This window comes from Hemibagrus wyckioides, linkage group LG13, assembly GCF_019097595.1.
Source record: "Hemibagrus wyckioides isolate EC202008001 linkage group LG13, SWU_Hwy_1.0, whole genome shotgun sequence".
NCBI lineage: Eukaryota > Metazoa > Chordata > Actinopteri > Siluriformes > Bagridae > Hemibagrus > Hemibagrus wyckioides.
In genome coordinates this window covers 14,320,342-14,608,699 of record NC_080722.1, presented here as the reverse complement: position 1 = coordinate 14,608,699, position 288,358 = coordinate 14,320,342, and the positions used below count along the sequence as shown (strand labels likewise).

Below are 288,358 nucleotides of genomic sequence, written 5' to 3'. Positions count from 1 at the left end.
TTCTAAAGAGCCTTTTTAGAAGGTTTAGAGATTATACCTGAGGAGTGAGATACTCTAGAAATTTGCTAAGGGAATTGATCCTCCCAACTACATAAGGAAAAGAACTCTTCAGGCTTGGTGATGAAACCGACACACTGGAAAATAATTATATATGGGGGTCTTGTCTTGCCTAACAGGGATAAAATTCCATATTTTCACTTAGCCTGTAGCTTGTTCTCGGTACCTCTTATTTCAAACTTCCCATATAGATCCAGTACACACATAATGGTGCAGAATTTGTATATACACTTATTAATATTGTTTAAATTGAACATGAACTATGATTATGAATTGTCCACATATCTCTTGGTATTTTGCAGGATTTAAAGAGGGTGCTGTCCTTCCCTCCATATCCAGGAGACTACCTACACCCGGTTGTTTATGCATGTACGGCAGTTATGTTGCTCTGCTTGCTGATATCGATAATGACATACATTATACACCACAGGTATGTGTTGCATGTTGTCTAATTACATAGAAACACGTAATTTGTAAATATTAATGATTTTCTACATCAGAGGTCTGGCTAGTGTGGATTTGTAGTGTACTTCTACTTGAAATAATTGTGTTCCTAACATTTATTTGTGGGTGGTTAACATAGCATACAAACAGTACAGCTGATTATATAAGTGTGAGTTAACATTGTTTTGCTCAATATTAATGCTGTAATGATGTTCATTAAAGGTCAAAAGCAGACAAGTGCTTTAATCACGGGTGATTGCGGCTGCAGTAGCAGCTGCTATGGTGAGAAACAGTATTTACCAATTAGAATATTACAAGAATATTACAATATTAGAATATTTTCTAAGTAGATCTGGTTTTTATAAGGTTAGATGTTCATAATGCAAGCATTTGTTGATGTGACATTTTCAGGGAAAGGTATTTTATTTCTTATGCCTTCTAACGTTAATAATTTTGCAAGACTGGTTGACAAAGCTTCGGCCTCAGTTGGCAATACATCCCAAATTCATGAACACATTGCACTTCTCAACTTAACTGTACAGGTATATTTGGAACATTTACTTGTCTCCCCTAAAGATAATTCTCGGCTATGGTAGTAGTAGCAGTGGATAACTGAGAGTATGTCTCATTATCTCATTATTTGAACTGAGCCCAATGTGTGACATTTGCTTCATAGAGGGATTAACTGCCACTCTAAAGGGGTCAATGCCAAATCTGGATATTTGGAGCCCAACTGCTCTGTTTGATGAGCAATCTCTACTATGGCTTTGTGCTTGTAAAATTGCAGTTGTCTAAATTGTGATTCTTTGTTTCTTTTTTACATCTTTTTGGGTCTCTGTCTGGGTGAAGTGTAATCCGAATCAGCAGGAAAGGATGGCACATACTACTGAACGTCCTCTTTCATACTGCCATGACGTTTGGGGTGTTTGCAGGAGGCATCAATCAGATCAAGTACCCCATTGTCTGTCAAGTGGTAAGTCTCATCCTACACTATCCATTCCAGGTCTTACACTATATGGCCAAAGGTTTGTTGACCCAAATGTAGACCTTCCCCAAACTGATGGCCCAAATTTGGGGGCACACAACTATAAAAACGAAGCTCAAACATGACAATACCCCTGTGCATAAAGCAAGCTCCATTGAGACATGGTATATCAAGGTTGGATTGCAAGTTCAAACCCACTGAACTCCCTTGGGATGAATTGGAATGTTGACTGCTCCCTAGGTCTCCATGACTAACAACAGTGCCTGACCTTACCAGTTCTTATGTGAGTGAATGGGCAAATCCACATAGCCACACTATTAAAGCTAATAGAAAGCCTTCTCAGAAGATTGGAGGTTATTGTAATAGCAAAACAGGGAACTAAATCTTGAATAGGGTGTTCTAAAAGCAGATATATGAATGTTATGCACAAGTGTCCACAAACCTTTGGCCATAGAGTGTATATGGCTACATAAAGGAGTTATAATGTATCTGCGCTTCTCATACTGTATGTGTACAATCAAGTGACTCAAAAGAGTAAGACTGCAGAGTAAAAAAACATACAAACACAAAATGTATTGAACACTGGTGGCTTTTAATATAAATTGCATGTGTTTAAGTGACTTTAATGAAGGATATGGTTTAATCTTACTTAAGTAAATATGTCAAGACATAAATGTATTGTTACTGTCTAATATAAATATTTATATATAAATATATAATATTTTGCTCTGTTTTTCACTATAATTTCTACCTGAATAGTGTGCAACCACACCTACTTTCCTATAAACCTAATCAGCCTTACCTACTGATGGATTTCATCTGATGCTTGTCTAGTCTCAATTATGTCTGTAGATTTATCCCATCAGTTAATGTGTTGTTACGTGTTGCTCGCTGTATGTAGCCTAAATTATGAAACTTTTTTTCAATCCTCCCTGTTCTTTTTGATCCTTATTTTGTTCTTCTGGGTTATGCTCTTCTGATTTGCTCATTTGGACTTGTTGCTGTATTTTACATGTATTTGTTTTGTGGTCCTGGACTTTTGTCGAACTCTTAGATGAGATCACCCACATTGTTTAAAAGCTACTGATAGGTGGATTCACGGATATTTTACTGATATTATAGCATAATGCAAACCAAGCAGCATTCATCCTATATTGGTACATGATACTTTTTAGCCATACTGTGGGCTAGAGAGTCTGCAGAGGCCTAGCATATTATTGTAACCTGCAAGTGAGTTATAATTGTGTGTGTACACTTCACACAATCGCTGGTGTACTGTTTTAAAATTATAAAAATAGAAAATATCAGTGTAATGTACTGCAGTAATCTCCCACTGAATATCTATCTGTTTTAAGTACATCTTTAATGTTAAGGTTTGTATTTATTCCTTCATTTATTTTTATTTCTCTGATTGTATTGCAACAAAATGCATGACGTTAATTAAATAAATTAGTAATTAATAAATTTATTTTCATTCTTATTAATTAGTATTAATAAATTTGTAAAAATTCTGTTACATTGACATATTTGAGGGCCAAAGTAGGGCCATTTTAGTTGTTTTTAGTGAAGTTATTACTACATTCTGAAGGGAACTCTGGTCTCTGTGGCACCCAGGTTCTAAAAACTGAAAGTAAGTTATATTGACCTGTCAGTCAAGCTGCTTGACAATTCAGAAAGCTCTCTCTCTTTCACAAGCACTTATAACCTGGATATCCTTTGGAGTTCTTTCTTTAGAAGGAACACTGAAGGGAATAGCTGTATTTCTTTTAGTTTTGACTTTTAAATCATCTGCTACATTCCACCAAACTCACCTGTGAAACATTTTCTAATTCTGTTGTATTATGTTGTGCTGTGTTTTGTTGAATAAATATGTGCATTACAATGCTGTACATAGTAGCTTGTTTTTGTTTAATTTATTGGGTTTTTAGACAAAAAGCACTCCCTAGACAAAAAACATCTTGTAAAACAGATAGCAGTGGTCCTTGTAAATGCATGATATTTTCTAGCTGAATTGTGTGCATGTCTGTGTATTAATGGTCAGCATTCACCAGAGTATTTGTGCAGTAATAAAGAGAGCAAGAGCAGTGGGCTCTCTTTAGCACTGTGTCCACAGACTTGAGGAGGATACCTGTATGGCCCAGCTGGCTAAGAAGGATTACCTCAAGCAATCCACTCAGTGTACCTGCATGCTTGCTTTCCCTTTATCAAACATGGTTCTACACAAGGTCTTATGCTCAGAGGAGGCAGTCTGCTCACAGCAGAGCTGCTCAATGATTATATAATCATCTTAGTGCCCTGGTTATGATTTGTGTTTAGTGACTTTGTGTGTTCTGCTTCAAGGTTGGAATCCTTTTGCACTACTCCTCTCTCTCCACCATGCTTTGGCTGGTGCTCACTGCCAGGAATACATGTAATGAAGTCTCCAAGGCTCCACCCCTCTCTCAGGACAGAGATCCTCCCACACAACCCCACACTAAATTCACCATATTCAGGTAAACAGCCAAAAAAGTGCTTCACAAGATCACTCATGAGTTATAGATTGCCGGTCTCTAAATAGTTGTGATAGGGAATGATGTAATATCTTAATCAAATGAGTTTATTTAGACCTTTTATTGAAATTTCTTTGACCTGCACTAAAAATTAATGTTCCTATGACTTAGTCATGCTGTTATTCACAAAGTACCAAGAAGGATTTAAATGAATTACTTTAGATTTAGAGAAACAGCAACAGGGGAAAAAACATGAGCTATTTTTTAAGCTCTTATTTTTCCCTGTTTGTTTTATCTATTGTTGTACATTCTGTGTAATTAAAAAAAAAACTTAGGCTGATTGTATCCCTGACCTCAACACCACTGAAAACCTTTGGGATGAATTGGAACACTGATTGCCCCCCTTGGCCTCCTCACCCAACATCAGTGCCTGACCTCACTAAGTGTGTTAAACTGGCATATCCCTAAATACACATGTAAAAATCTAGTGAAAAGCTTTCTCAAGAGGGTAGGGGTGGGGTGGGGGTTGCCTATTGAATTGGATGTAAAACAAGCACATGATCAGGTGTCCACAAACTTTTGGTAGTACAGTATATCTCTTTCTTTAAACTATGATCTCTGATTCTGTCGTTTTGTTTTTGTTTTCAGATTTTATCTGTTCAGTAGTGGGATCCCCATTGTCATTGTTGGGGTCACAGCTGCTGTTAACCTGGATAACTATGGTAGCAGAGATAATGCCCCTTAGTGAGTACACTCCTTCTGCTTCCATTCCTCTCCACACCATTTGTCTGCTTTGAGTAATTTGTTTAAAATGATAATCATGACTAGAAGCCAAATAGTGGGTCAATGATGCATGCAGAAAACACACATGCAAAGTCTTCAGCTGGGTTCTGTATTCTCTCAGTTCAGCAGCCCTGTTACTTTGTGTGTACCATTAGTAGAATTTGCAGTGATGCAGGAAATGGCTCCATGCAAGCATCACTGATTTATAGAGAAATGTCTTAATTAATAAAAACAAGTTAGCATGTGATATGTGATTTAATTAAAGAAAGCAATAATGACTTTACTGAAAAGGCTGTTAATATTCTCTCTCAATCTCTGTCTCTCTTTCTCTGATTAAGTTGTTGGATGGCATGGGAGCCCAGTCTGGGAGGCTTCTATGGACCCACTGCAGTCCTAGTTCTGCTCATGTGTATGTATTTCCTGTGCACATTCGTGCAGTTGAAGCGGCACCCAGAGCGTAAGTATGAGCTGAAGGCCATGACAGAGGAGCAGCAACGTCTAGCCACTGCAGAAATCGGCCACTGCCATGCTGCCAGTGGAGAACCTGGAGAACAGGGTGACCATTCAGGTTGCATGGCCATCACTGCCTCCATGCTTGCCAATGAGCACTCTTTCAAGGCTCAACTGCGGGCCACTGCTTTCACTGTCTTCCTCTTCCTGGCCACATGGGCCTTCGGGGCATTAGCCGTGTCACAAGGCCATTATCTGGCCATGATATTTAGCTGTTTATATGGGGCATTCTCAGTCACTCTGGGACTCTTTCTGCTTATTCAGCACTGTGCTAAACGGGATGATGTGTGGCACCGCTGGTGGGCCTGCTGTCCCTCTAAACCAAAATTGGATGTGAATGGAGAGACAGCAGAAAGTACTGAAAGTAAAAGTCACTTTGAAGGAAAACGACCTGATGCAGGTAAACCTTTACTCTCCCCCCACCTTCTCGCATCTTCACCCCACTGTAATCCAAGCTCCCTGTCCACAGCTCAGATTCCCATGAGCCCATGCTGCTCCACATTGTATAGCTCTTCTCTAGTGCTAGAGGGCTCCGCTCATTCGCTGTCTCTCCCTGAGGAGTTACCCCGCCCCTCCCTACCCCTGCAGAGCTGCCTGAAGGACAGGACTAAGTCTCGCTCATTCAGTCGGCCACGGCCCTGCCTCAGGGACTACACACTACACATGGCTTCGACCAGCTTGGATGGAAGTGTGCAGAGTTCCCATCTGGATAGCCCTCACAGCATGCATTTAGAAAATCCCATCACTTGTCATACCTCACACCTGGAGAGCCGGCTCTCCTGTCAAAGCCCTCATCTGGACAGCCAGCTGTGCTGCACCAGCCCTAACATCCACATGGAAAGTCACAGAACACACCTGGATAGCCAGCTGCCTTGTCATGAGGGACATACATGCCACAGACATGTGTGTTGTGCTAAGGCAGAACCTTTATCCAGTGTCTGCTGTCCCAAAACAGACCCTTTTTCTGGTGCTTCCCAGGGAGATACCAGCACAGATACCTTGATGCACAGCAGCACCAAAATGACCAATAAGGAGGAGGACATTATGTTGCACTTAGATATTCCTCCACCACGGGCCACTATGCCAAGCTCTCAGGCTACTCTCAGCAGGAAGGGCACTCTCAGCCGGAGAGGGACGCTGAGCCACAATAGCAGCCTGCATGAGGACTATGTGTTCAGCCCTGATTCCACAGGTAACATTAGGACAGGGCCATGGAAAAATGAAACCACTGTGTAGCCCTTCATAAATATCCTGTTTCTTCCCTGAGCTAAACTGCTACTAAACTACTGTGTAGTCCCAGGACTGTAATCCAAAGCACCTCTGAGTAAAACTACTGTGTAGTCCTTCCACTATGACTTTCACCTACACACTCCCAAAACCTACACTTAACCACTAAGTAGGACTTTGTGCAATTGAAGGTATTTGTTTAGGTATCACACAATTTGCTGTTCACCTTTAATACACCTGCATGAACCATGTTTATGTTTTTGTGCCACCTAAAATAGCCCTGACAAACATAATTATACATTAAAGTGTTCTCGAGTGAGGTTTCCAAATGGCTTTAGTGTGAATGACTGTGTGTTTGAATGCATATGTTTGTGGGCATATGTTGTCAGGATATCAGTTTAAAAATACTGGGTGCAATGAGAGACTTTTCAACTGAAGTCACATGTGTGATTAAATAAAATTAACTCAGAACCTATGGAATAACTACAAAAGTAAATCACGGCAAAACCATTTTCACAGGTTTTCATAGATTAGTCAAAATATATGACAAATATTGCACAACCTGGATTGAACCTGACCGTTCTTGATGATGCCGTAAACCTGACAATTATTGCTTATAACTGATCGTGTAGCAACAAAAAAGCAACACTAAGCACCCAAAAAACAAATTAACAAATAGTCTTCAGTCTGTTACCATGGTGACAGATAAAAAAGAGATGTACCCAACCAGCATGAGTTTTTATGTACTGCACATTTCTGCATTTTTCTGCGAATCAGCCAAAATTTTTAAGCCTCAGTCAGGCACTGATCGTCATGCAATTTTAGTGTAATTGTGTGTGTGTGTGTGTATGTGTGGTGGACACATTAATTGTTAACAAATGTAAACCAAGTTGTTGGACATCAGCAGTTTTTATATTCTTGTTTAATTAGAGAATTTACTCTTACGTTTTTTCAGCCACCACATTCCCAAAGACTTAATTCCCCATGGTTTCTTCTTTCTTATTTATCAGTCTCAGCCCAAATGATTTTGGCAATCAACTGAGTACAGAAGCTGATAAGATGGAAGATTGTGCCTAAAATGAAAACTAAAATAACAGTTAAATAATGATAGTATATTTATGAAGTATATATCAAAGAGTCATAGGGAATATGGAAGAAGCTTCACATTTCTGAGCTCATATCTAGTGTAAAACTGCAACTTTTTCCACACACAAAACACCGCATTAGTCCTGTGAGATATCTGGCTTCAGCTATCTAATATGTATGACACTGAAATCAAATGTTAGTGTTGGTTATTTGGAATAATATATCCGTTGTTTAGTCATGTTGTGTTTCTTTGTGAGCTCAGGGATCATGTCTAATTTGTCACCAGTTAAGCCACATACACTGTAAATGCATGCAGTTACCTTCTACACCTTATTTATCACACAACGGGACACTGAGAGGAAAGCAAAAACAGAAAAAAACACTGTCTTAATCTTACCTTTAAGTCTACAGATTCAATCAAAATGCCATTATACTGTACTTTGAGTTCTGGGAAGGAAATGAAAATTGTCCAGTTGTTTTTGGATCCATGTGCTAATCAGTATGTACATCCACATCTTTCTGATAGAACATGAAGTGCTGCTTTGCTTTCTGGACAAAAGATGACATTTCTGTTATGACCTAACTCAAAGTCAGCTGTTGTTACTTTTAAACCACATTTGCCACTTTTTCCAATAAATGTATTTTCTCTCTAGTGGTATATTTGATCTGTTTCTTCATCTGTGTCTTCATACAATTTGATCTTAAAGTCAGTATTTTCACCACATTCTTGGCCCAGAACCCCAGTATCATTAGTGGGTTTGGACAGTACCACCGACATTGTGTCTCATCCCTTTGTATTCCTTCTCTTGTCAGGGACTGGAGCAATAGAAATCATGAGGATGAAGGGAGAAGTTCCTATGAATAAATCTTTCCTGCCTAATTCATATTTCATATTGAGGCCTTGCTCAGACACTTGCAGTAACACTCCATATTAAAACCTTTGTTTACATCTAAGTACTTTCTAGATAAACCTATAATGGGCATAGTCATTGCAAATCAATGACAAAAAGAGAGTGCAAGAGATCTCAGTACATGGTTCTGATAGCCGATACATAAATCCACTCAGTCTACACAACTAATCTGCTTGGCGTTGTGAGGGGAAAGGGTTGAGTTCAGTGAACTAGCACTGGGTGGTGTCATTAAAATGTTCCATGGGGATAATAGCTTTCACTTCATATCATATCAGCATGGCAGGGGCTGTTAATGCTCCTCACTGCCATCTGCTGTTCTGAGTCATTGCTGTTTTGACAAGCTTCAGGTCAATTATTTATTCATGTGACAGTGTCAGAAAGTGAACTGTTGCCTGGGTGCTTGATAGTAGTGCCGCTTTTGTGTTGTGATATAGCCAAAAATAAATTAGGTGGGGGGGCCGAGGGATTCTTTTTAAATCTCTTAAAATAACCTTTTTGTATAACTGTGCACACCCCTTAACTAATACTTTGTTAAAGCACATAATACCCACCTCCAGCCTGTATTGTACAGTATATTTTTGAGTAAGAGTACCATCTTAGCACATCATTTTCTGGCCATTCTATTCCACTTTTCCTTGCAGAAAATCCTCCACACCTATTCAATTGTGAAGGGATATCCTCTACACAGCCTTCAAGTCATTCCACAGCATTTTGTGGAATCCATATGATTTAGATCTGGGTTCTGACTGACACATTCCAAAACGTTGATCATCTGCTTCTAAAGCCATTTTTTGTTGACTGGGATTTGTGCTTTGGGTCATTGTCATGTTGCAAGGTGTCGTTTTTCTTTATCTTCTGCTGTCTAACCGAGGCCTGCAGGTTCTGTGCTAAAAATAGATTGGTATTTGGAGCTGTCCACGATTCCCTCTATCTTAATTAGAGTCCTAGTCTCAGCTGAAGAAAAGCCCCATAGCACAATGCTGCCACCACCATGCATTAACATGGGTATGGTGGTCTCTGGGTGATAGACTGTCTTGTTTTTGAGCCAAACATCTCTTTCAGAATTATGACCACTAAATTCTACCTTAGTCTTATGAGAACATAAACACATTTTACCATATAGTTTAGGGTGAATTTGATTTGAGGCTTGGACATTGGCTTTTTAGTGAGGAAGGGCTTCTGCCTAGCCACATGCAGGGAGTGACCGGTACTTGCCAGATAGTCCTGCAGATAATTTACCTTTACGCCATCTGGCAGACATCCTTACCCAGAGTGACAATTTTATTTAATTTTTCATAACTGAGCAATTAAGGGTTAAGGGCCTTGCTCAGGGACCCAGCATTAACAGCTTAGTGGACCTGGGATTTGAACTCCCAATCTTCCCATCAGTAGTCCAACACCTTAACCACTGAGCTATAATTTAATGTTGCTGTTGATCTCTTGGCAGCCTTCCTGATAATTTTCCATGTTACATTTGGAAATTCTTTCGTAACACTCTCCTGATTGATACCTTTTGGCAATGAGGTCAAGGGCATGCATTGTAGACTCTCAGCAGACCATGGATTCAGGAGTTGTATAAAAACAATATTTAAGAAAATAATACAGAAAAAGCCGATCTTTATTTGAAGTAAATCAGAATCGCTTTGTTGATGATGCGGTGCATAATACTTACTTTATGAAAATAATAATTACATTTGAGTTGGAATCTGAACGGTCTATTCTAAACACAGGCACCATAATAAAAGGCTGTGTAAACACTTATGCAACCTGGCTATGGTAAGTTTATACTTTCTATTGCCATAAAAGGTTTCTGCTTGGGTTTTTTTGGTTGCTATTTAACATTCTTGGTGGGCATTCCAACATCATTTGTTTATTTATTTATTTATTTATTTTCCCCCATCACGAAAAATGGAATTTTAACAGGGGCTATAGACTTGTTATATCCACTATATGAACCCAAGAAACATATTATATATAATGCAGATAGACTAAGCAGTAGCATCCATTTGGTGCATAATAAAATAATCATGGTTTTTTGCACCAATTCACAATTTAGGACACAAAGGAATGGGCATTACAATTGTAACAGCAAAAAGATAAGTGTTGCACATTGTTCTAGCCTCAGCTATTTATAGAGACTAAAAAACATCAATGATTTCATCACTCTAATTAACTGTGCAAAAAATGTAATCTAATTAGAAGTTTCTTTTCCTTTCTTTCTTCCTTCCTTCTTTAGCCCCCCCCCCTTCTGTTTTGTAGCACTCCATTTCTCATGAAATCACCCCGTTCATCCAGGCCACTTTCACAGTCTGAACCACTTCTAGGGCAGGAAGTCAGAAAGACAGCACTGCTATAAGCCTGACCTATTTATATCCTGCACAAGCCTGCAGAACTGTCTTTCCCTCTCTCTGGTAGCGCCATATTAGCACTCAGGGACTTGGCACTGAATTACAGTGCACAAAACCAATCGGCTATCAACGGTCAACTAATCTTTTTTTTTTTTTTTTTTAAATTGTGTATAGACAAGGAGAATCAGATGAAAACCTAACCATAATCTTTTTTAATTAAAATGTTTTGGTGTTGCAAACAGGGAACATAAAAGTGTATAATTCTTTCCAACATAATCTCCATTTCAGTCAGTACAAGTGTCTCAGATCTCCATATTCCTCTAGAAAAAAATTTAAATAATGATCAGATCCAGTTTGTCACACTTTAAGGTTTTCATTTTACTCACCCTTACCCTGACTCACCTATCTATTTAAAGTGAAGCAAATACAAATCAGAACCTATATCAAAATTATTAAAACACACCGTCAACTCTTCTAATTAGTCCTTTGGGAGTGTAAACCACAGGGGCTTGGTAGAGGGGTATGTGCCAGCAGGAAAAGAACTGAAAGCAATTATGCTAAGTACAGGGCTGCATTCCATTTGACTCAGCTAGTCCAATAACTATCAGGTACTGCCCCCTAGTGAGCTGAAAGCAGTTCTACTTCAAAGAAAAACTCCAATTAAGCTCATGTAATTAAAAATATATACATTTCCACAATGATTTCCAAGTCGGACAACATCCACAAGAAGATTTATACACAAAAGTTCTTTCAAAGTATTTACATTTATTCGAGGAGGAACTGTAAAGAGGTGAATACAGTACAATATAGTGTCGACCTGGTGCGTCACATTTTAGGCACTTAGCATAAAAAAATACATTTGTTTTTCACATCGCAAACCCAAACAACCTGTTCGACATTAGTATTAAATGCCAAACAGCTTCTTTTTTTTTTTGCCTCATGATTTAAAAAAGTATTTGGTTGCGGTTATGTTGGCATGTGAGAGGATTCTGCTTTCTGCTTGTGGATGGCATAATGTAGTGGTAGTGTAAGGAAGGATCACAAGAGCAGAATAAAGGGTAGAGGTTTTTGAGTGAAAAGATTTAAACAGAGAGGACATTTTCAAACTTTGCATTTAAAAACCGAAGGCATAGCAATCAGAATGCAAAGCAGCGGTAAACATGGTACTGCTTTGTAACAATGATTGTCATATTTCAAAATTGAAAAGTAGGAATATTTCAAAGTCATTGCAAACTCTAGGAGTTCAAAATGCTAATGATTTAAGTAAAATGACAAGTAAAAACTTCACAAATTCCTGCCTTTGAATTTTACACGGTATTGTAAATGCTGCCAACCCTGAGGTAAAGCAGAACTTGTTCAGAAAGTGACCATTTGAACAGTTTATATTTGCATAAGTCATTAGTAACAAATATAGACCAGCAGATTCTATGTGATGTTGGTAGTAAGCCATGGAAGTTAAACCATTCAAATAGAGTTCAAACATTTAACCTGGCTATGCCAATACAAAGGCTAAAATTTCAGTCCTTAAGAAACAAACAAACAGATTTTTGAGATTTTTGTGTTGAAGTAATTGCCACTTAACCAGTGAAACACAAAAATAAACAAACCACACACAAAGTACAACTGGGTGAAAACTGAGGCAGATCGAGGCACACAAGTAGAACAAGAGAACAAGATCCAATCTAAAAGATAGTTAGTGTTGGCCATTTGGTGGGTTTGCATCAGAACATGCTGTTTGTTGGTAAAGCATTACTGTGCTTTGCAGGTTTTATCTTCATTAAAAGTAGAGAGAAGAGCATTTAAAAAAAAAAGATGACTAAAAACTGGTATTATAATGACTGCAGGGTGTACAGAAAGATGTTTAAAACTATTGTAGAATGCTTTATTGCTACGAAAAGGACACTGGGTCAGTCTTAACGCGTTACGAAAAAATGGGATAGCACCAGTAAAACAAACAAACTCAAGAACAAGGTTACACACATACAGTGTATGAAAATAATTTTCAATTTTAAAATACAGCTTCCACAGGAACCTAAACAGTTGCTTCTAGATCACTTTTACACAACCATATTTCTACAGCTACAGTAACTGACCAGTGTTCAAAACGAACATTGAAATGATTCGGTTTTAAAAGGGACGTATTTATACGCAAGAATGAATTAAAAAACTAATTAATAAAGTAATAAGCTCTATGACCTCTTGCAACGGTTAATGTATGCAGCCAACTTAAAAACACACCATAAATGAAAAATATTTTCAGATGGTTTCTGAGCTAACATAAAAGATCTCTTTATAAACTGGATTCTGAAATTACCTGAGAAATCTGTTAACTGACTGCATTGAAATAGGTCTATTACAGACAGCACCTTCCTTTCATACCAGTGATCTTTTTGCTTGCATGTATAAACATACAGTGTGTCCAGTTTTCACAGTTCAGTTATGTACATACACAAAGGTCTAGAGTTCAATGTACAGGGGTTAAAAATATTTACATACAAATTGGTACCAGGTACCAAACTTTCTCTTACACTATCCATTAAAAATCTTCTGAATGGATATCTATAAAAAAAAAAAATAGACAGTTTAAGTATATCTAACAGTACTATATATATATATATATATATATATATATATATATTCTTTTTTTTTTTAAAAAAAAAACAAAACAAAAAAAGGTTTCTACATTAGAGGACGGCTTTTCCTGGAGCTATGTGGTTACGTTAGAACAGCTTATTCCAGTCTCTTGTAGCCTCCATGAGATGCCGCTGTCCATGGCCAATCCACTCTTCTTGATTGTTAAACACACGGCCACAAAACCAACAACTAAACATTGGTATTTGCTCAGAACCTGTGCTGGAGGACAACCTCACTACCTCATATTTATTTCTTCTTGTCTTTTTTAGCTTCAGTCTTAAGATAAATCGCTCTCGAACCTTGTTCCCTGACGGCCGGAGTCTTGACCCTGCACTGATACCAGGAGTGTTTGACAGTGTACCATCTGGACCAATGAAGTTCCACTCAGACAGGGCCCTGACTGTATTTTCGGACAATGCCACCTTAATGACTTCCCCTTTGTATCTGTTAACTGACTTCATGATGTTTGTCACCTCAGGAATATCAGCATCGGGGTGGTTTAGCACCACTACTGGCTGGTTTTGTCGAGGACATTTGATCTGTTGGAATGGGCTGAACGGAGAAAGTCTAAGAGTTCTCTCAACATCTTTTGCTGCTGGCTTGCTGAACGGCGAAAGCTCTTTCAGAGCAAGGGCCTTGCTTGACATTCTTCTAGTTTTAGGAGATGTCTCAAAAGATTCCTCAAACACCATCCTTCTTCTTCTCTTCCGTTGGCTCGGTGGACGGGTATGCATGGGCAAAAAGGGTGATTTCTGCACTACTAAGCCATCCTCAACTTGGTTCTGACTGTGACTATCTGAGTCTGGTAAAATGTCTTTAAGCTTTGCGGTGATAAGTGTATGAGTGGGGCTATGAGCTCTGTTGGAGGTTTTCAGTCCTGCTGACCAATCTGAAGACATAAGTATGTACGGTGATTGAAGAGAGTTTGCGGCCACATAAAGTGGCTTTTTGGCTGACGTGTATGGAGTAGTGGAGAGGAACCTGGTACCATTAGGACTTCTAACTATTTTAAGGAAAACCCTGCTTTTGCTTCCTTCATTTGCCTGGCTGCCCTGGTTTGCTGCCTTCTCATTAGAGCTATTTACCAGTATTCCTGACTTGGCTGGTGAGATATACCTAACCAAGTATGCCTGCCGTCCAGTTTGCAAAGCAGCTGCTTTATCAGCTGTTTTCACAGGCATGGCCAGTACTGGGCGAGTTGTCAGGACCGTCTTTGAGGTCGAACCAGTTGACTCAGTACTTGGTGAAACAGGAAGTGGTCGTTGAACTAAATAACACGTCTGCTGCATGTTGACCGTCTGTTCTGAGGGGGACTTAACAGTACCTGATAAGAGGAGAGGCCCTTTCAGGGCAGAAGCATTGACAAAATAGCGGCCTCCGTTGCTGCTCACTGTTTGCAAGAGTGAGGCATGACCTTTACCCTCTCCACTTAAACTCTGTGCCGACATCCCAATTCTACCTCCGTTAAGTGTGAGAGACAACCCTGAACCTTTGCTAGGCATTTCAATTCCTGGCTTAACATATGACACATTTACTTTGGAAGCACAGGACTTTGTAATAAGCTTGAAGCCTTGGCCACTTGTCAGTTGGACAGGCACAGCATATGGACTCTCCATAGTCTGAAGGAACATCTGCTTCTTTCCCTCAGGCATCTGCAGTATTCGAAGTGTTGTTTTTGTAGGTCTATTAGTATCCTGCAACACAGCTGAGGATACCATCCTTTCTTTCTCAAGCTGCTGGTTGATGATAGCATCTGAATGCTCTTCAAGTATCTTGCCCAAAACAGCAGCATTCTTTAAAGTTGCAGGACCACCCTCAACCACAGAAGATGTAAAATCCCCTTCCTTTTTCTCGGATTCTGAAGAACATGCTCCCTTGTCAGTCTCCGAAATCACTGGAACGGGTAAATCCTCAACAGTAGCTACGCACTCATCAACCTCTATGTCGCTATCGGACACTCTTTCTAACGATTTATTCTCACTGGTATTAGCTAGATCATTAACACATGTACTGCTTTCTTCCCCACTTCCTACACATTCCTCAGACTGTTCATCCACAAGCGGTGGAGAGGCAGGCAGTGTTAAACTCCAATCCGAAGCAAGTTTTAGTTCATCAAAATCTTCTTCACACTCCTCTTCCTCCAAGTCCTCTTGGGAATGTTCATCAGCATCCAGAAAATCAGGGGAACTACTGAAAGTCTCTTTAGAGTAATTGTGAAAACTAAAAACCTCCTGATTTGGGGAATTTTGCAAAACAGTGTCAACTTCTGTGACACCATCTTTGGCATCAGGGGAATCATTAGGGCTGTTTTTTTTCAGTGGGCTTAAATGTGAATCTGAGAGATTTTCTGCAAGTAGATCCTTCCTGGGAGAGAAGTCGGTGACTGAACTAGGCCGAGAGGTTTTACCATTCAATAAATTAGGTAATGGGGTTGAAGTTGCTGTGTTCTCAGATAATGTAGACTCACATTCATCACAAAAAGAGGTCTCTCTCTCTTCAGCTACTAAAGTGGGGGACGGAATTTTAGGTAAAATCTGCTCTGCACCCTGGTCTTCAGAGGATTCCAAATTTTTACTCACCACTAAATTACCATGAGACTCAGCTACGTCAGGAGGGGTAGTGACCTCATCTACCAGCGACAACGTTGAGGCATCTGTTGCAGATACTGCAAGCTCAGGAAGTGTGTGCTCACCTGCAGCCGATTCTGATGATGATAGATCATCAGTACATGAAACTAATTCTGTGGTGTGTTTAACAGGTGTTTCTAATGGAGCTGCTTTTGCTTTGGTTTGGTCTGTGTGAGAGATCTCAGGCGATTTAGGCGACCTTGAATGTGTAGATTTGGACTCATCTGCCCTGGACTGATGTGTACAATGTTCATGATCATGATGTAATGATTTATTTTCTGAATCTGAACCACTGCCCAGGTTTTCATAAACATCTGACTCTTTGCTTATTGTGGACAAGTCGGCACAATGTGATGCTGAAGACTCTGATGTATCAGATATTTCAAGAACTTCATCATCAGTCTGGTTTGAAGTTGGTTCCACATTTGCTTCATGGTCATCCAACAAAGGTGATTGGTCCCCACTGTGAGTTTCTACATTATGTGTGTCTATATTTACTGAGGCAGATACATCTTTGTTAGTCCCAGAATCTAAGCTGAGAAGAGATCCTGATCTTTCAGACAGTGAGGAGTATGGGGAGCTACCAGTCTTTTCATCATCAACAACATTATTTGTGGGTGACATGTCATTGTTGGTAGTGGGTTCCTGTTTTGTTGGTATGACTTTTAAAACTAAATGCTTTTTACCATCTACCATCTTAAAGCCCATTACCTTTGTGGTACAGTTAGGAGGAATCGAGATTTTATTTTTAACCATGAGAACGGTCAACCCATTGCTGTTGCCAGGATCTAGAATTCCAGATCCAGCACCGAGTTCATTTTCTTGTATCTTTGGCTGTGGTGTAGTGGATGTAACTGGGTACGAACACTGTGGCTCACTCTGTAGTGGACCTTTACTCCACTTATTAGTCTCTTTCTTCACACCCACAGCTCTTTCAAGAAATTGTTGTGTTTCCTCCAATGTTTTCTCAGGATTAAATAATCTGCCACTGTGGTCAAGCAGACCTACTCCAGGGTAAGAATTCAGCTTTGACATCCACTGTGGTTCCCTGGATCCTCCAGCAGGAAGACTCTTTTTAAGCAGCAACTTCAGTCCTGGAGAATTAACTCGAGAATTATCCTCGAGCAACCTCCATCTGTTTGTTTTATCCATTTCATCACCATGAGCCACAGTCATATGCTTACTTAAATACTCCCTCCTTGCAGCACCATAACCACACAACTGACATGTGAAAGGAAATGTCCCAGAGTGGACTTTCCCAGAGTGGACCTTCCCTTGTGTGGGACTCATGGATGGACATTTTACACATTTGTGGCTGCCCTCGTTATGATGATGAATGTGCTGAACAAAAGTGCCTGCATCTCTGGTCGAGAACTCGCATTTCTTACAACGAAAAAGTCCATTACAGCTATGGCACATAATGAAATGCCTGGTGAGCAACAGTAGAGAGTACTGGACTCCATCGTTGCAGATCTCACAAGTAACCAAAGTGTCTCGATGTCCAATGCGATGTCGTTGGAGAGATGAAAACTCGTTGGTAACGAAAGTACAAAGATCACAAGGATATGTTGGAAGTGTTCCTTTGTGAGCCCCTTGAAAGTGTTTCAGCAAGTCATTAGGGCTGTAAGTGGTATCACCTTTACATTCTGAGCAGCAAAAACTGAGTATTTTTCCAGAGAAAATAGCACCCTGTTGGAGCTTACATGGTGATTTCTCTGAGGCCTTGCTCTCTGTGTGAGAGTTATCAGTACCTGACTCTCCAGACTGTGTTTCATCTTGGACACTAAGGTCATTATATGCAGTGTCTTCTGTCTGATTTGCAAGTTCTTTTGATGGTGGCAATGCATCGACTGAATTGTCTTTCTCAACGTCCCCGTTCTGGTCATGGCTTTTTGGTGGGTCATCTGTAGTAGCCTCCATGTCTTATAATGGATCCTGCAGACAGAAAATGAAAAGAAAAAAAAAAATCTTATTTTTAGTTATATGGCTGGATACAAACTTACATACTAAGAATTAACTTGGACTAAAAAACAAATTCTTTCACTAAGGGTAAGACTATGTTTAACAGATAGAATAAGAAACTAGCCAACATGTTATGCAGAACATTTTCAGTAACTTTATAAAAAGTTATCTAGAACTAGGCAGTTTAAGAAATCCGCTACCAGATCTGAATTTAACTCTTGCATTTTATCCCAATAAAGAGATGACCATTACATTTCCCCTCAGCATTAGTGGGATCATAATTATCAAGCAAGTACAATCACAATCATTCTGAAACAGTCAATAATGCCTATTGTGGCAATATATTAGACAACATTTTCAAATCCAAAAATCCATAATTTAAAATTTAAGACAAAATTTTATATCGTCAAGCTTACAACATTTTGGACAAGTGTGATTTCCTGCCAAAAATGTGTAGGTGTTTCCTTTTTGGAAAAAAATGTTCTTCCATCAGAGTATAAATATGTGATATTGGCCATTGTATGAATGTCTCCCAGCTCCCCCAGCTCCCTTCCACAAAAGTCAGCATACTGACACTTTAGTTTGGGAGCAATTCGATTAAAATATATACACACACTTCATTGCATGTATCAAAAATTATTAAAATACAAGCAAATGATTTGGTGAAAACTTTGGAATATTTTGTTTAAGAAAAATCACAACAGCAATATCATAATTGGCACAATAAATAAATAAATAAATATATATATATATATATATATATATATATATATATATATATATATATATATATATACATATATATATTTGGCAAGCTGTGTCTTTACAGTAAGTTCATCAATGCTGCTTAACAAACCTGTAAGAGATCACAGTGAGGATGTACACATCACTGCCTTAAAAGAAAAGAACCAAAAACATTCGACATGACTATGTGAAAATCCCAGTCAGTCAGATAGAAAAGAACAAAAGAAAAGAAAAGAAGTCAAATAAACCAGCACAACTCACTGGCCATGAACCCACTAATACAATGCAAGTGCTGTATCTAACCAGAACTTTCTTAAACAATTTGCATGTTTTCATTCAAATCTGGAACCCAATCCTCACTTTGCAACTGCAGCACATTACTAAAGGGTATATTTTTTGGTTGTTTGCATTAACAAGCATGTGCTGTGGTGACTAGCTAATGTCCTTTTTCAGAGCCTTGCAGCTGACACGTGTTTACTTGTACGAAATGATTCTGATCTCAGCAACAAGTCAATAAGCTTGCTTACATGCACTTAAGTAATCTCACAAAGAGGAAAAACTCTGGTTCTATCAGAGTTAGTCAATAAGCAAGGTTCCTGTTAGTAGCGTGACTACAACAAGACTATTTTAGTCAAAATACATGTTCCACTATAACCAGGTGGCAAAGTTGCTTACTTTTTAACTAGTTTATTGACTGCCGCAGTGTTGAAAAGCATTCTATGATTTCATTCCATCAATATAAACTCTCAAACATATAATGTATTTTCTGTCAGTTAGTTAGAAGCACAGTTAACTCCTTTATACTGACTAAGCAAGACAAATGTAAAAATAATACTACCAACATACCATGCTGATGCAACTGAGACATAATCAATAAACGTAATATTATATACAATAACTATATTTATGCCTCATCCTTTCTTCAGTAGTAAATCTCATCTAGAGATTCTAGACACTTAAAAACCGCTGCTATAATCTTAAAGACATTGCAGCTCAGACTGAATACCTTTTCAATACACTTAGTAACGTTTAGTATACTTTATTGTATACAATTGTGGAAAAGGAATATTTCATCATCCCACTATCCAACGCCACCCAGCAAATTCAATTCAATTACATTCAATGCAACAATGGTCATTATACCTTACAGTGTAACAAGAAAAGTTCTCACTATTTATCTTCAGTACAAGCAGACATTAGAAACAAAACAGTAGCACGTAAAAGAAATGACGTGAAGTGCAAACGTAACACGAAAGGTCACGCAAAAAACAAAACGAGTGCAAGAGAATACACGCAGGATGCTTGGGCAGTACAATAGTTTGCTTCATGTCCTCTCGTGTCTTCCTCAAGGGACATTTTCTTTGCTTTCCTCTGGTTTGCTCATTAGGGATCTAAATCTATACCAGGAATTCTGTAAAGCTGCTTTGTGGTTATATCTATTGGTAAAAGTGCCATTCAAATAAAACTGAGAATGTTCATGTGGAAACTTTCTGCACACCAGCTGTTTCTTCTTCTTCTTCTCCTTCTCCAGCAGCACCTAAATGTTATCTGAAAGTGCATTTCGACCATGCATTATCACTGAGTTTATGCACACCCTAATGTGACCTAGTTAATCCCATGGTAGTTGAAAGCATTTTGCCTAGAAATCAAGTTTTAGCGACGTTTCGTCCACAGTTGACATGGATGCTCTTTCTGATCACTCCCTCTTCCTAACGGCGTCGTATATGGCAGAATGACTCGTGTCCTGTAAGCCGTGTGCGTGTCTTACAGAAAATATCAGCTAGGCTATTTTCAATTGATTTGGCAATCACCAACTTTGTGCAACGCGAACACGCACAAAACACAGAGGAAGTGCCATGGCCAATGGCGCTACCGATTGCGCTTCACCTCTACGCAGCGGTGTCCACAACACACCAAACACATCTGCCATGTTTTCACAAGACACCGAGCAAAAGTCATCCTACACAACCTGGGAAATGTGCTAAATCAACAAAAAATAACCCCAAAAATAAAGCACGTCGCCCCCACCCACGCAACACATCAGACGATTAGAATCATACGGAAGTTCTCATAAGAGCAGATCTTATAAATAAGTTGTCCAGACAACATCTGGGAAAGGTTCGAACTAATTACTTTCCATAAACTCTCCAAATAGACTCGATTTAGATCCGTTTACCTTTCTTTTCTCTTTAGACTGGCAGGTCAGAGACGGCGGCCATGACAGTTCCATCCGGGTAACACTCGGCTGCCTCTCTGTGCTGTGTGTGAGAGAGAGTGTGTGTGTGTGTGTAGTGAAGCAGGAACTCAGAGCGAAGGAATATAGAGAGCTCACTACCTGAAAGTCTCATTAGCTTGTCCTCTTTAAACTACTAGCTCATTGTTCGCACCCATGTCCCGGAGAGAAACTTTAAAAACGTGGTCTAAAACTCATCTAGGGTTCGAAATAGACCGTACACCGTGTAAACATCAAATACGCCCCATGTCGTTGCAGTGGTGTTTATAACAACAGTATAAGCCAGCCCTCGTTTATTTGGAGAGCTTTCTCATGTTGGTAGACCTGAGAGATAGAGACGCCATGTCTGCTCCTAGCCCGCCATTTTCTTTCAAATGTTGCTCACACAATGCTCCTGTAATTCATCCAGATTATGCCATCCCTTATTTATCCATCACAACCTGCTAATGTTAATACTAACTAAAAATGTGTCTTAAAAAAATAAGACAGTTAAATACCCCATGATTACTTTGAGATATTTTACACACACACACACACAATCAGGTTAAATACTCTTTAAAGGCATTTTTCTTTAATTGTTTATTATCCTTGTTTACTACTTAACAAATACGAATGGTCACAAGGTGTTGATCAATTTTTTCCGAAGAGCGGCCCAGACGAGAGCGCAAGCTGTAATTCATTTGATAGATTCATAACAATGTATTAACGCCATAGTTTATCGTTTTCATAGTAACAACACTGTAAAGCAGATATTCCATATAATTTGACATAATTAAGGAGTCTCTAGTGTCGCCACTGTTGTGACTGTCTTCAATTCAATGTGACTTTCCATTATTAAAAAGAAAATGAGGGGAAACAATGAAGATGGAAAGGGAAAGACCTACCATAAAATATAAGTGCTAACAGGAACTAACTTGTCTTACGAACAAACACTAAATGTCAATATAGCTAGTAAAAATAATAATCCGTCAGTCATTAATAATTTACATATAATTTTTATTGTTGGCAAGTTGCTATGGTAAGAAAAATAAGGTTGCAATAGCTATATGTTGTTTGTCTGCACTGTCTTGTCTTGTCATCCTGTGCACTTCTGTTGTATGTCTAGTTTTTCTTGCACCTTAAGTATAGTTTAGTTTTTATCTCTGTGTTTAGCTCTATGTTTGTCTGCATCACTGTACTTTGTCTTTGTTATGTCTTTTACCTTTGGTCTAGGAGAAATGTTGTTTCACTTCACTGTGTACTGCATCTGCTATATATGGTTGAAGTGACAATAAAGCTTCTTTGACTTTTGACTTGACCTTATACAGTTTGTTCTGTAAGGAGTACAGTGCAGTGGGAAATACTATTATAAAAAAACATAATCCAGTTCAATGTTGCATTGAGGCACATCTTACCACCACATCAAGGATTATTTTCCTATAACAGTATGTCCCTTTGTGATTTTCCTTCATGAAACTGTGTATAGCAATTGTAGTGGGATATACACTTTAATAACTCTAGTCAACTATTGGATACTCTAATATGTCAGTAAAAGTGGTGTGTGGTAGATTTGTGCATTATGACGAGGGAAAAAAGCTGTGATACATCATCACTTAGCTCAAATGTTGGAGACACATTTCATCTTATGTGATTGGTAGTGTGATTGATATCTTGGTCATGTCCTGTTTGCAGGTTATGAAAACTCACCAAGTTTATCTTGGTGTTTAATATAATGCAACCCTTTTTACAAGATTAGCCAGTTGATTTGTGTACATCAGAGGGATAAATAGTATAAATGCATAAACTACATTTACAGGCAATTATAAATATGTGGCCAAGAAATTCTTAGAGGGACAACATTTCCATATTTACATAATAACTAATCATTTAAGGAAGCACTGCTGTAACTGAATTGAATTCTGTGTGGATTTGGATAATGTTATTTGCACAGACTTGCAGCTCTACTGATGCCTTAACTGGAGTCATGTGTACATTTCTCTCTCACACACACAGAGACAAGATCTCCCTGAGGAGCTCACCCTTACACACATCCAGGAAGGATTCAAGCATGTTAAGCAGTTTTGTGTGGCCATGTCCTTAAATATTGTCTGTCAACAATTCTATCTATATCTGTATCTAGATATATTTATCACTATATATTTTCCAGCATCTCTAAATATCAAGTATTTATTCATATTTTGACATTACAACATGCAATTTAACACTATACAGCATGTACAAGCTAATAGATTCATGAAAATATGTTGTGTTTTAGCACTCACCTTCTTACTCAGTAAGGCACAGACATGTCTTATAAAAATGCTATTTTTCTATACAGTATTTGTGATATATTTCAACACTGCCACAGTGCTAATGAAGAACACATTTGTGATTCATTTTGCATTTCATTTAGTATTTGTATGTACACTTTTGTATTTGCATGTGATCGATACAAATGACAAGATAAAAGGCATTACGATGCTCAAATAAATATATTTTAGTGTAACCTAAATCGCAGAATCAGAACTCAACTTTGACTTAAAGACTTGGATATGACTTTCTTTGCACTTTATACTTGCTAATACATGAGTCTAAGAGACCTAGACCTGCCAGCACTCAACTGATGGCTTCTTAGCCTTCTACCTTGATTAACTATTATTATGCTTCCTTCTTAAAATGAAAGACAGACCTTTTCATGTGACACTGAAATCATGATGTGACTATTAGGAAATTGAAGACTCCATGCAGCAGCAGCTAGTTTTGTCTCAGCAACTTGACCTCATGTCGAATTTTTAATTAAATCTTAACTTGTATCTTACATTTACATTTAAAACTTGAGTTAGCTTTACTATGAGTCACCCATGTTAAAGGTTAGCTTATTATACTTTAAAAAGCTGCATGAAGATTATATTCAGCTTTTAAAGCTTTTAACAGTTGCATATATTTAAGCAGGTTTTAAACCACAATGAACCTCACGTTGCTTGATTCAGTTTTAATAAGTGTTTTGCCCTTTTCTGTCATTGTTAGAAAAATGTGTCCAATTCTGACATCTCAAAAAAAATGTAGCAGGGATGTAAGCAGTCTCAATGTGCAGCACAGTTTGGTGTTCTCCTTGCACTAAGATACCTGATTAAACCATTTAGCTAATTATCAGGCTTAGTGGTTGTGTTACAGTTAAATCACATGCATCCTTAGACTCTTCAGGTTTGTACTCCTGACCTATAATGTACAGCACCAGTAATCATCACAGAAAACCATTTGAAAATAGAATAGATTACCCAAGAGGTAATAGGCATAGGCCAAGATTACCAATATATGGAACTTGACATGACTTGGTTTATAAATGTGAACACTTCTTTTGAGGCAACAAATAATTTTCAACAGGTAGGGTGTCATCATTTTTTATTTTTCTGGCCATACCAACTCTATCATATACTAAGTTTAATTTCCAATTTAATTTAAACACTAATGCAACATTACATTAAATAAATGAAAAAATGATATATTTCTACAAAAATGCAATGAGAAAAGTGCTACTAAGGTGATTATTCATGTTGTGATGACAGCAGTGTAGATGTGCATGAGGTCATGGCTTAGAGCTTTGAGATTGTATGCTCACAGCATGACTGTTTAGAATTTGACAAAATGATTAATCTTCCATGCCAAGGCAAATGAATGTATCCATCACTAGAACAGATTATCCTAACAAGGTGTGAACACACCAAACAAGACTAGTCACAGGGCTACTGTTTGATATGGACCATGAGATATCAGGCCTGTCACATTTGAAATGTAATCTTTTGATCATGTATGGCCATTAACAGCCATTGAATGGATTAGAACAACACATCAATCACCCACACATCTTCAGTAAACCAGGTTAATCAAGCTTATTTGCATAAATCAAACCTATGGTGATGTCAAGGATCTTAGTCCTGACACTCCTCTTGTGGACAATAATTATTGGTTGTCATATTACTGTAGATTTTACATTATAAGAACATTTTAATTAGTAACACTTTAATTAGTAACACTTTTTGTTTAGCTTAATTGAATCATAATCATAACATATAAGTGTTTCACAAAACTGTTTCATGAAAAAGAGCTTTCATTGTCATCAGAAGGTTATCATGTATATTTTTTTTATTATTATAATTAAAACCATTCCTAACATTATTAATAAATTATTTATTAAATTAATAAATAAAAAGAACCAGGCTTCATACTTCTACAGCTTTAAAAGCTTATGCAATGCAGAGATTTTAATTGAAAAAAATTTTTATTCAAAAACATTTGCAAATTATTATTATTATTATTATTATTATTATTATTATTATCATTAATATCATTATTATCATTATTATCATTATTATCATTATTATTATTACTTTGGGGAAATTATTATGTGCTTCTGTTGAAGTTATATTTTTAATGCCAATAAAAAAAAGAGTGCTGTGATTGTCAAATTCTATATAAATATATAGTCTAAATTGATTTTGGAAGTTGCCCTAACATGCTGATTCCTCAAGCAATATCATAAGAATAGAGTGTATGTAATAATCAACAAAACAGTTTGCTGCTGTTATGTATGAATAGAAATGAGGTGTGAATTGGGGTGTGGCAGGTGAAAATGGCTGATGTTCATTAGTGGATGTCACAGAACTCTAACTCTGACTGTGTAACTCCACCTTCTTTTGGACCAAGGAATTCTGGGATAAATACTGCCAGGCCTTAGTACTTAGAGTCACAATCACAAGCAGCAAGAAATTGATCTTCTCTGTTAGCTGAAATCTTAAATCTTATCAGCCCTACACTGTGGTCTGAGGAAAGTTACTTATTTAAGAGGAATTTGCAGCCATGTGGTCTGATAGCATTGTTGGTAAGGACAAACTGTTAAGTTTCCAGATTGTTGATATATTTTTTGGTCTTTAACTTTTTGTATATGTATATTTTTTTTCTGTAAATTAACTTTTTTTCCCCCCTTCAGGTAAAGATGGAGCATCTCAGGCCAGTAAGATTGCAGGCAGGAGGAAGCGGACCAGTTTCACCAAAGAGCACTTGGAGCTCCTTAGAATGGCTTTTAGCGTGGACCCATACCCAGGCATTAGTGTCAGAGAAAGTCTATCGCAAGCCACTGGCCTTCCAGAGTCACGAATTCAGGTACATGCCTTAAAAAAAATCCTCATTTCTTTATATATTGGGTATTTATCATAACATCAAAGCTATGTGTTTTGTTGTTGTTGTGCAATACTTAATCAAACTTTCATACCTTTTTGTCTTAAACAGGTATGGTTCCAGAACAAGAGAGCAAGAACCCTAAAGAACAGAGCCACTCGGAGCTCACCTCAACCTGAAGCTACTTCTTCACTGCCCAGTCCTTTCCTGCCACCTCACATGGTCGGTGTAAAAGAAAGTAGACAACCAGCATTTAACGTCTCTCAACCTCAGCTGAGAGAAGATGGTGAGCAGGACTGCTTCTTTACTGACTTGTCTCCACAAAATTTTGGCCTTCCACCGAGTGGAGCTCACTGCAGCACTCCATCCATCAGACCACGCCAAGACAGGCTGATGGGCACTAGCTTGAGTCCTTCCTCTTTTCACTCTGACTTGGAAGTTACTCCAGTTGGCTGGGGCTCTATGAGAGTACAGACCTCCCCAGAGTGTCTGTGGAGTCCACCAATGCAGGGCACTGGAAACAACAGCAAAGATGAGAGCCAGGTCTTTCTCTATCCTCCTCCTCCTTATCCTCATGGCAGTGTGAGGTCTGGATTTCTCAACAGCTTGAAGTCAACCTCCCCTGACTCTGCAGATTCTGCGTTTTGGGACATGGGACTGGAAAACACGCCACCCACGCCATGTTCTCAGAGTGGAAGCGGCCTGTGGGATGAATCTGCTCAGGAGCAGCCTCTGGCCCCGCTGCCCAATCTGTCTTCTCAGTGTCTAGAGGAAGTTCTTGGAGAGATGGAACCAGGCTGGTGGAAGATTAATGGACAGATGGAGCTTCAATAAGACTGTTCACCAAAAAAAGAAGGAAAAATGTATATTTCTCAAGTGAAATGACTGATTTTAAATTATGAGGAAGGACTGTAGCTCATTTGTGTGAAATACTCGCTAATGAAAATTCTCTGAATTTTATCTCATGTTATGATATTTTACCTCATGATATTGTGGTGGGCAGCTATATCATTATTTATATTGGCTTTATTTATTAATTTAATGCAACACTTACAAAAAAAAAGAAAAAGGTTCTCCACAGGGCTCATGCTGTAAGATTTTACTGATTATATTATCAATATTTAAGACCCTTGGTCAATTTTTACATAATTTAACCTAATTTATTTCATCAAATATTGTAGAAGTACAGGATTGGGGTAAAATGTAAATATCCACATATTTTGTACAATAATTTATTGCAAATAAAATGTTTAAGCAAATGAACTTGTTCAGTTTTTGTTTGTTTATTTACGAGAACATTGTGTATAACATTCGAGCCGTAAAAAATCTGAACGGAACTTTCAGACTCGGAACGTTTTGTTTAGCCCGAGTAAATATTCGCGACGGAAGTAGTCCCGGATGTGGCTCACACGTGAAAAACACCACTGGGGCTCACGAGTTGGGAATATGACATGATGCTATAAACCCAGTGAGGCAGTGTAAAGTGAGTTTGAATTTCGGCGTTAATTGTTTCAATAAGAGCAAGATCTTAAAGGTAAGTGTTTTAATTATTTTCTTTGTTTTGAAAGTTGAGTGTTTTTAGTATTCCTACCCACATAACTGCATGCTTTTAGCTACTGTGGCTAACTATGGGGTTGGGATTTCCATGTACCTTCAAGAATTCTCTATGCTGGCGAGTATTGTTAGTATTTTGTTAGTTTGGTAGTTCTTCTGTTTTCTAAACTCTTAGGAAAATACAGCATCCATATCATTTCAATTCTACTGAGAATTGAGATCAGGTCATGAACTCGACATAATTGTTTATTTGTAAGACATCCAAGCATTTATGTACATTTTAAGGCACTGTATTTATTCCCATTTTCCTTGAATGAGACAAGCATGTTCTGTTATTAACCATAGATCTCAGAGGTGTGAAGATGGAGGAAAAGGAGCAGAAACGGCATCAGCACAAGCAAAGTGGCCCCAAGGCTGAGAAGAAGAAGAAGAGGAAGCAGCGGGATCAGGGTGCAGACCTGGAGCAGGATGAGCGCAAAAGAAATCCGAAAGCATTTGCCGTGCGTTCGGCTGTGCGCATGGCCAGGACCTTCCACAGGTCAGTGCTGACTTTCATAATGCATATAGGAGGTATGTTCTGAGTCTGTACCGTGAATTGTACACCATCATCATCATAGTGCAGATCATCAGTGAAGCGGTGACCATGAGCTTAAAATACAGAGTTGTCAGTTGTAATATGGGAGTATTTACATATGTTTTTTGAGAGAACTGTATCTAGAAATCACAGCAGTACACAGTAATCATTCTACTACAGCTTAATATTACTGTTTGTTGTCTCTGTTCTCAGGGAGATTTGATCATTGCTAATGTTGCGATGACCTTTGTGTCTAATGCTCTTGCTTTGTCTGAGGTATTTGTTTGGGTTTTCAGCCACTCAGCTGCTGAAGGTTTCAAGCAATGGTTCCTGTTGTGGCAACATGAACTAATGTGAATGAGCTAAAATGTGGTGGTTGTTCTTTCGGCTGCTCCCTATTTGGGGTCGGCACAGCGGATCATTGGGTCCGCATGTTTCGATTTGGCAAAGGTTTTACACCGGATGCCCTTCCTGACGCAACCCTCCCATTTAATCTGGGCTTGGGACCGGCACTGAGAGTTAACTCTTCAGTGGCTGGGTTAGCTCCCTGCCCGGGAATCAAACCAGGGCCGCGGCAATGAGAGCACAGGATCCAGGAGGCTGTGATTGAGCTAAAATAATTATATGATGAACATTTTTTTAAGTTAACATAATCGAGCGTGAGAGAGTAAGTAAAATCAGTATACTATATTTATTATTTTCAAAACAGATACTTGTTGAGGCTTAAAATACCACTTAAGAACAATCAAATTCAGGAATGCTTCACGAAATTGTAATTGTAGGGGCATGGGTAATTTTAAAACTAGTGTCTTGCAGCAAATTGTGTATAGTTTGACAGGCTTTTTTTTATTTTTTTATTTTGTTAAAATACAGTCCTACAGCATCACAGATTACACAATGATTATCTTTTTTATAGTACGAAAAACAAGAATGTCCATTAAACTTGTATAAATGTTCTGTTATGGTGTTAACAGAGATAGACAAGGCTTTTGCTTAAAAATATGTAATTAAGAGTCTTCCAAAATGTCACAAAGTAATCTGGCAGTTTGTATTGAATATATTGACCTCATATAGCCGCTGTTGCTGACAAAGTTGAAATATTGTAAGATTCTCTTGTTGTAACACAATTACAACTACTAGAATATCTCACTTTACTTTCACCCTGCCTTAAAAATAACCAATAATGCTGACATGGCATTAAAAGTACAATTAATCTTCACTCTAGATTGTTAGAGCTGCTCCTTTTGATAAATGTTGTCAATAAATGTGGAATATACACTCACTGTCCATTTTATTAGGAACACCTGCACATACATGCAGTTTTCTAATCGGCCAATGAATGTTGTGGCAGCAGCACAATGCAAGTGATCCTGCAGATGCCGGTCAAGAGCTTCAAGTTAAAGCTTCATTTCAGTGACTGTAGCCGTGGCAACAGTGGTTGTTGGTGCCAGATGGATTTGAGGATTTTTTTATAAACTTTCATGGGATTTTCACACACAATGGAGTTTAACAATCCATGTTTGCACATTAACCATGAACTAGTCAAATGTGTTAATGTAAAAACCCAGCACAAACCAAACCCAGTCACCAGTCTGTCTAAAAACTGATTTAGTGCGTTTCATGTAGCCAAGAACCTCGTTAATGACAATGGTTACCTTTTAGAGTCTATTTAGCTGCTTGTCCAGACCTTCCTGTAAGCAAGGAGCTTTATGTAGCTGGATTTTTACACAGTTTAGTCTCTTTTTTTTATTATTATTGAGAATTTGGTTCTATGAAAATGCTTTTTAAAAATCACGTTATTGTTTAATAAATTTCAGCCTTTATTTTTTCATCAGGCTTGTTTTAGTAATGACAAAGCATGAAATATAATATACCTGGCATGAACGTCCTTAAAAATTCTGTACACTAATCCACAATCTTTTAAGAAAGCATTGTGTGTGAAAATTGGTTATTCTGTTTACTTTTTCATTATGGGAAAAATTGCATTTGTTGCTTTTTTTTTTTCTCTGTTTCTCCCTTTCTACATAGGACCCAAGACATAAAAACTAAGAAGCATCATATACCATTGGTAGACCGCACGCCTTTAGAGCCACCCCCTGTGGTAGTGGTCGTGATGGGGCCTCCAAAAGTGGGCAAGAGCACACTCATCCGCTGCCTGATCAAAAATTTCACACGGCAGAAGCTTTCAGACATCTCTGGCCCTGTCACGATAGTATCAGGTGCGTTGGTTATTGTTCTCATGTATTCCTTTAAAATATATCCGTTATATACATAGTTGATTTGATATAAATAACATACGGTCTCTCTAACATGTCTGTAGGGAAGAAACGGCGTCTGACGTTTATCGAGTGTAACAACGATATTAATACCATGATAGATTTGGCAAAGGTTGCGGACCTGGTGAGTGTGTTCCATGAGGTTTTGTACATGTTAAAGACCGAGACATTTATTTGAAGGAGTTCTTTTCCTTTCGCCAGGTCCTGATGCTGATCGATGCTAGTTTTGGCTTTGAGATGGAGACTTTTGAGTTCCTTAACATCTGTCAGGTCCACGGATTCCCTCGAGTCATGGGTGTGCTCACACATCTGGACTCCTTCAAAAACAATAAGTCCCTCAATAAGACCAAGAAACGTCTCAAACATCGCTTCTGGACTGAAGTGTACCAGGTAAAAGCCTGTAATGATTTTAAACCATCAGACGACTTGCTTATAAAAGTTAACCTTGTATTTATTATTATTATTCTTTTTAACTAATAGGGAGCTAAGCTGTTTTACCTGTCTGGGATGGTGTATGGAGAATACCAGACACAGGAAGTGAGGAACCTTGGACGATTCATTTCAGTCATGAAGTTTAGGCCGCTGGTGTGGCAAACCTCTCACCCTTATGTTGTGGCTGATCGGTAAGTCTATGGAGAAAATTCCAGATCCACCACATCCCTGAACGAGGTCAGTCTGGTTACTGAAAATGATTGATGACTAATTTTCCGTGTACGCTTAGGATGGAAGATCTGACCGATCTGGAGGCTATTCGATTAGATCCAAAATGTGACCGAACCGTCTCTCTGTACGGCTACCTGCGTGGGACATTCCTGAAGAACAAAGGCCAGGTTCATATTCCAGGTAAAACAGATAAATACGATTTAGTGAGGCTTTGAAAAACTTATGATTAAAAGAAATGTTACTTTTTATTTTATTTTGCTTATATCCACTATTCCTAATTTTGGGAATTGAGAACCTGTTTCTTTAACCAAACATTGTTGCAATATAAGCTTTCAGCATTTAGAGCGTTTGACTCAAAACGTAAATTTAATTTCTTGTTTCTCAAAGCACCGCTGGCCTGTGATAAGACTCTAATGTATACAAATGTGCTTTACAGGAGTAGGAGATTTCTCAGTGTCCGACATCAGCTTTCTTCCTGACCCGTGTCCGCTCCCGGAGGAGCTGAAGAAGAGAGCTCTGAATGAGAAAGAGAGACTGCTCTACGCTCCCATGTCAGGGGTTGGAGGAGTGGTGTATGATAAAGACGCAGTGTACATAGACATGCCTGTTGGCCATGTCAAACAGGACCAGGTCAGTCACTTCACTCACTACTTCATATCTCATAAATAAATAAAAAATCTGTACTGGTTTTGATTACATCAGTCTCTCCAGGATTTTTTATTTTGCGATCAAAGAAATTGCAAAAAAATCTCTGCAATTTTCTGAAGAGCTTGCAATGTTTCAAAATCACAGCAGTTTTTCTGAAGATTCGGGTCAAGGCGTGTCATGATGTCATCACAGCCCTCATTTATCCTCTTCTTCTATGTGCCTTCACTGGTAGGAGTTTAAAGGAAGAATCCTGTGCTTAAGGTTTAACTGTTGCATTAGAAATTTAGAAAAAGGGGTGGAGCAAAATCAAGCTTTTTTTTTTTTGTCAGAACAATCAACAAAAACAAAAAGAAACCTCACGAAACACTGAGGGACTGATCACTAGTAAGCAAGGTTAAGCTGTATGACCTTAATGTTACTAAAAAGTAAACAAGACTCGAGTGTTACTACAACAATATTTTGCAAAAACAAAAGACATCTCACCAAAAAGGTTTTTTATATATATATATATATATATATATATATATATATATATATATATATATATATATATATATATATATATATATATATATATTATATAATTATATAATTATATAAATATATTATATAATAATATATATAACCCCGATTTGCATGCGTTTTGGCTCCATGCTCTCCACCAGTTTTTCACATTGCTGTTGGGGAACTTTATACCACTCTTTTTGCAAAAAAGCAAACAGCTCAGCTTTACTTGATGGTTTGTGATCATCCATCTTCCTCTTGATGACATTCCAGAGGTTTTCAGTAGGGTTCAAATCTGGAGATTGGGCAGTGGTCTCTTATTTTTATTTTTTTTCCAGAGCTGTGTGTATATATATCTTAAAAATGCATTTATGTAAAGTTTTATTTAATTAAATAAATGTATATATTTTATACACATAATTTCCTTTTTAATCATTAAAGAACAGCATGCCACACTCCTCGTTTATAGTTGTAGTAGAAAGTTTCATTACCACTCTCCCTTCTCCCTCTTTGTTTAAGATGCCAAAAATGCATCTTGTCATGTTGGTGAGAAGCCACACAGTCCGACGTCGTCTTTCCTGAAGACTTTCTAAAGTTGGAAAACTTTGCTGCAAATCTGAGTGTCACAAAGACATTTCAGACTGAAAATGTCACTATAACAATGATTAACCGTTAAAAAAAACACGTTTTTTAATCTGTTTTTAATTAGGCTTTAGATTATGTGAAGCATCTGACCCTGTTTCAGTCGCTGTGGAGGAGCTGTTACTATGGAAACGATCACATATTAGAATGAATTCATTAATATTGATCCTGTGATTTAGTTTGGAGCCAGCGCTCTCATCAGAGCTGCTGTTATCGAAAAATGAATTTTCCAGTCAGAGAATTCAACAGTGAAAATAAATTGTTGAGCAAAACATGTAACCTACTGTATTGTGTATAAAGCAGAAAGTTTAACAAAAAGTATGAACTTTTTTCAGTTCAGGGTTTATTTTGCATTTACAGTGGGGAGTCAAGTGAAACCCTTTAATAGTGCACCATAAATAAGAGCAGAAAACAGTTTTTTTTCTAGAGGAACCTGGACTATGGTTGAATGATGAAACTCTTGAATTAAATCAAATGGAGATGATGTAAATATGCAGGTTTTTATTGAACTCCCCCTTATACTTTACATTGCATTGTGCAGTTCTGTCAAAGCTTTTATGCTCAGGTTTGTGCTTCACTTACTGCATCTGCTAAAGTCACAGACAGTTGCCTGATTTACATGACAAAAGAAATAGATTTACATGCACTTAAAATGGTGACATGTTTGAATGGAAACTCGGCAAATAATCAGCTCTGTTCCTGCTACAGGTTGCTTGTTAAGATTCTTTCTTCATCCTTCTTCAGTATTTTTTCTGCATTTCAGTTGAATTTAAACGATCTTTAGTTTTTCTAAACAGCAGGTTTTCTGCCAGCTTTTAGGTCAGCAAATCTAAATAGAGTGCATATCAACTATTCTGCAAAGTGTTGTAATGTCACTGCTAGTGAAGCATTCAGCTGTTTTAGACTGTATGGTGGATGCTGTACTTGATGCATATTCCGTAAAAGGGCATCTGACATTTTTCATGACAGGAGGAGGTGCGTCCTGCCACAGAGCTGATGCAGTCCCTCATGGGCACACAGGCCACTCTGGATGCTAAGATTGCTGCCAGCAAAGTTTCACTTTTCACAGGAACTGCAGCACTGACTCCAGAGGAAGTGCAAGAGAAAAGGTACAGTTAGAGTGTCTTTTGGTTTTGGATAGTTTCATTTTTTTTTTTTCACCCCTTCAGTTCTCTTTTATACCTATCTTGGGTTTTTTTTTTTTTTTTTTTGTTCCTTTAGCAGTGAAAAGGAAGGGCCTGTGGAGAGCCGAGTGTGGGACTCGGAGACCCAGCGAGAGAGGAGGAAAGCTGTCTTTACTGATGAAACAGAGAAAGACAATGATGAAAGTGATGAGGAAGAATCAGATGAGGAAGGTGAAAGCAAGGAGGAAAAGGCAGATGAGGAGGAAGATGATGATGATGAGGAGGAGGAGGAGTCAGAAGAAGAAGAGGAGGATAGAGGTAATGAGAGCAAACTGGGCAAGAGTGAAGTGGCAAAGGGCGAAAAGAAAAAAATGAAAGAGGCAGCTCCTCCCTTGAAGAGACAGAAGCTGGAGGAAAATGGAAAAGATGGCAGGTCTGTGATAGAGATGCCTGCATTTGCTGACAGTGATGATGACCTAGAGAAAAGTGATGAAGAAGAGACTGATGAGGAGGAGGAGGATGATGAAGAAGAGGAGGCGGAGGAAATGGAGGAGAAAAGAAGCTCAGCACCTCCAGATTCTGGTCACTGCTCTGAGGAGGATAGTGATGATGGAGAGGATGTGCAAGAGGAAGGAGAGTCTGGAAAGCAAAAGATGGCTGAGGAGGAGGAGGAAGAGGAGGAGGAGGAGATGGATGCAGAAGACGAAGTAGAACCGGGATCTGAAACTGCAGGTACTTTCTCCCCTATATTTGTTTCATTATCATCAGTACAACTGATTGAGTTTTTAAACCACTTTATTTCCCAAAGCCATTTTAAGTCAAGGAACTTACAAGGGGGTTTAACTATAACCCAAAGTAAATTTTGTATCGACCCACATTTAAGTTTTGTTATTCCCCAGTTTATTTACTGATATCACTGTGACAAAAACAGCATACATCCACAGTTGCAACAGTGTGATCAGACACTGATTTATATACCACATGCCATTAACAGGTGACACTTAGCTGTAATCTCTTGTTTTTTATGGAGTCTTATCCTTTCTTGCTGTTTGTTTGATGCGTGTCTATCAGGAGCACTACGCTGGAAAGACGATTTGGTCCGAAAAGCCATGGAAGCGTATCAGAGACGAGAACGTGCCGCACCTAACCTACGCAAGCTGGTGTATGGTACAGGTAAGTGAGCCGATCACAAGCATATATACAACTCCAGACAAGCCGGCATTCATTATGAGACATGTATGAAGAATGAACCGTGTCCCCTATGAAAGTAGTACACTGGCTTTTATAGAATATATTGAGGTACATTGTGTACTTTTGTGAATGATGAATGCAGGAGGGTATTGAGTGGAAGCCAGTTTGTATTTCTCATTTGTTTGTGGCAGCGGTGGAGGAGGAGGAAGAAAACGCTGAGGAGGAGGAGTTGGGTGGGCTGTTCCGAGTTAGTCGGCCAGAGAAGAGTAAGAAAGTAAGAGCGGATGCCGTCGACTGCTCACGTTTCCAGCCTGATGCAAGCCACGACTGGGACCAGGAGGAGGTGAGGAACACAGCCAGCACACCGTTTTATCTACTTTCATGTACTTTCACTGAAGCTGGAATATTTAGGAAACTGAATTAAAGACACATTTGTACTGATGTGTGTTTTCAGATGTTGGCCTCCATTAGGGACTGCTTTGTAACTGGAAAATGGGAAGGAGATAAAGATGCTGCTACGCTGCTTAAAGAGGATGGTAAAGACATTATTAGGCGCTTTTTTTTTTCAACAAAAAGTTATGTCTTTTGGTCCTCAGTAATTTATTCTCGTCATGCTAGATGAAATTTATGGAGATTTTGAGGACCTTGAAACTGGAGAGGTTCACAAAGCAAACACTGAGATGGAAGATGATGAGGTACCTGAATTTGACCAACTTTATTCATTTATAATTTCATTTATAATTGTGGCTCTTGTGTTGCGTTTGTGTGTGAATTTGTGTATGCTTATCATGAGCAGGAAAATAATGAGGAGGAGGAAGAGGAGGAGGAAGAGGAACCCAAATTAGTGAAGGTTGATGATGATGAAGCTCAGAAAAACAAGCGTCTGGAAAAGAAGAGGAGACTGAAGGAGAGGTTCAATGCGGAATATGATGATGGTGATGCTACCTACTTTGATGACCTCAAAGAGGAAATGCAAAAGCAGGCTGAGGTCAGAGGTCACAGCTGTAACATGACTTACATGCATCACTTGAGCATTTTATGTTTCTGCATTCCAGCACTAATAAACTTCTCTCTATGTGTATTTACAGCTGAACAGGGCCGAGTTTGAGGACATGGATGATGAGACTCGTGTTCAGTATGAGGGCTTCAGGCCTGGCATGTATGTACGCCTGGAAATCCCCTCGCTTCCGTGCGAGTTTGTTACCAACTTTGACCCACATTATCCGGTCATAGTCGGTGCCTTGGGAGCCAGTGAAGGGAATATAGGCTATCTGCAGGTGAGCATTGACCATCAGATCTTGAATAAATCATAAGCTTGTGCTCTCTTCTTCTTCTCCTTCTTCTTCTTTTTGTGTTATTGATTGTTTAGGATTTGTGGACATCAATTATTAATTTGTGACTCTGCTTAGAAACATTGCTTAGTAGAAAATACCCCATTGTTGGAACCGACTAAAATATTGACTCGCTGCTTTTTCTGGTGCCATCTTTCACATTTGCTGTCCTTCTGTTTGACTCTGGAAATAGATGCGTTTGAAGAAACACCGCTGGTATAATAGGATCCTGAAGACCCGTGACCCACTCATTCTGTCATTAGGCTGGAGACGTTTCCAGACCATTCCTCTCTACCACATTGAAGACCACAATGGCCGCCACCGCCTGCTCAAATACACTCCTGAGCATATGCACTGTGGCGCCGCAATCTGGGGTAAGACTGCTACATCTTCCCCTATTATAGTCCAAGAAGATGATATTTCTCTTAAATTTCACAACTGTTTAGTGCTCTCCTTTATCTCTTTCTTTTTCATTTACTTTCCATCCCTTTAGGACCCATCACACCCCAGGGGACAGGCTTTCTGGCTGTGCAGAGTGTTGCAGGGACTCAAGTAAGATCTTTAACTTATTACAATATGGAGCAGCAGTTTTGACCAATTATACACACTTCCTGTGTGAGAGTTGCTGTAGTGTCCTCTCCTTTAATTTTTTTTAATCTCACTTTCCTTAGGCAAATTTCCGCATTGCAGCCACTGGAGTAGTCTTGGATTTGGACAAATCTGTGACCATCGTGAAGAAGCTGAAGCTGATTGGATATCCATATAAGATTTTTAAGAACACCTGCTTTGTCCAGGTAGGCATTCCAGAGTCAGCTGTCTTCATTCACACAAGCTCATGAAATGCTTCAGTTGAAGATTTTATTTGTCGTCTACACACTTTGATTTCAATATACAAATTTTATTAAAATAAAACAAGGAAAAAGAAAGTGATGCTTGTTCTTAAAATTCAGCATCCAGTTAGAAGCACTGCTGTTGGTCCTGCAGCTGAGATTTTAATTTAAGAGTATTCAGTACTGTATGCCATCTGTGACCTCGCTGCTCCAGAGGGTGTAATTAACCATGTTCTCAATGCGAGAGAAGGCTGGCAGGGTCCTTGTTTTCTTTGACACTGCCAGTTGGGAGGCCAGGACTTTTCATTCCATGTAGTTGGTAGGTCAAAAAGTGTCATGGCAGGAGACAGCAGGCAATGGGCTAAAGGAGAAAATGCTGGGAATTCTCAGTGATTAAGTTAGGAGGGAAAGAAAATCTATTTAATTAACCATTGTTCGTAAATAATTGAGTCTTCTGATTGTAAAAGCATGCCTTTCCCCTCACTTTCAGGGAATGTTTAACACGGTGCTGGAGGTCGCAAAGTTCGAGGGCGCCTCTATCCGCACGGTCAGCGGGATCAAAGGTCAGATAAAAAAGGCTCTGCGGACACCGCCCGGAACCTTCCGAGCCACCTTTGAGGACAGGCTCCTCATGAGCGGTAAGTTGGACTATGTACTAGTTGACGTTGCTACATGTAACAAATGGGGAAATAAATGCTACTGCATGCTATTTATGGAAGAACATTTCATAAACCACATTAATGTACATTTAGTAGCATGCCCAACTAGTACTGACAGACTATTGTCAAGTGGTATGTGGTGCCCAGTTGGTGAACTTGTATTTATTTCCTCCAGTTTTGTAAATATTACAGCATTATGAGAATAGAAAACTTTTTTGTACACATCAGTGTGACTGTCATACTGAGCACCAAATGGCCGAATGTAAATTGTGTAGCCTGGATTCGAGTTCACTCTTTCTGAGTTCTCTGTATTTTTAATGTATTTTATCCAAATGGTACATTTCGTCCTCCAGCTGGTTACAAACATGATGCATAAACTAGGTTTAGTTAGCACTCTAGATAAAACATTGAACAGTTTTCAGTTGGGACACCTTGGACCAAGTTGAGCTGAGGTTGTGGAACAAATTTGAGACCAAAATCTCTTGCTCAGCGCTTACCAACAGAGCTCATCCTCTAGCTCAGCAGCTTCCATACTGGATAGCACTAAATTCCACAATAACAATTAATCTGTCATCTGACTATCCCAGCTTCCCACCAAATTAAAGAGCAAATTCTATGCGAACATACTCCTACAGTCCTAAATACAGTATATTACATTGGCGCTTGTTACAGCGTAGTCAGAATTCTTCCGGACCTGAAGTTAGGGCGTGATGTTTGACGCATTTGAGTTGGCATATAAAGGGTCAGGACTGGCAGGAAATTGACACGTATATGACTCCCCTGACACAGTGCTGACTGGGAATTACCTAGTGCAGAATGAATAAGCATGGTTATTACTACTCTGCAGAATTGTCAGGGTGACTCACAGCAGCTCAGCAGCATATTATTGTGCATTTCTTTCTCCCTCGACTCGATACTCATTTTAAACAAATAAGTCTTGTGTACTTTTTAAACAATTTATATTTTTTTAAAAATCACTTTGTGTTAGTATTATGGTAGACATTTGTCAGATGTGTCAGTTATGCAGTTCTACATTCTGGAAAACCTGAAAATATTTAGACTAACTTTCCATTAATGGAAAACACTTTGAAAATGGAAGGGGAAAAAAAAGGTTACATTTTCCGGAAATGGAGTATTAGCACAGTGTAAAGTTAGACTGACTATTAAGCCAAGGAGTTTGCATATTTTAGCATATTTTCTTTTTACTTCCTTCATCCTTTGCTAATGATGATTTAACTCCCTGCCAAGATAACACCACTCTTACTCATCTCCAAGAGCAGCTCTGAAAGCAGTGAACCTCAAATTCCCAAAAAGGATTTATAGATGGATTTCAGCTTACCCGAAGGATTTGAGAGTGGAGACAGTAATAGGTGCTCTGTGCTACATTCAGGAAATTTCTTTTTTCATTAGTCACTGGCAGTGTCGCTCCTGAAGGCAGAGAAATACTTAAAAAAAAAAAAAAAAAAAAAAAAAGTTATACAGAAGTGAGGGCCACTGTGACCCACCAGATTCAGACTACCTATACATGTTTATTTCATCTTTATTTAAAAAGAAAGATCTCATTTTTAACAGGGCCCTGACTATGAGGTTAGCAAAGCTGGAACTTAGACCAGGTTTTGGTGTTTAGGGGTCAAATTGTGGTTCAGTAAGTTGCACAGGTCTAAAAATTTGGAAATGTCTGCAATCTGAAAGGACTGGATCCAAAAGTGAGAAGTATAGAAACTCTGAAGATGTTTTTTAAAAGTACAGAACTAATAGAAGCTCAAAATAGGTTTTGGCTTTTTGATGGTTATACGCATGAACATAGAAAGTCAGGAAAGAATAATATATTTTTAATCTGAACATTTTTGATGATAAACGGACAAGGCCTACAGTATGTTTCGACACATTCTACTTGGTTAATTTGGTGTCTTACTAGCATGGAGAATGAAATCATCCATCATTTTAAATCTATCTAATACTGATCTCTAACAGTGAGTAAACTGGCAAATATCATGGGTAATATTTTTTTTGTGGAAAGTGTATTCACTTCCTAAATGGTTGTGTGGGTATGGGGTCTGTGCTTGTCAGAAAGGGGATGTTCGGGTTTGGATCATTACAGTAATGTTAAATATACAGTGGAACCTCGGCCTGCAAATAACTCTCCCTTTCGAATTTCCGCCTTAAGAATTAAAATTTTGCTGGTAGAATTGAAAATGTGTTGATAGAAGACTAAAAACATCGGTGATATGGTATATTAATGTCAAATACTGAAACCTTTTATTGTATTTTTATTTATTTTATTTATTTATTTTGTGTGTTTTTGTTTATCTATTATGGATATTTATATGTGCATGTGTAATTAAAATACAATAAAAATAAATTAGGGGGGGGAATAATTGAAATTTTGCAAGGAATTTGCATCAGCATACAAAGCATTTTAGGCACACGGACGAATCAAACCAAACCAAGTGCCAGCTAAGTTGCGTGTACGTCTGGGAGCCTTTCAAAACTTGTTTATTAGTGAAAAGTCAAGTGAAGCCAACCAAAGCGAGTTTACAGATTCTTTTTCACAGTACCAACGTTGCATGCGTCCAAAAGCTAAGTGATTTTCACACGCCCCCCCACCCCCCTCCCCTCAATCTTTTTCCATTTTGGTGCCGTGGGTGGTCTGTTCTATTTTTAGCCCAAGTTTGGTGGCACGACTTCCTGTGAGGATCCTTGACATGGAATGCTTGGCTTGGGTCAGTTCGTTGTAAGCAGCCATGCAGTTTAAATACACTTCGTATTGGTAATATTGGCAATATTTTTGGGTGGCTGGAACGGATTATCTGCATTTACATTATTTCTTATGGGAAAATTCATTTTGGAATTTTCACCTTAAGCCTCCAGAGCAGATTAAATTCATATGCTGAGGTTCCACTGTCATGGCATCTGAAAGAAAAGTGTCATTTGGTAGTAATATGGATGTCGGTTTTCAAAAGAGAATTGGGAACCCTGTTTTTCTCTACTGTAGACACATTTTATTGGATCCGCACATTGCTGTATTAGTAACAGTCTGTGCTTTTGGAATTTGTAATCCTCCTTCAAATTAATCTGTAAAAAAGTAAACTATAGCGTAATGAATATCAATACTTGATTATGGTTATTGCGTGTGTTTGTTTGTAGACGTTGTGTTCCTGCGCTCCTGGTATCCTGTCACAGTTCCTCAGCTGTATAATCCCGTGACCTCTCTGCTGATGGCTGTTGGTCAGAAGGACAAATGGACAGGAATGAGGACTCTTGGGCAGCTTAAACACGACTTGGGAATAAAGAACCAACCCAACCAAGACTCTCTGTACAAGGTAGTGCGCTTATATACATGTACGGACAGATTAAAAAAGACGTACATCAGAGCACTTTCATATCAAAATAAATGGCACAGATTCCACACAATTTAGCCCGAGTACACAGATTAATTACAAAATGTCTAGTACTTTATCAAAATTTGCAAGAGAATAAAGCTGTTGCAAAAGCTGTCAGAAGAACAGGGACTGGTTTGGTCACATCAGCTCAGATCTGAGAGTCTGAGTCTGCCCAGGTCTCTCGCTCACTCGCTCGCTGTCCCCCCCCCCATCTCTCTCTCTCGCTCGCTCGCTGTCTCCCCCCATCTTTCTCTCTCTCTCTTTTTCTCTCTGTCTCCCCCCATCTCTCTCCCTCTCTTGCTTGCTGTCTCCCCCCATCTTTCTCTCTTTCTCCCCCCCATCTCTCTCTCTCTGGCTTGCTGTCTCCACCCATCTTTCTCTCTATTCCCCCCAATCTTTCTTTCTCTTTGTCTCCCCAGCCTGTCTCTCTCTCTCTCTCGCACTACCCCCCCCACACACACACACAAACACTCTCTCTGGTGCTTTATTCTCAACTTTTATAGGCACATCACCCCAGTTTGATCGATGACTGCACTTCACACACTGGCAGTAGGTCATAACAGTCAGGATGAACCATTTCCTTCATACTCAGTCTCATAGAAATAATTAATCAATGTAAATTCTCTCCTATTTTCTGTAGCCGATTGAGAGACAGAAGCGACACTTCAACCCCCTCCATGTCCCCAAAGAGCTGCAAAAGGCTTTGCCATTCAAGAGCAAACCCAAGCGGCATGAAGCCAAGGGCAACATCCCCCGAGACCTGCAGAGACCCGTGGTGATCCGGGAGCCCCACGAGAGGAAGGTGAGCCTTCAGTGTGGTTATGTATCACTAACAGTTTTTAATTCAATTTTCTTGTCATTTTGAAACACCTACAGTGAGACTAAAGCTAATCCACCAATAATGCCTCCAGAGAATAACTTTCCAAATATTGCATCTGTTTAATCCTTGTTCTAGCATTAATACTGCCGACCCAGTGCTAGCCAATTTCTAAACCAATCCCCATGAAATCTCTTGAATAATTCTTTAACAGGACAAGAAGACTCGCATTTTGATCTGGTGTATTTTGTTCTTTGTTGTGTCCTGTTTGTGTGCCATTTAGTAATCAGATATTCCTCCTAGACATTTATTAATTGTTTCCTGTTGTAGCAGCACAGATGCTCGCTTAAAACCCTGCAGGAGGGTGATCCTGTCTGTGTTTCAATCTCAGTTCCCCATTAAAGGCTTATCTATTTTTGCTAACACATGCACTTTCATAAAGAAAAATGCAGTTACTGCCATATTTAAAGCACATATAGCATTTTATAGTATAGATTGTAACTTTGATTTAAAATGAAATACCTTTTATTTCTTTTATACTTAGATGTATATTGTGTGATTCTGAAGGTATAACATGATTCAGCTTTCTGAATTTTACTTGCACCTTCTCAGAAACTCAGACTGTCCCAAATTATGGCACAATTTAAACTGAAATGGAAAGACAAACTGTAAATGTCATCATTTTAGGCAGCTTGTCTTGATTAGAGCATATAACTCTGAATCGGATGTGTTTCATGAATTAATAATAATCCTGGAAGGCAGGAAATTGTGACTGCAGCTGTAGAAAATTCTTCTTGGCCTCTAATTGTTAAATCATTCTAGTTTAAAACCTCTCAGCTAATCAGACCCGTTTTATTGGAAGTCTTTCACTCAGAGAGGGAAACACTGGCAGCATTTGTAGTGTGTATAGCTATACAGAGGTTTGTATTTTGGTCATATGCATAGCCCTAATGCTGCTGCTTTGTTTCATATCTTTTTTTTTTTGTTTGAATGTGGCTGAGAAACTAATTGTTAAACATCTTATTGAAGCATTACAACCAGCTCCACTTTAATAAATGCTCAGTTTTAACCCATAGAGCTGAAAGCAGGTTTGTGTACACTATTTTGTCGTGATTGTGCTGGTGTCTCACAAGTCCAAGGTCCCTATTTAGATCCTGTGATAGGGTTACTGTGCATGTGTGGAGTGATGCAGGCTCTTAAGTTACCTTGGGTTTTCTACAGGTTGTCTGGTTTTCTCCCACTTCCTAAAAACATGTCAGTAGGTCGATTGTTTATCGTGTGTGCGTGGACACGAGCGAGTGGGTGTGACCGCAAGGTTCCCTGAAATGGACTGGAGTCCCATCCAGGGTGTATTCCCTACTCAGGGTGTAGCAGTTACTGAAGATGTGCGAATGAATCAGAAACTTATTTGATCGTATGCAGTGGTATTATAATCTTTCAGGCCAATTTACTTAGGCTACTCATGAAAGAGCATGAATGTGTTTGTTTTGTCAGATTAATTAAACATTAAACATTCAGACCTCTCATTCTGGAAATAAAAAACAGCCTTAAGGAGTTTGGACACTTAAGGCAGCTTTGCAAGTCACTAATAACTATAATAAATGAGTGGCCAGTTTTTGTTGCATTTTTGTCATCAAATTTGCAAGAGATGCTGTTTAAGGTTTATGCAATAAGCAATGAAAATACATCTATTATTTCTAATCAAATAAACTCAGCCTCCACTGCATTTGTAATTTCCCATTCTGCCTATGGAACAATCAAATGTGTGGTGAGGTCTGTTACTGATTATATCCCATTATAATTTTATTAATATAGTTACTCTTATGAATTATTAACTAATATTGGAAGCTAGTCGAGATTGCAGTATCATTATCATTAGGGGAAAATACAAGCAGTAATTTAAACTTGAATGTCTAGTACTTTATCAAAATTTGCAAGAGAATAAAGCTCAGGAGTAATGTTTTTTTAATTGAATTTCCATTATTAAAATATCTATAGATAAATGTATTATCCAAGCCTATTGCATTTTTTAGGGGTTGGTGTGATGTTTGCAGTAGTGATGCAGCTCTCGTTTAACTCCTCCCCTCTGCACCAGGTGGCAGCATTGCTCAATGCCCTGAGCACAGTCTACTCTCACAAGACGAAGAAGGCTCAAGCAGAGCAGCACATGAAGCACAAAGATTTCCTGAAGAAGAAGGAGAAGCTGGAGGCAGAGAAGCTCAAGAGGCAGAAGGAAGAGCGAAAAAAGGTCTACCGTGCTATGGGACAGAAGGAGAAGAAGAAACTCAAAGCAAGCCTTAAGGGAGCTTCTAAGGATGAATGAGCATGCTGTACTTATGACCTAGTGCTGCTGGACTTCAGCTCTGAGTCCACTGGACCCACAGAACCTGACTGTGTGAACAGTTTTAACACCAGCGGATGTGTAGGCTCTAGTGTGGAGAGATGCATTGATATGTGAGAGACATGGAGCTGGGGTTTGTATATATTTCACCATGCAAACAAGAATCACGCGTAATGGTGCTACTGGCCAGCTGTTTGTGAGACTCGAATGTGAGAATTCTAGTCACCATTTAAATGTCAGTCACACTTGCCTTGTAAATGTGGATGACTATATAGATTTCTTGGTTTTCTTATTCCTGCAGTTCATGTCAGTTTGAGACCATGTAAATGCTTTGTAATGTTGGTTTTAATAAAAAAGAACTAATGTATATTTCCTGACAAAAATCTGATCATTTTCTTCCTTTAAAGTGCTTCTGATCCGGGGGGGGGTAATAATGTGTAAATATTCTTTTGCAAAAAGAAAAGTGTTTTCACATTACAGGCCATCACTAATCACCAGTGCAAATAGCAGTTTAAAAACTCCAGCTGTTGACATATCTGCATGAGTGACAACAGCTGTCACTGGATTATCTCAGGCCTCCAAGGGAAGCAAAATTAATTAATATGATGACATTTTCTATATTTGATCTATATTTTACAAAAAAATAAAATTAAGTGCTGTGAAAATGATTTTTTTTTTTTTAGAATTATGATCCTTTAGATTAGAATTCATTATTAAGCTAAATGAGTCGCAGAAAATTGTGAAATGTAGCGAACATGCAAAATGTTTCCCACGTTTCCCCAACGCCATGTTCTAGCAATGCACAGTGCTTTCACGCACCCGGGAAAGAAAAACACCAACGTGGGAGAGCTCTACATCGCTCTGCCGTTAACGCCACCATTCCAGCCAAACTCTTAACAAAGCACAAGGACTTAGGATTGAACACTCCACAAATTGGATTTTGGACTTTCTGATGAGCAAACCCCAAGTGGTGAGAATCGATAACCGCATCTCCACACTGTCTTGGAGTTCAGGAGCTCCACAGGGATGTGTTCTTAGCCCCCTTCTGTACTTCTTGTTCACTCACAACTAAGTCACCAAGTGCAGTTCCAATGTCATTTCCAGGTTTGCTGACGATCGCACCATCCAGGCCCTCATCACAGAAAGAGATGAGACAGCCTTCAGAGATGAGGTCAGTGTGTTATCAGCGTGGTGCAAACCAGAGACGGCAAACCTCTGCCTCAAGATCAGCAAAACGAAACAGATAATCATGGACTACAAGAGGCTGCAAGTGGATAGCCACGCCCCCTTATAGATCAGTAGGATTGCTTTGGAGAGTGTTCGAAGTATCAAGTTCCCCGATGTGCACCTCGCTGACTACTTGACCTGGTCCCTTCACACTAGGATAGTTGTGAAATCTACTCATCAACGACTTCCTGCAGAGGTTCAGGAATTTTGGACTTCCCTTTCAAAATCCTGATTTCTACATATTCACAAAAGAAAGCATCCTAACTGGGTGCATGACTGTGCTTTGGCAGCTTCTCCCTCTGAGCCGAACTCCTTATTGGCAATAAAGTCTAAGCCTTACAGGACATCTTCTGTACATTATGTCTGAGGAAGGCTCCTGAAATGACCACAAACCGCAATCACCCAACACAGACTGTTTACCAGACTGCCATCAGGCAGACGCTACCGCAGCATTCAATCCAGGACCAGCAGGCTGAGGAACAGTTTCTACCTGCAGGCCATCAGGATCCTGAATAAACTGTAATCAAGTCATTACTCCTTCTTCCTCTAACTTCAACACCCTGGTCACCTCACTGCCAGCTCGCTCATGGACACGTTTCCATTTCTTTTGAGTATGTTGCAATATTCCTATTCACCCCCATCTCCCAAGTTTGTGCAATATATTGGAAAATTGTCACATTTATCACACACTACACAAAATACTGCATTTCATTAATAGTAATTAGTAATCCTATGAAATTACTACAGCTGCTATTTATTTTTTATTTATATTTATTTCACATATACTGTGATTACACATGCCAGTGTTCACAGTTAGGATCTAGGCATAAATCCCATAAACACTAATATATTTTGTATACATATATTTGTAAATTATCTCTGTCCCCATTTATCTTCTGATTTATCTGCTCTTTTGTTTTGCATAGCTTTCGAGTACCTGAACCTCACTACAAGCATTTGGACATACAATTGTCACTTACATTTTGTGCACATGACAAATAAGCTTGAAATTCGATAATCATTAGTTCCAGCACAATGCACTTAGATCTAGTGTTTATTATGATTGATTATTCACATTATAGGTCTTAATAATCAGGATAAATCAGTCACAGCCAGAAAACATTAAGCATCATGTAACTGGTGCTCGGTTTTGAGCTCAGGATACTGTTGGCATGGGTTCCCTGTGTTTCTTCATGGCTTTCCTTCAGGTTTTCCTCCCACCTCTATGTGGATTGACTAAGATAAATAGGTGTGATTAAGTGTGTGAATGTTAGTGTACAATGCCCTGTGATGGCTGGCATTCCTAATGTCTCTAGGATACATTGTGACCAGGATAAAGCATTTACTGAAGATGAATAATTGATACAATTCTTGGTACAAGAAGCAATAATGTACTCAGAGGCCAAGAAATAGCAGGAGACCTGGCAGAGCACAGATGATCTCAGTAGTGGATTGAAATAATATCAGTTATGACAAAGAACTGTGAACTAGTTCAAGAATACTCTCCAGGATGTCGACCTGGATGTCTGAAAGGAGAACACATCAGCATGACCTTAAAACATGCGACATCTTGATGAGCGTGAGTAGCAGAAAAGGCAAGATGCAGTTTACGAGAATGTACTCTACAATGTACAGTGTTCTTGGTGAGAAGATTTACCGAATGACAGATGTGAAGATTGACCACAGTAATTACGATGAGATGAGTCAGGGTGAAAAAAAACCCTGATGATCGATTACAGAGCAACTCGTCTATGAAACAAAAAGCACAAACAGAAATGCAGTCTTTGGAAAACTGCTGTGGAAATAAAACACCGAATGCAGTACACAAATGATATTACTTTTCAACAGTCATGTGGAAAATTTGCCAAAACAAAAAATAAAAGCTTTATTACATTGTTGCATCGCTTGATCTCATTACTGAACAACAATATATGTGGAGGTACAGAGTATGTTGTATTTGTCTCAAGTATTGCATTGACTGCAAGTTATCATGTAATTTGATCGGTGTAGTTTATTGCATTCCACTGTGCGTTGCTTTAAAGATCGCACAACTAAACTATAAGAACCTCACTACATTTCTTCAAACAGTTTAGCAATGCTAGAGTAATGCAGTATTGCTGCCATATTAAAATGTAATACTATTCTTTACTGAATTAATTCCAATTATGTAAGAATATAGGATCTGAACATATGGTGTGTATATATAGTGATTATATTATATAGAATATATTATAAAAATATGTTCTTTGAAGGTGGCTCGGTGGCTTAGTGGTTAGCATGTTCGCCTCACACCTCCAGTGTCCTGGGTTTGAGTCCCACAGTCCCAAGACATGCTACTAGGCTGATTGGAGTCTCTAAATTGCCCATTGTGTGTGTGTGTGTGCGCCCTGTGATGGGTTGGCACTCCGTCCAAGGTGTATCCTGCCTTGATGCCTGCTGATGCCTGAGGTAGGCACAGGCTCCCTGTTAGATTGGATAAGCAGTACAGACAATGAAATGAAATGAAAAATGTTCTTTGAATAATACAGGGATGGAGCAAGAACACATCCGGTAATGTTGCCTTGCATTTCCAGGATACAAGAATTGATCCTAAGCTCGAGTTACTGTCTGTGTTGGGTTATGCATGTTTTTCCTGTGTCTGTGTGGAAATCCACAAAACATGTCAGCTGCATGTGAGTGAGTGTGTGTATGTTTTAATGCTTTGAATCGCAGCAAACTATTCAGAGTATATTCCAGTTTTATGTCCATGTTCAGCGAATCCTCTCATCCCTGACCAGGTATGCAGCACTTACTGAGGATGAGGAAATGAATGGAAATAATCATAGAAATATTAAAGTTCACATTTTATTTGATAACTTGGCATAAAACACATAGCTTGCATTCAGATATTAATGTTTTGCCCATTGCTTTCATAGTTTGGTTCAGTAAGGCATAATTTCTGTTTACGGTTCATCTTTAAACCTGTCATGGTTTATGTTTGGCTCAGTCTTTTCAATGCTTCCAAGATATTACAGCCTGCTATAGAGGATTTGAGGTGGGTTTGTATTAGACTGTAGCTTAGCCTTAGTCCAGTAAAGAAGATTTTAGGTCGGTTTGTATTTGGGGGTTCTGTCCTGGCCTTTCAAAAACTCCATTTCATCGTTTCAAGCTGCTATGTAGTGGATTTGCTCAAGTGCTCAAGTGTCAGGAATGTTGTCCTATTGTGAGGTACATTTTCAGTTCAGCTTCAGCTTTTGACAGATTGCTTCATTCTTCTGAAGTATTCTCTGGTTCACTGTGGAATTTGCTTGACTCAACCTGAGAATAAAATGCCAAGCCAAGAAAAAAAAAGCTATCCTCAACCACAATGTTCCTACCCGTGTTTACAGTTCTGTCAGCTTAATGCAGTGAGGTTCTTGATCTACATCACGTTGATTTCTAGCAGTTTTGACCTTCTCTATTGACCTGATCTGTGCTCTTTCTTACAGCTGACTCATTCACTTTGTTGTTGCACAGGAGACACCTATATCTATTACTGTGGATGTCTTTTTTGAGGAAATGTTCCTCATAGATTATATCAGTATTTCCACTAACCTTTGTACTAGTTAATAAGTTTGACATTCTGCATTTGTACTCATTAAAGGATACTTGGGATTGTATGAATTTGTATGCTGTATTTTAGACAAGGTGTATCCATCAAATTGAGTAAAAGTAAAGCTTGGAATAAAGCCACTGCACAGTTTTTTTTCTGTCCTTTAGAGGATAAGGGTATCTAGGTCACAGATTAAGTTCAATCTGACCTAGAGCTTTATCTGTCTCTGAGGGCTACTGCCCCTCACAACAATACCCCAGTTCCGATCTCAGGTCACTGGATACTCTTATCTCTGTTTAGTCCTTCACCCTAGTGCGCAATAAAGGCATGATCAGCCTGGCACATTGAACAGGGCTCTTAGGACAAGTTGTTATTTAAGGTCTAATTAAGTCCAGTGTCTTTGCAAACACTTAGACTTCTTTAAAACACAAATATTTTTCTTGTATAAAAGATTTGCACATGGTGGAACAGAATAGGATGCAAGTTATATTAATAACAGCTAATTACCATATGCGCTTTATACATTATTCTGTATTGCATTAGATTTGTTTAAAAACCATTGCCAGATGCTTGCTTTCTGAATGTAGGGCATACTGATATACATTTACTTATCCATTCCCTTCACACCGCTTCCTAACACACACACACACACACACACACACACACAGGTCTTATCAATAACTGCTAGCTGTCAGAAATGTTCCTGCTATCCTGGTTTGACATGTGGAGATAAATTGAGACTGCACTTCCTCCTTTACACCATTCTTTCTTCAACCCTCTATCCTCCTTTCAGCTTGTCCTCACTGTTTGCTGAAATAGCTGCTTTTCATTGAACAATACAACAACTTAGCAAGGTCAGCGATGCACATCACCTGATTCTGTTTATTCCTGTGTTTTTTTTTGTGTGTGTGTTGTTGCTGTGTGTGTGGTTAGGAGGGCAGTGAGGCAGGAGGAGGCTGGTAGGCAGCTGATGTGGATGGTTAGGCAGTTGAAACTGGTCTGAATGGAGGAGGGAGGTTTTTTATATGGATTCAGGTTTTGGTTCAGTGATGTGAGAGTCTTTGAGGCACAGACCAGCACACACCCCTTTAATCCTGCTGAGCTTAATCAACACACGAGGTGACATTCTGTTTATTCCCTGTACAAGAAGTGACCAAGCAGATTAGAATAGAAATAAGTAGTTTTATTTTCTCTTGACAAAGGCATGAGGTGTGGTGATTGGCCACAAGGATGTGATCATGAGGGAAATCACTGTGCTTCTATGTGATGCAGTGCTTAACTATTTTGTCAAGGTTAAAGTCAGAGTATTACAAGATGAGAATGGAGGAAAGAGTCACTGAAAGAGTCCTCCATAATCTGGCGTGGAGCCTCTAAGCTTGCAAGAGTCCAGCAGCAGCTCTCCTCCAGATGTGGTTATCACCTCCTCCTGAGAAAACACACAACAGCAGCCAGACAAATGAGCAACAGCCCAGGTACAGACAACAGCATGCATACGTTTAGTAATGAAATCAATTCTCTCTGTCAGTAGCACAGATGGAAGGACAGTTGTGCTTACTGTGGTTGTGTTAGTCACACCCCTTGAGCTTTATGATCAGCACCCTGTGAGTGTTTCCCTGCCACTGTGCATGTGTAAGTTTGACAAACTATGTGTGTATGCGTCCCAAGACAAGAAGAAGCAAGAAGTTAACCTTATGGAAGTCGATGAGGTCAGCTAAAGTAGCATGGCGGTTTTGGTCCACCCCAAGGAAGCTGTAGTAATCACCCGAGGCATCGATGAGAAAGTGTTTGAAGCCAGAGGCTGTCCGGTAGGACAGAGTGTATCCCCAGATCCTTTCACTCACTCTGACTAGGAAACAGCCTTCAGAAGCATTCATTAGCAAGGACTCCGAATCTTGCCGAGAGATGATCCCTACAGGTGTGTGCAAAGAAAGTGTGAGAAGGTGTGAGCCGTAGGGTGAGATGGATAGATGACATAAGGAACGTGAAAGGAGAGTTAAAAAAGAGCAAGACACATTTAGATTGAAGAAAAGCCACCCAGAGCAGACATGAGTCAGAGCATGGCAGACAGGACAGAGACAGTGAGTGATAGGGAATGGGTTGTACGTGCTAGAGAGCACAGATGCTTTGGCACACTGTTGTTGTGCGACAGGCCTCACTCTCATGTTGCCATGGTGGAAGAACATCACTCTGACACTCATTAATCTTATCATTTCCCCAATCAACTAAAACGCAAGCTGTAAATTATTGAGCTTCACTTTTGCCACCTCTGTTTCTCTCCATCTCTGCTGTCTTGTTCTAACTCCGTGCACTGCACCTCCGCCTTGTCATCTGTTTCTTCTACCCCTTGCTCTCTCTATCATTCTCTTGCAGTCCAATCAATACTGCTCTCTCTGTCTAAAACCACTAATCTAGTCTCTTGTTACACCAAAGTGCCTGTTACCCAACTTAGCGACCTGGAAGCTTATTTTCTTCAGGGCTTGGGAAGATTTCTTTGCCGTTTTATCTACCATGAATCTCTTAATATAGTTTCTTAAAGAGAGCATGCAACGTTTCTTAAGGTTTATAGGCTAAAAGTGTCAGGCAATGTTGTTGTATTCTTTACCATAGAACCAAGGGGCAATGTTGTCGCTGCTCCTCTCATAGCCTGCTCTTCTGGGCTTTTGTTCCTCCTTAAACCACCGTATGATGGATTCACGAGACATTGGCCTAGGTGGCCGAATCCACACTGGGCTAGAGAAAGAAGATAAGATAGTAAGAAGATTATAAGATTTTTGTAATCTTATCATATGTATGTGTATGAAGTAAGTCAAAGTATTTGTACATTGGTGTTAATGATCAGTGTAGTAACATATAGGATTTAGAGGTACCCCTCTGTTATTGACTGTGTATGTGGGCTGCTGTATCTGCGGTTCTGTCTGCGGCGGCACTGGACAGGGGCAACTGCACTTCCAACAGCTGGTTGCGATTGGCTAGCATCAGATGGAGTAGTTGATGGCCGATCGATGACGTCACTGTGGCGGCGGTTCTGACTCGAGCCATTCAGATGCGTCTTCTGGAACAGTCCACTTAGACCAGCCACAAGGCCTTTCTCGATGGCGCGCAGGGACTGGCGTTTGTACTCATCTCTGGCGCGGCGAGCTTTAGACTTCATCTCCTCATCAGCCGCTTTGGAGCGGCGCACTGTGAAGCACACAGAGATTTGAATAGAAATCAGACGCTTTAATGGGACTGGCCCACTTGTACAATTTTTTTCTTCCACTCCACTTGCTTTCTCACATTGTTCCTGCCATTCCTTGTCATCCCTTTCGCTTCTCTTTTCTTCCTGCTTCAGAGAGATGAACAGTTCCTTCGCTCGCCTTTCCTCTGTTTGTCGGATTTCCTCCTCACCTCTCTGTCTCTCCTCCTGCTCACATTTCTTGGAGCCAAACATAAAATTAATTGATCATCCTCATCTCTAGGCAGTAGTCAGATAAAGTGCATTGCTGGATGAAAATTCCTCTGCTGCTGATCTCATTTTCTCATTTTCATTAACGGCTAAGCTACAATGATTAATTTGGAGGATTGTGTCATTAACGCTGACATTATCCTTTTAACTCTAAGCATCAAAGATCAGACCTACAAATGTTGGCCTTGTCTTGCAGAGATCGCTATCGTCATTGTGCGAGATTGCCAGGTTTTAAATAATTCAACATGGCCCCAAAATACATAGTAATTAGGTATAATTGAACCCAATCACCTTTGCTAGTTAGTAATAAAAGGCTTGAGTGAAGTAGAAAGGATTCTGACACTACTTCATCTTCGTGGCAGTGTGTCGAATTAAACTAATAGGATTGGAGAAGGAAGTCATGCTCCACCTGACTTTATTTTGGTCACTCTTGTGTAATCTGTTTAAGTGGGGAAGACCATATTTGATTTTGCATTAGCATAGACCCACCTTGAACTCCATTAAAACACACACAAATAGAGTCCTCCTCTAGATCTCCAGTCCCGTATTTGTCATTACGGTTTAATGCTCCTTACATCCGTAATCACCACTAACTGCTTCTATAAGTTGTACCCTTATTATCTTGTATTTATTAATGGTTATGCAATTGAGGTTTCCCCTGGTTTTAAATTAAATATGCTGTTCTTATCTTGTGGGAACTGCTCACAAGTTTGAGTGATCTGCATCGATGTAACATTATTTGCTTTACGATGTACTATTTTATTTGCTATACATAAAGATCACATGACCTGACCATTACTGTCCTGGCCATTTATCTTGTGTATTTTTTTTTTTACTTTCACATTTCTGGCACCACTGTCAATAGAGTCAGCATACACGCAGACAACCTTACCAAAGGCCAGCGTCTAGACAGTTGCATAGTATAAATAGAACATGACAAATTATACTAGGAGCAAAGGAGCAAAGGTTGTAGGCTTCAATTCCACAGGTTGTCTGAATTTCCATCGCTTAAGCTCTGGAATTTTTTTTTTAACTTTTAAGTGGATTAGAAGCCTTCAGTGTGGCTGAGAGAAAGCCTTCAGGGAAACAAACAAACAAGCAAACACACACACACACACACATATATATATATATATATGGCACTAATAAAACAATGTTTCTACTTGTCAGCCCAGGTTAAGTCAAGCATATAGCATGCATTTATTACGCTGATGTTTATTTTTGTCACTCCGTTGAAGTGATAAAAACTACATATGTTTTGACAATACCAACCTTCAGCTCCTCTCGAATACGATCCTCTTCCTCCTCCTCTTGCTTGGCTGCCTTTCTGTCATCTGTCTCCTCCCTCCATTTCCCTGCGACAAACCGAGCCTTCTCCTTTGCCATGGCATCCCGAAACTTCTTTTCAATCTCTGCTTCCTTCATACGCCTCAGAAAATTCAACAGGGAATGACTGACACACTGCTCATCATCTCGCTTTCAGTTAATCTCTCTCACTCACTCTTCCTTCTCATTTTTAGGTGACTCACATCTGTCAGTCTTCACACTTTCCTCCAATCCCCTTGTTGCCTGCTCACCAATTTTCATATCTCTCACTCAATCCCTTTTCTTTGCCCTCCTTCTATTTCTAGCTATATCACCATAATATCATCTTTCTTTTATTCTTCATTTCATGCTCTTCCTATCTTCCCTCCCTCCCTACAGTCCTTGCATTCATGTTTTTAGACTCTCTCACCAGAGCTCCAGTGCCTCTCGTTGGGCCTGTTTCCTGGCCCTTTCCTCCATCAGCTCTTCTACTATGTCAGTGTAGGGTTTGTCTCCCTGGGCCTCCCCCATGACCCAGACCCACACCTCACCATCAGAGCCCAGCAGCCACTGAATGCCTCTACGGTCACCTGGCCAAAGAAAACACACACAGACACAGACACTGAGAAGAACTGGCAGAGTTTCCCTGTATAATGAAATCTCTTATATGATAAAGACACAGGAATACACTCTACAGCAAGAATGTGATAACCTGAGATACAAGCATGTTATAACAAAAACATAAGACAGCACAGAGTAATCTGGTAATGGCGTATATTGTCAGAGATGATACAAAATAAAACTTCTATTAATTTACTATTGTTATAATAAACAGAACATCCCATCAGTTACTAAAGCCATCATGGCCTCAATATGTAACTGATTGCAATTTACAATGAAATGTTCTGATGAATGTTTTGGGAAGGTAAAAATTCATAGCTCTTTTTCTCAAATAAATCACTCAACCAAAACAAATCAGGTTCATTAAAGCCTTCCTTGTACTATATGCAATAATATTGTTAATGGTATCTCAAATGTTGTAATCTGTCTATCTATCCTCCCTTTTTACTAAAAACTGCAACTACTTTTTCAAGCCAACCTGAAAGTTTATTGTGACAAACTTTAGTTTTAATACGACATGTCTATGATAAAATATAACATGTAATGTCCTTTGACATTAGAGACTGTACTATACAGGTTGCCTGATCAGTGGACTTACTTCTCTTGCGGACTTTTGGACAGGGGTCTCTGCTCTCTCTCTCGTTCCAGCGGCGCACCTGCTCCTCACGGATCTTATAGAAGAGAATCTGCTTCTGTTCCTCATTTAGCTCATGTAGCAGATCTGGCTCGATGTACATATCTTGAAGAATTTGCTGCATCATCTTGACGGCTGTGTAGCGATCACGCTTGTAATCCTTTTCCTTGTGGTTCAAGTCTTGATTGAAGAAGGCTTCCCCAGGGGGAGGAAGACTATAGGCTTTAAATGGCAAGGAAGGCCCAGAGTGTGCTCTGTTTAACATAGGGAAGAAATATTTCACATAAAAGCCACATGCTTACCAGCAGCCCTGCCACACCTTACGTCTAGAACTTTCTCTGGCCACGTTTTATTTCCCATACACTCTTTTCCACAATTGTCCTCTTTTTCTTCCTCTAGTGTCTTGCAGCCTCTTTTTTCTGCCACTTGCTCACTTTCTCCTGGTTTTGCTTCATTGCGTAGCTTCCCTAAGGGTTTTAATTTCACCCCTCTACCTGCTTCTCTCTCTCTCTCTCTCTCTCTCTCTCACACACACACACACACACACACACACATAATCACTCTCTTTCTGTCTCCTGCAGTGACCCTACAGACAGGTGTCCCTGACACCAGAGTCTGTATCTGACAGTCCTAACTAAGACATTCTCCCAAAATGTGTATATATACATCTGTTTGCTGTCACCATGTTGTGGGATTCCTGTCTGATGTAAAAATGTTGTCATTTTGGTTGTATAATAATACAATAGAGAGAGAGAGAAAGAGAGAGAGAGAGAGAGAGTTAGTTCATGCATATGTTTGTGCGTTATCTGACCTGTCCCTTTCTCCCCTCCTTTCCATAGTGCAACTTTATCTGTGCTTCTCATGTTGCTCTAGCACTGTAGCAGATGGTGTTAGCTCTCCTCCCCCTTGCTCTGCTCTCCAGGTAGCCCTTGAGCTTCGAGAACATCAGTCCCTCACGTCTCATTACGGCTTAATGCTCCCTATACCCCTAATCGCCACTAACTGCTTTCTAATTGTTGTCTTTATTGTTTTGTATTTATTAATGGCTATGTAATTGATATATTGCATGGTTTTGACTTAAGCCTGCTCATTCTTGTGTTGTGACATCTTTTCTGTCCGATTATAACTACCTTCAGTCTGCAGTGGAAAGCTCATTTTATCTGCTGTGCATAGAGACCCCATGACCTGCCATTTACCGTTCTGTCCATTTGTCTTGTGCTACCTTACTTTTACATCTCTCACACTTACTATCCAAGGAGCCAACACACACACACACACAATTGCACATGCACACACACACACAAACAACCTTATTAGAAGCCATGGTCTAGACAGTTGCATATTATAAATAGAGCAAGACAAATTACACTAGCAACCATCTTTATAAGCTGTTGTCTCTTTGTTCTTTTTTTTTACTATTATTATTTCTATTCTGTTCTAACTGTAACTGTTCCCCAATGTACAAGAAGCTCTGGAAATGTAGGCAAACATGTTTAAAATTAGAATGGGAGAAAACCTCAAAAGCTCAATATGATAAGATATAAATCTAGCACTAAAAGAAATAATATTTTCGCGTTTTAATCCAAGCATACAAGTAAATCAATTACACTGACCTTTTTAATGTTTTATTTTTCTACCCTCAACAATGCTGTTGGAGAGGTGGATTTTTTTTGTTGGCTAATTTACATAATTCATAATGCCAACTCCAAAATAAACACCAATTATCCCACTGATGTAATAATCATGTCTAACAGTGAGACTCATTATCAAATGTAATTAATCAAAAACAAAAGCCTGTCAAGCCTTTCAAAGACTACATTGTTAACAATAACAGGGTTAATTCATGGTAGGTGAATTTAAATAGAGATCAAGACTAAATAATTCATTTGGTCTCTCCCTCTGCGCAGCACTATCTATATTTTGCATTTGCAAAAGTTTAGAAATCTCTTAACAGCCTGATTATACTTATGCATCTATTACCTGCTTTTTTCCATTAGAACAAATCTCTCAGGTCTCTGGTTACACATAAAATTAGGCCATTTAATAATTCAGTAAAAAATATAGATTTGGATACTGCAAGTAGGCAAACAGTAAAAAATATCATCTGAAGACTCTCAACAACGTCAAAGGGGATTGCCATTAACCAGTCTAGCCACTAATGTCTGTATAGCAAAAGTTTATGATTTTTGATGTGTAAATGTTTTAGTATTACTGTTAAGGCTAGTATTAATAATGACTATTCTTTTCACCATCAAATAAACTACTTATATTCTTCCAACCATGGTATATTCCAACCATATTATTCCAGTACTTGATCCCATTGTCTTCTTACTTTATAGATCTTAATAGATAGTAAAATTTCAAATGCTATAATATTGATAAATGCTGATTTAAGTCATGGTGATTGGTCCATTTTCAGAGCCAGGATTCAAGCCAAGTTTAAGAGTGTGAGCACTGAACGCATTAATCCTTAATCCTAACTACATGAAGTAATCTTTGTGTAATCTTCATCTTGTATTTATTCATTCATTTATTTATAATAGTTGAGTTGAATTTAGAAGTGAGAATGTAAATGGCACATGATTATACAGTCAGGGGTTCCGCTCAGCTACACATTTGTTACACCTAACTTAAAAATTTGATGCATTTAGTAATGACTTTTCCATCACCTTGTTTCCAAAACTATCAGCAAAGCTGTGCCAAAACTCGTGTGGATTTCACATCTGTTTCTTCAGATCTCCTTACCACCACTAGGAACTGCTGTTGAATCACAGCTAATCTTGATTAAGGTCATCACAAACAATTTTGACCACTAGGGGCTGCTCATCTGCTCATAGTGCTGTCATCTGTAGGTGAAGAGGAAGGTTGTTGTTGTTTTTTTTTGCCTTGTGCCTTTTCTCAGCACATAATCGTGGCTTCCAAGATTGGCAGAGCCTGCCCGTGGCTCTATGGTCTTGGCTCTGTAGACCTCCCTGTGAGCAAATGGTAGTTGTGGTAGCCTAGTGATTAAAGACTTGCACATGTGATCTTATGGGGGGTGAGCCTGAAGCCAGAGGGGTACCAGAGCCACCGTCCTTTTGCCCTTAACCTTCGAAATTCTTCAAGGGTGACCAAGTGTCAGATTATATACTTTCTTCCATTTAAAGGATGGGCTTTGGGATATCTGAAGAGAAAATATCATATGGAATATATTTTTTTTCATAAAGGAAAGGTCATGATAGGAGTTGGATGTAGACAGATAGCTTTATATGATGTATGAAATCAGACACTTGGAAGGCAAAGAGTTGACAGATGTCAGGTGGACGTTTTTATATGTATCGCATTCACGCCTAACAGTTAGCTTAATGTGTCTGAATCTATGTTTTATTCCACTTTACATTCCTCAAATTCACTTTCTGACAGTTGTTGAAAGTACATAAAAACAACCTACCATCTGTTTTCTGCATTTTAAGTGAATTACAGAATGTTTAATGTCTCCACAGAGCCCTGCTTTTCTTCTCTTCTCAGCATGTCAGAGGACATCGTTTTACCTCTCCTCACTATAGCTGGTGGTGACACCTCCCCTGCTGCCTGTTAGCCAAGCTAGCTGAGTCTCTACACACAGGTATGTAGTGTAAGGAGGAGAGGGCCAAGTATACAACTTTGAGGGACCCCAGTGATAGGATATTTTGTGAATTGTATTATTTCCATTCCTTTACCGTGAACCACTGAACTTTTACAGAGATTACTTGATGTATGCTAATAACAGTAACCTGCTACAGAATACAGAATACTGCGTGACATTAGCCACAAGTGAAAGCCAAGAATGGGCAATTAACAAATCCTCCAATAAAAGTTCACTTATTAAGTGTTGATTCCATTAATCAGAGCAAAAGCCTTCTTCACACTTCCAGACCTTAAAACTCTAGGGCAATGAGTGATTAATAATTCAGACTTTCAATCATCATTAATCCTATTGCCTACTCACCTGCTCACTTTATTGACATTTTTGCATACAATATTGGAAACAGCTCATTTCCGATTGTTTATCTAAGAATTAAATTAATAAAAGACAGGATTAAATCTCACACGACTCTTCTGTTAGCACAGAAATACAGGATGAATGCTAATATGAGAACATCGTTTTAAATCAATGTTGTAAAGAATGAAAACTAGTATCTGACTGTCTGTTTTAATCTATTTGGGGATGATAAAATATCGTGGCCAAATCATTGTTTCATCTTAATGTATATATGATGACTGTTCTTGTGTAAGTGATGCGCTTATGTGCTGTTAATCTGTATTTTGCGCTGTTTTGTATTTCTGCTTTTAACACAGATGCTACCCCTGTGTATTTCTTTCTCAAATTCTCAGAAGAGAATGAAAGAAAGCAACCATTTCCTGTGGTAGATTCACCATGTTCTTCTGCTAATTGAAGCAGATATGATGTCTGATTCGTTTAAACACCACTCTCTGCACCACTCTGTAACCTCAGCACGGCTGTCGGTCTGGGCCAGGATGTTTTGTTGTTTTTTGTGTTGAGGTTAATTAGTATAATTAGGCAGGATGACTGTGTGGGCTACAGAGAGAGAGAAAGAGAGAGAAACGTGCATCTGATTGAAGTACAAAAGGATGAGCCGTCAGTACTGGTATGCTGCCAGACAGATACCCTGCCATCAGGTATGCTGCCATCAGATGGGCGATTTTGGGGCACCAGCAGGGTCATTCTCTCACACTACATTGGGAGTAATTTGTGCCCTTGCTGTTGGTGCAGGTGGCCGTCTTATGGCTGTGCAGCCTGCAGGGAAGCACTTGAATATGAAAGCACTCACAGTCACTTTTAATATGTGACTTTATAAGAGCCGCAAAATCACAACAACATGAAATGATTCTGTACCAATTTTCTGCTTTTTTTTCCTTTAGCAGGCACAGGGATTACCAAAGAAGGAATCAAAACATAGACATATATGTTGAATGCAGGCAAATCTATATTCAAGAAACCGAAAGACTGGCTATGGGAACTAAAATACAGGGGACAATAAACTAGGGATTTCAGAAAAACTAGGAAAAACTACAAAATGGCAGAGAAGGACAAAGGTCCAGGAAGCAATGCCTAAGTAAGAGTGTGGAAAATCAGTAAGTTCAGAACTAAGTAGCATATTGACGGCCACATGGGCTATAACTTGGGTAGATATGACAGATATTCATGACATTAAATGTGTTTCATTTAGAGTTCTTAGAGCTAGAATTCATACATCCAATTAGCACTACCATGAACTGGCCAGAAATAACCAAAAAATGGTTGCTTGAGTTTTGGCTGTGTGAGTGGTGTTCTTATAGCAGTCTCTCTGTGAATTGGACATCTAAGTCTAGTTGGATATTTCCAGCATGCTAAATCTGGCCCAAGCTGGTCTGACAATACAGGCTTGTCAGGATGACTCAAAACACTGTGCTTTAATGCATTTTAAACCTTTTCCAACTTTTTTTCCCCAGTAAAATCTTATATTACACATCAGAGAAAAAAGAACATAGTATTTTTCTTAACTGGGGCATTAGAACTAGTGATAAGAAGTACATCTGTTTTATAGATCTTAACTTGGGAAAGGAAATCCAGCGCAGTGTAATCTGACAGGCCGTAAATAGCTGCTAATTCATTGCACATTTATTATGCTAGAATTGCTAGGAAATGGGAGAAAGATAAAAATATGTATAAAATATGATAATTGTTATATCACTCTTACAACTCTACAACCTCTATAATGCACCTGGCTTAGTAGAGACATATATAGAATTAAAATTTACATTTTATGTCCGGACATCTGTTTTGGGACAATGTCCATTGTTAAAAGTTAGATCGAATTGAACGTATTTGCTATTCTACTCCAGGAAGGGAGAACGTCTCATTTTTTCAAATTGTTTTTGAGTATATGGCTGGTGTGTAATAATTCTCAGCATTGAAGCATTAGTCTGGATGGAAGCCTTTTTTTCAGAATATGAGGTTAATAAGGGTGATATTGGATTACCTGTCCATCCATTATGTAGGTTCTTTGTGCAACCTTTTAAACTTATATGTACTTTCAGTGTAAAATGAGTCCATAAATACATTATTCATTCCACTGCTATGGCTGATAAAGTAATATACTGAATGGAGATAATGTAAGGATATTTCAGCCAGGTGTCAAACCGTGTGTAGTTTCAAACAAAACATGACAAATTCTTTTACATCGCAGATCTGCTTTCATATATAACTTAATCTGAGTAGACGTACGTAGACGAAATGTAACACTGGCCTCAGTACTTGCTGATGTTAAACCCAGAGGATAACAGATCTTTTCTGTTTATGACCTAGTGACCGCACAGTGTTAAATCCATATTGAAAAATACTTCATTTTACTAAATTATTGATTGGCTACCAACCCCATCCACCCCCCCTAACTAACTTGTTATTTCTTCTTCTTCTTAAAATTATTATTATGTCTGTATAATGTTTTGATGCAAACAGTTAGAGGGGTGATTAAAATTTCGGCTCATGTGCTATTTTGAATCAGATTTTATGTGCTTTGATATTGTGTTTTAAAAGGCCATGATTCAGATTGTATTAAATTCAAGCTATTCTTGTGAATTATTTAGACTTTATCCTTGATTTTGATCCTTAGAAGAGAAATGAGTTTGTTATATTCAGTAATGATTACATAGTTTATTCAGGGTTATTTGATAAGCATAGTTCAAATTAGATTGATTGATTATTATATGAAAGATAATTAATGTATAATGTTTCCCTCTTTGAAATTGTGAGGTAAATTGCAGCACACAGCTTTCAGCCCTTCACAAAACCTTTTTTGCAAGAAGCTATAACATTGTAAATAATATATTTATTTCTTTACAAATTTCTTTGAAAATCTCACTGAGAGGTAGTTCATATTTAATGAATGCAGGGTGCTACACCTACCTACCTCAGCTTTGCTGTAGTGTTTCTGCATGTAACATTTTTCTAATTATGTTCATAATAATAATCACATTGCTATTATCGATTTTTATTACTCTACATGAGCTAATAGAGGAATTAAAAAAGACAAGTAAGGCTATGTAAGGCACCATACCATATTCGTAGACACACTTTTGTTATTAAACGGTAATGGGTTTCCAAACATTTTTTTTTTCATTTCTAAATTACATTTGCTATAAATTACATGTGCCACAAGCTATGAGAGGTTTAAAATATCAGTTTAAAGCTAATGCATTATAGCCTGCTTAGTTGGATTCCCTGGTTTCTTCCCACTGTCCAAAAACAGTAGATAGCTCGACTGGCTGCTCTAAATTGCCTCTAGGTATGAATGTGTGTGCATGGTGGCCTGCAATTGACTGGTATCCCATCTGTGGTAAATTCTCTTACAGTGCACCCAGTGTGACTGAAGATGAATGAACAAGTCAATATATAGTCAGTGTATATTTGTGAATGTATGACTTTCTAACAAGTCAGTTGATACAGATCTGTTAGAATGTTTAAAAACTTCTGTTGTGTTCTCTAGAATAACTATTTAACTGAAATTGTACGTATTGTGCAATATTTTACCTGACTCTCTAACATGGCAGTGGCTCATGATTATAGATTTTTTGTGAGGCAGGATGACACTGATAACAACAAAGGCTCAAACATAATTAAATTGAGATGCTGACAATTGACTTATGCTTATTTACTACCGCCTAATAACCTTGTAATAGGTAGTTGAGAGTTGACAACATAGTCATCCAGTATATAGCCTACTGGTTTTTGAGCAGTTTTAGACATAATTATGTTTAATATTATTACAAACAATGAATGACTGGTTTCAGCATTTTGGATGGATGGAAATGACTCCATAAACATGCTTTCCATTTCCCAATCTTTGAAATGAAATTTTTATAACTAGCCTGTCAGTAACAGTTTCTGCTCCTCATACACTGAAAAACGAGTCCCTGCCCCAGTGGACTTCTATTAGTGCTTGTTGCAGTTACCCTTTATAACCACTAGATAATAACTGGGAGATTAATAACTTCATTTAATACATTTATTAAAGCCAAGTGGGGTAGCTCCCTGCAACTGTTTAGCAAATCAACAGAACATAATAGCTGCCATAAAGTGACAAATCGTTGCTGACTTAAAAGTGGTCACTGGTATTTAAACTACTATTCAATTTATAATTAAAGAAAAAGACTTAAATTAATTTAGAAGACTTTTTGAGGATTAACATTTGTTAAATGACTGATATAAATGGTGCCTCTAAGCCGCCACTGCTCAAGGGGTTAAGCTGCATCTTAAACCTGGTAGAATTCCTTTATATGCAGCAAGCCCCATCGCCTGTCACACTTTGCACCAGTCCGTCTCACTCAAGTGGAACTTCAAGCCTATATGAAATTCCAGCCTGCACCAGCATTGACAGGCTCTGCGGTGAGGAGATGTGGGGGTCAGCCAGTTAATTCAGTATATTAAACATGCAGCACCATTTCACTAAGACACTGCTGCTCATTTCATGTGACAGATACAGTACATCTTACTTCCTCCTCCTGCCCTTATTGTGTCTACTCTCTCACAGTGCCAGTGCTGCACTGTGCTCATTTCTGACCAGTCTCTGTGGCTTGGCCCTTTCCATTCCTCAAACTGTTAGCAGTCTCCCTGAGGAATCAGCTTGCCTACGTCAATAGATATAGATATGATGGATGGATCAAATTTAGCAAGTCAACAGCACAATGTAGTCACAATAATCTTAGCATCATCCAGCTAATAGTCTTTAGACAAAAGCTTTACACAATTTAAGAAGCAAATAATAGCTACTATTGGTAGAGATAGAAAAAATCCAATCCTATGTATCATTAATCCTAAGGTCTGTGTCGTAAAGCTGCTGTAACTTCATACCTGAGTCCACGGGTTATTACTATCATAACAAGCTGAGACAAGTAATTATCTTTCTCTGAATTAATTCCCTAATTGAAAAGTCACAACGAATAATTACATTAGGCTATACATGTGTATGCATTTTTACACATGTTTTTTAAACACTCCACATATTGATATGCTTCACTTGTGGACTTTTTAGATGCAGTGCATATGTTTCTTTCTTTCTTTCTTTCTTTCTTTCTTTCTTTCTTTCTTTCTTTCTTTCTTTCTTTCTTTTTTTTTACACATGATGTATTTATTGTTCACATTCAGGGCATGTGTTTCACATGTGATCATATAGTTTTATATTATTTCATTGATGTCACATGGATTTTATTTTCAGGACGTAACAAGGTGAAATGCACCTTCACATCGGATGATCACATATTACTCGAGTCATCGAGTGAAAAAATCTCATGGAAGTGTATGTGATTTTTCTATAATGGTTGACTATTACATTGATTCCTGCTCAAACCACACAAAGAGGAAATCACATGTTGTTCTTACTGAACGATGCCAGGCACAGAGCCATTACTTCGTTTGTATTTTGGTTGTAACAGTTTTAATATTCACGCTCGAGCCGGATCATTCTTCTAGCTTTTAGGGGAAAAAATTTTTCTTTCATGTTAGACCTTTCGGTGGAAGGCTATACATGAGCAGAGACATCAATGGCACCAGTGTTTAATATTTTTGCTGATTAATTCCACTGAAAAACATTCTCACCTGAAGAAAAATAGGCTAGTTAAGAACTTCTTGCTCCCTTTTTTGCAGTTTGAAAATAGCTGATGCAAAATAATGAGTCTAGATTTAATTAGGGGAAGCTACTTTTGTGGATGATAAACAAGTAAATGATTAAATCTGCTGACAGTCTGCTCTAGTGGATGCAGAGCAGCTCAAACTTGTGAGGACTATCTGACTCCATGGGTCCTTGTTGCCATGGAGACAGTGCTGGTGACTGACTATCTTCCTATTGGCACGTTTTGTAGATTTGTGCCAGTGATAGCTGCAGATATCTGTCTGCCATACATAGAGTGGGTGGCAGGAAATAGAGCATTGATCACTGTGTAATACCCGCCAGTGTGTGGAGACACTCTCTGATCAAATCACAAGGTGACATAGAGATTTTATTCATAAAGCACCAAACTCACGTCTTCACGTCCTCAAGCAAAAACAGAGAAAAGACAAACTTGAATTGGGTTATGTCTTAGAATGGCAGAGCTGGAAATGAAAAGCTTCCTGTTCATCATATTCTGCATCTTTATTTTTGTCCTCTTGTATGTCATATATATTCCATATATGACATACATATAGTTATGACATCTATTATATTTTCTTTTCTTTTTTTTTCTTTTTTTTTTTTTACAATAGAGAAACAACATAGAGATGACACACTATTTGGTTTCTAAGTAGAAGCATTTTGTTAAATAGTGGCATATAAATCTTTTTTTTCTTCTTCAATGCCTCTTTAAATCAACATCCCAACGACAGTCATTATATCATTTCATAATTTATTCACATTGTATTCTCAGGTATCCAGTGTTCTGAATTCTGTCACAGCAAGTTCTTCCTGTAGTCCACAATGCAGTTACAGAGTTTAGAGTGTAAGTCTCGTGTCAGTAAAAGGGAGGTGAGGGCGAAGGAATAGACCTTCATGGATTTTAGTGTTTCACTGTTTCCAAATCCACTGTTTTTGTGTTAGTTTAATTCGCCAGTCCTATGAAGTTATCCAATCAGCTCTTAGAGGCTGTGAAACTGGACAGACCCTTAAGCTCAGTGGAAAGGTAGCAGTCTCTTTCTCTCCTTTTAGGTGTATTGTGTAAAGCAGCCCCCGGCTCCTCTTTTTCCTCGTGAGTGGACTGGACATGCTGATTCTCTACTCTTCCAGTGGATTTGAACGAGTTGGTGGATTGGTGCACGCGCTCCTTCCCTGATCCCAGTACAGTTATAGAGATGACAGTCTTTGCCATAGTGGACTCTGTACGTGGTCCCGAAGCTGTCGTGTAAGTGACAAGGCTTTTGTGTTTGCTTTGATTCTCCAATGCATGTGATCCCTGGCTGCAATTTGACAGTGACCCTATTTCAGTCTCTGGATTGATAGGTTGGCTAGCAGAAGCTCCATCCTTATAATGCAACACCGTGGTGCTCCGATCCTCTGCTCTGTCCTCCAGGTTGGATGCTTGAACAGAGGGGATGATGGGAACAGAGCAGGCACGGTGAGATGGAGGAGGAAATGCTGTTCCCTGATCCAGACGAGTGCAAGGAACATCAGCCAGGGTCAACCTTTCTCTGGAATGGGCGAAAGCTTCAGTCTGCATATTCAGAAATGAGCGGCTGTACTGATTACCTTCAGTTTGGGAGTTACACCTAGAGAGAGAAAATAGAGTGTGGATTAGCCCTTCTATGAAGTATTTTTCCCCCCATTTTCTTGACTCTTTTTCACTTATCCCATTGGAGAAACCACTCAGACTCTGAGAACATGGTGTGCATAATTTATTCTCAAATTATCTTCCCAGTAGGACATTGACTTTGAGGTAGTGGTAATGTAAAATCTCTGTGTAATTGTTCATAATCCACAAGTCAGGCTACCTTCCTTTGACAGCATTAACATTAACTCTGGACTTTTTCCCACTTGTGAAAGCCTTATCTGCAATTTAAGTCGTTCATATCAAAGCTTTGGCCTCTGTCACCTGGGCCTGTGAACTGATGAATACCCATTTGGACTACTCCATTTGGAGGATGGCTATTCAATTTACATGCTCAGATGCCTTATCAGGCCCTACACACCTTATACGACAACAGCCCAAAGAACCTAGATAGCACACAGCTCTAAACTGGGACAGCTCCCTGGAATAATGAACATGGTTCCTGGGATGTGCCCAAAAGACCAAAGCAGGTTATTCAAAGTTTGTGTCAGGTAAAGTCCCAGAGACTCCTGCCTGCTTTTTTATCTGTCATGGTTTTTAAGGCAGAACAACTGCAGGACCTCGACCCAATTACCTACTCCTCTCACTCTAGCCATCCACGTACAATATTATAGGAGGGTAAACATATCCAGAATTTCAATTTCTATTATAACAAAAGAAGCCTTTGTGTTAAAAAAAATATATAGTGACTAATAAAACAGCCCTAAACACAATGTGCCCTAAACTCTAACCCACAATGTTGTTACTTGACATTAAAGCCTAATAACAGGGTATAAAGCAGTTCTGTTTCATAAAGGACATTGCTAGTGGCGGTTTAACCTGCCAGATCGACACACATATAAATATCCAGACTATTCCCAAAATATCTATGTTATATTAGGATCTGCTGTAACAGGATCATATCTATCTCCTATTCTAATCACTGTCTTTATTCCTCACTGTTCTTCTCTTTCTCTTTCCCTCTTGCTTTCTGTCTCCATGTTCCTGGACATCAGAGGGTGTCTCCATGGCAACAGGAGGGGGGAGGGGTTAGGGGTTGATGTTGATGTTTTAAGGTTGTTAAGTCTAGAAATAGGTCAGTGTGAGCTTGCCTGCTTATCCCTGGCTCTACCCCCAACTCACCCAAAACAGTGTATTAGTTTATCAGTTCTTAATTATGCACAATACTATCAATTACCAATATACTAGCCTTCTGCTGAGACACAGACCCCAGTTTCACTGTGTGTATGCATGTGTCTTAGTGCTGAGACATGTGGAAGATCTCCTCAAAACCCTTGCAGGCAAAACTCCAAAGTACACGGTTTCTGAATGCAAATTATGGAAATAGGGCAAAATAAAAGAGCTGGTTGTGAGATGAGTTTATGACTCGCTGTGAAGTTGGATCATGTTGACAGCAGTTGAGCATCTCTAGTGTAAGCATTTCGTACTCATAGGGTTTAATGTTATTGAGGCGTATTGAAAATATTTTTATGTGCAAACTTAACTTTTAGCTTTTGTCTCATTCACAGAAACCTGTCTTATCCTTGTACTTTTTTTTGTAATACTTTAGAGAATTTTTTTAAAAATCAACCCATCAAAAAATATCAAAATCTTCTATATAAATATAAAAATATATAAATGAATTTTAAAATGTTGTCATTCATATTCTGAATTTTTATATTTCTGTAAAGGTGCCCATTGTTAAAAGCACTATACAAATATATATGAACTGATATACTATACATACATACCTTCTCAGAGCCTCTAATGCAGCGTCTGTGGACTCCACCTCTCGAAGATGTTTGTAGCTATGAATAGAGTCTTTTGATCCTCCAGTTAGATAGTGTCCTGCTCGAGAGATGGGTGGTGTCCAGCGTGACACAGGTTGATGATTGGATATCTTCTGCTTTGCAGCAGGACTACATCAAAGAGAGACATAAATCTAAAATGAGAACTCATCGAAAATACCGTAAAAGACGGCATTATAAGACACTCAGGCACAGGTTTGAAATCTCTGCTTGTATGTGCATGCATATGACTGTGAAAAATCACATAGCTTAATTGTTAAGAAGCAAGGAGAGCATAGGATAGTTAATTATACATGATTTGCAATCTGTCGAGCTGAAGAATGCCAATTATGCATTCAGTCCTTGTGCCTCCTGCCAAGTGTAAATCATAAGTTAGTTCTGAATCATTTTTTTTTTGGATGTCATTGAGAAATGCATTTTTGTACAATATACAATACTTACACAACAATTCTTTTTTAGCATTATTTATCTTTATACTTGAATGTGTGAGCATATGGTGACATAGGAGCTGATTAATTCTCCTCTCTTCTCATCTATATGCATTGGAAGAGGAAGAAAGCAATCAAAGGAGAAGAAAAACAGGAAAATACCTGCAACTTTTCGCTGCAGCCAGACACCTGCTCTGCTTGGGTGACGAGCCTTTGGATTCGTTGGATCCTATATTGTGGCCTGGTGTCAGGGATGACCCATGGGCTTTGCAGCACTGTGGTAAGGAGATGACAGGTGATATGTTTCTAAAGGTTAAATGCTACTGCTGTGACACTGTTCTGCTTTGTAGCACTTCACTTCCACATTCTTCTGTCTTTCAATAGATCTATCCTTCAATTTCTTTTACTCTTTTACACACACACACACACACACACACACATGTGCTCTTGACTCTTCAGTGCCAGAGATGGAATAGTGAATTATAGACTAAGCAGTGAGGCAGAGTGTAGTTCATTCAGTGATATATGTCCCCTCAGTGAGAGGAGAGCCACTTTAATTAGACGTTACATTTAAACAGCAGATTAAGAGAGACACTCTCTGATTACACTCCCTGTCGACTTTCTCAGTCCTTCTGCATGAGTCGGGAACTAATCCCGGACAAGATTACATTAATGGATTCCTAAAGAATTTCTTTCATTCCCTTTTTTTCTCCCCCAAAATTAAAACCATTATCTTGTAACAGGCCAGAACATGGAGACTATTCAGAAAGTAGCCTCAGATGCCCCCTAAAGTCATCTGAGTTACCAGATAATGCTCTTATTCTAGTAAGTGACACACGCTTGCCTCTCTTGTCCGGTGAAATATCATTAAAGCTAGTGGTTTCACTTAAAACTAGTGTGAAGCCTTGCAGCTGATAAAGTGTGTCATCCTAACACTTGTCCCTCCTCAGGGACCTGTTAGCATTTTTATTCTCTCCAGCAGGAAAATTGGATCATTTCTGGCCACCCTCTCAAATCCTCAGCTGGGTGAGAATGCTCTACCGGGAACAGAGCTGCTGGTCTCACCAGTGTAATTGCAGGAACTTTTTGAGAGTTTGGAAAATGTAGATTCACGCCCAATTGAAAGTTAACCCATTGCCAGAAATGCAGGCCTTTGGGTGCAATCTTTTCAATACAGATGTATATTAGTGAATTTGAGTACATTATACATTTTTATGACCTATGGGTGGTGAGGTATTACTGACCTAACACTTTACTTAAAGTGCTGATGTGGCTATGTAAAAGTTACACAAGGCCTGCATGACCGCTCACATATGGCTTCAATAACAGTGCAAGGCATAACGTGTTCAAGACTAAATCAAAAGCGAGGCTTGAATGAACTCATCATTGTTGTTTACAATTTTCTGAATTATATTAGAATGTTTTGACAGCTCATTTTGCAGCTCAGTGTAGCTCTAACATTATTTATGGCTGTAATTTCAGTCACAGGTTTATATTAAGTGCTCATTCTAATATTTTATATCAGTTCCATATAATCTAAGGCTAAAAAGATTCAATTAGAAAAGCTCTATCTATCTATCTATCTATCTATCTATCTATCTATCTATCTATCTATCTATCTATCTATCTATCTATCCATCCATCCATCCATCCATCCATCCATCCATCCATCTATGTTTATTTGTTTATTTATTTATAGGGGGGTTTACGCTTCTCCATTTTCTTTAGAACATGACAATGATCTTTTTTTGGATTCATTATCTTCAAGAGAGAGGGAGAAAAAAGAGAGGCTGCTGAAGAAACAACTGTTAATAGCTGATAAGTGATTACAAGGAATCTGTTTTGTGAATTTTCCACAACAGTAAATATAACTATAAACAGTTAAAAGTATGACCTGTCATTTATTAATAAATTGAACAATTGTAAATTGCTGTGGTAAGAATAATAACATTTTAGGATGTGGGTTATGGGTAATGGGTAAAAAAAAATCTGCCCCAGGGCAATTCTCATCACAATACTCTGTCAAACAAAAATAATAACTGAGCAAACTTTAAAAAAAAAACAAAAAAAAAACTATGCACCTGTCCTATGCACATATCTAATTCACACCAAATATGACCTGGAGTAATATAGCTGAGGTGGAGGAACTGACACAGGCAGAATTCACACACCATGCTGACAGCACTGGCATTTCTACCTTTTTTTTTTTAATCGGTTTAGGCTGCACCCACTTTGTGTTTAATTTGGGTTTGAATACAGATATGGACATTAGGAGCAATGAATCAGTTGTCATAAAAGCCTTATGTAAGTGTTATATAGGATTATGAACATTATTACCATTACTGTTTAAAATAGTACAAGCTAAAGAAAATAAAGAATCCCTAACCTTAATCTTTTTTTCTCTCGCCTGCAAACCCAACGCTACACACGTGGACATGAACTGTCAGTATCCTTTGGCCAAATGAGAATGCATTGCTTAGATCCATGGAAGCAAAAAAAAAAAAAATGTCAGATTTACGTTCTATTTCTACACCGCTCCTCAGTAGAGCCGCTTTTTAAAGCAGCAAGGTGGACTGCTGATCAAATGGTGTGATGTTTACTCAGAGCTATATGCTCTGCTATTCCTGTCAGTGTGAGGGATCATTGGTTATGGTGAGAGCCATGGAGGGCATCATTCCCTGAGCTGCCTGCTGGCCAATTGTATTCATTACACATGACTGTTATACACAGAGAATGCATTTGGAATTCATACATGGGTGGCTTGGTTTCCCATCATCTACATTCTATAAAGCTGATATACATGGGAAAGAAGGTGGCACATTACTTATTACTTGTCTTTCAACACAAAAAAGACAAATGCTCCTAGCGAAGCTGAAGCGTCCCAGATATTTCACCTTTTGGTGCTGGAGGTCATAGTCAATCCTGGGGCCAGATTTGGACATGAGACGAGAAGCAATGAGACTGCAGTCCCTCAGAGTGCGGATCTCGGTCTGATGGGCTCTAGGCTTTCCCCTTTGTCTCCTGCAAGATATTAAACAGTTATCATCATTTGATTTCTAATAAAGCCATGCTAATCTTCCTTTTGTTTAGTTTGTTTAGCTATGAGGACAAAATGAGCCATTTCATTATTGTAACTCTGATCCAAATGTCATGTTAATTCAAATATCACGTTCACAGTCATGGTGGGTCTGTCTGTTTCTGCTTAATTAGAAAGTAATTATCAAACCCTCATAACAAGCACTGTGAGCATATCATGAATTATATTTTCACATCTAGATATTGTCAGGGATTAGATGATGTATTTACACTGAATAGCAGTTTTGCAACTGGAATAAACCTACAAGAATGTTTGGATGGGTTATTCCAATAGGAATTTGCTGGCATGCAGTCAGCTTTCTTCAGCTTCATGTCAGATTGACATAACACCTGAATCAAGTGACATTTTTGTTCATATAATGACAACATAATGACAGCTCAGTGTATGCGTTCTATTTTGGAGAAACATAATGGTGATGATGTGCTGTAGCTTTCCAGGTAAGGTTAACTGGAACATCGAACAAAGCTAAGCACTCCTAAAAGATGCTCTACAGTGTTTCCTGCACTCAGCACTTGGAAATAATATTGACATTAAAACCTATGGTGTAATACTGTTCCATACCTATGCTTTAACAACACATGCAATATGTTTTATACTGCAGTTTTTTTTCTCTGGTCCTACATGAAGTGTTTCTTATTTTTGCTAACTTTTTGTGAGGATGGGTTCTTTTTTGAGTCTGGTTCCTCTCAAGGTTTCTTTCTCTTTATCGTCTCAGGCTTAGGATAAATATAAATTTTAAAAAGCCTTATATGACACGATATACAATTTTAAAAAAATAAAAAAAATTTTAGAATGAATATGATATAATGAAATAAAAACATATAATTTTTATTTTATTTTATATTCCTGTAAAGCTATTTTGCGACAATGCCCACTCTATACAAATAAATTTGAATTGAATTATTAATAGTTATATAATAGTAATATCATAGCACTGACTGCAAATCAGAGTGAGTCAGATGTCATCACCATGATCACTGTGAGTAAACTGAGCTACATTCAGTCATTATAATTACATATAATAACTAAAGCCCAGCCAACTTGCATGAAAGCAGATGCCTATTTTATTTAACCGTTTATTTAGAATTATGTCAGCAATCCAGTTTGGTTTATGCAAGTGTCTCTATGAACTCTACCTTTAAAGTATCACTGGAAAATATTTTAGTTTTGTTCATAATCTTGGTTCTGTTATGTTAAAGACTCACTTGTTCCTGCAGTAAAGAGCCATGCAGGCCAAACCCAGCAAGCTGATCCCCATGGCGATGCTGAAGATTGACAAGATCTGTCTCTGGTAGGTCTCTCCACTCTCTGATAAAACAAACACAATAACGGTCCAAAGTTAATTCCCTGTGTAAATTTGTCCTATCTCATCTCTCTGCTAGACCGTATTGACTCTCTGCTTGTCTGTATTTATTAATTACAGGTGTGCGAAAGTATAATATTGAGCAGTTTGGACAAGTACTTCATGGTAGAGAGATAATATCACTTATTAGACATAATGGCAAGATATAAAATATGTCCTCATCTGGCTTATATACCTTCTGCATCTTTGTTCAGCGATACTCTTTTAATTAAATTGTGTTAATGATTTGTTTAGAAAAAGCCATCTATAGTGATGAGACAGTGTTTGTCTTCTTTCATTATCTGCTTCGCTGTCTCTGCCACACTCATTTTTGTTTTTCTCACATACACATCTTCAGAGGAAGCCAGCACTGATGCTGGGATAAAAAAAAAAAAAAAAGTAGTCTAATGAATGCATGTGGTCCTGGCTGGCAGATGATCTCAGGATGCACTGGTCAGTAGTTTTACTGTTCTCACCATTACAGATATCCAGGGAACTCAGTGATTCATAATTTCTGAAAACAAAGAGATGACTGAGAAAAACAGCTCTGAGCTGGATTTCCTCACTGTGTTTACATCCCTCCTGTCAGTCATGTTATAGACATGCCCCCATTTTTACTGCTAAGAAGTGCAGACATGGCAGAATTCAGTGTTAAACAGCCCCCATTGGCAGATCCTATTTTTGTGGGCAAAAGGCACAATCTGCTGCCATAAAAGTACACTGATGCCAAATGAAATAAAATGAGTAAAACTGGGGGCTGCATTCAAAAGATGGATGCTTTCCAAGTTAGATAAAACAGCTGACATCCAAGAGAATAAAGCTTGGTGCTGACTTCCACCATCATGCAGGAAACCTGGGGAAGTTAAAACTAGCCATTACATCAATAAATCAGTGTTATTTACCGTGTTTATAGCTATCCTTGTCACAATTAGCAAACTAGAATGACTTGTGCAGTTAACAATGTAACTACTAGAGCCACAATTTTATGCACTGCACTTATTAGGGTATCTGAAATATAAAATTTGGGATTTTGTGAGATTTTGTTGTAGATAATTTAATGCACATTGCAAAATGGACACAATAACAAGGTTTTTAGCAGGGTCATCCACAGGTAGAACGCAATCCTGGTGCTGTCCCAGAAATGTATTTCGGTTGAAAACACATCTAATATTAGCCTGTGACTCCTGTCAATACAGACAACGTGAAGTGCCAGTGCAACACACAACAATCACTAAATCAATAAACTCAGGCTTATAGAGTGTGAATAGGTTATAGACAAAAATCAACAACCATAAAATTGAATTTATTGTTTAGTTGTAGTTTGTGATGGTCACTTGACAATTTGTTGACACTCTATAGACAATGTGTTGAGGGTATAGAGTAGAATATCCAAATTAAGTGTTGCTGAAACAAGGTTAGATGGCGTGTTTAATATTACTAGTTATTCGTAACTATTCTAAATAGCAACTTAATAGTAATTACTCTATGGCCCACTGGCAGTTCATACAGTAATTATTTATCATACCTGCCCATGATTATGAAAGGAGAAAGTGGCACTGGATGACTTAACTGTGTAGTCAGTTGTGAGGCAGGAGATCTCATCTCGTCTTTCTGTCTACATATTTCTCTCTTTCACAGACAGAAACATATATTATAAAATGGCTGTGACCAGACTCATTTAAGATCCAGATTAAAATCACTGGAGAGTTATACATATCTATTCCTCTCCTTTTCCTCCCTTCGTCTCCCTCTGTCTCACTTTGAGGATGTTTGAAGTGGAGGTACTAAAGCAGACATGTGAACCTAGGCTAATAGAAAACTTCACTAGATTCACTCATGGAATATATTCAGCTGTCAAGCAAATGACAGAGGGCAGTGGGCGTATAGGAGTGCGGGCGTAGAAAAATGGAAATGACTTTTATCACAGGGGAAGAAGATAGCCAGTGACAGATAGAAAAGTGGGGAAAACAGCTTCTATAAAAAATCCTCTTTAGTGCAGTTTATGGTTCCTGTTTGTTGACACTGCTTAAAATCTGTGGCTACTCCAGTTTGTCAGTAAAGGCAGCCACTTATCCGATCGGCTGGGTGGTGTTTCTTTTCTCAAGAGTCACATTATACAATGTGCAGCCTCAGCAAGTGATATACCTTTGGGCTTAACAGGTACTAACTGGGACACTAAACACACACACACACACACACAATATATATATTTACACAGAGACACAAAGGTATCATGTACACACACCTGCAACAGAACCTGCAGGTACAGCAGGTATTCTGTCCTCACATTATCTAGCTGATCCACTACCTGTGTTTCCATGGTGACACCAGGGCAGAAATCGAAAGTTTTAATGTTTAGGCGTGGACTTCGACGCACATTAATTCTGTGCAAACAAAGTCCATCTGAGTTGTATGTGGTCTGTAGCTGGCAATCCTCAACAATGCTACTGTCAACATTCTCACTAGGGGGGGAGAGGACTGTAGGCTCGCTCACTCCCCTGCTGCTTAGAAGAGTGCCAGCCATCCACATAGTAATCACACGATACGGCTGAGTGGTGCTTGACAAAGTCAGGAGGTAAAACAACACAGGTGCACACCCTCGGCACCCTTTGATTTGTAACACTGCTGTGTGAGAATGGGAAAACCTTGTGAAACAAGTGATAACTAAAATGATAAATTGCTATGAAGAAGAAACAGTGCAAGTGTTTTGTGAGATGAATAGTAATTACAGAAAGCATTTTCCTTACCCATGAACTCGATGCCAAGCTCATCTGCTGCTGGAGGGAGAAACAGAGAAATAAGTGAGTGGGGGAAAAAAAAATCAAATGTATTTAGAATAATAGACACATACTTATAGATTCTACTACATTCTGATGAAGACATTTCAGAGCACTTGCAGCATAACAAAACCATTCAGTGTTATCAGCCAAAGCAACATATTTCTGTAGTACAATGATTGAACAACAAAAACAGGTTTGTTCCAGTCAGCCCAGGGGGAGGGAGGCAGAAACTACACACATCGTTAAATAGCTTGCATAAAAGTCCAACTCAGCCTTTACCACTGCCTCTCGATTAGAATTACACTCCTGCACAGATTGCCTGTGGAAATAGGCTCTGCAAATGCCTTTGTTTCGCCTCGCACACCCAAGGGATGCTCATAATTGTCTCTGCTGGTCACAAGTTGTTATTCATTCCTCCATTTTTTCCTGCTGTCTCCTCTTTAAGAATGCCTGCTCCAGTGGCGCAGGTTAACGGACGACCAGCTTTCTAAATGCGGCTAAGGCTCATTCTCAGGCTCGCTCAACCCCAGAACCTCAGGGTTTGATAAAGAGCTGAGCACTTGTGTTCTTTTTATCTGAACAGCACCCCTTTTTCATGCTACTGTAACATAATCTCATTTAAATTAAAGGCGAACCCTCACACATAATTGCTTTTCTGACAGAGGTGGGCTAAGGTTTTTAAATAGACCGTGGCTTCCCAAGGTTGTTGAAAGATTATTTTTCATGGATATACTAGACGTAAAAAAGAGAAATAAAACACTCAGACAGGAAACATCTGTTAGTTGATAAATTGTAGGAATTCTCAATGCCAAGGGATTATGAATATTTTCATGCAGTAGTTAAACACATTTAGTATTAAAATGATAACTATAATTCTAGCTGAGGCATATTAATGTAATAGACATTAAATAGACATTATGTGTTGCTCAGTGATGACAGCAGACAACAGATTGCTTAAATATTCACTAAGTAAGATTGGTAAACGCATCAGGGCTTAGAACAGGTCAGATTGATTACATGAGGAAATGACTAAGTAGAGACTATTGTTTCTAAAGTAGCTTTGAAAAGCTCAAATGAAATTACATTGAACAACAAGGGATATTCTCAGGATTTCTGCCCGTTTTGAGGAGCATGCTATGCTGTGAAATAGACACAGTAGACAATGACTGCAGAAGTAAAACCGCAGCTGATATAGACTAGTGGCTCATCCTCCCTCCAGCTCGACTACTACATGTCTGATCAATTACAGAGGAAGCCCACTGTTTATTGACAGCTTGTAATTATTCCATCACACTGTGCTGTATTGTGGGACTAGATGAATTTGGAATTTAAAGCCTTGTATCTACAAAGGTAGATGTGCTGGCATTGCTTGTTTTAATACATTTTACTCAAGAGTCATGCTATTTAATATGTGATGTGGAGAAAACAGATGCCTTTTAAAGCTCTGAGAGACAAAAGGCATGGGTGGCAAAACAGGAAGTCATATCGATGCTGCCAGAGCAGCTTGAATGTTCAAGCAGCTGGTGCTTCTGATTGCCCACCCAAACAGCCACATATATCTATGTGTAATTGCGGTGCTGTCACCAGCTGTACCCACGACATCATTAAACTTGTGTATTGGTTTTTCTGGACCGGCATATAATGCATACTGCCCCATCCCAAATACAGAGTACCCTTGAGAGAGACTGCCATCATGAGATAGGTTCCAGTGATGCCAATGTGGACAATGACACAACACCAATAAATCATGTGGCCATGTATCGTATGGAAACAATAACATAATTGATTCAAGTCCCACATGATCCACTTTGAAAGACTTGAAAGCCTGCCTAAGTGCACCTTAGAGGAATCTCAGCGTGATACCAAAATAGAGGCTTTGCCATGGGCAGTCATGAAGTCTGAGTCATTGGATACACAGTTAGACCCCAACAGGACTGCAGCTCCCCCACATAGCAAGTTCCTCCGTACAGTATATTCTGCAGCTGAACATCAGCGGAAGGTTATGAACAGAAAAGTGATCTCATAAGTTTTCCTCTAAGCCATTCGTTCCGGCTTTTAACCCCCCCACCCCCACCCCCACCCAGAACAAATAAAGTGGCAGACAACATGGTAGGGACATTTGACCTGACATTCTGCACAAATAAGCAGTGAGCTTTCAGTAGAGGCTGACCTGCACTGTTTTTAGTCATTGTTCTGCTAAAGCTAAAAGCTGAGCACAGAGAGCTCATATCAGGGAGATTGAGCACTGCAGAAGCCTGCTGGACCTCTGTGATGGTCAATCTAAAGATAAAGAATGATGGCTGATGATGATTTTCTATGGTCCAGTTTGCAAAGGATAGATTGTTTAAGAGGGATAAAAGCTTAAAAGACATAAAAAGTATAACAACAATGCTTGGTGGCAGATAAAGCCTCCAGGGGGTGATTTGTGGCTCATTTGGTGGGTTAAGTGAATAAAGACGCACTGACCCACAAACAAACACCGGGCGTAGCAGCTGAGTGAAAAGAAAACAAACAGAGACCTCAACAGAGTGGAATAAAGAAACATTGGATACATAATGAGCTATGAAAAATGCAAACCGTGTAATGTGACATGATGTATTGGTCTTGGGATTTCTCGTTATGAGGGTCGCTCTGTGACACACTGTATTTGTTTTCATGGCAGTATTGTAAATCAAGCACATTATCTGGATTTACTGGCTCGTCTCTGTCGGAACTGTGAAAGAAACAGTCTAAGCATCCTATCACTGGGGGATCATGAGTATTAATGTCATAGCCATCCATGACTGGGAGTCGAAGAGAACAATTGGTCTACTCAGGCTCTCTGGATGGCCCTGGGGGGTATCAATCAGAGAGACTCTTGCCTACTACAGCTGTTTTGAGCACATTCATATGGAACAGGGAAGATGGCACTTTCTTCTGGCTAGCAATGCATGAGCAGCAGTTAAAGAAAGATGTTGTGAGTGGTTTTATGGGTCTCAGAGGAAGTATTAGATAATCCTCACCCTCCCAGATGAGGTGATCCAGTTAGTGAGTGAGAATTAACAATGACTAGTAACTGAGAAAGAAAAAAAGTGGAAAAAATGGTTAAGAAAAAAAAGAAAAGAAAAAACACAAAAGACTGGATGCTGAAGCAACCATAAATAGCCTTGTTGACAAATTGCTGTGCCATTTTCCCCATAACCATACAGGTGCAGTAGCAGGGAGATAATGTAGGTGCATCTATGATAAAGACGATGGGGTTCCCAGCAAAGAGAGATCCACCTTTTGTAGTATTGTATATAGACACCAGTGAATGTTCTCTGTGGAAAAAAAAAAAAAAACAGATGTGGCAGACCAAATTCCATTACCAGCCACACAGCAGGTTCGGTGACTTCAAACAGCTGTAAGTGGAAGTTTAGGTTTCTATCTTACTCACTGTAAAAGATCACTCCTTAAGAGCAAAAGCATTCATAGGCCTCTCAGAAAGAGCTACTTCTAAGATTCATGCTGGATATCTCTCCTTGCATTGGCTCCTTTGCTTTTTCCTCTCTATTTCCCACTGTGCTTTCACAAGACAACAATAGCTCTGAGAAACCACAAAATCAGCAAGATTTTTAAGCCGCTATTTTGCCAAGGATTTACACTTTGCCATCTTTGGTCACACAACAAAATAAATGGCTTGGATAATGTAAGGTAGCTAGAATGGACTACCTAGACTATTTGATGTAAAAAAAAAAAAAAAAATCTCATGATTCTCAGTGTGAATCGGAGGGTGGGGTTCTCCTTGGGATTCTTGTTCCTTCTCAAGGATTCTTTCTTTTTAGTTCCATCTGAAAGATGGAATGAGAGATGGATTTTTCATGCCGCTGTCAGCTTACAGCTTACTTAGGGGTTAAGCTGTGTTGAAACAATCTGTATAGTAAAAACCACTTTAAAGTCTAAAACTCTAAACCACATTGACAAAGCCAACACTCTAAAGACAAATGAGTCTCTCTATGAACTTCTGAAATCATCTGTCAGTGTCTGTCTTAATCTGCTTTCAAATGCCCTCCGTACCAATCAAGAGTCCAATCTAACTCCAAAGAAACTAATGATTTTAGTATTGACCTCAAATTAGCAAGACAATTATTGCCTTTCTCTGCATTCTGTTCAAATGACAGAAAAACAAGGCCTGCCTGCAGAATGTTCAGTCGCTAATGAACCATGAACCTTCAAAGACTTGCTTTAGTCCAAAAAAATCTACCTGTACCGTGATAGAAAATGCATTTGAAACTATTTTGTTTAAAATGCCAATAGGTTCACATTCAACTGCTAAACTCCTAGCTGTCTCATAGAGAAGACAGGATGCAAATGCATGCTGATTAAAAACTATTTTCTCTTAAGACTGCAGCATTGTAATGTTCTGCTAATTTCAGCACTTAAGCTGGAGCATAATTAGCTTCTTTTTAGCATATTTGATTTTTGGAAAGCCCTCCCTAACTTTTGCAGAACAAGAGCATTTCAAGATGGATGAAATAAATCTAAAACTAGAGAAAGAAAGTAAGAAAGCAAATTAAAAAGGATTATGTGTTCCATTGACTTTATTTGGGGTTCATATTGAGGCTTTGTTTCATCACTGATGTAAACTCTGGCTAAAGGGCATAGACTGAAATCTGACTTGATAATGAGATGTCAGTTTGAGCCACAGTTGTCTTGTATAAGGAATAAACAAATAGGTTCCTCACAAATTCCAGAAAACCGGTCAATATTCATGATGAACATACTTGGATTGGAGAGGATGGGGTCTGTCTTAGGAACAAACTGGTCACAGCGAAGTCCACGGTAACCTTCTTTACATCTACAAGGGAAGAAAAGGGAAAAAGGGAAGAGGAGAGGAGGGAAGAGAAGAGATGAGATGAGAAGAAAGAAGATAAAAGAGAATTTAAAAAATCTGTAAATATACCAGACCTAGATAATACATCTAACGTTTTTCTTCATGAGATAATTACATTTCTCTAGTATGTAGTAAGCAAGGTAATGCAGTCATTATTTTTAGTTAATTCAGGGAAATGACTTCATCCTACTGGAACATAATTTTACTTATAACATTTTAGTTGTCAAAAAACATCAAACCTTAGATTCTATGTATATGTGGAGTGTGCCTGATTTTATAGTGTATCTTGGTGGGGCCCTACAAGGACAGGAATATCTGACAGTTTTGCCCTTGTGGGGGCATTTCATTTAATTGAAACATGAGGTTTAATTAAAAACAACAACAAACAAACAAGTAAATAAAAGAACCACAGGGTTTCCTTTTGCTTTCTAAGGCTAGGGTTAAATTATGGTGTACATAATTATGTCAATGGACGTTCCTCACAGGGATAAAAAAAATTGTGTGTGTGTGTGTGTCCACAAGTCAGGTCATTTTTTATCACAAAGCATGTTTATTCTGACAGTGAATGGTGGTTGTATGAAAGGCTAAGCAGAGTTTAAAAATGTGTGAAGGGAAAAGGGATAAGAATGAGCTAGTATAAAAAAAAGAAGAAGGACAACAAGGCAGGTTTGGCCAGAGCTCTGTGGTGCCTGCAAATGCAAAGATAACACAGTCTTGGTGCTAATGTCACTACCCAAAGGATCTATGTGGTTGAATCGGAGGCGCATTTTATTGGACTCTTGCTGGGAGATCTATGTGAGATACACACATCCATGTTAGAGCAGCGTAACACTCAGAGTCTGTAAAACTATAGTGATTACCAGCTTTCCTCCAGCAAGTACTACAAAAAGCACTGTGAGAGCCCTTTCTAATTTCTTATCCCCTTCACACCTCCTCTGCTCATATTCCTTCTCATTCAGCCCCAAATCTGTAGGACTACCATTCGTAAATACCACTAACTGCATTGCTGCTGGTTATATGGGTATACTGAGTCACAACTGTTTACCTACAACACACAGCTTTAAGTCTGCATTGAAATCCACTCGCAATTGCTAGTCATTTTTAAAATTATAACCTGCCTTTGAACAAATAATGAACACTAATGACAATATAAGAAAAAAAGCAAGCATGAAAGCTAAAACCCAACTGATTTTTATTTCTCATAATTTCCAGAACATGGCTGACAGGCAAACGACTGTGTGTTTGTATGTCTTTTTGTGCACAGGGTTTGGAACAGCGGGAATGGTGGTGGTTCTGAATGAAACACTGGAATAAATGACTTGATTAATTAGTCATAGTAAGTGACATTGCATGAGCAGCCATGAAGCAGGTGAGTCTGATACAGCTCTGTCTAAAACTTTATTCATACTCAGCTTTCTGTGTACTGGTCATCTAATGCTGACTCGCGTCAATGGCAAGATGATGATGTCTTGATGTCTACCAGCCAGATGGTTTTATTTCTCCTTTCCCATTTTCTGGCAGTCATTATATAGAATTTTATGGTTTCCTTTCATCAGCATGAATAAATAGGACTTCTACTCTTACTTGAATGTCCACATAAACAAAAAGCACACAAAAACTCTCGTTTATTATTTCTTTCATTTGATTTAGACCGTCCCTGTGTATGGATCAAGTATATTTCACTTTGGTCCAAGCAACTTTATTTCCATACCAATTTGTGTGGACAGCATATCCAAATATATTTGTGATTACAACTTGCCTGTTACTCTCATTTACACTTCACTTTAGTGAAATCTGAGAACCTCATGAGAAAGGTGTAGTATATTTAAAGAATATCCAGTAACACTACCAGTAAGCATAAATGTAACCAAAGGATGTTATGTTTTGGACATCCTACAATTTGGACACTTTTTTTTTTATTTCAACCAAAAATAAACATTTTAAGGGGAACCAGTAAATTTGAATGTTGAACAACAATGACAAAATACTACCACCACTACCACTAATATTATTATTATTATTATTATTATTAATAATAATAATAATATAATTAAACTATCTAAAATAGATTTTAAAATGTCAGGTAGAAAGAGAGGAACAGTGTTTCCTATAGAGATCTCAGTTTGCCAATCCATTTGCCAATCCATCCAGGAATTTTGTCAGACTGGAGCAGACTGACCTTGATAATTGAAAATTTTCCCTCCAGCAAGACATAAAAAATGTTGTAAAGCCAGTAAAATAGTTCTACTTGGGAATTATGACCTTGGGGACTAATTTCAGATCAAATTACTTGAAGAGAGGAGTATTCATCCATCACATATATCTAAGCCTTTTCAGCATAAAATGATCAATTTTTACTGGTTTGAACACTTTTTTTGTAAGTGCAAAATAACTGAATAAATATACATATGGGATTTTTTCAATTCAATTTCCATTCACTAGATAATTTAAAGAAAAAAAACATTTAAAGTTAAAAATATACTTGAAGTTAAAATATATCTTGTACAGGATAACTGAACAGTGAACATGAAGCTTATGATCCTCATCACCAGTCAGTGCTCCTCACAGTCTTCCAAGAACTTCTGCAGAGGAATAATGGAGATCTGCATGTATGAGTGCACAAACAAGATTATAAATGCATGTGCCTTCAGGGGTATTTATTATTATAAATAAATGTGTATTTTGGTTTTATTAATTGCGCCCCCTGTTGACTCTCTCACCCCGTAGAGAGACAAATGGAGTGAGGAAACAAGGCAAAATGAGAGAGAGAGAGAGAGAGAGAGGGAGAGAGAGAAGGAGAGAGAGTAGGGAAAGAGTAGGATGTGTTCACAGGAAAGGAGGGAGAGGAACAGGAGGAACAGAGCAGAACTCAGCCTTTAATTAATGCTCAGCTCTTTAATTAATAGTGAGTAAATGGACATGGGGTTGGTAGGCGACAGTGGCAAGTGTGTGTGTGTGTGTGTGTAAGGTGCAGCTTTGATGCCTTATCTCCTCACTGCATTATGCACATTTATGCTGCACAAGCTCACACCACAGCTGATCACTGCACACTCAGTTCACACAAGCAGCTAGAAAAACACACATCCCCTTAGGAAAATCCACTGCAGTTTACACTAAAGTACTTTGGGGTATCTGTGGTTTTTAAAATCTGAACCATAATACGGTATAATTCTACATACTATTATTATACTATCATGCCTTTGGTGTAATTATATTTATTGTATTATTAACCTGATACTGCCACAGCATTACCATATCTAATGGATGCACCAAGCCGTGGCCTATTTCTTGTTTTTTAGCCTCTTTTCTCACTTGACAGCAAAGTTTAATGCCATTTATGAGACATCACAGAATTTACATATAAAGTATGCACCACTGAAGATCACATGATAATGATAAAGATTCATAATGATTAAGTCATTCAGTGCGGACATTAACGGTGTAACAGTAGATGTTTATTTATTATGTGGTGGAAGTATGTTCTAGGATTATAAATGATAGAAAATAGATTACGAAAGATCAGTTAGTTTGGAATATGTAACTTTGATATATTGTAGTAAAATGTGCTAAAGCCATAACCTCATAGCATTCACAAATAACAAAATTAAAAGCTTGAATAGATATCTCTATAGCTGCATTACAATTAATTGAGATACCTAGATATGATAATAATTATACTATGTTTTCATAAGAATAGAAACGCCAATGGGCATAAAACTCCACTAGCTATCAGCCCCAGCACATCATTTAAACTAATCACTCACACCAGTTTCCTGTATCACCTTCATTAGCACCACAGTTTAATTCCATTTCCAGTTTTTCAGCATCTCATTGTCAAGGTTTTTGTTGTAGTGTTCATGTGTTTTAGTGTGAGCCACAGTCTGGCCTTGTAGGCTGGATGTTTTTTTTGTCCTGTGTTTATGCTTCACAGTTTTTGGTTGTTTGTTTAGACATCACGCAATAAATAATCTGCCCTCGCATCCACCTCTTCTAGAATTCCTGACAAGACCTAGCAATAAAGATTTGCAAATTGTGAGTTTATTTTTGCAATGGATTCAGAACCCCAGACACAAATGAAGTGCACAACATACACAGAGGTCTTCCTCCAGTAACACTCCAGGGACACACATTTTTGTGTCCCAATCAGCCCTGACAAATCTCCTCACTGTTATTGATGGACTCAAAGGCTGTGATGAGCCCAGTCTCCAGACCAATCTACCTTCAATTCTTCTCATCCCCTCTCTCTCAATCTCTCTCTTCCTCCTTCTCAAAAAAAAAAACCCTGACTCTCTCCTACATTCACAGTCAGTACATAGTCATATCTGCCAGTGCAGCCCTGTTTGTGTGAAAGATTCGAAAGAAGGTGATTTAGCTCAGAATGACATTGACTGATGACCGCAGCCTTGACTGTTTGCATGTGAAACTGCTATGCAGTGCAAATATGTTCTTATGTTCAATGTCCCTTCAAAATCTCATTCGGAGACAGCCACGTGGCGTTTGTGTTGGTTTGCATGAAAACATACATAGATAAAAATACAATGAATAAATGAGATCTCTTCATGGAGGCATACTTGTGTACTACACTGACGCCAAACTCAAAGTCTTCCACCTTTCAAGTGCTTTGTAAAGCGACAAAGTTCTACCTTCAAAATAAAGCTATTAAAATGGTAATCACAAGTGAGCAGATAAGCCTCTTTGTACTTTAGTTTGGAAAGCACAAACATTCTACTCAAAGAATGTTTTTTCCTGACAATGCCATTGTCAGGACTGAGCACAGGGATTTGCTAGAAATTATCTTCTAGCACCAAAAACTTATCAGAAGGGAGCACCTTCTGTTTGTGAACAGTTCATGAACATAGTAACAAGTTCCAAATGCCTGAACTCGTCAGGAAAGACGTGGAGACGACGCAGTGTACTCACTGAATTGTTTCTTTCCAACATGTTTGTAGGGAAAAAAACCAGGAGTGTTATCATGGGATGTAATAAAACTGGATAATTGTTTAAAAAGATTTCACATGCTCTGTAATGTTTTTCTTATTCTCTCTCTCTCTCTCTCTCTCTCTCTCTCTCTCTCTCTCTCCCTCTCTCTCATATAATTAAATATTTACTTGAGTTTTTAAAAAATACATTCAACTTCACTACATTTATTTTTAACACGCTTACAGAATAAAAAATAACAAAAACGCATTACATCCCAGAAAAGTGTAAGCCAATTAAAATACTGTATTTTTTGTATTATTTACTTAAGAAAAAAAATGAAACAATCCCCTTCACTAGGTTTATTTGACCACCCTTACAGAGTAAAAAAAAAAACAATAATGCACTTCACACCAGAAGAAATGTAAGCCAATTAAAAGACACTTTTTTAAATAATGAAATTTTAAGACCCAATGAAAATAAAGCAATTTTCAGCCAAAACTCTCCACTTCAGGTGCCAAATGCTTAGTCATGCCTGAGAAAACTGGAGACAGATGAGCATCCCTGGCCCAAGTATCTTCAGTTTTTAATGCTTCAGATGAAACAGTGTGAAAATGATCTGTAAAGTATGTAAGCCAAAACTTGTAAACATCTCCAACCTGCAGAAACATGTACAAGTAAGCCATTAGCTAGCTGAGTGAAGTAGACTAGCTAGCCCAATCGATTGATGTTTTACAGTAGAAAAGCTCTCAACTTAAGGCATGTCAGTTTGAGGTTCAGCAGCAATTCCCTGTTGAGTTGATTATATCTTCAATACCTGCTGCTACAGTGTGTAGGAAACACTCAGAAAATGTGTAAAGAACAATCTTTGCTAGATAGCTGTCTATATAGAGCTAGCTAGAAAAATCGAAAAATCCAGCAAGTTATTGAAAACAAACCAGGATTTGGCTTTACTTTATATATAGGATAAAAAAGTACACATTTTTTGAGCTAGCTGTGCCAATTATAGACATATACACAAGTAATTTGCAAAGCAATTACTCAAGCAATTTTTCAGCAAATTACTAATTTGCTCTTAATTGATTGTCACCACTTCTAATTTTACTCAATGAATTATTAGTACTGGAGCAGTAGTTTTGCTCAGGTTGGTAATTCTACTTTCTACCTCTGCTTCCTAATAGAGGAAAAAACAGTATTGGAGTGGGATAACGTTAAAAATCAAAGAGACAGTTATAACTGACTCTTTATATTTTAGCACAGATCACTATTGTCCTTTCTGAAGGGTATTAACATTAGCTGTCATCCGCCAGAACACTGACATTATTCTTGAATTCTTCACTAGTGTTAGTCTTATTATAGATCAGAATGCATTTGATATATTTTTGCCTGACACAGCTCCCACTTGTAATTTGGCAGAGTTGGAGAGTGCTGTATGATTTGTACCATGGCGGCGTAAAGCTATTTCTGAAGTGTGTTTCGGCAGCTGTTTGGAGGGTGGGGCCGAGAGATGGAGGGAGTGAGAGATAAGAGAGAAGACTGCAGCCTAGCCTTTCTCTGACTCACCGCCATGTAAGTGTGGCACAGATTCAGGTGCAGGTGCTGTTCAAAACCTTTAAGATAAGAGGTAAAAACAAGGCATTCAAGCTACTGTCAATACAAACAAGAAAAAGGAGGGCTTTTTCTCTGCTCAATCACAAACTGCCAAGCCTAGCAGTCAGCCAGACAGACCAGGCTGCTGCACACACCCTTCAGAGGAGAAGGAACTTGATACTGTGTCACATCCCAAGCTGCTGTGCAGTGCAGTTGTGTTTTTAAATGTCAAAAAAATAAATAAATAAATACATAATCTCATAAGATAATTATGTATGTACATAATACATAACATCATTTCTCAGGGGTTTTAAAACCATACGTTCACAGAAAGCCCAACAGCTGAACACTTCGGTCTTATACTCAGATTTTCCCTTTCTTATTCATACTACAAAACACAAACACACAAATCACAAATGGATTTCTTTTAAAAAAATATATGCAGCATACAAATTGCCTTTTCATCAGTGGTATTCAGCTCATTCCATTCTGCAAGACTATAAGCATGGCAGTCTGTCAGGTGTGTATAAATGCTTATTTTTATGACTCTATACATTACTTGGCTGTTCTGCTTAATACAAAAAACAATTCCTTTGAACTAAAACTCCATTTCCTGCAAAGACAGTACTTAATCATTTTTATTATAACCCTATCCTGAAAAATATTAACACCAATTAAACAAATCTGTGAATGCGCACTCTGACAAGATAATGATCAAGGAAGACTCTCATAGAATTGATTTTTGGATGTAACCCAATAAGCTGATGCAACTAAGCCTAGCTGTAGAATCATTGCCACCTGGTCCTACATAAACACACAAAAGCACATTAGACAGTTAGGAAGGCATGCAGAGTCATTCACTGCAAATATGAGACCTACCTGAGTCTCTTTCTAGGAATATGGATGACATCTAATCAGATATGGCTCAGCAGAAGCAGTCAAGAAGCACATTTCAACACAATCCTTATAGCCCAAGAGCCATGTTTTCCTCCTGCTTTCCATTTGAAGAGCACACAGATTATGTCTATAGGCATATCTGGGAGCATTTTCCAGACTGAATAATGTGATTGTTGAATTGTGATTTTCAACTTTTTTTTTATTATTATTTGTATTATTATTATTATTGTTCAGTGGGATTCCCAAACAAATCAGGATCAGCCCCTTTAACTCTTAACTACAAGCTTACCTTGCATAAAATGGCAGCCAGATGATTCTGGAATAATTTTGTGAATAAAGCTGGCGTTTCTTTCCAAGGTCATATCCCCAGATTTGTTATCCAAAGTGATATTACAGAGATAAAGAGAAACTCTTGAGGAATATTTGGTAGATTGTGGCCTAAGCTGAAACCCGGATGAGGTTAGAACGAGGGTTAATGAAAGGTTTACAGAAAAAAAATTCCATTTTCATCCTTTAATCTTTTATAATCAAGGGAAGATCTGTACAAGATGTGCATCGTCAAAGCTAGCGAACCGGGTATTGATCGTTTTGGTTATCCAATTAAATAGCACTTTTTTTATTTCTACACATGCCTTGTTGGTAAAAAATTAATATTTGAGATGACCTTTCTTTTCCTTTTAAATGTTACTGGGCTTACAATAGAGGGAGTTCTAATATATTTTATATGTCATTGCAAAATGATGACATATCCCAAACGTATACAGGATTCTTGGATGAGCCATAAATGAACTCATTCTGAGGAACTCACTTGGATCATTAACCCTGATCAGTGTTCAGTGAAAATTAATTCATGAAAAGAAGTCTTGCTACGGCCTTGTAATGGAGAATGCTTAATGCTATTTTTCTCCTCACTGAAAAGCTTTTGGGACTAGTTGGATTATGAGTTGTTGATGGCTAAAGGCTTCACACATGCCTCATATTGTCAACATCTAATTAAATCTGCAACATAGTAGTGACTGCAGGCCAAATGAAATACATGACATATGTTTATGGCATTTTTGCGGTCTTGGTTGGGCTCAAATTGGAGAATATATTTAGCAACACAACTGCTGGCCTTTTAAAGTCATCACAAACTTTCTATACATTCTTTCTGACAGCTCCGTCTTCTGGCTTGAGTGATAGCAGTAGAGGCAGCACTAGAGGCAAAACCCAAATAAGATTTACAGAAGCACGTGTGAGTGCACATGCGAGTTGAACACAGGTTGATACAATAATCTGTAGCAAGATGGTAGAAAAAGAGTTTGATAGCCGTGTTCATTCTAAAACCGACAACCTATGTACTGGAGCTCCTGTTATGATAGTCCAGTGTAGAAGAAAATGTCCCAGGCCCCATGTGCCTCAGTCATGAATATTAATGCCATCGCAACCTTTTTACATGTTCATGTGGCTGCTCTCACTTATGCTGCACGGATAAATCCAGAGTGGTATAGGCGAGATGAGCAGATGTGAAATTACTCTAGGGACTGTTGCCTGTTGGAGCTGAATTTTAAAACTCCCTTCCACTTTTTTGTGCTATTCTGGAAATTTATCTATGGAGGCTCCCTCTGTGGTCGGCTTAGAAGCATCCTGGCCAATTAAGCAGGCAGAAACTCCATGTTAGATTGCTGCTGCATTCATTACAGAGGCTTGGGATGGGCTTGAGAATTAAACTGAATGCATTGAGCTGAACGTTTGCGGCATGCATCAGACAGCTACGGTTAAGGAGCAAAAAGATTGTGTTTTTCTAGGTTTGAGTGGTCTAGTCACATCACAATGCATTTTCTGGTAGTGCTAACACTCTAGGCTCCCAGAGGTGCAGTCTCATGGGTATTAAATTAACTCAGAGATGCTCTGGGCTGTGGATATTGGCAGTCGCCAGCATACACATTGCCCTCCTGCCAAAATATTTTAAAGCAATTTTCCATATTCGTTGTTATCAGCTATACTCTTCTTCCCTGTTAGACCACTAATCTGAATAACCAAAAAGCTTTATTTTTCCTTGTGACCTTGCTGCTTACAGTCTCACACATGCTGGCATTTTTAAATTGCTCCAAGCAAAAAGTGGTGTTGTTGCCTTTTATAAGCAATGTGTGTGATTTTGACATTTGCCTCTGTGATTTTAATCCTGTCAGTTACATTTGGAATGATTGAGATCAAATAATCGCAAATGCTAATGTGCTTGAGGGGACAGACACACAGATTTGTCATACTCACTAGTGGACATGCACAAAACAAACCTATTCAACTACACATTTGGGCTACCATCAAAAAACCTGCTAGGCTCACAAAACAGCGTTTAACAGACACAAATGAATGCACCACACACATACACACATCACGCAGAGGCTTAGATATAAGTGGAGCTGTGCCAGACTTGGACACTCTTCTACACAATCAGCTAAAGGTGATGGATTAAGCTTCCCTCTCGCTCAGATGTGCCGACTCTTCTCCTCCCTCCCTCCTCTATCTCTTGGTCGCAGTGAAGGGTGAACATTTTGAATGTGGCCCTGCAACTGCAACACCTGCCTCAGCCCCAAACTGAGAGGTTTGTTTATGGCCTCCATGGAACTGCATCTCCATGTGGAGAGGACAGGCTTGTGGGAGGGGAGGGGGAGCCCTTCCACTTGCTCAGGAGTGGCTAAAACCCATAGGCTGACATCATGCCAGGGATAATTCACTGCAAGAATCTGGCCAGAGAATATCAAGAGGTAATTGAAGCATCGGGGGTCATATATATTTGCACACAGAGCACACTGTGAGCATGAGCTCATGCATCTTTTCAGGCTCTTGCAGGGGAAATCAGACAGCCCTAAGCAGCACAACTGGGAGAATTAAATTAGAATCTAATCAATAGCAATTCACTGCTGTCCTAAGTTTTACAAATAACCTTTATTCTAAAAATGCCCTGATGAATAAATCAGAAAATATTGTTGTATTTACAGGGATGTTGGTGAATATATATCACTGTCCACCTCATAAGTATAAATCTGAGAGTTTGACAGTCAACTAGGAGGTTGTTTTTCAAGCGTAATTTTGCCCTAATGAGATTTTCAACCATAACTTTCCCTCAATGGGCCATTTTTCAATTCTATGTTCATCACAGATTCTTATTATCCTTTGTCTCACGGATAGGATCCAACAGATATTTATATATGTGCCTTTAAATCTCAAACCTCTTCTGCCAATTCTAACATTCTAGCACTTTAGGATGCCTTCAGCTTCAGGCAGTTGTCATGGTGATAGATTCTATCTTGTATATGCACTTAATGAGCAGTTTAGGTTGTATGAAGGATAAATAATAGAAATATAGAGTTATTTTCCGAGAAATCCCTTCTCTGTATGAATCTAAGTGACAGACAGGTTTCTTCTCTCCTTATTTACGCTTCTAGGACCAACATGTAGACACTTAATAACCACTCAGTTGCATTTTATGGGGGCATTTGGCTAAGCAATGTTACATATCTTTATATGTTGTTGAGAATGGAGGTAGTGTTCACTTCATATCTCACTTAGATATATGGGAAAATATATACACACCTTCCACCACCACCATATACTCATACACTATATTGCCAAAAGTATTCGCTCACCCATCCAAATAATCAGAATCAGGTGTTCCAATCACTTCCATGGCCACAGGTGTATAAAATCAAGCACCTAGGCATGCAGACTGTTTTTATAAACATTTGTGAAAGAATGGGTCGCTCTCAGGAGCTCAGTGAATTCCAGCGTGGAACTGTGATAGGATGCCACCTGTGCAACAAATCCAGTCGTGAAATTTCCTCGCTCCTAAATATTCCACAGTCAACTGTCAGCTGTATTATAAGAACGTGGAAGTGTTTGGGAACGACAGCAACTCAGCCACGAAGTGTTAGGCCACGTAAACTGACGGAGCAGGGTCAGCGGATGCTGAGGCGCATAGTGCGAAGAGGTCGCCAACTTTCTGCAGAGTCAATCGCTACAGACCTCCAAACTTCATGTGGCCTTCAGATTAGCTCAAGAACAGTGCGCAGAGAGCTTCATGGAATGGGTTTCCATGGCCGAGCAGCTGCATCCAAGCCATACATCACCAAGTGCAATGCAAAGCGTCGGATGCAGTGGTGTAAAGCACGCCGCCACTGGACTCTAGAGCAGTGGAGACACGTTCTCTGGAGTGACGAATCACGGTTCTCCATCTGGCAATCTGATGGACGAGTCTGGGTTTGGCGGTTGCCAGGAGAACGGTACTTGTCTGACTGCATTGTGCCAAGTGTAAAGTTTGGTGGAGGGGGGATTATGGTGTGGGGTTGTTTTTCAGGAGCTGGGCTTGGCCCCTTAGTTCCAGTGAAAGGAACTCTGAATGCTTCAGCATACCAAGACATTTTGGACAATTCCATGCTCCCAACTTTGTGGGAACAGTTTGGAGCCGGCCCCTTCCTCTTCCAACATGACTGTGCACCAGTGCACAAAGCAAGGTCCATAAAGACATGGATGAGTCTGGTGTGGATGAACTTGATTGGCCTGCACAGAGTCCTGACCTCAACCCGATAGAACACCTTTGGGATGAATTAGAGCGGAGACTGAGAGCCAGGCCTTCTCGTCCAACATCAGTGTGTGACCTCACAAATGCGCTTCTGGAAGAATGGTCAAAAATTCCCATAAACACACTCCTAAACCTTGTGGACAGCCTTCCCAGAAGAGTTGAAGCTGTTATAGCTGCAAAGGGTGGACCGACGTCATATTGAACCCTATGGATTAGGAATGGGATGTCACTTAAGTTCATATGCGAGTCAAGGCAGGTGAGCGAATACTTTTGGCAATATAGTGTATATATACATAATTAGGGGTGTAATGTAATTGGAGATAATCATGTTTGGTATGGCATCATGTATTATTCCTTATAACTTCTCTACTGCATCAGTGTATTGATAAAAGTAAACCTCGAAATTTCGATTGCAAACTCTTATGCGAGTCAAGGCAGGTGAGCGAATACTTTTGGCAATATAGTGTATGTGAGTATAGTCTCCCTCACATATGGCCGGATTTCCCCTATATACTGTTGCTATGCCACCTATACTGTTATTCATTGTGAATGGACATTTATTTTCTAGTTAACTGTGGCGTTGTATGAACTGTCATTGTTCATTAAAAGCATTTCTTGTGTTTGACATACGCAAGAATCAGACACATTGTCGCACCAGAACTCATCTAATCTCTGTAGGGAACAATTTGACTCCATCAAGTGCCATCCTCTTGCTGGGAGTCACGAGCATAATATGCATTTGGGGAATAGTAGCGTTGTATGAAATAAACATTAAAGGTTTGATACACTAATCAATTTGTGAAATGTTATGAATTCATTTTTTCGAAGAGTCATCATAGCTTCAATCTTAAGTAATGGGATAAAGAATACAGCTTTGCCATCTAGTATGTACTGTATGCTTAATTGGAAGAATCTTGGAAAACCACAGTGGTGGAGAATTGGATTTATTCTGCTGCTTATCTGCTTTGACAGATTTAACATGCACAGCAAGGCTCTTGCCAGAGACACGGATGCAGGCGAGGAACAGCACAGATACGTCTCTCCTCTGCTTGGTCATGCTCCTGTTGTCCTGTCTGACAGAGGACTGAAGTTGATTAGTGTCTCCATACCAGTAGCTGTCAGATGGACACGCGTCTTTAGGTTTCATTAAAATCTAATTAAAACTGCTTTTAATGTCTTAGTAAAGCATTAAGCTAATTTGCTATCGTAAGGACGGCCAGTCTATTAAATTCAGAGCAAGCAGAGTTTTGATTAGGCCTTCCCATAACTCCAGAAATGCAAGACAACAGTGATTTTCATGAGATCTCCAAAGGATTTTCCTGTAGTTTCCATGGATATGGTAATCTGAGTTTTCATCTCAGTGCTTTGTCTGGTGCAGATGGATGACAGGAGCATGGATGTGAGTGTGCTGTGCGAAGTGGAGTGAGATGAGATGAATATGGCACATCTTTTCACACTCCCATCACTACTGCTACTGGAAGAAGGGGGTGGCTGAGGGGGTTGGGTGCAAGTTTTACTAATGACTTTCTTTGATTCCATACCACTTAATTATGCATTGCTAGTCAGAATTTCTACCATCAGCTTTCGCTTACAAAGCTGAAAAGTGCATGTGATGGAACCTTAATCACTAATGTGCTTTGGAAAATGAAACCCAGTCTGTGAAATCAGGTCTGATTGCACTCAATAAACAAATGCATTTCACGAGGGCGGAACATAATCAAGATTAGGCAGAATACGTGACCCACTGCTCCAGGCATGTTTGTGCATGTGATTTCTGAATTAACCGAGACACTGATGGAATATCAAGTGATAGTCAGGTAACCTCTCTATGTCACCATCCAATTTCCACATCAAGTAGCAATGAAAATTGGACATCAACAATGAGCAAAGACAAAGGAAAATACCCCCTGAGATTTTTCTTTTTTCCTTCTCAAGTATAAAGGGGAAAAAAATTCATCCAAGTGTAGGGGCTGATTGTCAGATCGGTGGCCTCTGGCTTCCCACACAGCTTCTACCTACACACTCCAAATACCTTCCCAGGACTGATTAAGGAAGTACATATTAAAAGTAATTATCTGTGAAAGACTGCATTTTAAATTTCACTGAAATTGTAGCTGGGGGCCTCAGTTTGAATCCTGCAAAGTACCAAAATTAAAAATGAACTTGACTGAGATATTTATAAAATTTCTCCCAGATAGCTCTTCCTATTTTTATTTTCCTTAGAATAATAGCATAGCCTCTTTCACTCTTTTATCTCTCTGCTTGGTCCAGAGAATTCTCTCCTCCCCTCCTCCATATTAATACTTGTTCTATCTCTGATGTATTAGCTGCTGATACAGCATAGCAAAACATCCCATCATGGACTCTTAGAAAAGAAGAGTAAACAAACACAAGCATACCATAAGCCATTATCCACAGAGGCAGAAGATCAGGATCTACCATGGACTTCCTCTTTAACAAGTACTGTGTGGGCTTTGTTTACTTGCCTTCTACCTTGCTACCTTGCAACAGAAGAGTTCATACACAATTATACACAAACCCCATATATACACACACACACACACATACACACACAGAGCACAGCACAGCACAAAGGCTACTGCTCATTAGTGGAACAGCAGTTGTTGCGACTTCACCAGCTCTCACTTGGAAACAGTCTAACTGAAATGACCTCCAAAACCACTCATCAGTACAGCTGCTTTACTGCAACAGCAAGCCTTTCCACATGTTCATTTAAAGCAGGGTTGCAAGTCATGTTGCAATATGGTCATTAGAGGGCATATCCCTGATTGATTAGAAACAGATGAGTGTATAGCACAGCACAGCAAAACAAGTGAATTAGATGCTGGAAAGTCTGGTATCTAATGTGACTGTCTTTTTTAGATTAATTTCTCAGCAACTCTCTCCTCAAAGCCCAAGCTTAATGTGGTGCTCTGACCTCAGGCAGCTTTAATGGAATAATAAATGTGTCGATGCTTTGAAACCTGGAATGCATCCTCCTGGAAACACACACATATATAAACACACAAGCTTTCCAACTGTATATACAATGCCACATTCACTGATATGTCTCTTGGTTTGATCACAACTCCGTACAATGTAGAGATTTTCTGTAGAACATTGACTATCCATGCGTGTAAGGACTGAGGATCGTGATAGACAGCCACGGAATACAAATTCATACCTCACACTGTTACATTCTTCATCTCAGTAGACATATTTGTTCCCAGTGGGCTGGATGAGATACTGTAGCACAACACAGCGTCAGATTTTTTGATGAAAGGCATGCTGTATGTATCACTCAATCCACATTTTGTTACTAAACTACTAAAAAACTGTCATAAAATAAAGAGCAAAAATAAAAATAACATCAATGAAAATCGGTATATTATATGCACACTCACTGAACTATACTAACATGATACTAATACTGGGTAGAACCTTCAAAACAGCCTCAATTCTTCAGGCATGTGTGTTGGAAATATTCCTTTGAGACATGATTGGTCTATGCTGACATGATTGCATCACGCAATTCCTGCAGAGTGTACTTTCATGCTGTGAATCTCTTGTTCCACCACATCCAAAAGGAGTTGTACCGGATTCAGACTCATTGTTATGTTCATGAATCTAGTTTGAGACATCTTGGTGCATGGTGGCATGGTGCATTATATTACTCTAAGGTAGCCATTAGAAGATGGCATATTGTGGCCATGAAGGGATGCACATGGTTAGCAGCAGTAAAAAAGGCTGTGGCATTCAAGTAATGATTGATTGGTTTTAACTGGCCCAAAAAACTGGCCAAGAAAACATTTCCCACACCATTACACCACCTCCACAAGCCTGGACTGTTGACACAAGGCAGATTGAGTCCATGGATTCATGCCGTTGGTGCCAAATTCTGATCCTACCATCTGTGAGCCTCAGCAGAAAGTGAGATTCCTCAGACCAGGCTACATTTTTCCAGTCTTCAGCTGTCCAGTTTTGGTGAGCCGGTGCCCACTGCAGCCTCAGCTTTCTGTTCTTGGCTGACAGAAGTGGAACCCGAAGTGGTCTTCTGCTGTTGTAGCTCATCTGCCTCAAGGTTTGATGTGTCGTGCATTCAGAGAAGTTTTTCTGCTCACCACAATTGTTCAGAATAGTTATCTGAGTTACTGTAGCCTTTCTGTCAGCTCGAACCAGTCTGGCCATTCACTCTGACCTCTCTCATCAACAAGGCGTTTCCATCTGCAGAATCGCTGCTCACTGGATTGTTTTTCTTTATTGCACCATTCTGAGTAAACTCTAAAGACTGTTGTGTGTGAAAATCCCAGGAGATCTGCAATTATAGAAATACTCAAACCGGCCCGTCTGGCACCAGCAATCATGCCATGCTCAAAATCACTTAGCTCACTTTTTTTTTTTCACAATCTGATGGTTGATGTGAAATTGTTGGCCCGTATCTGAATGATTTTATGTATTGCACTGCTGCCAGATGATTGGCTGATTAAATCGTTTCATGAATGGGTAGGAGTACAGGTGTCCCTAATAAAGTGCTCAGTGTGTGTATACCATAGGAAATAGTGAAAAAAAGAAAAAATTCTCCATGGCTTGAAGCTAATCTCCAGATTCCATATTGATCTTTTTGTCTTTTTGGCGAGTTACACATTAGAAGCTCTGATACCCGCCCCATGTCCCAGTCCAGTTTTTATTTTCAGTTGCCTCTGTTTCTGATTCTAATACTACTTATTTTTTCTCGAGGAGGAGTCCTAGCACAAAGCCTCTAGCATGCCTCAGAGACAAAAAAAATTGATTTTCCCCTTCAACATGCACTGATGCTCTGTACATTTCATGCCTCTCAAGGTAATTTGAAGTGAGATGAAAAGAATTCTTTGAGTTTGTAATGGCATCCAGAAGAATGCCAGTACATCCTCTACCTGGTTACCTAGGTGATATACCTCTAAGCAGTGGTTCAGGATGTACAGTATTGACCAGATGTCTCCAGTCAGTCTGTCTCCAACTCCAACTGTATCTTTCCTCAATAACCCATATGCTCGAGAGTGCAGTGCTGCATGTGCACAGAAAATGAAGACAGTCAACATGATGCTAGAGCTATAAAGGGTTGGGGTGTCAGCTGAAGAGACTGGTGAACATGTGCATGGCAGAAATAAGACGGAGAATTAAAACAGCACAGTAACAGTAAATGAATAAGCTATTTTTTTTTATTTCAAGTTTACCATTGATGTTACAATGTCCATATTTATTATTTAACATAATAATAAAGTCTGATATTCCCAAGTTTGATAGTTTGCATTGCCAATATACTGTTTATCCTCATAATACCTTTTATATGTATCACTAATAATAACAGTGAATTACTTGCATTCAAAAAATAATCACGATTTAATCTTTAAAGTCTTTATATTACATTGATTGGCTTAATTAATTTAATTAAGTGATTAACAGTGGCTCTATTAGTCACAAGGGAGAGGAACTAAACAGACCTGACATGAGACCATAATTCCAGAAAAGTCCTCCGCGTGCTGGTAGGTTGGTCAGTAAGTAATGAGAGTAATCCTCCTGATCACTTTACTGTGATGTGATAAATGAAGATTAGCTTTATGTAAATTAGCAACATTCAGTTTAGGGCATTTCTAATGATAAGATTAATAGATGCAAACTGAGAATCCCTATGGTATGGTATCAGACTGGGGATTTGTAGCATAAAAGTAGATTATGTCTTGATTAAGCAGAGAGGCAATTATTTATGGCCTAACCCAGCTTAATGTAATGCAAGCAAATAAAGCTTATATTGCAGCTAATTCTAACAGCCTCAAATGTCATCCTGCCCATAAGCATGTACAGTAACTGACTTGAAACAGATTAACACTGCAGAAGATATGGAGTATAGTCATGCAAATCTAACATACAAACAAATCAAGACAGTAATCCTGCAGCACTTATCCCTGTATCAGCTATAATTATGTACACATTTCCTATGATCCCTATGTTTTGCTCCATTGAGACAGCTTAAGCTCTGGTACGCATCTTTTGTACCCAAACAGAAAACAAAGTCCTTACCTATGAGACATGCTTCAGCTATATTACAAAGAAAACATAATGGGCGCTTTCATTAGGATGACAAAACCCAATTACTGAACCTACAGTACCATGTTAATTGGTGCTTAAGTAATGCTTAGTCTGTAATAGCTATGTAATATTTGCAGTAGCATTAGTCTCTCAACCCTGGTCTAATAGTAATTTCCCATTTGCAACATTTCTGCCTTCTGATGTGTTTTCAGTGCTCTGGCAACTGTTGATTAATGAACATGCAATCGTGCAAATTGTGCCTCATTATAGTTTGTCAGGCTTTTGTGAATTGTGTTGTGAGATGCAGAATGTTGTTGGCATGCCATTTGTACCTATCCCACCATTGCTACTAGTCTTCAGTGCCAGACAGGCTAGCTAAATTATTAACAGTGGCAGCGATTTCAGATCAGACAGAGAAATAGTTTGAGAGCACATGAATGTTTAAAAACATGGCACTCTTGTGATTGGAGTGTTGCTTCCATTTCTAATTTGAGCAGATCACCACGGATAACACAACAGCATTCAGTATTCAATACAAATATTATAAGTCACATCACTATGTGCAGAGACAGACATTGTTTCGGTGGATGAACAACAGAGAGAGAGAGAGAGAGAGAGAGAGAGAGAGAGAGAGAGAGAGATACAGAGAGAGATGTGCAGATACAGCTCTTTTTTACTACCTACCATTGTGAGAAAAAAATGAATATTTATCCTTTGTTCAGAATTGTTTGCCAAGTCCATTTTTTTGGCTAAGCTGTGGATATTGTTCAGGATGGTGCAATGTTTGCTTTTCTCTCTGCACAGATAGCCTAGCAGCACCTGGAGGATTTCATATGCACTTCTGCAATAGATTTTCTGAGCACTTTATTGACCAAAGGGCCCAGTGGAAAGTTCCACCCATTATTCTATATATTACAATCTGACGTCCCATCCAGGATGTGTACCAGCCTTGCTCTCGCTGTTTTCCAAAGCTAGATTCTACAAGCATGACCAGGAGAAAGCAGTTAAGGAAGATGAATGAAATAATAATCATCTGGTCTGAATCTGATCTGACCATTCTCATCTCACATTTATGAAGGTCCTCAAAAATGTGAAAATAATAAGCTCCTTTGTTACAGGTTATTGCTACTGTCCAGACATAGCAAAATGGCAGAAAGGGAACACAGTCAATGGAACAGATTTAGTCATTAATTCAGCACTGATGAACTTATACTAGCGATGAATTTAACTACCTCACCTCAAATATTCGGCAAAGAAATATGGTGTTGGTGTTGAATTTAACTGACTTGAACAGATACTCCTGTTAGAGAAAAGAAGAACAGATCAACAAGCCAAAATGTCTGCTGTCTCATCCACATGGCCAGAGTAACCCATGCTGATCGACAGCAGGCAATGTACTCTATGCTAATCTGACTGAAATGTAGATCGGAATCATGCACATTATTACTGTTTGTCCTTAGAGTGTGTCACGCTTGTTGAAATGAATAGGTTGGCTGATAATGTTTAATATGTTAAAAGTTTAATAACTAGTTGACCTGCCAGATCTCCCAGGTCCCTAAAATCATCACACATCATGATTATATAACATATGCCAGCCTGAGAGACAAGGGACATGAAGCTAAGGCTCTTTATTGCATAAGCATGTGTGACAGACTGAGGCAGGTCTTTATATAATAAGCATAAATGGATTTAGCCTGTTCTTTGGCATGACAATACATCTAATATCCCGCAATAGCTGTTAGTTCTCAGAGATCCTCTCTTTCTGTCACATTTCACTATTCTAACAGGGGTATTCAAACTTTTTATTGAGGCACAAGTGAAGAAAAAAGGAATTGCAAGCTGAAGGCTATGTACAATAATTAAAATGCATAAATATATAATAGGCCTGCTTGACAGCCATCATTACTTTTCCTTTAAATTTAAAACGACAAGCTTAATAAGCGAGGGGTTTCAAGCAGTTTGAACAGTGCTGTGTGAATTAAGATTTTACACATTTCTCTCATTAGTTGCATTCCTTAAATACAGCGACTGAGTCCTGACAATTAAACAGATGCACTCCCCTCTCTGTGAAAAAAAAAGAAAAATATTAATTTAGCCAGCATGCCTGCGGTCCCCTGCAGTTCTGTTTTTCTTACCTTTATTAAGAAAACAAATTACCAAAAGAGCGCTGACTTTATCAATTTAAAAGATCACGTCAATTGTATCATGTTAAATAAAGTCTACGACATGGAAATTCTCTTACAGGCCACAACAAATAATAAAGCATATGCAACATAGTGTGTGTATGCATGCATTTTCAGTTCACACAAATACACCTTAAACACAATAACATGGAAATTTAAACGCATTTTTCTTGAAAAATAAGAAGGAAGTGGTAACTCAGTGGTTAAGGCTTTGAACAACTGATCAGAAGGTTGTGAGTTTGAATGTCAGGACCGCTAAAGCTACCACTGCTGGGTATTTGAGCAAGGCCCTTAACTCTGAACTACTCAGTTATATAAATGTTGCTCTGGATAAGGGCATCTGCCAAATGCTATAAATGTAAGTATTTTGTTTTTTACATGATTAATACAGGTGACATGAATATGAAGCTAAGGGAGCTTACAGGTTTTAGCTTGTCATCGGTAATATCCAAGATTAAGCCCAGGTTCAGTAGTCACCTTTCAAGTAAAATAAAATGTCTTACCTTTTGAATGAATTTTTTCTTGAATGTCTATTAGTTATGACAAAAGCAACTGGAAAAAGAAGTCTTACAAATGAAGATGTTATTAATATAGATCTTGAGTCTGGAATATGAATGGAATATTCCTCTATGAATGTGTTTTGTATAAAAAAAGACATAAAAAGAAGTAGAGTTCTCACTGCTTTGTGAGACAGCAATTCAGGAAGAAAATGGCAAAGCAAAGCCATCAGTGTGGATCAGCCTTCTGCGGAGATCAATAGAATCAACTAGATATTTTCATGAAAAGCACATAGCCCATTTGCAGTTGGTGACAGTTTTATAAGGACTGGCATTTTACAGAAACTCTGCTGTGTGCAGAACTGGGTAGCTATGTAAAATATTACCACTGTGATTATTGCCATTCTGAGAATGCACCCATAATCGTTTACAGAGCTCACAGGACCATGCAGATTTATAGGAAGAATCACAAGGCTCTGTGTTCTTTTCTATACCCCCCCTACCCTGTATCGATTCCAGCCTAACATCTCCATAATGGAGAACACTCGTGCTAATAGAGAGTGATAAAGTAACTTCATGCTCCTACTTAAACCTTGCCATTCAGTCTTTGTAGACCTGGGGACTCTGTATAAGTCAGCACAAATGACTTTCTCTGCATCAGGATCTGTACAAACAGAGTCCCTTCTTTTATGGACTCATATAAATATGATGAGTCAGTCCTTTTACAACTTCATCTTATAGTTGAGAGCCTATTACAGGCATGAACTCCACTCAAGTTAGTAAAATGCGCGATTGTCTGATTTCTGCTTGACGCCCTCACCCCTGAGCTGAGCTGAATATTCACCAGCCTTTGAGAAAAAATTCCGTATCTCTATTCAGTAAAAAAATAAATATCTCAGTGTACGGTATGTTTGTTTACTTTGGCTTGGTTCATGACTAAAAAATTAAAGTCATCTATAACTTCTGCTGTTATAAAAATAATAAACAACACCAAGATACCCAATGCTGCCACTTCTGGGCCCTTGAGAAAGGCCCCAAATTCTCAGTTGTATAAAATGAAAACCAACCAAATCATCTACCAAATGCCATAACTGCAAATGATGTATTACTTCTATCACTACACCTACTACTACTCACCATTTTGAATTATTCTGCAAGAGTAACAAACCAGGGTCACATTTTGCAGTGCATTATTTTTTCTCACCTCTACAACACATCTCACTAAACACCTCGATTACTATTTGTGACCTTCCTGTTCGTGTATTCCTCACTCTTGCCTGACATTCATTAAACTGAACAGTTCATTACCATTAGCGGAAATTAATCCAGTCTAAGCCACTTGCAGGCAGGCTTTCGGAAGAAAATGAGAATCTAATAGCCATTTTTGTTGACAGAAAAAAGAATGGAAGAAAGATGGAGAAAAGGGATGAAAAAAAGCGCATATGGTCTGCTTCAGAAGTGGGAGCATGGTGATTTGTTTAAAGGATGTACTGTATATGTATTCCATATAGTGCAGGTAGGAGCCTAACACTTTCTTAGCAGAAATCTCTGGGAGCTGACAGTAGCATGGCATTGGCTTTTTATGAAAACAACAATCATGTGCTATAATGAGGGAAATAAGTTTGTCCTACATCCTCTCTCCTCTGTTTTTAGCATATTGATTTGATGCTTTGTGAGAAGAGATGAGGAAACAAGTCAAATCTGGGTGAAGCCTGATGTGCAGTTTCACACCTAAGTGCTTGTGCTCTATAGAGGGAGACACTAATCAGGTCACAGACGCTGATCAGATACACATGAGCAATGTGCATCACGACATCACGAGTTAATACAATGATGCATTCCCACTGAGTTATATCAGGCAGATAAGTCTTTGTCAGACCTCGACACCAATACGAAAATTAAGACTCATGAACACAAGTGACCTGTAATCGTGACCACTCACATGAGAACCAGAAGCAAGAGAAATGGAAATGAAATGGAAATAATCAGAATAAATCGAGTGACAGAATGAGATGAATCTGTATGTGAGGAGGCTATCTTTACTCCCCTTCCCTCCTCCTGTTATCCTTTACAATAGTTTTGTCCATGCAGTTTAGTGCCACAACTTCCTATTAATTTCGAATTATTTATAGCAAACACACACTTTCCCTGAGATGGCAACTCTTCTTAACACATTCCGCCTGAATCTGGGCAAAGGCGTGCTCATTTGCATACATTTGCATGTCATTAGCACATCAAACCTTCTGACTTAAAAGGCATGCCATGTCAAAAAGTGTTTTGCATCTCTCCACTCTTCCTATTTCCTCTCCTCTTTCGTACTCACTGCCTTCCTCTGTTATGGGTGTCAGATTAGAAAAAAAAAACAATTGGATAGCTTGAACCTCTCAGGAAAATGGAAATTATTACAAAGTGGAACTTTGTGTGGGGAAAGGCAATCCCAAAAAAGTTACATATAAAAAATGTATATACATATGTGTTATTTACTATAATACTATCTGTTCCTATACTTTTGCTGACCTGCAAATTGGGTGGTCTAAAAGCTGAAATTGGGATCTGTGTGTGTATGTGCTCTGAATGAGTGAACAACATGATCTATGGCTTCAGTTTTGTCATTTATATGGTAATTGTTTATTTTTTTTACTAATTACCACAGGCACTGAGATGATGAGAGTGTTAATGGCTCATTGAATTACATATATTAAGTTAACAATGTCAACGCTCATCCTCAAGTTTTTAATTCTCAAATGACCTTCCTCTGAGCAATAACACAAGTCTCAACAATTAGACAAGTCATAATTAAAATCTTAAGTTAATAGCAATATTTTTTAACTTTATTCTTACCACTGAGCAGCAAGGTATCGAGTCCAGATCTGAACTGTTAAGTGAATTCAAATGTTAATAAAATGTTGTGTGGTCTAATTAGGGATTAATTATGTTTTAACCTTCATAGGCTTTTAAAGCTGGATTTACATTTCTTTATTACTTTTAAATACTAATATGATTAAAGCTATTTGGAAAAGTAAAGACATCACTAACATCTCCATTCCCAAGCCTAACATTTCATTAGATGTTGCCTGTAGCTCTTGGTTGATTTAAAAATTAAGAGTTGATTTACTGTAGTACTGCCCCATGGCAATGAAATTCAAGCTAAACTTTAAACATTAAACGAATAAGACTGCATGGTATGGATGCAAAATCCTTGTCTGTTGAAACCAAATACGTCAGTGACATATACATCACACATCTTGCATAAGATTCATATGTAAAGTAGATAAGCCGTTCAAGTTCAATCATCATAAACAAGAGAAAATGAGCTATACAGTATAAGGATATCTCACCGGCCTCCAATTTGACTTCAGAGGGCTATAAAAAAGGATATGATGATTCCTGTGCCCTTGGTTGATCCTGAGGTTATATGAACAGTAGGGTGTATCAGTCTTCTGAGACTTATATAATGCAGATCTTTATGTGACAACAATGTAATTTATGAAAGATGAAATTCATACTCCCAGCAATCCTGTATAATATGATTTAGCTCCAATGCAATAAGATGTGGTAACATACAATATGAATAATGGAGGGCAAACTGTTCAATTATAATTCTACTTTATTTTTGACAGTTGTTGCAATAGAAAAAAAACCTAGCAAATAAATCCAAGCCAGTTATAAGTGAAAGAGGAAGAGCTGAATAAAAAAAGGAATAAGCATTATTTTGTTTTGATGACCAGTATGATGTTTGATGTTTCCATTCATATAGATTTTTTAAGTTTGCAAAAGGGCTATGCAATAAACAATAAATATTTTCCTATGGTGGCATATAACTAAAGAATAAACAAAAGCATTTCATTAATAACTCATTCCTATTTTCTTTATTCTTTTCTTTTTAGTGTTCACACTTTTAGACTGCTTTAACAATGTTAATATATATAAAAAAGAGCCTAGCAACAATCTACTGACCTTTGGAACAGATAGCAGTTAGTGTCTTGAACTTGACATGGCTCTCCAGCTCACTTCACAACTGCCGATGTATGAGTCGAGAGATCATGTTCGCTTTTCAGGAAAAATAAGCTAACCTTCTTTATAATTTCTGTAATCAGTTCTGTAGTGCTTCACACGCTGACCAGCTCAATAGCTCCTAGTATGCCTTCCCTTTCAGTGTGTTGTTGTTCTGACTTATAAAGTATTGTTACTTCGGCTCTTTTTATTTTAATTTTACAAAAGCTAACACTTATCACCTTAGAGTATCTCACATACAGCTATCAGGTTAATACTTAGAAGTGTTAGAGAAAGTGTTACCACAAAGTGTTAGCTCTAATCCTTCTTCAGAGTCATGGAACAGCTTTTAAAGTCCTCACCCCAGAATGCCAGGATGATGTGATTACTGGACATTTATTCAACCTTTCTTTCAGTGTTAGCACACTTAGTATGATTAATTACGTCAAGCCCTCTGCCTGACAACTTGCCTCAGTCAAGATGGAGAAAGAGCAGCACCCACTCCCTCCTTTGCTCTGTCTTTTTCTATCCTTTTCTCTCTCACTCCTATCCAGTCCATTCAAATCCAATTCAAAGAGCACTCCATCTGCCATCATGGCTGCCACGCAACAACAACAGCACCAGCAGCAACAACGGCGAAACAGAGACATAAATAACATTGCCTGTGTATAACAAAGAAATAGCTCAAGAACAGTTTAACAATTTAGTATCTAATGGCTTGTGACAGTACAGTTCAATAACGCAAAGTAACTCGGTACACCTTGGCTTTCTGTGCTTTCTCTCTCTCTCTCTATCTCTCTCTCTCTCTCTCACTTTCTTGAGCTGGTTCCTGTTCTGACGTTAGGAAGAGGATCAGTTTTCTGGAAGAACAATCACCGTCTGCCTCTACACACTCATTTGCAGTATAGCGCTCTTGACATGGAATCCCTTGTTTATCTAAATAGGCGGAAACGTGTCTGTGTTTAAACATCCATGTTTCAATCACACAGGTCTGCTCTCTGGTGTCTACTGTGTAGGTAATCCACTTATACACACAGAATGAATTGTCCACAGATGTTCTTCCCCCCACACAATCTCAGCAGCCCAGAGAAAGGACAAGACTTGCAGACACACTTCTGCCATTCCCGTATACAGTGGACTCAAAACCGCAGATTCTCAGTAGCATGGCAGTATGTAGTATTATAGTGAGATAGGCTATGATGTATTGCTTTGGATTGTTGAGGTTTTGCTATAGTAGACATTTTGTTGTAGGTCTCCGTCAAGGAAGAATACAATCGGCTGGGTTTGAAAAGATATTTGCATTCATAATCGGCTACTCTGATTAACATTCATTTACAATTGTGCATAACTAATCATATTAATATTCATTGTCTGTAATGAGCAATTCTAAAAGCTTATTCTACCCTTTACAACCATGCAAATTTTACATACAAGAGGTTGCCTTCTTTCAGGAGGTTATGCATGGCTCATAGGATACAGACATGTCTAGTTCATCCTCTGAGGAAAAATGAGATAAGAGGAGTCTGCAACTGGGATTAACACAGCCTGTCGTGATCTGACAGCCAAGTGATAATTTACTCACAGGCCACTCCTGCGGGAATGGACAAAGAGTTTAAAAAGCGAATGTCCTCATCATGAATGTGATTTATTTTGTCATATCAGATCTTGTTAATCCCCCTGCCTTGGCCTCCTGGATCTTGCCTGGTCATTTTACACCTCTTTCTCAATCATTTGGCATCACTGCTGCTGAGAAATCCTTCCTTGTGATATTTTCTGTGACAGAGAAGCATTTATTCATTCATGAAGCACTGCTTCCTCTCTTTTTCCCTCTTTCACTGTCTTTCCCTCTTTCCCCATCCATAAATGTTCTCCTTCACCGTCAATACATGCACACGTTTCCCCAGAAATGTAATAACATTAAATAGTGGCAAGGTAATTATATTTAAAAATGTGCGACATTCATTTAAACCCAAGCTGTTTTGAATGTAACAGTTTGTACCCTATTATGAACCAAAGCAGGCATAAACTAAAATAGTAACATGAACTAATATGCTGAAGAGTGCTTTTAAATTGCAGTCTATCCTCCTTTCAAAAAAAAAGTGGCAAAGGTAAGTAAAACTCTTCCTCATCAACTCATGAGCTAAAATTGGAATACCCTCTCTTAATGCGGCATTAAATTTTTTTTTTAAAGATTAGACCACAATATTGCAATATTCTGTAGAACTCCTATGCTATAATGGATTGGTTAGAGACAACACTTAATATCACATTAGATTTAAATAAGAATAAAAAAATCAAGCACACGAATGTGAGTGACAGCTAAAGTACTGTAAATGTGTGCCTTTTGAAAGGGTTTAAGTGCATATTAACTGGTTGAGGTTGGTACTTAAGGGCCTAAGATGGCACTGGCTAGTTTGAGTTTCCTTGAGAAGTGTCATTATTTGATGAGAAGCAATATTCCCGTCTGTCAGTATAAATGGGGCTGAGAATACAAAACGATGCCTCATATAGATTAAATGAATGAGCATCTTTATTTATTTATTATTATTATTATTATTATTATTATTATTATTATTATTATTATTATTATTATTATTATTATTATTATTATTATTTCATAATTTATCTTTTATAATTTTGACAAGACATTTTCTTGGGTATTGAAGCCATATGTTTATCAGGCGAAAAAAGACCACACTGGACTGGTCCAAGTTTTCTCTTTACTAGTTGAGTGATTTTAAATTAATGTAGCATAAAATACCTTAAATAGGTACACTGGGTTGCTAATGACTTGTAACCTCACCATCTTCCTGCCTACCTACAGTACGATCCTTAATTTTTTTGTGCCTTGGACAATTTACCAGTACCAAAATACTGTAGAAAAATAGATAACAATTAGCAACATCTAGCATCTATAGCTGAGTGTGTCTGAGCTGAAAAAGCCCAGTGTCTGAGAAGATATTTGTGAAGTCAGTCAGTTTATTTTCCTATATGTTTCAATTAACATCTTGGTTGATTATTTTGTTATTATTTATATATATATATATATATATATATATAGTCATTTCCTCACCAGCTTCTTTTTCTCTCTTGACATTAACAAGTTGACAAGAAAATTCAGCTTGTCATGTTACAGAGGAACCACAAAGCGTCTGTACATGAACCTTTATCATACCAACAGCATGTTTTTAGTCCATTTATGTGGGAACTATAACTCATATAATTGTGTAAGAGCTTGCTAAAAATTAAACCAAGTGCATTCATGTGGGTTTTCTCTGGGTTCCCTGGTTTTCTCCCACCTTCCAAAATGATGCCGGTAGGTGGATTTGCTATGCTAAATTGCCTGTAGGTGTGAATGAGTATAGGTGCATGGACAGTTGAAAATTTATAAACTGCTATCACATTTGGATTTATAGCATATCCAATCTAGATGAGCTAGATGAAGTAATTGCTTCATTGCTAATGCAAGAGCATTTCAGAGCAGTCAAAGAAACCAGTAATTATTCTTTAGAGTAGAGTCAGTCATTTCTGAAAGAGCTGGCAGCATTCAGCTCCTCAGGTATTACTCCACAGTCCCTCCAGTGAGGAAACTCTGACCATAATTACACATTCTAATACAAAAGCTGAAATTCTGGCTTTTCAAACTCCCATCTCATGTGCACACAAAAAGGTTATCATAGAACAGCTAATAACTCATCTTATGGCACAGTTTCCTTCTTTTATGTCAGGTAACTGTGCTCTGTAGGCTCCTATCTGAACTTCCTGGACCAATAAGCTTCTCTGCTAAAGAAAATTAATGCACAGGGAAACATTACGTTGTAGCGTTTAACATTCACTCACTGTCCACTTTAGCAGGAACACCTGTATACCTGCTAATTTATGCAGTTATCCAAGTAGCCATTCATATGGCAGCAGCACAATACACAAACTCGTGCATATACAGGTCGAGAGCTTCAGTTTATGCTCACATAAAAAAAAATAATAAAAAAATAAACAGGAAAAAGTATGATCTCTGTGACTTTTCCTGCGACATGGTGGTTTGTGCCAGATGGGCTGCAATGAGTATTTCAAAAACTGCTGATCTCTTGGGATTTTCACATGCAACATTCTCTAGAGTTTACACAGGAAAAAAAAGCACTGAGTGAGTGACAGTTCTGTGAGTGGAAACACCTTGTTGATAAGAGAGGTCAGAGGAAAATGGTTAGATTCGTTAGAGCTGCTGAGATAGCTATCACAGCTCATATGATCACTCTTTACCGCTGTGGTGAGCAAAGAAGTATCTCAGCATGCCCAAAACATCGAACCTTGAGGTGGATGGGCTACAACAGCAGAAGACAACATTGGAAACCACTCCTGTCAGCCAAGAACAGGAATCTGAGACTATCATTGGCAAAGGCTCAAACAAACTGTACAATTGAAGATTAGGGGAAAAAAATCACCTGGGTTTTTCTAGTCTTCAACATTCTAGTTTCAGTGAGTCTGAGCTAATAGCTTCAGAGTTACTACAGACTTCCTGTCAGCCAAGACTAGTCTGTTCATTCTCCTCTGACCTCTCTTATCAACAAGGTGTTTCAGCCTGCAGACCCTCCACACACAGGATGATTTTTGTCCGTTCTGAGTAAAATCTAGATACCGTTTTGTGTGAAAATGTGCAGTTATCAGTAGTTTCCGAAATGCTGGAACCAACAACTGTGGTTACAATCAAAGAGATCACATTTTTTACCCCCAGATTTTAGAATTCAGTTTTCAGCTAAAGCGTGTGTCTGTTATTCACATCTCAGTGTTTCCACAATTTCCAGTAACACCCACTGTAAAAAATAAAACTTTATACTGTCAGACACATTCAGGTTTTTTTGATCTATGGCAAATATAACCACCCAGATCTGTAAATGTGTGAAATTATGTATTTTATATACAATCAGTTAACACATCTATGTGAAAAGTGTGAGTCATGAGAATCAGAAAATAGGTCACTGAACTTTGAGGGGGAAAAAAAATCAGATTTAAAAAGCAAATTTATATATTAAATGCTGGGTTTAAAAAAATTATTTTGCATTCCCCATGGGATATCAAACCATATGTAATGTGTCATGTGGCAGAAGTGGTTGCAGTAACAACATGCATTTAGTAAACAATGTGCAGGTAGCAAACAATTCAGAAACATGGGACAAAAACAATGGTCATAAAAATGTGCAATGGTCAGGCAGCTCAGCAAATAAAAGAGACTAGGAAAACAAAATCCCACAACCAAAAAGCAATAGCAACGATATTGTAATAACAACGGCGTGTAAGGAATAAAAACAGTACTGCATATTCTGTTGGTATGGTGTTTGGTGTGTGCTTTTATAAGTGAGTCATGACTGGTGATTAAGTCCAGGTGTGTGTAGCGGAGAACCGGAGCTCATGAGGCCATGTCTATTGACTCTGAGATGGACTTGTGAGCTGGAGTTTGAGGCAGCCATGTTTGTAGTTTGGGGCTAATCTAGGAGTTGGAGTTCCTAATTTGAGCTTGGAGTTTTAATCTGTTTGTGCTGCTTGCTCGATTGTCTGAGTGTTCTGGTGACTGTTCAAACCATTTATGCACAGCTGGTGATTCCATTCTGGTAGGATTCCATGGCAAGAGGTTTTAGATGGTAATATGTATACACAGATACTCAGAAATACACAGATTCACTGAAATAGGTCAGATGTGTGGCAGAGTGTTGGGGGCAGTTCTGGGTGTTCTCAGCCCTAGGAAGAAACTGAGATCAGTTTCCTCCTGGTTAATAGCACAAAAAGTCCTAAGAAACCTTAAGGGTAAAACCTTATTGGCTTTCCTGTTCCACTTGATTGCAGATTTTCTTGGTTGGCCTGGTCAACAGGAGACCACTGGACCAAACTTGAGACATGGATTATGTCCCTTTGTTACTGACAAGGTCCTCAGTGATACCAAATATCTGAATGTGTTGAATGAGTTTGGTAGTTGCAAATGCAGATGGTGGTTTGGGTAGTGGAATGAGACACAGAGATTTAGAGAAGCAGTCAAGGATAACTATTAAGACTGTGTTTCCTTGGGAAATGGGAAGATCTGTCACAGAATCAATGTAACCATGGTCACTGAGAAATGGGCTGAGGAATAAGTTTACCTGCCAATAGGGTTCTGGGGGCTTGAGATGAACTTGTTAAGCAAGCTCAGCCACAAGTAGTTATTATGGAGGAGCTTGTGGGTTTTGTGAACCTGTGGATGTTTGATGGCAGGGATAAGCCAGGGTTATGAGTTTTGTCTCACAATATGTTGGGTGCATACATGTTTCACTGGTGGCAGGACCCATTGCATAGGATAATCTTGTGATTGGGTTACATTCATCTTGCTTAGCAAGACTTGAGATGCTTAGCAGTCTTGATATACTCATGATTTTTCTGGTTGGTATAGATGATAAAATGCTGTTTGCCTTCTGCCAGTGGCGACATTCCTCCAATGTCACTTAAACAGCAAGTAGTTATCGATGACCATTGTCACAGTTCCTTTCAGCTGACAATTATTTCCAGGAATAGAAGGCAATGTGATGATGTTTGGGTTTGTCTCCAAATCAATCAGAGAGCACAGCCCCAATGCTTGGTTCTGAGGTGTTGATCTCCTTGATGAACTGTCTGAAGGGCTTGGGTGATTTAGAATTGGGGCAGTGTAAATGCCTTTTTTCAGTAAGAGAAGGTTTGTTCCAATTTAATTTCTTGTTTCCCTTTTCCAGTAGGGTAGCGTGTGGTGCAGTGACACTGAAGATGCTGATGAATCATTGATAAAAATTTGTAGGCCATGAAATCTCTGAAGGTCTATTGCTGTGATGGGTATGGGTCATTCTCTGGCAGTGGTTACCTTGTTTGTCTCAATAAGCACCCCCTCTGTGCTGATAACATCCCAGGAATAAAATTTTACAGTGGTGAAATTCACATTTTTCTTCATTTATGTACAGCTGGTTCTGTAGCAGTCTTTGAAGCACTTGTTTGACATAGTTTATGTGAGTCTCTTAAGATGGGGAATGGATTACTATATCATCATATTTCATCTGTGTAGATGAACTTTCACATTCACAACTCAAATCACAGATCATTCAGTTATACTGAAGGTGCACTGAAGAGGCCATATGCCATGGCACAATTTTCGAGGTGGCCAGAGGTGTTGCTAAAGGCTGTTTTCAATTCATCGCTCTCTCTGTTATGGATGAGTTTATCTGCACTTAGCTAGTCCAGCTTGGTGAATATGTTTGCCTCTCTAGGTATGATGGAAACAGTGCAACATGATAGTGAGGGGAAAAGTGAAAAAGTGGATACTTTATATATTCACTGAGGAGATCTATGGGTTGTAAATGCTTATCTAGGAAAAACCAAGCATGATGGGGAACTTGGTGGAGGGTGCTGACTTTTCTGAAGCCACCTCCAGTTGGTCCTCTATTGAGGTTTTGTATTTGGGTGTGCTATGATACTATCCTTCTGAGTGTCTTATTTGTATAGGCGCTATGATGCTTGGGTTAGAGGAAGGCTTTTCTTCAGAGGGTTATGTGTCTCACCATTTCAGAAGCTGACAGAGGCAGACAGACAGGTCAATGAATGAATTTAGTGTGGCCTGGTTGTCATGGCAAACAAGCTCCATTAAGATATCCAGACATAATCCTTGCTGGTACACTGCCTTTAATTTTGGCTTGTTCTACTAGCCATCTACCACTGGCAGTCAGTGCCCTGAACTCTAGACCATAATCAGAGAAGTTCTGGTTGCCCTGCTTGATGTCATGGAGCCTTTCCCTGAATTCTTTTATTGCCTTTGAGCAGTGTGCAAACAGTTGATGAAAGCATTCAATGAAGCATTCAAAAGATGGAACAGGCTCACTTTCTTGAGACCAAATGATCATTGTTCACAGTGCAATTACTGTGAGTAAGTTTTTAGTTTCTCAGAAATTCCCTCCTGCTCGGTATAATACAGGTAACAAGAAACCCTTCCACAGGGCTGGATCACCGGTGTATTTCTGGGTGTGCAATGAGTGGGAGAGCTTGATAAGTGGGTGTTGCCTGTGGAGCTGGCTGCGATGGCAGCATGCTGCTTAGCTGTGTGAGTCTAGCATCGAGCTGGATCAGCTGTTGTTGATGTTGACTCCTACTAACCAGTCTTGAGAAGCAAGTGCCTGCTGCCACTCAAGCCTACCTGCTGCATCCAATGAATTGGCGAGTAGTGCCATGCCTTTATTAAACATGCAGGTAGCAAACAATCCGGAAACATGGATCAAAAATAGTGGTCAAAAACAAGCAAAGGTCAGACGATCTGCAAACAGAACAGACTAGAAAAAAAAACAGAAAACTTGAAACTAAAGGACAAGGGCAAAGTCACATTGTGAATAAGGCACATCAGGAAACACTAAATGATTGGAGTGGTGTTTGGTGTGGGTGTATATACATAGAGAGAGAGAGACAATGTGTCTCTGTTGCTGTTAGTAGTTTGTAGATGGGAGCAGTATGGGAGTTGGAATTCTTCACCGATTCCAGCACTGAAAGGAAATAGTGCATATTATCTGATACGATTATCGATTTTTTTCCTGTATAGACTGTCTGGACTGGCTTGACCTGAAATACACAGATTGCTACTGCCTACCACACATGCTGTTAACTGATCAAAAGCTTATTTGGTTTTGTTTGTGGATATGTATTAGTGAAATAACTAAGAAAACCCTGAATCCTATATAAGGATTGTTGCAGCAACATGTAGCAGCAGCATGTGCAACGAATGAAGCAACCCCAAAAATAGTCTCACCTGTGAGTAAAAGAGTCTTACCTGCAGTGTCTGTGCACCCCTGCCACTGTCTCGATGATAAAGCATTCTCCTTCGTTCAGGCAGAAGGCCAACTCTTGGCTGTCTTGACAAGGTTTGAAGAACTCTGAGCGGACAGTTGGGGTTGTAGGTGCGACTTCATGATAAAGAGACAAGCAGAAAGTAATGAATAAAAATTTTACTTAGCTATAAAATACATCATAAAATACAATTTCCAGACTGGCAATTTCCAATCGGAAAAATATGTTCTATGTTATGGCATTAAATGAGTTGAGTCACAATTTTCAAGTACAATGAATTTCATAATACATCCTCGGTTTTTAATTGAGTCATTGAGCAAACAAGATTGTCCAACATGTATTGTACAGTGGCAAGGTTAATAATACAGTGCCACAGACAATAGACCAGACGGAGAACACTTAATGAGAAACAACTATCTGTTGGTAGTTAAATACACACGTTCACCACATGACAGTACTCAAGTGGTGTACAGCATAGCATATGCCATGAGGAAACAATATATTGACTGCTTATTATCATTTAATTAGTGTAATACATGGTTGGCTAAACTCAATTCCCCAAGCTTAAATCACAATGAATCAATATGAAGCGTAGAGCAACATTGTCTAAAATAGTTATTGTGTTTCATTTTGCATGTGCTAATAACATGCACTGATCCAGCTGTGCTTGTCTTATTCTAAAATGCTAGCATAATGTACCCATAGCAATACCTGCTTATGTTTACATAAGCAGTTATACAGCTGCCAAACTCAGCCGAATGACATGCACACTGCATTAATGCATGCGCGCACTCACACACACAATTTAGAAACATATCCATCAACAAATGCCGTAATACACAAAAAACATGGCAGCAGTGACATGACAGTGGAGTATTGTGCTATTAATGCCAGCAGACTGGATCGGTTATCTTAATGTTACCAGGGCTGGCTGGTTTGAATGGGCTAGCAGGGCTGGCTTTAAAGATAAATCACATCAACATACACTCCCATTTTTGCATCCACATCAGATACTGTTAACAATTGTCATAAAACGCCACCATTTGTCATAAGTAAAATACAAAGAAAAGAAAAGCCGGCTGATTTCTTTCTATCCCAGGCTGTAGCCTGTGAGTGACAGTCGTGTCAGGTGATTACACAGACTGGAACATTCCCTGATATTTTTCAGTCTGTAATGAAGAAAAATAAGGTCAATTAGTTACCCTATTAATTCATACCCTATGAATGGAAAAACTGAGACTAGAGTAAACATATATTGTCTAAACACACAAAATTACAGATAACAGAGATGTTAATAGAAGTGTTGTTTTTTTTTTTTGTTTTTTTTTGCTTGAAAACTTTTTATTTAAGTTTATTATTCTGCAGAAACATGACCTGAACCCAGCAGGCATGAACACTATGCCTGCCATGTTTTTATATCTTGGTGGGGACCCACATGAATAGAATTATCCGAGAGTTTGACAGGGCCACACAAGAAAAACAACGTTTTTTTGTATTTAAAAAATAAATAAATAAATTAAAAGAGCCGAAAGGGAGATTTTAGCTCCCATCTAAAATAATGACCAGCTGTCACTGCATGTGACAATGGGAGAAAAATCTGCAGCTCAAATAAGGGCAGGCATTTGCAGTGTTGTGGTCAAATCAATCTGTTTTTCTCATTGATTGATGAACTTCAGGTCAGAAGATTAGCTGCTTCAAGACTCTAATGGATCAGAATGGTGTTAAGATGAGAACATGAGCAGACAGGGATACAGAGACTACTGCCGTATAGAATTTTTATGCAAATTAAGACCGGCACTGACGCTCATGCACCAAAAATAGATCCAAGAAGTTTTATGTACATAATTCAGCTGTGCCATTAGGAGGCATCAGCTAGAGTTTTATCTTGTCATCTAGCTCACCGTAAACATTCTGGGGGTTATAGCAGGATATAAATCATCTGGAAAGTATTGATCAGAAGCCTACTGCATCAAATGTTTCATTGTGAAAGAAGAAAATTCTACCTCTTCTAAGATTATTATTGTCATTTTTATCCTCTAGAGTGCTCTTTAAAACTAGCCCAGAATACTACTACTGACAAGGCAGTTGATCAGCAATCAGCTGTGTTTACTGTGTGACCCAGGGCCACTCATGAACCAGATATTTCACCACCAGATTTGATTAAGATGCTCATAAAAAGGGACCATCTGCAGGCTAAGAGAGCAGAAACATGCAATAAACATCACTGTGCATCAAATTAAAATTACAAACCATCAATAATAATTGCATCAATATGGGTGCTCTTGAGGGACAGGGGAGGTGTTTAACGAATTAATGAACACTGTAATCGATGCTCAGGGATTCAGAGAAGCTATTAGCAATCAGCAACCTTTTATGTCAGAACACTGATAAGTTTATTATTTCTTTTCTTAATTGATTTTTGCACATCAGCACAAACTACTAGTCATACTCTTCACATAGCTGTCAAAGCTAGTGATTTTTTAACCTTTAGTACATTTCATAGTTTTCACATAAATCACAGGACTATTTGCACGTATAGCATGGAAGGTGGCTACCATCAATTTTATGTCCGCCTCATACAGTTCACAATTTCATTACACATTGTTACATTATACTGTAACATGCTGTGACTACAGTCGAACTGTTCGTTTGTTCCTATATTGCTATACCACATCCTTAGCTTCCATGACAAATGATTTGTCAAAGGATTTAGCTCTGAATATACAATTATACACTCATCAATTATATGAACACAACAACAATAAACTACTGTGAGGTGATGCCATACTGTGACGGGTTTTATTACTCTTATACCACAGTGATACCACCAATTTTTATTTATCAATGAATGACATGCTTTTAGCTGTTTCTAGTTGAGACAATGAAACAAGTTAGATTCCTGTTATTATTTAGCTACAAACAATCTCACTAACCTCTCTTTTTTCTGCCTCACAATATTTGAAAGACATTATGAGTTATTTCTATAGGAAGGGTAACCTATTAGGATGAGAACATCAATAGAAATCCTATTTGAATGTGAATCACTTGAATTACAGCCAGAACTATTACAGCTTTGAAACCTACAACATTGATAACAGCTGTTCATGTACTTTATTACATCTTCAAGAAATATTAATGGTTTGTTTTCTTTTTCTAAACATATTTATAGATGTACTAAGCAAGTTTGAACGAGAGCATTTGGGGAATATTAACCAAACCTTCACCAGCATGGTAGCCACTGTTGACAATTTATTAAAAATAAACTAGACTGAAAGTAAGCTGAACAGAAACCAGATTTTTTTGATTGGTGACCCCTACCAACCGCAATATGAAGTATGCAGGATTGAAAACATGTTCTGTTTACCACTCACTGTAATGCTTTGACCTTCCACTAATGTTGCTCAGTAGTGTGTAAAAACAGCTTCAGTAATTGCTCAGGTGCTGATGAGATAATTGTTCAGTATCTACTCAGTGACAGAATTATCCCTGTAGTTATTCCCTTAATACTTTATTCATCCTGGTCACTTTAAAAGTAGCCCAAAAGGCAATTTAGTAAAGAAATCAATGTCATACAACTCCCCTGTAGAATACTATCATATAAAAATGGGAGCAAGTAAAAATATGAAACAGTATTCTATGCTGAGAAATATGACATGTACTACATTGATAGTGCTATACAGAAAGAGTGAATTATTCCCTAAAGTGCATGAAAAAGCCAGGCCAGACTGCTTCCATACATACATACAGATTAAACAGATTAAAATTGATCTGGTGCAAAATAAATACAAGCTAATTATCTTGTTTCAATAGAGATTGATTCCAAAGATATATTCAATATTAAGTATAAAGCATAAGTGATAGACAGCAATTGAAACTTATGAACCTACTGTAGTTAGGAATTGGTGCAGATATTTATTTAACTGTAGAATATACTATCTAGATAAATATATGCAGCAAATATAATAATGAAAAGTGCATTATGCACCCTTTTGGAAAAAGAAATGCACAAAGTCACTCAATCAGCACAGGAACTGGGATGTACATTTACATTTGTAGCAGCTTTCTGAATGCCCTGCCTGTAATCACCCTGCTCATTAGTGTGCTCAGGCTGTGGCTGATCTCTGGGGAGAGTTCTTTCACACTGTTTACAGCCAAGCCCATCAAACAGACTGCTGAGGATACTGTCTTTACCCATCATCCACCACTCCCCACAGCCATTCCTGCTTTTTTTCCCCAAAAGAGTACTGAGAAGTGTGAGTTTGGGGTTCTTTGGAGACAAATCCATGACTGATGGAAATTATATTGTAAAGTAATACTTCAGGTTCTTTTCCATTCTTTTAATGAGCAAGTTAGTCATTTGGAACGCAATCACTAAAAGGAAGGTTTTTTTTTTCATTGCTGGCTCTGTAATCATACAGTTTTACAGCCAAACATCTGGCAAAAAGAGAAAAGGTGGTACTACCAGGCTGGAGAGGTCACAGATAGGATTGGTTTTGTCAACACCTTCCCCTTAACTCCATCACATTCATCACAACATCCTCTGTCAGAGACAAATGGAGGTTAGTGAGGGGGCAGATGCTTAAAAGTGAGTGTGCTTCTTGCCAGCAGGGTGGTGGGCTGCGAGGATTTGGCTGCATTGACAGCTTGGAATAGCAGTAGACACAAACATCTGTCAAACAGTCACAGCCCAACTTGTCCTTCACCAATCAGATGGACAGGCCCCTAAGGGCAGTCTCCTGAAACATCTTCTGAGACATGTCTGCAATCTAAGCACACACTGCATCCATCAGAGAAATCTCAAGTAGGCTATAGATCTGAAAGATATTCTGTGGCCAATAACAAGCACGTTCTTTTGTGTGTGTGTGTGTCAGAATATAACCAGATTGGAATGATGAACAATTATCAGTTGGTGTTGATGATTCTTTTTATAACAGCAGCTCTGACAGTAGTGCTGGATATAATTCAAATCACAGGGTTATATTAAATGTGCATATTATTGTTTCCATAGTAACAACTCATTTACTCTGACTTGGATGGTGGATGTTCGACAAAATATAAGGTTAATAGGAAATGGATTAAAATATCAATATCAACATCCCACCACCCCATTGTTGAGCCTGTTTTTTTAATCTTTACATAGACAACATTTCCAAATAGTGTTATCTGAGCCAATATTTGCCTAACAGAGAGATGACGAATTAAAGGAAAAATGGCGTGTGTCTGTTATGCTGTTGGAGGTATTTTTCTGGCAGGATTTTGGTCCAAAAGTCCACTTAGAGTGAAGCGTCACTGCAAATCAATACAAAGTTGTTCTGACTGATCACGTTTTTCCTATGATGAAACAAGGCTGTCTTTCAGGATGACAATTTCCCCATCTACAGGGCACAAGGATGTAACAAATGGTGTCATATGCTATGGATTTCACAGTCTCCAGTTCCCACCCCAAATGAACACTTATGAGAGATTTTTGGGCAACCTGTTAAAGAGTACTCTCTAGAACCATCATCAAAACACCAATTGAGGGTATATCTTTTGAAAATTGGTGTTCGTCCATCTAGTTCTATTGAAATGACTTGCAGAGTCTATTTACTGACACTGTACTGTGCTTGTGATAGGCCAACACATCAGTAAGACACTTAAGCTTCTGAAGGTTCAAGTGACAGAATACATGACAAAGCTGAAACCACATCACTTCAAACCCTACAAAAAGGACTGCTGGACAGGTATAACCACTTATGTGATAATTGGAGTTTTGAAGTAAACAGTGATTTTAAGAGCTGTGCTAGCATTAAGTTCATCAATATGCACCTTTTGGACTGGCCTTGAGAGACATGTAAAGTGCTCTTACAGAGAGGGATGTTGAGAGTAGCGCATTTAGTAATTGAGGAAATGATGTTCATGAAGAGAATAGAGTGCTCCTCTCACATCCTCCTTGCTAACATCACTAAAGTTAATGCTAAAGTAAAATAAGCATCTTCCGACAAATTTTCATTTTGTGTTTAGTATCAAAATTCTGGCTGGATGGAGATGGATGTAATTTTAGAAGATACCACTTAGTAAACATGATAGTAAGACTAGTGAGAAACTAGCGAGATTCAAATCTTGAAGACTAAGGAGGAAAATAAAAACAAACTAAGCTATACTGGTTATTTAATTAAAATAACAGGCTAAATGTCAAACTAGCTTCCTAGCTAGACTAACATTACATAGCATTGCCCAATTTTGTTCCTGGTGTAAACTTGTTGCACTTACCCTGATCAGCTAGAATATTTGATATTTATTAAGGTTTACAATATCCAAACATTGGAAAAATTAGCCAGCTAATGTTCATTTTCTCCTTCAGGTAAATGTTACAGCAAAGTTAATGATACAGTAGCTGCACTGTATGGTCCATTAACACAGTGTAAATTGTTAGTACTCTAAATATTTTTCCTACAATACCAGTCAAGCTACAGTATCCTATTGTCACATACATTTTAAGTATTATTCTGGTTTGGGCACAGCATTTTATTTCCCAGTGTAGCTAAACTGGAAAGTACTGAATGCAGGAAGAGAATTGGTTACCCATGTAAGGAAAATGTCAGAATGCCCTCCAGTGGGAATTAGAGAACTCATTCTTTATAGAAATGCCAGAAAACAGAGCCATTACTGAATAGAACCAGGCAGTATGAGATGGAAGGTAAGACACTTTACCTTTTCGAGAAAAGGTAAATTGAATCCTCTCAGCACTCTGAAATGACTCCTCTACAGATGATGACAGCTCTGCATGGACAGAGTGTGTCTGCATAACCTGAACTGACATTTAGGACAAAGGCTAGCACTCCAGAGGATTTAAAAACAATTTTAACTGTTTTATGCAAGCCCAGGGAAACATAAGTTCACGATCAATTAAGCACAGAAAGTATCTTAGTGACTTGCCATCAGCAAATGGCTTTAATTAAGCAACATGTCTGGCTAGTCTTCCTTGGTTGTAAAATAAAAAATTATATTCTTTTATAACTCTTCAATGGTACCCTAAAATGGTTTGACTATACTGTCCTGGCTATTCAATTATGTCCTAATGACACTACAAGATATATTAAGCTGTGAAGCTTGTGCCGTGAATGCTGTCTTTATCAATTAAAGCCAATATAACTGATGTTCGCATTTCTAACACCAGAACCAGACACTGTAGAAGTCTACCTAATGCATACAGTTCCAGAGGATCCATCAAAATGTCTCCCACAGAGAATAGAAGTGATTCTGAATAACAAGCTGATGCTTCCTTGAGTTCTGTAACCGACATCCTTCAGCCGGTGACTCAGAAATCTTAAGAATACCCAGCTGGATAGGCATTATAAAAAATATTTATTATATTATGTATTCATTAACATTTAATATAATTTTAAATGAAAGTTTTTTTGTTTTGTTTTTTACAAAAGTAAATTAAAAAAAGAAAAACATGAAAACTCATATACATATACTCATAACATATCCAGGTGAGGAGCTATGTAGAATCTTGTTTTGGGTCAAATTTCAGTGTTAAATGTGTAATGTATACATGGTTTAAGTTACATTCATTTAGTTTAAGCAATAAATTGTTTCAAAATGGCATATAGTTGTATAGAGTTGTATATATCCTTTACATCAGGGCAAAAATATAGAAAGAGTTTGTGGAACAATGAAAAATCACATCCGCTCTTAACCAACCATATCTTCATCCACTTTTTCCATCACATCTTTCATTTCTTACACTTCTTCAAACAAATCCAGGAATATAGAATATTCAGTTGTTTTCTATGTTGCATTTTGGTGACCTCCAGATTTGGGATCCTGAGATTTTCATCCTACCTCCTACTGTGGATGTTCTTACAAACAAATACACTAAAAAGTTAGCATTACAACTGATAAGAATATATCTTTTATATCTATCTATAACTATATCTAATCTATTATAATACATAAGCTATGATGATGTTCATTCTAATCTTCCCTCTGGCTTGTTTCTAGTTTTCCTTCTTTTCAAGTTGGTTAAACTGGAATATTTGGTCAAACCCCAGCCTTCTGCCACTGCTTCTGTAAAATATATCTATACAGCCACTGTAATCTTAGACTTAATGCCTAGTCTCTGCTTCCTGTCTAGTATGGGCTGCCTGAGCTCATATAAAATAACTGACAAGCAGCAAGGACTGCTTTCTTCAAATAGTCTACTATTTGTGTTCTATGAGAAATTTTCTTACTTTTCTTAACTCGGTACTGATGTGTTTTATCTGTAAGGGTTTGGTGATTAACCCAAGGAAAAGGTTTTTGAAAAGTAAGAAGTCTGGACTAAAAATGTGCCTTTCCCTTCATGGTTTTCTGAGCATGTTTCAGTAGTTCTAAGTGGCTTATAATGCATTGCGTATAGATAACCTAAAAGTAAATGCATATTTAATGATGCTTGGCTGCTTTTGAAGAAAAAGCAAGTGAGGTGCATCACTAAAATGAGCTTCAAAGTATTTTCTAGTGCAGGGTATTGATGTGAAGAGAAATGTCATGCTACCACAAGAGATGAATGCAGAATAAAACTCCCTGAATGAACCCTACAAAAACATTAATTGATATTTTGGCACACAAAATCCTGACAATAAAGCTGATAAAAAATGTACCACCAGAGTTTCCAATTACACACTACTGTGTTTTAATGACGTCTCCTTGCAAATGCCAAGCAACCCAGGAGCCTTTAGCCTTCCCAAGTTCCCTGATGGACTGCAGATTTGGCCGGGTTTTCATCATTTGATCTGCTCAAATGGCAATGCCTCCCACACTCTCAAAACACATCAGACTGATTCATGCCATGATTAGAGAGGGCTTAAAGAAGAGCCATACTGCATTTCTTTTCATAAAACAAATAATATAAATGCACACATTGATATTTTAGGTATTTGATTTATCATATTTATTGTGTATATAACTGAGAGGGTAACGTTACAGGGCATCATACCACCCAAATAGAAAGTATATCTATAAAAGAGAGAACTATAGAAGCGTATATTTAGGAAGCACTTTTCTCTGTGAGTAACACAGACAAGTTTATATCCACTTCTGGAGAGGCACACACTTGAACTAGACCATTCAATACAGTAAATATATGACAAGAGTAACCTTGGCTAAGAGTGAGAGCTTACAAGGGCAGAGGGGGTCTCCTTTACCTCTGTGCCCTCTGTCTCTCCTCCCCACTCAATTTCTGCCCCAGAGAGGAGACCCAGCTCGTTCAGGCTCAGTGAAAGCACGGCTATATTTAACGTCCAATGAAATATTTATCCACTGGCTGATACACGGGAGAAAGAGGATGTGCAGAGCCAGCATAAACATGGAGAATGAGCCAGAGACAGAGAAGGGAGAACATGGAAGGGGTTCAAGTCATGTGAACACAGAACGCTTACATGTGTAGATTTGCAAACAAGTTGCATATTGACATGTTTGCACAAATGTTTACTCTGTTGTTTTATTCACCCATTTTCTCTTTTCCCTGCTTGTTGCGAATGGAATATGGTAAACATGTGCGATCATTAATTCACGAGACAGATAAAAGATGGAACATGATTTTAAATTCAGATTCATCTATTAAGAACAGTCTTTAGATGCATTTCTCAGCACCTAAATTAATCACACCTTGGTTTTTTATTTTTTAAAGTCACTCTCTGATCTCAATCCCTATAAACAGATGAACTCACGTTGCAGAGACGCAACGTATGTACTGCTTAAACACATACACTACAACTATTCATAAGTTGCATGGTTACACTCCATGAATTATGCACTCTGTGCTTTTGCTTGCTGATGAGAGTAGGCAGGTCTCTCAGCAGGAGATTTGGAAAGGCTTGGAAGCAAACTACTGAGCTTGTGAAACTTACATGGAAAGATAACACACCAGCATGCCAGTGTGTATCAAGTTTAGAGGTGATATGGTTATTTATTTTGCTCCTGGATCCTTTCCATTTTTTTTCTTTAATGATTGGCCTTACCTGGAGGGTTTTTTTCTGGAAAATATCCAGCAGCAGCATGGTGGCACACTGGGTAGCATTGCCGCCTCACAGCTCCAGGCTCTCTGGTTTAATCGTGAGCTTAGGTTACAGAGTGTTGAGATTCACCTGTGTTTTGGCGTGGGTTTCCTCCCACTATCCAAGTACATGTGTGTGATCAGTATCCTGTGATAGATTAGTGTCAGTATGGTATGTGAATTCTGGCTCTGAGAGTTTTACATTACTGTAGCCTCATTTAAACCACCAAGAAGTTGATGTTAGTGAACACTATCCCACATCATACTTGCCCTTTGTGCTTGAGCCTGCATCACATGAAAGTAAAAACCTCCTGTTCGTGGAACATCTTTGGCCCCACGGGATCCCTGTTACTGTCTAGACTAAGATGAAAAAAAGAATAGTGCACTTCCCACTTGTATCTGTTTTTGGAACTGTTTATAACATATTATCAGTCCAGAATGAATAATGTCAGATCTCTGAAATGCTTGAATATGTCCAGGTCTGTGTTTTAATGAGGAACAATATAATGTAGTGCTCATTAGTAGCTCTGGATAAAGTATTTTTTCAGTGTGTATATGGACACAGCTTTGGGCATCTGTATGCCAATCACTCTGTCTCACTTGGAGTCTCTTGGCATTGCTCCCAGCATAAGGCTTAAGGCTAACTACACTAAGGACATACATTAGGACCCAGTGACACCACATGCCAGTGGCCTGACCCAAAAATGACACTGTGAATGACACTGTTTTTTGCCTTTTTTTGTGAATTGCTTCAAAATGCAGGCTACTGAAGAAGAAATGTGAGGAATGGCTTTCACTTTTCCTTCAGACAGCCAAGATCAATGGCAAACTCCTACTCTGAGAGACTGCCGTTTTTCCTGGGAAGAGAAATATGTGGATGTGCTCCATATCTAATCTTCTTGTCAGTATGCACCACTGTGCTTTGCTTCATACACAGACTTTATTCAAACAAACATTAGGTACATGAGATCCTTGGAACTCCAGCAAACAGGATTACGAACCTGCGTCTGAGATTCCCCTCTCACAGGCACATCAGAACCAATCATCCCGACACACTCAGAACAAGAGAGGGGTCATGCTATGTCCCTTCTGGAGTGGCTGTTACAGCATCTGGGTCCTGGTGCCTCTGAAGCTTAGTGTGTGTGATCATGTTTAAACTTGGTGCCCTGCTAAGTGTCATGGTCATGCCTGCTTCGTGTGCATACTAGTTCCACTATGATACTCAGAAAACGAGAGGGAAAACTGAACACAGCAGAGGAAGATGAGAAAAATAATGCAGACCCGATCTTTCTCTCTATGCCTCTCTCTCTGTCTGATATTTCCATTACCCAGCAACCCTGTGATTTACAAGGCAAGTATTTATAAGAGAAAACCTAAGTGTGCATATACTCTACAGCACATGTTCTCTTTCTCTCTCTTTCTCAAATGCCAAACACATCCACACAATAGAATCAACAAGCATCCAGTTATACTAAAAGCTGTGCAGGATATTTTTGATTGAAACTATTAAATGATAAATATTTATTTGCAGGAACTATTTGTACCTAAGTGATTCACTCTACATAAGTGCATGCTGTAATCAGTTCCACCAGAGTGCGAGTGAGTCTCATTTCATGGTGTTATGTGCATTATTATGCATTGGCAAACACATTTTTTTTCACATATTTATATGCATGCCATTTATGTAGCAAAAAAAAGCTCCTTTGCATTTTCTAAAGTAACAACCGAGAGAGTTTTAACAGTACAGAATACTTATGCAACATACAAATAGACATCTTGATCAAAACCGTGCCGATGTATAGTTTACATATTGGTTATTCTTTAATGCAGCTACACAAATATTCACCATACAAACAAACTAATAGACTAGTAGAAAGTATCTAGATTATTATTTACTTGAATAAAAGTCCATTAGATTAAGTGTTATAATCCAAAATGTTCAGATGCAGGGTAGTTTCCAAGATCTGGATCTAACACCATAGCAACAAAGCAGCAAAGATCAATGGAACAAATTTGTAATATCCAGAACCTACACTTTTCCTTACACAGGCTTCCTCAAAGGGTTCTTTAAGTAGTTAAGGGATCTTAGCTTCCTAAACTTAGAACGTTTTCTGATTGTAGGGTCCTCAAGCGTTCTTAAGGGTTCTAGATTTGAGTGTTGAGTGCATGCCTGCCTATTTAACCACCCATACCATTAGAAGTACATATAAGTGAGTACATTTATATCCTGCCGAAACTGAGTATGCCATATATGTATTGTGGTCAGGAGAAACATTATTTAATCACACTGTGTACAGCACATTGTATATGACTGCGATGACAATAAAGATCTAGTTGACTATAAAATAAATAGAGTTAAAGACAGTAAAAGGTTGTTGGAGAGATAGGTCATGCTCCTACTGGCAACCATGATGCAATTTTTTTTGCTAAACATTTTAGTAGCCTGAAACCCAGCACCCACTCACTATAGCACAGGATTCCATCTCTCTGCACCATTCTTCACAAAGATCTCATCTGTGCAGTAATGTACTGATTCTTCCTGTATCATTGCACACTTATTATACACGATTCGTACAATTTTACAGTGGTAATTATGCACATATACATTATTATTTTATAATGATTCATCAATATATGTATATTAGCATATGCTATATTACTTCACATATTTATACACTATATTGCCAAAAGTATTCGCTCACCCATCCAAATAATCAGTATCAGGTGTTCCAATCACTTCCATGGCCACAGGTGTATAAAATCAAGCACCTAGGCATGCAGACTGTTTTTATAAACATTTGTGAAAGAATGGGTCGCTCTCAGGAGCTCAGTGAATTCCAGCGTGGAACTGTGATAGGATGCCACCTGTGCAACAAATCCAGTCGTGAAATTTCCTCGCTCCTAAATATTCCACAGTCAACTGTCAGCTGTATTATAAGAACGTGGAAGTGTTTCGGAATGACAGCAACTGGTAGGCCACGTAAACTGAAGGCGCAGGGTCAGCAGATGCTGAGGCGCATAGTGCGAAGAGGTCGCCAACGTTCTGCAGAGTCAATCGCTACAGACCTCCAAACTTCATGTGGCCTTCAGATTAGCTCAAGAACAGTGCGCAGAGAGCTTCATGGAATGGGTTTCCATGGCCGAGCAGCTGCATCCAAGCCATACATCACCAAGTGCAATGCAAAGCGTCGGATGCAGTGGTGTAAAGCACGCCGCCACTGGACTCTAGAGCAGTGGAGACGCGTTCTCTGGAGTGACGAATCGCGCTTCTCCATCTGGCAATCTGATGGACGAGTCTGGGTTTGGCGGTTGCCAGGAGAACGGTACTTGTCTGACTGCATTGTGCCAAGTGTAAAGTTTGGTGGAGGGGGGATTATGGTGTGGGGTTGTTTTTCAGGAGCTTGGCCCCTTAGTTTCAGTGAAAGGAACTCTGAATGCTTCAGCATACCAAGACATTTTGGACAATTCCATGCTCCCAACTTTGTGGGAACAGTTTGGAGCCGGCCCCTTCCTCTTCCAACATGACTGTGCACCAGGGCACAAAGCAAGGTCCATAAAGACATGGATGACAGAGTCTGGTGTGGATGAACTTGACTGGCCTGCACAGAGTCCTGACCTCAACCCGATAGAACACCTTTGGGATGAATTAGAGCGGAGACTGAGAGCCAGGCCTTCTCGTCCAACATCAGTGTGTGACCTCACAAATGCGCTTCTGGAAGAATGGTCAAAAATTCCCATAAACACACTCCTAAACCTTGTGGACAGCCTTCCCAGAAGAGTTGAAGCTGTTATAGCTGCAAAGGGTGGACCGACGTCATATTGAACCCTATGGATTAGGAATGGGATGTCACTTAAGTTCATATGCGAGTCAAGGCAGGTGAGCGAATACTTTTGGCAATATAGTGTATCAGGAATATTTCCCCCTTTATGTATTTCTATTTCTATGGAATCTATTTTGATTTGATAACTTGTAAGCAGTTTGTTTAATAGGGGCTTTGAATGAGACAAATTAGCATATGTGGCAAATAAAATTGGTCTGTGTCCAGTCTGGGATTTTTTTTTAATCCTTAATGAAGCATAAATGAAAGGACTCCACCGTCTATGCCATGTCATTATTACACACAGACATTATTTCACTGTTGGATTATTTTGGTTGTATTGAGAAAATAAGAATAACATTACTCTAAACTCACTTCACAGTAATGTATCTTATTATAGTATGGGTTTTTTTAAAATAAAAAATATTACAGAGTACTCATTTGTGTAATTTATATTCCTTCTTTGTGCGTAAATGACAAATGTGCTAAAACTCTCTTTAAAAGCCCTTCATTTGATCTCTAAGTACTTTCAAGAGGTCTAGGGATGCACTGCATATATGAAACTGAACACTGAGGATCCTAAACTTAAGGATTCTTTAACAATTTCTTCATATGTGAGTGATTATACGTTAAACAGTAGAATCTAATGCACCCTAAGATTATTCAAGGCTGTTCCCCAAACTGTGTACTAAATAGTGTGTGCAAAGTGTAAAGTCACCATTTAGCAGTTATGAAGTTGTCCTAATTCCACAGCATTATTTATAGGAGTGTGCTGTTTGGCACATGGCCTAGGTAGTTGAGACACAAAGAGTGTATTTACCATTGTTTTCATCCCCTTAGTATTACAAAGGCTATCAAAATCTAAAGTCACAATTACTGTGGGAAACAGCAAACTCTTTCACCTCTAACAAAAGGTTGTGTTTTAGATTGCAAGCTTATATTAGACAGCTTGCTTCTTCTGGGTGCTGCACTCTGTTTATGCATCATCTAAATCAAAATGGTGCGGTAAGAATGCCACAGCAAAACAAATCAAACCTACTGAATGTTAACTTTAGCTGCAATTTAGGTAGCTAAAAAACAAAGCCTTGCTAGAGGCAGCAGAATTTGCTGACACTCAAAAAGCCTTATTCTTATGGCTGATTTATACAGTTCTACAGTACAACATAGAGGGGGACATGGAGCCAGCTAGCTAACTAAAACACGAAAACACTGCTATCTAAAAGTAAAGAACAAAGTGCACATCCCTGTTATGTATATGATTATTTGTGGATTCTGATTGTCCTCTGTGTATTTTCTTTGTGCTTTATATTCTCTGGCCTGTCTTTTACCGAGCTTGCTTATATTAGCTGTCATTAACATTAGTTTATTCCCCGACTACACTTTACCAGAGTGACTATGACTGTGACTATTACAGGCCTGCCATAATGACTCACAGTAGTTTTTCTCTCCTGATTCAGCGTTGCCAACTATTTTTATTTTTATCAACAGTGGAAAAAAAGATATTACATCAAAAGCACTTCAACCATAAAGGAATGATTTAATGTTTCTTGTATTTCATGGGTTTTTTTCTAACACAAGTTAGTAAGAATGTTTTATTGTGTTTGTTGATTTTTTATTAACTGATTAGTCATCTATAATTTCATAATAAAATATATATATTTTTTATGTGTTAAGATTTTTCTTATTTAAATGTATCCCCTTGCCTGGGGATAGAGAAAGACTGCTGGAAGTTTGAATGAAGTTGATGAACCTTGGCATTGAGAGAGATCTGAATGGAAATATCAGCCTAATACACGCTGATGACTCATACCACTGAGGCTGTTTTGGCTATTGAGGCTACTTATTCATGACATGTAGTAGGTGGCACTCAAGCTAGCCAGGCTTCTGACCAAGGAGACCATGCTGTGTATTACTGCACGTAGTACATAAAACTAGGGTAAAGAAGTAAAAAGTAGGCTATGAGTTTTTTGCTTTTGCAACGTTGGTCCAATTTGGCTGCCAGTGGGTGACTGAGCAGCAGTTTCAGCCTCTTCACAGACTGTATTGAGCAATTTAAAAGTCTGGGACACAGTCAGTGGTGGAAAGTGTAATGAAAAGACATTTTAAAAGGAAAATAGTGTTACTTAAGCGTTAATAACAACACCTTAAGAAAGAGACAACTTAAGTATGTGTGTTACGTCCGTGTTTTTTTCTATCCATTAAAAAAAAAAAAACATTTAATTTTCAGTTTTTCACAACTTACCTCTTTGTGTATATAAGTACAAGGCACTTTCTTTAAAAAGAAGATTAGTATTCCAGTGTTATTCAAAGCACAAAAAAAGGCAGCAGGGGCATTGTACAGAACGATAGGTACAAAACAAACATGTTTGTTCCCCATCTGTTTTGTGTGGCATGTGTTGCAAACATCAATCATTTTTAAGTCTCTCAGATCTAAAATGGGACAGAAAATAAACTATCCAGTCTTCATAGTCAGTCAATATAGCCAGATGGATTGGGTCTTAGGCGGACCTCTGTATTCGGCAATGGCCAAATGGTGGAACTATAAATGAAGCCACTCTGTAGCCACTGGTCTTTTGTTATAAATCCCCATTGATCTACTTTCAGAGGAGAGAAGCATCCCATCAACAGCCTTGTGATTATGACGATATGAGATGAAAGCAATAACAATGAGAAAATTAGCAAAGACCAAAGGATATACTTTCTGCAATACTAAGTGACAGAAGAATGGCAAAGAGGATGATTGTAGGCCATGGCGAGGTCATGGTCATGGTCACTGGATGAAAATTCTGCAAGGAACCCACCTTGGTGGTCTGAAAATAGGGAACTGACTTGATGTAGGAACATTTGGGAGAATAAATCAATTTAAAGACAGAATTGTGAGGTTGTGGTGATCTTTAAAATGTACAAAAATACCAAAATACTGTGTCTAAATATACCGTTATGCCTAAAAGTGAATACATATTAGGTAGTAGAGTTTATATATGTTAAAGCTTCTGGTATGTAAGAGAAGACGGATCTAACACAAAGGGTATTGGATTTTGAATCCTAGATCTATTTTTAAATAAATAAATATACAAACATGCTTGAAAATAGACTGGTTTAAGTTTTTTTTTGTCTGCTTGAGAACTGTAATTCTTCTGTAATGAAAATGTAAGTAAAAAGGGTGTTTTGCGCTGAGGCATATTGCTATTTCTATAAAACCATGCTTTGCAAAACAGCCTTTCAAACCTTTGGCTTGTTGGGTAACAAACAAGAATGTAGAGGTGTGACTGTATATTTGTGCTTCATTGCATAAGCTACAGCCAAAAATGACAAACTCTCACTTTTTCAATATGTCTGATACCTTTTTCGTTCTACATGATGTAACCACCAGGACAGTGAGGCCTGACATAGTGATCTGAACTCATTTCTATGATAATACAATTTCTCCTCGCTTTCTGAATCTCAGTCGCTATAATGCCTCTGCATTGTTTACAGCTCAGTGGGACTCCTGAAGCTTTAACCTTACAAACTCAATATGTGATGCTTTGCCTCCGATTTCGCTCACTGCATGATAGCAAGCTTGATGTCACAACCATGGCAATCTTTCACTTATTGTCAGAGGTCTCAAAAACGTCATTCGCAGGTGATATAAATGAGTTGTCATGAGACAGCTGACAATTCTGGAATTTATGAATAATGCCTATCAGGTACAGAAATACACCTTACTTGTTAAAGTAAAGACATTTTCACTGAAGCAGACTGTCTTTTTAAAAACAATTTTAATTACAAAAAAAAAATAAAAATAGATCAGCACTGAGATTGTTAGGAGCTGAAATGACATAATCAGGACATTGCAGCATAGTTTTAGCTCAGCAGTTTGCTCAAATCAAAGGTTCTAAGCTCAAATCATGGGTTTTACAGAGTGGCACTGTCTGTAGTGAAAGCCGTATACTATATTAGCAGTATGCTTGGTTTAGAAGCTGCCTTACTTGGAAGTAGCCAAAAATATCTTACAAATTAAATGTAAAAATGTTTAACTGACCCAACTAAGGCATTTAGCCATAAAATTAGGAGTTTAACCAAATCGTGTTACAATTTTAATGTGCCTTGACCCAGACTATCCATTTAAATTATATTTTATATCATCTAAATGGAAGTGTTCCAAAATGGCAACTAAACTTTACTGCTCAGAACATAATCTAGCGCACAAATGAATTTTAAGGTGACACACTGCATGAAGTAATAATATGTTTTCCCAAAGCAAATGATGCACCTTAATAGCAGGCTAATAACAATAAGTATCAGTGGTGTGATCCACGGACTAAACAAACGCTTGACAAACTGAAATCTGTTTTCCAATTACACTTCTTTTCCTCTTCCATCTGCTGTTGTCAGTGATTGTCTGAGTCACAGCTGAGCATCGAGGGTGGGCTGCACTTCCTGGAATTCTTTAGATGGCTACTTCATTTTCTTTTCCTTGTAAACAAAGCTCTCTTGGATTACTGTGCAGTCAAGCCTAACATTTTCATTATCCACGAGCGACTGTAGGAAGGCAGAAGTCCACTCGAACTTAAAAATATATATCCACCATTGAGTCATGACTTCCATTTTGAATTTTACGACTGGAACGCTCGAAAGCTTCAGCACATTTTATTCTTGTGTTGGTAAAAACTGAGAAATATTTATCATTTATTGTATAACTTGATGTTCTTCTCTTCTATATCAGAGGATGAGAGGTGATAATCATTGAATGGAACATAGTTCTTCCTTTTTCATTTTCCCTGTCACACAGTAATTCTCTTTTTTTTATTTATTTCTCACACAGACACAAACACTCATTCCCTCTTTCTGTCTTTTATTTCTCTCTTGTACAGTCTCTTAACTCTTTCCACTGTCTCTGTGTCTCTGGAGGCACCAACCCACAAAACATGCACCTGTGTGTGTATGTGTGTGTGTGTGTGTGAAGGCTTTACTGCAGCTCTTCTTTCACAGTTAAACTCATCACAGTGCATCATCCTGCTCATGCATTAATTCCTGCCCCTGTCTGATAGGTTACGCTCTGCTGCTGCTACTTCATATAATTAACCTGTCAACGCTATCAACTGGAGCTGGGCATTCTTGTCCAATTTAACACCCAATCCTAATGTATTTACAGCGTCAACTGAGCACATCTGGATGTTTTAATTTCATAAACCTTGATTTCTTTCCAGGTCACTCCTCTTTAAATCACAATTAGCCTATTAGCATAGAAACCAGATTTTAGGTCCAAAACTTGATACAAGGTTGTTACAAAGTTATGCTTGTTTTTCATGCAGTTTTGCATCCTGTACCACAATGCTACTGACTTCTGATTGGTCACAATTTGTGCTATAGTGGAGTCTTCAGAACAGAGGAGTGCTTTCTGGTTTCTCTGTAACATGACACAATAGGTTTTGTTTGTGTTATTAATGTCATTAGTAATGTTATTAAAGACTAAAGCGATTCTGGAAGGTGTTTATTGCTGCTATAGCATAAGTGAAAACTTTTTTTTACAGATGTTCTATAACAGTAAACGTAACTAGAAATGGTTAGCCGTTTAACATGTTGCTCAACACACAGTTACACTGTAATTCCAATGTATAATGTTCTTAAATTGGTCCATTTCAACTTAAGGGATTACAATTCACAATAGAGTTTTAAAAGCAGCATAAAAACCAGATGTTGATATTGGCAACTAAAATATCAAATGTTTGTAAAAAGATAAAATACATACCTTTTTTTAACTTTCCACTCTTGAAGGTATAATATTAGAGTCATGCCTCTGTATTTATCTATGAGTAAACATGTTACTACATGGTTGGTGAAGATGATGAAGATTACAATAATTATCGAAATGAATATAACCACACATGAACCACAGTCCTTGAGGTTTATTTGCCATATTTATCAAAAAGCCGTGGTATCTAAGTGGTTAAGACATTGGACTAATGATCAAAATGTCATGAGTTTAATGCTGGGTTAAACTACTGAGCTTTTTACTTAAATATGTAGGATAAAGTGTCTATGTGTAGGATGTGTTGGTGGATATGCTTATAGAAAGTGATAGTCATGTTCCTGTCCTGTCTAGTCAATGTGGAAGAATGCATACTTAAAATATTTGATATCTAAGCACTTGGAAATGTTTACGATCAATATTCAATAAATTTGTAGCAGTTAAAGTAGAACTGAACCATAGAACCATAGAACCATAGAACTGGTCCATTACACTCAAGAGGTGCTTCTAGTGTTTACCATAAAATGGGGAAACCCAACTGGCTGCTAGACATCCATAACTACTCATATATATGGTATATATATACACTATATTGCCAAAAGTATTCGCTCACCCATCCAAATAATCAGAATCAGGTGTTCCAATCACTTCCATGGCCACAGGTGTATAAAATCAAGCACCTAGGCATGCAGACTGTTTTTACAAACATTTGTGAAAGAATGGGTCGCTCTCAGGAGCTCAGTGAATTCCAGCGTGGAACTGTGATAGGATGCCACCTGTGCAACAAATCCAGTCGTGAAATTTCCTCGCTCCTAAATATTCCACAGTCAACTGTCAGCTGTATTATAAGAACGTGGAAGTGTTTGGGAACGACAGCAACTCAGCCACGAAGTGGTAGGCCACGTAAACTGACGGAGCGGGGTCAGCGGATGCTGAGGCGCATAGTGCGAAGAGGTCGCCAACTTTCTGCAGAGTCAATCGCTACAGACCTCCAAACTTCATGTGGCCTTCAGATTAGCTCAAGAACAGTGCGCAGAGAGCTTCATGGAATGGGTTTCCATGGCCGAGCAGCTGCATCCAAGCCATACATCACCAAGTGCAATGCAAAGCTTCGGATGCAGTGGTGTAAAGCACGCCGCCACTGGACTCTAGAGCAGTGGAGACACGTTCTCTGGAGTGACGAATCACGGTTCTCCATCTGGCAATCTGATGGACGAGTCTGGGTTTGGCGGTTGCCAGGAGAACGGTACTTGTCTGACTGCATTGTGCCAAGTGTAAAGTTTGGTGGAGGGGGGATTATGGTGTGGGGTTGTTTTTCAGGAGCTGGGCTTGGCCCCTTAGTTTCAGTGAAAAGAACTCTGAATGCTTCAGCATACCAAGACATTTTGGACAATTCCATGCTCCCAACTTTGTGGGAACAGTTTGGAGCTGGCCCCTTCCTCTTCCAACATGATTGTGCACCAGTGCACAAAGCAAGGTCCATAAAGACATGGATGAGTCTGGTGTGGATGAACTTGACTGGCCTGCACAGAGTCCTGACCTCAACCCGATAGAACACCTTTGGGATGAATTAGAGCGGAGACTGAGAGCCAGGCCTTCTCGTCCAACATCAGTGTGTGACCTCACAAATGCGCTTCTGGAAGAATGGTCAAAAATTCCCATAAACACACTCCTAAACCTTGTGGACAGCCTTCCCAGAAGAGTTGAAGCTGTTATAGCTGCAAAGGGTGGACCGACGTCATATTGAACCCTATGGATTAGGAATGGGATGTCACTTAAGTTCATATGCGAGTCAAGGCAGGTGAGCGAATACTTTTGGCAATATAGTGTGTATATACATAATTAGGGGTGTAATGTAATTGGAGATAATCATGTTTGGTATGGCATCATGTATTATTCCTTATAACTTCTCTACTGCATCAGTGTATTGATAAAAGTAAACCTCGAAATTTCGATTGCAAACTCTTACAAATATACATATAATGTTATATTAATATATACTAATATCTATATACTAATATATAGTGTTTTCTAGTATAGTATAAAGAGAAATCATGAATGCAATGAAAGAACAACTTTGGGTGGGTTTTTCAGGAAAATAGCTAGAAACTCTCAATATCATGTGTAATGAAGACATCACTAGAATCACAGTGAGCTTGTCCGCTATGTGTGTGTGTGTGTGTGTGTTGTGAGTCTTGGCTGAAAAAAAGCGTTATTCTTACCTTATGTCTCTATGAATGTGCTAATTTATTTAAATATCATCTAAATATGCAATCCAAAATTTAAGCCCCCTTTAAGCTCAAAATTGAGGCATGGTCTCCATACAGTCTACCATTAAATAAGCGCACTCTACCTCATCTTAAATTTGGAATACAGAAAAATAACATGATATTAGCACAAAGATGAAACATTTGCAGCAAGGTGTAAAACTCAAAATGGAGTCTGGGTCAAAATAATTGGAAATGATGGAGCAGGTCACATATGAGTGGAAGATTAAATAATCCATTCAGTACAGGCCTGACTCTCATTTCTCAAATCCTATTCTCTACATGTCATATATATAATTACCTCTTTATAATCAACCACATATAGGCCACATTTACTTAAATATTTAGTGGGATAGCACACATGAATTAGAACTGGTTGGGGCAAAATGATATCTGCTGTGCTGTGGCTGCTGTTGCACGTACATATGAGTGTAAGTGTGGGATTGTGTTGCAGTTGTGTAGATTGTCACAGGCGAGCTTAGGAGTGACAGGCATCAGGGGAAATAACAAAGCCCAGACGCATGTGGGACAGCTGACAGAGGAGGGAAATTAGTGAGTGAAAACAGAGCCAATGAGGCATGAAGGAGCCTCTCTTCTCCCTCTCTCTCTCTGTGCCTCTCCCTCTCTCTCTCAATCTATCTATCCATTTCTCTCTACCTCACTTACCCTTGGCAAATGGAGTTGCTCTGCCCAGCTACACTAACCGTCGCAAGGCAACAAACCCCAGGAGAGTGAATGGATGGATGGATGGTGGAAAATGGGAATGAACCAGAAACGGGTTTGTTTAGCAAAAACGTCAGAGGAAGCACCCTACCATGCCCTTCAGGCTGTCAAATATAATCCACATATTAAGGCACGTAAGAACACATCTCACACACACACACACGGTTCCATTTGAGTGCTGATTGGTTATTACAATTTAGCTTCTATATGCTTCACTCATCACTCTGATGCTGATTGCGTAGAAAGCTCTAAACATAAACACAGAACCGGAAGCACACTCTCTGCTCCAGCTTCTCATTATTACTCTTATTATTACTGCAACCTTAGGGGCTGATGGGGGAAATGGCTGTTTAATTACATCCAGTGAGAATTCTGTATCATTTCCCATTATGCTTATTCCCTTGTCCAGGCAATTTTTGAGGCTCTTAATTTACGTCCACACAAGTACATGGACACGCACACACATACATACATATACACTGTACACTACCTCAAGGAACCATTTCAACAGCCTCTAATGTGGGCAGCTTAATTCTTATATTGCACTTTACACTTTCTGTATGCCAGAAAGTGTGCCATCGTGGCCATCTGCACTTCTGCCTGGTTGACCATAGATGGTACAAACAGACAACAGTTAGAGTCTGCTGAGATAGCTGAGATATTTTACTGAAAAGGCCAGAAGGTTTGGATCTGTTCGACAGCTAGAAAAGCAGACCGCTCACAGGACAGAAAAAAAATCCTCTGTTTGCTTTCTTTCTGCTGTGTACATACGGTATAGGCGTTGTGTGTGTGGATGGGTATGGACAAAACCCTACATTGATTTTACCAATCCATTCTCATTGCAGAGGCTGTGACAGAAGCACACAGAACAGGGTGAAAGCTACTTCTGCCATGACAGACATTCACCTCTAGTCATATAAGGCTGAATTTGCTCCCATCAATATATACTCACCACGTGCTAGACTGGACAGGTCTGTGCTCAGAGAATGAGGTACGACTGACAAACCGACTGATCTCGCTGTGCAGGAGAGGCAAATAAAGCAGAAGATGTACCCTGCAGTAGACTTGTGGCCAATTCAGCCTAAAAGTCTATGCTAACATCAATTCAGGAATATATAGTCCAAATAATCCTCATCATGATCGACTTCTGCTTCACACCGGGCTGTATCACACCACCCCATAGTTGATGATTTTCCTCTATTCTATTTTATTCCTTATGGTCTATATGCATAAGTGCTTGCTTATATAGATAGACTACTGCCCATTGACACTGGTTTAGATTTGGGGATTGTAGTGAAAATGCACCAAATGCTCACTGGATTTTCAGGACAATGCACTGTGAGATCATTTTTGTCCCCAAGTTGTAAATTCCTCTCAAGCGGAAGAAATGGCCTGCTATATTGACCGCCTGGGTAGCTTGGGATCTCATCTAAAAAGCCCCTGCAACCGTTCTACCATTGAAACAGGGTTCCCTAAGGACACAAGGACAAGCAGGTGAAAAACATTCTGTCCATTTGACCTGCCTTTCAGGGACAATTTTAAAATATTGACCTGTTAGTGTGTAATCTTTATAGGGATTGCTTTTATGAATTAGTAGAAACTGCCTGTGACCTTTAGTGACCTTTTTATCACAAATGTTCTGGCTCTGAGTATGGGCAGACTGTAGGATAATTCATAAAGTTAAGAGCTTATACTGATAACCCAGGACACGTATAAGACTCACACACACAGCTGCTTTCCTTCCCCACTCTCATATCCACTCATCAAATTTGCTCTCTATCCATAGGGAAAACTCAGGAGGTCTTGTGTAAAATTGCTACTATTTGCTTTGTTCGAGTGCTTAAGATTTTCTTTTCCCAAATGTTGAAATTAGGTTTAACACGTAAGCTGGCTCTTTTGCTGGGACCTGCTTTCCAGTTATCCCTCTCAAATGTCAAGCTATGACATAAATAATTTCTGTAATTTTTGTAATACACTGAAATAAATTGAGTTCTGCCGTTTGATACTGTAGCCTTTCACGTATTTCTAATAAAACATTAACAACACTAGCCGTTTCTACCATATCAATGAAACATACTGTATAGCACCTGTAACACTGTTATGTTGTTATTCCACAGTAAACCATACAGTATCCTTAACTTTTCTCTAAATCTTAGTAGCACAATCTTTACATTAAGCTGCAAATGAATTTTGAGTGACTAATTTTCCATTTATTCCATTATATTGTCATCCTTTTGATATAAAAAGCGAATTATTTTTAATATTAGTAGAATCATTATGTTGGCAAAGTGCAAGGCAGGCAATTATCGGTAATGTTAGCCTAGTTAGGCAGCTAGTTTGCTACCTTAAAATATTATAAATGGAAATCCCCAATAACATTATTTTCCGAAGTGGCATTCAGACACTTCTCCCTGTTCATTGTAGAAGTTTCATACTGTGTAATAACATTCAATCATTTTAGCAGTTTCTTATAGTATATCCTGAGATCTATTACTGTGCAAGCTTGGCCCAAATACTTTAATTATAAATACATTTCAGGAGTGTTTTTTAAATTAATACAATGTTATCAATATGCGGTACTGCTCCCTAATTAAAACTACAGTACAACACGCTGTTACATATTGCACTGTTATTTACATTACAACAAATATGCATTACAGTATGATTGCTCTAATTATACATTAATCAAACTGCTTGGCAACCCTGCTGGCAATGTTTAATGGTATATCTGCAATGTAATTCTTTTTATCCTGTACCAATTATCTATAGTTACTCAACTATAGCTAATTGTAACTATAATTAACTTACTTTAAAAGTTGCTGAAGCTTGAACAACAGAATTACTGCATGCTTTACACCTGTAGGTATGTGTAAAATAACTGAAGATATTTGTCCCACTTTGTATGGTATGTCAGTACTTTCTAAGCCTTAAGGCATAATGCAGAGTGCTTTTTTGGTAGATGTGAATTTTTTTTTTTTGTACCAGCCTGTGGAAATCCTCTCACACCTGCCAAACATGGCTACTATAAAAGGGTTTAACATCCCAAACCTTTCACACACACAACCTCTGATGAGCTATGGTTTTTATGACAGGCATCTGACAATGTGCTGACAGAATCTGCAATTTCCAAAATAAGCTGATACAAGATGCAGACTTCTTCTTTAACATCCTCCCCTCCACTCTTTTAAGAAGGTCCCATGAAATTTTGGTTGGTGAATATTTACTAGTATGACAGCCAATATTCAAGAGTGTGCTTAGAGCTTTTATGCCACACAAGAGTGTGTTTATTGCCCCTGGCCATGCACCAATCATGCATAAAGGCTGTCTCAGCCAATCAGTTTACTTGATGTATAGTACACAGGTCTACCGGAAAGAGAGAAACCTGCAACGACTGCGGATGAACTATTTTTGGAGCTCGAAAAAAAATACAGCTGAGATTAGATTTCATTGTGTGGGAAGTGCTAGGAAATGGTGTGAGGAAGAAATTTATGGTGTGTGTGTGTGTGTGTAGGGTTGGACTGCGTAAGAGAGGGAGAGAGACACAGACAGACAGACAGACAGTTACACATACAGATGGACAGAGTTTGCTGTTTGCAGCACCTCTTACCTGGCCAGTACCTGAAAAATGATTACATTCTCTGCAGGGCACAAATGACTTCCAAAGCGCTTTAATAAATTGGAGAAGTGTGATTGCTCAGCCAGATAGACTGTCAATTAGACCCGAGACTATATTCAAGACAGGCCACTATTCAGGCAGGTTATTCAATGTTAAGCTACACTCACACTTTCGTTCTCACTTGTATTAAAACACATCCTGCTTCTTCAATGCTTTTGCAGCAGGGAAAAAACAGTTTAGTTACCCTTACCCATGCATTGTCTGCCCTTATAACACTAACACATACTGTGTACAAAACCATCGGGGAACGAATGACAGAAGTTAGATGTGGGCCATACTCAGGGCTTATGTGTATTACATAAGCTTATATGTGTATCTCTCCAGATGGATGACCCATGCCATGGACCAGTCTACCCTCAGGCAAAACACAGGCCACTGAGAGGTCTCACTGCTGTGACTGAAATGTAAGCAAGAAGGACACTGAAGCGAAGGTAGCACGTTTGTAGAAACATTCCATTCGAAGCACAGCAGCACTGTGAATGTTAAGACATATGGTTAAATCTCTGTATTATTTGCTGCACCTGGATATTTTGGTTCCTTATATTGAGAATTTACTCAAGATGATTCTGTTTCTCTTGCTTTTAAATTTTTGGATGTTGAAATCGATACTTCACCAATCAAGTTCAGTTGCAGACCTCTGCATAATAAAAATCAAAAAAGTAATCAGACATTAAATGAAAATATACAGATAACTAGGTAGAGCTAGATCATACGGAGCTCCATTTTCATGGCCAGAGGCTGCTGAGAAGAACTCTCCCAGCTCCGCTTCATGCAAAGAGCCTTCTCTGGTTTATGTGTTTTGGTTAAATGCCCTGCTTCATGTTCTGAGGTTGAGATACAATGCTCAAGGGGGAAGCTGGTTGTGGGTTGAGAACAGAGGAACATTATAGCAGGACAAGGGAATGGAGGACTTAGAAATGAAAGTGAAAATGAATCTTGCCAAGCCTAGAGCACGAGAGCTGGAAGGTGAGAGGCTTTCAATCTATTTCCTGCACCACCTCTGCCTGCCCTTGTGCTCTGTACACTGGGCTTGTAAATGGAAGGTGACAGGCTGTGAGCAAAATCAGGCTGTGGAGGAGGCTAATCGGCCAACTCCACACCTCCTCCAGCTCCAGCTCCCAGGTCCAGGAACAGGTCTAGCCCTCCAGCTTGGATATATATACATATATATATATATATATATACACATATATATATATATATATATATATATATATATATATATATATATATATAGCACAGACATATGCTCACATACAGATTCTCTCTGACACACACACACACACACACTGCAGAAGCAGGTTCAGTGGGAAGCTGATGACTTATAGCCAATATAGGAAACCTGGCTCTCTTTCCAGTGTGCAGGGTTACTCATGTGAAAACTCGAGCTCAATGAGGGAAGTGTGCTGAATACAAAAATAATCATCATTAATCACTGCCCTGCTGGCTTGGGTTGTGTTACCAATTAGCATCTGGGAACTGGCTTTCACACCACAAACATCCCAGCATGCTGTGTTTGTCTTCTCCTTCACACATACAGTATATACCCCCTCAAGTCATATCCAGTCACACACAGCATTTATTTAATATGTTAGCAGGGAGTGGGACTCTAGACAGAAGAAAATGGCTCCTCAAGGGTTGCTTCAGAGTTTAACAATTAGTGTCATTAGCTTTTTTATCTTCAGAAAATTAATGTTGCAGTAACACCCTGTCAAAATTCATCTAACCAAGGGCCAAAAACAAGAAACAATGCTGACACTGTGATTTTAACAAGTATGTAATAAAACTCATTCCTGGTGTCATAAAACTGTAGACTGTCATTCAAAATAAACCATAAACATTCATTGCTATCTTATCTATTCCAAATAAATTGCAATTGAGCAGAACCATTTATAAAAGATTGGCGGGAACCTGCAGTGCGAAGTCTTTTTCGTTACTGACCTGCCGCTGAAGGCAGATGCAGCACAAATCAGACTATGACTTGCAGAACTAAATCTCTGACAGCACTGGCTTAGGAGATGTACTCATCTCTGTGCTGTGCTGAGTGGCAGCTCATGAAGAGATGTGGCCTAGCTGACATTCTGGATAAAGTCAATGATGATTTGAACCTAGACAATCCTCCGCTTTAAATATGAATGTTGCAGCATGTAGTGCTCAGCATAGTGGCTATATTACGTAAGTGTCACCTATCAGTAAATCCAAAATCCCTACTGCCAATATAAATGGAACAGCCATTTCAAATCTGTGTTAGAAAGGCCGTCGGCAATCTGTTTTTGGTATATGGGTTTCTCCATATTCAAGTAAATAAGAGTTTGGTGTTTGATGACCGAAATAACCACTAAGGTTCGTTAAGATGACTACAGAGTGGACTTTCTACCATATTGTCAATATCTGTCTGTGTATGGGCAAATACATCTAAAATAGACAGCTTGTTGTGTACCCCACAGTCTTCTTCCTCTAACCTAACCATATGTAAACCTTATTTGAAATGGACATGAAGAGGCAGACCTTTACATCAGTTTGTCTTAGACAAAGCCTTGATATCTCCTGTGGCAGAGGGGATTATAAGACCCCTACTGCCCTGCCTGTACTGGAGGAATTGTTATTGATAGAGCTAGGTGATGAAGGTGTAGGCCTGCCTCTATGACTCATACCATCTCCAACATCTAGGAAGAACAAACACTTGATCTGATTGCCATCTGTGTCATCAGACTTTATCTCTTAGATTTTTTTTTATTAGCTTTTGTAAATAGATCCCTATGATACTCATGCTTATACAGTGTGAAATTATAACTCATGATCACACACTGGAGAAAGTCGGCATTTCCTCTAACAAGATAATACAGAAAAAAAGCCATTGCAATGCTGTTGAATTATTTAGATTTATTATCATAATGAATATGATTTTCAGGCTTTCAATGGCAGGGAGCTGTTGCTATGGAGAAGGGCCGTGGTGAGCTCACACATGCAGATGTGTTTTGTTCATTTGCCGTGCTGAGACAGGGAGCATTCGTGACTGAAGGGGTTGGTCTGTTGCCAAAGATGAAGAGCACCATGGGCTAGATACTTTATGCGATGATTTATGCGATGATGGTGAGGAAATCTACTAGTGGTGAGGGAGTACATTTGACATATTGTGAATAATAACGACAGATTTATGCTGTTGATTTTTGGTTTTGGCTTTGATGAAAGACTACTTACATTGCATCAGTATTTGCATGAAAATGTCCCTATTGGGCAACAATAATGTAAACTGAAAAGAAATACAAAGCACACAACAAATTGCTAATAGCTTTAAAAGCCATAATAATTTTCTCAGCGGACATTATGTGTTGAAGATACCAATCAAATACAATTTGTATGACACATTCCACTGCGTGTTCTGGGAACATGTTCAGTCCAATAATCAGAGCTGAATGAAGACACTGCCTGAAAAGCTGAAAATGTCAAGCTGTGCAGAGGTTAGTAGTGGTGGTGGGAGAGGGAGAAATGAGCATGATGGATATGTTTTAATCTACTCAGATCCTCAGATGTTTTAATCTACATTAGGTCATTTGGCTACTTGACATCAGAAAGAACCCATACTAATAGTGAGGCGAGGCAAGAGCAAACTCACTCGCGCTGCAGTTCAGCCCCACCACACACCCACACATCATAATGCTTTCATTTTCATTTGCACAGATGCCAAAGAATAACAATCATAGCAAGTAATCACTAGAATATCTATATACTACATTAAAAAATAAACATCAGATACAATAGGCTACAGCAAATTAAAATCCATAAATATAAATATATTTAAAAAACAAAACAAAACCCTGCAATGCATTCTTTATTAAATTCCCTGCTGGTTCATTCTAATTGTAGAGGGAAAAAATGATTTCAATTTTATATAATTGGTTAAGGGATATGTGTGGCATGATTTGTCATCCATTATTTTTACTTAGCAGTACAAGAAGGGAAAAAAAGCACAAAAGAAACAACATAAAACAAAAAAAAAAACCTTGCCTCTAGCCACTCTGCTCCTGGAGAGGACAGGAAGAAAGATTTTTTCACCTCAGCAGAAATAACACAGTGGCTCGATTGCTCGATTGTTTATTACCATGTCTTCCGTCTTGGAAGGCAGATACATTTGTTAGAAATGATATTCAAAATAAATACTAATTTAAATACTCATTTTTAATGGCTGTTGGACAACATAGAAATGATTCTGCCTGGTAGATAACTGTTCTGATATTTATCTATTTATTGGTTAGCCATTACTTATCCTAGACATAGCTGCAAACGAGCCTAATGAGCAACATTTGCAATAAACTAAGCAGCTAACTTTTAGCAATAATGTAGGAAAATGATGGGGTCTGAAAAGCCACATTTTAGTATTACTGAGCTCTGATTTGGAATTTTGTGTCAAGAAGCTTTTACTGACATTTCAGACATTTCTCCAGGACCCCGGTGCTAGATAAAAGTGCTACATTTTTACACAGAGCTAAGGACTAAAAGGAATTTTTGATCGTTTCAGATCGTTTACACTTTCTGTAGGTTACAATCCTGTGAGAGTATGCTATATGTAATATCTTATATATATATATATATATATATTATATATCCTATTTGTTCATAGTTTTGTTACTAGAAACTATTCATACTTTTAACTATATTGCTGACTGTTTTTTAACCTTAAACATCATACTGTTGCACTTTCACTATATAAAACACCTAAAAACCTTCAGAACACTTAAAGCAATGTTGGAGAACTGAAAGAACTTACACCAAACCCATGATGTTTTCTGTAGGATACGACTTTACCTTTACGAGAGAGACAAAGCTATAAACCCTTATCATTATGATCAAATTATTGCTATATTGTCTATTCCTAAGTTATTTTTACTAGCAGCACATTGATAAAGACATCTGAGACATTTGTATCATTTGATTAAGCTTTGAGACATTTTCCATAAGTAACTTTACCGTATGTGAAGTGCACATATCTCTTCGTTTTTTTTAATAGGGGTTTGGAAATTAGTTTCCCCTTACCTGACAGGACCAGGGTCCATTTGTTTTAAGAGCTATAATGAAGCACTGCTCCAGTGTAACATGGCCTCAAACTAGAGTGGTAATCAATTTTGCATTTATAACACCATTATGAATCACTAATGTATACTTTGCAAAACGTCAATTATTTAAGAAGTCTGTTAAATGAATGGGAATTGAAAGGATACCTAATAGAAGATGTCTCAGAGCTAATGGATGTGCTGCTAGTAAAACAAACTCATCAGATATAACAAGATAAGAATAAACCATTTAGAAAAATTACTACACAAATCCTCTGTCACTTGTAATGTATTTGTCTTAGGATTTAGATGCTGATGCATTATGATGTAATATTAATAGGCAGAATTTTGGTTAGGCTACCCGAGTTGTTTTAACCCACCAAAAATGTTTTGTTTTTCCATAATTCACGAATATGCAATGCTACTAATCAGAACAGAAAGTGAGCAATATTTACTAGGGGTGGTGAGGATCTTTTGGCTATTTGGGAAAAAGGGGGGGGGGGGGGAGTGAGGCAGACATTAAAGAAATACAGACTAAATATACTTTGGCTTAAAATATTTAAAAATATTCATCAGAGTAGATGAAGCCAATTCTACAGTCAGCTGCACATTATGTAAGTAAAATCTGTATTTTTTTTTCTTCTCTCTTTTCTTTTGCTCTATTTCACTTTATTATCACTTTAACATCAGTGTAAAGAGGCGCATGGGATTGTTGCTTATCATCCCACTCCTACCCAGTGTAAAGAATTTTCACGAGGGGTTATTTTGTCACCCTTTAAAGCTAAATAACATTTAACGGTAATTGCTTAGTGAATTCCATTGTGATGAGCGCCGTGTAAAAGTGTGCATTTGTCGCGGCGAGTTACACGTCAGTATCTAGTTCCGCTACGATAGATAACAGCAGAGCATACCAGCAGACAAAGACAGCTCCAGACTCGTTTCTGGACACTACTGAAGCTGACGTTAAATATGGCAGCCATTATCCGCCTGGAAAAACACGGAAACATCCTCCATCCGAGGAAAGCCGGTCATTGTGCTATAAGGAGCGCTCTGTTGATGGGCATGTCTGTGCTGCACACTGTCAGTTCCTGTATCAGTGATTTCAGCAGAGCTTCTGTCATTCACTTGAGTAGATCTTAATTTATTTTATTTTAATTGCTGTGTCTTTATGTGGGAAATATAATTCATTTAATTCTTTAGCACATTTACTGCAATGATTTGTTTATTTTCCTGTTAGCCCAAAAAAAAGTGTAAAAGTAATTTGTACCCTGTGTATGGCTGTTAATTAAAGTTTGACATGTTTTGGGCTGTTGTTTATAAGCATTAGCTTGCACTAATAAAACAGCCTAAAAATATTCGCGTCCTAAATCAATTTTAGTAAAAAATTAATAGTCTTGCAACCTCGAAAATCTACCAGACACACATGTTCCTGGCTCCCGAAAATGAGTAACACAATTTTTTTTTAGGGCAAAACCACTCACAGCCTAAAGATCACATTACTGTGGCTGGTATCACTTAGAAACCATGAGAATGGTTTAATTGGCATGAAAGCTTTAGGACTGCAAAAGCCAGGAAGAGTTTTGCTCTCAAATCTCCATCACTGAACATTTGATAATGTCAGTAAAATACACTTCATCTTAAAGCTAGAAGGAATTTCCTGTTTACACAATTGCACTTTTTGACCATATTGTACACAGTTATAAAAGGGAAACTATTACTATCGCACTATCCAGTGTCAAATAGATAAGGATGGATTCTCTTTTGAGTTTGGTTCCTCTCAAGGTTTCTTCCTCATATCATCTCAGGAAGTTTTTCCTTGCTACTGTCACCTCTGGCTCGCTCATTAGGGATAAACAGATACATTTACTTCTGTAAAGCTGTATATTTCTGACAATATTCACAGATAAAAGTGGCATACAAATCAAACAGAATTGAAACTAATGAAGTTCTACTCAGCTCAACAGCATGTCAGGTGCGTACATATGTATCTTATTATATTTAACACGTTTATAGCTCTTTATTTCTGCAAAAGATGGTCAGCCCTCAGCCAAGGAATGATGCCTCATGACCATCTAGCATCTTTTGTAGAACTAAAGAGCTATAAATGTCTGTGAAATCATCCATCGCAATAAAGTGAGCTATTTAAACTGGACTTGTCATTGCCACTTAACACATTTAAAAGATTCTCGACACGAAAGGCCATATTTAGAGTGTTTGTGAAGCTGCTCATTATGCTTGGGTTGTGTTGTTTGCTGATTTTCTCACATCTGTATCAGGAGACTACTGGACACATGAGACAGTTCACACTTCATTCACCACTCTAAATGCAACCACACTCAACCAGAACGCATTGTCAGGAAATCTCAGAAATCTTTTATTTATGTCTCTGGAACACAAATTTGAAGCATGCCACCCATATATTTTCCATTAGATGCTTCTGTCTTGTGGCTCGTTTGGCACAGTCTCCCGCATGTTCGGCTCTTAAAGCAATTTCTTCTTTGTCTCTCCGAGTTCAATGACTGGATAGAAAAGCTACAAGAGTGCTCTTTGGAGAATATTTCCATCTGGGAGATACAGTAGCATTGTTCTAGCCACTCCATGTCAGGGTGTGTGTGTGTGTGTGTCTGCATGTGTGTAAGACTTGCTGTTCAAGTGTTTCTCAGTTGCAGAGCTGCAGATAGGGTTTGAAATAAATCAGGATTGTGTGGGAGAATTTGTTTGCTTTAATGTTGACCCGAGATTTTTTTCTTCATTGAATACTGACACTGTTTCACCACTGATACCACTGACAATAAGACAACTCACTTCTTGCTATCAAAACATGAGATGAGTTGAGAGAAAACCACATTTGCAAGGAATAAACAGTCTGTTGTTTAGAAACGCCTCTGATCCGCACGTGTCTGATGTGGAGGATGCAGGCACAGTGTGCCCTGAGGTGATGGATACTGTGGATTGACACTAAGATCAATGGCAGATTGCAATAAGCATCCTAGGGAAAATTTATTAGTGCAGCGAAGTGTGACGCTATGCATTTCAATGAGAATTCCAGATGACTTTCTGCTCCGAAAAAAGTGCTTCCAAGACAAACCTATGACAATTCTATGACCTTTGGCCTTCATCAGAAAGCATTAAGTTTAGAGGCACACTGTCAAAGGTGATTACTGAAGTCATATAAAAAGGTAAACCAGTAAGAAATAATTATCATTTTTACTTTGCTCATAGTTTAGATGAAAATGCTATTTGGAGATAAGGAATTGTGAGATGAATACATGGCTGACATGAGCGACTACAGGGAGTTAGTGTTCTTCCTAACAATGGGTATGAATAGCATATCTCTTGCACCAGAGATACATGAAAGAAAGCAAGAAAGTCTTTTATCAGTATCACTGCATACACACACATAGCGTCAATGCCAAAACGACAAGCATTCTTCTTGTGCATGAGCAAAAACGACTTTATAAAATAAAGATTTAGCCATTTTTAATTCAGTTTTTTACTCAGTTGGGAAAAACAGTCCTCTAAGAAAAAACATCCCCAGGAACTAGGGTTGCTTTTGACCATGCCCTGCATCCCTGGGGTATAAATTTGAGGTTGCGCACAAGCAAAATCCTTTCGCCATCCTTCACCATAAGGAAAACTTAAAAGAGGCAGAATTTGCTGACCTGTTAAAGTTAACTATTAAAAAAAAAAAAAAAAAACATAATGCCACTATGCACAGTAGAAAGGCTAGAACAGTAAAATATTTGCTCGAAATTTGACCTATGAGGAAAGGGTAGAAAATTATGAAAGAGGCAAAGAAGATGCCAAAGATCACGGGCTCAGAATGACACAGTTATTTGATTCCCAGTCAAGTTTCAAATTAAATCCCACATCCATAACAACAAACTCTTTGGAAAGATTGCAAGGAAGAAGTCTCTCCTGAGAGCAACCCACAAAATGAAGCACCTGAACTTCGCCAAGCATCATTGGTACAACAAAATTGGAATTCGTATAGTGTGTTGGCATCAGACGGAACCACAATCAAACTTTTCATCCGTGGACATCACTGGTGTGTTAAGCAATAAATAGAGACCGTGTACAAGGTAAAGCACCTGATACCGTTGTAAAATATGGTGGATGATTGATGCTTTTGGGCTATTGTGTGGCTAACAGTCCAGGCCTCTTGTGAAGACAGATGTCATCATGGACACTGTTAAGTATCAGGATATTTTAACCCGAAAACCTGTCTGAATCTGACAGCGGATTAGGATCATGAACTCCCACATGCATCTCTCCACAGATTTGAACCCTTCTGTAATCTGTGGTCTGAAATGATCAGAGAAGTCCATGTGTACAAACATAATAATGTAAAGCAGCTTAGATGTTAAACCTACAATCTACAATTGTCTCCATCCTCAACAAGGCAGAAGAGTAAGAGTGCTGTTATTCTCTCTAACGGAGGATTGTCAAACATCATTTTAGAAACTGATGTAAATTATTGATTAAATGGTGATTTAATAAACTAGAATGTGTTCCTATGGGTTTCATCTCCATGTCATAGATGTCTTGTGTATTCTTATGCTTAAAGATACACACCATGTCTAAATTTGTTGCCTATTTACTGAACTACATAATGCACTATCAGCCATTTTATAAGTGTGAAATGAAAAAAAAAATGAAATTTCCACAATCGTTTACTACATTATGAGCTGTAAATGTAGTATACAAATATTGCACACTGCATCTGTACAAAAATTACAGCATTTCAGTCATGACAAATCCTGGAATGGATTTAACAGTTTTTATAGATGGAAATAGAGTGTATGTAGGTTTAGTCTTGGCAGACTACAGCTGATACAGAGCTGCTGCTGCTGCTGCTGAGCAAGTATGAAGACTAAAATCTGCTGCTGCTGCGAAACATACAGTAGGTGGAACCCATTTTATTGATCAGTAAACCCAACAGCCATTTGTTAAATGTTCAATGCAAAGAAATATTGCTCTGTTGTTTCAATTCCCTAGCAAATTACAGGTAATTTGCAATATTAGCCAATACCAATTTTGTCTATTAGCAGTATAAATATTTACTATTAAATCATGACAGGACAAGTTAAAAAAAAAGTCCCTAATCGACTTACATTGATGTTGCTTAGAGGGGAACCTCTAGCGTATTCAATAGTGATGATGTTCCAAAGTTTATTGTAAAAATTGACCACTAAAATCAATTTTAATCAATCAAAAATAGTCTAGTGCCTTGATATATTATATTATATTATATTATATTATATTATATTATATTATATTATATTATATTATATTATATTATATTATATTATATTATATTATATACATTATTTCAGTCAAATTTCCACTCATACATACAGGCCAACAGATTTGTCTTACTATCCTTGTGAGAAGCTTGCATTATTAATGCTAGCCTTAGACTGGGATTTAAATCTATCCCTACAGTATCTTTAACCTCAGTTACCAAAAGGAAACCTTTTGAGTATTTTATTTTTTTAGTAGCAGTTCTTGATATAATAATAAAAAAACTGGGCAGTGGTGGCTCGAACGATTAAGGCTCTGGGTTCTTTATCAGAAGGTTGTGGTTCAAGCTCCAGCATGACCAAGCTGCCACTGTTGGGTCCTTGACAAGGTCCTTAACTCTGTCTTCTCCGGGGCACTGTATCATGGCTGACCCTGTGCCCTGACCCCAACTTCCTAAGCTGGGTTATTCAAAGAAAAGAATTTCACTGTGCTGTATATGTGACAAAAAAAAGAAAAAAGTCTTCTTCTTATAAAGAACACTTTCATGGGGATCAGCAAAATGTCCCTACAAGGTCAAATTGTCAAGTTACAAAAACAAGCTATAAAAACATATCTACAAACACTCTTGAACTCACAAAATGATGCATACTCAGTTGCTTTGCATTCAGCCAGACCAATTATCTTTCCTAAACACATACCTACACCTTGCCTGTCCCTGTTAAGTAGATACACACACCTAAAAAGTTGTGTACACATATACACACTGAGTGTGCAAAGATGAACCTTTGCAAGTCATTTTAGGGAATGCATGTCAGAAAGCCTGAGACAAAGGTGGGTTGTGTTCAGCTGTGAGGCATGCAGTCATCTGCTGCATTCAGCCATAACAAGAGAATAATTAGACTAGCAGCACTGAATAAACTTGTCTGACAAACAAATGAACCATGGAGGAAACAAACCAACGAGCCCCCATAATAGATCATTTGTCCCTGGCCTCTAAGGTGCATCACTTCACTTGCACAATTGGTTCTAAAACGATGCGTCGTTTGCTTGAAGTCTATAATTGAGAGATAATCACAGGCTTGCACGGTGCAGGGCAAATTGAGTCTGCAGGAGTTTCAAAGACTTATTGTAAAGAATTATAATGGGATTTTTGCAGATGTGTGATGCCACTGTTAGCTACCTATTGCTGCAGCAAGATGGACTGCTATGGATGAGGAGCCAAGTGAGAAAACAGTGTCATGTTGGTGCTATAATAAGCAGATGCCATGAAGATACCATAATGTGGTCGTGGTGCTGTGTTCTCATTTCAGGCAGTGAAACAATTTCTTAAATATATGTCTGCCTATAGCACTAAAAGCCCAATGGCTCATACAGGATTCCTAGTCGAGACTACTTCCACGAAATCCCGAAATACGCAGTAGCATACAGCAGAGCAAATGGAGACAGATGAGAGAGAAACAGAGTGAGATGGCTACCGTGGGGAGCAGGAGGAGCCATTAATAAATGTCTAGCCTGAGTAACAAACTTAATTTAGCACTGGTGAGAAGGTGGGGGAACATGTTGGGTTGAATATGTCATCACCAGAAGGCAGGCATTGTGTAAATGTTGCTGAAAATGTGACTTAAAACATGGCTCCTTGGCAGAACCATGCAAATATCACAAATGAGAACTGATCGGTCCACACCACTACCTCTTCTTGTCAGAGAGATTGGGTTAAGCACTAAGCAGCTACAGTCACTTTCCACCAAATGAGCACTCCTGAGATGCTTAACCAAATTACTGCCTATGTCTGTGTCATCATTACTTAATGGTGAAAAACTTCTGCCCTCACATTCTTTCCAGGATAAGAAGAGTAGGGTATATTGTCTTTCAAAAAACAGTACACCCCTCAAGGGATGGAGCCGGAACTTGGCCGAGCCCCCATGTGTGACTATTTTTCACAGGGGGATGGCCTCTTCTCTGACAAATAGAACGGAAATGGAGCATCTGGCCCTGCATCTCACTGTCAAGAAAATATATTCCTCCCTCTGTGCCTGTATTTGTGGCAGCTGGCAGGGCTTACCCCAGCCTCTGCTTCAAGGCCATGGGCTTAATTTTGATCCCTAGGGCTGGATGTATCATTCATCTCTTTATTTTTTTTATCTCACTCTTTTATTTCTTACTCATCTCTCTCTCTCTTTCTCTCTCTCTTTCTCTCTGCTACTACTTTAGTGGTCATCTATCCAATGGTGTTGCTAATCCAAATGACATGCTTGGAACAATTCAGGAACGAAAAGAGGGACCAGTCTGCTGGATTGACATCAGTAGAGATGGAGCAGGATATGGCAGACAGAGATGGGCACCAAGAGCTCTGAGGGAACAGAGAGAAACGTTGCATATGGGAACATAGCAACAAAGCATGTGTCATCCTGGTCCCATTCACTAGACCACACAGCCATGTATTCATCCCGACATCTTTCAACAGGCTGCTTTTCATAACCTGTCATGGTTCAATCTCAAGGCTGTAGACAAGAGTTGGGTCTGCTGGAAGAGAGAATTATACTGAAGCGCAATTCTATGAGATGGAAAGAATAAGCTCAGGGATGGAGAGTGGGAGGAAGAGAAGAGAGAGGAAGAAGGACCTCTTGTTATAGCTCCACACACCATTACTGCCAATCCTTCTCATTATCTTTCTGAAGTGTGTGGGGTGTCTTTATAAATGTGAATTAGAATGATTGTCTCTTATGTTCATTTTAATAAATATTCATCCCACAATTTAATCCAAAATTAACTCAGCAGAGGAATATCGTCAGGCTTCAGCAAGTCTGAAAAAAATAGCAGTTCATTATCAAACATCTGCATCTAACATACATTAAAAAGTCAATGGTCTCTCACAATCAAAGGCGAATTATTTCGAGCCTCCTCTCGTCCAGTAGTATAGAATTAGACTTTGACAGTCTACCTTACAAATACACGGTTTTAATGCTGCTTACTAAAGTATATGAATAATGGCCCCCAACATTCAACCAAGTACTCTTGCTTTCAATTTAGGAGAATGGACACAATAATTACTCTTTGACATCTATTCAAGTAATGACACATATAATTATATGCATCTCTTACTAAAGTCCCACATAATAGAACAAAGAGCCTTGAACAATATAGGCATGATGGATGGTGTTGTGACATCTATCTTTAGTAAAAATTAAAAATGACTTTTTTGCTATTAAAGTCAAGCCAGTCCTCCTCAACTCTGAATTGCCTTACCTCAGAACTTCTGACTCTGAGCACTGACATCCATTAGTTCAGGATTGTTATTGATTCAGCCACTCAAGTATGGCTAGGAGTTTTAGAGACTTTGAAAGCCTTATAAGTTTTAACAACAATAAGTAAATTACACAATAAGTACATTTCATGTGGATTGATGGGGTAAAAAATGAAGAAACGTATGAAAATTCATTCTGATCCATTCTCGGCTACATGACCTCGCTAGATCAAGTATTTAAAACCAACCCCCAAAGATATAAAACCTCTGACCAGCTAATATCTGGAATTAGTCTGATATAACTGGCTCAGATGTGCTGTACACTACATTCCTCCCTGGTTTCAGGAGAAACTGTTCATTCTTCCTCAGTCAATTGGTCAAGCACACATCTAGAAAACAGATGGCAATATAAAAAAAGGCACTGGCAGGTGTCAGCATTAAACTGTTATGCCACCAAGCCAGAAATCACTGGACTGTGAGTAACAGCTTACAGTATTCCCTGCCAAACTTCCTGTGCCAAAGACTGTCCAGTGACTTCCACATGGCAAAAGCTCACAATTGTGTGAAAAGAAGCCCAGCTAGCAGCTGTGCAGATGTACTCAAATCTCAGAATAATAACTTCAAGATGGCTGTAATCTCAATGTGCTTTAACTAATCGGTTTAAGCGAACAGATATATTCCAACTTAGTCTATTTTTATCCACATATCTGCTGAACAGTGGCAATATAGATTTTAAAAACTCTGAAGCAGGGAAGCATTTTTTTTATAACACTGACAAAATGTCGCTGCAGTAATAGTGCAAAACCCTCAAACAATCATTAAGAATGACCCATTTTTTGTTGTTGTTGTTGTTGTTGGCATTAATTAATTCAAAACAAAATTATTTTTGGACATTATTAATGCAATGCACATTAGACTACACAATACAGAATGTGCTTCACTCTGTCATAACATACTCAGATAAACATAACAGAATATGACCACAATATCTTTTCTACAATAGATACAGTATGTACTGTATGATTTTACAGAATATTTGTATCATACCAAAATCAATAGAAGTTAATTCTGCAGAACAAACTGAATGGTGTTAGAGAGATGGAGTCTAACTGAAAAAGGACAGCGTAGAGGGGACGAATGAGACCATGAGCCGCTAGTGATCAAAGGTATGTATTTAAGTGTTAAGAGCGCAGAGGACTTGTGTGAATTGGGTGCATGAGACATGATAAGATTTTGTACAAACCCAGACATCTGTGGAATGGGAAACTGAATAGTCAACGTGCTAAGCTTTACCTTTTTGCCTCCGTCATAGCCCTTTGTCTCTGTGCTCAAAGAAAAACAGTTGAGAATGCCAGTGAATATGCCAGTGAAGGACAAAACAGTCATGCTGACAGCAGGGTGATAACAGTTCTGTCTGTAAAAGCTCAAGAAAATACATTATCCATCTTAAATAGCACCGCAGTCCATTCCTGTCAGGTAACATTATCTCAGAAAAACCCTCAGCAGAAAGCAAGAGGTTCCGAAGAAACAGTCCAAGGGCATAAGACATAATCTACCAGTCAACAGTTAAATTGTCCATAAACACCATCTGGTTGGAGACACAAAATCATTTGGTAAAAAATACCCATTAGTTTCAGGTTTTGAGACCTCTACATCTTGGGAATATAGCAACTTCTACACTGGGAATATAACTCTTAATAATAGTGTGTAGAAAAAGTATTCCTTCATGAGAATTTAAAAGATAATGTGTTTAAAACACTAAGAGAAATGAACTAATATTTGATTTGTCCAGAGCTATACTTAGCTATATCAAAGCCTGAAAAACCCCTGATGCCAGTTAGATATGAAACAGCATCGAGAGGAATTCTGAACATAAAGCAAGTAATAATTAAGAAAGAAAAAATATAGAGCTCATTTGTTTCCTATATGCATCACAGTGGTGTAACTGGCATACAGAACTGCTCATCAGTCACCTCATATTATAGTATTCGTTATCTAATTACACCATTATCACCTAACGTAACTTAAAGCAGTAATCAGACACATGTCCCTTTTATGTCTGTTTGAACAACGATGCAGAATTTTATCTGAAATCTTGCAGCACATTGTAAAATGACTGGTGTGAAGAATAGAGGGGCATCATTTTGTAAAAATGGGTCTTAATTTTCTCTCTTGTAGTGCCATTTAATGTGTCTGTGTCACTGCCTGATTACAAATACCCTCTGCATGGCAACAGCTTGGAACTATGTGGCCTTGTCATGCTTGAAATGCTATTAAATCACTGTCCAGAATCAAAAGTCTGAAAAGAGACTTTCAGTTTAATAAATTTATCAGAAGCAGGCCATGCTCCACTCAAAAATATTTAGAGAAATGCTGAAATATATATATATATATATATATATATATATATATGGAAAATATACTTCATTTTTAGCAATCTTCATGGCCATTAATCACACAAAATAAATAGAACAGAGTGACAGAAAAAAACACATTTCGAATTTTTTGGTCAAATTATTAAAAATTCGGGAAGGAAAAGAAATAATTTAGATAAGTATTCAGAACCTTGCCTGAGGCACTCCAAATTGAACTTAGGTGCATCCTGTTTGCTTTGATCATCCTGAGATGTCTACAGAACTTGTTTGCTGTCCAAATTCAATTGGACATGATTTAGAGAGATGCACACCTGCATGTTTCAGTCCATGCAATCCACAGTGCATTTCAGACCAGAAAGCAAACCATGATGTTTCACTGACTCTCCATAGGCCTCCATCATCAAATTGTGTAGACACAGATTTGGGCAAGGGGATAAAATCATTTCTAAAACTTTGAATGTGCTTAGTAGAACAGTGCACTCCATCATTGTGAAATGAAAGAGGTTTGGAAGCTGGCCGTCTTTAAACAGACCCCACTCCTCTTTCTCTGCCATATAAAAGTCTCTAGTGTGATGAGATGATGAGTTCTTTAAGACGTAATGCCAAGGGCCTTGCATGGCAAAAAAAAAAAATGGTTACTGCTCATCAACTTCCCTATGATGAAGCATGGTGGTGGGAGCATAATGTTATGGAGTACTTCTCAGTGGCTGGGACAAGAAGATTAGTCAGAATTGTGGGAAGGATGAATGCAGTCATCCTTGCATGAATGCAGAAAGTTCTTTTTTTTTCCATCTGACACATAAATGTAAATTTAGATATAAATCTTAAATGCAAATATAGAGCTTAAATGCCAGTGGCTCACACGATCTTGGAGTATGCATCATGGGAAAAAGCACATGCTGGTAGAGTCGCCAGGTTTGCTCCATACTGTGCTTGGTTGGAAAAAAGTTGTGAAAAGCAAGTCCACTGATGCCATTTTTGGCTTCATTCAAGAATAGGAAAGATTTCATTTTACCGCAAATAATCAGATTTAAATCAAACCAGTTTCTACAGACAAATGGTATGGCATTTAAATGCAGACAGTGTAGATTGCAGACATTGCAGACTATCTACAATGTACAGAACCATTTCTGTTCTCTCTGGGAGCTTCTTTTTTTTTCCTTGTGTCAAGATAACAAAAGTTGTTTTCTCAAGATCGAGAGCTATTTTTCTCACGATATCAAAACCCATTTTTTACTTTAATCAGTGGCTGATACTAGAGACAATAGCTACCACAGTGGGAAAGCCTTTTCTTTTGAGATTTTGAGCTCAAGTAACTGAGTGGTGTTGTTGGATTTTAACCCCCAATATACAGATCCATCTACAGTCATCAGAAAAAGATTATCAGGTTATCAGAGCCTAAATAACACTTGTGTGGTCCTTACCATCTTATATAATGTCTGAATACAACATTGCTATTGTTTATTGAATTTTGTGGGCATTCATTCATGCACATCTCATTATGATCCTGCCACAGCATCTCAATGGGTTTGATGTCTGGTGCCCAGGTGCTGCCCAGGTGCTGTGGCTGCAATAGAATCACCCAAATCACCATCCCCTCTACCACTAGTATGACAGCTGGTATTAGGTGTTTGTGATAATAGTCTATTTGGTTTTGGCAAACATGGTGCTATGCATGATGATCAAACTTCACCAGCTTGGTATCTTCAGTCGAAAGAAGATTGTTCCAGTACTTTTGTTCACTTGCGATTTTGCAAACCTAATTCATGCTTCATATACTTTTTGGAGAGAAGGGTTTTTTTTTCCCTAGCAACCCTTCCATAAAAGCCGTATAGTTGTTCAGTCTTTTTCGGAATTTGCTGTCAAGAACTTAAAAATTTAATGTGCTTACAGAGGCCTGCAGGCCATATAATGTAGCTCTTCAATTTTTCTTTATATCTCTGAGCATTAAATGGTGAATGGAGACTGAATTTGCTAAGGGGAAGATTGGAAATTGTCTTGATGGCTCTCCATTTGTAAACAATCTTTCACACAATAGAATGATAAGCTTCAAATTATTTGCAGATGGCCTTATAACCCTTCCCAGCATGATGAGTAGCAGCAGGTCACGGCTGATGTCTTTTCTTCTTGGCATGATCTAGACACACACCTGAGTGCTCCAGAACACCAAAGTGCTTTTATAGAGGTAGGTTTTGATGATTAACTAATCTTTTATTACCAAACACCTAGCAGTTAATTACTCTCTTAATGACTGTGGGAGCAGGGTGTACTTATTTTTCTCACCTGGCTACTTAATGTTGGTTTTTGAACACAGTAATGCTGCCAATACCCACTACACTACCCAGCCATACCGCATGATTAGATATTTGTTTAAATTGTGTTTATCATAAGCAATGAAAAAGTTTTGATCAGAAACTAAATACTTTTATATAATTTATTCATCATATTTTAATATTATAATATTCTTACCAAGCACATATTCCTTTGTTCCAGTGTACATGTGTACAAAAATACAGAAGAATGTAAATGTGAAGTAGATGCACCTGTTGCACTAGTTAGTCAAGCAGACAGCTTAGGTAATGCGCTGTGTACCTACTTCTTATCTTCTGTCGGTCTGTAATTTCATAGCTGAGGCTGATTTAGAATTTACCAGTTGCCCCTGAATGCAAACAAAAAAACACCACCACCTGCAGGCTTGTTCATTACATCAGCTACATTGTTCCTAATCTAGCACAGTATGGTGTAAACCTGGAAACCCTACTGTGACTATGTTTTCCAGCACACTCTGAAAGGGCAGAGGAATTTGGCGTATAAAAAAAAAAGATTTATATTGATATATTTTTAATACAGTATTTTTATGAATATTCTTACATTTATATATAACATTTAAAATTCTATTTAATATTTTCATTTATTTATACCCTTTATATTGAACATTTTCATTTCATATGATTCATTGAAATTTAAAATGATTCTTTATACATGTGTCTCTATCTAAATGTATCCGGAATGGCCTCAAATGGTCATTAAAAATTCTAAGAATTTAAAAAATGTATTTTACATTTTGCATTTGAACGAAAAATAAGGTCTCAGAGGAAAGCCACACAACCACAGGGAAAACATACCAAATTCCACACCGAAACCTGAGCTGAGGATTGAACCATAAAGTTTGGAATTATGAAGCAGCAATGCTGTCTGCTGCACCACCATCTCACCTGGGGCCTCTATTCTGTTCATGAATAGCCATGAAAATCTAATGATGTCTCGTTTATCAGCTGAATTATTTGCCTGTGGAATGGGCCTACTTGCAGTTTCAAAATATTTTTAGTTTCTGCTGATCAGCTGCTCTGACTAGACTGTGCTGTCTACATCTGAAAAATCGGTAAATAGTCTACAATTGCCTTTTAGACTCTATTGTGTGTGAAAGCTATGAGATAAACAAAGCAAATTTTCAAATGTCAAAGTGTGTGCTTATTTCTTTTTAATACAAATCAAATCAGTTCAATCAAATTACTGTTTTGTAACATAGTTCAGTGATGGTAGTCTAATTCACAGTACAGCTGTATAATTTAATAGCCTTAACCCAAAGGTCAGTTGCACTCTACAGACTTCTTGTCACTACCTCTGTGTAAACCCAGAGCCTTCTAGAGTATTCCTCTATCAGTAGAGCTTATTATCTGCACTGAGTGCAAACACCATCATTCTCCAGTAGTGCACACTCACAAGAAAATAATATGCTATGATCCAGCTACCATTATCCACCTGTCTCTACATCAAGGCAGACAGTTCTCATCTTCCTCCCCAAATACGAAGGTGGCAATTACAGCTCCTAGGTCCTCTTCAACAATGTGACTATAGGAGAGATTTTTATATAATCGGATAGTGTCTATAATAAAGCTGCTAGAGCTTTCTGCAACACACGGGAGACTGACTATGTTTCTGCATGGCAACAGTCAAGGGAGGAGGCAGTTTCTGGGCACTTTCTAAAGGATCTTCTTTGAAAGGGGATCAACCAAATTGATTGTGTGGGAAAATGTGGCATTAATACTTGATTGCCTCAACATGCCTTAATGAGCTCAGTGGCTACACAGAAAAATGAATAAACCTCCAACAGATGGAAATCTACATCACTCACAGGAATATGTTGTTACTAATAACTGTTATATAAGGCTAGAATAAAAGTTGGTTCTGATGACTAATGTAATGAAACCTTGAACACTATTTAACGATGATGTCTTTTTAAAATGCTCTGACATAACCTTGAGCATTAGAGCCCTAAAGAAAAGAATTTCTGTCTCCTGCTTTCACATTCTCACATTTGCGTACATATATACGTAAATGCTAGACATTGAAATGTTGGACAGAATTGTGGAAAATTCAAAGAGCAAATTGTCATAGTTTCTACAGATTCTTTCTTTTAAATAAGACAGCTGTGTGTGTGTGTGTGTGTGTGTGTGTGTAAGAGAGAACAATGTTTACAGGCCATGCTCCAGGCTATTTTACATAGTAGGTAATGAGTCTGCTCACAAAATTATTCAACTCAATATGGGAATACACTTCACCTTGAACTTGAACTGGCCTCAGAAAGAAGATTTTGAATTTGATCCATTTAAAATACTCGTTTTGTTACCTGTGTATATGTGTTAGAGAGAGAGAGAGAGAGAGAGAGAGAGTGAAATGGAAGGGTATGTAAATTCTTTTCCTCTAACATCACACAGTAGACTGAGTTCAATCTTCAAGAGTCAATGCAGCAGTTACTGACATGTAAATCTGCTGACTTAAGAATATACGACACAGCCGGCCATCCGCGTGGGCGCAGATGGACGTGAGATGTGCAAGCTGTGTCCATGCATGCATACATTTAAGTGTGCAGGAGGGACTTCGTTCTGCTGGATTGGTCATCATTACTCACACACAGGCAGCTGCATATTAATCCAGGCACTCGAATCCCTGTATACACAAGACTTATGAAGGCTGTAGCATTGGGTTAAGCAGCTCAATCAACGATGCATCCATTAATGCCTGGCTAAAAAGGAGGACTGGAGCCCATCTCACTAACTCGACTGGGCATGACCCCATCAACCACTCTCTGTCCACAGGGGGCTTCGTCCTTTCTCTCCTTGTGTCGAGAGACAGAGGGCCCAGCTGCTGCATCCAGAGCCAGATGAGCTTCCACACAGCCACTCTATCAGCAGGTAATGAAGAAACAACAAGCACATATGAGCACTCTGTGCTGCACTTCCCTACAGATCATAAGGTACCATTCAGTTTGTCATGGAGGAATACATGTTAAAGAAAAGTGGGAAAAATGCAAAGAAAATGCAGCTTGACCTTTACATATTGCGAAGAAAGATAGGTCAGGACCCCTCCAGGAATTTTGTCCTTATTTGACCTTTCTTCTTAAGTGACAGCTGAATGAACCTCCTCAGTGGGAAGCACTGAGCTCTGTGTTCATTTAAGCCTGTCCACAGGCAAACAAACACTGTGACACTTATTTCATGCTAACTGTCTAAGCAGCATGACAAAGTGTGTGCTGAGCAGCGTCGGGGAGATTACAGTGGAAATGGAATGTAGTACTGAATATGGAATCAGCAATGTAAGATTTCATTTGGATTTTACATGTTCCACTAATTTAATCTCCATTAAATGATCAGCTTATTATTCAGATATTCATCATAAAGCATATTATTTACTAACCCACTTATTTAAGTTGCTTAATTATTAAGTTACTACAGTAAAAATTAATAGAACTGGTACGTAGTAACATCGGTACCCACTGGCATTTACGGGGTTCATTTAAAGAGGAACGTATAATCCAATAAGTGCTTCATTTACTACACGAAAAAATCAAAATATAAAGTGCTTCTACATTCATTTACATTCGCTCCACATTCAGTTTATCCTGGTCTGGGTCATGGTGGATCACCGTAACACTATATGTGAGATAGGACACCAGGCCATTGCAGAACACCATTCACACACATATTCACACACTTATTACACCTAGGGGCAATATATCTTAGTCAGTCCACCTACTCATGTCTTCAGAAGTCGGAGGAAATTGAAAAACCCAGAGGAAACCCACACAGATGGGGGAGAACATGACAATCTCCATAAATACATAAACCCTGGAGTTGTGAGAGTCTGAAGTTTGCCAGCGTGCTGCCTAAAGGGATTCTTTACATGTGAATAAAAGCCTAAAGCAATAAAGATATATAAATGACAGTAAATATTGTGTTAGTCTTAGTGACAATTTTATTATTCAGTAATATCATATTACTACATTATGCAGTTATTATATTACTTTATACCACAGCGCTCTTGAACGCTCAGATGTGATTGGTCAAAAAGCTTTGATGAGTTTTATAATACAGAAGCTCTGACAGAGCTATCTCTAATACCATCTACAAGGAAATCCACAGGCTTATATTAAGGCATTTATCTTAATATGTATGGATGTTGATTGACACAACACGGAAAGGTGTCATTTCTCAGTAACATGACAAGCTGCATTTCTTTTTTAACTAATTGATTGTTTATAGCTGCTCGCTAAATCAGTTAATTATATATCATTCAAAATCCAAGCATTTGTTTTGGATGAAATACTGGTGGATCTGTCGAGTAATCAGTGTAATATTTAACTGTGTTTTATAGAAGTCTCTGATTTCTAATTATGTAATCCATGTTTCATAATGATTTATAACATACATTTCATAATCAGAGAGGTGTGAGAGATGTAGGGTATATACATATACATATCCCACACACATTCTTTATTGTTATTAACATGTTATTAACATATTAATTTTAAATGATTTAAAGAGTCTACATAATAACTCGTAATGTTTGTTATGATAGATCTATAGATCTATCATATGGACACTACAATGATAGACATGGAAGTTTACTATAGCTCCAGTGCTAACTACAGAATCAAACCTCAGATACCAAATATTGTGGGAAAATGACTACACTGGGATAAAAGAAACTTTCAACCATTGCTTGCAAATAAGACATATTTGACCACATTCTGAAATCAAGAGCGTTGACATTGGGTTGACATATCTGACTTCACTGCATTAAGGCTGGTTTTGAGCAGAGGCTGAATGATGCAATGGCAAATGCACTGTTCACTTCAAATAGGGCTTTAGATTCCCTCTACCTAGCTTCTCTCTCTCTCTCTCTCTCTCTCTCTCTCTCTCTCTCGTGCTCTTTCTCTCTCGCTCTCTCTTGCAGATATTAAATTATAGATCACATGCTGCTTCCAGGGAGATGGGGAATTAAAGGGCAATATGGACATGCCCAAGGACTTTCTCTGCTCTCTCTATGCTGACAGTAATTGCACTTTCACCAAAAAGAACACACGGGCGAACACTTGTACCTGAGAACTAAAGATGAAGATGATGTGTAGTGTTAAGCTCTAGGTTTAAGTGACACCAACTGGCATCATGTGAGGGGACATATTTATCTAGAGGAAGCTGTGTGTGTGTGTGTGTATGTGCTGCTATAAGCACAGTGGACTGTAACTTTTCCCTTGCACAGTACATTATGAAGAAGACTGGAGTTTAGTCTCGACGGCTATATGGTCCTCAGGGTGAAAATATATTATAAAGCCATAACTACCCTCACAGACACTTTAACACCAGCAACTACTTATTTACACATACTGCACGCTGCAATAAAACACATAATTCCCCTCATAAATATATCCCTCCTCAAGGTGCTCTCTGTCTATCTGTCTGATTCATACCTAAAAAAATGAAACAAAATATATTTTAATAATGCATTGTGCTGCCTCTATCAGGGTATGTGTTTTCTAACTGCACTCACAGACAAAGACACATGCTCTCACTTTGATTTGTGCTTACAATAGCTGACTGGTTTGTTATATGAATTCCCCTCTTTGCTTGCAGGAGGACCATTGAGAAAACACACAACACATTTCCCAAGAGACTCTGAATTCAACTCTGGAACTTTCCATTATACCTTCAACCTTTCTGATGGCTTTACAATCACTGCAAGCACGATTGCTATATATGTTTTTTGCTAAAGAATATGTTTTCAAAAGTAACTTGTTCCACTGCTAGCGAGATATAATACCATTTACTGGTAGGATTAACCTGGTAAAACTTAGAAATCTTGTGTGTAATTATTCTGCAATGTAAATAAATTTTTAATTCGTTGTCTCTGTAATGTCTTTACATCAGTGAAATGAATTGATTTTTTTTAGGTTAACTTACAGTAGATGGTTTCATTAGTATGTAGCTAAATGCAGAATGCAAATATTTGCCAGTGTATCACAACAAATGGCACATCAAGACATAACTAAACGTTGTTTCATAAATACCTGTGCAACAACCTGTTCGGCAAATACTGATTACAGCTAGCTAAATAAAAGAATAAAGAGAATCAGATGTTTTCTACGGTGCAGATTTTTAGTAAATGAACATTGTGTTATTTAAAACAGATCATGTAAAAAAAATCTTTTGCTGACATTTCCAATCAGTTACCCAAATGATCAACAGGGTTTACCTAGGCTGTGGTGAAAACAAATTCTGCCAACTCGCACACTGCAACTTCACTTTGCTTTTTCAGGATGTCAAATAAAATTTCTGTTTCCCAGAAGGTCATGAATTGCAGATGTAGCATTAACTTTACCCTTTCATAAAATTCACCTTTAAAACATTTCTGCAGCTGCGTCCTGTGATCTGTGCTGACATCTCAGCACTTTGACGTTTGAGAAGGTGAGAGTGTGTAAGGCTGATGAGCTTTCTTCCTCTGTGAATCACATTCACGGTGCTGAAGGAACTGTACAAGAGTGAGTGTAGAAAGCACATCCCTCATGACTCATTCCTTTCTAACACGCATACAAGTTTCAACACGAAGGTTGTTCATTCCTAGCTGAAGTGTGGTAGTTCCCTAGAGATAGCTTAACTGTAGGAGTCCACCTACAATGTATAATTCTCCTTTCTTTCTAAAATTCTTGAATGTGCCGTATACAATCGGTTGTCTCTCTGCCTTACCCAGAATGACCCCCAAGATCCGAACCAGCCAATCTTCAAAGCGGCACTCTCCAGAGAAACCTCCCTTGTAGCTGTTACTGAGCATCATCATGCTATTAGATCAGAAAAAAACCATCAATGGTACTCATCCTCCCTGACCTTTCAACAGCTTTCAACACTGTCAATCACAGGACTCTCCTGTCCATCCTCTTGGAATTAGTTTCAAAGCACAGTTTGCTTCTTACCTGGAGGGACAATCATATCAGGTGACAAGAAGGGAATCTGCTCCATGCAGACTCTCTACCAGTGTCCCACAAGGCTTATTGCCGAGTCCATTTCTGTTCTTCTCCTCCACTGGGTTCTCTTTGTGTGCTAATATACTCAAATGTTTTGTTTTTTTGTTGTTTTTTCATACCGCTGTTATGCTGATGACACCCAACTCATTTTTTTTTCCTTTCCTGCTTCTGAAATGTATGTTCTGCACTGTTACTAGCATGTCTGGCAGACATCTCATCATAGATAGCAGGTTTCCAACTAAAACTAAGCCCTGACAAGATTGAGTTGCTGTATATTACTGGAAATACATCTCCATATCAAGATCTTCCTGGAGAACTCTGGAATCACACCATCTAGCATTGCATGCAACATTGAGATACTTCTAGACAACCAACTATCCTTCTCAGCTCACATTGCCTGACCCTGCACTCTGACCCAAACCTCCAAGGATGGGATTTGAGAGGAAAGAATTTGACTATGCAGTAATGTATACATGACAAATAAATACAACTTAACCATTTCTCAAAGATCAAGGAAGACTTCTCTGCATTGACATCCAGGTGGTGAAATGACCTTCTCCTGGCTGTTTGAACAGCTGGGTCTCTACCAGTTTTGCTGTACTAACTTCTCTCTAACAGGGCTCGACTTGATGGAATTTGTTGACTTGGTTCTATTGAAAGCGCACAAGGTTATGTTTCTGATACAAAGCATGTCTCACTCCAAGTCTCACCTGATAAGGGTGTTTGCTGAATACTGTAAATGTAACTTTAGCCTTTCATAAAATTCTAGGTTAAGTGTGCTAGTTCCCAAGAGAAGTATCCTTAATGGATGATTCCACATCTTTCTCTATCTTTCCATCTCTCCACCCTGAGGTATAGAAGGTCACCCTTTAGCAGCCATGTGCTTGATGACACCTGCAAGACTGTACATGGAAAAGCACTTCATGTTTGCCTGCGTTTAACCTCCAGTCTGCAGAGTTCACACAGATAAGAGTCAGCTCCATTAATAATTCTGTCAGCAAAAGTCCTTCTATGTCAAAAGGGCTGGTATATTTTAAATGAAATATGAATTCTGACGAGGTTAAAGTTTTTTTTTTTATTCCAACACCTGTCATCCCTCATATTAGCAGTCCTGGAATGAACCACAGTTAAATGATTATGCAACTCCATCATGCAACTTTTCTCCATCAGATCAAATGCAGTGCAACAGAGCAGCATTAGCTAGCCCCTTGGAAACATTAGATAATGTGAATTGAATCAGACTGTATCTCAAGTAGCATTGCCAGTGATATTTCTGAGTGAGAGTGAATCAATACATTCTGTCCTACTTTTACCCCAACTGGTCAAGCTGGGAAACTTGGGGGCTGTACATCAGGCTGTACATTTCATATTAACTAATCTAGGCATTGTTCTCTGTTTTAGCCAGATGTATGTAACACTAAAAATGCTGTAAATAAGATGTTGTGTCTGTATCAACCCCTGTTCAGTGGTCTCTTTAGTGTCAGTAATTGTAACAGAGGGAATCCAAATGGGTGATGGATTATATTTTCTTATTTATTATATGACTAGGCAAAAGAAATCCATGAAAATCTAATGAGGCCCAATGCATGGCAGACATTTACTGCCTGCCGATCTATAAGGTCATTATGGGGTCTTGATTCATCTTGTTTGACTGAGGAAGGTTAGCTCTGTCTAAAACCATGTGCTAAAGTGAGAAATTGAAAAACCTGATGCCTTGTTTATAACTATCAGTTGGCAGTGTTCTAGAAAGTTCCACAAATTGTTTCTGTCCCTATAGTACAGCAGCATTTAATGGCAGTATCTAGTATTGTGTTTCGAGTAAAAGAGTACAGCTTGAGAGTCAGCCTAACTGCTGTGTAATTTCTCATAAGGTAATTATATAATAACAAATATAATCCATAAAATAGGCCATATAATGATAACACTTTACAAGACTGTTGAAAAATACCTACGCAGGAACTAAGCAGAACAAATGAACAGTTCTTTGTTAACACCTATCTTATTCCATTGAAATGCTAAGAACTACTAGTTAATTACTTAGTAAGTATGTTATTAGGACTTCACAATTAACAATGCAGTAATTAACTGAGGCTTCAGCAGTAATTACTAAGCATTACATTTCTCCAAGCAGAACTACAAGTTAACTCCAGCTCTTTGGTAATGATGAATAATTAATTACAGATCACAAGGATTGCCATACCTTTCTACAGGAGATCAGCTACTTAATCTACCTCAACCTATTCCAATACTTTAGTATATGAGGAATGAGGTCTCTCCCTCCCTCCCTCCCTCCTTATTATTATTATTATTTATCTTATCGACATTCCAGTTTGTACCAATAACTCAAGAATGTTGCATGTATTTAAGTATAGTGAGTATGTGTATAAACATGTGTATACATGTGTTCAGTAGTTAATGAAGCTCTGGAATAGTATTATAAAGTGAAACTCATTAGTAATGGCTAAAGAGTTACTGTGTTGATCTTCGGTTATTAACAATTTTGGGAAATAGTATTACACATGGTAATCCTTTAACAATTTTTTCTTTAAAAGAAAACGGTTTACAAAAAAATGTTAATGAAGATGTATGTTAATAATGTATGTTAATGAAGAATATGTTACTCATTGCTGCAAACCCTGTGTACATTTGTAGGTTACGGTTGTCCATTTTTGTCTTTAGACCTTGACTGGCTGAATAAAAACATCACACTAACCTTGTGCACCTTTGAGGAGACCTATAATAACACATAAATCGTTACAATTTAGACACGAAGGTGTTGGAGAAGGTTGAGGTATATTAGGTAGTAGATCTCCAGTAAGAAGTTAAAGCTTTGTTATTGGCAATTGATGCTTGTCAGTGTGATAAGTAATTTATCAGTTATTATAAAAAAGACCCATAGTTAAAGACCCAGCTGTTCTGCAGGAGAATTGTAAGACTCAGTAATTACAGCTTAAGATTCAGGTCATTACTACATAGATAATATTGACCTCCTACTAAATGTGTAATTAGCTAGTTATTAGTATTTTTTTTTTATTTTTTATTTTTTTAGAAATCAGAATTGTACATTGTTACCCATATAATAACTGTGACTGCATACAAGAAATTACAAGAAAGTAAGAAAAGAGACAGAAAGAGAGAGAGAGAGAGAGAGAGAGAGAGAGAGAGAATATATGTGCTGATGGATCAATAATGCTTTGAGGTTGTTCTGTGTTCTAGAAGCACATAATGGCAACATGAATTTGATTATAGGGTATTTTAGCCTATAACCTAGTTGCCTCTGCCAGGAGGTTAAGACTTAAGAGGATTTCGAAAAGATGATGACGTAAATATAAATCCAAATTCACACAGACATCCTTGAATGAACACAAACCTAATGATCATCTCAGTCATTTGAGTCTCAACTGAACATTACAGACAGCAAAAATGTATAAATATAATAATATAAAGAATCTTGTCTTTTTTTTTTGCATATAAAACTAAAGATCCAACCTTGTTAGACATGACAGAAAGAAGTTTAATGCTATTCTTTTCTATTCTTTTCTCATTTTTAAGGGCACATATTGTTTTTGCCAAAAAAAAAAAAAAAGTTTTTGTGTGTATGGGAAAAAAAAGTGTGCTTAAATAAAACATCAGAAATCCCATGTGGAATTATTGCACATTTGTTTATTGTCATGAAGGGTGCCATATGCTCAAATGTGTAAATGCACAAAAACATTACTATTAGCAAAATGAAACAGGAACAATATGTTCCAGCACTATACAGTAGAGTACTGCATGTACCTAAGTTCTATACAAAATAATATGGTATATTTACAGCACATATTGTTGTAAATGACAGGTCATCCAAAAAAAGAAAGAAAGAAAAACCCTGTGGTCTTGTTTGCTCAACATTGTGTTTGTGGCAAGGTAACTGAAATCCCCAGCGTGAAACTTCAAAACAGTATGCATTAAGAGAAAATTTTCTGACAGAGCTGACTACGAGAAATGAACTAGTAAAAATAAAATCTCAAAACCCAACCTGTCAGCTGTCGGAATTGCACCATTTATTCCACTATGTCTTGGCATCTTTGGGTTTTGTGACAATTATACAGATCTGTAAAGCCCACCAACATTGGATCAAAGCCTATAATTGTGTCTGGTTTCGAATTGCCGCTGTGTCGTTATGATGCTGTGAAATCAAGGGTAACCCAGCATTAAGATAATGTGTACTCTTTCTGTGGGATAGATAGAATGAATTAGCACATTTGCTCCCCATGCTCTCTGGGTCCAGGCCACTCCAGAACGGAAATGAGCCATGAATGATGTGATTTGTTGGATGATCCCTGAGACCTTCCATGCACCGGTCCACTGCAGCATACAGCCATTCTACAATCAGTCTGTTCAAAGCACCCATTAGGCTCCCACATTAGTGGTGCACAATAGTAGGTATTATCACTCATAGGAACAAATGACTTTGTAAGGTTTGCTATGGCTGCACTTTTGGTCTGCATAGTTGTACTATGCAGACCAAAAGTGCAATGAGGGTACATGTTACACAAACGTGACAGATACTGAAGTCAAAATGGGTGTGGCATGTATTATTTCTACCAAATGTATGCACATAAACATATCTGTGAATGTGTGCGTATGTGTGAGAAAGAGGCAGAGAAAGAGCAATAGTGCATTATGCAGCACAGCTGTGCCTGGATTACAAATGCCTGCATATTAGTGGTCTATAGCAAATGGCCCTTTCTGCTCCTGCCCCAGAATCCAGCCCACGAGTTTAAGCTCTCATCACTGCATTGGCTGGAATGGGCTCATAACAACTGCAGGCACCTGTTATAATAATAGCATACTGATTATCATTACCACCTCCCCCACCATGGCAGTCATAACATCAAAGATGACTTTTAATCCAGCTATAGCACCATATGATAATTATTCTAGGGGTTTACTGGCTTTTTTCTTTGCTTTTTTGCTTAAATGAGAGAATACACCATATTATTAAGGATTGCTCTATTCAGGGCTGCTGCATTGCAGCCAGTTTTTGTTTTCTGCCAGCCATCAATTTCGCTTAGGTTGACACATTGTTTTGTTGAAAGAACATTTTAACAATTAGTAACCCCCATTCAATCAGAAATGAATACAGATCAAAATCTAGAAATAACCCTGACCATGTATTTATATTAACTATATAACTAACTAACTATAACTATATATAAATATATATGAATATAGTTATATATATTAACTACATATTTAAACTAGCAGGTCCAGATTTACTGTATATTCTTTACTCTTATTATTACATACTTTAGTATGGATTATCATGGTATTTTCTGAATGCTTTATAGTATTTACTAAATAGCTGAATAATATCTGAAAAATAAACAGTGCCACAAGATTGAGATGACAAAAAATATAAAGGGTTATTAAATTGCAATGAGTTATCCCACTTTAAGTGTGCCCTTTGACATGTTTACATATCCTGCTTTTTTAATTTTAATATATCAAATCTACAACATGCCAAATTAAGATGGTTTGGACATGTTCAGAGGAGGAAGAGTGAGTATATTGGTAGGAGAATGTTGGACATGGAGCTGCCAGGCAGGAAGCAAAGAGGAAGAGGAGGTATATGGATGTAATAAATGAGGATATGAAGCTAGTGGGTGCAAGTGTTGAGGATGCAGAAGATAGGGATAGGTGGAGAGAGATGATTCGCTGTGGCGACCCCTGAAGGGAAAAGCCGGAAGAAGAAGAAGAAGAAGAAGAAGAGGAGGAGAAGATATCAAATCTACAACATACACTTGTTGGGTCTATATTATTATCTATTTTAAGCATTTCCTATACTTTCACATATTCGTTTTCCTGAGATAAAAATAGACAAGAAAAGGCTCTGGTCATGTGACCATTTATACAACCCACATGAAAGGTTCTTAGGAAATCAAGACAAGCACTTTAAAACAAATGTGACTTCTATAATCAAATGGGATCCATTCAGGAACCCGGGAACTACACTCACTTAAATCTTACCATTTAAATTAGCTTTATTTGTTTTCATTTACTCTGAATAATTAGGATATTATTTCCCAATGACAATGATAGTCTCACATTCTGAGATCAGTTTCTGAAATGGTGCTTTTAAGTTGTTACTTTAAGAGTGAGGCCTTACCTAAGCAATCAGCCTGTGTACAACGAGCTGTTAACACATTTGTGAAAGCTGTCACAGTCTCCCTTTCCCACAAATCTGTACTGTTACACAGTTTAAAGTGCTATGCATTTTATTCAAACCACTCCCTGCCATCTCTGACACCATGAAGAAGCAAAGAGCTCTATTTCTGTGATCATAGCACGAAAACAAGACATGAGCTAGGCACCTTGTGCATGTTTCATCATCGGCACAGATGGTGATGTAAGTGATGTAGATGTAAAAAATGGGGGTGAGATTTAAAGAATGTGTGGTCGATATCCAATCAAATCAGCCGCCCTCTTTCCCTTTAAGAGCCAACGGGTAATGTTTCCATAATCACATATTTTACAATTTTACAACTTTTAGAGCAGCAATAACCAGCTGAATGACAAGGCTTACAGCAGAATTGTCTGTTAACCAGTAAATTCCATTTTCATTGGAGATTGTTGTGTTGTGGAGGGTAGCTAGCCCTTTAAATCCCCTGCTGACTTGCTTCTGCAGCAGAAACAGCAGCATGAGCTTTCACCTGTCACTAGGGCTTGAGGTAGGGGGCTGAAAACAGCTTGGTAATGCGTCACTATCCATCCCTGCCACACCTCCTTTACAGACACATACACCAACGCACATGTGTTGACAGAATAAAGCGATTTACAACATAACCTTCTCTTTTCTGCTCTCTGAACAGTGGGCCTATTAATCTGTTAATCCATCTATTAATCTATCCATTATCTTTATAGAGCACTAGCATTTACCTTATCTTCACCTTTATCTTCCCCCTTTATGTTCCCCTTTAACATCCTACTTTCATGTTTCATTGCCAAGGAACACTGCATTACAAGAGTTTCATTCAAGTAATCATTGTGTGACAAAAGGAAAGCTGACCCCTGAAGTCACACACTTATTAAAACTAAAATCCCTTGGAGTGTTAAAACATTCATGTACAACCATTAGCTTTAATAGATAGCTCTTTGTTCACTGCATCCTAGAGGTTTCGAAAAGAGGAATGAACCTGAAAATGCTGTTGCATACCAAACATCGTCCAATCTTAAAAAAAAAAAAAAAAAATCTGTGAGGGATTAAAGCCCTGAAGTCTAACTTGTGCCCCAGTGATTGACTGTTTAGGTAGTCTAATGATACAATGATATTCCTTGGGGAGGCATTTTCTTGGCCTTTACTTCTGCTGTCAATCAAGCATGCACCAAAGCACAGTAAATCCCAAATATAGCATCAAAGCCTCCATTTAAGCCTCATTAGCAAACACACTGTTGCCAAGATCAAGTGCCGCTCCCACACCTCAGCGGTTAAGCCAAACGATTTACAAGATCATTTAAGCAAAACGTATCTGGCATTCTGTGGACAAAATAGTGAAAGTCTTAAAAAAATCTCCTCTAGATCTTTTTTTTTTCCCAACATTTTTTTTTATACCTGCACTTTATCTGTCTGTTGAGTCTGAACATTACTGTTATAGAAGCACAGAGGTGTAAAATATGATCACCCAGGCATCACTGTGTAAAATTCTTTGAATACCGAGATATTACATGTTTTTGTGTCACTTCCAAATATGTCAGTTTGTTTACTTTAGTTTGCACAGCTTGAATCGTGACCGCATTAGCTCCACCCCCACAAGAGAGCAGATTATAGTCTGTATTTAACCCAGACTTCATGCTGATCACAATTTTCCTTTTTACACTGACATGAAATGGATTTTGTTAATGTTGATGAATGTTGATAATGTTCTTGTTTTCCTATTTTTCCTTTTTTTTGTTGTTGTTGTTCATACATATTCTATAGCCAAATGAATAGTAGCAAAGCATTTCATTTTCATACATCTAAATCGGGCAGCTGAATGAATACTTGGAAACTAGCATATTTTTCTAAACTATTCCATTGATTAGCACTGACATTTGTGTGGTCCGCTTATATTGGTCAGGTTTTTTAAATGATTTATGAACTCTAATTTAACACACCTGGCTCAGTTCATCACAAGAAAATGTAGAATTTAGTTGGCTGACAAGTATTAATGGCAGCATTTTGTTCTCAAACTTTGTTCTGTTCAATGTTAATAAACCTATTTCTGTTCATTTATTATCAAATCCATAGCCTGTACTTCACGTAGTGTTTATATTTGAGATCGATATTAAAGAAACTAAATGTTTTGTTGTGTTGCCGTGAAACAGGAGATAATATTGGTGTATTATATGTCCAGGATCCCCAGTTTAATCATGAGCTCAGGTTATTGTATGCATGGAGTTTTGCATGTTTTCCTCCAGGTTGTGTGGCTTCCTCCCGGCGCCCTAAAACACGTCCTTGAATATGAATGTGTGTGTGTGTGTGTGTTTGTATGTGTGTTTGTAAAATCTGCAATGGACTGGAGTCATGTCCACAGTGTATTCCATATGGTTTGTTGAGTATTTCTGGGGTAAGCCCCAGATCCATCATAACCAGGATAAAGATTTCCTGAAGATTTTAATAATGTTCTATAGCAATTAGAAAACTTCTGCCCAATCACTCAGCAAATCTTGAAACATGATAAGTAAATATATGTAACAGTAATCATGCCTTCTGTCTATAACACACATTTATAGCACAAAAAATCCCTAAAGCAAAGAATCCCACATGGCATTACATTGGTTTGTTCAACACACACACACACACACATTGTCAGAGTGAGTGAAAGACAAAAGGAGAGGTTGGCATCAATCCTCCTCTCACTCTGATTGAATGGTAGGGCTGTTATCGGAACTGCTCACAGTGGACAGGCTTCTCACGGCAGCTATCACACAGCTCAGACCCCCTCCCCAAATATTCATCTACATGCTCTACAGCATAACACCCTAATTTTCCTCAAAACCAGTGCTCTACCATACAAAACAATGTAGTGCTAGCTGACCTCTCTCCTGCTCCCTGTCTTCTTCTTTTCCTGTCTTGCTCTAGCGCAACCGTCCACACAAACTGCTGCTTCCTCTATTCTGTTCCACTCTAATCCTCAGATTTCAGTGTTGGACAGCTCCCTGTCTGCCAAAGCACTTCACTGTTCCATTGTTTCAGTCCCAGCGTCATTAGACAGCTCTCCTCATATTTACAGCCCTTGGCAAGAAAAAGCTTTCCCTCTTTCCCTGCTGATGCTGACAAGCTTAATGTTTACACACTGTGGTTAGTGAAAGCAGGTCAGGAAAGACGGTGATACTGAAGACACAGAAATGCATTTTGAATGCACAATTAACCTGGTCTGATATTATCGCCATTGTTTGAAGGGTATGATATTATACAATATTGTTTGTTACAGAGTGCGAAAATTTTAGGAGTAACTCTTCTGGCACTTGCTGTAGGTTTTGGATATCAAAGCAAATCAACACTGTTTACTCAAGTACACTGAGCAATAATGAAACAATTTGGTTGTTTAGTCATTGTTTTCATTATTTAGATTTCTGAACTTTACCTTTTTGTATGCTCCCTAAGCTATTAGACATTGTGCCAGAACACGATTCATTAAAGCAATTCTGCAATTTAGCTGTAGCCAGCAGCTTGCACTGGGGTGGTCTCACAGCCATCATGACTGTGTATGTGTGGTGTGTGGGTGTGTGACGAAGAGAGAGAGAGAGAGAGAGAGAGAGAGAGAGAGAGAGAGAGAGAGAGAAAGCATTGTGTACTGCATTTTTTAAGCAAGATGAATGATAGAAAAGAGAGATACTGAGACCACCATAGAACCAGGCGGAGAAGGGAATTAGAGAGACACGGTCAGACGGAGGCTAGGAAATAGAAGGAGGGGGAAGAAGGTAGAGATAAGAGACCTTCCTTGTTAGAAGAGCAAGGAAGTCTTTAGAGAATAAAAGAGAGACAGTAGAGACACAGGAAGTGAGCAGATCCATTTTACTCAGCAAAAAGCCTTAGGGCACTAAATGGAGAGTGACATTTTAAACAGTATGCATAATGAATAAGGGCTAGCAATGAGAAAAACACTACTGAGGAATAACCCCTCTGCTGCCATCTTAGGTGCAGCACAAGTGTGCACACTGCCAGACTCAAACTCTCATGAGCATCCCAACAAATATTCAGGGAGATTTAACGTTTAATGGCAGCTATTGCAGTTACAACATTGATACTGTGGCATTTCTGTGCAATGAAAAGCCCAACACCACCATAGTAACTACCTACAGTCATGAAGGTCAAACATATCACACACTAATACCAGAAATGCAGTTTTATTTTTTATCTTTTTTGAGAGATGTCAGTCCAGATGTTCCTCCAAACCAACAGGGGGTGACAGAGAGCAGCTGAGTAGTTAGATTGTTCAATTTATCCTCTGTAGTTGAGCAGACCACAACAACAGGCACATGGAGGGGCACTGTCATGTCTAATCCTCTTAAAGTAGATATACAGGCTGTCAGGCCTGGTGCAAATTACCATATATCACAAACTGCACAGTGCAGCCCAGACATAAGCTTCTGAAATGGCTGGGATGAGAGAACAGACAGAAATGAAATGGAAACACAAACAGATAAATACCCTGTCATGGATTCTATGCCTCAATATGCCAAAGAAGGTAAAAAGATGCTTGGAGAAAGCTTTGACAGCACAACTATATGTGCAAAACTCTTGGTCACAGGGCAGGTGAAAGAAAGACATGGAAAAAGAGACAGACATAGTGTTGTGACAAGAGAACGAGACATAGTGACAGACCAGGGATGAGTATTGGAAGGGGGTATCTGTCTTCCAGTTTGAGCCAATGTCATCCTCTCCCTAATCCATCAGGAAGACACAGAGAGGGAATAGTGAGGAAGGGAGCAAGACAGCAAATAAAAAAAGTGAGGCAGAGAGAACTTTAATATGTTTGTGTATAAAATATTCAAGATCCCTTCATTAATCTGCTGCCTCTCTGTGGCCACATGGAGGACAGGAAGCTCAAACTTTACCTGCCTTCTGCCACTAGCACTCCATAGAGGACAAGGCCTTGTCCAGGGCAATACCACCTTCCATTAACTCCGTGATGAAGTGCAAGGGGCACAAAGATGAGCAATAGTCTGTTTATTAAACACAGACTGGCACACTGCTGTTTGTCTGATTAATAAACAGGAGACATGCTTCCCTCCCCTGTGTACTATAAATGCACAGAGGCTGATTAATGGCATCGGTTTGGGATGTGTAATGAGAGCTGACCCCATGAGCCTAAAGCCCTCACCCACTGTAACAATGCTCAGTGGCACAGGCCTGCAGGGGTGCAGTAGCTAATCTAGGCCACTATATCCACAGCTGCCCCATCTGGACAAGCAGTCACAACACACACACACATACACACAGAGTCACATATACCAGCTGAACAGCTGTTATGGATGACTGAGACGCAAGGCTAGGCTCAGCTATTTTACATCACATGCCCAGCATTTTCTCGATTTAACCTGGCTCTGGCTTGGAGGAGGAGCAAGTGTAGTCTTATCAGTGTTCCTGTAGCTTCAAGCACATTATCACTCATAAACATAGTACAGGATATAGCTTGGTATCCCACTATAGTTGATGATAACCTCTTCCTGCTCTTTATCAGAAAGTGACTGTACAGACAAGGATGTGCTTAGATTAAAGTGGTGTTCAAGTTACAGCCACCCTAACAGCAATTCAATACATAATGCAATGAAACATAACAAATCCAAAAATAAACATGGCTTTATGTTTTTCTACTGCATTGTCCACACTTATATGATATTTTTCATTTATCTATTGTTTAATTTTAAGTAAGCAAAATATACAGTATAAAGATACAGTAAGTATCCTGGTCAGAGTTTGGTGGAGTTTATCCTGGGAAAAAAGAGAGCAAGGTAAAAGTACACCTGAGATGGGACACATGGCATCACAGACACATTCAAAGAAGGGAAATATAACAGCCAGTTCACCTACCAGCATGTTTTTGGGAGGTGAAATGAAACTGGAGTACGCAGAAGAATCCCACACTAACTCTCTGCTGCACCACTGAGCTGCACGACTCAACGACTTCTTGCTCATCTACTTCCGCCTCCAAAGTTTATATTAGTTGGTGGGTAATCTAATTCATGTGATGAAGTTAGAAATTAGAAAAATTTATTTGTACTGGTGGGAAAAGATAATGGCTTGGCTAGTCAGTGCTCTGTGGTTGCAATCTTCCTTTAACTACTGTATATAGGCAGTGCAGGATCATATAACAAGCTTATATATGGAATACTATTATAAGAAGCTTAGATCTCATATATATCAAATACACGATATTGCCAAAAGTATTCGCTCACCCATCCAAATAATCAGAATCAGGTGTTCCAATCACTTCCATGGCCACAGGTGTATAAAATCAAGCACCTAGGCATGCAGACTGTTTTTACAAACATTTGTGAAAGAATGGGTCGCTCTCAGGAGCTCAGTGAATTCCAGCGTGGAACTGTGATAGGATGCCACCTGTGCAACAAATCCAGTCGTGAAATTTCCTCACTCCTAAATATTCCACAGTCAACTGTCAGCTGTATTATAAGAACGTGGAAGTGTTTGGGAACGACAGCAACTCAGCCACGAAGTGGTAGGCCACGTAAACTGATGGAGCGGGGTCAGCGGATGCTGAGGCGCATAGTGCGAAGAGGTTGCCAACGTTCTGCAGAGTCAATCGCTACAGACCTCCAAACTTCATGTGGCCTTCAGATTAGCTCAAGAACAGTGCGCAGAGAGCTTCATGGAATGGGTTTCCATGGCCGAGCAGCTGCATCCAAGCCATACATCACCAAGTGCAATGTAAAGCGTCGGATGCAGTGGTGTAAAGCACGCCGCCACTGGACTCTAGAGCAGTGGAGACGCGTTCTCTGGAGTGACGAATCGTGCTTCTCCATCTGGCAATCTGATGGACGAGTCTGGGTTTGGCGGTTGCCAGGAGAACGGTACTTGTCTGACTGCATTGTGCCAAGTGTAAAGTTTGGTGGAGGGGGGATTATGGTGTGGGGTTGTTTTTCAGGAGCTGGGCTTGGCCCCTTAGTTCCAGTGAAAGGAACTCTGAATGCTTCAGCATACCAAGACATTTTGGACAATTCCATGCTCCCAACTTTGTGGGAACAGTTTGGAGCTGGCCCCTTCCTCTTCCAACATGACTGTGCACCAGTGCACAAAGCAAGGTCCATAAAGACATGGATGACAGAGTCTGGTGTGGATGAACTTGACTGGCCTGCACAGAGTCCTGACCTCAACCCGATAGAACACCTTTGGGATGAATTAGAGCGGAGACTGAGAGCCAGGCCTTCTTGTCCAACATCAGTGCCTGACCTCACAAATGCGCTCCTGGAAGAATGGTCAAAAATTCCCATAAACACACTCCTAAACCTTGTGGACAGCCTTCCCAGAAGAGTTGAAGCTGTTATAGCTGCAAAGGGTGGACCGACATTATATTGAACCCTATGGATTAGGAATGGGATGTCACTTAACTTCATATGCGAGTCAAGGCAGGTGAGCGAATACTTTTGGCAATATAGTGTATATCAAATACACTATATGGCCAAAGGTTTATGGACATCTGACCATCAGATTTATATGTGCTTTGTAAAATTCCGATTCTTAATTGGTGCCCTTTGCTATAACAATAAAGACTTTAACCCAGATTTTCAAGCATGGCTTTTCCATCTTAGTCACTAGATCATTAATGAGGTCAGTCACTGATTTTGGATGAGGATGTCTGGGGTGCAGTCAGGGTTCCAGTTCATGGCAAAGGTGGTGTTCATTAGGGTTGAGGTCAGGATTTAAAGCAGCCCATAGTCATGCTGGAGCTAGAGCTAGGCCTTTATGGGATAAGCCCTTTATTTCCAGTCAAAGGACATCATATACAATTGTGTGCTTCCAACTATGGAGCAATAGTTTGGGGAAGGCCCACATATGGGTGTGATAGTAAGGTGTCCATAAACTTTAGCCATATAGTTGGTAAAATCACTCAAGGCATGTATGGAAGAGCTCCACTACTTACAAAATGGTAGAAAAGATTCTTTGTGAATGTAAGACATCCCAGGTGGCTGGATGTAGGATGACTCTAGTTCAGTTTTTAGTTAAGTTCAGTTTAGTATAAGCTGTCTGTAGCAGTGGTGATCCCATACATACTTGTGTTCACAAAAAGACACAGCAGGGATTCTTGCTGCAAGAGAGTCTCTGTGCTTGCATTTTTCTTACCCTCACTGCTGATAACACTATCCACTGTCAGCACATCTGACTATGCATCACATCATGTAGGCCTTGCCCACACACTCAACAACATATTGCATCAAACTGCAGACCTCACACACATGCCCACCTGTTTGCACACTTGAACGCCAAATTTATGAATCATCCACATTCTATATGAAACTTTTTCATCAATCAAATGAAATATGTGTCCCCACTTTCCCCCTCGATCCTGATCACACACAGCTGGAGTATTTCTCTGTTCAGTGGTTTGTTTGGGGTTTTTTAAGTAACCCACTGCTTTCTTTAAAAATAAACTTCCTTCAGGCATTTCTAGTATTCCCTCCTACTGTGACTTCTAACTGCATAACCCAAACTGAGTTGTTCCAACAGAGAAAATCATCCATCGCCATAACCACTGTCACACTGCCTCTTTTGCTCTTTCAATTCTAAAATGACTGCAAGTCAGATACACAAAACTCTGACCCTAGACCAAATACAGTACATCTCTGTCTGCTCAGCTCCCACTTGCTACCTGTAAGACCCAGACATGGCTCTAGGAGAAGAAAAAGAGCGAGCTGTTTTAATGAAAATGGATCCGGCTCTGAGAACTTAGAGCAGAGACAGGGAAAGGGAAATCCAACCATCCCTCTTTGTGACCCTCAAATCTACCTCTTCAATCTCTACTTAATCTTCATTATTCCACTTATAGTTCCACTCACTCAAGTGACTGGCCTGGCTTGCAGGAACAAGGGGGTACACAAAGGACACAACAGCAATCCTCCCACCCAGATGGATATATAATAGCCAGAAATTGAGAGATGCATGCCCACAGACACATGAAATCATACAAGGAAGGTAAAGCTAGGAGTGTGGCTCGTCTTGGCTTAACTTCATTCTGCATGCTCTAATACATCTTATTATATCCCTACAGTGGCACAGAGCCTGCTATGATCAAAGCTTTCATATCTAGCATTGGAGGGTCTGAGTGCACAGTCTGGCACAGAGTTTTAAGCTGTTTAAGCTCTTCCATCACTAATGAAGCTGTAGGACTCACAGAAATGTGTGTGTGTGTGTGTGTGAGAGAGAGAGAGAAAGCTGGGGGGTATTTTTTATTTAGAGACTTTGTCCTGTGTAAAACCTTCAAGAAAATGACAAACATATGAATTGAAGACATCATGTAAAACACAGGCCCCTGACAATAGGTAAAATATAATCACATTTACATATACAAATTACAAAGGAATCCTGGGAGTACCATGTCCCTGTATACGCCAAGGTCTACTAGTTAAATTACAACCAAGGAGATAAATGCCAAATTTGCCACCCAAGGACATCTACAGTGTTTACTGTTTTGCAAAATCTATAAGGTGTTCAAGAGGCAGCAAGGTGGAATCGTGGGTAGCATTGCAACCTCATAGCTTCACAATCGTTGGTTAGATCTTGAGCTCAGGTTACTATGTGGAGTTTCACATGTGCTTTCTGTGTAACTTTGGGTATGGGTTTACTCTGGGTTCTCCCATCTCCCAAAACATGCCAGTAGGTGCTAGCTTCTCTAAATAGACCCTAGATGTGAATGAGTGTGTGACTGTGTGCCTGTCCTGTGGTGGTGAGATATATTACCTCATGTCCTTGTCTTTATTCCCAGCACAGCCCTGCCTGAAGATGAATGAAGGATTATATTGGTTTAAGTCTAAAGTAGCCCAGGTTACTTGCCAGAGAGAAAGTCTGTAATGTCACGTAGCAAACCACTAGCTCCTACAACATCGTGTAAATGAGAAAATTGGGGAAATTAAATGTTAATGGAAAAAAATTACAGCCTACATTTATCATTTACCCTTTAACCCAAAAGAGGATATGGTATGCAAATAGACAATCAGGGATATTTATCCCCTGCTTAACTGCTAACAGCTTCACTGTAATTTCTTGTAAAAATGTATGAATTTAAAAGGAGTAATAAAATGAGTAGCATCACATTAATGTTAGTGCCAGCAGCGATACCTGTTGGGATCCCCTTAGGAATTTTGGTGCTGCTTGCACAAACACATTTAAGAATTTTAAGACTCTATTTGACTGTCTGGGTTCAAAATATGTCGTTTCTATGCCATTAAACATGGGAAGATTTTGACAATTCGTTTTACATAAAGCATAATGTTTTTATATTTATGAGTATGCTTTAAAAAATTTAAACTTTGACAGAATTCCATAAAAAACCTTTTGTAACTTTCCAACTACAGCTTCATTTCTTTTCTTTTCAGTAAAATAAAAAATGTCTTTGAAGAAAGATACTGAAACATACTTTAATAAAAAAAAAACTAATGACAAAAACAGTCACAGAACAAATAAAGCAAAAAAAAGACTGTAATTATAGTGCATATCTTTATGAAGTAATACGGTATGTGTAATTAAGCTACAGAATACAAAAACAAAGAAGCTTTTTAATTGACTTAGTTTTATGTTATTTATTGTGTTAGCTTGGGCTAAAACCAACCAAATAATTACAAAAAAAAATATTTTATTTTATTTATATTAGAAAGAGGCATTTATCAAGAAACAATCCATCATTTTAAGATACTCTTAAAAAGCTAAAATCCCATTACTCCCTTTTACCCTATTTACTGTTGCATTTAAATTATCACTAAAGAAAGAGAAATGAAGAAAAAGAAGGAAGGTGATATACAAATACAAGTCTAAATCATTGAGGGTCAAAACCTTTATGGCGCAATAAATTCAAATCACAAAACTGTCAGACGGAACCTTAAAATTCTTAAAGGTCTGTATAAAGAAATATTAAGCTGACACAAACAACTGCTCACAGAAAGGCCAACAGAAGCACAAAAATCTGCTTTCTGGAATCTTTAAATAATATACTGACATCTGGCTATGAGGCAAAGCAGAAAGTGAAAGCAGTAACCAAAATTTTCCAGGATAATGTCCAGAAAAGGTTATTAAATGCTGAGTGAAAGAGGAACACCAGAGGGACCGTGCAATCTGAATAAAAGCCAATAGAAAACTGGTCCGGATGCCAAAGCATCAGCCAAGAAAAAAGCTATGCTACACAGAACTACAAGCTTCATAGACAAGTCTAAAAAACTTTTTTTTTTTTTTTTTAAACATCCACCTCTGTAGACCCTGTAGCTGCTGAGTAACGGAACAGAAAAGCATTTGGCATATTCATGTTCAATTCACAATGATGACATCCATGACCAGGAGCCAAGAGAGCAAATTTGGCCTTGCATTCTGGGTAGGAGGTGTTGTGTTACTCTCTCTTCTGTCAGTCATAGTGACACTAGACCAACAGTGGGTGGGTGCCTGTGAGAACATGTACTATATGTTGAAGAGGGCAAATAGTGATTTCCTTTGAATGTTATACAGTAGCATTAGCTGTAGTTTGAAAAGGTGTGGTTGGCTGGCTTTACTTGTCTCAGAGAAAACATGCGATAGCTTTCACCTTCCACACTTGGCAGCTGTTGCATAAAAGGGGAGAGCTGAATGACGGGTGGAAATTTGTATTAGAGCAAACTGGGGAGAACTTAATAAAAAAATAGAGAAATGTAATAAAAACAACAAATTGATTTATAACCATAAACTAATCACTAATGTTTAAGCATTAAAATCTAACAGTTGTGGCTATTGTTGTATCTGGACTTTTGTAAGCTAGGAGTTTCATGTCAATTTTACTTGACCATGCTGGATTGCATTTATTTCTAGGAAAGTTCTGGTGCTGTTTTTATCTCGGTTCCTCTCACTGTGCTTTTGTGTTCTTCTCAGTCTGCCTGTGACAGGTGTTTCATGAGCTGAGCGTTATTGTTCAACATGTACCCATCAATGATTTAATGCCCAACATCAAATGGAAAGAGGGAGACGTTGAGGAGAGTACTCTAGGCAGAAGATTTGATATATAATTCACAATGTTGCCTCATAGACTGAGCAACTGCCATTTTTGACTCTCTAAAACACAGAATATAAGTGAGGAGATCTTAAATTATAATACTGTTTTAAAGTGATAGAAAAGTAGATTTGTCAAAATAGAAAGACATAGAAAGATAGAAAGAAAACAAGACAGCAATACATAGGGCACTTTTCATGTCCAGGAGATGGTTTACATCATCCCCCTGGAGAAGTCTTCCTTCACCATACCAGGATTTCAACAGCGAGCCAGACTTTGCTAGTCCAGACAAAAGTGATGGCCTCTTTCTCACTTTGTACCTCAGGCACACTTAGTCTACCTGCGTCTGAGTCACTTAGATACTCGCATGCACATATCCCATATGGCATAGCACAAGACTCTGCAGATCTGCATTATACATGAGCAGCTAGCTACCACACTCCCTGTTTGCACAGTTACAAACACCTACATAATTGCAGCTTATAATACAAGCTTTATGATGCAGAGTGCCTGGCTGCGACTGAAACAATAGGACTGATGCTTAAGTGTACTGTTCTCTTCATATATTAATTATTAATAAACCCTTTACCCTGACCTTGAACATATCTCAAGTGAGCTTTCTTAGAAAACCACAGACACTGTAACACAAGTTTCAGCAGAAGTTTAAAGCAGCTTTAAATCTTTTTTCTTTTCAGTATGGCACATTGATAATACCATTCCCAATTTTAACAATAAAGCACTTGTCAAAATAATTCAGAGGAATGACTGCAATTCTCCTCTGTTTTTATGCAAAATTCAGAATATTTAAATTAGAGAAGTCAAAAACTCAAAAGGGTAGGGTAACTTATGGACAAGTGATTCTACATTAAAACTGATTCGGGAAATGATTTGTAAGAGCTCGGTTTGTGAACTCACACAATGGATCTTTGCACAGTGATTTGTAGCCACAGAATTGCCTGTTAATCCCGCATGTTAGTTGGCTAATGTCTGTCACTGATGCAGTGTATCCAGAGTTGATCCCAGGAATACAGCCCAGATGATATGGCAGTCCATCTCAGAATACACACACACACCACACACAAAAATGCACACTCATTCACATCTAGAGGGCAATTTATCCAAGCAAAGATGGAAAGAAACTAAAGAACGTTTGTGATGAAGAAACTCTTTGACAAGTAAAATAATTGAATAAGAATGCTGGGGTGAACGTTACATGGTTAGAAATACAGTAGCCAGGAAAAAAAACATTCTATTGTAGGATTTGTGTTTTCAGAGCATATGGACACTTTGTTTTTTTCACTGAGAAGAGAAGCTTATGAAAGTTAGATCCTCCAAAATTTGGTTGGAGTTGGAGAATGTCTCCTGAAAAACATTGATGCCCTTTTCCTCCAATCAAGGAAGTATGGTAAGACTCCCAAGCAAGCACCCATAACTCAGGCAGAACACAGCTTCCTGACAGCATCTAGACTCCCAGTGGGTTTGCTGGTTGCTTTCACGAACTAGAGCAGCAGAGTGCTGTCAGCGATGGGTCTGCATATCCCACATCCTTCGCTCTCTCCTATTCTAATTACTCCCGCCTCCAACATGGTGGTACTCTGCTGAGAATGTGCAAATCTCACTTCAATTCATCCTTCCATCACTGGGTAAATTGATAGCGGAATCCAGGGGGCCCTGCGGGTGTGGAATTCGATAGAGGGGATCTAAGTGGCTGAGATCAGATATGATGAACTGTAATCCCCTTGGCACCAGCTCAGCTGTGTGTAATACTGTCTTGCTCTTGCTATAATGCTCGTTACCGAGAAGGATATGAGCTGCATTCGTTGTCTGTAAAGGAGAGGAGGGTCGCAGCACTCCATGAACAGCCATGAGCATCTAGATTGCTGTGTCTTACATGCCCGTAATCTGGATAAATTACCCGGCTCTCATAGATCACCATCAGCTGAGCAGGGCTGCAGTGCAGGTCTGTCAAAAGTGAACACCGAGGCTGTACTGCAGTACTCTACCGCACTACTGCTCTGGTTTCAGGCCCTGACAGATACATCAATCCAGGCTTAAGTACCCAATTACCATAAGTGATGTAAGGTGAGTGTACATGCTGAACCCACTCTAGAGTAAAATTTGATGGTAGAAAATACTTGAGGTTAAAATGCTAAAGTCAGGGTTGGTAGCTTTTTTATACAGCCAGAGCAATAAAGCCTGACAACAACCCAGCATGTGCAATTTTAGAAGAAGAAGAAAAAAAAAAAAAAACCCTGATCTTCCTTAACATAGCATTTAAAGTTGTGCTGCTCCTTTTGGAAACAGTTTCTTTGCTAAAAGTGTGATTTTCAGGTACATTCAGAAAGCATGTAGCACTCTATATCTGCACTCTAAATTCCTCTAGTACATTCTTCCTGGGACATCCTTTCCACATTTAAAATAAGGTTTCATTAATTATACATCTTTCCTCCAACATGCATTCCACATGTTTTACTTTCTGGGCATTAATATTTCAGCCTCTGCCACACTATCCCCATGTGTCCAAGATCTCTGCATTCCAGTGGACATTTTGCTCTCATAAATCACTTGGTGACATTAAAGAAGCCTAAGATGGCCTTCAGTGCCACTTACTGCAGCCAAATATTGGGCCACGTCAACTTCCCTGCCTCCCACTAGACTGTAAAGGGTCAGACATACAGCAGGCGGAAATGTCACTGACAAACAGGGCCAGGCTTGAGAGGAACCTCTGTCCAGCCTGAATATAGATGGTCACTGTAAATCTTACACACAGCATGGCTAAATGTCTTCAAATCCAATTCACTGTAGGAGTAAAAATATTTTGGGTCACGCTTGGCTTGGAGATATCATTACGACGCCAGAAAGCAAAGTATCACTCCCATAGAGTCTGTCTGTCTTCCTATATCTCTTATCATTTTGGATTGGTTGCTGAGGGTCATGTGACAGTCCTGTTGCTGGTATCTGGGGAGAGCAGTGTGTTGATGGCAGCCGAGCCAAAGCCCAGATGACCTCCCCTGGGTCTGCTCTAAATGGATTTCTGTTTTTCATCTCTAATCCTAATGTTTAAGCATGTGCAACAGTGAGACTGCTGATGCTGATGCTGACGCTGCTGCAGCTGACGTGAACAGTGGGCATGCTCCAGGTTAGCACATCAAAACAACTCTGCGTTTGCCTTCACTCCTTTTACCTGAAAAGCCTTCTGTTTGATTGACTCCACTGCTATTTCCTGGTTGTGTATTTTGCCAAGGATCTAGCCTTGCGTATTCACTCCCTCCCTCACTGTTTCTTCCTCTGCATGCCTTCATTCCTGACAAAAACCCATTCTAGCACACTACCTTCTGACTCTTACCACTCTAACATGGAAGGTGTGTGTGGAATAACAATGATGAGTCGGTTGGTGTGCCTCTCCCCCAATTTTGCCGGCAGTCAGCAAACTGCTCCATGCCTCCTCACCTCCTCATACAGGAAGCAATGAGGCTGTGCACAGAGCAAGTGCACCAAACAGAAACACAGACACAGGACGTGAGAGGACACTCACACACACAGGGTGCACAGACAGGCAATTTAAGTGAGAGAATGGGAGATAAACACAGATAAAAAGAAGAGTGAAACAGCTAAGCAGGAGAGGAAAGAAGAGAGTTTCACAGGAGGAGAAGAAGGTGAAGTGCAGTACAGCTGGAGACAAAGGAAAACAGGTTCTCAAATTTCACTGCGACTCCTAATAGACGGCTGCAAACCCACTGCAGAAGAAACAGAGATTAATTCAGACATGTCATGTGTGGTGGGATCTGTTTGAGTGATATTAAAATGTTGTTAGTCTCTGTTATCCAATTCGCTCGGCTGAAATACAAGTACAGGCTCTCCCGATGTATTATCATACAAATCTCACCTAAAGATGGATGTTCGTGCATCTGGTCACTACAGGCCATTTCATCATGCACTTGCCCAGAAGACAGTGTATGGCTCTGGCTCGAGTGGAATAGATTACATTAAATTGTGACAGATTACCTTACACAATATGGCACAAAGAAATTGAAGTCTATTTTACAGGCAGCCAAACCTCATCCTTTTACTGCCACTGAGGATGAACTCAAAAACGTCACACGTTTCCAACAACAACACCTATCATAGGATGCAAAGGCCATGTGGAGTGTGTGCTCACAATATCACTAGCCCTAGGGGCAGCTCCCAGTTCTGCAAACACATAAAACTGTAGTCATAAAGACCTCAGCTCTGTAACCATTGCTATCACAATCATGACCGAGGATGTGACTGAGAATGGCATCAACATATGAATAAATGAGGGCCATGAGGTTTGTAGAGGTTTTCAACCCAAACCCATAACCACTGCAACCCCCCTCCAGTCCTGGTTCATGGCAGGTTCACTTTTCGCCCTTAAGTACAATACTTCCAGCAAATCCACATCCCTGGCACAGCAAAGGTACATAAAGGTACATCATGTCACTGACTATAAACAGAGAATCTAAACCACAGAATGTTAATGACATATTAGTGTTTAAAAATAAAATATACGCAATATTAAATTGGCTCACTTTTCAGCATTCAACATTCACACCTGTTACTCTGAATCAGAGTGACATGTGGTACCCGCTACAAACCAAAAATCAAACCAAACCGAAATACAAAAAAGGAGGCTAAGGCATGTGTAGAGTGGAAAATGCACACAGAAAACTCATTTAAAAGCTTTTATACCTATTAGTCCATTTAAAGCATCTAAATCAGCACAAAATTCGCTGCTTAAGGTTTGTTTCCTATTTTGTTTGGTTCGCTGTTTGATTGGCACCTTGAATATTTGACAGGAAAACCATTTCTATGAATCTGATGTGTCTTACAATAAGAGCCAAAGATAAGGTCAAGATTTAGATTGTGCTAATAACTTGCTTCTAGAAAACTGGTTTCACACCAAAACATGAAATCCATTCAACCCACCAGGACAATGTCTGCTTCTCTTTTATCAGTTGAGTTTGCCAACTTCACAGGCATCTAAAATGTTAGAGAATCTTTTAAGATGTTCAACTGTAGTTGTCTATACCACTACTGCAGTCATTATAATCTGTAAAAGGGGATTTAATAGATTATTAGTTGAAAGTTTATTCTGTAGTAGTAAAGTAATATTTGTTTAATCTAAACCTGTCATATCACTCAGACATAAGGCTCAGTCTGAGATGTGTAAAAGGAACAGCAATGCACTTGCTAAAAACACCTAAGAACAAGGGAAAATGCTTGTGTTTTTGATCTCGTTTGCATTAAATCAAATTATTTCTTCAGTTTAATAATTATGGGTTTCTGCTATATCATGTCAGTAACCTTTCAGTAAAATCTGTGTAATTTTTGACTAATACTATATCAGACAACATTACTCATAATAAGAATTTTAAGCTTTTAAAAACTGGACCCTATAAGCTTTTGTTTCACGTTGGTCACACCCTAATCCATAATGTATTTTTATAAAAGGAAATTAGGGTGGAGAGATGATGCACAGACACAAAAACCTTGGACTGATACCCCTTTACACACCACACTGTGATGAGTTAATGCATTAAGCATTAAGCCCTATGTAAATTGCTGAAATTATCATCTTAAAGCTGATAATTGGTAGTGACACTCACAATTGGTGGCCTGTTTTTAGGACCCTGCTTTCTAAATAAACAGCCTTCTGGATTTGATTAGAGAAGAACATTTAATTAGCACACAGAGTAGTGCTAATTCCCCACTGTGGCTCATCCTCTGGATACAAGTCATGCTGGTGCCATTAATATTTCCCCCTTTTTTTCTGAAGAGATGAAGTGATTCCATTAATGCCTGGTTATCGCACTGCTTTGAAAATGGAGTTAGTGTTCGCAAAAAGCATACCTGAATACATAGAGAGAAACGTAGAGAGAATTGTATAACAGACATGTAAAGTGAGATATACACTTAACAGCAAACAGAAGTCTCGGCTTGCAGCTCTTTTGTACCTATAATGAAAACCTCTCTAGAGTCAGACCCTTCCTTCGTACTCTCGTCCTCCCCGTGGTAGAGCTCTCAGACTAGTTTGCGGCCGCTGTCTCCAGTCTACCCGCCATACCTACTGCAGTACTCATATCTTCACTTATCTAAATGGAATCTTTTCCTTGAGACTTGATCTGTGCTGACAGAGGCAGCAGTGCCCTCTCCTCTTAAATTCTTCTCTCTTCACTATTCTCGCCTTTCTGTCTTGTTTGCTCTGTGTCTAAGGGTTGCGCCTGATAAGGGCACAAATCTCTTATGCTAGATCAGCAATGAGATTAGGCTAGTGCTACTGAAAAAAAATAGAATATCACAGGAAGCCAGGAATATATTGGAATACCAAATGAAAAAAGAAACATTATTCCTAAAGACTGATATTAAAAAATGACCAAAAAAATGGAGGATCCATATCTAAGTGTGCAGAAAGGGAGAGGACTCATGTGAGCCCTCATTACCATGCACAGCTAATGAGCACAGCAGCACCAGCACTATTAGCCTGCTTGACTGCCTCTTTTGTAAGACTGATCTGAAAAGCAGTGTCTATGTGAATATATCCACTGTGTTACAAACTAACTCTCCTTTGCATAAACAAGCTGAGGAAAATTGAAGTACTGCATGACTGAAATCACAGTAAAATAAATTGTTCTTTAAAAATCACCTAATCTCGAGGCCAGACATTGGGATAAATCAAAAAATGAAGAACATGCATAATGACTACACAAACATCAAACGCGTGCACACAGTGATGTTAAAGTGGTGGGTGATTAGACTTACGTGTTCTGAAGCGGTGGTGAGGACGAGTGGGCTTGGTGGAAGGCCCCTTGGCGGCACGTCCATGGTTTAAGCGTTGGGTAGGCCTAGTAGATGTAGTGATAGGTGGGGGCACTTGGGTAGTGGCTGTGCTTTTCGCTGTAGAAGTAGTGGTAGTTGCAGTAGTTGTGGTAGTGATGGAGATTGGGCTTGGTGGTACAGCTCTGGATGAGGGATAAACATTTCGGCTGCCACCTGGACTTGGCTTTCTGACTGTGGTACTGCGTGGGGTCACCTCTTTTTCCCCAGGTATAGCAGTGCCATTCCCTCGTGTGCCAACCCTATTATGGAGGTGTGGGGCTCGATTCCCAGAGCCTCCCTCCACTGTTCCAGCACCTCTTGCCCCACTGCTGTTGCTGCTGTGGTTTGAGGATGTGCCTGATTGAGTCCTGCGCACTGTAGAGGTCCCATCTGCAGCTGAACCAGGTATTGGCCCATTAGTATTGCCTGGGGAGGTAGTGGACGTAGTGGCAGCATCTGGGCCCTTTGGCAGGGCGCTAGGTTTGGAGAGGAAGATGGGGTCCTGCCCAATACCCTTGGCATTCACTAAGTCAGTGGGCATGTAGTCCTGGACTGAGCCCACTACAATCCACTTGAGGAGCATGAGACTGAGGCCCAGACCCACAAATCCCATCAGCAAGGGCACAGCACACAGCCATGTCTGCTGGCGGGGCCACATGGCACAGGGGCCACAGCGGAGGGGCCCCGGGACCCGGGGAGAGGCCTCTTCAACCCCGGGCTCCTCCAGGGTCATGGTCTCCATGGTGGCCCCTAGAGCTGTTCTCTCACTCATGCTTTTGGAGTTTAGGGCCCGGCTAGGAAGCGATGCAAGCAGGGGAGGGGGTTGACCAAGAAACCAGGGCTGGGCATCTCATTAACATTCAAACATGCACTCAGCCACAGCTACAGAGACAGATGCAATCTCTGACAGATCATATTAACAGCACACAGGACCTTAGCCTACACATAACTACCTGAATACAAATTCTCAACAACACAGTACACAATAATCACAAGCCAGGAATAATTACGCACACACAAACATGCTGTAGCACAGACACACACTCAGAGAGCAGAGGTAAGTGAGGAAAGGGAAGGGGGGGGCTGAGAGACGTGCCTCTATCTAGTTCAGTGTCCAGAGAGCTAAAGATAATTCCCAAGATGCTCCAGCGAGTAGAAAAGGTGAGAGCAAGAAAAAAACAAGGCTGACAGACAGAACAGTGGATCGAGGACACTGCGGCTACGGTTAGAAGCACACTGTAAATCCAAGGCTGAGCAAGAATGTACCCGGCAACTCCCTGCTGCAGCCCCTCTCACAGCTGCACCAACGCAGCAACCATCGCAGCTGATGCTGCCCTGCCTTTCAGCGTTTGTGTCTGTGGCTTTGCACTGGAAAGCTGTAATAGTGGTAGGGAGTAAAAGCTTCACTCCAAAGGCACGTCTGCAGCTCACTCTTTCCACACACACGCCAATCTTGCTCTCCTCATCTCTCTTCACTCACCAGCGGCTCTCCAGCCGACTCAGGCAGCTGGTAATCTCCTCCCCAGGAGAAAGCAGCTGAGCGATGGACAACGATCCAGGGGAATTAATCACAGAGGGCAGAGACGGGCTAAATCCATTTGATCCTTTTTTAACAATCCATGCCCTTAGCTAGACCATTCTGCCCACACACATCCAGACGACTGTCCAAAGTCCATCCATGCGCTCAGATTGAACAGCAGCACTGCCTCCAAGTCTGCTACATTCCCACACTAAGAGACACAGACACTGGCACTAATACAGTTAAAGAGAGCGCGAGCAAGCGAGAGAGAGAGAGAGAGAGAGAGAGAGAGAGAGAGAGAGAGAGAGACAGCACCAGAGTGCTTGCGAAGAAGGAGAGAGTATGTGAGTAGGCACGAGAGAGAGAGAGAGAGAGAGAGAGAGAGAGCGAGCGAGCGAGCAAGAGAGGATGGGAGGAGGAGGGAGCACTGCTCTGAAAACTGATGCGGCTGCTTTTCTTAGAGGCTGCAGTCTCTGTGTGTGTATATGTGTGTGTAGGATTGGACTTTGAGTGATGCTGTCTTTCGGTATCCTCCTTCACCTGCTTCCTCCTTCTTTTGTGTGACCACAGTTTCTATTAAGCGTCTGTGTGTGTGAGTGAGTGAATGAATGACAGATATGAACAGTGACAGATTTAGCAGGAAAGGAATAGAATAAAGGGAGGAGCAAATGCAAAAACCTTACAGAACAAGAAAAAAAATGAATGAGAACAAGATGGGTGCAATGGGAGGAGGAGAGGAATGAAAGTGGAGTATGCAGTAAGTGTGAGGCAGCAGCACACAATGTAAAGCCTCAAGGCTTACAGACACTCCCCTGATTCCCTAGAGGGATATGATAGAGAAACGAAAGACATAGAAACTGTAGAGGAGGAGAGAGTTGTATGCGACTGCCGCTTTGCTGTCACACATGCAACACCAACCACAAACCATATACACACTATATACTCATGCTTTAGCAGACGGTTGAGTGTCCTTGCAGTTCTAGATGTATAGAATCATAAGACAATGAATGAAATGGAATGGAAAAGTAAAATATATAATATTTTCTGCTTTGTGTTTTGAGAACCTAAACGTGCAAACATATGAAGTACAGTATATTGAGTGAGAGTGTCAGTACATTTGTCAGAAATAAGTAAGTAAAATCCTCCAAAACACATAAACATGGACTAGGCTAAAACATCTAAATGCAAGCAAGAGAGGGAGCTTCTGAATTGACAGAAAACATGGTTGACAGGTAAGTAGAGAGGGCTTCTTTTCATGACTGGTTGGATGTTGTGCCTCCATGGAAACTGGAGTTTCTACTTTAATTTTATTGACAGCTGCTGTAATGTGATGGGAAGAAATAGCACAAGTGTGCTCTGACTTAAAATCACTAAACCCCACCTTTACTAGAAACAAAAAACAAATGTAGAGTGGGATGTATGTGTTAACAAAGGTGCAACATTTCACTCCTTTTTAACTGAAAATGCAAAGAATCGAGGAATATAACAGTGTGAATGGAGTTAGTGCCCAGGGAAAGACAAGGGGGAAACAAATGTTCAGCCTGTAGCAAAAAAAGCTTAATTTTGAAATATAGATGACAATTATGTTTAATCAGTGGTATTTATAAACATAACAGTTGCCTGAGATTGCTTTATTTGTATGCAGGCAAGCTGGATAGGATGTTTAAGGACATCTTTGATTCCTGTGGACCCTCTCGATGGACTCTCAGTCCCTTGTGTTCAATGTGCCACTTTTTCCTTGTAAATTTCTTAATCAAAGAGTATGGATTCAAAGAGCTCTCAGTCAAAGATGTCATAGTGAGCCATCACATTCCTCATAGAATCTGTAATGTGCAGTTAAGATGGAATGCAGTTAACATGGGAATGTGGTGGTTATGAGTGACAGCATGCTACAGCAACACTAACACAGGACTGTCACTGAAGCGAGCCCTGGCTCTTGAATTATAAAATGGGGAGGATTTGGAGCTCCTTTTGAAGGCATTTCCTACCTCTGTATCAGAGATTGACACATGGGTGTTGGGCTTTTAGACGTGGAATAAAACGCACTGCAAGATGCCAATGTCCCAAAACTGGAAAACCCTGGCACACTCAGAAAACCTTCTGGTTACTCCCACTGTGTGTCCCACAGTGCAAAATAAGCATACACCAAATAGCAAGGACAAACAAACCAAAGCATATCCATTCATACAGCTAGCTTTGAGCTTTGGGAGAGTGTGAAAGGCTCAGCTGGTGCTGGCGTGAGCTGTGTGTAGAAGAGAAGAATTAGGGTATAGGGTAAACAGTCTGTTACAGGAAATCAGCATACACTTCATACTGTCTGCCAGCAGGTGGCAGGGTTTTTTTTTCCAGTTTATTAAGTGTCAAAATAAAACATCACCCAAGGAAAAAACACTTTTTATTGAGGTTTCTTAGTAGTGAAGTGACTGTTGCTTATATACTGTCGAATAGTACACAAAATGTACTAATATATATGAAATGTACAAATTGGTTTACAACCATATGCTAATTGATTTAATCTTTAATTTACTGAGACAAGAAAGCTATCCTCTTGAACCTTCTCCTGTGGCCACAACGATGATTGATAAGGTTTCGTTTTACTTCAGCTCATGATTGATGCTTAAAGACATCAGTGCAGTCAAGTGCAATCATATTGTAGTCACTTTCTTTCCTTTTATTGCTTACAAAATAGTAATTTAATGCAGGGAGGGAAAAAACTTGCAAAGAAATATACTGAGACAAATGAGCTCTTACAAAAGCTTGTGATGTGCAACAAAATTAATCATATGGATATCCAGAGGCCATGTGTTATCTTTTTCAAAATCTCAAATTCACAACTTAATGTTCCTCATGATCTCGTGATAACAGCATCTGTTTTTTTTTGGGATCACATCTCTACAGTCAGTAACAGTTCCTTTTACAGCCCTGCAACATCTGTGGCAGTGAAATAATAAACTTGCTAGCACATCTTTTTTGTAATATCTTCTCAAATTCCAGCAGCTGTCAGTAAAACCCTGTTCTCAGTAGCTGCCTCAGGTTCTGTAAATAGAATCAAAATCAACAAATGACATGGACCAACAACATCTGAGCCTTGCAGAAAGCCTGGCCTGTCTTTCAAATAAAAAATACATAAGAATACGACTCAATTTCTGGTATCCATAACATCTTACTTGCTTTTAAAAATGGCTTTAAAATGTTTTTTTTATTATTATTATTATTATTATTATTCTGTGGAATCAAAAAGTAGCAATAGCACCACCAATGTTTAAAAGAAAAGTACATTGAATATGAAGAAATGAGCAGAGTTACCAACTCTTTTTCTAGAAATCATTTGCATATCAAAATGTGTTACCTGAAGGAGGCAGATTTTCTGAAAACAAATAGAATAGAATATACAATTCCTTCCAAAAGTATAGGACCAGCAGGATTTTTGCTATACACTGAAGACATTTGAGATATATACGAGATCAGAATTTCAGCTTTGATTTCCTGGTATTTACATTTAGATGTGTTAATCTAAGAACATGACACGTTCTTGTCATGAGATTAAAAATATTAGAACACACAACTGACCAGTGTCTCTTGTTGTCTAAATTTGCCCTGACTGTGTTAATAGCTCTGACTGTCTACTCTTGGTTTAGAGCCCTGGATTTTGCCCATGAGGATTGCAGTTGTTGATAAAAAAAAAAAAAAGGATAAATCAGAACAAAGACCAGAGAGCTGGCAATGGGAGAAAAGCTAAATATTTTGATGTATGATAGGAAAAATCTATCAGATCCCCAGAACAAACAACTGAAAGCTGCAGTACCAGTCTGGTATTTGGTGATGGCAGTGGGTCACTGGATTGATGCAGTTATTACAAGCAAGAGACATGCTAGGATTTCACACTCTCACCGGAAGTATGCTGTTTAGGGGCAGTCGTGGTCCAAATGGTTAAGGATCTGAGTTGATCAGAGTTTGGTCTGTGGTACAAACCCCAGCACCATCAAGCTGCCACTTGAGCAAAGTCCTTAAACTGCTCTGCTCCTGGGGTGATGTACTGTGGTTGACCCTGTGGTCTGACCCAAAATACCTAAGCTGGGATATGTGAAGAAAAGCATTTCACTGTACTGTAATGTATTTTGTGACAAATAAAGGTTTCTTCTAAACGTTGTTGTTTGGGGCTGTTCAGGGTTGCCACAGCAGGTCAACCAATCCACATGTTTTTGATTTGGTGCAGGTTTTGTCCTGGATGTCCTTCTTGATGCCATCCTCCCATTTTATCCAGGCTTGGCACCAGCACTGAGAGTGGCAGGGTCAGCTCCCTGCCCAGTAATTGAACCCCAGCTGTGGCAATGAGAACAGAGGATCCTGCCTTGGACCATCAGGAGTTTCTTCTAGAAACCAATTGATTTACTTTCAATGGTAGATGGTAGTTTTAGATGGTAGTTGGGACCATAAAGAAAATGTCACAGATGGACTAATCTGCTTATATGCTTATATATACAGTATATACAGCCATTCAAAACAAAGAACAAAAAAGATGTTGATTAGTGATTGGTCACTAGATGTAATGATGATCAGTGATTGGGAATTGGGAACATTGGTTGCTGTGAACATGGGCTAGAAGAGTATGTCACTCAGAGATGCTTTACACACTAGCTGTGAGTCAATGAAACATCCATTATATGTCTTCTGTTATATGTGAAAAACAATAGCAGGTAAAATAAACATGGACCAGGTGGATTACTTTCTTGATCATTGATTTTTCAAAATGCCTTTGGTGGAGAAACTAGAAATAATAAACCTAAGCCCAAATAAAGTAGAAATTACATAACAGCACAAAGTCAGTACCATAAATTTTTACCTGGTTTGAACAGAAGAGCTGTCAGCTTTTCTGTTTACCCTGATTGCTATTCAGAAGAGATGTGGCATGATTACAGATGTGAAGCACTTGACAAATAAATCACAATCATGAGTGGTACTGCCTGTTTCTCGTTCAGTGGGTGTGTTCCTATGCATATGCATAATAGTTTTATGCCTACAATGAGATCCAATGCTATAAGTCTCAACCATGATGGTTCCATAATACTAATTCTGTGTAAGTAGGTAGAATGATTTAGACTGCTCATTCAACATTGTGACCAGTCTTACTGTGCTCAAGCATTTAAGTATTATAGTTTATTTGTTCTATGCATATGTTGAGAAAAAAATAAGGTATAAAGCAGAATCAAATTTTTCAAAAGTGGTGTATGGTCAGAATCTCCAGTGTGTTTTGTACAGTTGAATTGAAATGATTAGCATTCATGCTTGAATCCATAAAAAAAAGCTTTGACTGCATTAGCTTGGTGATACACAGCTGTCATTTTACTTCATGGACCCACAGTTTCAAGGTGCTCCTTCCCTAGGGAATGTGTTCACTGACCTGTGAGTTAAACTTAAAGTGCAAGACTATTCCTAGTGTAGTTGGAGTTTATTTGTCTCCTTCCTTCTCTACATGGTTGGTGATAGTAATTTCCATTTTCTGATCATATTCACTGAGTGAACTCTTTGATTTTCCTGTCATACGTTTTTTCCCCCTTCTGCTCTTGTAAATGTGAGCCTTTTTGCAGTTGTTTTTTTTATTATCCCCTAAGCCAAAGGCTCACATATTGAAATTTTGTTTCATGTCTGATAGGTAGCAGATGGAAGAGGAATTGAAGCCTTCATTCTATCTCCATGAGAATGAACGAACAAAAGAAAGAAAACAACTGGAAGAGCAGGGCAGCATGTTTCAAAGCTTTGATGGGCCATGCTGTTCTCATCCCAGAGGTATCCAGCTTAGTCTTCTGCTTTAAGCCTGCTGAATGTGGCATAAAATGAACAAACAAACAAGAAAACATTTGTTAGGTGGTGGTGTTGCTCCTATTTGAGCATGTATTCTAACTCTGAAATGCTTAATGAATAGTGGTTCATGTGCAAGATTTATGAAATGCAAACCAACATAGGTACATATTGGCATGACACAAGGCAAACAATGTCCTGACCTTTCGGGGCTTAGAGCTTTAACAAGGCTGATTAAACAGACCTCACCCATATTCATTCATGTTTCAGACTAAGAGCCATTTCCCAGAGCACTTACAATAGTAAGTGAGTAATAGAGATTGGGTGAGTCTGTGCCCATGATAGACACCGATTCCTGTTCTTGACTGACAGGAGTGGACCCTGAGGTGGTCTTCTGCTGCTGTAGCTCACCCACCTGAAGGTTTGATGTGTTGTGCATGCCGATGTTTATCTGCTCACTACAGTTGTAAAAGCGCTTATTTGAGTTACTATAGACTTCCTGTCAGCTCTGATCAGTCTGGTCATTCTCCTCTGATCTCTCTTATCAACAAGGTGTTTTAGCCTGAAGAACCTCTGCTCACAGGATGCTTTTTGTTTTTCTCACCAAATTGTCTTTCTCAATAACTCTAGAGACGTTTTATGTTTTATGTGAAAATCCTAGGAAATCAGCAGTTTCTGAAATTCTCAAACCAGCTCAACAACAGTGCCACAGTCACAGAGATCCCATTTTCCCCATTCTGATGTTTGATATGAACATTAACTGAAGCTCTTGAACTGTATCTGCATGATTTAATGCTGCTATATGATTGAAAAACAACAAGATAATTACATGAATGTGCAGGTGCTCTGTTGTTCGTAATAATGTGAATGGTGAGGGTATTATGTAATGTTAATGTTGCAAGAATATCTACAAGCATTATTCAAGATCTCATGACATCCATGAGAACTCCAAGAGAGATATGTGTATGAGAGAGATAGAACGATTCATTATGTTTAAATCTCATAAATGACATAAATGTTAGATTAACATGCGCATCACATTTCCTCCAAAACAACACTGTAGCTGCTATACAGGTTTATTGTATCATTTACAGTACATTAGCAAACCAGTGGCTAAAATGGTGAAGGCCGCTGTACCTTTTGGTGAGTGTAGCTCCAGTACGGCAATTCTTTGGAAATCATAACGACATCATTCTAAAAATAATGGTGATACATCAATTCAGTTTCACAATGTGTTTTAAAATGTGCTTCCAATCACAATTTTCAAAATATTTTCCTTCATCAGATGCTAAAAAATTCTGTTTATCTACACATGATCATTAAATAAGCATGTGTTCATTTTGCATGCTCAGACACTGCATAATATTTTGCTATCATTCTAATGGCAAAACTGACCAACATGGAAAATGTATAATTTGAATCTGGCTGCAGATTAAAGTGAGTTAACTAAAGCACTTTGAGTCAAAACAGAAAATCAAAAACATATTTCCATTTTCATGATATCAGCCTTGAATCCTCCTTAGAACACTGTATTACTGAAACAGTGCTGTTTCCACAATAAAGGCAGTAAGGCTTCCTAACTTCCTAAATCCCAGTTTAAGCCCAGGCAGATACTCAGGAACAATGATGTGACAGTTCATTTCAGTTGCTAGTTTCTGAGTAAACAGAAAGGTATCAAGAAGGTACAGTATGTGTAAGAGGGGATAATAGAAATCCCCACTTTAAAAAGAACCATTTTATCCTACAGACGCTGGCGGTCATCACTGCGGCCATAACAACAAATGGAAGCGCTTTTGAGATTTGGATTGATACTGATCCTCTTAAATTATGCAATGCACATCACTGCCTGGTTCATTGTTCCTAAAGTAAATTATACTTTATTCAGTTCAAATTTATCATTTAGAAACATTAGTATCTAATGCTACTCTGATTCTGGCAACAACACACGTTAATATTGCTGCCACAAAACACGAGTAATTTCCTGACAGAAAACCCATTAGAGCAGTTATTGCTTTAATGAAGCACTCTAAGTTTGAGTGCTCCCATCATTTGCTTCTCTCCCCTGCATAGCTCCCCAACCTGGACTGGAGCCTCATGTAAATTGACCATTTTGATAACTAACAGGCTCCTGAATGCATCGTTTTCTCTCTGCCTGTCTCCATTCTGCCAGTTGGCTAGTCACAAAAGCCTAGTGTCAGATCCTGGCAAACATTTCGGCAATCTGCATACGTTTGGGAACACTGTGTTGGATCTTTATCTTACTAATTCACACCAGTAAATGCTGAGTTGCTAGTTGTAGTCAAAGTGGCCATGAAGCATGTCCACTGTTCCTGGCATGAGAGCCACTGTGGGATTACAGGAAGCAGGAGAAGCATGCAGGAAAGAGGAGGGGATCTTTTCACTTTCTCATGCACCGAAAGCGTAAACATAAGCATGGAGAAAGGCAATTGATGATAATGTTCAATCAGGGCTAAATCAAACAGAGAGCTCTCTCTTCTCTGGAGCACCTTCCCACAGACAAGAGACTGTGACACACAGGAGAATGTGAGTAGCACACACTCGCAGACATACACAGAGAGCATTTGCATGCAGAACAACGCTCACAAATAAGAAAGTGAGTCTGTTGAAGGACATGCAGCAACACCGACACGATATCAATGCACAGTGTGTTTCGAAAGGAAATATTCCTCATTGACAATAGAAAAAACTGCTTGTTTTATTCATGTTTTATTAATTCCATTGTGGTACAGTTAATTTGTGTGTGTGTGTGTTATGTTTAGCATTTTGATTTATGCCTGAATGGTGTCTGAATGTAGCAGTAGAGAGTGAGAGGAATCCTCTTATACAACTATACACCAAACTTGTACCCATGAATTTCTGCACACATATTTTCCCTCACTCTGAGCCTGGCACAAACACTCATAAATAAGCAAAGACCAAATACAGAGAAAAAACCCTTCTCTCTGCCCAGCTCTTTCATCTTCAGACACGGCAGGAATGTGCATGCTGCTGTGCTGATTATGGAGTGATGCAGCGTGGTGTTTCACACATGCACGTCCCCACAGACCAGAGCTACAGCCACAGTAGTGGCCTTCACCCATCTGTGTCACAGTTATTATGTACAGCTATTATGTACAACTCTGTATCAACTCTACTAGGTAAGCATTAACCCTGTCATAACATTTTAGCTACATGTTTTTTTCCAGTCCCTTTTTATTATTATGCTTTTACTTTTGTTTCAGCATTCTGTATATGCAGGTGTTAAAAAGAAAGAAAGAAAGAAAGAAAGAAAGAAAGAAAGAAAGAAAGAAAGAAAGAAAGAAAGAAAGAAAGAAAGAAAGAAAGAAAAGAAGGGGGTACATGACAGATTTTTAGAAGAGAAGAGGGTTTGTTTGTTAGGGGAAGAAAGAGAAAGGAGAATACTAGTATGACATCAATTAGAAGACAGAAGATTATAAAATATTGGTCAATCCGTGTCAATTCAGATTAAGGGTCTGGTCATTTCTGCATGTCTCTTGTTTATGCTTTTGTTCAATTTGTTGCCTAAAACCAAAGGTTTAAATGATCTTGGCTCAATTCTGGCATCATTAAATTTTTTCACTTCCCTGAACAATATCGTATCTGGGATGTCATGTTTAGGATTTAATATCTCTAGAAAGAATATTCCCAGTCTCATGAAATTTGGCAGACGTAAAGACAGACTTGTTTTCTATCTGTCTAATAATCTTGTCATTTTGTTCATTTTGCTTATTGGTTGTTCAGACTTCAGACTCGAAATGAAATAAAGTGTTTTAATGACTCTTAGCATCTGTGCCTATTAATGGGGTCTTTAAGCCACTAATATCTCTAATGCTCTCAAATGTTGCACTTTTTCTTATTATGAGGACCTCATATAAAAAGAAGAACTGGCCTTCAGTGGTGCTACTGAGCATTTAGACAGATAGAACACTAGCCTTTATATCTGCCAAATTTCATGTGGCTGGCAATAATATTTCTGGAGATATTAAATCCTAAATATATCTCCCCCCCCCCCTTTTTTTATTAGAACATATTACATTTTTCAGGAGACTGAAAGAATGTGATCATGTTAGATTTCAGACAAAATACTTTGACAGACTTTGGTTTTAGGTCAAAGCAAAGAATAAAAAAATAGAATGAACAAAAGTGAGAGCTGAAAACAACACTGTCTAAATTGCTGTGGAATGACCCTGTGGGATTTATTTTGTATTTCTCTGATTATGTGAAGATGATAAATGATTAAATCATTAGAACCAATTCATTTTGATATGTACACATATCTGTTTTTCTGGGTCGCAATGATTTTACTCTCATTTTTTATGCGTTTTTCCTTTATCTTAGCCTTGGGGATGATCTACATTGCCTCAAGTGTGTCCTTTGCATGCACACATCAGTATAAAAGTCGACTGTTTCCAACTTATGTTTTGACTATAGACTGCACAAGCTGTCTTTATGAGCACAATAAACCAGCTCTGACTATATCCCAGTTCTTAGTCCCTTGATTGTTCAGTCATCTTACTTGCAGTATTTTTCATCATCCAGAAAGATTTACATCAACCCTTATGGTTCAAAGACTTGAGAACGATCACTACAAAGGCAAGAAGACTGTAGATCATTGGATTTCACAATGGGAATACCACAATGGGAAGTGAAAATATATCTTTTGTTTTTCATCTTTTTTTAAATTTACCTGGAGTAGACTTTCAAGCATAAATACATCTGAGACTTTGATGAAGAAAGTATTACTCAACATTTGTGAGGGTTATAGGATAAATTTAAAAGGACACCTTTGGTTTGATATCTACGAACCCATAAAACACAACAGGTCGTTCTGTTATAGGAAAGTAAACCACAGTGGGGTGGTATGATAACAGCATGACCCATTGTCTTTTGTTGTGAAAGACAAGTCAGTTCCTCTTATCACTTACATTGAGGCAGCTACAAAGAGCCATTTCCTTCCTAATGTTTCTGTTTTTCCCTCTTAAGCTTATTAAGACAAAAATGCAGCTTATTTTGTTACATCATCACTATTGTCATGGTAGGATTCCGACCAATCAGATTTAAGAAGACAAAAACACCACACAATTACAAGTTACTTGAATGAATGCTTCAGTAAATGCAATTAATCTTTAAAATAAATGTGCCTCCATGTATATAATCGTATATTTACCATCTGTCTGATACTATTTAAATGATTAGAGAACTACAATTGGCAACTCGAGGATTTATTATGCAGAACTGATTGTAAGGGTTAGTAACTACACAGCATACAAAATACGTTTCTGCAATCCTATTATGCACCATTTTTTGTTTTGTTTTTCAACACACAGTGACACAGTTTAACTAGACGTGAAAGCATCTAAATAAATACCTCTCACTTGGAGAGAATGCAGACACACTTCTTTTTCATTCGCTATATTTCATTAGTGAAATACAATGAAGCTCTATCAACATTGTAACTGCATTATACACATTATAAACCGGCTATAAGCGGAGGCTTTTTTGGCAATTTGAGTTGCAGTGTTGACTGCAATTCATTCCGTGTCCTTAAACTGGTTAGCCTACTAAAGGCTTGTATTTAGAGAACTGCACTGTGCACTGCTTTGTGTGTTTGAGTGTGTGTGTGTGTGTGTGTATATATGTGTTTGTTTACTTACACCGGATATGAATTTGAGCAAATGTTTGTCTTGTCTCTGAGTCCTTTTGTTATTCTTCAAGGAAGGGTCTCATATATCTGCCATTCAGCTGGTTCGTTACATGTGCTAACATTGATCAGAGACAGAGTGCTTCAGTAAAATGGCAGCAGGGTGGCGGTCAATGCAGTAGAACAAGTGCCTAAATCAATTCCCATCACTTCCCCCAAAATGGAAAAACTCTCTTTCACCAAATCCCAGAGGAAAAGCCTATATCCTTCAGTCAGTCGCTCAATGGATTTCAGTCCAGGCAGCTTCCTGCTCACGTTAATATGAGCACATTTTCAAGGATAAATCACTCTCTCCTTGAGCCTCTGTATGAAAAGCCACTTGCATAAAGCATGTTGTTTTCTGGTCCTGTTCTTTCATTAAAGACTATTACAAACTATTCATATTCCTCAGATCGGAGAATTTTCTATGGCATCCTGCACAAATAAATGGCTTTATTTTGTTCAATTTATTTAAATTCAAAAGATAAATCCTGCATCTTTGCTTTTGTTCAGTAAATTAAAAGAAAACCAATGCAATGGTACATACTGCAAAGAAAACAGCAAGGTCAGAATATAATTTAAGAAAATATTATGTGAATCAGGTTTTCCTTCCCTTTATATGCGAACAGTTTCATGAACTTCAATTTCACAGACAAAAAATGTTTTGCCGGTAGTCAAAATAATGCAGGAAAAGAAACTCGAAAGAAAAAGGAGGCTAAACAGAGCAAGAGCTGTGTATTTTTTCAAACCAGACCTACTTATAAAAATTATGCTAAACGTTTAAAATTACTCACTGCTAAAAACCTTCACATTACAAATGTTTAATTAATTGATTTCTTTTGACTGATTTCAAATTGTCCCCCATGTCTAAGAAACACAATAACTATAAGCTCCACTGACAGCATGTCAAATCATGTCCCACACATGACCAGTAACTAAAAATTATGTAATAATTAGGCAATTTGAAACATTTCTTTTGCTGAATGGTGCACACTATCCATCTGACTGCACTCGTAGCAGGTAAAGGCATGGTTTAGCAGGAGTTGGCATTGGAAGTGCGAGGGATGAGCAAATTAACATGGCATACTTGTCTGTCATTTATAAATGCTTAATTAATATGCTGATTTTCCTTGGCACCAGTTTAGGAAAAGTCTTAGAGTCTTGGTAAATAAGTAAATGTGATATTAAGTAAAATATGTATAAAAAGAATCTTACTGTGAAACACTGTTCATAGATAGGGTTAACCAATAGCAAAAGGTCTAAACGTTCTGATACAATATGATTTTATATGGTCAAGTGATAAGAGAATATTTGCTTTCCATCATGGACAGTCTAAGCCAGGAAGTAGGGAAGGAGAAACTCGAAAAGATTAGGCTTTATTTGTTAGAAACTGAAGTTTCTATTGAATGCAGGCTGAGAACAGTATCCAGTGTAGCTTATGGAGTATAGGGGTGATATAAGCAGATCTTAAAGTGTGTGTGAGAACTCTGGGGACTGTATTTTGTATATATTGTAGCTGCTGTGATTGAACATGGAACAATCAGGGAGTAAACAAGGCAACTGGAAATGAAACGGTATACCAGACTTGCAGATGTTTTCTGTGTTCAGAAAAAGGTGAGCAGGTCTCCTCACCATGTGCAATACACTAACAGAAACTGGAGAGCAGAAGCAGGTGGAACAATCCACCATCCAATTTTATTGCTCTTATTGCTACCTATTACCAAGTTTTAAGAGGTTTTTTCCAGTTTCTCATGGAACTGCCCTATTAAGACAGTAAACTTTTCTCCTAGACAAACCTGTTCTCAATCCTGACCTTTCTGCTAGGGAAAGAAAGTCCACTCCTACACCAAATCTTTGCAAATCAGCAGCACCAAACTAATCTATGTATGAAACTACTGTGGGGAGGCTCTCTCTGTATCACATAATGGCCCATTTGCCCTGTTCTTAAGAGGGCTCAGCAAAGAGTCTCATGCATACGGAACCAATCACATGCTAATGCTGACCATACTCTTACTTCTAAGCATGTGTACTTCATGTTGAACTGATCTGTCTTCTTGTCATAGCATCATCCTACATTTACTATTGTGCTGGGGTTCTCAAGTGGTTAAGGCTCTCGGTTGTTGATCGAGGTTCAAGCCCCAGCACCACCAAGCTCCACCAAGCAAGGCCTTTAACCCTCCCTGCTTCAGGGGTGCTGTATCATAGCAGCCCCTGCACTCTGACACCAACTTCCTCAGCTGGGATATGCAAAGAAAAGAATTCCACTGTGCTGTAATGTATATGTTGCAATAATAAAGGTTTTATTTCCTCAGTTCTTCTTAATATCAAAAAATCTCATGTTTGGAACTTGTCTGTGACCAAAGTAACCACAACATCAATGTCTGAAATTGAAAACCACAATGTACAACAGTCCATAACGATCCCCAAATGTAATACTAAATTCCAAGAAATGTTCAGTAAAATCTAAGCATGTGCTCTGCCACCTTGCAAACATTTCAGCCTTTGATTTCAGTCACAGCCTCGCCTCGTTCCTGCATTTACCCTTTAACCACAACTGAGAAAAATGTTTCGCAAGAGTATGTCTCTCAGATGCTTGCCTAAGTCTATAGTCCACCTTCCACATCAGCTGCTTCTGTAGTGTTCTTCTTCATGCAGAAAACGAAGGGCATCTGTGTTCCTCTATCGACTCCAGTGCATCAGATTATGGTCAGGTATCGGTATCCACTACACCTTGCCCCATTGGCTTTAGAATTAATCTCTGCAACCATCTTCACTAAGCATGACCTCCAAAGTGCCTATAACCTGATAATTAGTTACAAAGGACACAAGTGGAAGACTTGTACTTGCTTACTAGAGATCTCAATGGTACATCTTCTTCTAGTTAATTGTGCAGAAAAGGGCTTTGTTCTTTCTGGTCTATTTGCTGTATTCTGCTGTGGCGTTAAATATTATTTTACAGTTAGATTGCCAAATTAAGGCAAACAACCAATTTCAAAATATTTTCAATGTATTAGATTGCTATATAAAGTATGAGTATTTTTTATACAACTGGATCAGTTTAAATGTATTATTAATTTTAATGCCATCTTACTGTTACTCTACATCACATAGACTGACAAAATATTTTACCCTAAGAGTGATCAGTTGTAGTCGATATTTCCTTTCGCTTCCTTTATTACTGCATGTTCTTTGCTTGTCTTCTACTCAAGTGAGACCTGACAACCTCTGAACAACACAGAGTATTCCCCATGTCAGATATATATTGATATATTGGAAAAGTCTCTGAAGGATCTGTGTGAATTTATCCTCACTGTGAAAGTCAAACAGATGCTGTCCTGATAGGGTTGTGTGGCTTGTATATTTTCATGTGATGGTCAAGCAAAAACCTGTTGGTACCAATTTTTAGCTACCTGCACCATAGTAGAATGTTGGTCACTAATATCACAGACATTATTGTCACCTGCCTATAAATGTGTGGACTATTTACATGTATATAGGCAAATTCAACGACTAAACAATGCATCAGTCAGGCTGTAGATTATAGGCAGCCCACAATAAATAGAAATGATTTGTTAGGCCATGGAGCAAGATGGATGATGTCAGAGTGAATGTCATTAGTCATTCATGCCAATTTGGAAATTAAACATTTAGATGCACATCACATTCTGCACAGGAACGGAATCCAAAAATATCGCTCTGTAATTCCATTTCCGAAACAGTAGCCTGATACAGCAACACACACACACAAACACACACACACACAAACACACACACACACACATGCGAGCGCACACACATATGTACAATGACTAATTCAAAATGTTGTCATAGTTTTGAAAATGAAACTTCAGCTATGATTGATACTCCTCAACTAATAGTAAATCACAGTGACAGCATCTTCTGCTATAAAGAGTGTGTTCCACTGGGCAGCTATTTGCTGCTGTAATTACACACAACACCCTTTTAAATGGCAGTAGGCATATAGCATAGCCCTTTCCGTGCCCATAAGTCTTAACCCTGCAGCAGATAACTGATCATTTAAAGTTCAAACAAACAAATGAGATCTGATTGGCCTTGTCTCTTGTTTTTATCAAATGTAATTTTCTCATTTCTTATTTTGATGCTGCTGTGTCACACATAGATTTTTTCAAAAACCCCTACAGAGCATAATCTGTGCTTTGAAGCATATTAATAAATTCAACAGTTTAGTGCATAGGAACACACACACAGATATTCACACACACACACACACACACACACACACACACACAGTAATAGGGACAAAAGGACAAGTCCTTGTATAAATAAGAGTTCTGCACTAGTTCACCCTATTCGGTAAGTGCAGAGGGAGAATGAGAAAAGTAATTGGTTTTCACTCTGATCACACAAGCACAGTGCCTAGACCTCCATGTACCCTTTCATATATATGATGAAATCATTACTTTAAACAAATACACTGTGAAATTGTTCCAAAATTAACATTTACACTGACAGCATTTAGCAGGTGACCTTATCCAGAGCCTATTACAGATGTTCTCTCCATCAAAAACCTATCATCAATCACAGAAAAAAGCAAGAATAAGTCTAAGTATACTGTTAAGCTCAAAACGTGACAAAGAGTATGAGTTTACTGCTACAAGAATGTAAAAAAGTAAATCCATTTCTATCTATCTATCTATCTATCTATCTATCTATCTATCTATCTATCTATCTATCTATCTATCTATCTCTCTCTCTCTCTCTCTCTCTCTCTCTCTCTATATATATATATATATATGTGTGTGTGTGTGTGTGTGTGTAGATTTATTGATAAATTAGATCATGCATTATTAAGTTTTTAGCAAGGTACTCTTGTTTCAAATAGATGGCCCTTACTGTAATCTATTCCTAAACCTTAAGCCATTTTTCTGTGAGTAAAGAAGAAAAGCAGGCTACCTCTAAATAATGACTCACATTAGTGTCTGTGCCAGCAGACAATCTGTGTTTCAGCCTTATCTGAGCCTCCCACAGCTACCCTGAGCCGCTTAACCAGACGCCTCAGCTTGCTGCACTCAGCCCAGCAACAACAACCTTCACCTGAGGTGCCACTTCATTGAGTTTTTACAGAGGCTCAGCTTCTTATACTGAACAAGCAACAATGACAATTATAAAGTGAAGAAAAAGTCCTTTCAACTGCAGCTGCCAACCAATGGTTATGACCGTTGAGTGACACTTTGTTTGGATTGTACCTACTCTTTTTCAGTTTGTAAGACCACTCCATGGTGTAGGATCAGGAACTTGGCCAGGTTTTAAAGCCCACATATTGTATCTAAGTACTTCTGTTAGCTACTGTAATGGTTATGGGATTATCTGTCCGCAAAGAGCAATCAGAATAGAATGAAGATTGGAGCCTGAGAGGTATCAAAGATATGGAGTGGGTTGAGGAAGAGAAGATGACAGAAGATAAAAGGATTATGACCTGGATGAAGCTTGTACTTGATTTCTTCACTGGCCTGATAAACATTTTTTAAGATAGATGCAATGGGCAGCATACTGTAATACTTTGTCCTGTACTTTAATTCTTTTATGTTTGGCGATACGTGGCCATATTCAGAACTGAGTTATGTAAGCATAGAGAAGATTTAATACCTAAATTACACACAGGTATTTAAACCTCAGACATAACTCCAGATGAACGCACTACGCACACAGTTCCACTCAAGTTGAGTGGGTGAGTAGACAGGCATTTTTCAAATGTGTGTGATTTTAACCTTGGATTTTTCTTGAGATTTTGCTTGTTGGCTCGAACAAAGAGAAGTATTAAACCCAACATAATTGTCTGACAGTTTGCTGTAAGCACAGTATGCTATGCTGAAATTTATGTTCTAGCCATGAAAATACATAAAATAATATGGCAATCAAAAGCCGTATTAAATATATAAATATGGCCCCAATCGTCAATTAATGATACCATCCCTGCTAAAAACACAGAGGACAATATCATCTTAATTGGATGCATGAACTATAGCAGCTCGCTTATTTCACAATGACTGGACAGTATTTTATTTGGCTATCCTTTAAATCAAGGGTGTGTTTTCTGTATAAGAGAAAATATCAGATAAACAAAAACATTCTCACCATGATGTAGTATTTGGTTTTCTCTACCTTATCTTGTATGTGTTTTAAATAAGCAAGTGTGTAAGCCTAGACTGAATATGAAAAAAAAAGCAACTTCCTGCATACATTTTGACATAAAGTTTGAGTTTTTGAAGTCACTGACTCTGAACATGGTACATGAAGTTGAAAAGATTGATATGGAGACAGTGTGGCATATATAGGAGCTAGACTCTGGAAAGAAAAAAGCTCCTGAGGTTTTAATCTTTTTGCTCTTATCAGAGACATGCTGAAGAGAACCCAGAAGAAATTGTTCTATCCAAGTGTAAAGAACTCCCTAAAAAAACTTTTACATCAAGCAATCTTCTGATCACAACATAGGAAATTGCCTTCTAGAAGAACGTGCTGACAAAATGCACTGGAGGGAAATGTAGCCGTTTTTTTGGGGGGGCAGCATGATGGGATTTGAGCCAGTTTACCACTGGCATTATGCTATTGTGCTACTGAGTTATTCACTTCACAACGAAGATTATTCTTTAAACATTGCTGTTATGCATTTGTTGTGTTTTTTGAAGCGCAGATGTTTCATGTAAATTACATCACTGCATCAAGAACTCCAAACTGTGAGCATGTAGGAACAGCTCCAGTGTGAATAGCCTCACTGAATTCTTAACATGTATACAAAATATAAAAAAAGATTTCTGTAAAATATTGTAAAAGAATCAAATATACAACGTGAAAAGCATATACATAAAATGATAGTATATTTTATTTTCATGAGTTGAATAAGTAGATAATATAGTAGTATAAGTAGATAGTATAGTGAATAAGAAAAGCATGAATGTGTGTAGTTCCTTCACCTAAAGAACACTGACTATATATATATATATATATATATATATATATATATATATATATATATATATACATATATATATATATATATATATATATATATATATACATATATATACATATATGACTATATATAATATAGTCAGTGTTCTTTAGGTGAAGGAACTACACACATTCATGCTTTTCTTATTCACTATATCTTTGTGAGAAGATTTTGAAAACAGTGGTCATATGTCCTTCTTGAACTCCTGTGTTTTATTGAATTTTTTTTTTTTTTTTTTTTCAGATTTCTGCTTTAGAACCAGCTCTCTTATGGGGACAAATGGATATCATGATCATGTAAGACATAGTTTCTCTAGCCTGAAAGCCACAAGGGGAATAAAAACTAGCTGTAAGATTGTTATGCTCTCTAATCCTATAATATGAAATGTACCAAGCCTGAGGATATGATAACCTGTGTAACTATTTTTATACATTTTTGCACTGCAGTGGTATATATATATATATATACCCCCATATCATTCTTAGCAAATCCTACTAAACACAGTGGTAATGTGTGTGTGTGTGTGTGTTTTCTGTGCATGTGTGTCTGCATTGCATTGTGCAACTGTCAATCTCTCCCACACCTTGACATTTGAACAATGCTGGTGTCTCCAGCATGAATGCTGAACATCAGCCTGATGGCATCAGTGAGACGCCTCAGAGGAGGCCCTGATAAATATCAATGAGGTTTGCATCACTGCAATATCAGTACAATGCCCAGAGTGTATGCCCATCTGGTTTCAATGTCAGTCTCTAACCAGTATTAAACAGAGTATAAATTACACAGTGACATTCAGGGGTAATTGGGTAAGCAGGTGTCTTTATTTTTCTTGCAGGGGTTAAAGTCTTAAATGGGGATGGGTCGCACTGTCACATCGGCACTATGTCTAGCTAGAAACTGTAGCGGTTCCCCTGAGCCACTACCAAAGTTTGTTCAAGTTTCAATGAAATGTTACTAGGACAGCATGTGTTAGGTTCATTCTCTTCTACTAACCAGCTTTCTAGGTAAGAATAGCAATTGTGTTGTTCTGACATTAAACAACCCCTTATATAGCAAACAACAATCTTCCAGTCTTCCATTAGCTAAGTACAGTCTCTGTGCATATGCATAATTTTTTCAGGTGGTTACAGATATTTGTGGCATCAGCAGAGCATGCACAAAGGACTGATTTCCATTTGAATAGCAAAAAATTTCTGATAAATTTTTAATTGGCAGTTTAACATTACAGCAGGACATCATGCCAGTATAAACAATGGGTATTTTAAGTAACTGATGAATTCTGTCAATGTTAATTGCAAACATGTTAGATTTGTCAGCTATTTTTGAAGGAATTCTTCTCATATCAGGGTAGCATTTTGATCATAGACTGCAATTAATGGAGTTAATTTAATAATATTTAATAAAGTCATCCCACCATTCAGTTTTTAAATAAAATTAAAAAGCAAATTTAATTACAGTAGGTCTTGTGATGAACTGTCTACTGCTTAATATTATATTCTTCATTATTACCAAACCTGAACTGTGAACATAATAGCATATCATCAAGTATCATCACATTATCTATTGTCTGTATGTAAAAATGTAAGGCCATGCTGAGATGTGCAGGGCAAAGCCTGCTTCGTGTACATGCATACTGAAGACATATAGGATATCTGTTTATAGAGGTGCAAAGCTGAGTGCTTGCATGTGTGTGTGTGTGTGTGAGTGAGTGAGGGGGAGATGTGAAGAGGCAGGAGATGGAAGCGTCTCCACACTCTGCAGGAGATGAAGCAGAGTCCTCCCACTGTAACCTTGAAGCACAGAGCATGGCTGAGTCAGTCTGCACTTTCAACCTGCCACCACCACAAATCAAATGATCATACAGAGGTGGGGATGACAGAGAAATTGTCTCCTTAAGCTCTCCCTTTATTGCTGAGAGCTATCCCCCAATAGGGTGTAATGAAAGTAAATTAAGGCAGAGGCAGAGTGAATGAATAGGAGAAAATGTATGTTTATATTTCTTGTTTATCTTATCCATAGGCTCCTCTGTTATGTTTGGATTTGTCTCTTAACAATCCCCATTTCAGGGGAAATAAAAAAATACTGGATTTTATTGGCTCCCCTTTCTGAATGATATGTTTATGTTTATATGCGTCTTATTGCACGTCCCTTAGAGACGTGCAGTTCCATCAGCTAAAGCAGAGAGACATTTATCAGATGATGAATACAGCCACCTACCTCGACATCCTTTTGCTTGAATGGCATGTCCGGAACTTTGCGAATCTAATTTTCTGCATTCTAGACATTAGATGTGAGGAAAAACTGAAAAAATACAATCAGAGGCGTAGAGCTACTACCACTTCCAGTGTGTGCATAAATGGTATCACATGTAACCCTTCCTTCAGCCTGAGAACTGTTTTGATACTAACACTAGAGCAAGCTTCAGCAGAGTTCAGGGCAGCCTTCCATGTTCAGTACAAGAAAACCATCACAAATGTGTTGCTGTTCTGACCACCACCACAACCACAGTAAAAGTAACAGCAGTACTCAGCAGTAGCATGTTGTAAATGTCAGCAGCTGGTTGTGTGTTGTTTCTAGGCAGAGATGCAGATCCCCTTTGGTCAGCTCTCTACTTGATCTCAGGCCTTGTGCACACTGTGAACATGGGTCATTTTCAAACTGCTGCTTTTATGTGAAGGCCAAATTTCCCTATCCACACAGAAGAGCCAACACAATCAAGCTTACAAAGCATGTGTTAGTGATGCATGATGACACAATGGTGATTTATTTATTTATTTATTTATTTATTTCAAAAACCCAGAAGTCTTTAGGCTTTACCATATGAGGCTACCACCGACTTGTTGACTTTCAAGCCTGATTGTGTTAGACTTATTTCATAAGCCTGTTAAGTCCGATCGTACATGTATTTCTCTAAAAACACTAACTTTATGCATGAATAAATCTTCAATCAATATGCTTAAAAGGATCAAATTATTTATTACATATCAATCTTAATCAAGCAGCAGTGGGTTTGGTTAAGTTATATTGGTGTATAATATATTGGAATATCAACTATTATGTCATTTCTAACAGTTTGGCATGTTTTGACAACATGAACATAAATCACTTTCTTCGACAGTCATCAGCTGGTGGACTGCACGATTTCAGCAAACCAAAACTTGAACTACTTAAAAAGCAATACTGTAGAAAAGCCAATAATCATGTGAAAATGCACATGGCCATAGTTCAGTGACTCTAGTTTTCTAAATATGAATCATTGAGGCTCCTGAAGAAAATCCTCTGTAAAGGCTTTTCCAATAATTTGGATTTGTGCAAATTATTTAGCTGAAGGCAGCCCATTAGACCAGAACCTAGCAACAGGAATAAAGACATTAGATCAAAAATGTCAGAAAAACACTTAATTTACCCTCTCTGGACTTATTAGTGAATGGACAAAAGGGCTTGCTTTACAAATAGTAGGCAACAACAACAGAATAATTAAAAACAACTGGACAGTAAAGTATTTGTTTATTCTCCCCTTATCAAAATGAAAAATACACTTCTCAGTGCATAAGCCATAATATGAAGCATCACTACGAAAAAATACAACTTTAAATTGTATTATTTATAACCTACTCATTAAGTGTTAAACATTAGAAATCGTTGCCATATTAGCTGTTTTTCAGGACTTTCACTGGATTTTGTTGAATAGTCCTCATTTATTTCATGCCACAGCAGTGCATATATTATTCAAAGCAATTATACATGACTTGGGAATGCATTATATAGAAAACAGAATCACCTGGAAATGTGGAGATCACTTGACAATCATTCAACATTTTCAAAAAAAAGCATTTTCCCTTATTCACATTTCCCTTATCTAAACTACAAAATGCATTTTCAGATTTATCCACATTGGATTTGAAAAGCACTTTCAGATGTCATTTTAGAGTTGATAGATAGCACATAAGAAAATATTTCAGATTTACCCATGTTAGTCTGCACTAGGACTCAATCAAAACAGCACATGAATCTACAGAAGGTTGTTCTGACACAGGCTATTCACCTCCAGTCATTAACCACAGATTGCTCATGATTTCAGCAAGCACAAGCAACACATTCAGCCGAGCCCCACATTCAGGCAAAAAGATAAAATAATAACTGCAGCAACTGCAAGCAGACCTGTTTGAGTTGAGGCAAAACAAACCGAAGAAGAAGAGAAAAAAAAAACAGATCAGGCTAGAGCTCTGATGGCTTTGTGTCAAATGATAGCGATGCAAAGTTAACAGGGTGAAAATCAATTACATGCCTGGTTCACCTAATTGATATCTACCACAGCATGAAGATAACACCCAAAGTGATATATTTATATAGAGTATGAATTAAAAACCCAATTTATATGCAAGAGGATGAGGTATTTTTATGCCATGCACAAGCCTCCAAAACCCGAATTCAGATTAAAGCAAATTAGAGCCTGATAACTACGGCTGGATTTGGCCCAGGTGGATTTGTCAGAATGCAGGTGTGCTATCTCTTTTATGGGATTCAGTATATCTACAATGCCGAACATCACAGGGCTTTGTCAGAAGTAGATGGCTTTATCCGATGCTTTTGATCCTGCCTTGAATCAGTCAATAAAGATGCAGAGTCTGTCATCTCTGCAGTTCCCTGCATATGCAGTAAACTGTCAATCCTGTCTCACTGCCTCCATGACACTGAGTTAGTATTGACCATTCCACTGACTCCCGGCTTCAAATAGCAGAGGAGTTGCAGTGATCAAGATCGATACTGCTGTGATATAAATAATACCTTCACTCACTGGACATGCAAAAAATAGTTAAATCTAAGGCCATGTCATCACTCTAGAGTCATATGATCTAAGCCTGGAAGCCTAGCATAAGGGAAGGCAGGAGAAGAGATCAATCCAGTGTTAAATCTCAGTACTTAGACAGAAATATCAGTCAATGCCTACTGATAATGCGTTGGAGAAAATAATGCTGAAGCTCTTAGAAACAGATAGCTGAAAGAGTTTTAGTTTCAGAGTGTTCAGGGGTTGCACGGCAGGACCGACTCTGAGAGGTTGAATTACATACCAGTATATTTTTGTTGAACCTGCTTCACTGGGTTCTCTTTGATTTGCCCACTTATATGCCAGAAATTCAGCTAGGAGAGGTTTGTGATGAACATGAGATAGCAAGCGCTTACTCGTGGAGAACTGCATTAAATCACTGTCATGTTTTCATTTGGTGGAAACACTGTTAGCCCTTATCACTGAATTGCCTCAAAATCGGAGCTATTACATGCCTATCATTTAGAGGAGCTCTTTCCACTGCTTAGAAAAAGGAATGTCAGGAGAGAGAAAAAAAACAGGTGCTCACAATACAATTACATGCTTTATTTTATTTTACATTCATGGCACCAAAAAATAATCTCATCTCCCAAACTGTATTAATGTTACCACAGGAGCTGAGAGGAAGTCAAGTATGAAGCTGAGGAGTTGTCAGCATTCGTAGTTGGACTGCCAGAGTTAGGCGTTCAGTGCCGGCTTGGTGAGAGGCACAACAAACAGGTCGAGAATAAAAATTCACTGTCATCTACAAAACCATTCTGGGATCATGCATTATGTAAGTAGTGAGCCTCTGTCTTCTGTTCAGCTTTGCAAACGATCACTCGTTATTTTGTCATTTACTTTTATTTTTATTAATAGTATGATTTCACTGATGTGGATTATAGTTTGCAACATGCAGATTTATTTTCATTAAAGGAGCAATACAGCCCATTTCACTGATACCGCTGAATCCAAGCCATCAAATGAGGCCAGGGCTCTAGCAGTGCGCCCTTAAATCATTAAAATGGAGAAGCAATGGGGCACCAAGTAGGGTGGCAGGAAGACAGAGAGTATATAAGAAAAGAAAGAGAGAAGGAGATTATTGTATGATTAAATCAATTGTCACCACAAATGTGGGGAGCAGCAGGATTTAATAAGCCAGTGAAGAGTTCAGCTCCCTCAATTACATAGTTCTAATTCAGCTGAGGAATATCTACCAAAAAAAAGCTGAAAAATAATGATGTACACTATGTACTGAATTCCTACAGAGGCTGTATGAGTAAGACTCAGGGTACATGCACAATCTCAACCAGGCTGCACGGACACAAATCAGCCAACCTTCCAGCTATTATTCTCACAACAACAACGCAAAAGCACAACTTAACGGTTAATCGCAATATCCAAGTGCTTCTATATTTAGTGTCAGTGATTCATTACAAAAGGGGGGAGCAATTCTGTGATCATGTTCCATATACTCCGAAAATAATTAGCCTGAGTGTGTCTTCTGAAGTGCATTCCTGGCTGTTTCTCAATATGTTACACAATCCCTTGATCTTTATGATCCAAAATGCTAACACAAAATGCCTGAAGTGAAACTGTACAATAATGAAACATCACACTCGTTTGCAAAAGGGAAGAGACACTGCGTATACATGTGCCATGTCAGTCGAACAAATGTGTTTCCAATACTCCCTACTGAGGTTAGTGGGAGGCTGTTTGTATATAGGTTAAAAATAAACCTAGCTGTGACATATTACAACATTTGCATGAGAACAACTGTGAAAATGCACATTGAAACACTTCGTACTGGCTTTCCAACTTCAATTATCTCACTGTTGAGTAATATAGTATTACACAGCTGCTAAATAACAGAAGCACAAAAAAGGAGACGATTGTCTCAGAGGGGTTCTGCAGACTGTAGCGGATGCTGTGAGCTTATTCAGACTGTACACAGCTCCTGCACATAGCCTGCCATTGTTCTCGGGTTGGTTTATTCAGCTATGAACCAGTGTGGCATGGCTTTATGTGTGGTGTGTTGATACCAGAGTCTCCTTTTTTTTTTTCTCCAGGGCCCTCATTTATCAACACAGTGTTCCAATTTGTTTCTCACACATAAAATTTAAAGTCTGATATACACAATAAGATTCTGATTCATGAAATCTATGTAGATCTTATGCATACGGATAAGCTATGAGGCTTAATAAATACCAATTGTAGCCAATCCTAGCCGTCATGCAGATGCATGTCGGTGCTTATTCAAATTTTATGCATTTTATGCAGCTCTTCAAAGTGTGCTTAAAAAAGACTCCAATATTTTGCTAGAGTCAGAGATAAACAGGTAAAAAAAAAAAACAGAACCTTTATCGAGGCAGATTTAGAATGTGATCAGCATTTTTTTTAAAAGTTATTAACATTTGCTGTTTAATATATTGGGTATTTTTTTTTGTTTGTTTTTTGTTTTTTTTAGTTTTTTAGAGAATTAGTGAACATTAACATGCACATTGTAAGTCGGCTGCAGCTAAATGGAAGAGAAATTTACAGAACTGAATGTATTTTAACTGAGACGAGCTGTTGATGTCAGTAAAGCCAGTGAATGTGTGATTGTGTAGTAGTCCTGTTTCGCATGTGCCTGTTGTGCACTGGTGTAGGAGAACTGGAAAAAGGTCAGACCAAGAAAAATTATTGCATCCTGCAACACTGCAAGCATAATCCCATTAATACATGCTGTATATATGCTATATCTGCAAATTCTCTCTGAACGTGTCTGGTTAAAAGAAATTGGGTATATGCACAGGTATCACATTTGTGTACCATATATCTCTCTCCAGCCTAGGTCCCAGCTGATTGCACAAATCCATCAGTATCTGTCGTTAAGCAACTCAGAACTTTCAGGGGGAAAAAATGGTCCAGTCCTTGAAAATATGCTCAGTCCAAATGGCACAATGGCATTTTACAACCTCCTCCGACCTCCTCCAACAAAGCAGGATGAGCAGTGCTGCATTCATTAACACGCTAGCCTGTTAGCCTTTTATTACAAAACAGTTTGTATTTACCCTCTAATTACGTTCTTACGTAATTCAATACATTTGAAGTTATATGATTTAGGAGAAATCCCTATGTGTGCCTGCGAGAACACATTACTTTCAGATTTGTTTTTCATTGCTAGCTGCTTTTTGTACACACCACGGTTAAAACTCTATATAAAATATGCACAACTCTAAGCAAACATTTCTTGCGATAAATCATACGCACTTTATTATGCACTGGTGATAAATGAGGTCCAACCTCCCTTAGATTCATTATTTGGACATCAATAATCATTTAAATTTAGCTGACTGTTGATTATCTATGAAAATATGCTAATATTATTATACATCTTTGTAACCTGTACTTAGCTTTACAGTCAAATATGCATGCGTTTACTAAATAACTATTTACTTCTTAGCATGATTTTCAGTTTAAGTATCATTTTATATTAGTTACTTACCTTGAGATTCAGTGAAGTATTACTTGTAATATAATGTAGCAACACTTTTTTACCTTAGTTTCTATCTACTTTAAAATCAATAGGTAATTACCACATACCTATCTATTAAATATGAGATCCATACCGTGGTGTAATATAGTGTATAACTAATTTTATGTGTGTGTGATGTCTCTGGAGTAATCTATAGTTGCATATCCATACAGTCTTGTTTGGTATGTATTAGAAGTGAGGCGCACCTCATTTTCATGGCTTTTCAGGGCTTTTCACTGTCATGCTGTTTGCTAAATAAACACCAGCTCTTCATTTTTTATATATATATCAGTTCCATATGCAATCAGTTCTGGACAACTGATGGAACAAGGTAACAAATTATTCCAGATGACTGAAGCACTAAAACATTCCATTCAGTGCCTTTATTTACCAGAGCAAGGGATATAGGTGCAGTGATTTCTATTTGTTGTGGTACAGCTGCTTTATGCCTGTTTTCAAACTGTAGCACTTCATCGATCTGTTCAAGTCAGCCACCAAAACAATGCAATGAAAAGAATTTGTGCTACAGTTCCTTTCTTGCCAACAGGAATAAAAGAGCACCGATCACATGGACGTGGCTGGACATGGACGAGGACACAATAAATCACTGATCACTTATTCAACCTTTACATTGTACAGGTTCCAATTAATTCAGATTTATGTTGTGCATATCAGTAGAAATAAAGAACTCCTGTGCCTCAATTGGCAGGTGCCAGATTGTTTAGAGGTGATTTAAGATCATACATTTTACTAATCAGAAAATTTGTCATTCAGACACAAATACAAATTCTACAGATTAAATGGCCAGCGAGTTAATGCTTCAGGAGAAGATGAATTAATTTATTAACTACACACATCCCAATTAGCTAGAAGTAATAAATCTGCTACAATTAGGGCAGGTTTACAAGAAATTATATATTACATACATATAATCTAAAATATGGAAGTGTCAGTATGTTCAATTTTTTATGAAATCAGGTTTTTTTTAAATTGGTTTTATTAATTATCACACTTATAATCAGTAAAATATAACAGATCACAAAAATGTCAATGTAAATCAATTTACTACTATTCAGTGAAAGTCCAGAATAGTCAAAAGAGTTATGGCTCTGTTTATTTCTATGTCATAATTCCTCCAGGCCAGAGCACATGGCATATGGAGTGTTGATGTATGATGTATTGCTGAGTTAGCAACACATTTCCCTCTCGCTCTGAGCTGCAGTGTGTAGTTGCTCCATGGCAGCCATGCAGAAGATAAACCAGAATCATGTGAGCTGGGCTGCACTGGATTACATTTAGCTCAGGGGAGTAAGGCTACAAATGACCAGTCAGGCAGTTTTCTGCTCAGCTTTTCCATTTATCTTTATCACTGCAGTGCCTGGCTTATGTAAAGCATAGAACTCATTTGGACATCACAGAATTCACTTAAGCCAAGTGCATATGACTGCTAGGTGCATAAATACATGTGTGTGTGATGAATAACAGCCACAGAGGGGAGGTACAGGGGTTGGTAGGAGAGATAATGGGTAAACTGTTGAAAAAGTGGGAAAATCCTGTCCCTGAAGCAGAGCCACAGAGCAAACATAATTAAAGTGCCATACTTTATTCTCTCTGACAACTAAAAAATGTGCTGTGTAATAGAGCAGAGCCTTTAGAATGATTGCATGTTTTGACTTTTTCCTTTCAGCTACAAAATGAAGTGATCTCTCAAAATGATAAATAGCAAAAAAAAAAAGAAAATCACTGCATATCATATTTCTGCTTTTTCTGTGTAGCAAACCTGATCTGATACAAACTAAAATCATTCATGGATTGGAATGAGTGAAAGAAATGTGGTTAAAACACCATCCCAAATGGAATTTAAGAGATGTTTCACTCACCTGATGTGAACCGTCACCTGAATCTACAGTCTGGCCTACAAAGGAATCAGCCCCAGCCTCATTTCTTTCATACCACTCTGTGTATTTTTTCTTATGACCATTGGTGGTGCTATTGTGCTTGGTGTGACAAAAGTCCAAAACAGGGCGTCCAATCTCATCTGTAAAGGGTCAGTGTGGGTACAGACATTCATTCTATTCAAGCAGAAGCCACACCTGATTCTACCTATAATCAGTTGATCCAGGCTTTTCAAGACTCAGGTGTTGCTTCTGCTTGGTTGGAATGAAAACCTGCACCCATACCAACCCATTCTGAATCATTTTACACATCCCTGCTCCAAAATAATCCACCTAAAGACCTAAATTTCTGAAGAGTAAACAATCTCATGTGGTTTATAAAAATTGGACCTTATTTTGCCATGCCTTATTTTGGACCTTATAGCCAGGCTAGCCCACTGATACTAGCCAGGTTAGAGGTTTTCTTGCTTATGAGCTTTTGGGACATAAATTTAACTCAGAATTACAGCCATTGTTTAAAAGGATTTGAAAATGAATTTTACTACAGTCCTCACACAAGACATTCATGATACATCAACATAGTCTCATGCTGGCAAATTCAATTTAATAGAAAGTTCTGAAGGATCAGTGTCAGCATTGTGTTAGTGCTCATTCCAATCCATGATTTTTAATGAGTTTTGGTAAGATATCACATCAGCCTTTCTGTTGCCATTGATGAGACATTGTGATATAATGCATCGTTCCACACTTATAATTGTATTGTTAAGGTATTTGTAGATATTTAGCCTTCCCATCTAAAAGCATGACCAGTTGTTACTGTATCTGACTCACACTATACCTATCTTAATGTGAAGAAAAAACCTGACACATTCAAAAAACCCAGACACCTAGTTAGCATCGTTAGCAGATCGTAAAAATGTCTGGGTTAATCCTTAAAATGGCAGGAATTTGAGTGACAAAAACTAGCTGTGAGAGTGTGAGGTCATCAGATCTGTGAACTGAGTGGGAGAACTCTTCTTTAATGAATGGTCATCATGTCCATCTTGAAGACTGACAGTCTCTGTTTTAGTCTAAGAGTGGTAAATGTGAAAAAGCTTAGTATGAGAGCATCTGTCTGCCATTCACAGACATGGGGCAATTTATATGCATGGCAGAGAGCTTTTATTAATACTGTGCTCTGACTCACAGCCTTATTGCTTATGTCTAAGCTCTTGTATCCTCGTTTTTTTTTCTTCTTCTTTTGCCTCAAACAAAGTGGCAAGTATTCGTCTTTTGGGTACCTGTCCCTGCTTTTGGCCGGAGGGCTAAGCAGTATCGTGTCAGTCTCTCACTCCAGCTTGGAGAAGTTCTGTCCAATTTTTTCTACTCTCTGCTCCAGGGTATCCCAAGAGCAGGCTGCTCACTGTTTGCCTCCAAGGAATCTGTGGTGTATCAGTAATGCCTGACTTCATCTGAATGCAAGCTCCTGTGTAAATGGACAGTGTAAGCCCTTTTAGGCCATAACACAACAGCCAGTGGGACACATGTACAGATGTGTTTTTCAAAGAGGCCAGATCCAAACTACACAGCCTTATACTGCTTATGGCTAAAGAGTGGAATAGAAGAACTGTTTTTTCTTGTAAAGACTTTTCTTGTAAAGTCTTAACCGTTTCTAATCATGTCTTTGAAAGCAAAGTAAAGCAAATTAATAAGTAAAGCAAAGCAAGTCTAAAAGACTAAAGCAAAAAAAAAAAAAAAAAAATCTAGGCAATTTAGAAAAATTGCCTTTCACACATCTACCACCAATTTGTGTTCTGGCAGCACTCCAGAGAAATAATGTTTCTAAACTGTTTCAAGCCATCAAGGACATGTGAGGCAAAGCAAAATGAATATGGTCACTTAAATTATACAGACACAAGATAGAATCCATGCTTTACTTTATCTTTTTTTAATGTTAAGATTTTATGGAACCACTAATTCTTAAATATAGCCGAAATTTCTTCATTCCTTTTGTTTAATAATCCATGCAAAGCAAGACTAAAGAAAGAAATGTAGGCAATTTAGGACAATTCTTCAACTGTATGACACACTGTGAAGAAATGAGCAGATATGTTAGATCTTTGGTGTAAGCAAATTTTTTTTTTCCAATTGACAAGTCATTCATTTTTGTACTATGAACAGTGTCATAAACGAAAAGACTCAGAACAACTAAAACTTGGAGGAACTTTAAAAAATAAAATTAAAAATAAACTCTTTAATCAGTCACATTTGACTGTCTTTTATTGTCATCAAAAATAATATATTATATATTATAATATATAATTACAATTTATCAGTGGGATATATATTCTGATTAATTATATAAGTAAGCCCATCCCTCCAAATCAGCCATAATTGCACTTAGAGCTTAAATAAAGACTTCTGAAATATTTGTTATAATCACCAATGGCCGGTTTCACCCAGAAAGGTTTTAAAATTAAGCTGTCTTCAGCCGTACAAGAGGAAGTTGCAGAGATGTGCTGGAGTTGCAGCCAGAAGAAGCACACCAATCAGAGCTGAAAGGGGGGAAAAAAGAATAGGAGGATTTTCCCATTTTATTCCTCTTCTAGCACATATCTTGACTCAATATTTCAGCTGAGACCTCATTCCAAGGCCAAGTCTTAGATTTGAAGCAATATGTGGAGCTTGGGAGGCTTTGATGGGGCTCAGAATGCACAGGTAGGAAAGTATGCTGGGAGATGGACACAGAATATCAGGAAGAAGGAGATGACATGCCAGTATAGGATGTGGAATGGAAAGAGTTCACCATGGGCCATGAGAGAGAAAGAAAAAACGAGGTTGGCCATGAAAAGTAGGAAATGAGAGACAGGAGAACACAGACGTGAAGAGAAAGGTGCTATGTAACATTTGCAACTCCTGCCATGGTGTTGCTAGGTTACTATCTCATGATTAGTATAAACCGGCGCTCTGTATACAATGCACATGTGCAGCATTTTTCATATGCTCACTATACTCCCAAAGCACCCAAGCACGCAAATACATTTTAAACAATGCACACAAAATCCCATTGTTCTTTCGTTGCTAAGGAATCTGGTGTAAATTCCAGTGCTCACATCACTTGCTGCTTCAGTTTGCCATCTGCTAATGCATCTCACATTTGATCCTATTCCCTCTGTCGGCAAGACAAGCTTTCTCATCACAAATATGCTAATGAGCTCATATCCCTGATCCCACTGAGTATACAAAACAGGCAAATGAATCTGCACTGAAAACAACCATCATCAGCAGTGGGGTGAGCTGATCTGAGAGGAGACTCATGTTTGTTAGCAGCCCTGTGATTGACATAATTACACCCCAGCCATGGTAAGATGGAGGTAGGTAATGGTGTAATATGCACCCACCGCAGATGATTCATACGTGCATTTCACCGTTTGTCATTAGCTACTGCATTATCACAATGGGGTGTGAATGTTATTTATACAAATTCTGACATGAGCACAACGTGACTTAAATTGATCTTAAAGTGATTTTATATATATATATATATATATATATATATATATATATATATATATATATATATATATATATATATATATATATATATAGTAGTCTAATGGTCAGAGAGCTAAAAGAATCCCACTATGGACACAGACAGCAGAGGGGGAAATGGATGGTGTAATACGCAAACAATCTGATTAAGTGACTACTCTCACATAGTCTCTCTGTACTGACAATGCTCTAGTTGAATATTTTTCATTTGACTGACATCTTGAATGAGCTGAGGAAAGACAGCAGCAAAATCCCAGTGGATGGAACGATGCATTATGTAGAAACACTTTGAAACAGATGTTAGAAGTCTCATGAAAAAAACAGTTGTCTGAACCTTTTGAGATTGTCTCCAACATCTGATCAATTCCAAAGTGAATACAATATGACAAGCAAAAAACATATCCAGGATGAGTCTAAATATTTCAACTGCAATAAAAAATTCTGCCACATTGATTTTACTGTCGGAAATACTATCAACATATTGCACTGTCACCCACCACACTGTATATAAAAATCCTGCTCAGGGACATGGGGGATCTGGAGTTTATCCCAGGAACACTGGGTAAGAAGCACAAATAGACTCGCCATTGCACCTATTGGCATGTTTTTGGGATGTGGAAGCAAACCAGAGGACCTGAAAATAGCACACACACACGCAGACGTGCAAAACTCAACACAGGCAGTAACCTGAGCTCAGAATCCAATCAAGTAACCAGGTAACCAAATCCTCCACTATGCCACCCATTACCATATTAATTTAAAAGCACTTCCCAAACACAATGATCTTGTTTATGCATCCAAACGTTATGGCTGGATTGGACCAGTAGGTGCTCTCATTGTTCTGTAGTTTGCACTGGGCACTATTAAAAGGAGCTCCAGATTGCCATTGACATTACTGAGCCTCTCACTCAATTTGGCACGTGAATCAAGCCAAGTGATAGTTAGTTGATGCTAAACTTCCATATTGTGCACATCTGTGCTGTAATTGCTTGCATTTTTAACCAAATTAGAGAAGACTCAACACAGCATTTCCAAGGGCTCTAATTAAAGCTCCAACAGCTCTGATGAAAATCACACTTTCCTAAAGGGTCTTCATCATCACTCATCTCTCTCTGTTTCTCTCTCCCTCTTCCCATCATGCCTTTCACACATCCACTACCGAGCTCTGATCTGGCAGCGCTCCGGAGAAATCATCACTTTACACAGTTATGGACCATCAAGGACATGTAAACCTAATGGTTGATGAACCAAAGCAAATGCATATGGACACATAAATAGACAGAAGGTGGATCTGTTCTTTATTATATTGTAATGGTCTCATTCTCGTGTTAAGCTTTTATGGTCAACCTGGCAGCTTTCCTTTCCAAGTAAAGTGAGTTTTAAAGAGAATTTCTTCATATGATTTCATTCTGGTGCTTCTTCCATTTGGATTTACCTTTTTTTTCTTTTTATGAATGCCTCTGTTTTTTGAATGCCTCTGTTTTTTTCCTTATATACTTTCATAGTTTCCTTTCATGAATTTCCTTCAAATACTTTCCTCTCCAGGTCCAGACTAAATGTGTGGCAAATCTCTACTATTATCTTATCATATTTTACCAGGACTTTGTTTCATAGCAACTTTAGAGATGAAAATATGACATACACATTCTTTCTCCACACCTCCTCCGCAGTGAAAGCACTGTTTCTCTCCAGCATGTGCTATCCATTCAGGCTTTAAGCCAGGCATCATGCACCTATATGAGACATTTTTATACCCTCTTTTGTTCTCAAAGCATGTCAGCTTAGTTGCAGCACAACTAAGTAAACTGCATTCAAGCATGCAGATCATTATATAGCTACACTATATGTGCTTGGTTCTGCATTTGCTGTTGTTACCAGACAAACACACATTTCTTCCAGGCTGCACCTGAGGGGTCTCAAAAGAGCTTTTTCCTACCCCAGAGTGAGGAATCCACTTGGATTTACAGGGGTATTGCATGTTTGCAAATGATGGCTGATTTCACCCTGTTTGCTTAAGACTATCCTGAGTGAGATAATGTCAGCAGAAGCTAATGAGCTGTGAGGAATGCATTCATTATATCACCAAATAAGGAAAGAAGGCTAGGGCTATTAAAGGTGAGCGGGGTTAAACTGCGCATTCGGAAACGATGCTAATTTCATAGCTCTGATTAAGAAGTCATTGGGTGACAATAACCTTTCCGACAGGCTCATTAAACCTTGGGTCACCCAGTCTCAGGCTGAAAAAGCCTGAGTGACATCCTAACTGGAGACAGCTAAGTTCCATTAATGTGACAGAAGCCAGGAGGTCAGAGAGCTCCAACTCCCTCAGTCAACTCTGAAACTGTGGGCTGAAAATGTCGGCTATACTGTATGTGATGTTCTTATTGATCCATCATGACTGTTTGGCTGATACAGGACATGGTGGATCTGGACAGTATTACTCCTGATGGCCAGAGGAGAAACGGAGCATCCATCTTTCTTGATCAGTCTTCTATTTTCTTGTGGCTGATTTGGTTTGCTTTGCTCTGTAATGATTAAGTGACAGTTTGTCAGAATGACATGAGGATAAACCAGCCCTTAAATTGTGCCCTGTTTTCATCAGGATGAGAGGTGGCAATATTCTGCTCTGCATTGTCCTTTCATGCTGTTCATCATTTTGTCTCTCAAATTCTTCCCACAAACAAATATAAGCATTAACATCATGTCTAAATCTCCCTCTGGACATGCTATATACCATGACAGAATGATATTTTTTAGAGGCTTGGATTGGAAACTCTTCAAGATGTAGATGAGAAAAAAATTTACATTTTTTGGGATCTTGATGTATTGTGAAGTCTTAAAGAATTCAGAAGGACTTTGAGCATTTAAAAAGCATGTCACATCAGAGCAACCAACACTGTACAAGCTTTGACAACTTAGTATGCAGCTCAATCATCCCATTTTGCATTATTTATCTCTTTAGAGAATACACATAGGAGGCTTGAAATACCCACAACCCCATATAACCCATTTACTGAGATGTGGCAGGGACTCAGAAGTGTACTTTATTATGGTAGATTTAAAAAGGCTACTCCTGGCCTTCTCAGATCATGAGCAACACTCCTTAACTGCTTAAATACTCGCCTCAGGGTCCTGACTGTACTAAACTCATATTCCGTCCCCAGGCCCAGAGCTCACATTTCCACCAACCACACAGCTATCATCTTCCTCTACTTTTATTACATCCTCTCCTCCCACACAGACATCCAGACTCATGTTTCTCACAGATATGCTATTAAACCAGTTAACTGCATTTAAACAGGAAAAATGACTGGATTCTGTGAGTCTGTGCTGAATTGAGTAATGTTAATTCACTTGAGTGAGGTGGAGGGAGACAGGCTGTTTCATATGTGTGGCTCAGACTGTAAGAGATCTGGATTATGCGTAAGGCTTAATTAGCAGGGACATGGCAGAGTCAGTCAAGAAAGAGGCTAGAGGTTTGCAGAGAAGAGCCAGCAAAGCTGAGAGGCTTTTATTTTTAAGACATGACCCATTTAGATATCAGCAGAACTTTTGTTACAGCGTATTTGACTAGTCGGTTCATGTAGCTCAGTCTGTACCTCAAAATATCCACAGTGTGGTGTTAGCTAGGAGGTGAATTTTGCAGTGTGAGACCAGCATGAACAGACTTCTAAAAATGTGAAACACTGACAATAAGCATTGCTGACTTTTGTTTCGGCCTACAGTGCGTTACCATGGCAATGCTCTCACCTTTCTCGTGCTGTCATGGCTAGGCTGCAGAAACAGAAGTCCCTCAGATGATTAGCATAGTTAAAGCTCATGGCAGCACAGGCCTGCCAGCACAGAGCCCAGCAGTCATAGAAGAACAGAGCAGGCCATGAGAAACATGGCTTAAATTAGGACTAATTAAATTGCACACGTCGTGCTCTCACTCCCACTTGCTGAACTTTTACTCCATTCTCTAACCAAATGTGCAACTTGTGCTGGCTTGAGAGGACTCACAGCATGGCCAAACTCCAATATAACTCTTCTCCAGAATCGTGACTGAAGGAGTGAGATGAAGTCAGCAGAGGAAAAGCTTGATCTGTATGGTAGCATACACTGCCCAAAAGAAAACCAAGCATTCATGTTTCTTGATCATAAGCTGATTTGCTTCTCTCTGCTGTGCAGGTGATGATTAAATAACACTTTCCCAAAGGGACCAAGGACAAACCAGCCTCTAAATCTCCCCCTGTTCTGTTCATCAGGATAACAGCTGTCCAATATTTTACTCTGCTTTGCTAGCTTGTGTCTATCATCCTTCTGTTTCATTTATTGTCTCACAAGCAAAATTAAACATCTTTAACTTGTCTGATGCTCCCTGAGTCAGAAGCCTCCCACCAGGAGCCAAAGAGCAGTTCCTTAAACAAAAAGGACCCTTCGTCCAGGGGCATAAAGCGGTCTGCTGAAGAACATCGAGCTGCACAGAGGAGGGTTGCCGCCTGAAAGACTGCTCTCTGAAGACTACATCAACAGACAGCAATGTCTGAGCTGCTGACATTTGCAAGTGAAGAAGCGCCAAGTAAAACCTATTGACATGCACACCGGCCCCCTGTGGCCCACTGTTGTCTTTCAGCAGTCAGCAGGTACAGACGGACCTTTGACAAAGCCGGCGCTTGCATTTGGTTTATATTATTTATTTCATTTCAAGTGGCAGTCGTGCATGGGCATATTGGCTGGTGGACAGAGGCAGTGGGAGGCTATCAGGAGGCACACTTGACACATCAGTGAGCAGGGCAGCAAAGAGGAACAGAGCTGTTGCTCTGGCTGGAATTGGCGATTTTAAGGTTAAGCCGTGAAACCCGGACACCAAGGATTTTCGTGTGATCCTTTTTATTCTTGTGAGGTGAATAAATAAGAGACACTATAAAAAAAAAATCAGGGCATTTTTAAAGTCCCTGTATCATACAGATCATCATATACTATTTTTCAATTTTCCAAGTGGTTAAATGAAGTTATTTGTTTGGCTTGTTACTACACCTACCTAATACTGGTAGATAAGTATTGGTAATGATGAGGTCTTACATTTATTCATCTTCTGTAACTGCTTGGTTAGAGGTGAGATGAATCTGGAGTCTAGGACATGCTGGTTGGTGTATCAGTCCATCACGCTATGCTCACATACTCATTCATTCCTATGGCAGTAAACCAAAGTAGTCACCAAACACCTACCCATGGTTTTGGGTTGAAGAAGTTAAGCCGCATAGACACAGACATGTGAAACAGCACAGCCAGTAACCTTAATTAATACTGATGAGTTAATAGAGTGCTTCATATATCCATAACCACAAGATTACAGTTTCATATCTCAGCAGCAAAGAAACGATTAAACACCAGAGAGCTGCATCCTTACAACATGTGTCTCCAGGTTGTAAGAAACCTGTCACTACATAAAAGCAAATTCCAAATACCTTTAGATGCGAGCTGTTCATTAGAATCATGTAGATTCTTTAATTAGTGATTAAATGTGACAATTTGACATCAGGACGGTGTTATTGGGGCAAAATAAACACTAAATTATTTATAAAACAATGTCAGGAGGACACAAACAAAAATTTGCATAGGAAAGCAGGCTGAAGAAGGGCAACATGTTTCTCCCTGGAGCTTTGTGCATGTAACAAGGCAAACATGATGTGATCACCTGGCACTGAAGCATATCTCTGTGGGGGCAGCCATTTGTCTTTGTGTGTCCTATTACTTGCAATCAGTTCTCAGCTGATTAAAAGTGGTGGGGAATACAAAGTATAATGTAGCGAGAAAAGGAGGGAGGAGGGAAAAGATGTGAGCACCTGGTGAAAGAGAACAGCAGTTTTTTTTCTCTCAGTGTCATCTTAGGTAAGATCGTTCTGTTCTTCCAGTGATACTGCAAATTCGGGGAACAAATTTCATACCAGAAGAAAAGCCGGAACATTTCAAAACAATTCCTAGATGGTGTGCTGGGTTGGTAGTATCTGAGTTTACTCCATGGATTTGGATTTTACGTCAAAGTATGAGGGAAATAAGCTGATTGCTGTCTTTCTATAAGCTCTGACCAAGTGCAAAAGCACAGCAAAAACAGCTGTGTAGAATCTAAACAGCTGTATGTTTCTAGTAACCAACAGCTAAAGAGAAATTGGACATCTGAGCATGGACATATGGGAGATGTCTTCTCATATCATACTTACTCGTGATAGGAATGCAGATCCCTGTGTGCCACACTGTACAACACTGCCATCTGTTGACGGCCAAGCAGAAGAGTGCATTTTACCAGCAGTACTGGGCTGAGAGATGATTTCATTATCTTAAACAGAAGGGACAAAAAAAAGAGGGAGAGGGAGAGCGACAAGCTGTATATGGCAAAATAGCACTTAAAGAGACATGGCTGGAGATGATGTGTATGATTGCAGCTTGCAGCAGAGACATGGGGGTAGATGATGGCTCTTGTCTCGGTGGGGTGTCTGACTGCTGAAGGACTCTTTTTTTATATGGTGCAGCAGGATGACACTCAAAACCTCTAATCTGTTGTGTGTCTGTGTCAGAGGGCATGCAGTGACTGAAATTAGATGCAAATTAAACTCATAAAAATGAAATCTTTTCCATAAGATACTATGCTGATTCAGATTCAGTCACTTTTAAAGACAGGTTGCTTCTATATTGGTCCAGATTATAAAGATAACTGCTCGATGAATGCTCTGGTTTTTTTGTAATACAGAGAATAACCCCTTCCATGGTTAGGTAATGGTCATTAAATGTGCATTGCTTGACAAATTGTTCCTCGTAGTCTGGCCACTAGATGGAGGGCTCTCCCGTTCATATTACAGATGTGCACCATGAGGCCATTTTACACTTCATTCTAAGCTACTGTCATGTGTGACTGTTGATAAGATGCATATCTGAAATGTAGCCAGGTGGCTTGTTTTTCACACCACACCTCAAACAGCACGTGCATATCACCACCATAAGCCATCGATCATGCAGTACAGTACAGCTGGAGATACATGGACTTGCAAGAAACACACGATGTAGATGCAAAATCCATACAGAAATGATGAATTGTCTGACAAACATTCCAGGTTTTGGTTTTGTTGTTGTATATACTGCATGTGGATCAGGCAGGCACATGAGGTTTCTGACAGATATGAGTCTCATCCAAAGACAAACGTCATTTGTGAAGACAGCGAGATGTTATAATGCTGGATATGAATCACAGAGGATTATTAAAGCAACAGTCAGAGTTAACATAGTCATTGCAAATGATCTAAATTCCGACAAGTTTCCCATTAAGGACAATGAAACTTTTAGTACATTATGTTATTCTGACCCACACCTGTCTGCTTTCTTGAGCTATTTTTACAGATCAGTCAATATTTTCATTTTATTTCATTAAATACTACAGCCTCTCTATCATTTAAACACAAGTAGGATTTCAGAAATGCATTTGTTTGTACATCAATTCATTTATTTACAGGTTTGTGGTCTAAACTGGTTTGATAGTCATTTTTTTTGTTTAGGTCAGTCATATTAATAGACTCCCTTTGTTTATTCAGTGATTCATTGTAAGTGCTTATATTGTGAGAACAAAAGCCATGAGATGGGAAAACACCCTGGATGGAATCCAGTCCATCACAGGACAGCAGGCACACCCACACACACACACACAAACACATATTCACACCTACAAGAAGCATTTTTTGGGCCAATTCACCAATCCCTCCACCCCCCACCACCACCAATTTAAACCCAATCCACCTACCAGCATGTTTCTCACCAGTGGTTCCAGACTGAAAAATGGTGTGTATATACACACATGGCTTTTCATGGAGAGATTTCCCTGTTATAGAGGCCACATTATGAATTGGAACATTAATCCGTTCTGTTCAAATGAATACTTTCTAATGGAATCACAGAAGGAGGAGTAATAGGCTGTACTGAAGGCCAGATCTGATTACACGTCGATCCTGAATCTGAAATGAGAAATCAATTAGCGATACAGATAGCATTGTTTAAATTACTCTGAATCAATATCCCAGACTGCTTATACAGCATGTGCTTCAAAGTGTGATTAATGCAGCAGTGAATAATTATCCCCAGGAACCTATCCCTCATACTGGACACTCACAAGGAAAGATTTGTGGGTTTGACACATGCAGAATACGACTTTTCCTCTTATCTGGCCTGGATAATTGAAACACCATATATGATACTTCCTACCACAAATCTCACATTGATTTTACTTTTATCACTGCTTGGATAGAAGAACACTGTAGTAGCACTCTGTCTGATGAGACTAGCTGGCATAACAACCTGGCACTGGTATTTTATGTACTTTTTATATACTTTCTCAGTGCGTGTCTCTTACACATACACCCACCTACCCACACCCACACACACACACACACACACACACACACACACCATCACCTGCCAATCCATATGCTGAGGTTGTTGTTTAGATCATCTCTTCACCCTTCATGACACATAAATTACAATCTTAATGCATGTTGTCTTATTTAAAGGTTACACAGTAACATAAATTAGCGTGCAACAGAAGAAAGCTCTCCCTTATTACTGTACTAATGTAATCCTGCGGATACACACAATTGATTTTGCACTCAAACTTGCGATTGATTAAAGGGTGGCCTTCAATTACCCTGATTATTTGCTTTGATGAATCTAACCAACCTCTTAACATGAGGCAGTGGTGTAAATAGCTAGGTTGAACTTCGTGTGTTTTAATGACACTGACATTTCCTGTTAATTGGTTGATTAGTTTCCTGAAAGAAAGCCAGTCAGTATTTAAAACAAAATGAATCAGGTATACACCGCTAACACTTATGTTGTTCCCTTGTATGTGTTAATTACTTTAACTGCTCTGCACTATTGGATATATGCATATAACTGTGTTTTGAGTGCCAGTACTTTGTAACATAATGTTGAGCATGTTTTAATCTGTGGGAAGTCTTCAGGGTGGAGGACTTCATATCATGACAAGGTGCATTTAAGCTGGATATTATCTCACAGATTTCACATCATTAAATGTAATTATACATGGTTAAAAAGCACATGGTGGCAAATTGCCGATATACTTAAGGGCGGGAACATACCAACGGTTGAATTTCATTTCTTACATAATAAAATAGCTCATAAACTTGCACACATACACCATGCATTAACAACAATGTATATGTGACCAGAGCAGAAAACGAAGCCGGATGAAACACCAGGACTGGATCTTTAATTAACAGTCTTTTAATATGATCCTTACATATTCACAACTTCTTGTCTGCTCATTGATTAGGAACAGTGGAGATCTTTTTGATTCATGGCTCAACACAGCTCATTTCCTAGAAGGCTTTTTCAGCAGGATGTCAGTTGTTTCCAAATTGGCTTTAAATATTGATTAGGCCACTCATTGACTTCTTTAAGAAAGTGCAGTGTTGAATAAAATCTTATTTGCCTAATTTATTACATTGTAACCTGACAAACGATATCAATATCAATCACAGACGTGTTATGCTTTGTGAATTTCATAAAACACAGCAAATAATTGATCTTGGATACGGTTTCACTTGCTAACATGGTACTGAGAGGCAATTAAAGCAGTGCGAAGATCTGGACACGATGAATTGGCCTGGCACTTGAGTAATTATATAATTGTATATTCGGTTAAATAGCTGTAAAATTTCGTGGAGAATTAACGCTATACACGTAAAACACTTGAATGTGCATCTGTAATTTGATCGTTTTTTAGCAATGAAAAGAAAGACTGCTCGATCGAGACATCCTTCCAGTTCCTGCCAGTCATGACTTCTACTATACTCACAGTGTTGAAAGTAAGATGACAAATAAGACCTTTTTTTTCCCCAAAAAAATATGTCTTTGTAGAATATTAAAATTGAGAGACACTTTAAGTGGCACTATATTCTTAATTGCAATCTCAAACAATGCTACACTTATGACTAAGTCGCAGCTTTCAAATCAGTGCTGAGCCTTTCAGACATAATACAGTGCTACAAAATGATATTTAAAAATTTTTGAGTTAAGTGTTCTACTTACAGCACTTGAACCCTTTAAGGGTCGCTCTAGAAGAACAAGCCTTGATTTAAAGTTTTCTTTCTTTTCAGCAGTATGCACAGTACGGTATGTCCACGGCTTTTGTGCACTTGTCTTGGCAAAAATAAAGGAATGACATGACCAATAGTGTTAAAAAATAAAGAGACTTGCTGGCATAAAAACCTAGCACTGTTATTTATATATACTTTTACTTATACCCCCCCCCCACACACACACACACTCTTACAGTTAATAATGTAGCTACACTATAACTAAATAAAACCATAAAACTAATCAGTTTATAAAAGCATGCCCCATTTCTTTTTCTTTCTTTCTTTCTTTCTCTCTCTCATACACATACACTCACACACTCTCTCTCTCTCTCTCTCTCTCTCTCATACACAATCTCTCTCTCTCTCTCTTACTCTCCCTCCCTCTCTCTCTCTATCTGTCTGTCTCTGTCTCTCTCTCTCCCTCTACCCCCCCTCTCTGTCATTCAATGTCTCTCACTATCTGTCTCTATCTCTCTCTCTATCTCTCTCTCTCTCTCTCTCTCTCTCTCTCTTTCTCACTCTCTCACTCTCTCTCATACACAGTCTCTCTCTCTCTCTCTCTCTAACACAGATAATAATGTAGATAAACTATAACTAAATAAAACCATAAAACTAATCAGTTTATAAAAGCATGCCCCGTTTCTTTCTTTCTTTCTTTCTTTCTTTCTTTCTTTCTTTCTTTCTTTTTCTTTTTTCTCTCTCTCTCTCTCAACTCTCTTTCACACACACACACACACACACACACATACAGATAATAGTGCAGCTATATAAGCTATAGCTAAATAAAACCATAAAATTAATCAGATTTTAAAACCATGCCCTCCTTCCTCCCCCCCTCTCTCTCTGACACACACACACTTCTTTAAGGTCTCTTTAACATAAACCAAATAAATGTTACTAACTGGTAGTTTCACAAATTACCTATAAAATGCAGCCCTTATGTTTGATTCATGTAACCCATACTCTGGATTTACACTCAAATCATTTACTTATGATTTATTTTCTCTATAAAAAAGGAAATACCTCGTAGTGTTCATTCATTTTTACAGTACATTGAGCGCAGTTAACGAATGTTTATGGCTCCTGCCGCCTGTTATTATCTATTATCCCTGTGAGTGAATGCTGGACTGTTTTGCGTGGTACATGTTTAGGTTTATAGGCTATATTTGGGATGGGAAACAGAATATTTATCACAAGCAGGTGACGCTATTGTTCACTTTCCATGCGCTAACCATAACGTGAATCCAACTTAGCCAAAAGCAACGCGTGATAATTCAGCAGGAAGGGCAGTGGAGTAAAAGTGGTCCAGACAGTAGCCAATCCCACAGCAGTGTACAGGGACGATGACGTCGCTTGTTTTAGGCGCAGCGGCGCGTCCATGTTTAGATTCACTTTAAGCGAAGCGAGTCAGAGAGCGCAGTGCCATTCAGCCCATGTGGGACACTAGAGAGGGTTGAAACTGCTCCGGCTCGCGGTTCCCAAGCTGAACAGTGGAAATAATATGCGTCTAGTATCGAGTATAGGTCACAAGTACAACTAACGCGTCGGGACAGAGTGTAGTCGTAGGGAAAGTGTGGCGAGATGAACAGGAGCTGAAACTCCGGGCGCACAGAGCCAGTTTAACTCCAAACTCTCCAAACCAAATCACGATTAGAAAACAAAAACAGACGGAAATGAACCGCTTTGCTGTTGTGAAAGCACTTGGCTTTCTGCTTTTGCTGAGGACACTTAACGCGCCATTATAGAAAAAGAGACCGGGAATGTCCGTTACGCACGGGGGTTTGCACTTCACTCTGGATCGCTTTGGTTTGTAAAACTCGCGGACGTGTTTGTGTTTGAGTGGGTTTTGTCCCAATACAATATCGAGCTCAAATCGGAGTGACAGACTGGATGTACAGCTGCACTATGTGTGCACACTTTTTCTGGTGCGGTGCGCAATCAGCGCGCAGAAGATTTATCTGGGAAACCGTGATGGCTCGTAATAATTAACAAAGTTGATCCACTGTTAAAAGGGACCAAAATAAAAGCCACGATGACTTTCTTAACTTTTTGGATATTGTTTCCTCTTCTAGGTAAGTTGACATTGCTTGTGTTATATAGACATTTTAAACATACAGTAAAGAGCACATTCAACCTGTTTCCATGTTTGTGTTGGAATTTTGCTGTCGCATAGTTTTTTCTTCATAAATACTTATTCTGTTTTTTTATCTAAGCCAAATGAATCATTAGCAGACAATACAAATAATACAGCAGCCTAATTCTCTATGATATATTTCTAGACTGTATATAATGCGTATTATACTCATGATCGTGTTCTAGCCCTGCATTTTGATATACACAGCCACATTTAGTTTTGAAATGATTCCACATATTTTTTGGATACCGATACATGGATAAATCCTGTTTTGTGCAGATGTACTACACGTGTCACTATGTGCTGAGCTGGCGCAGACTCGAGCATCCCGGCTGGACTGTGTCCGGGCTCATGAGCAGTGTCTGGGTCGTTATGGCTGCAGCTCTGCTTTCCGCACAATGAGGCAGTGTTTGGCGGGTACAGGGGGCAACTTCAGCGCATTAAACGAGCCCGAGGCACAAGACGAGTGCAGGAATGCCATGGAGTCCATGAGACAGAGCTCTCTCTATAACTGCAAATGCAAGAGAGGCATGAAGAAAGAGAAGAAGTGCCTGCGCATCTTTTGGAGTGTCTATCACAGTTTACAGGGTGCGTAAACAAATGGCTTGAAATCATAATTAGTTTCTCATTTATGAAGATGATGAGTTTTGCAGTTAAACTTCTCAGGCATGACATGTGCACTCTGCCGTTAAATGTCTGGAAGTAACCAACATTTTGACCTTCAGTCGAAAAACTTTTCAAAAGGGATTAATTGAGAATACGAGGCGAGAGCAGCACATTTCCATCTAAATTGGGGTAATAATTCTGCAAGCTGTGTTCATGTATGTAATGCTTTGAAAGTGCGCTATGCAGCCTCCTGGCACTTCTCCTGGTGTTGTTTTCTAGTGCGCTAATTGAGTTGTTTGTTCTCATTTTCCAGGCAATGATTTGCTGGAGGACTCTCCATACGAGCCAGTGAACAGCCGTCTGTCTGACATATTCCGCCTGGCTCCCATCATATCAGGCAAGCCTGCTGTGGTTATAGCATAGCCTGCTGAAATAGAAAGCATTATAGAGGCAATATCACAAACTAGAATTCTGGATGTAGCTGTTTTATGCTAGGCCTAGTCACTCTCGTTAGGTTATATGAATGTGCTCAGTTGGAGTTGATTGTTTTCTGGTTTCTCCTGCTGCTTTATCTTTTTACTGGCTATAATAGTGGCACAGCTACACTTTATACATTACTAGTGTCACAGATGATTAAGTCACTTATCTTTGGTATACTGCTGTAGACCTGAATGGATGATTGTCTCCTCAGAAATGTGAATGCTTATCAAGGACAGGTTAGGAGCAGGTTATTGATCATTGTATTTTATGGTTTAGTGTAAGATCTAATGCTATACTGGAGGTGCATTTGAGAGGAAAGCAATGCTCTGCAGGTGGTGCTGTTTAACCCCTGGTGAACGTCTACGAACAGGTCTTTAGTGGAATTTGAGCACTGTATCTTTTATATAAGTCCTGTCCTTCTTTCTGAACTTTTATAGTGCTAATGGCTGTTCTTATTTATTGTTCTATGTCTGTACAGTCACCTGAGGGCTTGGTCAAAATCCCCTAGAGTCTGATTATAAATTAGATTATATGTTTTTGCCTAAGGCTAAGTTGGGAGGGATTGTAACTCACAAACCCATGTTCAGAGCTTCTGATCAGTGGACATTTATGAGTAAATGTCTAGCAATCAATACAAATATTCATCTCCCAAAACCACCAAGCCACCTGTCTGCCTGTCAGTGTTTTGACACAGTTGGAGCAGATGGACACAATCACAACCCAGTTGAAGTGGAAAACATTGTTCTGAATGGCCAGGCCTCTACAACTCATGTAATTACTTTTTGCCCACTAGTGGAAAATAAATAACGAAGTGGTGAGATTGAGGTGTTTTTATGCCTCAGTAATGTTCACATCACTCTGCCTGTGTGCGTCAGTGCGCTGCAGGTGTATTAAATCATGTGAGTTGTACAGACTGAGAAAGGGGACTGCACTTAGCAGAATTATCTCCATATTTGGAAGAATTGCACAGAGACATTCATCTGGAGCCAAATCTAATCATGCGTCCGTTCGCTTAACCCCCTAAAGTCCAGCAGAGATTTGGTGAATACAGGGCCATTATAAAAGGGTGTAGTGGTCATGCCTGGTCACGGCATCCTTCAGTATTTGCTCACAGCTGTCCCATGCAGGTGCAGGCACCATTTTTATAACTGCCACCACAAAGCTGTACTGAGAGTCCATTTGGCAGAGCTCTGAATGGTGAGAGCAGTCTGATTCTTATTCCGAGCCTCTCACTTCAGGAGGCACGGGATTTCACTGTGTAACTGAAATAGGCAGCAAAGCTTTCACAGACAGAATAGATGAAACTTTAGAGGTTACACAGAATCCTTGTTTTAACCCTTTCATGCACAGTAGCCACACTTATGGTCAGTAAATCACCTCCTCACTCACCTCCTCACCATAACAATAATTTAACATGATTCCATATTCTGATTTCTGTTAGTCTCTAGACTATTTACCATTCTCAATGCAACATTTCTCTGGTATATATTTATAAACCTTTTATTTACCCCCCAAAATAAAATCGAACATAATATATTTAAGTTTAATTGTTAAGTCCAGAATATTATTACATTTTGCATAAAAAAGTAATTCATTAATTTTGGATTTTTAAATACTTTAGACCAGATTGTTAATTGATTGTTGATTTTTTTTTATTTAGAAAAACATTATATTCCCACATATGGATAATCCATTTAATATGAGATTAAAATAATTACATCAAACTATAAAGTGACATGCAATTTTAAACAATAAAAAAACACCTGAAGATTTTTTTTGCATGAAAGGGTTAAATGTCTGCAGTCTGTTTCACTAGTAACATGAATACCGGATCTTCTTTCACTAGTAACATGAATACCGGATCTTCTTTCACTAGTAACATGAATACCGGATCTTCTTTCACTAGTAACATGAATGCCTGATCTTCTTTCACTAGTAACATGAATACCGGATCTTCTTTCACTAGTAACATGAATGCCTGATCTTCTGACTTAATCCACCTACCTGAAAGTAAAAGTGTTCGTGGAACATAATAAATGACTGATCCTAATCCTGCCACTTTCTCTCAGCTCCTCTGTTTACTTACTATAGTAACATACAGGGAAGCCTGAAAGCCTGAGAACACAGTAAAGTATATAAATCAAGGATTCTTTTTTATTTAAAACAGGGGCAATAAAACAGAAGGTTTCCTAATTTTTAAATATTTAAAATACAGAAAGAAATTCTAATATATAATATAATCAATAATATTTTATTTAGTAATATTATAATCTAGTAAATGTCTTGAATATTTATTATTTTATTTCTTTATCCCTACTTAAATGTAAGCAAATGTGTGAATAGTGACCATGTTAACTGCTTTGTCCAAAAGGTCAGATCTCTTCTATTGAAGCATGTGATGACACTGATGGATTTGATCTAAAATGGATAATACGGTTTTGCACAAACAAATACTAAGAAACTGTGAAATTCGTGTAAATATTTCAAAGTTTCTCCTTTTCACTGACATTGTTGTGAGTAATATAACTTGTCATAAAAACTGTTGTATTAAATTAGAAAAGAACGGAAGATAGAATCGTTGTCACTAGCACTCTCAGACTTTTGGATCCCACTGTATATCCCTGGACAAAAAAGCAAGTTGTGACACAGGTGAATACACCGCATCTGTAGAGGAAACCTGAAAGGAAACAAAAAAAGCGATGTAGTCATCAGAGTATCTTCTTTCCATGATTCTTTTGACAGATATCAAAAGAAATGTGTTCTCTAATTGCTACAGTAAGAGGACTTAATGAAAAAAAAGCACCATTATTTTACTGAATGCCTTTACTAAGCCGTTACACTTCCGTTAAGGAATTCTACATAATGGGATCGATACAAATAGCTGCATTAACAATCTGCTCCTTGCTGAGCAAGACACTTAACTTACATACCACCAGACCAAACCCTAACAAGCTTGTCTTGCTTAAAAAACAAAGAATAATGATAAATTGCGAAGATTATCTCTCTGCTAATAAAAAATGTGATCCAGGCTTGTTTTAGGCGTGGCTCTCAGATATCAGTGGAACTGTAGAGCCGTTGTAGAGCAAGTCTCACAGCCAGGCTTGTATTGCAGCTTTCTGTTCTTTGATGTCATGCCAAATCTGGCAGGTCTGCATGGCTTTTGTCAGCATTAGGCTTAAGTAACAAATCTCCTGTAGTTACAAATAGGGTAAAAGTCAGTCTGATGAAAAGAGTGAGAAAAACAAGCCTCAAATTCCTAATAAATAGCATCTAGGATCCAGGGGTAAATTCTCTTACATGTGAAGTGAAATGGATAATAGCTGCTGGTGGGTGGCTCGACTAATGACAGTTCTAGCGATTATGGTTTCTATGCCGTTATTATATTGTACAGCATTATGCTGTTTGTTTGCCTCAAATTCCATGGATTAGGACAAAAGGAAAAGAAGGCATGTCTGCACTGGCTGCTCAGTGGCTTGTGAGGAGCCTCGCTGTGACTCAGGCCTTTCCTCAGATGGGTTTATTGCACCATTTATCCAAACCAAGCAGCATGTGACACACAGCCTAATACCCATTAGAATGAATTCACAAGGAAGTGTTGAAATTAAAACATGCCTCCGCTTTATAAATCAGTAGAGGAGACAGCTTTGAGAGAACACTCATTCAGCCAGCTACAATGGGTTTCAACCTGAACAGAAAGGGAAAGAAAAACAGACAGCAAAAAAAAAAATATATATATATATAGAGAGAGAGAGAGAGAGAGAGAGAGAGAAACAAATGCAGAACGAGACACATGAATGAGCAGTTGCATATCATAAAACTGAAATGATCAGTTGCTCATTTGCTTTCAGATAAACAGGCAGATGCACATGCTCACTATACACCTGAATAAATAGCTTTTTGTGCAGTGATCACATTTTTTAAGGGAGATGAGAGCTTTAAAAGCAACACTTCAGAAAACTGCTGAATGATGAAAATACACATCAGGGCTAAGCAAGAAAAATCAACATGGAGGCCAGAGAGCTGTGTTGTTAGTAAGTGTGTTGATATTTCAGTACAAGGATTTCAGTGTTCTAATATAACTGCTTCCTTTTTTTTGGTTTTAGTTTTAGGCAATTCAATGCTTTTCAATCATATAGTGCAATTTAATCATTCCAATAAACAGTAGCCTGGTTTTAAAATCTCTTCCATTCTTCTTGTCATAATAACTTATATATTATTAATAATGTTAAGAAGAAGAAGAGGAAGACTTATGGGAAAAGCCTTTATTATTGTTAAGAAAATAAACCTTCTCTGGATTATTAATAATAAATCTAGTTCAAAGCTAGTTAGTCTACCATGCTGAAGCTAGGTCTGATTAACTACCAGTTACCAAAACACAGAGACTTTTCCTGAATTTTTCAGCAGTGTAGCTGGATATCACTAGTAACAGTTCACAAATCAGCATAAAAAACTTTCCTTTCATTGTCTGTACCACTTATCTGATCTATACTCAGGTCACGGGGAGCCTGTGCAGGCGTCATCGGGCATCAAGACAGGATACACCCTGGACGGAGTGCCAGCCCATCGCAGGGCACACACACTCATTCACTCATGCAATCACACACTATACGCAATTTAGAGACTCCAATCAGCCTAGAAGCATGTCTTTGGACCCACAAAGCACAGGGAGAACATGCAAAATCCACACATAGTGAGCGGGACTCAAACCCAGGAGGAGTGAGGTGAATATGCTAACCACTAAGCCACCATGCCGCCAGACATTTCTGCATTTTAACAAAAACTACTAGTCTGAATACAGCCTTGGGCTGGAGGAAGAAGTGACGCACACCAGGATACTGTCAGGGTCGTATTAACTGATCAACCATTATTAGCCACTGAGATGGTAACAGATCTCACGACAGACATTTCCTCTGCTTTGGTCTCCAAGCTTGTCAATAATTTACTTTTCATTTAATTTATTTACATCTTCCAAGCATAATAATTTAAATAGTTATGCATTTAAACACAACCTTTAAAATGTAAAAAATGTGAAAAATCTCTATTCTGCGCTACATAGATTTATCTCAGGAACAGTGTTCTAGAGGTGAGGAAAGATCTTCTTTTACCATAAATTTGTTAAATTGAGATGTTAAGTAGACGGTTGAGATGTGACAATTCAGTGGAATGTAGGAAGTAATCTGATTAAATGAAAAGTAATGCAGTTTGTTATATAGAAGTTGAAATGGATCTTTACTGTGAGGCTTCCCAGACTTGTACGTCAGAATTTAATTTGGCACTGCAGATGCACTTCTGCTTTGGCTGATGAGACTTGGACAATCAAATTATACAAGTATTGGCATTCTGCTATGGGACACAGTATCGTTTATGTATCATCTGTCAGCTGAATAGCGGTATTTTGAGGAAATATGGAATATATTAAGATATAATGTATGACTAGTATATTAGATATATAATATTATATGAACGTTTCTACTACTCATAATCATTATCATCATCCTACACTTTAAGATGCTTAAATCGTCTCCAAGCAAACGTAAGGGTGATTATAGAAACAAAAATCAACTAGTTGCTTGCTTTAACAAGGCCTAACCAAAATGAAACCAAAAATAGAGCAATGAATAATGGTGGCTTGTGGACAGGCTGGTGAGAAATGAAGAAATCTAGCAAGCAGCATGTGTTCTCCTAAAAACAGCCCTGAAGGTACACAAGTTTCCTGAATAATTCAGTAAAATCCCTCAGTACCTCTCTACTGATAAAAGCAAAATGTCCAGAATATCTCCATGGCTATTCTCCTGCTAGATGTTGAAAGAAGGCAGCTCTGTGTGTGGGTCGATGCAGTTAAAGTGTGTGAATGGATAGTATGGGTCTGTCAGTCAGATGCAAGGAAGTGGATGGAGTTGAAACAGCATGGCCATATAATTAGAGTGGCAATGTGGGGATTATTAAGAAGCTATTGAATAAAAGCTGAACGATTGTTAGCTGGAATAATTATAAATATAGAGTTGAAAGTCTTTTCATTTCCTTTTTTATATGAAAACGCTATTGATGTGACTCTAATTGAATTCTGGATATGAATATGTTTAGAGTGGGATTTGATTTTTATTAATACTTACTTCTAAAGCCGTAGCTCAGTACTGTAGAAAGTAGATTCTGTCATTGTTTTAAATATTTGGCCTGGTCTAAATCAGACATCTAACGTAATATTCTGTTGAATTGGCAGTTTGCTTGACGGAAAAATCCATTCCATTCATTCTCTGCTATTGGCATGAATCTCACCCAGGCTATACAAGGGAGAGACTTTATTAAAAATGGAAATATGGCCCTGTCAGCGGTTATTGTTTGGAAGTGCAATTCGATTCGGTCTCATTTCTCAGCGGTGATATTGACACTGGTGTATGCACTGTGTACAAATGCCAAGTATTCAGTCACCAGAAGATGTGAGAGAGGGAGAAAGAGGAAAGAGTGAGGAGCTGAAATGAGGATAGCAATGCAATCTATACATCATAAAGCAACTTGAGTCTACTGTTTAACTGTCTTTTACACCTGCACACGTGGATGGTGTTTAGTGTTGAGATTAAACACTGCTGTAATGTGAACTTTACGAACCTTCCTGAGAGTAGCATATAGTATCACACCGTTTCAGCAGGAATGTGAACTCTGAACCCCTCGCACACAGTATGTCATCATCACAGAGTGTTGGCTTCAATTAAAGAGACAGTTCTTCATGTCATATGTTTTCCCAGAGGCTTATAATTTAGCCTTGAACTTATACTTAACAAGCAACTCATGAATTACAAGTGTTCCTGAGACACTAATACTAATATACAGTATGTAGGATATTTTTACAGTACTTTTCCAATACAAGTGTTTGTGTGTGTGTGTGTGTGTGTGTGTGTGTGCGCACGTGTGAGACACTTACCGTCCACTTTAGAAGGAACACCTGCACACCTGCACGTGTATGCAGTCATCAGTCAATCATGTAGCATCAGCACGATGCATAAAATCATGCAAATACAGCTCAAGTGCTTCAGTTAATGTTCACATCAAACATCAGAATGGAGAAAAGTGTGGTGTCTGTGACTTTAACTGTAGCATGGTGGAAATGGATGGTTAAAGATTAGAACTGGTCTTTTTTCATGACTTAAACTGTCCAATTTCAGTGAGTCTGTGAGCATGATAGCCTCAGATTCCTGTTCTTGGCTGATAGGAGTGGAAGCTGATGTTGTTCTGCTGTTGTAGCTCCTACACCTGAATGTGTTGTACATTCTGAGATTGAGTCTGAGACTGTTGTGGGTGAAAATCTCACAAGATGAGCAGTTTCTGAAAACACTCAAACCAGACCATCTGACATCAACATCCGTGCCATGGTAAAAGTCACAGAGATTACACTTTTCCCCATTGTGATGTTTGATGTGAAGATGAACTGAAGCTCTTGTCCTGTGTTCTGCAGGATTCAGATGCCACATGATCAGCTAAATTATTTGAGTGTATTACTGTCTGTCAGCATAGCAAAATGTAAAACACATTATAAACATGCTTAAGTCAATCAGTTTGCATCATCATACAATACACCTGAAATATTCTTTTAGATATACTGAAATATATTGGGGTACAGATTAAGCAGGTAAGCGTGATGTATGCATCCTGTGTGTTCTTGACTTAAAGGTTTAAAGATAATCTATCTGAGCAGAAATAAGAATATCCATTCAATAACCTCTCTCCTGGCCTGCATGGCTGTAATTATTTCCTCATCTTGGTAGATCAATACCAAGCTAAATTATAATTAACTGTAAAGGCAAATTGAAATGTTGGATTCTGGTCCTGAAGCAGAGATGCTGTAATGAGTAATGTGAAATAACGAGTCTAGACAGAAGTACTGCTTTGCTGTATGTAGTAGGTGGCCAATGAATATTAATTGTAATTATGTAATCACATTTAAGTCATGGTTAAGTAATATTTACATTAGAATATTAAAGTTAAAGCTCAGGTTCAGTGTGCTCAGCTGTATCTGTCGATTTATTCGTACTTTATCCCCAGCTCTGTGTGTATATAGACTGCATATCATAAAAGAAAGGAAAATCTTCCGTTAACATAAAACTACTGCAAAATGTTTACAATGATTTTAGCATAAAGTTAAAGATTTATCATCTACAGCACTCTACAGCACAGAATGCATAATTCCTCCTGAATTATAGTAATGTCATTACCTTCAGTCAGAGTAACGAGAATGATTAGTTATCAGCTATTAGCATGGGTCACACTGGGGCTGTAAATAAAATGGGATAAGTATGGTGTAACCGTATTTAACATCGCTTTCTGTAGCAGTTTGCACTGTTAAGAACTGACACTGCATCCCAGCAGGGAAATGATGCATCCATCATAAACACTGGAATTGTTCCCGCAGCATTACTGGATGCATTCAGGTGAGAATGCTGTTAAAGTCTCTAGATCATAAAAACCGCCAGCTCATAAAACGATTAAGGGACTTGGACAAATTGTCCAAGTGGATATACAGACTTCTGACAGAAAATTTAATTGGACATTATGTGATGTGAGTTGTGTAACCTGTTTTGTTATCAATTAAAGCTTTTTATCAGCAGCATGGCAAGGGGTACTTTTGAGGCCAGGAAGCCGTCCTTTGAAAACAATTCCTTCATGCTTACAATTTAAAAAATGTAGTTATAATTAAAAGAAATTAAACCTGTCACATGTCTTACATAAAATGGTAAACATGTTAAGAAGGACCCCTGGCTATGCCCCATCTACCGACATTACGAGTCATGGCCATATGTTTTCAAATATCTAGCTCTTTCTGACAGATTGTTTCCCAAACCACCTCTGTGTCCATATTTTTTAAGTGACTCATTTTCTTTGAAGATTTAGCACATAAAATTGCACACATCATTAAAGCTGAGTGCTGTCTGGTAGGGTTTTTTTTCAGCCTGTGGGATTCAGAGATGCAACTGATGTTTAACTTTAGAACTGACGTTCGTCTAGTCGAGAGGTTCCCAGCGATTAAGTCATGCAGTTATCGCTAAACATTCAGTGTAAGCTTGGGTTAAACCTGCAATAACTGTTATAGAATAATCAATGCGATAATTAATACAGATTTTCTAAAGCTCAATTCCAGCAAATTCTAGATCCTATATACTGTATACATGTAACAGTGCATGATGTCATATCTAATCACATACAGTAGCTTTGATGGTAGATGTACTCTAATAGTCATATAGTTTTGCATTGTTGCATGTCTCTCGTGGGAGAGACTAAATTAGCACCCCAGGATTAAGAACTAATACAGTACCATATAACACAGAGTAGTGAGCAGGAAATGAATAGCCTTCCTTCATGCTGTGTATAAGCGCAGCAATCACATAGATGTCATTAAAAGCCCAGAAGAGCGAACTGTGGAATGGAGAGAGAATCTCTGTTATTTTGATGGCTTGAACTGATGTCCTTGCACTGACAATGTGTGTGTGACAGAGAGAGAGAGAGAGAGAGAGAGAGAGAAATGTATGAAGTCGGCTGTAATTATGGCTCTTGAGACATGATCTGTGTGACAGTTGAAGCATTGAAGAATTTACCATATACCAATTTCTCTCATGGATTCAGTTCTGGTTTCTCAGACTCACTCATGTGCATTAGATATAAAACATGAAATAAAACACATCATACCTCTACTAATGTCTACTAACATCCTGGCACTGAAATCTCTGAGTGGCAAGTACCCTGAATAATGAGTTTAAGAGAGAGTCCGATATCCATTTCTGCACATTTGTCTTATATCATGTAGCTGCAATAAGCAGAAGCCTGGGAAGGCGCCATCTGGAAAGGTTCTAGTCAGTAGTGTCACTGTATTTTATTTTTATTCCAGTAATGGCCCAGTCCTGGCTTCATTTCTTACTGATTAATAAACAGTGGTTCAATACTAATGCGTGGAGATTGAAAGCACAGCCCTACGAGTACAAAAATGGCGGCAGCCAGTGCTCAAGCAGCAAATGACATAATAAGCTTATTAGACATTGATTTTTCTGATAATTGAACTACCCATATCTAATGCTTTTCAAATCATACCTGTGGTCTTGATGTGGTTTGACCCGACGATTGTATAACGCTTTTACATTCTGGGTTTCAGTCTGCATGACCAAGAGGAAAAAAAAAAAAAATAAGATGTAAGATAGCAGAGGAGTTTGTTCTATGGAGACATCTAAGAGACATTATTACTCCTAGATCTCCGCACTCACACCTGACACATGAACCCTGGACCCTCACATTACACTCACCAGTGTGACACTATGTTTAAATGGAAATGGGTAAAGCTGCTGCTGGAATTGCGTTTCACTGCTCTCGTATTAGTGACCAAAACCCTGTGAGGTCCAACAATTATATGGGATCAGTGTAACGTGGCAGAACAGTCAGAAATCTCCAGTGTTCTTAAATTGTCTATTACATGAACCTGTCAGATGTCAGGAGTTTTCTTATACTGCACGCTTCAGACAGCTGCTTGTCACTGGAGATAGTAGTGTTTCAGATGAGACATGGATCAGAGGGATGTGATCCATGTCTGAATTATCCACTTGTTGGTTAAACTGCAATAAAATTACATCTTAGCAGGTGAAAATATCATGAATATAGTCAGAAAATGAAGTATTTTCTATAATAATATAAGATAAGAAGCAAATCTAAAATTATTAAATGTATTTCTAGACATTGTTTACCGTTTTTGAGCTTTAAATTTTCTTGTCCTATTGGCAAAATATTTTTCTAATTTTAAGCAAAAGTTTAAAAAAACTAAATTATGTGCATCTACAATAAGAAAAATGCACACACACTATATTGCCAAAAGTATTCGCTCACCTGCCTTGACTCGCATATGAACTTAAGTGACATCCCATTCCTAATCCATAGGGTTCAATATGACGTCGGTCCACCCTTTGCAGCTATAACAGCTTCAACTCTTCTGGGAAGGCTGTCCACAAGGTTTAGGAGTGTGTTTATGGGAATTTTTGACCATTCTTCCAGAAGCGCATTTGTGAGGTCACACACTGATGTTGGACGAGAAGGCCTGGCTCCCAGTCTCCGCTCTAATTCATCCCAAAGGTGTTCTATCAGGTTGAGGTCAGGACTGTGCAGGCCAGTCAAGTTCATCCACACCAGACTCTGTCATCCATGTCTTTATGGACCTTGCTTTGTGCCCTGGTGCACAGTCATGTTGGAAGAGGAAGGGGCCAGCTCCAAACTGTTCCCACAAAGTTGGGAGCATGGAATTGTCCAAAATGTCTTGGTATGCTGAAGCATTCAAAGTTCCTTTCACTGGAACTAAGGGGCCAAGCCCAGCTCCTGAAAAACAACCCCACACCATAATCCCCCCTCCACCAAACTTTACACTTGGCACAATGCAGTCAGACAAGTACCGTTCTCCTGGCAACCGCCAAACCCAGACTCGTCCATCAGATTGCCAGATGGAGAAGCGCGATTCGTCACTCCAGAGAACGCGTCTCCACTGCTCTAGAGTCCAGTGGCGGCGTGCTTTACACCACTGCATCCGACGCTTTGCATTGCACTTGGTGATGTATGGCTTGGATGCAGCTGCTCGGCCATGGAAACCCATTCCATGAAGCTCTCTGCGCACTGTTCTTGAGCTAATCTGAAGGCCACATGAAGTTTGGAGGTCTGTAGCGATTGACTCTGCAGAAAGTTGGCGACCTCTTCGCACTATGCGCCTCAGCATCCGCTGACCCCGCTCCGTCAGTTTACGTGGCCTACCACTTCGTGGCTGAGTTGCTGTCGTTCCCAAACACTTCCACGTTCTTATAATACAGCTGACAGTTGACTGTGGAATATTTAGGAGCGAGGAAATTTCACGACTGGATTTGTTGCACAGGTGGCATCCTATCACAGTTCCACGCTGGAATTCACTGAGCTCCTGAGAGCGACCCATTCTTTCACAAATGTTTGTAAAAACAGTCTGCATGCCTAGGTGCTTGATTTTATACACCTGTGGCCATGGAAGTGATTGGAACACCTGATTCTGATTATTTGGATGGGTGAGCGAATACTTTTGGCAATATAGTGTATCAAAAGGTAATTAAATATGGCTAGAAAAAGGCTTAGTAATATTATATTTGGTTATATTGGAATATTATGATAAGAAATTGTTAGAATATAGTTTGAGTAATTTGACTAAGGTTTAAGATATTACTTGTTAATATCTTTTTTGCAGTGTTTATGTTGTAATTCAATTCGTGAGATATAGATATAACATCAAGTTTGACATATGCTAGAAAGGATTTGTTAATGAACAGTAAATGTGAAGAGAGATTGGGAGATATTGGGAGATTGTGCTAATATTTAAGTATGTCGCATTTGTATTAGGCTTTCACACACTTATACTTAGATTATTGGCATCTGTCATAATTAAACTATATGTCTGTGTTGTTATGAACCCATTTCGTAAATCTTCTTTTATAATTTGACCACAGAAAACGCAAAATGAATGCAGTAAACTGCTGTATGAAATGATTTTCAGGTATTTAAGGGCTTTTAGCTTCCTAAGGTGGATGTACTTGGAGCCATGGACCTTTAAGAGTTCCTCTAGAGGGACAAGGCAAAATGGTTAGATAGTTTTAAATTTCTGGATGTTTCTTCTTTTAATAAGCTGTCTGCATTTATGATTCTTTATATATATCGGTCATTAACCAATAAATGTACCATATATTTTTATTAAAAATCTCTAGTTATTGACTAAATCCACTTTCATTCTGATCCACTTTGCAGGTTAATTACTGCTAAAAGCCAGCTAAAGGAAATCATCAATAAATCAATAGACTCTTCCTCAATATATTGTTCAAAGCTAACCGGCAGGATTCCCTCAATTCCCTTAAATGTCCCTGGGCAGTTGTTTATTGGAATGAACATTTGCACAGAGTACACAGTGGTGTTTAACTAATAAAGCCTCTTCATTAAAGAATGAAAAGATGGCCATAAGAGAGTCTCATCTCGTAACATGACTCAGCACGACGGCCTTGCTGATTGATGAAGACTCGACAGCATATTGATTCAGTCGCTTTAATTCCTTCCTCAGAACATGTGTATGTGTAAGAACAACTAATGATGAATAAGTAGTGAGGTAGACGAGTGTGCATTGAAAAAGAAAAGAGAACAAAAAAGACTGAACTGCTGGATGAGAGTGATAGAGAGAGAGCATGTGAGATAAGAAATGAAAGACAGGAAGAGAGACAGTATTAGTTCTATTATGAAGGTCGAGTCCCTGTATGATTTGATTTGCTGCAGCAGTGTGCGTTTTTATTCAAGTGTGGCAGCGACACTATTAAGTGCCACTCAGAAGAGCTTCAGGTGCCCTCCATCAGCACTTTCTGCCTCCACTTATTTTAAATCTACATTTAATCTATCTGTTATTGTACATCAACAGCAAGAGCACACAGTCATCCAGCCAGACCACTGCACAAACACACACACACACACACACAGATCTTGAGCTGCATAGCTTGTTTCAAATTGGAGTAGTGTTCTCTGAGTAACTCACAGCAAGATACTCAAGCACTCTGAGGATGGAAGAAACGCTTCTCTAAGATTATTTAATATAGCATCCAGAGTAAAAAGAAAAGAAAACAGATGTTGCTGCTACCTGAGCTCTGCTCTAGGACCAAATATTTGAAGTCATGTTAGTGGGAATGATTTTATTACTGATTCAATCATTCATTTATCTTCAGTCAACAATATATCCTTCTCAAGAGTGATGAATCCCGAGTATTTACAGTATGCACTCACTAACACAATTAGATTCACCAAGAGCTGATCTGTCTGCAGAGAGGTACGAAGAAACCAGTGAATACACCTGAAACCCAGACAGACATGGGGAGAACATGTGAAACGGGGAATCCAGGGCTGGAAGGTGGAAACACTACCCACCTCAACACCATGTCGTCCCATCATCATCCTCTCCCACATAACATTTTGGATTATGTGCTTAACCTCTAATTCATTCACAATGTCTAACTCCCTGATGCACAAACATCCACAATAAACCTAAATATCACATTGAATGTATAACCAGTGAATGCAGTTTGCACTGCAGGATTTAATGAAGTGAAATTAGTGAAGCTAATAAGAGAGATTTAAAAAGCACAGAGCAGCTTCATTTCCTCCTACTACTGAATGCAGAGAATAATAAAAGCTGAGTAAAGAGCAGATGCGGGTCTGCGTGGAAACATAAATTATATTAAATATATACTGCAGGATAAACACAGTAAGAGCATAATAACTGCATTTTTAACATTTACAGCAGTTCAGTCAAGAAGCCATTAAAGAGATAGAGAAAGAATTTGAAAACACAGAGCTTAAAGTCGGTGTGTTTTCAGTTGTGTGGTGGAGTTCTTCTCTCCTCATTGCTAATTTGCTCGTTGCGAAGATGTTGTGCTCAGCACCCTAGAGCAGAGGTTCCCAGCCATTCGGTTCAATTTTATTTGTATAATGCATTTAAAAATAGACATCTTCACAAAGCAGCTTTGTGGAAATCCACCACGCCTCATCAGTTTTTTCCTCCTCCACAGTAGTGAGGGCATTAGGCTTCCCACATGGGAGAGACAAAAGACTAACACAAGGCACAAAAATAAAACTATTGAGAAACAATCTGCTTAGGCAACATGCAAACACAAACACACACACACACACACATTAACCTGCAACAATATCCCCATATGCTCTCCTACATGCCAAGTCTTATACAGATACACATTATCTGCATGTATACTAACTGCACATACACCATTAGTGCAGCTCGTGATGTTTTGTTTGTACATGTTTGAGCTGAGATCATGAGTTTTCGAGGAGAAAGGATTACAGACACAATGCAGACAACAATATTTTTAACAGAGAATTGTTGTAGGAATCTGCAGGACCAGCGGCACCAGCGACCAAATGCTTTCTAGAGTTTAACTGATGCACACTGGACAAGAACAGAGCAAATGCACATTGTATAAGTCGTCAACATTTAAGAAGTATAATAACCTCAGAAATCTATCATTATAATATCTTTTAGTATCTTTTAGTCGAAATCCAAAATAATATTCACATTATTATCATTATTATTCTCATAAGTATTAAATAGTTTTTTAGTTTTTCTACGAAACCCTTTTCTTTAAAATTGAAATGTAATTCAATTTAATTCAATTCAATTAAAAAAAAACTTCATAAAGACAATTTCAGGCACGTAGAGTAGTTAAAAAAAGATCAGTGCAAATACAAAATAAAATAAATAAAATACAGTTGTTGTAATGATGATAAATGGAATACGTCCCTTAGTACAAAAAGCTTGAGGAAACATCTATATAAAATATCTGTAAAAGTAAACATCTGTATGAAATATCTGTAAATAAATATAAACTGTTTAAACTGCTTAATAGACAAAACAAAAGAAGAGGAAGAGAAGAAAGTAGAAGAAGGTGAAATAGATGGATGTATTTATTAATAAATTAAACTTAAAGTGAGAATATTGTTGTGCAGTATGTAAACATTGTAATTTCAATTACTTTCAGCACATTTTTATAGAATCATTTTAAAAATGAATATACTTTAAGTGTACACTACTAATTTTGTGCCATTTCACATTGTTTTTATGTTTTGCACTTGGGAAATCCGCCAAGGAAAACTGTTTGTTGAACAGTGTGGGAGGAAAACGGCTGAATAGGTTCACAATACAGTAAGTTTTAAAGACTCTATCAGCCCGAGTAGAAAACAAAGAGGAAAAAAGAGCAGTAATTAAAGTAGCCATATGTTTACAGTCCCACCAGACCAAGAATGTCAGAGTGAGGTCCAGGAAGGATACAACCCTGCAGAGATTTATGTTTTCCCTCATGCTGAGAAGGCCTCAGTAATTAGCTGATGAGTTGAATAAGATGTTTTAAATGAGGCAGAATGCTAGATTGTGCATTGCTGTGGCCCTTGAGGACTGGAGTCTAACATCCGTGCATTCGACAAAACAATTCTGACATATTATTTAAATGTCAGTTGCTTATGTTTAGATGCACATAGATTTATATGCAGATGATGTAATCATGCACTTGTCCACTCATGTAGACGTGCACAAACTCTGACATTTGCACAGACACAAAATGAGCATTATGACTGATTTTCATGACTTTTCTGCGAATCCCCTCTCTGTCTGTGTAGGTGAAGCTGCCTTTAGCAAGGACAACAACTGCCTGAATGCAGCCAAGGCTTGCAACCTGAACGACACGTGTAAGAAATACCGCTCGGCCTACATCAGCCCATGCACCAGCAGGGTCTCCACCACTGAGGTGTGCAACAAGCGCAAGTGTCACAAAGCCCTGCGCCAGTTCTTTGACAAGGTGCCAGCCAAGCACAGCTATGGCATGCTTTTCTGTTCGTGTCCGTCTGGAGAGCACTCGGCCTGCTCGGAGCGCAGACGCCAGACCATCGTTCCAGCATGCTCCTATGAGGACAAGGACAAGCCCAATTGTCTGTCCCTGCAAGCTGCCTGCAAGACCAACTACATTTGCAGGTGAATCACGAGTCAGCCTAAGTAGAAGGTGAATCCAAGGTTTAGGCAGGTAGTAATGTCATTCAGAGTAGAGGTGAATAGATGAATCATCACTTTCCCAAATTTCGCTTTCCTACCTGATGATATGAATGTCTAGGACGGCTCATCACTCATACTATGTTTTTCATAGCATGTGAGGTGATCTGATTCAAGATGGATTTTTATTTATTTCTGGTGTGCTACATTAGGTCTCGCCTGGCTGACTTCTTCACCAACTGCCAGCCAGAGGCTCGTTCGATATCCGGCTGCCTGAAGGAGAGCTATGCTGACTGTCTGCTGGCTTACTCTGGCCTTATAGGTAAGTCAAACAGAGAAGAATCATCTCACATAATACCGTAAATATTTCAAGGAATACAGTAAAACGTGATGGCATGAGCTGATATAGCATGTCTAGAAGAGTTATATTCCTCTTCTACCACAGTAAATTGCCAATTCTATTCTTTTTATTGAAGAATGTCACATTGTAAGTTTTATCTGTTATATTTAATGTTGTGGAACATCTGCAAAACAAGCCGGTTCCTCCCTGAAATAAAAAAAAGCAAAAGAAATTATGCCTTGCCATGTTACTGAGAGCCAACAAAGCCTAACAAGCTTGATCCTGAAGACTTTCCCCGGTTAGAATACCTAAAGTTACAGCTTTATCTCTAACAGTTACAACACTGACACTGGAGACTCCTTCCATCAATGCTAAATAAGCATCTTAGAAAGATTTTCACCATATCACCATTATCATTTGTTAATACTTTAGAAACACATTTCTACACATTATTGTATGTTATACAGAACAAGGTGCATCAATATCAACCTCACTATCAATTTGCCTTTGTCTAGAATTACTGACAGAGCTACAGTTATGCAAAATAAATCAACAGCTTCTAACCAATCACATATGAGAATTCACTAGCCCTGATGGATGACGTTTTACATGAATTTATATCACTACAGCTGTCTGGGCTACAGTATACCCTATACTCAACATCACTTGCCTCCTGTTTTACCTTGAGCATTTAGAGTTAGACTAGAGTACACTTATCATGTACAATGTACACTTCAAGGTATTTTGAAGTAATTAAAAAATCTACCCCAGGTTTTTAGCCATGGAGTCCTGTACGAAGGGTTCGGACCACCTAATTATGTACATAACATACAGATGGGTGAGAAATGGAAGGAAAGACTGGTGGTTCTGTAACACTGTACTGGACTTGTTGCTGTCATGATGTGGATCTCCTTAGAAGGTAGAATCACTGTAAATGAATACAAGGCAATTCTGATATTTTTCTACTCTGATAGTCTTTTCCACGATCAGAACGTCCCCATGCACAGAGCACAAGCCACACGATGCACTGCAAATGATTTGCTATGGCCTTCACCACCACCAGATTTCAGTCCTACTGAACACCTATGAGACATTCTGGACAGATACGTTAGACAGTTCTCTCCATCACCGTAATCAAAACACCAGTAATGGGAATATCTTTTGGAAGAATGATATTCATCCCTCTAGTACAGTTCCAGGGACTCTATGTCAAGCTGTTCTGAAGCAGTTCTGGTAGCTCCTGGTGGTCTAACAGCTTACTAAGACACTTGGTTATTTGTCCTTTATAATCGCTGGATTTAAGTACTTTGTGTAGAATGAATAAAATTAGCTTGATAGTTGCTGTAGAGTACATCAAACAAACAAAAAAATTCCAAAATACTATAAAACTCCAGTGTTGATTCAAATCAACACATGGGGTATAATAAATATGCCTGAATTTATTCTGAGTAATAATTATTTTATAGATGTGACTCGGATGCATTTGTGTAATCCTTTGGCTTAATTTGAGTCAAACAAGTTTATTGAATTAAATGAATTTGATGAAAGAATACAGTGTTTAAAGTCAATGAAATAAGTGCTGTGTTGAGTTTAATACCTCTCTTTAAGCTGGTATTTGTTTTTTGTGAACCAGGTACAGTGATGACCCCCAATTACCTGCGCTCAAGCATCAGCGTGTCTCCCTGGTGTGACTGCACCAGCAGCGGAAACGGGAAGCCCGAGTGTGACAAGTTCTCGGAATTCTTCACTAACAACCGCTGTCTCCGTGAGTCCCCCTGCACTCGCTAATTCCTCACATCAGCATGCTCCTACATGTCCACTCCGGTCTGACTGACAGCTCACTCAGTGTCTGGCAGTCATGTCATTTGTTGTACTACACAGAGGGTTGATTGACAAGAGTCCTGCAGTAAGACAAGCTGTGTCCGATGCTGCTTTGTTGCCTCCTTGTGATTATTTATTAAACGTACCTGTAAATCAAATCTGTGGCCACTGCGTGAACATGGCATGCTCGTCAGGGGCAGTCAGACAGCATGTAGACAGACAAATCACGCTTAAGTGGAACAGCTACAGGGAGGCCTTGACAGAGAAAGGCAATAAAGCATTATTTGGGTGTCTGAGCTGGAGAGAAGTGAAAAACTGGCATTATTTTGTCAGCAGCTTATTCAGAAGCATCCATTTAGATGGAGTGGGTGTGGGGAGATAGACAGTGAGGAGATAGAAAAGAGGATGTGTCTTTGTAAGGCAATGGTGAGAAGGACAGCAGCGTCAGTGCAGAAAGCTATACTTAGCATATTATGACACATTAATTAAAAGTGTAGTTAGAGACACGGAGTTACAGCCTTGTACAACACCGCAAAAACTCAAGTGGCGTACTGTGCATGATATAATGCAGTGTATAATCTATGTACTTGAGTATGTAATTTTATGGGACAGTAACCTGTCAAATAAAGTGTCACATTTTGCTCACTGATTTTAAAGTCTGCGATACTTAGTACGCAATAAAATTATGCAACGTATGTCAGTTGAGATGTAGCTATGGTCGTGATATTACCAATCTATTGTAATTATACTAAAGTTTCCAGCTGTCTTCCTGCTTGAAGGGAAAACTCTAAGGGTCAGAGAACAGAAAGGCACTTAAACGAGGAAAATAAATGAACATGGTTTATTCGCCACATAATGTATGTTTCTCTAATAAACCTGAAATGACACTATAACTTTTCTTATAAACTCATTCAAGAGCCTTTCCAAGCACTGGAGTGTTCAGATACAGATCAGTGGAGCATTGTGCCAAGAGGCAGACGTAATATTTACAGAACAGGCAAGGCACAACGATGAGGCAGCACAATGGAACTTTTAATATTAGGGTGCTGCAGGGTCAGATAAAGTTAACTCCAGATTTACTGGCACTCTTTAGTCAAAATTTAATCAACTTTAATATTTTGGATTCTCTTCAGTTCGGTCATCTGCCAGTTCTCAGTCACCAGACAGCGCTCCCCAGTCAGGGCAGTTTCTCACACGTAGAGGAAATAGTTATCTGCCCGCTTCTGCATACATGATCTCACAGGCACCTGCAATTGGCTAATGTCCTTGTGATCGAATATTAAAACATAAAATCTAATATAAGTATAATATAAATATAGCACATGCATTATTTGATTATTTGAGCTTTAACATTTGGATGTTGTTAATATTCTATTTTGTCAAACATATGTTTTTTAAATAGTGCATTTTTTCTGCCAAATACTGGTTTCAAAATTATTGGCAAAGACTCTTCATTCTCTGAGAGAATAACTGGACTGTGCTGATCTTGACCGGTTCTCCATGCAAAACATTCATCATGTTCTCGAGTTTGAACATGTGGACTGCTCTCTTTTGGGGTGTCATTATTTTACACAATCATTTCTTTTGAAGGGTGCCAATAATTCTGGAGTCAACTAGAGGTCACCAAGCCCTTCCTTCACTGACCTATCAAATTCAGATATGCAGAACACAGTAACATATCAACACGTCTTCTATCCTCCTGCCTTAATTAAAAAAGAGAGAAAAAGTGAATAATGACCTTTCAAGGTGGTTAAAAGAATGAATTTGTTTTAACAGAGGAACCGCTGTTATAATGAGCCTTCGTTTTATCATCCAAAAATTACAGAACCCTCCTGAGGCCTGTATGTTTAAGCAATAATACTGCTGCCTGGGGCCTCTATGAACTGAGGATCTTTATCAGCTTATCGGCTCTGGCACAAAATAGAGTGGACTATACCTATTAATATTAGCTCTACACAAAACAAACAGTGATGAATGTAATTCCTCAGTCAGCATGTACGTGGGCAGCATTTTAATCTTTATGGGTGCATCTGTGTAGGTAATGCTATCCAAGCATTTGGAAATGGTACAGATGTTGGCGTGTGGCAGCCTCAGCCGCCTATCCAACCAACTAGCCATTCCAGCACTCCTCAGAGAGGACAAGAGAGGACAATTAATGGACTTGATGACCCAGCTTTCACTAACGAACTGAACCCCAGCAATGGTCACCACCTCTACAGCTTCTGTGGAAACCTCCAGGTAAGATAGGTGGGATTGTAGAACTACGGTTTTAATGGACTGTGAGTTGAAATGTGAAATAGAAACAAACAAAAATATATGTGGTAATAAGCCTATTATTATAGATATAGTGGTGAGTTCAATACTGGCTCTTATCAGTTAAGAGAGTTTTCTGAATTTTTTCTTCTAGACGGTTTGTATTGGCAATAGGTGATGTCAAGCAATCCAAACGTATGTAGACACCTGACCACCACGTTCTGGGCCTTCCCTGAACTTTTCCCACAAAGAATGAAGCATATAATTGTCTGTATGTTCTACCTTTAAGATTTATTTTCACTGGAACTAACAGGCACACACATATTCCAGCATGTGTTGTCCAGAAAGCCAAGCTTTGCCAAGGTTCAAGTGTAAGAACTTGACTGACCAGCACAGATCCCTGAACTCAACCCCACTGAACACCTTCAGGATGATTTAGAATGTCAGGCCTTCTTGTCCAACCTCACTAATGTTTTTGTGGATGAACAGGCCAATCCCCACAGCCCCGGTTGTGGAATCTTGTGGAAAGCCTTCCCAGAAGAGTGATAGCTTTTCTAGCTTCAAATAGGGGAACCATCTACATATTAATAGTTTTGGATAAGGATGTACAAAAAGCACATCTGGTTGTGATGGTCAGGTGTTCATATACTTTTGACCATGTAGAGTATTAGCACATACTGTATTTTTGCAAAATAGCAGAATAACTGGACTACAGTGAGATAAATGCATTCTTCAGCAGTTTCCTTACCTATGTATTCCGAGGTTGAACTGGTTTATTAATTAGACCCCAACTCTGGTGCCAGTAGTGTTTTAGTAGGCAATGAAATATAAAATCAATAAAGTTTATTTTAAACCCAATGTGGTAACTGTTGTCACTTGCAATTACGATGCTGTGCTAATAAGTTGTTGTTCTTGGTTGTTTGTTTTTTTACATTGCCAGGGAAAGCATTTATTCTTATTAGTGGCAATTGTTATACCCACACAGTCCTGATTAGGTGGTAAATTGGAGTTTTGTGCTATTTATTCATGAATAAATTGTATTTTAAAACTTATGTTTTTTTTAAATCTACCTCTGTTAATTGCTTATTAGATGGTAGAACATTAGTATCACAGAATTTCTGAACGTTTGACCCCATGTTGCCAGAGGCTTTAATGCTGATTTGTGTAAGGGAAGTGGTGGCTCAGTGTTAAAAGGTTTTTTTGCCGCTGATTACAAGGTTGCAAGTTCAATTCCGTGACCAACCAAGCTGCAGACTGAAGGTCACTGAGCAAGACACTTTACCCTTAACTGATTCATTGTGTCCACTCTCATTTGTAAGTCATTTTGGAAAAAAGCATCAGGCAAATGAATAAATGTCACTGTAAGCTGAGTGAGTGGCTCTGGTTATCTAGGCTTATGCTGTGGCCACTGATTTCAAAGAAAAACTGAGAATGTAAGATTTTGACTGATTGATGCCATTGTGGAGATCTACACACACACACACACACACACACATATCACCAGCAGCCCTTTACAGCACCACATGACCCTTGTCAATATTACAGCCAGTCGTTGAACAGATGAAGTTTGCTTTTTTTTTCAGTTCAAGACACACGGACGAGATTACAGCTCACTTTTGAAGGCTATGGGCTGTCATAATGATAACATAATGATACCCCCACATACACACACACATACGCTAGCCCTTTGGATAGAAATGAGATACATCAAGCCTACCAGAGCTGTCATGTCACGGCTAATTAGCTGTCACATTAACACAAGGAACAGCCTTAAGCAGGAACTACCCATCCATAGCATTGTGCCCTAACACCAGCAGCATGCTGACTCATCCAAACGTCCCATATCTGCTCTGATCATCTGCTTCGGCTGACTTTGCCTAGCTTGACAGGCAGCTTCACACACAGCAGAAAAAAAAAAAAAGCCACACACATGCACACAGGGACTCAGATGATTTCCAGGGTCCAGTGCGGCTCTTTTGTGGATCTTCCAAAGATTTCAGTAGGAACATCTTTATAACCGAATCCGATCGCATTAGATATACACCCGTATCTTTCGCACAGCTATACATCATAATGTTTTAATAGTCATAATATGATTTATTAGCGGGCACATTTTCTTCAGCAGGATAGACCTCCAGGAAGACCATTAATCATGTTTCGCCACAATCCTAGTCGCCAAAATTACTTCCATTCCCTCTATTGTGCAGCAAGTTTATTATTTTCTTAACTCTCTATGGAATCACTTTATCATGCCACCAATTCCATCTGTGTGTGTGTAGAATTGTGAATAGCACAGCAAAGTTTTAGGGGGAAAAAAAAAAGACTATTATAATGTATTGCGCTGTCATACACACTAATGTAGTCTGTGCTGCCAGAACATAACTATACTCACACTGCAGATCGATTAGTGGGAGATGGGTCCAGAGAGAGTTCACTGCAATGAGTTGGGATTATTTTAATAACGTTAGAGCTCCAGCTTGACCAAGCAGACAGGCTTGAGTAGGAGAGATGTCTCAAGCCTCAAAGGATTTTCTATTACTGAACAGTCTGATGAATGTCTTACATCTTTGCTCATCTCTCTGTTTAGGCCCAGAAGCTAAAAGTGAACATCACAGTGGATGTGGTGTGTGTGGTAGGTACAGCTCTCATTTAAATAACTCATGAATATTTACTGCTTTAATTAAATCACCAGGAATACACTTGTTCACTGATACAATAGAGATGTGATAAAACTGCTAAACATATGACCATTTATTTGATTATTTGGCTGATTAATACTTTTAGATTGCATTAGGACTATTTCTGAAAGGGAAACTCTAGAGCTTTTCACACTGTGCTTAACCACAGTGTTTTAAGCCCCATTGTTATCCCCAGCTAGTTTCACACTTCAACATGAAAAATATATGCATAAAGATTTTATTACTACATTTATAGAAACATCATAGGTCATATAAGTCATGTTTGAATTATGCAGTCATATTAGGTGCTCAAAGTAGCCACCATTAGCATCCAGAGACTTTTGATTTCAGCAAGCTACTGTATGAACAACAGTGACCAGAGTGTCCATCAGTTTTGAACTTATCACAAATAATCACAAACCCGATTGTGAGTGGTGTTGGTGGTTCTTTTCCAAACACATGTCACTATTGTCATTGAACTTCACAGACACTTGCGTTGCTCGAAAGTCAAGCATGCTTAGCATCACAGCAAGTCACATGATAGCATCAACGATGGTGGGACTACTGACATCTTTAGAGGAAGGATAATACTACACATGGCTTAAAAATAGATAACTATTATTTTTAATGTTGATGGGTGAATAAGTATTCTTATCTCTTGCTCCTATCTTTTTCTTGCCTTTGTCCATCTCAGGAGTCTTAAAAGAGCCAGGAAGGATTTACCTGGCGCCATTTTTTCCGTAAAAATGTGAGAGAAGCCGTTATTTAAAGTGGCCGCAACGCTGTATTTATCTAGTCATGGTTGTTGACGCGGTGATTATGCAAATATGAAGGTTAACCAAGGGTTTAGGAATGTGGAGGGTGGAGTGTGAAATGTCAGGTTATGAATACTCAGGATTAATCGCTAACCCCAGGTAAAGTATGAATAGTGAGAAACGTGAAACAAAGATAACCCAGGATCCTGTTTAGCTGGGGTTTACAATGACCTAGTGTTCACTGTTTCAAGTGAGAAAAATTAAGGGTTCGCAAATGATTTGCACCTTCACAAAAAATGTCAAATATATTTCAGCGAGCTCGAATTAATTTTAATCCAGCTATACAAATATTAGGTTCATTTTTAAATGTGTGCAATAATATCTAGTTATTTATTAGACAGACCACAGAGATATATTTTCCTGAACTTTCCACTGACAGAACACATTAAATTCTAGGAGACGTTGTCTGTAGGCTTTTTTTTAGCGTGATTAATAACAATACAAACTAATAATAGCTTAACAAGAGTCTAATAACTGTGGTAATTGTGGTAATTTGATAAAGCTGCATTGTAATTTCCACCAATGTAACAAAATTAAAAAATAATCACGCACCCCAGGCTATGCTTTACAGCTCTGAAGAGTCCTCGTAGCTCACTTTAAGAAGCACTGCTCTAGAACAAATCTTAAAACTTTTTCACCTGCTGGACTATAACTTTTTATTTTTAAAGTGTATCTCACCTAAATTGTTAATAAAGGCTCATTAGCTCTTACCATTCTGTGCTCCGCAGGACCCTCCTCTGGATGACCCAAGCAGCTTCAACGCTATATCAGGAAGCTCATCCAGCCTCGTCCACTCCTTCGCCGTCCTCTTTGTTGTCCAGCTCTTGAATTTGTAGCCGCTCTCCATTCCGGACTGCTCCTGTACCATTCCCACAGCTCCTCGAACGCAACTGATGCTGTACCAAGTGTGATGTCTAAATTTGCTGAAGCCATTTTCCTTTTCGATTCCTGCTGGACAAAATTGGACGAGGTGTTACTGACGTGGAAATAAAAGGTCAAAAAAAAATAATAATAATGAAGTGGATACCTTTGTCCCTGTTTGCTCTCAATGTGGTATCTTGTCTTGGAAATTGTGTTTTGTTTTTGAAGGTTTATCCATCCACAGTGTTGAAAAGGAGATGCAGAGGAAAATAAGGATCATTAAATGTATTAAGAAGGACCCCCTACTGCAGCAAGTCCTTTTTTGGCTAATGTGAAAAGACTTGACAATTTACAGATGTTCATTTTCCTAGAGACAAGCTTGTAAACTCTTGCGCTCAGCTGTCCTTGCTACAGTCAAAATCCCACATCTCTCAGAAAAGCATCTGCCTTCTAATCCAGTCCATTAGCTCTTTCAACATGAGCAGTCATGGTTTCCCCTGTGTGTCTACAGCATGGCCCTGATACACACTGAGCCTTAGGGCAAAAGCATGAGACAGAAAAAAAAAAAACCTTCAGGACTCTTTTACAAACAGGGGAATTTTTTTGCTGCTTCGTGTTGCTCAAGTAAGACTTTAAAGGCCAAATGTCCAGCATCAATTGCATTTTCTGAGGAGAAACATTTACCTACTATTGCTTTCAAATGCTACTTTTTTGTTTAGGGTGGCTTTTAATTGATCATGACCAGTGCTGGGTAAAATATCACCTGATGTGTTTAACTGTGTGCATTAATGTTAAATTGGAAGCAAAAAAGAGACAAAGATTTGAATGTTTAAAGCCACTGAATTCATCACCTCAAGGTCTAATGATGTGTTGTGAGATGCTTTTCTGCTCACCGTGTTTGTAAAGACTGACTGGTTATTTGAATTTGTGAAACCTTTATGTCAACTGTTCTCCTCCGATCTTCTTTCTCTAAACAACTGTTTTTAGGAGTTTGGTTTTTTTCCATTTTCGCAGCATATGTTGTAAAATCTAGACACTGATGTGTGTAAAGAAAAAATTGCAGGAGATCAGCAGTTTCAGAACTACTCAACCATCCATGCCTGAGTCACTGAGAGCAAAAATCCACATGCCGATGCTTGATGTAAACATTAAATGAAGCGTTTGACCTGTTCCTTCATGATTGTATGCACTACACTGCTGCCACATGATTGGTGGATTTGGATATATGCATGAACGTGCAGGTGTTCCTAATAAAGTGAATGGTGAGTGTATTTCAATGCTATGTATTATTCAATGGTGTTCAAAACAGCAGAGTTCAAGTTCTTTTAACACTCAAATGTTTGGGTCTCTTTTTTGCTTCTATATTCATTCCAAGCAAAGGTTGTCATACAAAAGGTTGATGATTCAATCTGGAGCACCTCTGTGTATAATGTGCTGTAAAATAAGTGAACATGGTTTCTCTCTCTTTTAGATGAGGTGTTCTTAAAGATTTCAGCATTGTTGTGGTACCGTGAACTGTTCAAAAATAAAAAATAAAAAATGACATGTATAATAGGGCTGTAAGTAGTGTTATGCCGAAGAATACATTAAAAGAATCAAGGAAGAGCCTTTAATCTTCGTGAGATCTCTTGTCTTTAATCTTGTTGCTTTCAGAAATCCTACATCATTGCGCATGATATGAGCCAGACCACTTCTCATCTTCTGACGAGTTGGAAATACAGAGGCCCTGCTAAGCTAATGAGTCTGATAGTTATATCTGGACTGATCATTTTAGGTCATAGCGCAGATGCTAAACATATTAACCTCTTAAACGATCTGTTTATTATTCACCATGAATTATTCAGTAACTACAGTGAAACTAAGAGTTAAGGTTACAAATGTGAGGAGTACACAGAGTCCAGCGGTCAGCTGAACCATTGTTAGTATCACACACACACACACACACACACACATAATCTAATGACCATCGCTGTCCATCTGCTCAGCTAGGAGGCAAGACACAAAGCCGCCAGAGCGCTGATTTGGGAGAACTATTCACATACCCATTTCTGCTTGGTTATTTCATTCAGAACAGAAAAGCAGGAGTTGCTGATCGTACGCTGCAGAAATCCAGCAGATGTCATGGGATCTTTTCAGCACGTTACATTTTACTACAGTTGACAGTTAAATGAGGTGTCATAAAACGCCGGCTATTGCTTTGACTCAATTTCTGTCTCCCTGGCAGTTAAAAAGCAATATTTGTTTTATCAGTAGCAACATGAACACACCATAAATACAGATTATACATCAATAATAGCTAGAACCTCAATAAATATTTACACATTAAAACTTCGATATGCACTGCACCGGTCAATATGGCGATGGATCTGAAGCACTGGCCTTGATGTGGAAATACACTGAGTCTGGATAAGACTAGAGAATGTGGAGGAAACCCTGGCAGACATGAGAATATTCAAATGATTATTATATCACTGTCACACTTTCACATGGAAAAGTGTTTATAACTGGCAGACCTGGACACAGCGGGACATTTTCCGGGTTTGGTTCCTCTGGGCTTTATTCTGCGTTACCTGGATTATAAAGTTGTGTTGTTGTGGCTCGGTGCTGCCTCAGTGCTGGTCTGCCTGCTCTGCTTATCAGCCTGTGTTAAGTCTAACTCTGAGCAGGCAGGATTAAGCGATAATAGGGACGCAGAGTGATTGTCAGTCAGATCACATCTGTTTGTTCCACAGGGACAATAACACACAAGGACACAGCCTGTCCCCTTCACATAAACTGAGTGCCAGACGGAGTCCTGGCTTTTTCCTTTTTTAACACACGTTGCTGGATATACTGTACTCTGTCATTGGGAAATAGGTTTAAAGGGCTTTGTAACTGTGCACCTGTCTGTAACATTTTCTTAAAGGTGGCACACCTTAATCAGATCCGAATATCTATAGGAAACTACAGGACTAGGGTTTAATACATAGTGGAGTCAACTAATTGTTCCAAACTTTTTTTAAGTTTTAAAAGCGTGGTGCAAAATATGATGTCCCAAGACAGGACAGGATCGGACAGGACATGACTGGAATGGACAGAGGAGAGGAGAGGAGAGGAGAGGAGAGGAGAGGAGAGGAGAGGAGAGGAGAGGAGAGGAGAGGAGAGGAGAGGAGAGGAGAGAGATAAAGAGAAGGAAAGGAAAGGGATAAGGAAAAAGGAAAGGAAAGGAAAGGAAAGGGAGAAGGAAAGGAAAGGAAAGGAAGGGATAAGGAGAAGGAGAAGAAGAAGGAAAGGAAAGGATATATATCTATATATATTTAATTAATTATAACATCTGGACAAAATAAACCAATTTAATACCAAAAATGACTTTGTGAAGTCAGGATTATAGTTGGATGACCTTCATGTGTGAACACATTCATGAGGTGGCAGAAAAAAATTTAATTAAAAAAAAAAGAGTTTTAAGGCCACGCAGGTAAAGCTGACACTTTCTGTCTTTCTGACCTTCGTTTTTGTTTAGAAAGTTTAGACCGACATCCCAGAGATTTCTGCATCTCTGTCACTATTGGCTGTTCAGGAGCGAAAGTGACAGTAGAAATCAGACTGTTTACACTGCACTGAAGCAATGGTTTCAAGAACATGAAAAAAAAGAAAAGAAAAAGAAACCAGAGGCAAGATTTAATATGATCTTACGAGACTATTGTGTGGAGTCCAAATGCTCCATTGTACTTGCACAGCTTGCCAGATCTGCATCGGCTCTGTTATGAGCTGTGGAACCAAATGAAAAGGATACGGTAGCAAACAAATGAATAACGTGCCTGGTTTATCTTGGGTAGCTGTTCAATAAGAAAGCAACCCTGATTAGAAGGAAATACATTTCTTTGTACAAGTCTATCAATAGCAACAGCCAAACCTCAAAGCTGAAAGAGAGAGAGAGAGAGAGAAAGTGACCCGTCGCCCTGAGATAATGACTTTCTTCAAATAAAGGGAAGGAGCCAAGCACGAGAGATAACGTAATGTAGTGGTACTGTGGTATGAGAGAGGAAATTATAGCTAATTACTTCACCTCTGACCTCGGTGCCTGACATCGCCCACGTTTTCACAGAACTCTCTTCCGAACCCTTGCTGCAGCACTCACCTTTACCATTTCACAGAAAAGCACCTCTTCCAACATAAACATTACTTTATTTATTTTTATTTTTTTTAAATGTTATTGTGTGCAGTAAATGTCACGCTGTGTGTATCTGGCTTGAGAGATCTGCCGAAAACATGTGTGCTGAGATGATTTCTCCTCAGAGCTGGAGAAGGGCACAGGTAATAAGCCGGGATAAGGATTTGACTTACTGATAATGGTGACAAAGTTTGACCCCATTTCTGCAAACTCCAAACTAAAAAGTGAAAGCCATTCACTCCTTCTACACAGAAACACAGATGGAAGGAGATGTGCTCAGAAAGGCAAGTGAAGCTCAGTTGAAATAGATCTGCAAAAAACCTGGCGGGGGGAAATAAAAGGGAAGGGGGGGGGAGTCTGAGAAAGCTTTCAAATTGTTTTCGAGTGACTACTTCTGCTTCATGCACAAAGTTCCAAAAGATCAGGTGACAATTACAGATGAGAGGATAGAGAGAAATAGCTAGAGTGCTCTAGAAAAAGAAAATGTCACTCTTTAGCTATGAAGGAATCTTAACCTTCCACAATGTGAATGCAAATTGCTAAATTGATCGAGATTCTGAGCAGCTCTTGTGAAAATCACTACTCACATATCACCCATTCACCTCTAAAGCTATGATTTCACCAAGCACAACGAGCCACAGAGCATCATAAGGCATCCTGGAAACAAGCACCAATCTAAAAGGAGGGGTGGGGTGGGGTGGGGTGGGGGGTGAGCTCTGCCGATAGTCAGGAGGTCAGTAAAGCCTGGACAAGAGACACAGGACACATGAAGCTCACAAGGGACTTATTGTTACTGTAAACAAGAATAATGAGGGTGTATGGTTGCACATCCTCCATGCTCATTTTAGGCAACTAAAACGCCGGAGGATAAGCAAAGCCTTTGTGACCAGATCAGCTACGGCTATGTAATTTGCAGCCTGCTAGCAAAAAAAAAAAAAAAAAAAAAAGACCAGATGTTAGGAAAGAAATGACAGCAGCACAGTGAGGGCTGAGCCGGGGCATTTATCTGCTCAGCAAGGTCAGCTGCTTGTCAATTTTCCACCAGAGTTCGAGGCTCGAGTTCAGAAGACGTTCACAAAAGTTGGAATAAAGAAGCCTCTGAGAGCGCTGACAGAAAACAAAGCAGAACAAAGGGCAAGCTAAGCGCATATGCAATATCCAAAGAAGAGCTTGTACAACCTGAGGAGAGAAGGAAAATTACTATGTAGGAGTTGTTGCTTGATTGACCACGAGCACATTTCACTTCACAGGAACTGACTGCTCAGCCTACGCTCTTAGGTAAAATACTGCTCAGCAAGATGGCATTTCCATCAAATACTCAACAGGGTGCTTGAGTAAATGTGCTTTAGCTTCAACTCTTGTGTTCTCCTCTGGCCAGAATGTCTTGCTTGAAATTTTAACCAAATTTGGAACTAGATTCATTTTTTTCCCCCTAATTGGGCGCTCTTGTTTCTGTCACTAGCCTTAAAAATATCACATAGAGCTGAATGAGAGCAAAGGTCTTTGTAAATATATAACACCTTAAAAGTTGTTTTGTCACTGTCCGGCTCTTATTTTCCCTCCCACACACACCAGTCCCATAAATATTATTTAGACTGCAATGAGAATGAACATATATTATGTACACTACCAGTCAAAAGTTTGGACACATCTTCTAATTCCATGGTCTTTCCTGATGTTTATTTCTTTCTACGTTGTAAAACAATGCTGAAGGCGGCTGAAATACACAATAATGTCCTTTGAACAGTTGATATTGAGATATGTCTGCTACTGATGTTCTGTAAAGCCTTCATAACAGCTCTAATCTGAGGTGCTGTTAGTTGGTGATTTCTGAGGCTGGTAACTCTAAATGAACTTCTCCTCTGCAGCAGAGGTAAATTTTGGTCTTGCTTTACTGGGATGGTCTTCATGTGAGCCAGTTTCATCATGGTGCTTGATGGGTTTTGCAAATGCACCTTACAATACTGTTCTTGCAAGAACTATTCCAGAACACCTGACCTTCGTGTCTTAAAATAACAACTGACTGGTTTTTGTTGTCATTACATATGGATTACTTAAGTCCATGTGTGTTATTTCATAGTTTTGAAATCTCCAGTATTGTTCTAGAATGTAGAAAATAAATCCCTAAACAAAAAACATTGACTTAGAAGGTGTCCAAACTTTTGACTGGTAGTGTACATTACATCATGACAAAACACCTCATGTCTATGTACAGTACTTTTCCAGTGACTCCACCCACTAATCAATATTCATAAAGCAGTCCTCAGTATTCATTCACTGCTACAATAAAAAAAGTTGGACATTAATATTCATTATTCTTCTTTGCAATCAGGCTTGAAACAAGAACCTGTTGCTGATTTAAACCAATAGAAAACACTGCTAGATCATGTGCTGGTATTTTTTGTAGAACAGATTTAAGGGATTCACTGCTAGGGAAAAGAGCTCTCCAATTAAAGCAGCTTCACCTCCAAAACAGCTTACCACAAATCACTCACATATTTGCTATACAGAAAAGAGAGAGAGAGAGAGAGAGAGAGAGAGATTTACAGCTCCGTGTGGTTAGGGCACTGAGAGATAAGTGATATAGCCGTGCCATCATTCAGTGTCTGTCTCACCCTCTGTATTAGCAGTAAGCCACACACTCATTAATATCTCTTAATGTTAGTAGCAGACACCTTGATTTACAGTGGGCTCCTCCTGAAGCTAGAAGAGCAGAGGGATCCCTCACTCCACTCGTCTGCTGACACATCCATCCGAGACATACAGAAACCCGGAACAGACACTTCACTGTGAGTTATAGCGCTGCCACTGACAGATTCATCTCCATGGAAATGCTATTTGATCCTCATTCCCGAAAAGGAGGTGAGGAGAGACAGTGAGAGAAAGACGCATTTCCATCTGAATGTTTTATGAATTTTTAGACAGTCGGCAAGACAAAATGCAAAACGCTGCGTGTTTCTATCAGCAGCTGTTAGCTGAGTATTCTGAAGAGGAGCATCAAAAATGGTGTAATCAAAGAGCGCCAACCAGTCATAGAGAAATGTGCACACACACACACACACACATATCAAACAAGAAATAGCTTTTCTTTCTTTTTTCTTCTTCATGCACTACCATATGAGCCAATAGAGCACATGCAAAACTCCATTACAGACAGAGTTTAATGTGTGTGTTTTAATGTATGTTAATAGTCTGGCCAAAAAGATCATGTATGAGGTAAACTTCAGGGTCAGGTTTTACACTGAGCTGAATAAAAATGACAAAATGATTTTAGGTGAAATTGACGTCTTCACAACAGGTATCTGGCCTTCAGGAAAAAATAATTGTTTTTTAAACTTTCTGCCATTTGTGTTACGTTTTCTTAGTTCAAAGGTCATTAGTAATACGGAAAAGGGAAACATCAAATGTGATTTGCGTTGGAGATGCAGCGCTAGTACAAAACATTTACATTTCTGGCATTTGGCAGATGCCTTTATCCAGAGCGAATTCCATTTTATCTCATATTATACAACTGAGCAATTGAGGGTTAAGGGCCTTGCTCAGGGGCAGCTTGGTGGAGCTGGGATTTGAACTCCCAAGCTTCTGAGCAGTAGGCCAGCACCTTCAACACTAACCTACCATATACCCACAAAAAACAGGACTGTGTAAGAAAACTAATTCCATCTGATAGCGTGTCTATTTGTATCTTCTCAAGTTCTCAGAATTTCTATGCTTTAGCAGAACGCCCGTCAAGTTCATACTTTTGTACAGGAACCTTCGTCTTGTTAGCAGCACTGTAATTTGCGTCTCGAGGGCAATTTTAAGACACTAAAGACTTAAGAGCTTGTTTCTGTTTAGCTTTAGTTAACATCCAAACTGCAGCGTAGTGTCCAGAGAGTGTGCAGCACATTTGTAAGCCATTACCACCCCGTCGTGTGAAATCAAAGCCTGTGAAACACAGCCCAGTGTTTAGGTTGTTTCCGTCATTCTTCAGCAACAGGCTGCACACATCCTCACACACATCCTCTCACTCACATCCACAAATGTGCATTGAGTTATTCACACTGCTCCCCGGAGTGTGTTTATGAACATTAGTCAGCAGTGACAGCTCACTCAGTCTCTGTCACTTTGGGCAACGTTTACACCTGAGCAGATTCCCCGTCTAATTAGAGTCTAGTGACACACATGCACGGAGGTACACAGGTCTGAGTAATTGAGGGAGAGACAGAATGTCCCAAAACTCTAGTCAACTCACCTTCTGTGTGAAATATCAAGTATATAAAAAAAAAAAACAAAAGACGCAGACATTTATGCACTCATTTCTACTACAAATAATGAACGCTGAGCAGTCAGGTTAAAGACGTTCCGTTTTTGTCTTTGGAACAGCAAAGCAATATCACAAGAATGTTGTTTAGCCTCAAGGCTGCCTGATCTGCATTAAACTGCCTAATACACCAGCAATAAGAAATCTGCCATTTTCAGACCATATACACTCACTGAGCACTTTATTAAGAATGCCTGCACACCTCCCCATCATTGCAATTATTTAATGAGCCAATCATCTGGCAACTGCATACAATCCGGGCCAGCAGCTTCGGTTGATGTTCACATCAACCATCAGAATAGGGGGAAAATGAAATCTGTGTGATTTTAAGCATGGTATGATTGTTGGGGTCATTTGGGCTGATTTAAGTGCTTCTTTAACTACTGATCTGGGATTTTCAGTCACTAGAGTTTACTCAGAATGGTGCAATAAAGAAAACACATCCAGTGAGCAGCGACTCTGCAGACGGAAATGCCTTGTTGATGAGAGGGGTCAGATTTGTATCGAGCTGACAGAAAGGCTAGAGTACCTCAGATAATCACTCTGTATAATTGTAGTGAGCAGAAAAACAAAACAGAATGCACAACATGTTAAACCCGATGAGTTACAACAGCAGAAGACCACAATCGGGTTCAACTTCTGTCAGATAAGAACGGAAAGCTGAGGCTGCAGTGGATATAGGGCTCAACCGAAATAGACAGTTACACCACCAGCATGACTCCACTGACTCCAGTGTCAACAGTCCAGGCTGGTTGGTGGAGATGCTATAATGGAGTGAGGAAAGTTTCTTAGGTTTCTTTGGGCTGTTAGTAACAATTAATTAACGTTTGAATGCCACAGCATCCCTTCATGGTCCCAATTCACCATCTTCTATTGGCTATATCCAGCTTAATAACACAAAGGAAAAGTTGTCCACCAACTTGTTGTTGGGACCAGTATAAGTATAGTGTTCATAATAAAGTGCTCAGTGAACGTAGATGATACTCATCGAGAGAGAATGTTATCCGTCTCACCCAGATAGCACTGTCAAATTTTCCTCCATCGAGTTCTGGTTGGCAATGACAGGATTTAGATTTGCTATTCAAATGTTTTCCCCTTGCGCTACTCAGGAGCTCAATAAAGCACATTCTAATCACAAACCCATTATTAATGCATTTACTGTTTCCGTGGAAAATAAATGATTTGAGTTAACACAATGTATGTAAAGTGGCCAAAATCTATAGCAGAGACAATTTAAAAAAAAAAAAAAAAAAAACCCTCAACAGTTATAGTTCAAAGCATCTCAGCTGTGTGGGATAATCATAGACCTGGCAACAGTGATTAGGTTTAATCTGCAAGTGGGAAAAATAAAAGAGAAAAGTTTTTCATTTTTCAGTTAACCCAAAAAGTGCAAAACATCAGTGGCCCTATGAATCATGTGTTTTATTTTTCAGTCCATCTTTAAAATACATTGAAGATGAATGATATGCACTGAAGAATGAGTGTTTCATTCATATTCCACATTTTGTGACACTTTACAGTGAGATTCCTGTGTAATGGGACTGTACATTGTGCTCCTACGGCATACAACTACTTGCATTCAAAAGCAGGCTTGAAATAAAAAAAAAACCTGATCAAAATATCATTCATGTTCACAGAAGACTTCCGAAAGTAACTACAAATGCCCAAAAGTAGTCTCCTCGAACAGCTGCAATAAACTGCAACTGTATGCACAATAAGAAAAACTGGTTAATAAAGCTAAATACAGGACTTCAACGACTAAAGTACAAAACAGAGGTATTACACAAGAATCAGTTATCAAAACAAAACTAACATTTCTTTTTCACAAACATTGTAAAAGACATGGTTTATTATCATTATCATCATCATCATCATCATCATCATCATGACCACCACAATGGGTATTGTACAAAGGATGGACCTAAAAGAAATGTGGCCTTTTAATGCTCTTTATTAAAAACAAAACAAAACAAAACAAAAAAAAAAAAACAGATGGGAACAAAACCATTAGAATACCTAGATGAAGAAGCAAGTGATTCACATTTGACATGTTTGTGGGTTCCACAAACACATGAGGGGAAGAGCGCTGTACACTTCCTCACCTGCGTTCTTCCTCAGGTCCTATATCGGTAATATTGCTAATGGCTCGCTCTCAGCTGGAGGGAGAAAGTGCATGGGTTATGGAAAAAAGCCTGTCCTGGTGGGATTTCTGTGAGACCTGGATGAAGCGTGTGGAGATAAATTCCATCACTGCAAGCCTCAAGTGGCTCAACAGTGTCCTTAACCAAAGTCCATCTGCTGCATTCACAATATGTGAAACGTAAGAGACTGACAATCCATTACAAAGAAATGTTTTACCACAAGACGATCCGGTTTTCAATCAGTACCAAGCTGTTCTCAAAACAAAACAAAACAAAAAAAAAAACAAACAAGAAAAAATTAAGACAAAAGCTTCCCTAGTCGTGTTTTCGCTAGCATTATATAATAAGAATTCTATACAACTGAGTCACTGTATTACATCTCTTTCTAGTGAGTTTGTCACATCGGCGTCGGTTTCTAGGACTGGCAGATGACGCCTGCGACTGTCTGTTTTCTTCCAACCACTGTTTTATAGGCTAAATCAATAAAGACTCTTTTTCGGACTTTTAAAGCATCTAGTGTGTATGTCATGCAAAAGCTTTGCGAGAATAGCAGACAGATGAAACATAGAAACTTTGCTAATATATGTTATTTTTTTTTTAGTCAAACATGGTCGATTTCTTTCAAATCGTGTGTATATATATATATATATATATATATATATATATATATATATATATATATATATATATATACCAGCAGCAAAACTTCATTAGCTTAAACAAACCTAACAGCTCTTCTGTGCTACGTAGGACAGAATTGTTGGATTTGAAATAGAAAAGCCCAACCGGTTACAAATGCATTTAATGGTAAATAAGAAGCTTTTTAGCTAACACAGAGTGTACTTGGCAAGCAAAGAGACGGGCTTTACACCCATATACAATACCATCAAAAGTCTATAATGTCACCTGTGAAAGGCTCAACCGCCGGGTAAGCAGTTCCTTCCTCTGCGATTCCTCTGTCCTCACTGACTAATAAGGTACAAACCAGATGAGAGGCACGGCAGTCTGACTGCTGTATGTGGGAGGAGTCAGGCCGGGGCATTTTTGTTTGTTTGTTTGTTGTTTTTTTTCCATATTACAGTTCAGCTCAGAAGACCATGAAGCTGGTTAAGGATGTCCCCACTAGAGCCTTGAAACTTTCGAAAAAGTTTTTGCTCTGTCCGAAAAGACTTCTAGTTAGACATAGCTGATCAGCAGAAGGAATAGTGAAATGTGTTGGGAGATCCACGTGCTGGAGGAGTTTGAATATAGGTTTAGTGTTAAAGAGGAGGAGGAGGAGAAGGAGGACAAAGCACTCTGCTACCTAGCAAAACCCCATCACCGGGGGCCTCTCTGTGAAACAGATGCTGCCGATGGCCCACAGCAGTGGAACAAAGCACAGCTCTTTGGAAAAGGATAGTTCAGGTAAGATGGCAGCCACAGAGGGCATGTGCCTCACACACAGGTGCCCTGGTGAGCTGTAGGCAGAGCTTTGCGGTTCTTTAAGCCTGGATTCTTCTCTTTAAAATCCATGGGCTTCTGCTGCGATGTGTCGATCAGCGCACTCGCTATAGCAATACCTGCAGAAACACACAAACAGGAGAAAGAAAGGGCAAGTTTACATAGCTGCTGGTTTCCAGTCATACCAAGCAAGAGACTGCATATAATTATTACCATAATATGAAAACAAACACCACTAATAGCAGCAGAGGGTGTGTAAACAAGGTCTTGTTATTGAGAAAAACTGTTGTACTTTTTAAATACAAGGTCATAACCTCACAATAAGAGAAAAGAAAGAGAAAAATGCATTAACACAAGTTAGCAGTCTTAAAGGTCTGAGGACAGGTCTTATAGTGGCCACTTTGTCTATTAGCCATTATTAAATGCTTTAAAATGATGCCGTGAAGCTACGATGATTGAGATCTTTTTTTTTGATAATAATTGTGTTTCAAACTCTCCAGATTGATGAAAGAAAAACCAAATCTGAGACAGTTGAGTAAAAAAAAAACTAGATTCTGGATTTTCCCATTAATGGATTCAATGTTAGAACAAAGCAACAATTCCACTGAGTACACAATCTTTTTTTTTTATCTATCATGGATTTGTGCTTTGTGGGATATCCCTCACACATTTCTGGTACAGGGAGCTTGGCCCAGAGCCCAGTATGCCCTACTGCTGTTTCATGCCAGTATTCAGTGGAAAGAGGCTGTGGAAAGAGCCATAGCCACAATCCCCAGAACATTTCTCACTGTGCCATCTCACAAATCAAGCCCAAAACAAAACAGCCATGACCTGGTTTAGCTCCCACCCTGCTATTTAAGCAATACAATTATCTGAGAGGAACAATTAATTACTTCAGAAACGGCTGGCCGTAATGAATTGAATTTAGCTTGCCAAGCTGAAGCCAATGGCTGTTCCAAGCAACCAGGATTTACATCCAAGAACAAACTGACTCTAAGTCTGCCATTCCAGACTACTTCAATTTATTTGATTTATTAGCCATCACGAACTAGAGTAGAGAAAATGTCAACATGTGCCAAGAAGCCATAACAGTGTCCAGTTTAGTGCACATGTTATGATTCCCAAAAATCTCAGAAAATCAAAATGTTTTCTTGCTTCTTTTTTTTGTGGTTTATGGGACCAAAACAGTTAGTTGACCACACTTTCCACCTTAAGTGCTAGCCAAAAAAAAAAAAACATGATTGCACAAATCATATCCTTGAGGGCTAAAGTCCAGTCCATGCTGCAAGCTGTTTTGCAGGTATGTTTGAACAATTCCTCTGCTCTGATGCTTGGAGAATCAATCCTAGCATTAGTGACCTGGTGCTGGTCCTCACACCTGAAGCCTTGTACATCGTTTTGAAATAAACAGAAGCTGACACAATGCAAACATCAGTGTTTGCTTTTAATATTGCTGATGTTTAACTTAATCCACAAAGTTTTAAAAATCACGGATGCCTTTCCCACTTAATTTAAGTTGCAGTACATATGTATTGTATTGCGATCAACAGGAAGCACATGATGATAACAGTGTTGCAGGATCATTAGGTTATAGTGAAGATTCTGGTGTCGTATGACGCTGACTGAATCGTTTGCAAGTACATTACAGCAGCGAGTGATCAAATAAAGCTGCAAGCAGCTCACACAACTGAATAAAACAGTGTTGTATTCATGATAGGTAGTGGGAGATGTGCAGCTGCATGGTGATGACAGCCAACATGACTGCACTGTGCTGTCGGAGAAATTACATAGATATCATACATCATACATTAGCCTAGATTTAAAATGGCAATGCTCTGCCTAGAAGTAGTGGTTATCTATCAAATATCAAATATCTATCAAAATTATTTAGCTCCTGATTAGTAGTTAGCTTTTGAGTAATGCAAATATATCAAATATATATCCTTTACAATATCAGGTTTTTGAGCTTTCGATTAATGCACATATAACTTTTATAATAATCATGCAGAACTAGTGCTGAGAAGGGTGAAATAGAGGGGATTTTTTGGTGCTGAGAAGTTTGAAAGTAAGGGGATTTTCAGGGCCCAGAATAGTCACCCAGGTGAGAGAAGACAGACATAACAGCATCTAATCAGCATCAGCATCACTTAATAGGTAAAAGAGAAGCACATTTAAATTCAGACATCAAGGTACGTGAGGTACGTGCACATCGTTGTAAACATCGAGGTAGGTATGTGCACATTGTTGTAAACATCATGTACCCAAAAGGTTGCGGTCAAATGAAGGAAGTGTGCCCTTCTAGATAGAATTTCCAAGTAAGTCTGAAATTATGGGGAACATTGAGAGAAGGAACATTGATGTCATCAAGGGGAGGATGTTTTAATTAAGGGGCGGTATCGGGACAAATAAGAAAATATATTAAGTATGTAAATTAAGGAAGGAGGGATTAAAGTAGCCATACATTGAACATAAGGTGAAATTGCTGGAAATATTTAAATTTGGAAAAGAAAGAAGAGGGGAATTTTTGGGGTTTTTTTTAGACCAGCTGCTCTCTTCAGAAATGAATGTGATCGACTGCATCTCTGAATAAAGAAACCTGTTTCTTCTCATCTGCAGACTGAGATCTCCGCTATTTTGGCTAAGTATTTGATAGCTTATTGAGTTCATTGGGTAAGATTATGGAAATAATAGAAATAGACACAATCTAAAATTCCACCCTGTGATATGTCTACTCGGAGGGGACTCTGAGTTCTGACAGTGCTCTGAAATCACACACCGACTTACTTTAACACCCATGCAGCTCTACAGAGTCGTACATTTAAAAAGCACAGATCACGTACTGAAATGGGTCTATTTTAGCCGTGACAGGACAAAGATATTTGCTGAGCACTAGCTGCCATTTCAGAGAATATTCTTTGCCTCTTTCGCTCTGCTTGCCTCTAATGACAAAGCACAACAAGACAACATGAAACAGCCGCCCTTCACTATGAAAAGCTCATTCTTCTGCTGTTGCACAATGGCAGTAGTAGCTGCTGCTGTTATCCATTTTGAGTCAGTATGCTTGTCAAGCAGGACTATTAGAAGAGATGCAACTTTTCCACATCAGTCAGTTTGTGATGAGGAAGCTGAGTTGAGGTTTCATAAAGCAGTATGTTGATTGACAGGCTAGCTGTGAGAGGGAGGGATAGACCGGCTTTTCTCTGGCATACACCATCATTCTGCCAGCGCCATCACTTACAGCTGAAAAGTTTATTAAAGCAGGTATTCAAAAATAGCACCTAAAGGAAAGATTTGAATTGTATTGTATTTTGCAAAAAAAAAAAATTCAACTAAATTAAAAATTGCTGTATATTTTAGAGTTTTAACATCTTTTTGTGAGCACTATGATTGGTAGCCAGGTTAGAAAAACCTTTCTTAGGCTTCTACAGCAACAGCACTGCACCAAGTTCATGGATTAACATGATTTTCTGGTATAGAAGAGCATAAAATTGCAGTTTGACTTCAGTGCCTTCATTTTAATTGTATTACATATAAGCTTGATAAATTAGAAGAGCTGGATGACTAGCCAAGACCTTTCAGTGCTAAAAACAGAAGAGGCATAATTTAGAGCAGGGGTGTCCAATCTCATCCACAAAGGGCTGGTGTGGGTGCAGGTTTGCAGAAGATACACCTACGTCTATTGAAAGCCAAGATCAGTTGATTAAACAGGTGGACTCAGGTGTGGCTCCAGCTTGAGTGGAATGAAAAAACCTGCATCCACACCGGCCCTTTTCGGATATGATTCGACACCCCTGACTTTTTTGATAATCTTGATCTAAAGGTTAAGCAAGACTGCGCAGCATATCACAACCATCACACTGTCTTAAAAGTATCCTTATGTAACCTCCATAACGGTGCAAATAATATGAAACCTAAGGGCTTGATTCCACCAACAAAATATAAAGTACTGATGGTGCTTATGCATGATGTAAAATGGAACAAAAGACTCTGCACATAAGTAAAGATTCTCAGATTCTCGTCACTGACTCCACTGGTAAACACTTGGGAGCAACCGTCAATGTCAAGTCTTTGTCTCGGTTTACATGCAAGAAACAGCCACAGAGCCTGGGAGAGATGCTCTAACCAAGACCAGAGACATTGAGACCAAGAGACCAAGAGTGAGGTGAGTCACTATGGTGTAAGAGGAGATGGCTAACACCAAACCACCAGCATAGATCCAATTGGCTGACTTCCTGTCTGAGCTCAGGTGTCTCTGAATAATCCTATGTAAATATGTCAATATGCACAGTCACGTACTTCCATTTCTGACAAATCTATAATAACCCATTAGTAATATGTCTACAGCATGTCTCCATTTGCTAAAAATTCTGGCATGGTCCCATTTTAGACCACTTCTAATTCCAACTGCTACTTCATCATAACTGAGCTGGATGCCTCATTATAGCAAGCAAATACATTAAAAGATAAGATATCAAAACAAAAACTCAGTGAGCAAGGTTAAGCAATTAAACTTGTAGGAAAAAGAAAACAGGAAACTGATGGCAAAAATGAGTCAATATTACGGCAAGTCCCTCCATCTTTCACAGGAACCTTGATACAGTACATGAAGTGGGCACATGCTGTTTTTAGATGGGATTTGTGACTCAATCTGTTGCTGATTTAAAAAAAAAAAATAGGTCTGAGTGTTAGCACTGAGAGGCAGTGAGGTGTCCACCATGCTTTTAGCACCTTCAAGTCTCCGTCAGTATCACAAGGGTGCACATGACACTGAATGTGTTACTCAAGGTTTCACAACCACATACTAAAAGCACGCAAATGCCGGAAAAGAGTCCTGAGACATGTCTAGCAGTAAGAGTGAGGTATCATGATAAATGTGGGGGAAACATTTCATAACTATTCAAACATTACGGTTCACATCCTGTCTTCAACACCCTGTGCTTTTTCTGCATTGTTGTTGATCCACTGCAGTTTTCTTTAAAGAGCTGATTGGAAAATGGGGGTTGTTTATTGGAAGGTGGCACCGCAAAGCTGGCACTGATGGGCCCTTGAGCATGGCCCTTATCCCCCTCTGCACCACTGTATTATAACTGCCGCTGCACTCTGACCATAACTTCCTCAGGTGGTATATGCAAAGAAAAGACTTCCACTATGCTGTAGTAGTTGCCCTGTATTCGGGTCTCACCTTCTTACCCATGACCAGTAAGATGACCAGTACACGATGCTACCACCACTGTGTTATATTTCCAGTGTCAAGCAAACAGTGTTTTTTTTGTTGCTAAGGCCAAAGAGTTGCATTTTATTTTGATCAGACCAGAAAACAAATTAAATTTTTTTTTTCTTTTACATGTTGTTGAGTTTCCAACTTGCATTTGGACAAATTCAATGACAGTTTTGATACGGTCTTTTCAATAGAGGCTTTCTCTTCACCACTCTTCCACGAAGCCTAGCTTTGTTGAGTCTTATTTTTTTATCTAATTCCCTTTGGACGTTCAGTCAAAAGCTTGATTCTGTAGTCATTTTTGTTTGCATTTTCAGGGCCACTTTTTGCTTTTGTCCTGCTACAAATTCACACAATGACCAAATTTTATCTTCCCAGAAGAGGCACTTTCACATATAAAATTGGCTCCCTGGCGTAAGAAGTGCTTTCAAATATTTCACAGGATATGTTGGTGTTTCAGAGTGTGGGAAATGTGTGTCGTCAAATGTGTTTAGAGTGCAGTTGGGCAAACATGGCACATCACAATCCTATTTTCAATGGGTATATAAAGCTAGCATGCCACTGAGCAATGGTTTATGATGAAACCAAAGAATTATCAGCATATATATCAGTCGTGTGCATCAGGGTTTGACTGTATGTAACAAATGATTTAACATGCTGTAATGACTGTTTTTAATCAAACACATACCTGACTGCCCAGGAGGTGGAAACCCTGAGGGTCCTCTTGGGAGGCACATGAGTACGGTCAGAACTGCAGCTTTTCCTCCTGAACACGGTTCCAAGGCTATAGGTTTGGGAGGAGCCTTTAAAGAGAGGTAGTGGGATAGAAATGCATTAAACACAAACTCTATACTCACAGTAACACGTCACACATACATACGTCATTCTCCTCAAAGTATAAAGTTTCCTCAGTTTGTGGAGGCGGAAATTTACAAGTCAACAGGCCTTCATCATCTTACTGACTGACACACAGCAAAATTCACACACAGTCATCCAAACGCTGTATAAAACACTACCATAGAAAGCCACTAACATTTGACACTAACCACACACTTAGCTCAGAGATGCAGTCATGGATTCTAGTAGCATTAAAATGATCCATAACATGAATTTATGAACATGAATAACCTTTCGGTGAAACATAAATGGTGAAGGTGAGAAGGAAGCATGAGAAACGTGTCAACTGGTTTAAAAGGCTGGCTGTGAGAACACACAAAGCTTACACAAAGTTTGGTTATACCTTCAAAGTAGAGCACTTAGATGGTTAGATTCAGAATATATGGACAATATATCCTTTTATTCTTCTGAGATTGTACATTTCCTGTGTGAATTTAAGTTTCTTTCAGTACCGCCAATAAAGGCTATTTTTCATAAATATCTAGTAAAATCACGAACATATATATATATATATATATATATAAACATATAAAATCAAGAAAAAACAAAATAAGTATTGCTTAGAAAGTGCCAGTAACCAAGAAGTATTTCATTAGATAATGTTAAATAATTACATTTTGTAGAAAGTAACATATTTAACACTGAAAAGTCCAAACTGATGAGACACAATCTCAGAAAAGTGTAGTGTGTATAATTTTTCATAGTATCTAGTTTATAAAATACGAGTGGCCAGTTAAGTTTCATCTTGAGCCAATCATTAAAAAGATCCCTGCACCCAACCACAGGTTTCAAAGCAACAGATTTGATTATAGGGCACAGTTCCATGAATCAAACCTTTCATAAGGAGAAATCTTTAAGCCTTGCCTATCATCAATATAATAACCCCAAATCACATCCTTAGTACAAATCTGTCACGGTAATGAGCGCTCTCTTGTGCTAGCTCTGAACGTGAATAACAACAGCATTGATGACATGGCTCTGTATGGAAGTGAAATTGACCTCTGGAGTTAGTCAAACACACCAGAATGGAATAGTACACCAACAATATTCTCCAGCTAGCATAACTTACTTATACAGTGAAGCCCAGGTTAACATCATTTTACAGACAATATATTTGGGTATATATGTGCACATATATTGCCAAAAGTTTGTAAAAATGTAATATGGAGTTGGCCCGCCCTTTACAGCTATAACAGCTTCAACTCTTCTGGGAAGACTTTCCATAAGGTTTAGGAGCGTGTTTCTGGGAATTATTGACCATTTCTCTAGAAGCGCATTTGCGAGGTCAGACACTGATGTTGGACGAGAAAGTCTAGCTCGAAGTCTCCGCTCTAATTCATCCCAAATCCCTATCAGGTTGAGGTCAGGACTCTGTGAAGTTCCTCCACACCAAACTCGCTCATCCATGTCTTGCTTTGTGCACTGGTGTGCAGTCATGTTGGAACAGGAAGGAGTCATCCCCAAACTGTTCCCACAAAGTTGGGAGCATGAAATTGTTTAAAATATCTTGGTATGCTGAAACATTAAGAGTTCCTTTCACTGGAACTAAGTGGTCAAGCCCAACCCCTGAATTCAATGATTTGGAGGGGTGTCCCAAAACCTTTGGCAATACAGTGTATTTTACAAGCTGATTTAAATTATATTCTTCTTGCTAGGGAATGTTAATAGCTAAAAAGTTTTCATTCTGTCTAATAATGGACAAATTCCTACTGAACTCGACAGATGATAAGTATAAATATGATGATTGGTTATGCATAAAAAATATGACAGTATAATTTAGAACATTCTTCCATTTCCTTCATGTCAGTTAGGTGACAGAGTCAAAGTAATCACACTGCATGGTATTGCTAACAATATGCATATATCTAATAGCCTAATAGCTCAGGTTTCTTTTCATTTACTTGTAAATCTTTTGCCTTTTATTAAAGAAGGAAAAATGGAACAAAAAACCTCTGATCAGCTCACTTTTTTTGCAGGCTTTGCTGTTTTGAAGCTGTATGTGTTGGGGTTGTGACAGTTTAATGGTTAAAACTCTAGGCTGTTGTTTAGAAGGTCAGGGGTTCAAGTCCCAGCACTGCCAATCTGCCACTGCTGGGTCCTTGAGCAAAGCCCTTAACCCTCTCTGCTCCAGTGGTGCTGTATCACAGCTCACCCTGTGCTCTGACCCCAACCTCCTAACAAGCTGAGATATATGAGGAAAGAATTTAACTGTGCTACAAAGAAAGGCTTTTTTCCCTTAAAAACTAAACTTCTTTATAGGATATTTCATATTTCTACCAAAAGGTATGTATTTTGAATTGCACACATTACAGATTTACAAAAAGATTTACAAAGATCAATATGACAAACCTATATTGTGTCAGCTATTTACTCTCTCTCTCTCTCTTTCTCTCTCTCTCTTTCTCTCTCTCTCTCTCTCTCTCTCTCTCACACACACACACACACACTCACTCATACACACACACGTGCTTTGTAAGGGTACTTATTGCGTTAGATGGCCCATCCATGGAGGGGCTTGTGAAAGGTCAAATTAAGCCTGTGCTGACAGCGACGTCAATCAGGCCCTGCAGACAGAGGCTGTTATCAGAGCAATATCTGTCTCTTTGAGGGGAAAAGAGGCCACTTGTGCTGCACTTAAAAGTTCAAAGCCATTGTTTCGGAGTGATGGGGGGGTGGCAGCGGGCGTCTGGCTTTCCTTTCAACCATGCTACTGTTGCGTGTACAGAATTTCTCTCTTTTCCATTTTCCTCTGCGAATTCTCTTTGCCTCTTTATTGCACTATGTAGCACTCACTAAGAGACGTGATTTCCCTGACAAAACCATCCCTCACTCAGCCTGCCTGTGCACAACCGTCCTCATCCTGACATTCCTGCGCAAGCCTTGAAAGGACACTACTTAGTTTCCACCATGAAGTATGACTGTGTGTGTTTACTGTTGATAATGGCCACCTTAGGGTCTTGCAATGATGATAAAATTCTTGCCATCGCTTTATACGCTGCAGGGATCCAGCATCCACCCGCTACCACGTCAAGAGAAAAACCCTGCATCCTCATAAATAAGCTGTTCAATTTAAGTTCAGCTGATAGCTCTGACAGCTGTCTCCTGCTTCTGCGATTCAGTCAAAAGTAACTTTTTATTCTCTTGGCTTTCATCATTGTGCCATATTTTATTATTTCCCTTGAAATCTACCAATCAAGGAGGATGAAGTATCACAGCTAATTAGCACAAATCTCCATTCTCAAGCCTACCCCTCGATGCCTTTATTCTGGCTGTTGCTATTGTCTCAGCTCAGTTGGTATGCATAATTTAAATATCCATTTCAATCTTTTAAAACATAAATATATATTCCTGCTATGAGCAGAGAGGTGACCTGAAGTACATTTTAAACCCAATACAAAAAAAAAGGAAAGTGCACCACTTCAAATATAATACTAGGGGGGAAAAAACATTTCAGGAAATTAAATTAGACCAGAGTCACATAAGCACAAAGCACATGACAAAGCTGTATTCTGCACTGTAATAATCATGATCACACAGACTGCTAGACTGAGTGTAGATCACAGACCATAGATGGTAATGCTCAAGTCTTACACAATGTTCGAAAATGTGAAAGCTGCCCAAGAGTACTTCAGGTCAGATCTGGCATAAAACCACACATAAAAAAAACACAATGAAAAGTTCATTTAGAGAACCTGCAGCTTTATGATAGAAAACAATTTATTCATCACATTCATCCATAAGACCTGCAGTTTTCAAAGTTTTCACAGACACACACACACACACTAACAGACACATACACACACTCACAGACACACACACACTAACAGACACATACACACACTCACAGACACACACACACTAACAGACACATACACACACTCACAGACACACACACACTCACAGACACATACACACACTCACAGACACACACACACTAACAGACACATACACACACTCACAGACACACACACATACTCACGGACACATACACACACTAACAGACACATACACACACTCAGACACACACACACTAACAGACACATACACACACTCACAGACACACACACATACTCACGGACACATACACACACTAACAGACACATACACACACTCACAGACACACACACACACTAACAGACACATACACACACTCACAGACACACACACATACTCACGGACACATACACACACTCATTCACAGACACATACACACACTAACAGACACATACACATACTCACAGACACACACACATACTCACGGACACATACACATACTCACGGACACATACACACACTCACAGACACACACACACACTAACAGACACATACACACACTCACAGACACACACACATACTCACGGACACATACACACACTCACTCACAGACACATACACACACTAACAGACACATACACACTCACAGACACACACACATACTCACGGACACATACACACACTCACTCACAGACACATACACACTCACAGACACATACACACACTAACAGACACATACACATACTCACAGACACATACACACACTCACGGACACATACACACACTCACAGGCACATACACACACTCACAGACACACACACACTCACGGACACATACACACACTCACTCACAGACACATACACACACTCACTCACAGACACATACACACACTCACAGACACATACACACACTCACAGACACATACACACACTCACGGACACATACACACACTCACGGACACACACACAGACACATACACACACTAACAGACAAATACACACTCTAACAGACACATACACACACTCACAGACATATACACACACTCACAGACACATACACACACTCACAGACACACACACACACTCACAGACACATACACACACTCACAGACACATACACACACTCAGACACATACACACACTCACAGACACACACACACACTAACAGACACATACACACACTCACAGACACACACACATACTCACGGACACATACACACACTCACTCACAGACACATACACACACTCACAGACACACACACACACTCACAGACACATACACACACTCACAGACACACACACACACTAACAGACACATACACACACTCACTCACAGACACATACACACACTTACAGACACATACACACACTCACAGACACATACACACACTCACAGACACACACACACACTAACAGACACATACACACACTCACAGACACACACACATACTCACGGACACATACACACACTCACTCACAGACACATACACACACTCACAGACACACACACACACTCACAGACACATACACACACTTACAGACACACACACACACTCACAGACACATACACACACTCACAGACACACACACATACTCACGGACACATACACACACTCACTCACAGACACATACACACACTAACAGACACATACACACTCACAGACACACACACATACTCACGGACACATACACACACTCACTCACAGACACATACACACACTAACAGACACGTACACACACTCACAGACACACACACATACTCACGGACACATACACACACTCACTGACACATACACACACACACTCACAGACACATACACACACTAACAGACACATACACATACTCACAGACACATACACACACTCACGGACACATACACACACTCACAGGCACATACACACACTAACAGACACATACACACACTCACAGACACACACACATACTCACGGACACATACACACACTCACTCACAGACACATACACACACTTACAGACACACACACACACTCACAGACACATACACACACTTACAGACACACACACACACTCACAGACACATACACACACTCACAGACACACACACATACTCACGGACACATACACACACTCACTCACAGACACATACACACACTTACAGACATACACACACTCACAGACACACACACACACTAACAGACACACACACACACTCACAGACACATACACACACTCACTCACAGACACATACACACACTCACTCACAGACACATACACACACTTACAGACATACACACACTAACAGACACATACACACTCTAACAGACACATACGCACCCTAACAGACACATACGCACCCTAACAGACACATACGCACCCTAACAGACACACACACTAACAGACACATACACACACTCACAGACACATACACACACTCACAGACACATACACACACTCACAGACACATACACACACTCACAGACACATACGCACCCTAACAGACACATACGCACACTAACAGACACATACGCACCCTAACAGACACATACGCACACTAACAGACACATACGCACCCTAACAGACACATACGCACACTCACAGGCACATACGCACACTCACAGGCACATACGCACCCTAACAGACACATACGCACCCTAACAGACACACACACTAACAGACACATACGCACACTAACAGACACATACGCACCCTAACAGACACATACGCACCCTAACAGACACACACACTAACAGACACATACACACACTCACAGACACATACACACACTCACAGACACATACACACACTCACAGACACATACACACACTCACAGGCACACACACCCTAACAGACACATACGCACCCTAACAGACACATACGC

The 288,358-nt window shown here is 38.8% G+C and overlaps 8 protein-coding genes across 11 annotated transcripts in view; 4 read left to right on the top strand and 4 right to left on the bottom strand.

The window, feature by feature from the left end:
• adgra1a (adhesion G protein-coupled receptor A1a) overlaps nucleotides 1–8,197 on the top strand; it is a 15,560-nt gene extending 7,363 nt beyond the window's left edge. The window contains exons 3-7 of the mRNA XM_058405770.1: nucleotides 360–487; nucleotides 1,351–1,474; nucleotides 3,827–3,978; nucleotides 4,624–4,719; nucleotides 5,097–8,197. Of these exons, the coding sequence (XP_058261753.1) occupies nucleotides 360–487; nucleotides 1,351–1,474; nucleotides 3,827–3,978; nucleotides 4,624–4,719; nucleotides 5,097–6,504 (1,908 nt within the window). The 3' untranslated portion in view covers nucleotides 6,505–8,197. The remainder of the gene's footprint in view (nucleotides 1–359; nucleotides 488–1,350; nucleotides 1,475–3,826; nucleotides 3,979–4,623; nucleotides 4,720–5,096) is intronic.
• Nucleotides 8,198–11,585: 3,388 nt separating this feature from the next.
• On the bottom strand, nucleotides 11,586–21,304 carry si:ch211-214e3.5 (zinc finger protein 518A). The gene is made up of 2 exons (XM_058406602.1): nucleotides 20,984–21,304; nucleotides 11,586–18,036 (listed from the first exon to the last, which is right to left on the bottom strand). The coding sequence occupies exon 2, from the start codon at nucleotides 18,019–18,021 to the stop codon at nucleotides 13,561–13,563; it is 4,461 nt and encodes a 1,486-aa protein (XP_058262585.1). The 5' UTR covers nucleotides 18,022–18,036; nucleotides 20,984–21,304; the 3' UTR covers nucleotides 11,586–13,560.
• A 4,572-nt stretch (nucleotides 21,305–25,876) lies between these two features.
• mxtx2 (mix-type homeobox gene 2) lies at nucleotides 25,877–27,028 on the top strand. Its single transcript, XM_058406360.1, has 3 exons — nucleotides 25,877–25,898; nucleotides 26,007–26,179; nucleotides 26,306–27,028. The coding sequence occupies exons 1-3, from the start codon at nucleotides 25,877–25,879 to the stop codon at nucleotides 27,026–27,028; spliced, it is 918 nt and encodes a 305-aa protein (XP_058262343.1).
• A 548-nt stretch (nucleotides 27,029–27,576) lies between these two features.
• On the top strand, nucleotides 27,577–45,098 carry bms1 (BMS1 ribosome biogenesis factor). 2 transcript variants are annotated; one of them, XM_058406841.1, is made up of 23 exons: nucleotides 27,577–27,728; nucleotides 28,094–28,286; nucleotides 30,351–30,541; nucleotides 30,643–30,722; nucleotides 30,800–30,988; nucleotides 31,079–31,221; nucleotides 31,320–31,441; nucleotides 31,698–31,891; nucleotides 34,025–34,164; nucleotides 34,277–34,911; nucleotides 35,251–35,352; nucleotides 35,562–35,713; nucleotides 35,825–35,906; nucleotides 35,989–36,065; nucleotides 36,167–36,358; nucleotides 36,459–36,647; nucleotides 36,895–37,075; nucleotides 37,195–37,253; nucleotides 37,373–37,495; nucleotides 38,022–38,169; nucleotides 41,338–41,513; nucleotides 42,214–42,375; nucleotides 44,486–45,098. In XM_058406841.1, the coding sequence occupies exons 2-23, from the start codon at nucleotides 28,111–28,113 to the stop codon at nucleotides 44,711–44,713; spliced, it is 3,741 nt and encodes a 1,246-aa protein (XP_058262824.1). In that variant the 5' UTR covers nucleotides 27,577–27,728; nucleotides 28,094–28,110; the 3' UTR covers nucleotides 44,714–45,098. The 2 variants fall into 2 exon arrangements, with proteins under 2 accessions (XP_058262824.1, XP_058262823.1); XM_058406840.1 differs by having other exon boundaries at nucleotides 36,164–36,358.
• Nucleotides 45,099–50,691: 5,593 nt separating this feature from the next.
• sh2d4bb (SH2 domain containing 4Bb) lies at nucleotides 50,692–56,067 on the bottom strand. The gene is made up of 8 exons (XM_058406820.1): nucleotides 55,499–56,067; nucleotides 54,710–54,869; nucleotides 54,247–54,403; nucleotides 52,806–52,944; nucleotides 52,397–52,709; nucleotides 52,132–52,259; nucleotides 51,218–51,438; nucleotides 50,692–50,955 (listed from the first exon to the last, which is right to left on the bottom strand). Exons 1-8 carry the CDS (start codon nucleotides 55,797–55,799, stop codon nucleotides 50,863–50,865), a joined length of 1,512 nt encoding a protein of 503 aa, XP_058262803.1. The 5' UTR covers nucleotides 55,800–56,067; the 3' UTR covers nucleotides 50,692–50,862.
• Nucleotides 56,068–65,374: 9,307 nt separating this feature from the next.
• nrg3b (neuregulin 3b) lies at nucleotides 65,375–192,937 on the bottom strand. Of its 2 annotated transcripts, none has more exons than XM_058405435.1 (9): nucleotides 191,092–192,937; nucleotides 114,638–114,770; nucleotides 81,027–81,100; nucleotides 76,252–76,281; nucleotides 73,368–73,470; nucleotides 71,960–72,086; nucleotides 69,228–69,340; nucleotides 68,581–68,748; nucleotides 65,375–66,791 (listed from the first exon to the last, which is right to left on the bottom strand). In XM_058405435.1, exons 1-9 carry the CDS (start codon nucleotides 191,918–191,920, stop codon nucleotides 66,158–66,160), a joined length of 2,211 nt encoding a protein of 736 aa, XP_058261418.1. In that variant the 5' UTR covers nucleotides 191,921–192,937; the 3' UTR covers nucleotides 65,375–66,157. The 2 variants fall into 2 exon arrangements, with proteins under 2 accessions (XP_058261418.1, XP_058261419.1); XM_058405436.1 differs by having other exon boundaries at nucleotides 76,252–76,278.
• A 43,420-nt stretch (nucleotides 192,938–236,357) lies between these two features.
• On the top strand, nucleotides 236,358–265,181 carry gfra1b (gdnf family receptor alpha 1b). The gene is made up of 9 exons (XM_058407106.1): nucleotides 236,358–237,104; nucleotides 237,446–237,754; nucleotides 238,086–238,169; nucleotides 254,444–254,795; nucleotides 255,023–255,132; nucleotides 256,784–256,915; nucleotides 259,010–259,209; nucleotides 261,812–261,856; nucleotides 263,446–265,181. The coding sequence occupies exons 1-9, from the start codon at nucleotides 237,065–237,067 to the stop codon at nucleotides 263,551–263,553; spliced, it is 1,380 nt and encodes a 459-aa protein (XP_058263089.1). The 5' UTR covers nucleotides 236,358–237,064; the 3' UTR covers nucleotides 263,554–265,181.
• An 8,254-nt stretch (nucleotides 265,182–273,435) lies between these two features.
• Nucleotides 273,436–288,358, bottom strand: part of atrnl1b (attractin-like 1b) — a 159,955-nt gene continuing 145,032 nt past the window's right edge. For both annotated transcript variants that reach the window (XM_058406078.1, XM_058406079.1), the window contains exons 28-29: nucleotides 281,519–281,633; nucleotides 273,436–275,731 (exon numbers count right to left, since the gene is read on the bottom strand). In XM_058406078.1, the coding sequence (XP_058262061.1) occupies nucleotides 275,607–275,731; nucleotides 281,519–281,633 (240 nt within the window). In that variant the 3' untranslated portion in view covers nucleotides 273,436–275,606. The remainder of the gene's footprint in view (nucleotides 275,732–281,518; nucleotides 281,634–288,358) is intronic.

What these genes read in the sequence shown, in the direction of transcription:
- si:ch211-214e3.5 (XM_058406602.1), bottom strand. Translation starts at nt 18,021, where the DNA reads ATGGAGGCTACTACAGATGACCCACCAAAAAGCCATGACCAGAACGGG.
- sh2d4bb (XM_058406820.1), bottom strand. Translation starts at nt 55,799, where the DNA reads ATGTTAAACAGAGCACACTCTGGGCCTTCCTTGCCATTTAAAGCCTAT. An exon ending in CAAGGAATGGCAGGAACAAT is followed by an intron (nt 52,710 to 52,805) that starts GTGAGAAAGCAA and finishes TGTGCTTCACAG; the next exon opens with TGCGCCGCTCCAAAGCGGCT. An exon ending in ACCTCATCGACTTCCATAAG is followed by an intron (nt 50,956 to 51,217) that starts GTTAACTTCTTG and finishes GTGTTTTCTCAG; the next exon opens with GAGGAGGTGATAACCACATC.
- mxtx2 (XM_058406360.1), top strand. Translation starts at nt 25,877, where the DNA reads ATGTGGTCTGATAGCATTGTTG. An exon ending in GTGGTCTGATAGCATTGTTG is followed by an intron (nt 25,899 to 26,006) that starts GTAAGGACAAAC and finishes TCCCCCCTTCAG; the next exon opens with GTAAAGATGGAGCATCTCAG. An exon ending in TTCCAGAGTCACGAATTCAG is followed by an intron (nt 26,180 to 26,305) that starts GTACATGCCTTA and finishes TGTCTTAAACAG; the next exon opens with GTATGGTTCCAGAACAAGAG.
- gfra1b (XM_058407106.1), top strand. Translation starts at nt 237,065, where the DNA reads ATGACTTTCTTAACTTTTTGGATATTGTTTCCTCTTCTAG. An exon ending in TGTCTATCACAGTTTACAGG is followed by an intron (nt 237,755 to 238,085) that starts GTGCGTAAACAA and finishes CTCATTTTCCAG; the next exon opens with GCAATGATTTGCTGGAGGAC. An exon ending in CACTAACAACCGCTGTCTCC is followed by an intron (nt 256,916 to 259,009) that starts GTGAGTCCCCCT and finishes GCATCTGTGTAG; the next exon opens with GTAATGCTATCCAAGCATTT.
- nrg3b (XM_058405435.1), bottom strand. Translation starts at nt 191,920, where the DNA reads ATGAGTGAGAGAACAGCTCTAGGGGCCACCATGGAGACCATGACCCTG. An exon ending in GCTTGGCATCGAGTTCATGG is followed by an intron (nt 73,471 to 76,251) that starts GTAAGGAAAATG and finishes TTGTTTTATCAG; the next exon opens with AGAGTGGAGAGACCTACCAG. An exon ending in ATGACCTCCAGCACCAAAAG is followed by an intron (nt 69,341 to 71,959) that starts GTGAAATATCTG and finishes TCCTTACCACAG; the next exon opens with TGCTGCAAAGCCCATGGGTC.
- bms1 (XM_058406840.1), top strand. Translation starts at nt 28,111, where the DNA reads ATGGAGGAAAAGGAGCAGAAACGGCATCAGCACAAGCAAAGTGGCCCC. An exon ending in TCTGGACTGAAGTGTACCAG is followed by an intron (nt 30,989 to 31,078) that starts GTAAAAGCCTGT and finishes TTTAACTAATAG; the next exon opens with GGAGCTAAGCTGTTTTACCT. An exon ending in CTGTGGCGCCGCAATCTGGG is followed by an intron (nt 37,076 to 37,194) that starts GTAAGACTGCTA and finishes CCATCCCTTTAG; the next exon opens with GACCCATCACACCCCAGGGG.